Here is a 244375-nt window from a genome sequence, read left to right as displayed (position 1 = left end):
GCAACCCTTGCCCTTGACTGGGAATCGAATCCAAGACCCCTCGGAGGACAGGCTGAAGCTCTAATCACTGAGTCATGCCAGCCAGGGCAAGATTATTATTATTTATAATATAATTTTATTTATTTCAAAGAGGAAGGGAGAGGGGGAGAGAGAAACATTAATGATGAAAGAGAATCATTCATTGGCTGCCTCCCGCAAGCCCCCAATGGAGATCAAGCCACAATCCCAGCATGTGCCCTGACCAGGAACCACACAGTGACCTTCTGGTTCATAGGTCAACATTAAAACAGATCCCACAGGCCAGGCTTATTTTATCATTAATTTGACTAGATAGAGTTTAAGAGATGGGAGCACTTTTTCCCCCTTTCTCTGAGCCCCAGAGAAGGTAGAGGACCTAAGCTTGGATTCTAGGTGTTTCTTTGGCAGCATTTTGCACACCTAGAATTATTTGCTCAACTATTTGTAATTATTTAATGTCTTGTCGTGAAAACAGCAACTGTGTCTATTTGGTCCCCCCTGGTATCCTCAATGCCTAGCATATTGCCTGGCACTTAACTGACACTGAATCTGTGTTCCCTGAGCGACAGTCCACGTGACGGGCGTGTGACTCAGGTGTGGAGACTGAGGGAGCAGGGAAGAGTGGTGAATATGGTCACAGGGCATCAGTAGTACGGTAGGTCCACTCGTTATCCCTAAGCCTGTGTAAAATTGTGCACACCGGTATAAACTGGATGGAGCTGTACTGTGTGGAATCGGACCAGCAGCCTGGGACAAATTATCCTTGGAGAACAGCAGCTGCCTTAGAAGCCAGCTTTAAAGAGCACGCTGTGCCGAAACCGGTTTGGCTCAGTGGATAGAGCATCGGCCTGCGGACTGAAGGGTCCCAGGTTCGATTCCGGTCAAGGGCATGTACCTGGGTTGCGGGCACATCCCCAGTAGGAGATGTGCAGGAGGCAGCTGATCGATGTTTCTCTCTCATCGATGTTTCTAACTATCTCTCTCCCTTCCTCTCTGTAAAAAAATCAATAAAATATATTTAAAAAAAAAAAAAAAAGAGCACGCTGTGATCAACTGAGGATAGGGTAGTATTCTGGAGTGAGAAACTGACCACGGTGACATGTGACAACACAATGGTTTTCTGGGACTTGACAGCATTTTTTCAGAAATTCTGAAAATGACTTAAGAAGAGAAGGCTTACGGAATTATAATGTGGACATTCAAACAATGGATTCAGGATGAGAACCTGGGACACTTAGGTCTGTCTCATGAGCAAAAAAATAGGCAGAAGAACACAAGGTGATTTGGGGGGGGGGACATGAGTACATCTGATGTGTTGGGACTGAGGAGTCCCATTCAGGAGTTCTGGGTAATAACACAGAGAAGACAGATTAATGGGGAACCGGTCACAGAGGGCTGTGGGTACAAAGCTAAGAAATGTAAATCTTTTAAATAGATGACATAGAGCAGTCATTAAAGACTTTGGAGCAGGGTGGTAGCATCATGAAAGTGATACTCTGGAAAGATCAGTCTGGCAGTGATGAATTGGGGTAAGGAAAGTCCAAAGTCCAAAGATCAAACAGAAGATTATAGTAGTTGTCAAAGCACAGAACTGACGGATCTAAGTTCATAGCAATGGAAACCCTTTTTGGGATCATGAAGTATGTGACAATGGAATGCAGATTAGAAAAAAAATGAAATATGGGCCCCAGAAAGGCTAGCAGCTGGGTGAATTATGAAGTGCTGGGTATTTGAGGTAGTGAGGACTGGGAAGTGGGAACTGTGGTAGGAAGATGTGGTCAGAGTGGGGAAATCCCTCGTCCTGCCTTTTGTTCCTGTCCCAGGCCACGCTCGACCAACCTTGGTCCTTACAGCTTTGAAAACCTAGGTCTGAAGTTTCTAAAAACTGACTGGAGGTTTCTTAGGAAAACTATTGATCCTGAAGGCTTCTTAGTCATCCAATTAATCAGCAAGTATTCATTCATTCTTCCACAGATGTTTATTGATTAACTGCTGTGTGCTGGGCATTTCTAGGCCCTGCACGTACAGCAATGAACAAAACAGACAAAACTTTCTATATTTGGAAGTTTACATTCTAGTGCTCATAATAGTGGTAGGTGCAATGAGAGAAATACCCAATTACTGCTATGAAACTTGAAGTTTTTATTGGAGACATGACACACATTTTTAAATATTTTTCAATCTGATGGGTGTGAAATGATACTTATTTTCTTAATTACTCTGACTTTTTATATAAAATAGAGCATTGCCCTAACCGGTTTGGCTCAGTGGGTAGAGCATCAGCCTGTGGACTCAATGGTCCCAGGTTCGATTCTGGTCAAGGGCATGTACCTTGGTTGCGGGCACATCCCCGGTAGGGAGTGTGCAGGAGGCAGCTATAGATATTTCTCTCTCATCAATGTTTCTAGCTCTCTTCTCTCCCTCTCCCTCTCCCTTCCTCTCTGTAAAAAATCAATAAAATATATATATTTTTAAAAATAGAGCATTATTTTATGTATTTTTACAAACGTGTATTGATTCTGATGGGTAATTTCAGGGTTGGGAACCTCTGCTCTACTCTACTTTTTTTCTTATTTAAAAAAAAAAAAGTGGGGAGAAAGAATACATGAAATGCAAAAACCAAAGGAAAGAATAAAAGACAGGGAAGTATGCTGTCTCTTACTGTAAAAGCTGCATTAATTAGTACTAAAAGCTGCATTTAGGGCCACATTTAGCTGTGTCCAACTGGCAAACTCTAGCAGCCGGAATACCTGATATCCTCTAATGTAAGCCTTCAATCTCCTGACTTGGCACACAAGTTAAAGTCCATTCGAATAGGCTGGCTAGCCTGGGTTTCAATAAGGCTGAAACTTACCATTCCTGTTTATCTTGTCTTTTTTCTCTTGTAAAGAGAGAAAAAATGTCACTGAGCTTTAGCAAACACCAAGCATCTAAATTATTTTTCATTACTAGAAAGGTGTGTGAGAGAAATAGTAGAATGGAAAGCACCTATAGCAATATAAATAGACTTTTATTCAATCAATTTTTTTTTTACCAACTGGCACCCTTCTATGCCCTTAACATAATGTAGAATAAAATACTTTGTACATATAAAATAAGGTGAAATATAGCATTGCCGTTCTGAGGGATCCAGAGTGATCAGTCAAGGGTGATCTACAGTGAAAGGCTTCCTTGAGAAGAGAATGAAAGTACAGCTTAAAAGAAACAGCAGTCATGGATTGGCTGAGGGGAGGAAAGGTTTCCAGACAGAGGGAATGTTCCTCGCTGGTAGTGTAGAGGTAGGAAAAGGCATGTGGTATTACAAACTGTCTTGAATACAGCAGCAGATATGCCTAGAAAAGTAGATCATTCCACTGATGTCTACTGTGTCTAGTAAATGGAGACCATCTGGACATCATCTCTGACTAAGAATCCTTCATATACTTGAATGTAATTATTAAGTCTTCCCACAGTCATTTGTCTAAACAACCCCACATCTTTAGCCTTTACTCAATGTCTCGTTTCTCGGTTCTTTAATCATCTTCTTTCAGTCTGCTAAGTCCTCTCCAAGTACTGCATGTTCTCCGGTTGTCAGTGTCATAATATATGCTACCTACTGTCCAAAAAGTCATTTATACACAATTGATTACAATTTGTGAGGGTCATTATTTACGTAATTTCTGTGTACCAGGTGTATAATTTAACATTCATTAGAACTGTATCTTGTTTTAGGAAGTCAAAAGTTAAACTCTTAAAATGTACATATGAATTTGTTGTGCTGAATTAGAATAACAGCATTTTAGAACTAAAAGGCACAGGAGATCACTTAGTTCAACTCTCTTTTTTACTACACAAGAACTTGGGGTCTTCAGAGGTTTTTCTGCTCTGTCTGATACAATAGTCACTAGCCATATATGAAATAGAAAATTCTATTCCTTAGTCACACTAGCCACTTTAAGTGCTCAGTAGCTACACATGTGGCTAGTAGTTCTGGTTTTAAACAGCACAGATATAGATCATCCCTTCCCCCATCACAGAAAGTTTTATTGGGCAGCACAGGGTTAAATGACTTGCCCAAAGCCATAAAGCTCTTAGAACCAGAACTTCCAGTTCCTGGTCCAGAGATCCCACCATACCTTTTTTAAAAGGCAAAATATGATAGATGACTTACCCTATCTGCAGCATTCAAGTTTTTGTACAAAGCATTGTGCTAGGCATGGATCCTGACCCCAACAAGGTTTTAAGAAAATTACTTTAGGTGGCTTGCTGCCTATATAGAAATTCCTGCAGTTTTGAGTTGGAGAGGAAGGGTGAAAATGGCACTTGAGGGGAATGGGTGTAGAATCATAGAAGATTGATGGGAGTGGGAAAGACCGGATGGAGCCTGGGAGACCAGCCAGGAATTGAGGTGTGAGCTGAAAAGTGTCTGATGCCTCTGGGAAGGTCAGAAGGACTGGAGACATTTCAGTAAACAAACCCATCTCCCCCCAACCCCTGACCGCCCCCCCCCCCCACACACATATACACACACATTTACATACATATATGCATTAAATAGCTGGAGACCAGAAGGGAGATGTAACTAAAACAACCTGCCACAACCTATATACTAGTAGGCAGCAACCCACTTAAAGTAATTCGGTAACATTCACATTTTTAACATGACATGTGGCACACACACAAGTTTTTTTTGTTATTATTTTTAATGTTTTTATTGATTTCAGAGATAGGAAGGGAGAGGGAGAGAGAATCATCAATCGGCTGCCTCCTGCACGCCGCCTACTGGGGATTGAGCCAGAAACCCAGGCATGTGCCCTGACCAGGTTCATGGGACCATGCTCTACCACTAAGCCACACCCACTGGACACAAAAAATGTTTTTAAAACCATTACGTTAAAAACTATCTCTTAAGAATACATCAACCTCTCTGATGTGCCTCTTATTATCTAACTTATTTCCCCTTTAATGGTTTTAAAAACAATTTTTGTGCCACATGTCTTGTTGAAGATATGAAATAGTCACAGAATGTTAAAACTGCAAACATATTGGAATCACTGCTTAAGAGACCTTTTAAAATAGAATTGTTACCTTTCAGGTAAGATTCAAGACATCGCTTTTTGAGATTCATTACAACATGAATGTTATCAAATAAATAGATTTTTTTTCAATTGTCAAAACCATATACCAGATATAGATATTTAGGGAATAAATAATGAGATTAAAGGGATATTTATCCATAAAATTGTAAAGGGATTCTACCTTGATGCATGATGTTTACAAAGCAATATTTATAGAACAAAAACAGAATGTGGAATATAATATAGAGTAGTGTCCTCAAACGTTAGCTTGCATCAGAATCACCTACAGGGACTTGTTAAAGCCCAGATTGCCCTGTCTCCCTCCAGAGCTTCTGATTCAGCGGGTCTGGCTTATGGCCTGAGAAGCTACATTTCAAAGTTTCATTGACGCTGGTGTTGGTTTGGGGACTGTGGGAAGTCATCCATTGCCTTCTCTATCAGAGGGGTGTGGACAAGGATCCCGGAAGGCTGGTGACCCTTGAAGCCCGGGCGGGCTGTGCACCCCCTGTTAGTTCAGACAATGGTAGCTGAAGCAACTTCCCCAGTTATTATTATGTAAATCCTTGCTGATGGGCTAGTCTGCCTGTTACTGGGAATTGCCTGCCAAAGGGCTATGCTATGGGTGTACCCAAACCAATAAAAGGTTGGCGAGGCCTGAGCACCCGTGGAAGTCCTTCCCCTTGAGTTGGACTTACCCGCCTGGCCCCCCAACATTTCCAAATTATCTCTTGTCTCCTCTCTTTCATTTGTGTGCGGCTCCTCTTCCAGATCCCGAACCCTGAACCACGCGGGACGTGGGGGGAAACATTTACAACAGGGGACTTTACCTTGAGAACCACTGGTAGGTAACATAATATGTTCAGTACTTTTAGCAGATAACCTTTTCATTTTCTGTGTAACTTAGTAAAGTGTGGCTGATGATGAGACCTCCTGACCTTTACTTTCAAGCCTCGATGTAGAGAGCACAAGTCTGAATTGCTCACTGCACGGGTGAGGCTCTTTGGGGCCTCCATGGCATGCTGCACGCGGTTCTGCCCTAAGCCGGAAGGGCTTCATACTCTGACATTCTTCACCTCCAGCTCTCAGAACAAATAATTTCTCCCGTATGGACAACTTTAGCTAGGCTGTAGGAGAAAAATAAATCTGACTTAAAATGATATTTTTACTGCAGTATATAGGACATTTTATTTAAAAAAGAGAAGCCTATTAACCAACATGCATCTATTGTGGTATCATATGAAAAATACATAGTATTTGAAAGGGTCTTTCTGTAATAGGTCTGACAGAGCCTCCAAGATACCAAAAAAACAGGATTGAGCAATTTACCTGTGTCCCCAACCCTTTCTGGAAGGTTGTCACAACCTGGTGTGTGCTTATCAGTTTAAGCAGCTAGCTCACCCGGATAGTAATCTGAGTAGAGTTGCTCATAAATATTTTTTCTGCTATCAGGGAAAAATGTCAGAGAAGCCAAGTTAAATGAGTGAAAACTTGGCATAATTTTTTTACAAAGAAGTATTATCATAGATTGTAGCTTATCTCTCTTCTAATGCCAGTTCCCCACCCCAACTGATGTTGTGTAACTAAACAGGGATGAACATGATCTTGTGGGGTTTTTTTTAAAAATAATTACATGTAAATGTTCATTTCTTCTAAAGTGCTTTAAAATTGCTTGATCTCTAAAATTGGTAAATAGATGACACTTTGAGACTTTTTCTTTCTTACTTAGACCTATAGCTATGGCCTAGGAAAAAGAATTCCAGTCTACAAATGAGTGACATCAGGTGATATTTATCTTTCTCTGACTGACTTATTTTGGTAAGGAGGAGAGATCAACCAAAGGACTTGTATGCATGCATAGAAGCATAACCAATGAACACAGACACCAGCAGGGTGAGGGCATGAGCGGGGGAGGGTTGGGGGGCAAGAAGGGGATAAGGACACATATGTAATACCTTAATCAATAAAGAAAACAAAAACAAAATTCCAGTCTAACAACACCTTTTGTAACAAACCTCAAAGTAATGGATTCTGAATAAATAAATACCCCAGGAGTTGCAGAACCTACCCTTTAGTTGCATATGTAGTTTTGCAGGGACCCTGACTTCAAATATCTATCTGTATGCTAAATTTATTTTTCAATTCTGATAATATCTGTTAAATAATATGAACAATAATTTGTACTAGTTTTTGATTTTTTTTAAAGTGGGTATTTTCCATCTATAAATTAGAGGTGGAGCTATGACATTTGAGATTCCCTTCTCCCTATAACTAGACTGAAAAGCAGTTTTTAAAACCAACAAAGCTCCTGATCATTACCCAATGCATTTACTGTTCATAGTAGTTTCTAGCTATTTCAGAGGGATCTCCTTCAAGCCAGAGTCTAGCTCATAATGATTGATTAGTGTTTAATGTGTGACATGCATAATAATTGCTAAAGGCTGTGGTAATAAACATTTTATATCTGAGAATTCAGAACATGAATTAGAATAAAAATAATTTCAGGGCTATGTTAATTCTCAAGTACACACAAAATATCTTCTAAATACTAAAGTTGAGAACTCTGAAATAATATCTGAGTTTGAATAGTTGAGTCCTATCAGGCCAAAGAGAACTTTCTTTAGCAAACTGTTCCTTAATTTCTCATCACATAATTATATCAAGTCAATTCAAATCAGACTTTCTTAATCTACATGATACAATAATAAAAACTCATTCACACTTCTTATTTAATCCTCATTATTACCCTGTGAAATAAGCATAATTAAACCAATTACTGCCAATTCCTGGCACATAATCAGCACTTTCGAAGTACTTATACAAACGTTTCATCTTAATTTCATCCACTCAGTGCCAGACAGACAGCTCGCAGGGAGTAGGAAGATCCAGAAACAGAAGCTTTGAGGCTATTGAAGCTATGAGTGAACAAAATCATGAGTAAGAGACACAGGGACTTCTCCAGTTTTAGCAGGAAGGGAAGCCGAGTCCCAGTAGTGGATCACTCTGACAGGGGAACTTACAGAGAGTAATTGATTCTAGGGGTTTGGGAGATCACCACCAATGTGGTTAGAACTTCAGTAAATCCCAAGTAAGACCTAGAGATCCACAAAGCCCAGCTTCACATGCTAGGACTGTTTCTCCCTTTCTGTGAATATATATATATACTAGCGGCCCGGTGCACAAAATTCATGCACGGGTAGGGTTTCTCTCTAGGCCTGGCCAGCAATCAGGGCCTATCAGGGCCTTCCAGCTGCCAGCCAGGACCTACCTTTTGCGGCTGCCAGCTGCTGGCCGGGGCCTTCCTTCATTCTGCACTGCCCACTGGTGGTCAGTGCACATCATAGTGAGCGACCTGGTCTCCCAGTTGAACTCCTGAGAGGACACTTTAAATATTAGCCTTTTATCCTATACTAGAGGCCCGGTGCACATAAATTTGTGCACTGGCGGGGGGGTGCGGGGGGAGTGTCCCTCAGTCCCACTTGTGCCCTATCACAGTCTGGGACCCCTTGGGAGATACGACCTGCTGGCTTAGGCCTGCTCCCGAGTGGCAGAGGGCAGGCCCAAACCCTAGGTGCAGCCCCTGGTCGGGCTCAGAGCAGGGTTGATGGGGAGGTTGCGGCGCCACCCCCTGTCACGCACAGAGCAGGGCCGATCAGGGGGGTTGGGGCTCTGTACCCTGCCACACACAGAGCAGGGCGGATCAGAGGGTTGGGCGCTGCCCCCTGTCACGCTGCTCCAGGGGCTAGGAGGCCTCGCTGCTCCGCTGATCCCGGTGCTGGGAGGCCTCGCGGCTCTGCTTGACACAGGGGCAGTGAGGCCTCCCTGCTCCGCTGACCTCGGTACTGGGAGGCTCCGCTGACCCCGGTGCTGGGAGGCTCCGCTAACCCCGGTGCTGGGAGGCCTCGCTGCTCCGCTGACCCCGGTGCTGGGAGGCCTCGAGGCTCCGCTGATCCTGGGGCGTGAGGCCTCGCGGCTCTGCTGATCCTGGTGCTGGGAGGCATATTACCCTTTTACTATATAGGATAGAGGCCTGGTGCATGGGTGGGGGCCGGCTGGTTTGCCCTGAAGGGTGTCCTGGATCAGGGTGGGGGTCCCGCTTGGGTGCCTGGCCAGCCTGGATGAAGGGATGATGGCTGTTTGCAGCTGGTCGCACCCCCTTCCGGGTGGGGGTCCCCACTGGGGTGCCTGGCCAGTCTGGGTGAGGGACTGAGGGACGTTTTCAGGCTGGCGAGTGACTGAAGCTCCCAACCTCTCCTTTTTTTCTTTTTCTTTTTTATTCTGGGATTTATTTTTCCTTCTATGGCTGTCATTGGAGCTGAGAGCCAGCTTTAGCTCTGAGGCTCGGCTCCAGCTCTGAGACCTCGGCTGCTGAAAGCAGGTCTCTGGGTTTGTTTCACTTCTATAATTGAAACACTGTTTCAACTCCAGCTCTGAGGCCCGGCTGGCTGAAAGCAGGTTTCTGGGATTTGTTTAGCTTCTATACTTGCAACATTGTTTCTTAGACTGCAGCTCAGAGGCCGGCAGCGGCAGACGGGAACCTTGGCTTCCTCCATCAGTGAAGCAAGCAAGCCTCCTGTTCGCTTCAGCTGCCTGGCTGCCGGCCACCATCTTGGTTGGCAGTTAATTTGCATATTCTGCTGATTAGCCAGTGGGAAGGGTGTCGGGGTTATGATCACCATAACCCTGACCAATGGCGGGATGACTGGTTGCTATGATGTGCACTGACCACCAGGGGGCAGACGCTAAATGCAGGAGCTTCCCCCTGATGGTCAGTGCGCTCAGCCAGAAGCCAGGCTCACGGCTGGTGAGCACAGCGGTGGTGGTGGGAGCCTCTCCTGCTTCTGCAGTAGTGCTAAGGATGTCCGACTGCCGGCTTAGGCCCGCTCCATCAGTTGGACATTCCTCAAGAGCTCCTGGACTGCGAGAGGGTGCAGGCCAGGCTGAGGGACTTCCCCCCTCAAGTGCATGAATTTTGTGCACCAGGCCTCTAGTATATATACTAGTATATGTGTGTATATATATGTGTGTGTGTTTGTGATATATATATGTGTGTGTGTGTGTGTGTGTGTGTGTATGTATACATATACATATCTATATATATTTCAGAGAGGAAGGGAGAGAGAGAGAAACATCAATGATGTTGAGAGAATCATTGATCAGCTGCTTCCTGCACGTCCCCCACTAGGGATCAAACCCGCAACCCAGGCATGTGCTCTGACTGAAAATCAAACGGTGACCTCCTGCTTTTTAAGTTGACACTCAACCATTGAGCCATACCAGCTGGGCTCCCTTTCTGTGAATTCTTAAGGTAGAGCCTCCTTAACTGAGGTAACCTATGTCCCTTGCAGTATAAAAACCCCTAAAAAGTATATTGTCCATCAATTTTTTTCTAAACTCCTTTGGAATGAAAGACTGTCTCTTCACACTTTCAATCCGACTTTCCAGAGATCAACCTAGCTTTGTCCTCAATATTTAACATTAAGACTTCATAACTCTAAACCAGCATTTGTTGGTTGATAAAATACTCCTTAAATGACAGGGTTTCTATACCCCTGTAACCTACATGCATACATTTGTGAATAACCTTTCTGAATTGTCTGAAATTAAATATAATGTTCCTGATGGGGCATTTGAGCTCTGGAATCAGAAATGTAGATTCAAATTCAGTTCTATCACATACTAGCGGGACAACTTTAGGCAAGTTATTTAACTCTCTGTGCCTCAGTTTTCTCATCTATAAGAGGTTTTTGCTGTTGTTTTTAAAAATGTATTTTTATTTACTTGAGAGAGAGAGGGAGAGGAAGAGAAACATCAATAAGAGAGAAACATCAACATCGACTGACTGCCTCCTGCTGGGGATTGAGGGTCATATGCCCTGACCGGGAATTGAACAGGCAACCTCTTGGTGCATGGTTGATGCTCAACCACTGAGCCACACTGCAGGGCTATAAAAGGTTGTTTTTAATTTTAACTTTAAAGAATTGTTATAAGGATTAAATGGAATATTCCATTTAGAGCACTCAGCACGTCTGACCCAATGTTAACTGTTACTTTTATTCCATCAAGAACATTCTAAAACTCAAGCAATTTATTAAATGTTGTGAAGTCTTGCCCTAACCGGTTTGGCTCAGTGGATAGAGCGTCGGCCTGCAGACTGAAGGGTCCCAGGTTCGATTCCGGCCAAGGGCATGTACCTTGGTTGCAGGCACATCCCCAGTAGGAGGTGTGCAGGAGGCAGATGATCGGTGTTCCTCTCTCATTGATGTTTCTAACTCTCTATCCCTCTCCCTTCTGCTCTGTGAAAAATCAATAAAATACATTTTTTTAAAAAATGTTGTGAAGTCTTAGAAGCATATGATTGAGAAACATCTGTGTGGCCTGTGGAAACGGAATGAATTTTCAAAATTGGAATTATGGCAGCAAGTTAGTTGTTTGACGTTCAAACCCATACCTCTATTCTTGGGCTCTGGGGTACCTCCTTACCGTCCTCCCCTCCTTGTCTTCTGTGTTTGCTGAGAACCTATTGTCAGCATTGCTGGCATGGGGACAAAGAGAGGGGAGACCCAGAGTGTTACTGGGGACACAGACACACAATCACAACAAACTATGGTAAGTGCCATGATGGAGGAGGTGGGTGAATTATGTGAGCCCCGAAAAGCAGCCTCTCACCAGGTGTGTGGGGTGGGGACCATTGAGAAGGGGAAAGCAAGGAGGCTTTTTGTTAGAGTAGGTACAGAGGTTGGAGGCTGAGTACAAGGGAAACCAGGTGAAAAGGGAGTTCCAAACAGCAAGAACAGCATCTTCAGAGGGCAAAGGATGAGAGGGAAAGTGGCGTATTCAAGGAATCACAAGTGGTTCAATAAGCCCGGAAAACATAACACTTACAGGTGAGTTGCAAGAGATCAACTGAGGAGAGAAGCAAGGACTAGCATGGTTAAGGTTATATGCCATGAATTTGTCTTGAACGGTTTCACACCATGATCAGACTTGCATGTTAGAAAGATCACTCTGATATCAGAGTAGAAGTCTGGTAGAGCCACGTAAAACTAGGAGCCACATAAAACTAGAAGGAGCCACGTAAAACTAGAAGCAGGGACATGATTTCGGAAGCTCTGTAAAAATGGATGGGAAGTAAAGTAGAAATGGACATGGAGCTGGGCAGCAGACCTTCAGAGATCTGAAAGAACAACACAAATTATTAACTGGCTGTATGTAATTTATGGTAAAGGGAAGTGATTAAAAGGTCACGCTTATGGCTTGAATAAGGGAGTGGATCATGATGCTATTAACTGAGATGGTGAATCAGAAGGAGGATGTGGCTTGGGAGGGTGTGTGTGTGGTTGGAGGTGGAAGAGGGTAGAGGTAAAGAGTTCAATTTTGGATGTGTTGAGTCAGAGGGTAAATGAATACAAGGTGAGGAAGTGAAAAGCAAGCATGTGGACTGGACTGCTCTTTCCAAAAAAAAAAAAATGTACATGTGCAAGCCAAGTCTTGTATGTGTGTTTCTGTAAGTTCAGGGGAAGATCTGTGGGGCTCTTGTGCATGGTGGTCTCCGTTCTCTGAGTAGTTGGAGGTGATGTGATTTTCTGAAGGGTTAAGTGGATGATGAATAACCATGATGTGGAGAGCAGTAAAGTTTAGAATAGCCATGTCACATGAGTGAGAAGCTGATTGCAGACACGGGAAAGATGGTTAGAGACTATAAATATAGAAAGACACCAATTCACGCGCCTGAGAGATTCCCTCCAGCACCCCCCAGGAGCCTGGGTGTTAGCCAGGCTTTTCAGAGGTTGAGAGAGGGCTGGAGACTTCCTTTTCTCAAGCCCCCAGTCTACTCAAGCATGCTGGAATGTCGAGAGGGTTACAAAACCAAGGTATGTTTCAATTGTTTACACTTAGCAAATTAATGCTTTTAACACACAACGATTACAGTGCAATGTAACTGTGTGCTATTCGCCAGATAATTACAGAATTTACTTAAAACATTAATTCATAATGCATTAAAGAGTGTCCTTTGGTAACAGGACAAAGTTTAAAGTTCTACAATGAATGCCTTCTTGTACTGGTGCAGGTGTAGATCTCTGGGATGATAGTATAATCTCAGTTTGACAAAATGTCTAAATGTGGGGCCCAGGCCCCCATAAGCCTTAGATACTGGATGGAAAAGACAGATGACTGGATTAATTCAGTTTAAAAGATTCATTGAAATACATGAGGCAATGGAATTGAGGACACAGATGACTAAGAGAGGTTGAAGCAATGTTATGATTTCTAAACTGAATTGGGAAAGAAAGGAAAACAGGAGTGATAGGTTGGTGGCAAAGAGAGAGGTTAATAATAAATGAGGGGTGAGTAATGAAACCAGAGGACCAAATGGTTATTGAGAGAATAGTATAACCTAGTTTGATTTCATAGCTGAAGTATTTCTGGACAATGATGGGGTGTGGACATAGGAGTAGGTGACTGAAGTGGAGTGGAGATGAGGGTCCATTGTAGCTGAGAAGTCAAGTCATTGCGAGACTAGCGTTTTGAGATAGTCATCTCCATGGGCATTGAGAATGACCCAGGAAAATGGTGGGTCTTTGTCTGAAGAAAGCAACTCCCTATTTCAACGTGCCTTACATTGATAATTGCTCCAAAAGTGGGGCTGGAAAGGAAGAGAGGGGCAAAGGATTGAATACATGTTATCGTTATTCAACACTAACCTGTGATTGAAACTTTATAGATGAGGAATAGTGAATTACAACATCTTGGTCGATGCTTCAGCAGTGCTTACAGAACATAAAATCACTCCAAACAGCCTTTTAATCCACTTATCAAAGCAATTTTGTTCTCATTTTAATGGCAGGTGAAACAATATTGAACAAAGCAACCTCTGCTGCACCCTGAGCCCTTTAATGACAGTGTTCATAGTTGTAAATGCTCTAGCTAAGGGACAGCTTCCATTACAACCCCAGGTTTGTAATCACTTTGGTTCTTCGAGTTTGTTTTTCAGTTGAAGTTTTTAAGGCATACTTTCTGTCCAAAGGCTTTGTGTGGGTTGATTAGGGGACATGAGAGGAAGGGACTGCCGACAGGATCCTGGGGGAAGCGGGAGAAGTTGCTGCAAAAGAGAGGCCATGTCACTACATGGGAAGTAAACTGTGGACCTGGGCAATGACAGCTGACATTTATGCAGAGCTTATAGGCCAAACGCTGAGCTAAGTACGTATTTCATGTCCGTTGACTCATTTAATGCCTCAGCCGATGAAGTGGCTGTTCTTACCGGTGACCACAACGTTAAAGAAATTAAAGAACAGGTAATAGGTAACTTGTCCGATGTCTCACAGCTAGTAAATGGTGGAACTGGGAGCCGAACTCAAATCTCTGTAACTCCAGAACCTACACGCTTATGGTTAAATGCACATTTTGGTATGGGGTGGAGATAAACCTAAGGAGCATGGGGGGCTTCACAAGGGGGAACCCCTTTCTTCAGATGGAACTGGGGTCCAGAGCAGCCGAGCAGAGCCCCTGCTTTAGAATCTGGAGGACCCCCCCCCCCCCCCAAGTGATACAGAGCCTTCCTCAGAACTCTCCCGGGCATGTCCTGGCTGGAGGAAGATTATCTTTTTGCTCAGGGGACCTTTTCTTGCTTAAACCTATTTATACATCTGCTCCACTAGCACTGCAGACAGAAATCATTAAAACAAGTTAGGCTTCTTTCAGAAATGGATTTAAAATCAGAGGGATGTTGCACAATCCTGTGAATATGCTAAAAACACCGAGTTGCTTGAACGGATGAGTCCTGTGGCCTGTTTATATCTCAATAAAGTTGCTTATTTTAATAATCAGAATGCATGCATTAAAAACTTTTTTTCCCCCCATTTGCTTTTAACGATTTCAAATGGACTCCTCGCACGGCCACTCAGAGAGCCAGGTGGCTGGGGTGAGCGCCTCCCATTCCTCACTCAGCCGACATTCGCTGGGTCCACCCTGTGCCAGGCACAGGGATAAGGGGATGGGCTCCCGTCCCCTCGAGGATGAGGGCGGGTTCAGAGGAATCCTCACGACCGATGAGCACTGACTTTTTTTCCCCCCGCTGAGCTTTCATGTCTATGCTGCAAGTTTCAGTGTTAAAAAAGGTTGCTTTTTTTTTTTATTTTATTAAAAAAGGCAACATTGGTGGGGTTTTTAAAAAAGTGCATGACATCACTCACAGATCTAGTCTCAAAACTTCAAATTACCGAGACGGTTTATCCCCGGGAAGGGGGGTGTTTGCACAGTCCAAAGTGGAAAAAAACCCAAGTTGCCGTTCAAAAGAATGCACCCTTCTCCAAACCAGCGCCTGTTCGCGGGTATGCAACCGCACCCCGACCTGTCCTCGAGGCTTTCCCCCCGCACGGCCGTCCGCCGGCTGCGGGCGAGCTCCCGCGGGCCGTGGGGGGACAGGGGGGAGCGGATTGACACCTCCCCGCGCGCCCTGTCCCTCCATTCGCCTCTCGGGGCGACCTGGAAGCCCTGCGGACACTTCCCGGGGACCGGCCGGGAAGGGCCGGGCCGGGCCGGACTTCCTGCGGCCCAGGGCGGCCGCGTCCTCCGCGGGGACCAGACGTCCAAACCGGCCGGGCCTCCGCGGAGGGCGCGGGCCGGGAGCCCCGGCCGCTGGGCCGGGCCGGGCCGGGCCGGGCGGCGGTCACGTGCGGCGGCGGCGTCTGCAGGAATGCGGCGGCTCGCGGGGAAAAGCGCCCTCGGCCCCGGGATCCGGCGCGGGCGGGCGCGCGGAGGAAGGAAGAGCCGGGAGGAGGCGGAGCCGGCGAGCGGCGCGGGCGGGCGGTTCTCTCAACTTTAGTTTTGGCGTCGGAGGCGAGTTTCTGTCTCAGTCGGGCGCAGCCGCCGCGGGGAAAAGAAAGGGAGGAAGGAAGGAAGGAGCGAGAAGAGGAAGTAGGAGAGAAAAGGGGAGGGCACAGGCGGCCGGCCGTCCCGCGCCCGTCCCCGAGCGCAGGGCAGCCAGTTCCCAGGCGCCGCGGCTCCGGCCTCGCCGCCCCTCCCGAGGCGCAGCCGCCAGACCAGTGGAGCCGGGGCGCGGGGCGGGGGCGGAGGCGCCGGGGCGGGGGATGCGGGGCCGCCGCGCAGCCCCCCGGCCCTGAGAGCAGGAGAGCGTCGCTCCGCCGCCCAGCGCCGCCCGCCCGCCCGCCGCCCGCGCCGCTTCTCGAGCCCGGGCCCGTCGAGTCGGGGCGCCGGGCGGAGCCCTCGCCCGCCTGGTCGGGGCGCGCGTCGGGGAGGCAGAAACCATGGATCCCGGGCAGCAGCCGCCGCCTCCGTCGGCCCCGCAGGGCCCGGGGCAGCCGCCCGCGCAGCCCCCGCCGGGGCAGGGCCCGTCGTCCGGGCCCGGGCAGCCGGCACCCCCGGGGTCCCAGGCGGCGCCACAGGCCCCCCCGGCCGGACACCAGATCGTGCACGTCCGCGGGGACTCGGAGACCGACCTGGAGGCGCTTTTCAACGCCGTCATGAACCCCAAGACGGCCAACGTGCCCCAGACGGTGCCCATGAGGCTCCGGAAGCTGCCGGACTCCTTCTTCAAGCCGCCGGAGCCCAAGTCCCACTCCCGACAGGTAAGCGCGCCGCCCCGCTGCGCCTTCCCCGCCGGCGGGCTCGGGGGCGGCGGCCAGCCTGGGCCGGGCCGGGGCCGGGAGCCCTAGCGGGGCGGGGGCGGGGGCGGCGGGGTCTCCGGGGACGCGGAGGCGCGGGAGGCGCCCGCTGGGCCGCGCTGCCCGGCTCCCGCTCCTGCCGGAGTCCGGGGCCGAGATTTGTTTTTCCGCTCGGAGTTGGTCTCTGCGGTTGCCGCCGCGGGGGGCGTGCTTTCCCCTCCCTCCCTCCCTCCTTCCTTTCTTTCTTTCTTCCTGGGGTTCCCGGGAGGTTGGCGGGCTGGCGGGGGAGGTGGTAGGAAGGAAGGGGGGTGGGTGGGGAGAGCCGCCGGCCGCGGTGGGCTGCACAATGCGCGCGCCGCCGCCGCCGCCACCGCGCCCGCACCTTCGCTCACGCCGCCGCCGCCGTGGGGGAGGGGGCGCCCCTGGCATCCGAGTGGGTGCGCTGCCAGCGGCGGCCGCGCTTGTGAAGTGGAGCCCCGAAGCCCCCTGTCCTCGGGGCCCCCCGGTCCCCTCCAGCCTCCCGGGGAGTCAGATAATTGTTCTCTTGTTTCCCAGGGTTGATTAGGGGCGCGCGGGGCGGGGGGGGGGGGTATGGGGGGGTGGAACCAAGTCCCCTCGGTTTCTGGCTGTCCCTCCCCCTCCCGCTCCCGAGAGCGTTTCTTGTCCTCGCAGCCCCGGCCCTTTCTGATCACAGGATCCAGACTTTCCTGGAAGTTGTTTATGGAGTTGGTGCCTTCGCCCCTCGCTCGCCTCCCCTTGTTCCCTGGAACGCGGGCGGGCGGGCTCCCTCTCCTCGAACCTCGAAGGCTCACGTGCGGGTGTCCCGGGTGTAGACCGTGATTGGCCGTGATTCCCCGAAATGCGGGGGAATGAGCCGCATCTGCACGTTGCGCGGGCCCCGCGCCGCGCATTCCGGTGCCTGGGAGAACGCAGGGCAGGTTGACTCATCGGCCGAGTCCTGCCCGCCTGGTTCAGCTGTGATTAAAGTTACTGTTGGGGAAGCGATGACTAATCCGAGGCTCGCCATTGCCTTTTGGTTTCTCGCTGAGGACGTGAGCGTGACTGTGGCGCACACACAGCACGGCGGTCGATTACTGGGTCCACTGGATGCGGCGCTGAAGTGAAACTATTCGGAAAGCGCGCACACCCCCATAGGTCCCCGTGGAGTGGTTGAGTGTAGGTTTTTCCTTTGTTTCTTCATCTTAAAAAAAGAACTTGCTTCAGGCTAAACTTCAGCTTAGGAACTTTGCCCAAAAGTTGATTGGTTTTCCAAATTCTGCGATGTCGTTAGTCCACTTGGGCTGTAACTTGAGTGAGAAGAAGAAGAGTTATCGCCCCATTCCCGTTCCCATTCCTCCCCCACCTTCTTGCAAGCCTGTGGTGTGTTCTCCTGCCTCAGACCAAGGGATTTTGGAATTCAGAAAAACTCACTTAACCTGCTGGCAAAAACCTGGGTTAAGAAGGAGAAAGGAAAAACAATTTAGCCGTTTGCCTAAATACTTCCATTTGTCAGAAGTAGACTTTATGCCTTTTTCTTTTACTCCTGGAAGTGGGTTTCTGGACTCATGGGTCAATGTGTGTTGGCATTGCACTCTACAGACGACAGGGCTATGCTGCTAGTTAATATGTTTTGAAAGCATAATACACATAGGAGATTGAATTCCCCATTTTGTGGCACCTATATTGCCCCAAAATAATTGCAGCTAAAAAGTATACTCTATCAGTGGTTCTCAACCTTCTGGCCCTTTAAATACAGTTCCTCATGTTGTGACCCAATCATAAAATTGTTTTCGTTGCTATTTAATAACTGTAATGTTGCTACTGTTAAGAATCGTCATGTAAATATCTGATATGCAGGATGGTCCTAGGCGACCCCTGTGAAAGGGTCGTTCAACCGCCAAAGGGGTCGCGACCCACAGGTTGAGAACCGCTGCAGGTCTAATTGCACAAGAATTTATATCCAGCAGTTTATTGGTTTATACTACTGACTGTCTAATATAGATTTGTTTTTAATAAGTTTCTTAAGCGATATGCATCTGTAAGTTTGACTTATTTTTGCTGATGATTTCCTAATTCAAATATATTCTGATTGGATCCTCAGAAATGTACATGACTTGTTTAAGGCATAAATGCCTCTCTGATTGCTTCCAATCTCCTTTCCTTGCATATATGAATCTAGGAAATTCTAACTCTCTGGTAATCAGTCCCTAATTCTAATAATGGAATTTAAATAACTGAATTATGAATAGTGTATGGGTTGTAAATAATATCCACAAACTATTGGATGTAAATTCATTCATATGTATATGTATGTGTAAGTTCTTAAGTTATATTGTAATTGAACTGTTGACATCTTTATTATCTATGTACAAATAATATAGTTGGATTTTCATTCGTTAGGTGGCTTTTAAGAACATTTGGCTAGTTCTAAATCTTTTGCATTCATTAAAAGTTATATAACTTGTGATGGTTGTTTTACTGATGGCATTTGTCCATGATGAGGAAAAAAATGACAGTTGTCATGTGTTTAGGGCTTAGCTTAGAAAAAAAATTAACTACGTACTTAAATATTAGCTAGTGAAAAAATTGCAGTTATGTTCCTTGGCTTGCATTTATACCTGGAACATTTTAAAACTTGGGAAAGCACCCATACTTCAGTGACCTTATAGAAATTAGGTTTTAAAATTCAAAATTTATTATTTTAGGGATGTTTCATTCATTCTGTACTATTTGTCTTTAAAATATGTAGAAAGCACATCAAATGTGTAGTAGGTAGAAAATTCACTTAAATGGATTGCTCATCAATAAAATTATAAATGTTTGTAAAAGTACATATTACAATTACATAAAACCTTTAAAAATACCCATCTGCATACCTGTATTTCTCTCTGTCACATATTAAATGTTGAAATTTGCCTTTGGTACTTAGATATTCGGTTGCAATGAAAGTCTATCTAGGAAATTTAAAGGGACTACTTAAAAACAATTAAAAATTTTTCATTTGAATATTCCTATAGGCCAGTACTGATGCAGGCACTGCAGGAGCCCTGACTCCACAGCACGTTCGAGCTCATTCCTCTCCAGCTTCACTGCAGCTGGGAGCTGTGTCCCCTGGGACACTGACCCCCACAGGAGTGGTCCCCGGCCCAGCAGCTACCCCCACTGCTCAGCACCTTCGACAGTCTTCTTTTGAAATACCTGACGATGTACCTCTGCCAGCAGGCTGGGAGATGGCCAAGACATCTTCTGGTCAGAGATACTTCTTAAAGTAAGTGAAAATATGGAGGGGGATAGTTTTCGAAGGAAAATGTATTTTGGAAAACAGTTACAATGCCATTTATTTTTTATTTTACTTAATATTTCTGTCAAGTTCAGTTAATCTTCCGTAATTATTTTCTCCCAGTTTGGTGTTATCTAAATACCTTCTTTAGCTTGGGTGAATTTGGAAAGCTTGCTTGATTCTTGTTTCAGAGCCTTTTAATAATCTCATATGGCAATTAGGGTATTCTCATTTTGAGTTTGTGCCAGACCTATTGATTAATCTAGCTTAAAACTGAAAGAATACCATGAGAAAATTCAAATTGTGAGAATGATAGGGCCGACATAGTCTTACGAAATATGTATAGTACTAATACCTTTTTAAATAAACATTTTACTGGTAAAGAAGAATTACAAAATAGTAGGACTTCTTTGGGAGTATAATTTTACAGCATCTTAGATTGTGAAATAACAAACCATGTATCTGCAGTCTGATGTGATTTATCAGGATCCTCCCCCCTCCCCCAATATAAAGAGAAACAGAATTTTTAGGTTTAATATACAGCCTCTTAGTGGCAAACTTACTAGCAGGTCTTCAAAATTGAATCCCTCCTTTGGAAAAGTGAAAACAAGGCCATTGGGTTATTTATTTTTATCAGACTTTCTGTGCTTAACAAAATGGTAAAATTTCATCAAAGCTGAAAAGATCAAAATAAAATTTTATCCCCTCTCGCTTTGAAATTATAGATAAGACCTTAATATTTTTGTTTGGCTTGGCTTGTTTAAGTGTGTACAAAATGTTACTGAAATTGTTGTTTTAAAAAAGTAGTTTACTTAGTACTATTTAATCAGGTTGAGATAATAGAGTGAAAAACTGTTTTGATTGAGATCTGTCTTGGCATCTACTCCTACGGCAAGTGTAACATATATTTATTAGATTAGATAATACAATTGGTGATAGTTTTACTGTGTGCGTCTTAGTATTTTATATTAATTGACTCTCAGGGTAGGGTGTTACTTTGTAACGTAAGATACAGTTTTTGTGAGAGACAGGCTTATTTAGGGGATGAGCAGAGGAAAAAGTTTGATCTTGAAAAGTCTCTACAGTTTTTGTTCCCTTTACTGCAACTTTTTTCTTCTTTTAATTCGTTTTCTGATGTCCTGGTATCCATTTCAAAGGGTCAAGTTTCAACCAGAACAATAAGGGGCCAGAGACTGGAAAGTACACACAAGTCTGGCAAACTCATCTGCATGAGCAAGATCATTTCTTCTCAAGCAGGCGTCCAAAGTAAATGATTGAAAGAGCTGCTAGCTGTGAGGATGTGTCTTTAAGGGAAAAGGAGTGGAAACAAACCAGGTTGTTAGGCGGAAAAAGAAAGGCTGTACTTTTTTGAACCTCTCCCTGCTGGGTCACATGCTGACCTGGGGAGATTTTTAAACAGCTTAATAGCCTGCTTACCTTCTTTCTTTGGTTGATTCTGTCCCTGAAAGCATAAGGTTAAAGAGCAACATTTATGCTCTCCTTAGTCTTTTGTATTTTGTAATAATTGCTTATTGGTGACATCTGCCTATATTTTCATTTTGAGTAATCCTTTTGTTTTGAGCAGAAATAAATGTCCTATAATTTTATACCACATCACTCTGAGCATCCCATTCCAGCGGGCCCGCAGGGAGGCTACACCAGGCCAAGTAATATGAAAATTATGCCATAAGAGTAATGGTTGCAGGAGTGGAGAGAAGCTCACCTGGGAAAGAAAAAAAAAAAACTGTGAAAAAGAGAGATAAACATGATTTTTCTTCAAAATTTTTGAATTTCATTATTTGAAAGTTGCTAAGTGAGTAAATCTTAAAAGTTAAAAAAAAATTCTGGCCCTGGCTGGTTTGGCTCAATGAATAGAGTGTGGGCCTACAGACTGAAGGGTCCCAGGTTCGATTCTGGTCAAGGGCACAAGCCCAGGTTGCGATCCCCAGTGGGGGTGTGCAGAGGGAGCCAGTCAATGATTCTCTCTCTCATCATTGATGTTTCTATCTCTCTCCCTCTTCCTCACTCTCTGAAATAAATAAACATATTTAAAAAAAATTCTGTAACTATGTATGGTGACAGACGTTAACTATAGTGGTGATCATTTTGCAATATAGATATATATTTAAAAGATCAAAATACATATATAAAAACTAGAGGCCCATTGCACGGATTTGTGCACCTGTGGGGTCCCTCAGCCTGGCCTGCAGGGATCGGGCTGAAACTGGCTCTCCGACATCCCCCCAAGGGGTCCCAAGAGGGTGGTTCTTGGGTGATGCACCCTGGAATTGGGCTTCCTTCTCTCTGGTTCCAGATGTGTCATCCGAGAACTGCAGCTGCCAAGTCACCGCAGCTCAGCATCTCCTGCATTGAGCGTCTGCCCCCTGGTGGTCATTGTGCGTCATAGCTACGGGTCGAACAGTCGGATGGTCGCTTAGGCTTTTATATGTATAGATGCCGAATCATGTTGTACACCTGAATAATGTTGTATGTAATGAGGTATGTGTACCTCAATTAAAAAAAAATGGAGCAGGGAAATATTTTTGAGGGACTCATGTGGAAGTAAAATTAGGCTCATTATATGTTACGAAATATTAGGATTTTTGACTCAGTTGAATAATTTTCTCATATCATTCCTTTCAGAAATAGAAGGTTTTCCCGGAGAGAGAGATCTTGGTCAGTAAAAGCAGGCAAAATCATGGGTTAGCTGGTATCTGTCAGGAATTCTTGAGAGGGCCCCTAAAAATTGGATGTGGAAGATGGGTATTATTCTAAAGATTGTCTGCTTTATGAACAATATGAAATTCGGAGAAAAGTTATGAAAAGATTAGTTCACATGCAGTTGTTAGCTACTTCCATGAAATTATTGTCTCTTTGAGTTGTCATAAACAACTTATTTTTGTGTACTGCACAGGTAAATGATTAATATCTGTCCTATGAGTCAAAGATGATAATGAATGAAGCTTTTAGAGCCAAGTTGCTTCTGTCAAAGTTCATTTTTATCTGAGTCTTGATGTTTCAAAGTCAGGCTCTCTTTGCAATCCATACTTATATATTTTCCTTTTGTGGCTAAAGAAAATTCTTATTGCCAGCTAAATGTAGAATGAAAACTTAAATTAGTTGCATATTTTACAACTAGTGAAAAATTATATCTTAATATATTTTTAGGTTGGAACTAACTTTTCACTTACAAGTATATAATTTAGTCCTAGCCTGTTTGGCTCAGTGGATTGAGCATTGGCCTGCCAACAGAAAGGTCCCGGGTTCGATTCCAGTCAAGGCCAAGGGTCTTCGTTGCAGGCTCCTCCCCAGCCCGGGTTCTGGTCGGGGTGCATGTGTGCAAGAAGCAACCAATTGATGTTTCTCTCACATCAATATTTCTCTCCATCTTTCCCTCTCTCTTTCATTGTCTCTAAAACTCAATGGAAAAATATCCTCAGGTGAAGATTTAAAAAACACACACAAAAAACCCCAAGTATATGCTTTATCGAAATGTATACTTGTCATGAAATCTGATCATAAAAGGTCCAAACTTAGAAGGTGATGTAATTTGTTTGAAAACTTATAAATGTTGACTTTGGAAGCAACTAATTGTTGCCTTGTAACCACAGATGAATGACTTTGAAGTCAATTGGCCCATCCTCTTGTTTAAAGGCAGAGTAAGTACTGGAGAAGGATTATAGACAGGCAGCCGTTGGGATTTTTACAGCTCTTCCTAGGTTAATGAGATCTTCTGGAAAAGACTTGTGCCTTAGCTTGACAAGCGATAAAGTGAATTATGGTGATTCTGCCTACATTTATCAATGATACATATTTAAGCTCTTATACGATTGTGAAGTATGTAAAAAAAGCTTAGCCTGTATATTATGTATAATATTTATTCTACTGAATTTACTGTTTAAAACTAAGTTCTTCAAAGTTGTATGTTGAGTTTTTATTTTTTAAAAATCATTTCTCTTTATTACTCTGAAAAGTATTGCCTTCTTCAGCTGTCTTACAGTTTTCCTACAGGAAATAGTTCTTCAAGTAGTTGGTCAACAACTTCCTATTTCTTTATAAGCTGCTGAATAACTTCCTGAATTAGTATTCTGTAATATCTCTGGTTACAAGGAATGTTTTTCTCAGATTTATTTTATTGAACCTGATACCTTGTAACTATTACCATGTACAAAGAACTTCTTGTATATAATGTACCATATAGGATTTCATACTTTGATTTAAGAAATTTTGATGCAGTGATTTTAAAAGTTTGTAAATTTGCATTGTTTTAGTAATGTTCTAATTTTTAAAAGATCGTTTTGTTTCATTTCTATTATTCATCACTTTCTGAGTACTGGCCAGTGTTTTCATACTTTGAAGACTGAAGGTTTCATGTGGCTGTGATCTGATTAAAAGTTATATTGAGTATCTTGATCCAAGAGTATTTTGTTCAGAGATTTTCAACATTGCACAGCAATATAAATTAGCCAGTTTTACAACATTAAGTGAACTTGCCTTACAGATGTTATTGATTACTATAAATGCTTTGATTCTTTTTTATGTTATTTCAGAAGTTAATGCTCCACTGCTTTAATTAAAGCTACCTTAGAAATGTATCAATTAAAGATGAATTAAACTGTTGCTTGTTATAATTTGATCTATGCTTCTCCCAAACACTTGCCCCGCAGAAGACTATACACAAATGCAGTGTGTATTGTTACTTACAATAAAGATTAGATGTTTTTAAAAGGAACAGTTTCATAAAGAATAAAGTTATTTTGGGGGGGGGTTGGTTTTGTTTCTTGCTATATCTAGTTAACTTGATATGATTTCCTTTTAAAAGTGAAAAGCTTGTAATATTGCCATTAAATGTTGATTAAGCTGCAAAAAAACCCACACCAATTCAAATTATAATCACAGAATATTTCCCTATCTGAGGGGAAGGCCAGCCTCTGCCTGTTTGTCTTGCTGCTGAGGTTGAGTGGGGAGAGAAGATGAAAGTATGCCCTCAGCTCTAAGAAAAAATGCTGGCTTCTGCTCAGTGGGTGGGCATCTCAGGGAAGAATGGCCGCAGTGCCACAATGATTTAGGCAGAAAAACGCCGAGGAACTGTTGAATACAGTGGCAGAAGAAAAACAGTTGGAAGATAGTGGGTGTGACAGAGTAAATAGAACATGGAGATTAATGTATTTCCTGGGGAAAATAATGAGTATTTTGAGTGTGAACTAAAAAAGATGTTTAGTTAACAAGCTAGATGTTTAAATGCAACAAACTCTCAATGGGCTACAAGATAGTAGGCTAATTTTCTTTAAAAAATAACTTTCAAAAAAATATCCCCCCTTCAGAGTCTTATGTTAACTCCTAAGGAAAAAACCTAAGTAGTTTTTGAATAATTGAAACATTAAAAAAAAATGTTATTGCTGTCCTGAGATCAGTCCTCACTAGTAATGTGGAAAAATAAATTTTACTTTATAGTTAGAAAAAATAATGCAAATTGGCATCCTAAAATAGTAATGCTGATACGCAAATAACTCTGAATTCCATTTACCTTAAGGCTTTGGGGAAGAGGTAACCTCTAAACCTAACCTTTTAGCTGTGAAAATGCATAGTGAAGTTTAGGGTTAGGGCAAATCAAAGTTAAATCACTTTAAAAATCAGTTATTAAGACTTAGATTATTCAAACCTAATTTGCTACCTTCAGTAATAGCATAATTTAGCCATTAATTATGGCTTGAAAGTTTAATAATAGTTGAGTAGCATTGTAGAAAGAACCATGTGGTTCTATAACTATGGTTACTAAGTGATGCAGTTCTTTCAAAAAGGGCTTCTGATTCTGGAATTAATCAGAACTTCAAGCCATGAAAGGGGCATTGCTATTTTTAATGAAGAAGAATTGCTTCATGGTTCTGGTTGCTCAAGTACTGTAGCACCAAGTTTCCTGGGAACAAGTACTGCCACAGTGGAAACACTTCTTTTGGGTAGGGCTTGACCCCTTCTAAAAGCAAACAAAGAAGTTTGGTATAAATCACAGGTCTTTTCCCCCCCTTTCTTTTAGTATTTTAGACAAGAAAAAGTGATCAGTAGTTTAATTCTCATTTGGTTTTTAGCATGAGGAGAATTATAATCTTTTTTTTCTTTATTGTTCTAAGTATTACATATAGTATTACATATAGTATTACATATGCCTCCTTTTCCCCCCATTGACCTCTCCCCAGGCACCCCTATCCCCCAAATCATAATCTTGAATACATCAAATGATATTTTTCTGAATAATGTTGCAAATTAACAAAATAATGCAAATAAGGATATCTATTAAAATACTGCTGTTTATTTCCACCAAATATTTACAATGTTTTTTTGTGGCTAGCTCTGTTATCTGTCTTCACTTTAGAGTGGTTCTCTCTCTCTTCACTGGACTTATCAAATCTTCAGCTGGGTCCTGATTTGGGGGTGGGAAAGGTTCTTTTTGTTAAAAGCTCCTTCCTTCCTCTAACAATTGCTTACTTATCCTAAAGTGAGCAGTTTTTTTGTTTGTTTTTAAATAAGGTCTTTATTGACCAGTAAGTATGTTTAGAGAGATGTGCTTTTGATACATTCATGAAAACTTACTATAGACTACTTGATTTGGGGTTTTGAGTAAAGACAACTTTCTTCAGAGTGCTATTATGTGCTTTCACAAAATTAAATGTAGATTAGAAAGCTGATCGAAGTTTAACTTCTCACATACTCAGAAGTGACTGTAATATGGAGTTGGCTTTTGGGAAGGAACCTACCTACCATCTAGGAGATGAGGGTAAAATGTGGATTTTTTAATGTACAAGCATGAATGGAGATTCTTTTGTTTTTTATATTAATGAAACTGCCCTCCCTCCCTCTTTTTCCTCCCCTATGTATCAGATTTTACGGTTTTTTAAGAAGGTGTATGTTTTTTATTATAAAAATAACATGTTCATGTTGTTCACACTGGGACTTTTCTTCACACTCATCCTGGCAGGTCCTGCTTCACTCTTGTTGGTTGGTTACCCTATTTGTTGCTTTTCTCTTTCTTGATTTTTCTCATTCTCAGAGTAGGCTTAAGTAGGCTTATCCCACAGGAATTTGCTGAGAAAATAGGTACATTGGTAGGTCACGTCATTGAGATCTCTTGTGTTTACCAATATCTTTATCTGTTAACATTGGCTGGGCAGTTTGGTTGTAGAATTAAATTTAGTTATTTTTCCTTGGTTTTTTAAAATCAATGCATCGTTTTATTTTAGCCTCCAGTTTTCTTGTTGAGCCTTTAAACCCAATTTGGCTTCTTTGGGGATTTTAGTTTTTTTGTTTTTTGTTTCTTTATCTTTGGGCAGGGGGTGGTGGTCTTAAATTTCATGGTGTGCCTTGGTATGTACCTTTTTTTATTCATTGTAAAGATTACATGGTTTGGAAACTCTTCAATGTGAATGGTGGCTCTTAACATTTTTTTAAATGTATTTTTATTAATTTCAGAGAGGAAGGGAGAGGGAGCGAGAGATAAGAAACATCAATGATAATGGCAAAATCATTGATTGGCTGCCTCCTGCATGTCCCACACTGGGGATCTAGCCCGCAACCCCGTTCTGGTAGATGCTCAACCACTGAGCCATGCTGGCTGGGCCCTCCTCACATTTTGCAGTGTAGTTGCCCTAACTCTCCTTTGGTCCTGGGAAAGGTTTTTTATTTTATTAGGTCTTGTGTAATTTCTTCTAGTCTGTTTTATCTGTTCTCTTTACCTGGAATAACCAGTCAGAATAAATTTTTTTATTTTCTTATCTTTACCCCCGTTTTTTCCTACACTTATTAGCCTGTTGGTATTTTTTCTGGGAGATGTTAACTTTAATTTTTAACTTTTCAGTTGACTTCTCCCTTCCTCCCCAAAGGTGATTATCATTCATAATTCCAGGGACCCTTTTGTGAGCTCATTGTTCCTTTGTGTGTGTTCTTTGTTAGTTTGTTTTGGGTTTTTTGTTAATTCTCATCCGAGTATATTTTTCCACTGATTTTTAGAGGGAGAGACAGAGGGAAACACATTGATTGGTTGCCTCCTGCATGCCTCTCCCCCCCCCTCACCTCCCCCCCTCCCGGGCCTGGGAGGAGCCTGCAACCAAGGTATGTCCCCTTGACAACAATCGAACCTGGGACTCTTTGGTCCACAGGCTAATGCTCTATCTACTGAGCTAAACAGATTTGGGCTGTTATTTTAATGACATGCTGTTCTTATTTCATGGAAGTAGTAATAAAATGTTTCTCTGAGGATATAGCAGGTGTGTCTTTTTAAATTTTTTTCTACTTTAAGTGTCTCAAGTGAGCTTCACTACAGTGATATGTCAGGGACCAACCAGGCCCTGAAGTTGTGGGGGCCTGTCAGTGTCTTAGTTAGGTTCTCTTGTAGTGGCCAGTTTCTCCAGAAAAAAACTGCAGTCCTCTTCTTTAAAAAAATTTTTAAAATATATTTTTATTGACTTCAGAGAGGAAGGGAGAAGGAGGGGGAGAGAGAGAAATATCTAGAGAGCATCATTGATTGGCTGTCTCCTGCACATTCCTGCTGGGGATCCAGCCCGCAACCTGGGCATATGCCCTGACGGGGAAATCAAACTGTGACCTCCTGGTTCATAAGTCAATGCTCAGCCACTGAGCCACGCTGGCCGGGCTGCAGTCCTCTTTCTAGAGAGCATTGGTGGTGATGGGTGTTAAGACTAAAACTGGTGTTTTATGGCTGACGAGTGTGGGGCTCCATCCCTGCTGTTGGCTGCGCCAGGTGTCTGAATCCAGAGCCTCTGGCTCCATTTCTTGGAAACATAAAATTTCCCATCTCCTTGGGCCAGGGAGGGGAGTGTGCAATAGGTTTTTAAAAGTTGTATGTAGACTGAATTTTTGTACTAGTAAATCCAATTTGTGGTTATTAGGTTGACGTGGTATGTAAAGTTGCAGTTTCTAAGTCCCAAATAAGTAGCTAGACAGTTTCATATGATTTGACTTAAATATTACAGGATCATTTTTTAAATAATACTTAGGTAAATGCTTTTCCCAGGCAGATGGTTAATTCAAGTACATTTGTTCCATTTAATGTCAGTTTTGCTAGTTTACATCTTCATGTGTTAAGATTTTCCTAAGGGCGATCTGTATACTTTGACATCAGGGCAGTTGGCATTGGGCATTGGACAAAATTTGTTGAGAGGGTTTGGATTCTGAAATAGTGTGAGGAGGCAGAGAGACTGGACACTTAATTCCTATTCTTATATATGATAATGGAGATAATCAAATCTGTAGGTCAGCATAGCTTTTAAAATTAGGACTTTAAAGAAAAACAGCTTTATGAAGTTGGCATGTATATGTCTTCCTACACTCCTTCCTTCTGTCTAGTTTTCATCAACATTTATGATGATAAGATAAGGAAAATATGCATATCTAAATTGACTAAGTTATTATTGGTATACTGTGTAGTTTAACCCCCGAGGTATATAACTTGATTTACTTTAGTATAGATTGTTGCTTTCCTGGCAAGTCCTCTTTTAATAGATACCTCAGAAAAGTAGCCTGTGCTGTATTCAGGAGGCCATTTTCAATGTATAATATTAATACAGAGAATTTTCTTTTTTTATTTTACAGAATAATTTTACTTTTATTTTCACTTTTAAAAAAAATTAACATTTTCTCAATTACTATTTACATTCAATATTATTTTGGAGAGAATATTTTCTTTACCTATAAACTAACCCTAACCATGGAAATGTAAGTAGTTACGAATTTCATGAAAACTGGGTTTAGGTTCAAATAGATTTACCCAGAGGGGGTGGCTGAGATGTGGTAGGATAGGACCCTTTGTTGTTGATGATCTCTAGTTGAATTTCGTCAGACTTACTTTCATCAATCTCTACCTTGATTAGGTTAAAAAGCAGATATATGGAAATGTTTTCTGGAAAAGAGGAAGCAAACCTTTTTAAAACCACATAAAATCTTAAGTGACCACTGTAAAACCAGGGTTAAATGGTACTGAAAAAGAGTATACTTTGGAGTTGTAAAAGGCATTGAAATGTTGAATAATTTGGAGGAGTAGAATAAAATCCATACATTTTAGTTAACTATATAGAGTAAGGAAGTGTGTTAAAATAGTCAATTGCTAAGGTGAATGAGCTAAATAAATAAATGGAGATTTCTGAGACCCTGCCTGGAACTAAGACTTACCAGCGATAGGGTCACAGTTAAAATTTACCTAGCTCACCTGGATAACTTTTAAGATTAAAACAACAACCACCACCACCTCTGGGGAAGAGTTGGCTAAAATGTAGATGTTTCTGTTTTTCCTCTACACATGTTCAGACTGATATAGGTTATGTTTCAGAAATTGTGTAGTTTGGATGGGCTCCAGATGATGTAATAGGATCACTTTTATCCCCTCCCAGCTGGAGGGTGTGCAGACTTTCCTGTTAGGACTGGTCCAGATCTCCTCCTATGGGTGACAAAAATATAATCACTGTTTTCAGACAATGATAGAAAATTATTATCATTGTCCTCTGTTTGAAGACAAAGCATGTCCTTTGTGTACCTGTCTATTCTTAAGTTTTCAGTTAGTGCCCATCACATTACAGATAAGAATTTGCAGTTTATCTATCAGTGTCCTTACTATTTCTACTCCCTCAAACACAGGGTGATTTTTCTCAAGAAAGAACTACTTGGTTCTGGTCACTTGCATTGATGTGGATATAGTTTCTTTTTCCCTGCTTTTTTTTTAGTTATTTTTTAAAAATTCACTGTATGTGCTTGATTTCATAAAAACCTACCTTGGGGTTTTATGTAACAGATATTATTTTAAGGATTCACTTGGTCCCACACTGTGGAGTGGATTGATGGGTTGAATTGGGTCTCAAGACTCCATTCATTCAAGTCATCTTTGCCTTTTCATTGCTATCTCTCATTGGAGAACCTGTTGAGGCTAACTATTATAAGCTCAGTAAAGAGATTTTGTCCTCTTTGTTCAGTTTTATGTATGTAGCTCTTGATGTGTTTATTGGCAGATTTATTTCAGCCTATTGGTTGATAGTCTCCCGGATTAATGCCTTCAGTCCCTGAAATTAATGCAATGCAACTTGATGCTAAAAAGATACTAGAGTATTACCTTGTGTATTCTAGAGTTAATTTTATAAGTTTGAGGTTATTCTTAAACTCAAATAAGTAGAACTATTTTAAAAATATATACTTGTGTAGATATAAATGAATAACAGTTCTACCGAGGGCATTGTAAGTCTCTTCCATGGAAGGGAATATTTAGGAAAAAAATTCTGATGTAGAAGTGGTACCAGTTGAGTAGACTACTATTGGAGTTCAGGTGAAGAGATGGTACTCAAGTTATGCTTTTGGAATTAACATTTTCAATTCAGTGAATGTGAGTCGAGGAGTTGGGGAGGCAAACACTGAGCTGCAAAAAGGATTTCTGGTAACAAAGACTTTGATCTTTCTACCTGGATGACATTTGTATCTTTTTTTTTTTTTAAATATATTTTATTGATTTTTCACAGAGAGGAAGGGGAAGGGATAGAGAGTTAGAAACATCGATGAGAGAGAAACATCGATCAGCTGCCTCCTGCACGCCTCCCACTGGGGATGTGCCTGCAACCAAGCTACATGCCCTTGATCAGAATCGAACCCAGGACCCTTCAGTCCGCAGGCTGACGCTCTATCCACTGAGCCAAACCGAGGGCGACATTTGTATCTTAAGAGGCTCCTCCCTTCATTAAAATGAGCTGTTAGCTGTAGTTAAATCTGCCCTCTCAAATTGGGCATTAAAAAACCAGTTCTTTAAATGGTTTATGTTGCTTATTGATTAGAGCAGCGGTTCTCAACCTGTGGGTCACGACCCCTTTGGCGGTCGAACAACCCTTTCACAGGGGTCACCTAAGACCATCCTGCATATCAGATATTCACATTATGATTCATAACAGTAGCAACATTACAGTTATGAAGTAGCAACGAAAATAATTTTATGGTTGGATCACAACACGAGGAACTGTATTTAAAGGGCCAGAAGGTTGAGAACCACTGGATTAGAGTGTTGGCCTGCATACCGAAGGGTCTTGGGTTCAATTTGATTCCCGGACAAGGGCATGTATCTCTGTTGAGGGTTCGCGCCCCCGCCCCCAAGTTGGGGTAAGTGTGGGAGGCAGCCAACCAGTGTGTCACATCTATACTCTCTCTCCCCCTTCTCCCTCCCTTCCACACTCTTTGAAAACAATGGAAAAGATATCCTTGGATGAGGATTATGAACAAAAACAGTTCTGATATCAAAACACTTGAAAAAACCATTAAATGACTTGGTTTTACTCACTTTGAAAAAAATGTTTCATAAGTGAGGACCATCTATTATATGAACATTGTCAAATACAGTTCTATTCTGTATGCATTTTAAAAGTTTATTTTGATATTACAGCCTATTAAAGGTTTTTTTGTTTGCTACTTTTTGACAATATTTGTCAGAAAATGCTAGTTGAATTCTTAATTTTTCTGGTACTGTTTAAATTTAGCTTAATGTTCATTTGTTTATCAAGTACACTTTATTAGAGTTATGCAAAGTGAATATAAACTACATGAATTGTTTTTGTTTTGCATATCACTGCACAATTGAATTAATAGTAAAATAAGTGTAAAAGCTACAATTTTTTAATTTTTAAACTTGCTTGTGAAAGCTACTGATGGCAAACATTTTATTCCAGAGCTTTAAGAATTTTTAGAATTAAACTTTTGAATTTATTTTAGGCAAGCATAATCAGATGGCTTAGTCCATTATTTTACATTACCAAAACCAGATAAGTATTTGAGAGCTTGTTTGTTGATCAATTATATTAAAATAAATTGTAAAGCAAATCTGGTACTCTGCTTATCACCATTAGAAGTTACTGTGGAAACTAAATTTTGTCTTTTAAAACACTCTAGGATTTTAAATTTATTAATAAAACTTCCTGGGACACAGAGCGGTCAGAATTCTTTACTTAAACTCAGTTTAATTTGGTTTAGGAGTTTCAGGAATGCTAGTAATTAAGAAATGAATATAGTCGACAGAAACATATTAGGCTGTTAAGATTTCAACTCTGTTTTATAGTAAGTCACATGGAGGTCATTTACTGCTACTGGTTGTCTTAGTAAGTGGGCTGCCATAACAAACCACAGGCTGGGTGACTTAAACAACCACCCAGGATTTCTCACAGTTAGGGAGGCTACGAAGTCCAAGATCAAGGTGCCAGCAAAGTAGGTTTTATTCTGAGGCTTATCTTGGCTTGCAGGCGACTGTCTCTTGCTGTGTTCTCCTCTTGTGTGCACAGAGGTTTCCTTACGTATTGCTGGGAACCTGTTAAGAGGATAAAGGCAAAAGCTGCACAGTTACCTTATGTCACATGTTACTGCATTCTGTCAGTGAGAGTCAGCACAGATTGGGGGGTGGGTGTTTGGGAAGTAACTCTGCCTCTTGATGGAAGGAGTTGCAAAATATTGTGGCCATGTTTTTAAGTCTACCACACTTAATTGGGAAGTTTTTAAAATAATGTTCAAAATAGGTGAATGATTGGGAACTAAAAAATTCAGGGTAGAACATAATGTCACTGGAAAATAGTTTGTACTCTTAAGAAGTAAAATCTCATTTTTTGTGAATAATGTGATATAAGTTGATAGGAGTTTGCCTCTTGAGATGACGTCAAATCATTCAAGTTATTTTTAAACCATTCAATAGGTTAGATAAAATATGGACTTTGAGATTACAATTTACATTTATGGTTCAAGACCATGAATTGAATTGACATCTAGTTGCAACTATCCTCTAGAACTTGACTCTAGTATTTTACCAAAAAATTGCCTCATTTTACATCATCTTTAGATCAACTTAGGCATGAACTCACATGGGACATATAGCAGAAATGGAACCTGGTATTTCCTGGTACCTATTTGTGTTTGATTTAATTACATTGCTTTCTTTCCCTGCCTGAATTCAATTAAATTGAGGAAAATCTGTATTGTTATTGCTCATAGATTTGACTTTATTAACTGGCTATTCATTGAATTTTTATTAATTTACAGACTAGTAAGTTATCTTAATAATATACATCTATAATAATAAAAGTGTAATATGCTAATTAGACCGGACATCCTTCCAGACATTCTTGCAGATGACCTCCAGACAAAGCTGGGGCTGCAAGAGAAGCCTGGGTCCTGGTTGCCAGAGGGAAGCCAGTGCTGGCAGCCTGGAGAAGGAAGGCCTATTCTTGCACGAATTTTGTGCATTGGGCCTCTAGTGTAAGTAATGCAGTTGGTGAGAACTCACAGTGATTTTAGGACATTTGTTCTTCCTGCTTCCCAAAAGTGTTTTCCGTGACCACACCACATGTGTTTAGGTTTCCAGGTTGCTTATGAATGAATGAACACTTGAGGATCACGGCCACTGGGAGTTACTGAGACATTCTCAAACATTTAATTTCAAAACTAAGCATCTACCTCTTTTAATAAAGGCCTATAAAGCAAGGTGGTTTTTTTTCTCCTCTTCATGAAATTGAATGATTATAAGAAACTGATTTAGTGTTTTGTAATTTGCTACCTAAAAGTTGAATTTAAGCAGTGAATTAGATTTTAGCACTGTGATTGATACTTCTACAATCTGTAATATGGTTAGCAGAGCATCCCTAGTTGTTCTCTTGACTTTTTATTTTTGTTTTTTAAAATGGTCCATAGCGACTCCTCCATTTTTGGTAGTAGAGTTGTATTGAGTCTATGAAGAGGCTTCACAAGAAAAAAGAGCAGCTATTTATGGAGCATTTCCTCAGGCCTGCAATTTGAAGCCATTACAGCAAAGTTGCTGAGCAAGTGATTACATGCCAGCAGTCAGAGGCCCCCACCCTGCTTGTGTGGATAAGAGCTCAGGACTACCGCTGTGCAAAGTTTGTCCTCTTAAATTACTGTCAATTACTTACTTTTTAAATGCATTCTAAACTCACTTTCTTAACAGTTACATTATTTAAAGGTTATAGGATATAAGCTAGTTTTTTGGTGTTTTTTTAAAATATTTTACTGATTTTTTACAGAGAGGAAGGGAGAGGGATAGACAGAAACATCGATGAGAGAGAAACATCAATCAGCTGCCTCCTGCACACCCCCCAATGGGGATGTGGCCGCAACCAAGGTACATGCCCTTGACCGGAATTGAACCCGGGACCCTTCAGTCCGCAGGCTGACCTCCCCATCCACTGAGTCAAACCAGTTAGGGCTAAGCTTGTTTTTGAGGTTTCAGGAAATCAGCATCCAAGAATACGATTTTCCCCATCCCCCACTCCCTTTTAGTTAATTAAAATCTGGTCATCTTATCAAATGCAGATCTTGTCCAGCAGTTTTGCTTAAGCTTACAAAAACAGATGTTAGGAGTTGTCTATCAAAGGGATTTCAGCTGAATGTATACATCTTGTAGACCTGGAGTCTATGTTAGAGAGGTGTTTGATTTTCAGATTTTAGGTAACTTAGTTGCCTACCTATGAAAACACCATTTAAAAAAAAAGTTATAGAAAATAAGTGTTCTCTTTTGTGTTTTATAACAGCATATGGTGACGTGAAAACGGCAGTCTGCTCAGGAATAAAATTACTAGTAGCAGTTTTATCTTAAATAGGACACTTCTAATCTGAATTTTACAACCTTTCCACTCTTTGGTATCAAACTTTCAAAACTTATTAGTTTTTCTAGGTTATAGTCTGGTGTCTTTAAAAAATTAGGCATTGTTCTACAGAATTTTCTTTATCCTATTAAAAAAATCTAGATATGTCCGGAGTGGCTCAGTGGTTGAGAGTCAACCTATGAACGAGGTGGTCACGGTCTGGTCACTGGATTGCAGGCTAGATCCCCAGGAGAGGTCGTGCAGGAGGCAGCTGATCAATGATTCTTTCTCATCATTGATGTTTCTATTTCTATCCCTTTTCTCTCTGAAATCAATAAAAAAAATTTTAAAATCAGGATTCATTTTCAGGAAATTTTTTAATGACAGAGAAAAAATGGCTTTTAGCTATAGCTGTCATTTTAATTTCAAAAAAGCATCAATTGATAAAATCATTAATTAGGTTATAAAAATTGAAATATGCTTTTTTAAAAAATTTAAATTCTTTTTTTTTTTTTAATATATTTTATTGATTTTTTACAGAGAGGAAGGGAGAGAGATAGAGAGTTAGAAACATTGATGAGAGAGAAACATCGATCAGCTGCCTCCTGCACATCCCCCACTGGGGAAGTGCGCGCAACCCAGGTACATGCCCTTGACCGGAATCGAACCTGGGACCTTTCAGTCTGCAGGCAGACGCTCTATCCACCGAGCCAAACCGGTTTCGGCTAAAAATTTAAATTCTTTATTGTTTAAAGTATTACATATGTATCCTTTTCCCCCCATTGACCACTCCCCGCCCACCCCCACCCCCCAGGACATGTCCTCCCCTGCCCCCTGTGTCCATTGGTTATGCTCATATGCATGCATACAAGTCCTTTGGTTGATCTATTATTTTCCCCCTTCCCTCATAGGTTGGACAGTCTGTTCGATGCTTCTATGACTCTGGTTCTTTGTTCATCAGTTTATGTTGTTCATTATATTCCACAAATGAGTGAGATCATGTGATATTTATCTTTCTCCAACTTGCTTATTTCCACTGAGCCAAACCGGTCAGGGCTTCAACTTGCTTATTTCACTTAGCATAATGCTCTCTAGTTCCATCCATGCTGTTGCAAATGGCAAGAGTTCCTTCTTTTTTACAGCAGCATAGTATTCCACTGTGTAGGTGTACCACAGTTTTCTAATCCACTCATCTGCTGATGGGCACTTGGGCTGTTTCCAAATCTTGGCTATTGTAAACTGTGCTGCTATGAACATAGGGGTGCATATATCCTTTCTGATTGGTGTTTCTGTTTTCTTGGGATATATTCCTAGAAGTGGGATTACTGGATCAAATGGAAATTCCATTTTTAATTTTTTGAGGAAACGCCGTACTGTCTTCCACAGTGGCTGCACCAGTCTGCAGTCCCACCAGCAGTGCACGGAGGTTCCTGTTTCTCTGCATCCTTTCTAGCACTTGTTTGTTGATTTCCTGATAGCCATTCTGACTGGTGTGAGGTGGTATCTCGTTGTTTTGATTTGCATCTCTCGGATGATTAGTGACTCTGAGCATGTTTTCAAATGTCTCCTGGTCTTCTGTATGTCCCCTTTCAAAAAGTGTCTATTTAGGTCCTATGCCCATTTTTGATTGGATTGTTTATCTTCCTTTTGTTAAGTTGTACAAGTTCCCTATAAATTTTGGATATTAGGCCCTTATTGGAGATAACATTGGCAAATACGTTCTCCCATGCAGTGGGCTTTCTTGTTGTTTTGTTGATGGTTTCTTTTGCTGTGCAGAAGCTTTTTATTTTGATGTAGTCCCATTTGTTTATTTTTTCCATTGCCCTAGGACAGTGATGGCGAACCTATGACATGTGTGTCAGAGGTGACACGTGAACTCATTTTTTTGGTTGATTTTTCTTTGTTAAATGGCATTTAAATATATAAAATAAATATCAAAAATATAAGTATTTGTTTTACTATGGTTGCAAATATCAAAAAATTTATATGTGACATGGCACCAGAGTTAAGTTAGGGTTTTTCAAAATGCTGACACGCTGAGCTCAAAAGGTTCGCCATCACTGCCCTAGGAGTTGTGTGGGTAAAGATATTGCTATGACGAATGTTCTGCTATTTTGCTGCCTATGGCTTCTTCTAAGATTTTTATGGTTTCTTGTCTTACGTTTAGGTCCTTTATCCAGTTTGAGTTTATTTTTGTCTATGGTGTAAGTTGGTGGTCTAGTTTCATTTTTTTGGTACGTATCGGACCAATTTTCCCAATGCCATTTATTGAAGAAACTGTCTTGAGTCCGTTGTATGCTCTTGCCTCCTTTGTCAATTATTAACTGAGCATAATGGCTTGGGTCAATTTCTGGGTTTTTTGTTCTGTTCCATTAGTCTATATGCCTGTTCTTGTGCCAGTACCAGGCAGTTTTGAGAACCGTGGCTTGGTAATATCAATACAGCTTGATACCTGGTATTGTGATCCCTCCAACTCTGTTCTTCTTTCTCAAGATTGCTGAGCTATTCGGGGTCTTTTTTTGTTCCAGATGAACTTTTGGAGAGTTTGTTCTAGGTTTGAACTATGCTGTTGGTATTTTAATGGGGATTGCATTGAATCTATAGATTGCCTTGGGTAGTATGGACATTTTAATGATGTTGATTCTACCGATGCACGGACACGGTATATTCCATGTGTTTGTCTTCCTTTGTCTCTTTTTTCAGTGTCCTGTAATTTTCTGAGTAAAGGTCCTTTACTTCCTTGGTTAAATTTATTCCTAGGTATCTTACTTTTTTTGTTGCAATGGTAAATGGGATTGTTTTTTAGTTTCTCTTTCTGTGAGTTCATTATTGGTGTATAAAAAAGCCATAGATTTCTGGGTGTTAATTTTGTACCCTGCTACATTGCCGAATTCATTTACGTATTAATACTAGTAGTTTTTTGATTTGAGTCTTTAGGGTTTTCTATGTACAATATCATGTCATCTGTGAATAATGACAGTTTTACTCCTTCCTTTCCAATTTGGATGCTTTCCATTTTTTCTTCTTGTCTGATCCCTATGGCTAGCACTTCCAGTACTATGTCGAACAGGAAGGAGTGTTTAAAGTAGGCATTCCTGTCTTGTTCCTGTTCTTAGCGGAAATGGTTTTAGTTTTTGCCCATTGAGTATGATGTTGGCTATAGGTTTGTCATATATGGCTTTTATTATGTTGAGGTATGATCCCTCAATTCCCACTTTGCTGAGAGTTTTTATCAGGAAAGGGTGTTGGATTTTGTCAAATGCCTTTTCTGCATCAATTGATATGATTATGTGATTTTTGTCTCTCAATTTGTTTATGTGATGTATCACGTTTATTGATTTGCGAATATTGTACCATCCTTGCATCCCTGGAATAAATCTTACTTGGTCATGGTGTATGATCTTTCTAATGTAATGCTAGATTTGCTAGATCTGATTTGCTAGAATTTTGTTGAGGATTTTAGCATCTATGTTCATCACAGATAGTGGCCTGTAGTTCTCTTTCTTTGTGGTGTCTTTATTTGGTTTTGGAATTAGGGTAATGCTGGCTTTATAGAAAGAGCTAGGAAGTGTGCCTTCCTCTTGGATTTTTTGGAATAGTCTGCAGAGGATAGGTTTTGGTTCTTCTTCGAATGTTTGGTAAAACTCCCTGTGAAGCCATCTGGTCCCAGGCTTTTGTTTGCTGGAAGTTTTTTGATGACTGCTTCAATTTCCTCCTCAGTTAGCCTGTTGAGATTTTTTGATTCTTCTTGGTTGAATTTTGGAAGGTCGCATTTTTCTAGGAATATGTCCATTTCCTCCAGGTTGTTTAGTTTGTTGAAATAGAGTTGTTCATAGTATTTTTTTTACAATCCTTTGTATTTCTGTGGGGTCTGTTGTTATTTCGCCTCTTTCATTTCTGATTTTGTTTATTTGGGTCCTCTCTCTTTGCTTCTTGGTGAGCCTGGCTAGAGGTTCATCAATCTTGTTTATCCTTTCAAAGAACCAGGTCTTGGTTTCATTGATCTTTTGACTTGTTTTTTTGGTCTCTACATAATTTATTTCTGCTCTGATCTCTATTATCTCCTTCTGCTCACTCTGCTCATATTATCTCTTTTTGCTCTCTTCCTAATTCTTTAAGTTCTAGAGTTAGATAATTTATTACCATTTTTTCTTGTTTTTTGAGGTAGGCCTGTAGAGCTATGAACTTCGCTCTCAGGACTGCTTTCACTGTGTCCCATAGGTTTTGGATGGTTGTGTTTTCACTGTCATTTGTTTCCAGGATGTTTTTAATTTCTTCTTTGATCTCTTTGGTAACCCAATCATTGTTTAATAGCATGCTATTGAGTCTCCAAGTGTTTGAAATTTTTTTGTTGGTTTTATTGTAGTTGATTTCTAGTATTACACTATTGTGGTCTGAGAAGATGCTTGATATGATTTCAATCATTTTGAATTTGGAGAGACTTTGTGCCCCAATATGTGGTCTATCTTTGAAAATGTCCCATGTGCACTTGAGAAAAATGTATATTCTGTAGGGAAAATATGCTTTTAATTCAAATTCTCTGAAAGCATTTTAATAATATAGAAATGGAAATGGTTTTTTAGTCATGGACATTATAAGAGACTAGAGGCCCGGTGCACAAAAATTTGTGCACTCGGGGTTGGGAGAGGAGGTCCCTCAGCCTGGCCTGTGCCCTCTCACAGTCTGGGACCCATCAGGAGATAAGGACCTGCTGGTTTAGGCCTGTTCCCGGGTGGCAGAGGGCAGGCCTAATCCTAGGTGTAACCCCTGGTCGGGCTCAGAGCAGGGCCCATTGGGGAGTTGGGGCCCCGCCTCCTGTCATGCACAGAGCAGGGCGGATTGGGAGGTTGCCATGCCACCCTCAGTCATGCTCAGGGTAGGGCCGATTGGGGGGTTGGGGCACCACCCCCTGTCACACTCAAGGCAGGGTCCATAGGGAGGTTGCAGCGCCACTCCTGTCATGCACAGAGCAGGGCCGATCAGAGGGTTGGGGCTCCGCACCCTGTCACACTGATCCCGGTGCTGGGAAGCCTCGCTGCTCCGCTGATCCCAGGGCCAGGACGCCTCTCGGCTCCCCTGATCCCTGGCCCGGAGGCCTCTCGGCTCCGCTGATCACTGGGACGGGAGGCCTCTCTGCTCCGCTGATCGCGGGGCCTCCGACTCCGCTGATCACGGGGCCGGGAGGCCTCTGGACTCGGCTGATCACCGGGGCTGGGAGGCCTCTCGGCTGATCACCGGGGCTGGGAGGCCTCTCGGCTGATCACCGGGCCAGGAGGCCTCTGGACTCCGCTGATCACCGGGGCTGGGAGGCCTATGGACTCCGCTGATCACCGGGCCGGGAGGCCTCTGGACTCCGCTGATCACCGGGGCTGGGAGGCCTCTCGGCTGATCACTGGGGCTGGGAGGCCTCTCGGCTGACCACCGGGCCGGGAGGCCTCTGGACTCCGCTGATCACCGGGGCTGGGAGGCCTATGGACTCAGCTGATCACCGGGCCGGGAGGCCTCTGGACTCCACTGATCACCGGGGCTGGGAGGCGTCTCGGCTGATCACCGGGCTGGGAGGCCTCTGGACTCCGCTGATCACCGGGGCTGGGAGGCCTCTCGGATGATCACCGGGCGGGAGGCCTCTGGACTCCGCTGATCACCGGGGCCGGGAGGCCTCTGGACTCCACTGATCACCGGGGCTGGGAGGCCTATGGACTCAGCTGATCACCGGGCCGGGAGGCCTCTGGACTCCGCTGATCACCAGGGCTGGGAGGCGTCTCGGCTGATCACCGGGCTGGGAGGCCTCTGGACTCCGCTGATCACCGGGGCTGGGAGGCCTCTCGGATGATCACCGGGCGGGAGGCCTCTCGGCTCCGCTGATCACCGGGGCCGGGGGGCCTCTCGGCTCTGCTGATCCCAGGCCCTGAGGCCTCTCTGCCCTGCTGCTTCAGGGCTGTTTGGCTTTGCTCTGCTTGGAGCCTGAGTATGCAAATTAACCGCCATCTTTTAGCTTCTATAATTGAAACATTGTGTCTTTTGGAGTTGTTGCTTCAGGAGCTCAGAGCCCCGCAGCTGTGGGGATCCTTGACTTTCTCCATCGCTGGGGCAACCAAGCCTCCTATTCTCAGCTGCCTGGCTGCCAGCCGCCATCTTGGCTGACAGTTAATTTGCATATCTCGCTGATTAGCCAATGAAAAAGGTATCGGTTGTAAGCCAATTACCATTTTTCTCTTTTATTAGTATAGGATTAGTATTCCCTAACTTACTGTCTGTATAACTTTCCCCTCCCCTGCCCCTTCCCTCCAACAACCCCTGATAATTAACAACACAGACTAAAAGGAAAAAGAATAGTGTCCTTCTAGGATGCCCATGAAATTACTACATCTTTACAAATTGGCAACCTAATCCCTGAATAATCCTTTTGAGTTTCACAGGTTTGGTGCAAGAGTGAGTTTAACTCTGTCAATTATAATTGAGAGAAATTTCCTCGTTCTGTGACTTAAATTGAGATTTAGGACATTTCTATAGTATTTAGCTAAATGATAGCCTCTGGAAACTGCTTTTTGGATTTTTTTACACTGCTCCCTCGCCCTCCAGCAACTGTAGGAATAACATAAATTCCTTCAAGATTCAGCTCAGATTTTAACTCTCTAGAACCAGCATGTCAAACTCGCGGCTGGCGGGCCTCGTGTTTGACATGCTTGGGTCTTTCCAGATTTTTCCCAGTCCCATGTCTGTTTTAGAGTTAACCCCCTCTTCACATGACCTTGCTCTGTTGGGAATATTTTTCACTTACAGACTTACACTGTGTACTCTGTACCTAGCATAGTGCCAACACATATTATCTGCTCACCAGAAATTGTTGGGAATTGCTTTTACATGGTGTACAGTCATTTCAGAAGCATTGAGTTGTTTTCATGCTTTGGTGCCTTCAGAAAGCTTCAGCACCATGCTTAGAACTATGCATGAGAGCACTCATCCCTGTCTTCAGGAGGCAAGGTGTGTGAAATAGTTAGAAATGCCATGGGGGAAGATCTTGTTGACTGTTAAATGACAGACTTGTTGGCTGTTAGTAATCCTGAAAAAGAAGCGATTGCTTGCTGTGTTGGAGTGTGGGAAGTTTGTGGAGGAGTTTGGTCTTTGGTTGTATTTGAAGGATGGATAGGATTAGATAGAATAGGATTTTATTCTAACCTGAATACTGAAACCTTTTCTTGACTTTTCTTTTTTATGAATGGTTTTGTCATTTGACAATATGTGATTTTAGTAAAATCCTATGTCTGGGGAAAAATATTTTCCTCTTATTTGAATTTCTTCTTGCCTGGTTGCTTGTCACCCCTACTGGATATTGCAAGGCCCATTGAGTTCACCATTAGGCCTTAAGCACTTAATATATAATAAATGCTTAAATAGCTGGCTAGCTGATTTTCTTACTTAATTCCAGGAGCCTTGGTGACCTCATCTGTAAAGTCAGTGGCTTGAAATATATGATTTCTAAGAACTCTTCTAGCTCTAAAATGCTGTGAAAATCAATGAAAAAATGCATGCGAATTACCAGGTCTACATATAAATGTCAAAAAAATATTTTCTGATGTGACATTGTATTTACAATACTTTCAATTTAGCATAAAGCATACTAAGTTTAATATATAAATACTACCATTAAGCAAAAGCACTTAGTAATGTTGGCAATAGGAGTATTTTAGAAGAAGAATTTTTTTTTTTTCTGACTGTGACTTAACTGGAAGAAAATGAAAAGTAAAAAAGTTTGCTAACAGAGACATTAAGGGATCTAGGTAGAAATTCAGGTGGAATTGATAAGGGCTGAAAGAGTTAGAAAAGAAAGGGCTGATCTTCCTAGATACAGAATGAGTCGTATCATTTTGGCAAGAATGCAAACTGATTTTAAGAAATATTGATTGTGTTTGAGGAAATACTAACATATCACAAATTGTTTATTATCTACTAGGTGCCCGGTGCACAAAATTTGTGCACTGGGTGTGTGTGTGGGGGGGAGTGTCCCTCAGCCCAGCCTGCCCCCTCTCACATACTGGGAGCCCTCAGGCGTTGACCCCCATCACCCTCCAATCGCAGGATCGGCCCCTTGCCCAGGCCTGACGCCTCTGGCTGAGGCGTCCGGCCCGGGCAGCAGGGACCCGCAGCTGCAGCGGCCCCGCGATCGTGGGCTCCGCTTTAGGCCCAGGCAAGGGGCCCCTAGCTCCTGGGACTGCCAGCTTCAACCGTGTCCAGCTCCCATCGCTGGCTCCACCCCTACTTCCTGCTATCACTGGCCAGGGCGGAAAAGGCACCTGATTCTCTGATCATGGCTGGGGGGCTTGTATTTCCGATGGCTGGGTTTCCGATCACTGTCAGTGGCAGGGGGCTTCTTCCTGCTTTCCCTTTCGCCTCCCTGCATTGTGCCTACATATGCAAATTAACCGCCATCTTGTTGGCAGTTAACTGCCAATCTTAGTTGGCAGTTAATTTGCATATAGCCCTGATTAGCCAATGAAAAGGGTATCGTCGTACGCCAATTACCATTTTTCTCTTTTATTAGTGTAGAAGATTGAACTGTAAAGAAGATATGGGGGGGGGGGATTCAAGATTTAAAGTGCCAGCTCTTTCTCATTTATATTTTCTTTGTTAGCACACAAACTTAGAGGCAGTCATCATTCCTAAGAGCCAAAAAAGGCTTTTTCTAGCCTTCTGAGAGAACTATTTGTTGTTGTCAGAGCCACAGCATAGCAGTTCCAGACACTTTTAAAAAATATATATACTTTTATTGATTTCAGAGAGAGGAAGGGAGAGGGAGAGAGAGAGGTAGAAATATCAATGATGAGAATCATTGGTCAGCTGCCTCCTGCAAGCCCCTCACTGGGGATGGAGCCTGCAACCCAGGCATGTGCCCTTGACCGGAATTGAACCCAGGACCCTTAAGTCCACAGGCTGACGCTCTATCCACTTGAGCCAAACTGGCTAGGGCCCAGACACTTATATCTTTTGGAATCTCTTCTTCACAATCAGTTTTAATTTTGGACTGTTTTGATTGTCAGATACAACTTGGAATTTTTTAAACCCATTGTAGCCAATAATGCAACTTGCAGATGATTATTTAGTTGCTTTATTATTCCATGTATGAAAGAATGTTAATATTTTGTGAATAGGGGAGTGATTTATATTTAAGTTCAGAGAAAAACATTTAAAATACCTTTGAACCTGTAAAAATTGTTTTATGTACTACATTTAGCAAAACTGCTTAGAGTCACCATGTCTTGAATACTTGCTGTGTGAATACTTACAGTGTGTTCTCTTTTACTCTTGTCCACAGTCTTAAATATGTAAATATTACATGTTTTATAGACTGGGAGTCTGCTTTGAAGAGGTGAAGTAACTTATACCCACCCATGCCTGTTTAACTCCATAGCACTAGCTATTTCTATTAAATCTGTGGCTGCCTCTTTACCGTCAATAAAGTTTTTTGTAGACTGAGTTAAATCTTTGCTGTATTTCTCAGTCTCATTCAATATTGCATACTCATTTGGTGATTATTAAATACTTGTTGAATTAAACTACGATGCTTTAATTTCTTTGCCATGTTCCTTATAAGAAATGACACCAGTAAGGATGAATTATCCACTTGTTCAAAAGCTTCTCGGGTGATTCTGATAACCCACTTATCAAATAGTTTTAGAATGACTTGAAAAGATTTCAGTTTCAACATATCATATACTACTCTAAATCATTAAACACATCCATCAAAGCTGTGAAATGGGTGGATTCTCATTTTGTAGGTGTGAAAATTTAGCCAGCACTTCTTCCCCTTCCCCCACACTGCTAATTTAAGTTCCTTTTATTATTTTATATATATTTGTGATAGTTTGTGAGAATATCACCTAAACTTGGTAAAAGACCATATAAATGTCGTCCTTTACTACCTGACCTTGTTTATTACTAAGAGTAGGTCACATGGCATAGGCACCAAGGGAAAACAGAGGCTTCATAGACATCTTGCTTTATCTGTAAACCAGTATTTTAGTTGAATAAATTATGTTAGCACTTATGCATTGGATTAGAATTTGATAAAGGATTTCATGTAGGCTCACATTGCTCTGCTTTTATATAACTGTGAAAACAGTAGCAAATTGACATCAACACTCGTTACAATTTCCTTAATGGAACTGTCCTAATTGGAATTTCTACTTCTGCAAATGTTAAGCAGTAAGAATGATTTCTTTTATAGTACCTGATGAAGAAAAAGTGACCTTCTTAAACATATAAAGAAGACTAAGCAAATGTGCAGATTGGCAGGTGTGTGGTAGAGGGTATTCCAGCATTGGCAAGCCATTGTGAGAAGAGGGTGACCACCTGGGTATATTCTGACTCTGGACCTGTGATCAGGGTTTTTAACTAAAGTTGTTTGAACACTGAAAATAATGCCACACATGCCATTTAAATGAAAACTGAAAATTCATGGCATTATGAAAAGGCTATTTATGCTCACACACAGATAATTTTTCCCAATTATGTACAAAATTAGTTCAAGTTATATAATTTTTATTATGATATTAAGGCTGAATTATGTCCAGAGGAGTAAAATATTTAATTGTGTAATTTTAAATAGGGGAAAAAAGTTTTATTTAAGGAAATTTAGCTTATGTTTTAGGACCCTCTGTAAATTATGACACCTGTTGTATGAATTTTTTAATGAGGCTTATTAATTTTACTAGGATGCTTATTTTTAAAGTACAGAATAAGCTTCTGCTTTTAAGAATTCAGCCTAGTGCTTCAAATGAGAACTCATGTATTGCAACATTATTTATCTATTTTTGTAAAGGGCTGTTAATCACTTGGTGCCACCCTGTCTGAGTTGTGTGCTTGTGGATTGTCTACATGAAATCACTTGATATGGCCTCTCATTTCTGCAAAAATGTTTTTTATATTTTTAGCCCACCACCCTAGTATGAAGCTAAATTATTTAATAGAAATATTTAGAGACCAGGAGTTTACTTTTAATAAAATCTTTATTGCAGATGTTGCCCTAGCCTTTTTTGGAACAGGGTGGTGGTTAAGAGCAGATGTCAATGTAGTTATTAAATATAATTCATTTATCCTACCTTTGGCCAAAGTACATGCGCATACACTGGTGTGGATGAGCACACTCTCCCTCCCCCTCTCCCCCCCCACCTAACCTCCCCCCTTCCCCGCCCCCCCCAACCGCCGCTATTTCTAAGCACACAGTCTTTTGTTTAAAAGAAGGATTCGTATGTCCAGTTTATTTCCACATTTCTAGATTTGAAGTTTTACTGGATACTTGTTTTTTTTGTTTTGTTTTTTTATGGGACTATCATTTAATGCCTCTTGAATTGTTATGTAGGAGTGTTAGCAAGGGTTGTAAACTGGAGTTCTTATGTGAAATGTGAGACTGTGACCTCTTGATTTAAAGGCCAGGAGTGTTACCAGTGGAACCAAACCCTGCTGTTTCCTAAGAATAGAAGTACTCTGCTTAATGATTGGAGTTTGACTCAGTGCTTATGGTGTTCTCCAATAATTGGTTAAATCCCGGATACACATGTTGGTTTTGTATGTCCTTTGAGTGTTCAAGCAAGTATTTCTTTGTAGGAAGAGAAGAGGCAAGATGTGAATAATTTCTTCAGAGAGTTTGGGAAGGAATTCTAATGTACCAGAAATTCCACTGATACCCAAGACCTGCCTCTACTCTCACTCCATAGAAGTTATCTTTAAGCATGAAAAGAAGTATACATTTTTAAAAAATATATTTTTATTGTTTTCAGAGAGGAAGAGAGAGAGAAACATCAATGATGAGAATCATTGATTGGCTGCCTCCTGCACGCCCCCCACTGGGGATTGAGCCCACAACCCTGGGCATGTGCCCTTGACCAGAATCAAACTTGGGACCCTTTGGTCCGCAGACCGATACTCCATCCACTGAGCCAAACCAGCTAGGGCAGGAGTATACATTTTTATATTAACTATAAGCAATTTGAAAAGAAACATGTAATACATCTATTTCATATTTCAATAAAAGTCTTTCATCCTTGAAAACTTAAGCCCTAGAAACCATCAATATTGAACTGAGGGGGAAAAACTGAAGGTTAAGAAAAATTATTAGGAAGCATGAAGAAATAGGTTCATCTGTGAGGCATGGAATATTTATAAAATGTTGGCCATATGTTTCAACCTATTTGTTCAAAATTAAAACATAACAGGCCTCATAGGTCTTCGTTTTTTAAAAAGGATTTTTAAAATTGATTTTTAGAGAGAGAGGAAGGGAGAGAGAAACATCAGTGTGAAAGCAGAATATCGATAGGCTTCCTCCTGCATAACCCCTACCAGGGATTCGACCTGCAACCTGGGCATGTGCCCCGACCAGGAATTGAACCAGCAACCTTTCCGTCCGCAGGATGATGCCCAACCAACTGAGCCACACTAGCCAGGTCATAGGTCTTCATTTTGTGTACAGTATTACTGATACTTAATGAATTCAGAATTCTTGTTCTCAGATTTAAGCTGCTTTATATTTATTTCTACTTCTCCTACTCTTTTGCTTGTTCTTTATTCTTTTCAAAATTTGCAGTGTCATTAAGCCTCAATATTTTAGAGTCTTTTCAGAACAAAAGTGGGTTTGAAGCCGTGGTCCACCAGAGAGATACAGAAGAGAAGTCCTATCACCTGACCCAGATAGTTGCTGGGTAGGTCACTTAATCCAAGTGCAATTCTGTTTAGTTAGTTGAGTCACTTCTGTCAGGGAATTAGTTTGGTTAAATTAAGTCACATATATGTAATGTACAAGTCAGTGGAACCATTAGCCTAGAGATTAAGATCAATAGCCAGGACTCAAACCTCCTTTCTGGCTTCTATCTACCACCTCTTCCCCTCACCCTCTTCCTGCCCAGTATTTGGGCTACTTATCCAAGAAGGTCTTCCCAACCTCCCCATTTTTATTTTACCGTTTAAGGCTCAGCTCCAGCTCAGATATTGGTACAAATTGTTCTGTAGCTTTCATTCACAGTATTTGAACTTCCCATCTCAACTTTTGTGATGTTCACTCATTTTTATTCCTATAACATTTCTTTAATATGTGCATTTTTCATATTTTAACCTGTGAAAATAGGGTACTTCTTATAACTCATAGGGCCTTAGATTTGATTAAATTAGGTACCTCTCTGTTCTGATACTTATTAGACAGAATTGAGGTTCCGTGTTTGCCTCTTTTCTGGAACTTGTACTCCTTATTGGGGCCATATCTTTAATTCCTCTGCCAGCACAACAACCAATAGTTTTTGCTCAGATGTTGTTGAATGAAATTGAAATACTTTACTTGGCTTTTACTATATTCAGTTAAATTTCAAGGGCATTATTTGTTCTAAAATATATCAACAACAATAATAATAATGACTAGCATTTGGTAAATGTTATGTGCTGATACTGGCTTGAGTCCTTTATATGGAGTAACTCATCTAATCCTCACAACTCTGTTATTGATGAGGAAACTAAGGCACAGTTCATCCAAGATGATATAGCTAATAGATGGCAGAGCCAAGATTCTAGCTCTGTCAGTCTGGCATTAAAGTCCATGACCCTAACTACTGTTCTCTACTAAAATGTAATTGAATCTTTAACTAGGCACTATGCTATGTGCTTAGTTGTATTTCTCATATGCCCCTCATCACAACCCCATGAGGATTTATCTATATATGTAAAAGCCTAAGCAACCAAACGACTGAATGACCAAACGATTGGTCAACAGGTCGCTATGACGTGCACTGACCACCAGGGGCAGACGTCAGTGCAGGAGCTGCCCCCCTGGTGGTCAGTGCGCTCCCACAGTGGGAGCGCTGCTCAGCTGACTGTTGGGCACCAGAGACCGGGCTCACGGCTGGTGAGCGCAGTTGTGGTGGCGTGAGGCTCTCCCATCTCCGCAGCAGTGCTACTGAGGAGCGGCGGCAGCGGCAGGTGCAGGCGGGCCGGGATGAGCAGGAGCAGCACAGGACCTGGCCCGGGCTCAGGCTTCTCCCTGGCTGGCTGCCTGCCGCTTCATGTGTTACTACATCCCTCAGGGGTCCTGGATTACGAGAGGGTGCAGGCCACCGGTGCACGAATCCGTACACTGGGCCTCTGTGGTAAATAAAAAACATAAAGCACATATGTACATACATCGAAATGATGGAAGTTTTTTGTTTTTTTTTAAATGGAGATAGTGACGTAACCACGAAACAATGTACGTGGAGTCTGATGTAACCCAAGGACTGCCTGTATATAAAAACCTACGCAACCATTAATGACCGGCCCACTGGCCGGTAGCTATGACGCGCACTGACCACCAGGGGGCAAATGCTCAATGCAGGAGCTACCCCCTGGTGGTCAGTGTGCTCCCACAGCCAACCTCCTGTGGTCCCTCCCCCCTGGCCGAGGGACACCACCTGTACACAAATTCGTGCACCGGGCCTCTTGTTTAGAATAATTAACAGAGTACAGTTTGTATTGGAAACGAGAATTTTGAATGATTTTCGTCTGTTTTAAAGTCTAGCCCAGGGGTGGGCAAACTTTTTGACTCGAGAGCCACAATGGGTTCTTAAACTGGACCGGAGGGCCGGAACAAAACCATGGATGGAGTGTTTGTGTGAACTAATATAAATTCAAAGTAAACATCATTACATAAAAGGGTATGGTCTTTTTTTTTTTTTTTTTAGTTTTATTCATTTCAAACGGGCCAAATCCGGCCCGTGGGCCGTAGTTTGCCCACGGCTCTAGCCCATTTCTTAACATGAAAATAACAACATGCTTAACGCAGGGAATCTTTGTTTCTTAGTTGCAGCTTTGCTCTGTAAAACTGCAAGTAAATATCTGATTTGTCTGTAAATACCTGGCTTCAGGACTTTGGGGAGCCTAAGAAGACCATTGATTTGAAAGTGGAGATGAGTGTACATTTATGACAGCCTGTATTTCTGTAAAAAGAGAGTAGGTTTGGATTCAGTTTGTTGTTCTCAATAGAGAATTGAAAAAATAAGACGTACAATTAGTTCAGCAGTAGTTCATTCAGTTTAGTAAATCATGTTTGCTCATTATGTGCCACACACTGATGGTTTCTGGATGGCATTAATGTGCCAAGTTTAAGGACCCCATAAGAATTAATGATACCTATTCAGTGTTGGTGTCAAATTTGGGGTGTCTATGCAGCACTAGAACCATTATAGAGTATTTATTTGATACTCATTTTAAAGTACTATATTTTTTTTAATATATTTTTTATTGATTAAGATATTACATGTGTGTCCTTGTCCCCACCTTACCCCCCTCCTTCCCCCCACCCCCGCTCATGCCATCACCTCCCCGTTGTCCGTGTCCATTGGTTAGGCCTATATGCTTGCATATAAGTCCTTTGGTTGATCTTTCCCCCTTACCCCTCCCCTCCCCTACCTTCCCTCCAAGGCCTGACAATCCAATCAATGCCTCTCCGTCTCTGGATCAGTCCTTGTTCATCAGTTTATGTTGTTCATTATATTCCACAAATGAGTGAGATCCTGTGGTATTTATCCGCTCTCCAGTTCCATCCATGCTGTGGCAAATGGTAAGAGTTCCTTTTTCTTCTTCCTCTTCTTAAAGAATACCTTTCAGCATTTCATATAATGCTGGTTTGGTGGTGATGAACTCCTTTAGCTTTTTCTTATCCGTGAAGCTCTTTATCTGACCTTCTATTCTGAATGATAGCTTTGCTGGATAAAGTAATCTTGGTTGCAGGTTCTTGCTATTCATCACTTTGAATATTTCTTGCCACTCTCTTCTGGCCTGCAAAGTTTCTGTTGAGAAATCAGCTGACAGTCGAATGGGTACTCCCTTGTAGGTAACTGACTGTCTTTCTCTTGCTGCTTTTAAGATTCTCTCTTTATCTTTTGCTCTTGGCATTTTAATTGTGATGTGTCTTGGTGTGGTCCTCTTTGGATTCCTTTTGTTTGGGGTTCTCTGCGCTTCCTGGACTTGTAAGTCCATTTCTTTCACCAGGTAGGGGAAGTTTTCTGTCATTATTTCTTCAAAAAGGTTTTCAATATCTTGCCCTCTCTCTCCTTCTGGTACCCCTATAATTCTGATGTTGGTACGCTTGAAGTTGTCCCAGAGGTTCCTTACACTATCTTCATATTTTTTGAATCTCTTTTCTTTTTTCTTTTTCGGTTGGGTATTTTTTGTTTCTTTGTATTTCAAATCTTTGACTTGATTCTTGGGATCCTCTTGTCTGCTGTTGGATCTCTGTAAATTATTCTTTATTTCAGTCAGTGTATGCTTAATTTCTAGTTGGTCCTTTTTCATGTCCTCCATGGTCTCACTATACTTATTGAGGGATTCATTAAATTTATCGGCGGTTTCCATAAAATTCTTGAAAAACCTTATAAACATGGCCTTGAACTCTATATCCTGTCATTTGCTTTCCTCCATTTCTGCCATTTGTGACCTGTTTCTTTGTCTCCGCATTTTGGCTGCTTCCCTGTGTTGATAGAGTGGCCCTGCGCGCCAGTTGTCCTGTAGGGCCCAGTGGCTCAGCTTCCCCAGTTACCTGAGGTGGACACTCTTGGTGCACTCTTGGTGCCTTGGTTGTTGTAGGATCACTGGGAGGAATTGACCTCCAGGCCAATTGGCTGTGAGAATCAGCTGTGTCTGAAGTGGGAGAACTTCTGTGCTGAAGACACCCTTCTGGGGCAAGACTTGCTTCAGTGGGGCTTTGGTGCTCACTGAGTCTGCTCCCTGAGTGTGTCCCTTATGGATCTGAGGAGTTGCAATCTGGATGGTCCCCCTCTGACCACTGGGTACAGTGGCTCCTGGATCTAAGGAGGTGCTAATTCAGCCTCTGCCTGAGGCCACACAGCAGGAGCCACGAAGAGGCTCAGCTGTGAAGCAATGCAAGCCGCTGCGGGGCCTTGGGCCTTCTCTTGGAAGTTCCGGGTCTGCCTGGCTCGGCTGCAGTTAGGTACATTCACATGCAAAAGCCTCTGCCGCAGCCTGGGTGGGGCGGGGTCTCAGGGAGTCAAAGGGCGAAGCAAGCAGCTATGGCTGATTCTCCGCGCCCGGAGTCGCGCGTCTCAGTGTCCCGGTAAAGGCTGCAAGCACCTCTGAGGGAAAGCCGCTCTCAAGTTCGCCCGCTGCCCGACAGTCCAGCCTCTCCCCGTATGAGTCCTGGATCCCCAGAGACTTCCTGGAACCGGAGTTCAGAGCATTCGGGAGCTTGTGATTCAAAAAGACAGCCGCGTCCTCAGGTGCCACCCCCTTTCTGCGCGCGCTCAAGCCGCCGTACCTCTGCACTTCACCTCCGCAGCTCCTCTGGCTCTCAGTGTGCTTTTCTTTCCTTCTAGTTGTAGAATTTACACTCAGCCAGCCTTCCTGTTGTTCTGGATGATGTCCGCTCTGTCCTTTGCGGTATTTTTCAATTGTTGTGGGAGGCGGCAATTTCCCGGTGTTTATCTATGCCGCCATCTTAGTTTCTCCTCTTAAAGTACTATCTTATACTCTTCTCTGGATAGCACATGAACATCTTAAATTCTTTACTCATCTTCTGCAGTTCCTGATCATATCAATCTATTTTTTAAAACAAATACAAATTATATTTTTTTATTGCACAAGTAATGGAGATTTAATGTGGGTGGGGTATTAGAAAATACAGAAATGTCAAAAGAACAAATAAATTACCCATAATCTCACTGCACATTGTTACTATTTGGCTATATATTTTGAGCATAGTATTCCATTGTATAGCTGTACCACAGTCTTCTAATCCACTCATCTGCCGATGGGCACTTACACTGTTTCCGAATCTTAGCTATTGTAAATTGTGCTGCTATGAACATAGGAGTGCATATATCCTTTCTGATTGGTGTTTCTGATTTCTTGGGATATATTCCTAGAAGTGGAATCACTGGGTCAAATGGGAGCTCCATTTTTAATTTTTTTAGGAAGCTCCATACTATTTTCCACTAGATGTGAAATTATTAACCAGACTTGTTATTGCTGGGTATGTAAGGGTATGTAAATGATTTAATATTACTTTTACGATCATGGAAAGTGGAAAGAATTTGTTTGGGAAAGTTAAAATGATTACTTTTATTTGCAGTACTTGAGGCCCGGTGCATGAATTTGTGCACCAGTGGGGTCCCTTAGCCTGGCCTGCAGGATCGGGCCAAAACCAGCTCTCCGACATTCCCTGAGGGGTCCCGGATTGCTAGAGGGCACAGGCCAGGCCGAGGGACCCCACTGGTGTATGATTAGGGCCGGGGAGGGACAAGCGAGGGCTCCAGGGCATGTCTGGCCCATCTTGCTCAGTCCCAATTGCCCGGACCCCAGCAGCAAGTTAACCTACCAGTCGAAGCATTTCTGTCCCCTGGTGGTCAGTGCACATCATAGTGAGCGGTTGAGTGGCCTTAGCATATCATTAGAATATTACGCTTTGATTGGTTGAATGGCCGACCAGTCGACCAGACACTTAACATATTAGGCTTTTATTATAAAGGATTTAAAATACTAAATTTATTTCCGCCCTTGTTCTACTGAGACATGGGACTCAGATTAGGGGTTGGGTCTCCCTTACTTTGTACCCCATCACCATGCATGATGACTTCACGCATAGTTGGTGCTCAGGAACATTCATTGACTAATTGCATAAATGAAAGAATATACATTATTGGGGGGGGTGTATTTCACTATCAAGATGGTCCTGAGGAGGACGTGTGCATACAACTTCTCGAGGCTAAATAAACAGGGCAAGTTGTTATACATGAAGTGAGAAGATAGCCATGGGACCAGCTCGTCAGTGCCAGAGAGATCTCTTGAATCTTTCCATTAAAGCTTACAGACCTGAGAATACACACTCATTTTCTTTACATTTCATTTTTTTAACCCTCTACTGTTATTTTCTAAGAGATTGCAAGCAGTGTGCCTCCTTCTTTCTACTGCAATTAGGAGTGTAATTTTAGTGTCCCTTGTCTTTTGTCTAACAAGAAGTCCCAGGATTTTTTTTATCTTCGGCTAGCAGAACTATCGCCAGCCAGTATTTTGAGAATTTTTTAAATGATGACTTAATGGCAGAGTGTTGAAATATAAAATCTAATGACAAATAGCTTTAGTTTTCAAGTTAAGCCCGAGTTAAATAATTTAATTGGTTATCTAATAGTTTATTCAACTCTTTCTTCCTTTAGATGGCATCCTCAAGAGAGTAGGGGTTCTGTCTTATATTTATTTTGTAGTGCCCATAATGTCTGTATAATTTTTCACGGCCTGCAGTAATTAAAAAATACCATGTATACTGGACTCATAGATGTGTTAATCCCTAAAATATTTTTATTTCATAACATTAAGCATGTTAACAAAACTTAAAAGTTGAAAAATTCTTACACATGCAGATTTTTTGGGGGGGGGGGGAGTTCAACATTTCCTTATGAAAACAGTGGTTGTGTAGTTGTAATCACAATGTAAATTTTTATTTTCTTTATCTTGATGAAATTATCAAACATTTTTAATCTACATAGACTCTTTAATGTTTACCACCGTTAATGGCTTAGGATTCCATTTAGGGGCTGTTTACTTGATTTTTATGATTATGTGAGATTGTTATAGAACAATAAACCCAATCTTTCACCCTGCACAGCTTTGACTTGTGCCTAAATCTATTTTCATAGTCAGTTAAAAGTATGCCTCTTTGGGGATGTTTAATGAGCCTGAAACTTTTACCTAAATAGAATATATCTCATTGTTCCGCCTTTTTAGTTTTGTAGCTAGAGAATTTGTCCTGCCTTATTTGCTTGTCATACTTGTTTGTAGCTGCCAAGGCCTATATCTGCCAGTGGTATCAAGTGGATTTGTTAAGTCATCTTGATTTTCTTTTCATATTTCCGGGTCTGTAGGTTACTTTCAGTTCAAGGTGGTTACAGTTCTTGGAAGACAGGATTGAAGATGTGGTTCAATAACACATTTAGAAGGTTTTTCGTCTGGTCATAGGCTGTGAAGGAAAAGGAACATCAAATAGTCTGCATGATTAACTTTTTACCTTAAATTTTTAAAAATTGTGATACATAAGGTTCATACATACCATGAAATTTACCATTTAACCGCCTTTAAGTGTACATTTAATGGCAGTAAGTACATTCTCAGTATTACACAACCATCACCAATATCCACTTCCAGAATTTGTCATCTCAAATAGAAATTCTTTATTACATGAAACAGTAACTCTTCATTCTTTCCTTTCCCCCAGCTGCTGGGGGAAACCTTTATTCTGCTTTCTGTCTCTATGAATTTGCCTTTTTAGGTACTTAATAAAATTAGAATCTTCTATATACAAGTGTATAAAAGGCTAAGCAACTGTCTGTCCGACCAGCCGGTAGATATGATGCCCTCTGACCACCAGGGGCAGACAGAGCAGGAGCTGCTGAGCTGCAGTGACTTGGCAGCCTCAGTTCTCAGGTGACACACCCGGGAACCAGAGAGGAGGGAGCCTGATTCCCAGGTGCATCACCTGAGGACTGCCCTCTCACAATCCGGGACTCCTCCAGGGATGTCAGAGAGCTGGTTTTGGTCCGATCCCCACATGCCAGGCCAAGAGACCCCACCTGCCGGAAGGACCCTGCTCACTTCACAGACGCCCTTCGCCCTTCGAGCTGAGGCGGCCCAGCCAGGGGGAGTGGGTAGGGATCCGGGAGATTGGCTCCAGGGCATGTCCATCTGGCCTGTCTCGCCCAGTCCCACCCATGACCACCCTCTTATTAATTTCCTTTCCATGCACCGGGGCACTAGTATTATAATATTCTTTTATATATCAGACTTTCATTCCTGTTATGGCTTAATAATATTCCATTGAATTTTTATATCACATTTTATTTACCTATTTATGTTGATGGACACTTGGGTTTTTTCCACCTTTTCGCTATTGTGGATAATACTGCTATGAATGTTGATATTTGTGTATCTGTTTGAGTCCCTGGGTCCGGTTCCTTTGGGTATATATCTAGAAGTGAAATTGCTGGATCATATGGTAATTTTATGCTTAAGTTTTTGAGGACCTGCCAAACATTTCTTTTGTTGTCATCATACAAAGGGAAGAGAAACACGGAAAATTCATACCATTCTATACTTTGGTCTGAAAATGAAACAGAACTTCTCATAGCCGTTTGGCAAGATTGAGTCACTAGATCCCTCCTCACTGGACGGCATAGGAAGTGTGGGGGGAAGCATTTGGGGATTTTTGTTTTGGTGATTAGTGTTTCTGCCACACAGAGATAACAGGGACTTCTAAATTTGGAATTAAAGTTGTAGCATGTCATTTTTATAAGTAAGTATTAAGATCATTGCCGAAACCGGTTTGGCTCAGTGGATAGAGTGTCAGCCTGCGGACTGAGAGGTCCCGGGTTCGATTCCGGTCAAGGGCATGTACCTGGGTTGTGGGCACATCCCGGGTGGGGGATGTGCAAGAGGCAGCCGATCGATGTTTCTGACTCTCTCTATCTCTCTCCCTTCCTCTCTGTGAAAAATCAATAAAATATATTTTAAAAAAAAGATCATTATTGTTTTCTAATCTCCTGAAGTAATGGAAATTGAAGCATGTCAGTTCTTACTATTATAGATGTTGTGTATACTCTTTAGACACGTAGCCACCCTTATTCTGCTGATTTATGTATTCCTGGATCTATTCTTATATTTTTAATTCTTCCATATATATGCTTACTATTTGTTATATATATTTATGTATAATTATATATTACAAAACACTAATGTATATTTGTTTTACATATACATATTATGCCTAATATCTATTAAATGATAATATGTTAGTAATACAATTAAGAAAGATAGCTTAGCCAAAGTAACATTATTGCACATATAAGGAATCTTAAAAGCTAGAGGTGCATAGATGAGTAGAACATGATCTTTATTCTTAGGATTACAGCAGTACTTTTTAACCAGGATTAGTTTGTCCTCTTTCTCTTCCTGGGGCATTTGCTAATGTTTGGAGACATTTGATTGATAGAACCACATGAAATCATTTTCAGCCAGAGGGGTTTGTTTAATTGAAATCTACTTCAGCTCTAATTGGACAAAAATCACACCTGTGATTTAGTTAGTCCATGCTTCCCCCATGTTGTGGAATGCTTTTCCAGTCTCTTCAGCTAGCTAATTTTATAGTTTCTTCAGCACTAGGGTCAGAGGTTATCTCTTCTGTGTGTCCTCTCTATTCGTAGGTTGGACCAAGAAAGAACTTTTCCATAAACATTGTGAGCCTCCGTATCTTTTTTTGTTTTGTTTTGTTAATTCTCGCCCAAAGATACTTTTTTCCATTGATTTTTAGAGAGAATGGAAGGGGGAGAGACAGAGAGAGGGAACATCAATGTGAGAGAGTCACATCGATTGGTTGCCTCCCACACGTGCCCAACCAGGGCCAGGGATCAAGCATGCAACTGAGGTACGTTCCCTTGACCGGACTCGAACCCGAGACCCTTGAGTCCACGGGCTAATGCTCTATGACTGAGCAAAACTGGCTAGGCCCCATGTCATTTTTTAATTAAAATTTTATCTTTGTGGACATTTTCTATTAAAAGGGAACTTCTCCAGGTCAGGGATTATGTCTTACTTATTTTGATGTCAGCAGCACTTGGTACTTAGTAGATGTACAGTAAGTGTTTTAAATGAACTGTAGCTCAGATAATATTGTTTGCCTTGGGGTTAGTTTTGGGCAGGGGGGTTGGTATGGGAGAGAGTTGGAGTTGTGGAAAGAGAAGCTGATTGACAGGAGATCTGAATTCTAATTCTGCCTCTACCAGCCACTTAAATGTGATTGAGTGACCATCATGAGTCTCAATTCTGTCATCTACAGAATGAGGGAGAATTGAATTTACAGGATCAAGAGTAGCATTCACCCTGTATAAGCAGTGTTTCACAACACACTTAACTGGAGTCTTATGAACACAGCTGTGTGTTCAGGACTAAAAAGAAGAGACCTTAGTGTAACTTCTACATATTTTCCCTGTAATTTAAGGCAGGGGATTACATATAATAATAGTAAATAAACACCAAACACTCAGAGTCCAAATGAAGAGGTTCCTTCATTTATCTGTGAAGTAACTTGGAGGGTACATCTTTATTGATGTCCTGAATAAGGGAAGTATTCTCATTTAATCTGGTTCACAATCAGTGTTCAGTAAACATCCAGCACCTGGCTAAAGAAGAGCTGCAAGATGGTGATGAAATGGCTTTGTTGTGAGTTGTTTTTCAACCTCTGAGTCATTAGCATCAAAAGCAGTTGTAGATACTGTTTCTACCAGTGACCTCGATGTTAGCAGTTGTTTGACAGGTAGGCACTGCCTGGGTACCTTTCATTCTGGCCTCTCTAGACCAAGCTCCTTGATTTAAGAGATCAGTTTGGGTGTTGTCTAAGGAAGTCATGCTACTCTGTGAGTCAGAAAATGTTATAGTCCCATTGCACTTACTTAAATGACTGTCCATTCTCATCTATAAAATGACACAATTGGTCAGATGGTCCACAATTTTATTTCTAGTGCACACATGGTACTATATTGTGTAAATTTGCCCTTTGATTTTAGCAAATCTCTTTTTGTGTTAACCACCAGTTATTGATTGAAAAGATTCAGGTAATGCCTGGAACATAACTGAATGATCTGAATATAATTTTAGGGCATTCTTCAATAAGTAGAAGTAAGTTGGCCGAAACCGGTTTGGCTCAGTGGATAGAGCGTCGGCCTGTGGACTGAAGGGTCCCAGGTTCGATTCCGGTCAAGGGCATGTACCTGGGTTGCGGGCACATCCCCAGTAGGAGATGTGCAGGAGGCAGCTGATCGATGTTTCTCTCATCATCGATGTTTCTAACTCTCTATCTCTCTCCCTTCCTCTCTGTAAAAAATCAATAAAATATATTTAAAAAAAAAAAAAAAAAGAAGTAAGTTGTGCTGTATTTGGATGATTAAAGGTAGAGTTTAACAGCCCATCTGGGAATATAATGCATCTTCTATATATTTTAAATACAGATTTTATATCCTTGTGATGAGAACTCTTAGAATTTACTCTCAACAGCTTTCATATGTATCATACAGCAGTGTTAACTATAGTCATCATGCTGTACATTACATTCCTAGTACTCATGTATCTTATAACTGGAAGTTTGTACCTTTTGACCGCATTAATACAATTGCTTTCTCCCGCTACCCCTGCCCCTGATTACCACAAATCTGATCTTTTTCTACTGATCTTTTACTAGGAGTTGGCTTTTTTTTCTTATTTTCTTTTTAAGATTCCTCATATAAGTGAGATCACACAGTATTTGTCTTTTTTGCTGTGGCATATTTCATTTAGCATTATGCCCTCAAGGTTCATCCAGTGTTGTCTCAATGGCAGGGTTTCCTCGTTTTTTTGTTTGTTTGTTTTAATGGGTAAATAATATTTTATTGACTATCCCCTGCTTTCTGACTGTTCACATTTCACATCTTCAGGTCTCACACTAGTACAGTAGTATATTCTTCACTTTGGGCCATTTCAGCTTACAGAAGATTTTGTAGAAACACTGCACTTTGGATAGTTGGAGAAACCTATGCCACAACTTCTTTTTCCATTTATACATAGATGGACACTGGTTGTTTCCATATCTTGGCTATTGTAAATAATGTTGCCACGAACATGGGGGTGAGATGCATATATTTTTCTAATTATTGTTTTTGTTTTCTTTGGATGAATACCCAAAAGTGGAATTGCTGGATCATATGGTCTTCTATTTTTAATTTCTTGAGGAACCTCCATACTGTTTTCCTCAGTGACTGCACTAATTTACAATCCCACCAGTGTCCAAACAAACAAGGGTTCCCTTTTTTTTTCCATATCCTGGGCAGTATTTATTCCTTGTCTTTTTTATGCTAGCCATTCTACCAAGTGTGAGGTGATTTTCATTTGCATTTCCTTGATAATTAGTGATGTTGAGCAACTTTTCATGTACCTGTTAGCCATTTGTATATATTCTTGGGACAAATACCTGTTAGGTCCTTCGCCCATTTTTTAAAATTGGATTATTTGATTTTTTGCTATTGAGTTGTATGAGTTTCCTGTATATTTTGGACATTAACTTATTAAATATATAGTTTGCAAATATTTTTTCTATTCTATAAGTTGTCTTTTCATTTGTTTCTTTTGCTGTGCAGATTTGGGTCTTTTATGTGGCCTTATGTTGATGGTTTTCTAGTACTTTATTATGATTTGGAGATTGCTTGAATTGAGAGGCAGGGGTTGTCTGTTTGTTTTTTTAACTATTCTTTCTCACCTTCCCCAACCACAGAATCCATCATATATTGCTTATGTGGACTTCTTTGATTATAGAAGAAAAAGTCAGTTTTCCTTTAGTTTGCCATTTTCCTAATCTGTAACATGAGTATGTTGGATCAAGTAATTCTGAGATCTTGAGCTCTTCTAATACTGGGTCTTCTACCTGCTGCCAGTTGGCCGAGCACATAAAAACTCTTAACACAGGTGTTTCCACTTCAATTTATGCATCTGAAATGATTCATATGATAGAATCAGAGTTTGGCCTACTACTAACTCAGATTCTTAGATTTATTCTCTGCCTTAATATTGGTTATGGTGGTATAGTACTCCTGCCCCCCTCCCCACAATGCCTCACACTTCCATAGAGCTTCATAAATCCACAAGATTCCATGAATGTCCTCTGTTCCTTAAAACGTTATGAATGTATACTATGTTTGGAGAGTACTGAGCCTTAGTGAACTTACAGTCTGTTGTGGGTTTAAAGACATGGTATAGTGGTAACTCTGCAGACATTTTCATGAAAACAGGAGGGGACAGTTGGATCTTTAGGGGCTGAGTGGAGGTGGGGGGAGAGCTCAGGAACTCTTCCTAGGAAAAGACATTTGAGCTGGCTGGCCTCAAAGGCTTTTGACAGGAGAGAGGGGAAAAGGAATTGAAGCCAGGATACTATGAGACCAAGGGCATGGAGACATGAAATACTGATTGATGGCCAAAATTTTCCTTCGGGTGTGAAGTGATTTTCATGTTTTGAGAACTTCAGAATCTTCCTTCCACATCTCCACTTGAACTTCACCTTTACAGACTGAGGCATTCCAGTTAAGCCTAGTCTGGTCTATCCCTGAAGCCATTTTACTAATTTGTCTTTGTCCAGCAGCTCCATTATGTCAGGTCTTGAGCAATAGTGACAAAAACTTTCCACCATTTCACAGATACGAGTGATTCATAATAGGCAGACATTATTGCCATTCAGCCGCTGCTCCTTCCCACCAGCGTTGTAGTGGACATAACATTTTATGAAAATTCTTATGTGGAATTGCTTTTTTAAGATACAAAGAAATAATCTTTATTTTATAGTTTAGGTATTTCAGCTTTCTCATCTTAAAATCCAATACTATGTTAAAGAATCTGTTATTTTCTATATGTACATTATATGTGAATTAGAAGATTAACAAAATTAGTTCCATAGATAATAAAATTAAGTTTCTCCTGTGGGGAACCTTTTTCAGTTATTAATAATTTTTATCAAAATAGAATTTCATAGAAACTTTCAGGGAAACTCCCAATCTAGTGAACAGCCTGCCTTTTCATTAGCGTTTTAGATTCCTAGAGCTTGGATTTGTTCTCAGTGAGCTGGTGGATATTGGCATTTTAATCAGAGTAGAGGAATGTCCTCTTCATACTTAAGAATTCCTTTAAAATAAAACAAACAAACCCTCAGAACTAGAAACTTATGAAACCACTCCTTGGGGGGAATATCTCCTGTAAAATTGAGGATCTAACCTTTTATTAATTTCCTTTTAATGACCATGACTATGACCATTTGTCACATTTTCTATCCATATCCATAAAAAACTCATTCAAAAAGGTGTTAATATATGTCATAGTATAATTGAATTTCATAGTTATTTAACTTGAAAGATTCAAAGAAGAAAACTGTATTTTCACTGACAGGTTCACATTTCAGTTATAACTTATAAGAAGCACTTTAAATCCTAGTTTTCATCCTGAACAACTGTTCTGATTCTAGTGAACTGGAGGATCTGCAAAATGACTTTTTTTTAAAAAAAAAATTGAGGTAAAATTGGCATGTAAGTTTCAGGTGTACATACATCTCTCTTACTGAATGTTAAGTTCAGAGAAGACGGAGGGAGGGAGACATTTAATCTGTATGCTAGAAATTAATTTTGATAGACTACTGAGAGTGTTCTATGTAAGCCCGCCTTACCTAATAAGGTAAGCCTGTTTTGGATGAGTACCTAGTATTCATTTTTCTTTAAAAAAAATTACCAGCATGGCATGACCATTCAAAAATACGTTTAATGGATGAAAGAAAGGTAGATGACTACTTGGCTATGATGAAAGAACCCTACACCCGTTTTGCCACATTATTCTGAAAATGCAGTATAGAATATATAGAAGTTAACTTATAGATTTTGAGGTCTTAACCTCAAGTTATTTTTCTAATTTCAATATGAATATTTTTAGATGATTGAAGACATTCTACAGTGTTATCAAACTATTGTTTAAAGTGATAATTAAAGAGAAAGTATATAAGATTCTTTAATTTAAATATCAATTTAATCAAAATGGCAGGGATAGAGGATGCTGACAGTTTATGTTAAAAGTTCCATATGTGTTTTGTTCTAGTGGGGCCATTTGCCTACTTTGCTTAAAAGTGTTTGTTATGGATTTTCTTGATGCCTTCCTGGCGATTTACCATTTGGGAACTGTTTCCCAGGTGTTAGACTTGTCCTATATTAATATTTTGGGTTACTGAAGCCTTGTTGCATTGATCACAGTTGAAAACTTGAATGTAGCCATAAATATGCAATGAATATGGTTCCAGGTTTTGAACTAAATGTGATTTCCTCACAGTAGACACATGAGCCAACACACTCAACAGTTCCTTATTTGGAAGCTGCTGGTGTCTGATGAGACACAGAAAGTTGATTATAGCTTTGTGTGGCTGCCTAAACCTGTCTCCCGTCTTTGTGCTTGGATGAGGGCCTCAGGCCTAAATCATGTCATGGCATATGAGGTCAGAGTTGGTACTGAACACATTTGTTCCTTATCTTCACCCCCCACCCCCCACTCCCCACCACTCACAGATTTTATTTCCTAGGGAATAACCATTTCCAAGGGGAGATTTTTAGTATGAGCATGTCACTCTTATTTGGCAACATGGTGTAATTGTCTTTAAATTGATTTCATACTTGTAGGCAAATGTGAATTTTATTCAACCTAAGAGTGGTGTAGGGTCAAATTGCAGTGGGGTGTACCATTTGTAGAGTATAGTCAGTTGTCATGTTTGCTTTTATATGTTTCTGCCCATACTTGGTTCATAATTTTGACCCATGTTTTAATAGCTTTGAGTGATAGCCCAATTATTTAAATTTCAATTTAAGATTTTGATTTCTAGTAATATTAAAACTGTTTTCATAGAGGCAACATTTGTGAGTGTTCTCATCCTTATCAAGAAATTATAGTATGTGAAACTTTTGAGGGTTCTAAAAATAGTCCAGCGTAGACATATACAAACATAAAAAGCATATGGTTGTGGCTTAGGAACTGCAGCTCATAGAAGGATTAGATTGAACAATGTATCATTGTTCCTAGAGTCAATTAGGCGTGTAGGTTCAGCTAGCCCCAGGGTACAGCCTCTAGCATGTGACTCTATAAATAACACTTGCACAACAAACATGGGCTTGATAAGTAAGCAATAAATCTGGGCTGACTGCCCACTCTTCTAAATTTTAGAACAAGCCCTGCCATCATAATATTTTGAGGGCCTGACAGCAGTAACAGAAGTTTTTAAATTAAAATGTTCCACACATCTATTTTGTATTATTCCTGGTTTTCCAGTTTTAAGCTTAAAACTGGAAAACCAGGAATAATACAAAATAGATGTGTGAAGACAACTTTTTAAAATAAAGCAATCCTTTAGTTAGCTTTAGTGATCTTACATATACTTAAGTAAACATTTTCTAACTTTCTTCGGGCATGGTGGTGATTTGGTTGCCAAGATGTCTTTAGCTTAAAAGCAGTCATCTTTGTTCACCTTTATTGGAGGAAATTAGGAATTTCTAACGAGTTCCTTAATAGTTATATTAGAAAAGATGAGTTCACAGTGATACATTTTATCATAGTTTAAGCAGGTCACTCTTGCCAAAATATTTGTTTTGTTTTTGTTTTTTTCTTACCGCAGCACAATGAAGAAAGTCTAAAATGTGTGTTAGATTAAACACTTGTCAGATGTATTTTTTTTGAAGTTTGTTTATATAGTTATTAGATTATATTGTTAAATTCTTTTTAAAAAGAGAATCTTTATTGTTGAAAGTATTACATATGTCCCTCTTTTCCCCCCATTTACCCCTTCTAGCCCGCCCCCGCCCCCTACCCCAGGCCTTCACCACCCTATTATCTGTGTCCATGGGTTATGCATATGTGCATACATGTTCTTTGGTTGCTCTCTTCCCACCCACCTGCCCTACCCAGCCTTTCCTCTGAAATCCCACAGTCTGTTCCATGTCTCTGGATCTATTTTGTTCATCAGTTTATTTTGTTCATTAGATTCCACATATGAGTGAGATCATGTGATACTTGTCTTTCCCTGACTGGCTAATTTCGCTTAGCATAATACTCTCCAGGTCCACCCATGCTGTTGCCAATGGTAAGAGTTCTTTTTTTATAGCTGCATAGTATTCCATTGCATAAATGTACAACAGCTTTTTTATCCACTCATCTGCTGATGGGCACTTGGGCTGTTTCCAAATCTTAGCTATTGTAAATTGTGCTGCTGTGAACATAGGGGCGTATATATTCTTTCTAACTGGTGTTTCTTATTTCTTAGGCTATATTCCTACAAGTGGGAACACTGGGTCAAATGGGAGTTCCATTTTTATTTTTTGAGGAAACTCCATATTTTCCACAGTGGCTACATTCCCACCAGCAATGTACAAGGGTTCCCCTTTCTCCACATCCTTGCCAACAGCTAATTTGTGCATTCTGACATCAACAAAATCTTGGCAGAGTTGGAAAGCACTAGTTGTTAGGTAGCTGTGCACAGGTACAAACAATTTAAGACCACACTGCTGGGTTTTTGTGAGACGTAGACTTTACAGTTTAGAAGAAGAACATTTTCAAAAGGGGTATAAACTATATATATATAATATGGTTAGGCTTAAGTTTATAACAACTTGTGATAATCCAGTAGAATAAGCTTTTGATTTATCAAATGGTTATTGAGCATTTACTTATAAAGCACTGTGTTCATGTATTAAATATAGAAAGGATAAGAAGGGAGAGCGTGAGATCTTTAACCTCATGTTCTGATGGAAGACATTAGATCTGTACTATAAAAAACCTTCTCTATTCGTAGTTTATGGTTACTTATTGCAGTGGTTTTTAACCTTGTCAGTCCCATCGGCCCCTTTTAGTAAAAAACGTTTTGGAAAGTGTTCATTGCAAAATGAAACCCATATATAATGTAACTACATACATAATTTTAACGATCATTATATCAGTCGGTGTAATGTGGAGGAGAAATAATTTGTGGTAAAATAATATGTACATTAATATATAAATGCTTGGGCGTGACTATATGATAAGCTATAATAGTCACTTGCCTGCATCTATACCTATAATTGCCATGAACATGACAGTTTTTTTTTTAACATAACAGTTTTTTTGTTTTTTGTGTTTTTTTTTAAACATAACAGTTTTAAATAAAGACCAAGTGTGTTGAGTTGGTAACTAAAATTGATGTGATTATCAAAAAAGAAAATATGATTAACAGATTTCCAAACAAAGCTAAGTATAATTGATTGCCTTCCAGAAAACAATTTTAAATAATTACAATTGTGCAAAACATGTGTGTAAATGTGGCTTTTTTTCTACATGGATACCTGGCAAGACATTCCAGAGTTGTGGAAGATCATGTACTGCATTGCCAGAAATCTAACATTCAGTACTGTCTCCTTATTAAATGTTTGTAGGACTGTAATCACCATAAATGCATCCTCCCCCCCCCACCTCACCCCCCCACCACCCCCGGTTCTAAATTGATAACCATTGATCTTAAATCAGCGATTTCAACCAGTGTGCCGCTAGTATTTTTAAAACATTCCCTACCTGACTATTTAGTCAGGGGCACTGAGCTCTTAAATTGTCAAATAAACAAATGACAGCAGCCAATGTAACAATAGCCTTCGGTGTGAATTTATCAAAATTATCCCCTTTTTTTTTTCCAGATTGGCAAAAAATACATTTTGTGGTGTGCCACAGAATTTTACTAATTTATGTGTGCCATGAGATGAAAAAGGTTGAAAATTACTGCTCTGAATAAAAATGTGTTAGTACAATATCAAATCAATTTTTGAAAGACTGCAGTGCTCTTTGTTTTGTTTTTTTAATTAAAAGTAAGCATAAAGGAGTAAACTGTCACCAGTGATGTAACAAGGAGTGAGAAGGCTGTGTCATTGCGATGTAAGCGGTACTTACTGTGGTACATCGGTAGCTGGTGGATTTCAGTGTACCCTTCTGCAGTAATGATGCAGATTAAACTTTGAATTTTTACTGCGGGTTGGTTTTGCTTTCTTGAAGTCTGAGATGTAAACAAAATATTTACCCTCTAGGCATTAGTCATCCTTAAAACTCAGTGTTGGTGGTCAAGTCTCACAGTAGTAGGCACGGCTTCTCAAACCTGAATGTGCACACACATCTCTGTGGAGCTTGTTAAGCTGCAGATTCTCTGTCAGTGGGTTCGGTTGGAAACCCGAGGTTTTTGCATTTCTAACCAACTCCCTCCCAGGAGTTAATGTGCTGGAGGCCCACACTCTTGAGGAACAAGATAGAAGGGAATTGGTAGTTATTTATTCCTTGAGGTTTCTAAACTTTATCACAGTATCAATGAGAATGTTAATCATTAAAATTATTTTACTAAATGACATTAACTTAGTTTTCTAATGCTTTCACTAATGAGCAGCTTAAAGTTAATCTTAAATGTTGAGGATAGATACAAGAAAGTCATCAATATTTTTCTATCGTTATAAAACCCATTTCCCATTATGTTAATTAGTTTTCCTTAAATAAGGGTAATGAATTCAGTATTTAGTAATACAACATAGCCAAGAATTTGAAGAGCATTGTTAGAATTTGTTGGGATGGACCTTGGCTGGTACATAAGAAATACTGCTCTTTCTTTGCCTTGGTTTAAATTGACAGAGTTGATTGTCTTAATTTAAAAAATATTGTATGAAGAGATTTTAAATAATGAATATTTTAAGAATTTGGTTATAGGAATAAGATTATTCTTTTATTCCTAAATTTTTTTGCTGTGCTTTCCCTAAAAGCCAGTATCTCTATACTTCCATGATTCCTCTTCTAGTTTATTCTTACCCTCAGCTGATAGTTCTGTGAAAGTTGATCTAATGGTTCAGAAGGAACATTTTTTTATCATTTCAGTTTCCACCTGTAGTATCTACCTACTGTATCTCTTTATCACCTATAAGGTGAAAGCTGAACTCAAATCTCATTCTTACACATTTTCTTGACTTGGCCCAGCCATTCACCAGGTAGTGTTTCCTATTTTATTTCATTTCATTTTTTATTTGTCTGTGTGTTTCCTATTTTAAATATTGGACTTGGCACAGGAAAGACGTCAGGAAAAATATTTGAGGGCATTTTGTGTGTATCAGGAACCATAGTACTAGTTGTTTTTATAAATGTTACTGAATTTAATCCTCACAAATCTGGGAAGGAAGTAAATAAATGAGTCAAATTTTACTAAAGATAAAGCAGACTGATAAAATGACCTGCCTGTACAACCCAGATTATCATGGGCAGAACTGGGATTTGAATCCATGTCTTCCTTATTTTTCTTACTATTCCACAGAGGAGGCTTCTAAAAAGCAGAGGTCTGGGTTTTAAAAGATTAGGTAGAAATTAGGTGTTTCGTGGGACAGTTAGGGAAAAGATTACCTGAGGAAGAACAGGAGTGTCAAGAAATGTAGCAGATGTTTTAAAAGAATCAGAGGTTCATCTAAGCTTATATAGTTGTTGATTTTATAGTGTTGATAAAATTGATTTGCAAAAGTATTTTGTAATATTCTTTATCTTTTATTAAATGTTCAATACCCATGCCTTTTTACTCTATTCCCTCTTAGTATTTTTAAAAAACATATTTTTATTGATTTCAGAGACAAAGGGAGAAGGAGAGGGACAGAAACATCAGTTATGAGAGAGAATCATCGATTGGCTGCCTCCTGCACGCCCCCTACTAAGGATTGAGCTTGAAACCCCAGCATGTGTCCTGCCCGGGAATTGAACCATGACCTCTTTGTTCATAGGTCAGCGCTCAACCACTGAGCCATGCTGGCCGTGCCCTTTTTAGTATTTATGAAATATATTTGTTATCCAATATATATTACAAAGAATTTATATGTTTTAGTACCATGCTTTTCAGATATGTCTTATACAGAAATTGTTTTTAGAATTCTTGGATATGAGATGCAGTTCTTTTTTGAACTGGATGTATATATGTCCTTGTGCAAATTCCTCAATTTTCTGTGTGCATAAGAGGGATACCAATAATGCCAGCCTCGATAATCATCTTAATGTTATATCCCTTGTTAAGAGAGTAGAAATTATATCAGAAATCACTCAATTTTCACTAGCCAGTGAAATTATTTGCTTCTGTCCTATCTTTTCTCACTTCCTTTTACAATGGAAGCAATGTCTACATTATGTTTCTTCCCACCGGTGGATGTATGACTGTATCTCTTCAGTGATCCCTTAGCACATGTTCAGCTATTCTGTTTCTATTTACATTTAAACATGTGTGTCTCTTCCTCTTGAAAAAGCAAAAACTCATATTCATCCAGTTGCATTTTTGCTTCCTTCCCCGTACACTTAAGTTGTCTGCTTCCTCACCTCGTATTTACTATACCCTCGTTATGCCACTGACACTATCTTGCCAGAGTCACCAATAATCTCCTTATTGCTAATTCTAGTGGATCTATAATCCTTACCTATAATTTCATTTTATTATTATTTTTTTTAAAGGTGAGTAGAGCTTCAGTGACTTAAGGAGAAAGTTTGTTCTTAGGGCAAAAAAATTCATTAATTCATTGACAAATACGTCAAGCACTCCTATAATTGTTGAAGATTCAGTAGCTAATAATATGAATAAAAGTCCCTATATTCTTGGAACTTCAGATAGGATGGGTTTTAGATAACATGACCAGGGAAGGCCTTCTAAGAACATGACTTTTGAGTAAAGACCAGAAGGAGGTAAAGGAAGGTTCCATGCAGATATCTGGGGAAGAGCAAGCCTGGCAAACTGTTTATTTGGTCTTAGCAAAAATGCTTTTTTGTGGCATGAAATGTTTTTATAAAGATTCTTGTTCTTGTGGTAAAATGGAAAGCTGGGTATTTTGGGGTATGCTGTTGCAAATTGACTTACATTAGGATAAAATAGTATTTTTCATAATTTAATTTCATAGATTAAGTAAAGACAAAGATACTAAAGTTAATTTTATTTCACATTTTCTTAGAATCTAAATAGTCACATGCTTTTGTAGATGGACAGTTTAGATAATGGCATCTTTATTCCATAGAGAGTTGTGATTTTTCAAAATAAGTGGAACATTGGCTGAGGTAACACAGTACTACAGCTCTAGGAAACTCTTAAGTGAGGTTCAACAGCTTTTTCAGGAGGAGGAATTTTCCCATTTGTACTTACATCATTTCAGCAAAATGACTGATCTTTTGAGAGCAGTAAAACTATACATTCACCGTATACTATGCATTATATTAAAAACCCTAATTTATTTAAAGGAGAAAGAAGCCTTAAGAATATCTTTATGGGTTGGCTCCAATATTGGGGAAGATGCGTGTGATTCAGAAGGGGTCTTCCTAACTCAGATGGAACTCTATCTAGTTATAAATAGATTTATATGATTTCTACAACTGGTTAGTTTTTTGAGAAACCCAGCTCAAAAATCTTCAGCAGATCATAAACTTGCTTGTAGTACACCTCCTCTTCTTCTTTATCCCTCACAGATATTAGGGATTTTTAAAAGTACTGGAGACAAGGAATAGGCAGTGGCATAAGGTTCATTGACATTTAAGAGCCCCTAAGGAATAGGCAGTGAGAAATATTTTTTCTAAATTTTGTAGATTTTAAATTTCTTTCCTTGAGCATGACTATATTAATTACCATATGTGTGTTGCTTATCATCTATAAGCATGAGAAGGAAGCACTGTAGATCTAGAGAACATTTTATGGTTTAATTTGTTTGGTATCTCATATAGAGAATTGCAAAGGAAGAGGAATAAGCTCTTACTGGGCTTGATAAGGGCTCGATCTTTTGGAATGAGGGGGTTACATAGCAAGACTTGAGTAAGGTTTTGCCTGTATTGTCTAGACCTAAACAAATGCTAGGTCTACTGCTAAAAAGCATGTATGACCAGTGGACAAAAAGAAGTGCCAAATTGACACTTATTCCTGAGTGTACACATCTCCCAAATTGTTACCTCCCTGCTTTCATCCCCTTCCTGCTTGCTTAGGACCTAAAGGAATTTTCCTATCTCCAGTAGATAATACTTTTGGTCCATTCTAGCCAGAGTCTATGATCCTTTTTTATTGTGCTTTGATAATGTTATTGATGAAGATAGCATCCTAATTCCATGTTAGGAAAGTAAATGACAGGGTGTCATTTCCTAACCATTTACATGGGAATTTATCATGGGATTATTCAAGAAGAGAGAACCCAGATTTGATATTTAAACAGCCATACAAAAAATAATTTGGGAGTGTTACTTTTTTAAAATGTCTTATTTCTAGCCATTCCCCCTGACCAGTTTCAAAAATACTATGAGTTCCTGGTTGTTTAGTAATAGGAAAATCTAGCAAAGCAGAGTTCTGTAATTTTGCCATCTAGAAATAAAGTTACATTTTGATGACTATCCTTCCCATATGTTTTCACTGCATACATATATTTAAACAGTAAGCCTCATACTGGCAGGCGAGAATTCTACCTCTGAACCACCAATGCCCTAGTAAGCCTCATACTGTACATACTGTTTTACAGCCTACTTTAAAAAGCTGTATGAATAGTTTCCATGTTATTAAATATTCTTCTAAAATATTTTCAATAGCTGCATTATAATCCATTATATTAAACAATATTTATTTAACCAATCCCTATCATTAGATGTTAGCTGGCTTTCAAGTTTTTACTTTTATAAATTACACAGAAGAGAACCTGGCATAACTCTTTGAGTACTTCTCTGGCTTTTTTTTTTCTTCAGGATAACAGTAGTTTCATGTATATTGTATTTTTAGTTGTTTCACTGAAACATTTGCTAGAAGAAGGAGACTATTATTTATTGAATGCTCATTTACCAGATACTGTGCCAAATGCCTTGTAGTATTATATTTCATGGAATCTTTAGCTGGTTTCATCCCAGTGTTATAGGTGAAGAAATCTATATGCATATGCCTAAGATATTTTGCAGTAAGTTAAATGCACGTAGAAAATGTTGATATGTTTTGTTTAAGCAAAAAACAGTCAACAGGAAACAATAAAAACTTACGTATATGACATTTTAATTTAATTTTGGCTTTGGTATATATATATATGTATATATATATTACAATAAGACAATATTTTTGTGTTTTACCTAAAAGGTTTTAGGTCTAAAAATTAATTGGCATTCTTAGTTTAGGAGAAAAAATGTGGATGAATCCCTTGAAAATTTTGGGTTTTAGTCATATGACCACTGTTACAGATTACTTTGTAAATCACAGTTTATGTTTAAATTAGAAGTGGGTAATAATTGTCTACTAAGTGAAAATGGTTTCCCTTCACTTAAAGTTTCAGGTATAGATTTTTCAAATCCTGCACTTGTAAGATCTAAGAAGTGAAAGTTGGGTGATATAAGGATAAAAAAATAGAAGGATAGAGAAAGGTTGCAGAGGAAAGGGTAGGAGCAATGAGATGTCATGACTATATGCTTTTGCAGAGCTAGTTTAGACATCTTTGCCTATTAGCCCATATAATGTACCCTATTTTGATAAGTGGCATTGTTCTTCTTAGGACCTGGTATTTGTTATCTAATGCACTGGTTTTTGTTTGTTTTTATCTCAGTCACATCGATCAGACAACAACATGGCAGGATCCCAGGAAGGCTATGCTCACCCAGATCAATGTTACAGCCCCCACCAGTCCACCAGTGCAGCAGAATATGATGAACTCGGCCTCAGGTGAGTCAGACGCTGTAATTAGACCACACTGAATAATGCTGGTGCATTGGTAAAACTTTCTGTGGAAAATAGTAATTATTCTTCTAAGAAAACTGGATCGTGGGTGATGGTTATTTTCCATCCAGTTTCACAGGGGAGACTTACTTATTTCAAAGTAACATACTGTGTATATGCCAAAGCATTGTTTAGTCATTAATACGTAAAGTGGCTGATGTCTAAAAGACAACAGATTTTACAGTTTTAATTCTGAAGTGAGTATCTCAAATTCCTAGTTTGGTTAACTTTGACATGCTTGTGTCTGTGGTCTTAAAGTTGAAGGTTTCCCCCTTCCTTTTGTGGTTTGGATTGTAAACCAAGTTTTGGTGTTCCTAACCCCCTACCTTTTAAAGCAGATATTTGTTCTATCTTGAGATTAACTGGAAGATAGTAACTTATAAACCCCAAGGCATTTTTCTTAGGTCTAGTATGTGTTATTGAGCATGTTTCCATCTTTTTCATAGGAGATAAATCTGAGTATAAATTTATTTTTTTTTGCCTCTTATTTGGCAAGTTACTTAAATCTGCTGTTTTTCTCATCTACATAATGAGGAATGACATTGCCCCTTCTAATAGAGAGGAAGGTATTAAACGAAATGATACAGTATATATAAAACTATTATTACAATACATTAATAGGTAGTAAGTAAAGGCTTATTTCCTTTTTCCCTAGTAAGTTAGATACTGTTAGCTTTTTTTCTCCTTTGTTATATGGGCTCAAGTTCATAGCTACTCCATTATGCATCTTTGTGTGTATTAGAAAAAGATGGCCCTTCCTCTGGGCAGATGCAACCCCATGCCTAGCATCAGGGACTGAGGCATTTGGGCTGGATTTCTGACCACTCCTCTGCCTCCCACACTTTGTCCCCTTTGCTTAGTGCCCTGGTTTAAGGCACAGATGGCAACAGTAATTGGCAGTTCTCACCGATGTATCTTCATAGCTCATACATCTTCCCTATCCAACAAACTGACCAACTTAATATTATAGCTACACTATAGATTTTCTTAGCAGCAGCAGCCTTTGGAAAGGGATTGATGGAAGTGGGGAGGGTGGTGCAGTTGGTTGACAGGAGGATTCCTTGACCTTAGAGTGTGCAGAATTTGAAATGTCTTTGCCCCTGAAGATGATGCCAGTGTGTTGGAATGTTTCCACTGTTCCGTCACACTCTTCTCTTCCTTTTGGTGGGTTAAACACATTTCTAATGAGTTAAAAAACAGCCCAGCCGGCCTGGCTCAGTGGTTGAGTGTCCACCTCAGTGAACCAGGAGGTCATGGTTTGATTCCTGTCGGGGCACATGTCCAGGTTGTGGGCTCGATCTCCAGTGTGGGGCATGCAGGAGGCAGCTGATCAATGATTCTCTCTCGTCATTGATGTTTCTCTTCCTCTTCATTCCTCTCTGAAATCAATAAAAATATATATATTTTTAAAAAGAGTTAAAAGCTGAAAATGTACATGTAGACAAGGTTCATGAATGAGATTTTCTTGTTATAAATTTTGTTTACATAAACTCTTGAAATAAGATTCATTCCTTAAATCTTCCATTTTAATTTATTTTAATAAGAATTCATTTACTTATTCTCAGAATCTGTGTGACATTTAAATTTTAAAAATTTAAAAGCAAAAATTATGCAAGTATTTATTAACTAATATTTTTTCTTGGAAGCTTTTCTTTTTAATTATCAGATTTCCAAATACAAGTTGTATTTATAGCTCAAAGAAGATGATTGAGATTATTCATTTTTGTCATGCTCCATCTAAAAGTATACCTAAGAAATTAGTAACAAATAACTCCTACTCTCCTATTGGAAGAGTAGGCATTTTGCATCTAGAATGCTTAATTATTATTCTTTTTGGAACATTGGGTGTTTTTTTCCTATTAAATTTTCTAATGGTAATGGTCAATGGAAATGGAAATCTTTATTCAAATTTATGTTCAAAATCGAATGTATATATCAAATTGGTTTTAGAATATTTGCATATTTTATTTCCACTCTAAATTTTAATTGTAAAATATGAAATGTGTTTATTATATACTGCATATAAATTAGTAGGCATGCTTAACAGGTGTATTTTTTAAATTAATGTATTTACAGATGGCATAAAATGTTATACTAGTTTCATATGTACAACAGAGTGATTAGACATTTATATACCAGACTAGAGGCCCGATGCACCAATTCGTGCACAGGTGGGGGGGGGGGGGGCCCTTGGCCTGACTGGCAATCGGGGCCAATTGGGGCCAGCTGGCGGTGGGAGGGACTGTGGAGGTTGGCTATTGGAGAGCACTGACCACCAGGAGGCAGCCCCTGTGTTGAGCGTCTGTCCCCTGGTAGTCAGTGCACATCATAGCGACCTGTTGTTTGGTCGACCAGTCATAACAGTCGCTTGGGCTTTTAAATTGTATATAATAAAAGGGTAACAGGCAAATTGACCAAATGGTGGAACGACTGATTGCTCTGACATGCATTGACCACCGGGGGCAGACGCTCAATACAGGAGCTACCCCCTGGTGGTCAGTGTGCTCCCACAGGGAGAGCGCCGCTGAGCCAGAAGCCCGGCTCATAGCTAGTGAGCACAGCGGCGGTAGTGGGAGCTTCTCTCCCGGCAGAGCTAAGGAGCAGTGAGCCGAGCAGTAAGGAGCGAGGGGCCCTGGACTGCCAGAGGGTTCAGGCCAGGGTGAGCGCGCGCGCGCGCCCCCTCCCCCCCCCCAGTGCATGAATTTCATGCACTGGGCCCTCTAGTTAAATAATAAGTGTATTTATATGCCTGGCATTCTGCTAAGTTTATTTTGTACTATCTTATTTAATTCTCATAATAGCCATTTAAGTTAAGTGTTGTTATTAGGCTCACTTTACATATGAGAAAGCTTGAGTAACTTTCCCCGAATAACACAGCTTTTAAATGGTAGAAGCCAGGATTCAGACTCTGGTAGTGGGGTTCCAGAGCCCATGCTCTTAGTCTACATGTGACTAGGGTTAGGGTAAGTGACAGAGTAAAGCCTCAGAAAACAGATGGGATAAGATCTGTTAATGCAGTGGAGTCACTGTTTTAAAATATCAGTAAACATACTGGAGAACTCTTTCTATAGAAGGTGATGGGTGTGGGGATGATGTTTGCTTAAAGAGATTTTGTATATGATAAAATGAACACTGTACCTTAAAGAAGAAAGAGTATTTCACAAGGACACTAGAGATCATTTTCTTTAATGGGAAGGTCAGACAGTATGATCAGTTAAGAAAGGAAGAGCCCTGACCCGTGTAACTCGATTGAACATTGTCCCGTGCACCAAAAGGTTACCAGTCGATTCCATCCAGGTATTGCACATTCGGGTTGGGTGCTTACTGGAGGCAATCCATCGATTTTTCTCTCTCCCTCTCCCTTCCTCTCTTTCTGAAATCAATAAAACCATTAAAGATTTAGTGAAACCAAAAAGTTTTTTAAAAGTAAAACTGAAGCCGAAACCGGTTTGGCTCAGTGGATAGAGCGTCGGCCTGCGGACTGAAGGGTCCCAGGTTCGATTCCGGTCAAGGGCATGTACCTGGGTTGCGGGCACATCCCCAGTGGGGGATGTGCAGGAGGCAGCTGATTGATGTTTCTCTCTCATCGATGTTTCTAGCTCTCTATCTCTCTCCCTTCCTCTCTGTAAAAAATCAATAAAATATATTTTAAAAAAAAAAAGTAAAACTGAAACAGTGTAAAAAAGAAAACGAGTCAGCAAAAGTTTTAAAATAAGAGTAAGCTGTTAAATATATATGAAAATTCAAGTGTGGATTCTAAGTTTGTTCACAAATACAAATGGCTTAACTACCAAATCAAGTTGAGGCTATTGATAGATCGATATAGTAAATACCTCATTTTACTCTGAATTACACGCTTGAGATTGTTGTCTTTCATTTCAGTGGACATTTAACTTTAAAAATAAATAATGGATTTCTACATGGTGTTGAAATTCTTTGGATTGAATGTCATAGTAATAAAATACTGTCATTTTTCTGTAGACTCTCCAGACCTACTTTTTAATATTTGGCTCGACTGAATGATCTTTCAAGTTTCACTCCAATTCTAAGATTTTAAGAAATTCTATTTCTTTTATTCAGTCTAATAATTCTGTTCAGCCAAAATGATCAGTATACTTTGGTTTTAGAAGTCATTTTCCAAGACATGAGGTTGAAAGGATGGATTTTATTGCTGGACTGGAGACCTGTAGTTTGTGAATGCCCAAATTCTACTAGTAAGTACAAATAAAGGTACACTGGAAAGGGTTCTAAAGGCAAGACTTAACTAGATCCTTTAAAGAAGATTAATTTATATTCTCTGTCCATTTAATTGGCAAATAAATGACTGAAAAGAATTTGAGAGAAAAATAGAAGGAATTTTGAATAATTCAGTAAGAATGGTTCTATTTTACTTTCCATTAAAATATGTAATGATATGTGTATAAACCCTATTTTATTAAATTCAATTTGAGATGATTGCACTTTAGAAGTTCTATTAAATGTGTTATGCTTACCCTAGCTTGTTTGACTGAGTAGATAGAGCATCAACCTGCAGACAAAAGGGTCCTGGGTTCAATTCTGGTCAAGGGCACATGCCCGAGTTGTGGGCTCCATCCCTGATTGAGGGCATGCAGGAGGCAGCCGATCAATGATTCTCTCTCTCATCATTGATGATTCTATCTCTCCTTCTCTCTTCCTCTCTGAAATCAATAAAAATATATTTATTTATTTATTTTTTAAACATATATTTTATTAATTTTTTACAGAGAGGAAGGGAGAGATAGAGAGTTAGAAACATCGATGAGAGAGAAACATCGATCTGCTGCCTCCTGCACATCTCCTACTGGGGATGTGCCCGCAACCAAGTTACATGCCCTTGACCGGAATCGAACCTGGGATCCTTGAGTCCGCAGGCCCACACTCTATCCACTGAGCCAAACCGGTTTCGGCAATAAAAATATATTTCAAAATTTTTTTTAAGTGTTATGCTTATAGAGTATTGATTTAACAGCCTTTTGATGTATGCTTGGAGCTGTATAAAATAGATCTACATACTGACAGGTAAATATTAGTGATTTTTGTTAGACATTAGAAAATAAGGACTTGGGGATAGAAAAGTGGTATTTCTCCTTTAACCAGATTTATTTATATGAAGACATTAAATTTTGTAGTAGTAGCTTATTAACAATGACCCACAAGATTGCTGAATCTTAAAGCAACAATAAAGTCAGGAAAGTATACTCTGTGATAAATCAAAAATAACTTGACACCAAAGAGTGTTTAGGAAAATTAAAAATCACAAGCTCTGATGTAATTTAAGCAAAATCAATTAACCCAGTTATGTATGCTTTTTAAAAATGTAACTTTGGCCCTAACCGGTTTGGCTCAGTGGATAGAGCATCGGCCTGCGGACTGAAGGGTCCCGGGTTCGATTCCAGTCAAGGGCATGTGCCTGGGTTGCAGGCACATCCCCAGTGGGAGATGTGCGGGAGGCAGCTGATCGGTGTTTCTCTCTCATCGATGTTTCTAACTCTCTGTCCCTCTCCCTTCCTCTCTGTGAAAAATCAATAAAATATATTATTAAAAAAAACCAATAAAATATTTTTTTTTAAATGTAACTTTGATAATAGACTAAAGTCAAATGTCATCATTACTGTACATTTGAAAAGATTTATTATTTTTATGTTTTAAAGTCATTTTTTAAATCAATGCCCAAATCCTACCAATGTAGCACTTTCAGATTTCCCGATAAACCTGCCTGGGATTCCTAGGAAATACCTCAAGATGGGTGTATAAAATGCTTTCTTAATGGAGACAGATGATACATGTTAGAGGAATGTGCTAAACACTTTTCATTGCAGCAGGTGAAATGCTGAGAGGCAGCCAGAGTAGTGCAGAACTGCCTTCATGTTTCCTGCTCTATTACTCCTGCTTTGTGTAAATCTCAGGGACCAGATGGGAAAGAGAATTTTTTACCAGGGAAAATGACAGAGAATAGACGTGAAATGTAAAAATGACAACATATAGGGTTTTTCACTTTAAAAAGCACAGTAAAGGATAAGGATATGTGAGGAGTTGGAAAGTTGACAGCAGGTTTTAGGAGTTGATAATTTCTACTTCATGTGTTGTAGTTCACAAACTTTGAAGTTCTACTTTTCATTTTGGAGTAAACTGAAATTGAATCTAGAATAGGGAGTAAGATCAAGGGCTCTGAGAGTCTGGTGGACATGGATTTGAATCCAACCTCTGTCACTTACTGCCTATAAGATTTTTGGACAAACTGTACCTCAGTTTCTTCACCTGGAAAATGGGGATAACAATAATATAGCACTGAACTTACAGGGCTATTGTGAGGATTACATGATACTATTTAAGGTACTTGGCACATAGTTAGAACTTATTAACAACATACAGTGCTTGGTATAATATATTGCATATACAATAGATAAGTAACTATCATCTGATCGGATAGTTTTCAGTTTAATCAGTTCGTATGAACTGGTAGCCACTGTTTCTTTATTTAAAACTAGAGGCCCAGTGCACAGAATTTGTGCGGGGGGCGGGGGGGGTTCTCTCAGCCCAGCCTTCACCCTCTCCAATCTGGGATCCCTCTCACAATTTGGTACCGCTGGCTCCTAACTGCTTGCCTGCCTGCCTGATTGCCCCTAACCCCTTCTACCTGCCAGCCTGATGGCCCCCTGACTGCTTCCCTGCCGGCCCAGCCCAATCGCCCTCAACTGCCCTCCCTGCTAGATTGATCGCCTACAACTGCCCTCCCCTGCCGCAACTCGCCTCCTCTATGTGAGGCGGCAGAGACACCGGGACCAGCCTCCTCCACGCTGCGCTTGTAGCTGCAGGACCCCCAGGCCTTAGCGCGCAGAGCGGGGCCACAGGGCCCCGCCTTCACTGTGCATGTGGCCATCTTGTGATGACGTCGCTTGCAAGGACCATGTAGGCTTTCATTAGTATAGATAATTTTAAAATCTGTTAGCACACTGTCTTTAGGGCTACATTTACATGAATTTACATGAGTCAAGATGTTTTTGATTCTTCTAAAAGTTTTTGAATATTATAAAATAGAAATTGTCAATCTGAAGTCAGTATATAGAATGAGGCTCTACTGAAGTATATCAACAGTACTTAACAGGAATAAAATTATAACAAAGCCCAATATCAGAGCAATGAATGCAGTAAGAGGCTGTATTATTATTATTTTTTTTAATCCTCATCCAAGAACACGGAGAAGAGAGAGAGGCAGACATCAGTTGCCTTCTATATGTTCCCAGACCATTATCAAACCCACAATCCAGGTATGTGCCCTGACTGGAAATCAAACAGGCAATTTTTTGGTGAATGGGATGACACCTAACCAACTGAGCCACTCCAACCAGGTATTAAAAGGCTCGTATTTATTAGTTACTCTCAAGCTCCTATCCTATCTTTTTTCAACCAAAATTGGTTTCCTTTTTCTCATTTGGAAATTTAGATAAATTATGAAAAGGTAGCCACAGGAAAGAGGATAATAGTAAAAAGCAAAAGCATGTAATCAAGAATTAATATAACTAATTCTTTTTTTTTTTAATTTTTTTTAAAAACTTGATTTCAGAAAGAAAGGAAGAGAGGCAGAGAGAGATAGAAACATCAGTGATGAGATAATCATTGATCAGCTTGCCTCCTGCATGGCCCACACTGCGGATCGAGCCTGAAACTCGGGCATATGCCCTGATCAGGATTGAACCTTGACCTCTTGGTTCATAGGTTGATGTTCAACCTCTGAGCCACACTAGCTGGGCATAACTAATTCTTAAGAAATTCAGTTGTTTTATATAGTTTATTTTGATTGGTTGAAGATTAAGTTCCTGAAAAATGATTGCTAATACGGAAACAAGAACCATTTTTGTGGTTTAAAAATAGGACCAGCACCTTTCATTTTAATAAAAGTTATAAATAAAATGTAAGGACTATGAAAATAAAAATGTTTATTTGTGAAATAGAAAAAAATAATTCAGTGAGAATGCCCAATGAAGTTGCAAATGACGTTAGCTTTCAATGATATCTTCTTTAGTACTGTAGTTCTGAAGTATTTCTTAAACCAAGTGGCACCTTCTAATATTGATGGATTCTTGACTTTGCTGCTTAATGAAGCATGCCACTCATGTCAGAGCAGCGAAAGGCTGTTTTATTCTTATTATGAGAGCATTTCACATCCTCTCCACTGGGGATCACTTAAAAAAATGTTTTTATTTTTTTCAGAGAGAGGAAAGGAGAGGGAGGGACAGAACCATCAATGATGCGAGAGAATCATCAGTCGGCTGCCTGTGACCTCCTGGTTCATGGGTCAGTGCTCAACTACTGAGCCACACCGGCCAGGCTGGGGATCACTTGATGTTAAGTGATTTGGTCATGATTTTTAACTTAAAATATTTTCTAAATAATATTAAAACTCAGCCCTGGCTGGTTGTTCAGTGGCTAGAGCATTGGCCCGAGGACTGAAGGGTCGTGGGTTCCATTCCTGGTCAAGGGCACATACCTCAGTTGCAGGCTTGTGTGCAGGAAGCAGCCAATCGATGAATGTCTCTCACGTTGATGTTTCTTTCTCTCTCTCTCTCTCTCTCTCTCTCTCTCTCTCTCTACCCCCCCCCCTTCCTCTTACCCTTCCACTCTCTAAAAAATCAATGGAAAAATATCCTCTGGTGAGGATTAAAAAAAACTTAGATTACCTGGGCAAAGCAGCAACATTTGGCAAATGGAACAATAGTTGTTGGCTGATAAATTGCTATTCTTTATGCTGAGTCTGTTCAGCTGGGCTTCTAAAGTAAACACCCCTCCTCCTCTTAATATATCAGCAAAACAATTGGCTTGTATAATCTATTACATTTTTTAAAGAATTCATTTGTTCATTCCTTTAATGAAGAAACCCAAATTAATTGAAAGATGGATGTATAAAGTTACTTGGTTTTTCAGTAGCTTCATAGCAGTATTTTTTATGCTGTTCCATTTTTGAAAAGATCATTTCAATTTGAGAATTATAATATCCAAAATAATTATTTAAATGTCAAATGTGTTAGGGAGTATGATGTTCATATACTTAGTTATTTGCTTGCTTATTTCAGAATACTAGTTATTTGCTTGATTATAACCTGCCTTCTTAGCTTACTTTAGAAATTATATTCTAAAGTAAGGAAAGATGTATAAAATGACCTTAAAGAATAAATAAATATTTTAAAAAATTTATTAGAAGTATTTGAAGTGATCGTTTGGTAAATTCATTTGAATTCTGAAAGTTACTAAGGTTTTAGTGTAAATATCTGAACCTAATGAAGAAAAGGTTATAAACTTACTTCTTTTATTTTAACCAACTAACTTAGAAGAGTAAAAGGACATTATTTAAAGAGTATAAAGAAAAAATGTTTAATATATTAGTATCATTGCCACCAGCTCTCTTAGATAGTGATGCTTAAAAATAGAAATGTCCCTGTTCAACTTTTTTTCTGTGATTATTTGTAGAATTTTGCAAACTTTGCTTTGGAGTAGAGAGGATGAGAAAGAGATTACAAATTACTTACATTTATGGACCACATAAATGCCTATTTTATTTCTTCTCTTGATAAGTGTTGGAATATTTTTGTCTTCCCCACTGATTTCTAAATCCTTCTAGTTTCTCTATTGCTACAGTAACTATGACTCATAGGAAGAATATTTGTGTGAAAGATTAAGATGCTAATTCTTTAAAAATGATATCCATAGACTACCATATATAGGCAGCATCAGTGAAATGAAAAAAATCCTGCAACAATAGACAAGAGTTTTCCAAAATATTTTCTTTTGATCTCAATAAGGTAAGAAGGTAGTAAAACTTCTTATAGGTTAAAATTTTAACAAAAGGTCATTGCTGTATTTGCACATTCTAAAGCCTAAATGAGCTTAACAGAAAGCTAATCTTTTATAAATGTATTTACTGAAATTCTAAGCTATTAAGTTAAAATCTAGAAGTATCAAGTTGCACTGAAGAAAGTCTGAAGAGTTGTGTATTAGAAAGTTCTCAGAGCTTATACTTGGCCTTTTTCTCTAGGAAGTTCATTCAGCTGTAACAGACAAACAGGAAAATGATTTTTCACAAAGTCTCAGTTTCACCTTGAGACAGTTGAATCGTTTCCTTTCTAAAGCATTGATTCCACAAAAATGCCCTCCTTTGTACTCCGCATTGTATGCCACGGGCATTGAAGAGTCAAGTTAAAAGAGTTTTTCCATATAATTATAACACTAAATGTTATGACAGACATATATACCAAGTGCTGAGGAAATAGATGAGGAACATGTGAATCAGTAGTCAGGAGAGTAGAGAAGACAGCTTTAAAAAGCCAAAGGTTCACTTATTTCTTCAACAAATATTGAATGCTCAATATATGCTAGGCACTATTCTAAATCCTAAGAATACAGAATATAATCAAATACATGTGTCTGATAGTTAAAATGGAAAGAGGAAAATAAACCTAACTTGTTAAAGGGAGATATTTTAGATAGGTTCTCCAGAGAAGGCCTCTGTAATTGATGTCTTTCAAGCAGAGATCTGAATGAACTATCATGCAGATATCTGGGAGAAAGGGGAGGAATGTGTCATACATAACACAACAGGCCATTCAAAGGTGCTGAGGCACGTTTGGGGAATAGCAAAGAATCCACTGCAGCTAGAACAGAGTTGGTGAAAGGTAGCACGGAAACCACATGATACGGGGACTTGTAAGTTTTGAACACAGAAGTGATATAATCTGAGTAAGTTGTTTGTTTGTTTTTAAGTGGGGGGATTAGCCCAGTCTGGTGCGGTTTGGCGGTTGAGCATCAACCCAGGAACCAAGAGGTCACCAGTTGATTCCCAGTCAGAGCACATGCCTGGATTGCAGGCTCCATCCCCAGTAGGGGGCGTGCAGAAGGCAGCCAACTGATGATTCTCTCTCATCACTGATGTTTCTATCCCTCCCTCCCTCCCTTTCAAGCCTGCAACCCGGGCATGTGCCTGACCGGGAATAGAACCATGACCTCCTGGTTCATAGGTTGATGCTCAACCACTGAGCCATGCCAGCTGGGCTAATTTCTTCATTATTTCAGCTCAACAAACTTTGATTGTACTTGGTGGCAGTGCTGAGCTCCAGAGATTCCAAGACAAAACAAGTCAAAGTGCTTATTGCAAGCCTTAGAGCCTGATTTGGGGGTGGGGGTGTGTGTTTCGGTAAATGATTAGGGTACAGTGAAGCATCTACTATGAAGGGGACATGAGCACAGTGGTTGGGGGCACAGTATGCTAGTGAGCAGAGTGCAGGTAAGTAGCAGTGCCAGAATACCCACCTAAAGCCCTCATATGTATGGGCCAGAGTAGTCTTCATCTACTACATTGTTCATTGTTGTCTGCCGGGCGTTTGGGCTCATCAGCATGTTCTAGTAGTTTGGCAGAAGAATCTTCTAGCTACCTATAAGACATGGGAGAACACCTGAACTCAGGGTGGTGGGGAGGGGATGAGCCGGCCATCACTCTGAAGCAGGTTTTATAAACTGCTTTTCTTTAATAAATGCATTTATACACACTTGTCCCATGCTTGGTGACAATAATATTTAATTGTTGTACATTACAGCATTTAGAAGTCGGGGTTAAATATATTTTAGTTCCTGTATCATATTTTGAAAAGCCTAATTCTGCAGATCAAAGTATTACAATCTGACCTGGTGATAGTTTCTAATGTTGCCATTTTGTCCTGAGCAACCTTGCAAAATTGAATATTTCCATTCTTGAAATAAAAGAACTCTTTTTCTCTGCCCGGCCGGCGTGGCTCAGTGGTTGAGCGTCGACCTAGGAACCAGGAGGTCACGGTTCGATTCCCGGTCAAGGGCACATGCCCGGGTTGCGGGCTCCATCCCTGGTGTGGGGCGTGCAGGAGGCAGCCGATCCATGATTCTCTCTCATCATGGATGTTTCTTTCTCTCTTTTCCTTCCTCTCTGAGATCAATAAAAATATTATTTAAAAAAAAAAAAGAACTCTTTTTCTCTATTCTAGAGCAGAATGGTAAATTCTTCCCATAATACTACCTGGTCTATATTTAACTCAGTGTGGAAAAACAAAGACAACCTGCAGTTAAGCATCCAAAAAATCAAAAGTGCAATTTCAGTTGATAGGTAGAGAGGAGTTTTACTGGTAGGATAGGGTTGAGAAAAGCTTCACAGAAATACCATGAGTATAGAATCGAATTTCAGTGGGTAGAAACAGTGGAGGCCAGGAGGAAACAGTCTGGGGCTGCGGTGCATTGGGGATGTCTATGGAGGTAAAAGTCCATGACACTGCTAAGTACAGGCAGACCTTGGGTATACTATGTGTTTGGTTCCATACCACTGCAGTGAGGTGTGTTTCAATAAAGCAAGTTCTAATCTTTTCTGGTGTAGGGCCGTGGTCGGCAAACTGCAGCTCGCGAGCTACATGCGGCTTTTTGGCCCCTTGAGTGTGGCTCTTCCTAAGCCTTAGAAGTACCCTAACCTACCTATATAGTTTAAGTTTAAAAAATTTGGCTCTCAAAAGAAATTTCAATCGTTGTACTGTTGATATTTGGCTCTGTTGACTAATGAGTTTGCCGACCACTAGGGGCCTTGCCTTTTGTAAAACAAAAAAACAAAACAAAACAACAACACATCTGTGAAGACCAATAATGTGAAGCGCAGTAAAGTGCCTGCACTGGACAGACAGGAGTGAACAGCCATGCAGCTGGGAGGACTAAACATGGAATGAATTACTAAATTACTTTAGGCAAAGCCCTCTTGAGGAAGTGGCATTCACATTGGGGAGGGATGAGTAGAAGTTAGCAAAGTAGGAAGGGTAGAGAGAGGCAAGGAGAAGTTTGAAGGACCAAAAGAAGACTGAGTCCTTAGGAGGGGTTTGAATAATAGTAATGAATGCTTTCAGGACCTACACAGGTCTATGTAATGCCTGACTATAGAGGACCTTGAATGACCCAATAAAGATTTGAAAATTTTTCCTGTGGGCTCTGGAGAGCCCTAGTTAGAGAGCTACTTCCTCAGAGGAGGTGAGGCAAGATGATCTTGGCGCACTTACAACATTTAATTAGCAGTTGATTAAGACCAATTTGGGGGCTACTATTAAAAATTAGTCATGAAAATGTGCAAGTCCACATTAAAGTCCACATATGAAGTTTTATTTGAGCAATTGCTATTTTGAAGTATGATCCACTAAAATATTGGACATACTTTGTGATGTCTAGTTGGGTGGAGAAGAAAGACCATTGTTGACCCTGTGAGAAGCATTAAAGATGTAGGAATCACCTACACGAATATGACTGAAGCTATGGGATTTCATCAAAGTTCTAGGAAGAGAAAACTTTTTAAAACACTACTTTTGATTAATGTTTGTCATATTTGCAGTGTGGTACTTAAGAACATGGTTTCTGGAGAACTAGAACTGTCTGGGGTTGAATTCCAGCTCTGCCACTTAACTACCCTGGGCTAAGTAATCTTGGGCAGCTTTTCTGTGCTTGGTTTCCTCATCTGTAAAATGAGGATAATAATAGTTCCTGTGCCAAGGGGCTGTTAAAAAAGTTAATATTTGTTTACAAAGACCTTCGAACAATGCCTTGCGTATAATAAGAACAGTTTGTGATTCAACATAAATGCAAAAGACCAGAATGTCAAAAAACTGAAACTGATCAGGATTAGATACCTTTACCAGATCATTGCATCTATTTTTCCAGCTCCTTGCATTCTAAGGAAACCACTTCATAATCCTATACTTTGAACCACTCATCACGGTGTGTTTAGTAAACTTTCAGCGTCCTGAGGTGACTTCTTTATTCCTGAATTGTGGGACAGGTGAGAGGGAGAGATTGATCATCTAACTTGTGGTGTAATCAAGACTTTCTTGTTTGATTAGATATTGCAGATGGTTGTTAGTCATTACTAATGCAAGAGTGTCCTTAGGCAAGAGCAGGAAGTTGAGTCACCTTCACTGTTATGACCTGGAGTATTTTATTTGTTTTTAAAATATTGCAGGAATCAGTGTGGGGCGGGGGACATCTGTAATACTTTAAACAATAAAGATAAATAAAAAGTACAGGAAGTTAGTATTTGCTTTAGTAGATAAGTTATACAACCAGTAGTAGTAAATCCTATATAAAAATTTATTTTCTCAAGAATAAGTAATTCTGATTTACGAATTACTTTAGATATAGCCTACCACTCTCTTGCTTATCCTAATTCAAATGTCTTACCCTGTTACATCTCATTGAAATGATGACCTCTTTCTTACTACCTTCTGTGTTTTTAAAATATATATGTTTTAAAATATATATTTTTTTAAAGATTTCAGAGAGGAAAGGAGAGGGAAAGAGAGATAGAAACATTAATGATGAGAGAGAATCATCAATTGGCTGCCTCCTGCACACCTCCTACTGGGGATCAGGCCTGAAACCTGGGCATGTGCCCTGACAGGGAATCCAACCGTACCCTCCTGGCTCATAGGTTGATGCTCAACCACTGAACCATGCCGGCCGGGCTCTTACTGCCTTCTTGATTCAGAGCCTATTTTATATTTCTTCCTCTTTCCCAAAAAAGATGTTGATACGTGGTGGCCAGGCACGATATTCCAGCCTGGAAAAACTCCCATGTCTAAAGGCCTACCTTTAGTGTGTGTGGATGTGATATGGGATGAAAATGTTTATTGCCTGCTTTGACTTGTCCATTAGTTTGGACAAATTGGTATTGCCCTTTAGTATTGGCAATTCCCTTTAGGTATTACTTGTTCTTTTCTGGTCAAGTTTGATTGATAAAAACAAAATGGACCACTGTACCTCATTTCTTGTATCTGTCCACTCCATACTGGCCTCAGTGTTTCACCTGACTGGAATGCTCATGCCCCAGATCATCACATCCTTGGACTTGGATTGTGTTGGCTCTCAGCTTAAAGGTATCATTCTCAGTGAATATAGTAGGGGCTCAATAAATACTTCCTGAATAAAAAGAATTTGCTATATCTAGTACCTTCTGTTTAAGTGGTACCAAATAATAGAGAATCTGAATTTACATGAAAAGAATAAAACAGAATATTTTGTTTCATAAACATAAATAAAGGATTTTAATTGAATTTCATTTTGATTGCATTAATTTCAGCCAACATTTATTATAACCCACCCTTTCTGAGTAGTAGGCACTCTACTAGACAATAAAATAGGAAAATGCATAATATATACTCCTGTGTTCAGATATTTCACAGTCTAGCCTGGAAGAAAACACTGTAAGTTAGATAAATTTAAGAACACTTCTGTTACCAGGTAAAGAATATTAAGTTGGTATTTTAGGTCAGTGTTCTCAGAGTGAGCTCCTTAGACCAGCATCAGCATCAGCATCATCTTAGAATACTCAGGCCCAACCCCTTCCCTACTGATTGAATTAGAAATTCAGTTGGGGTATCTGTTTTAACAAGCCTTCCACATGTTTCTGATACATACTTAAGTTAGAGAGCCACTGTTTTAGACCATGTTTTGTAAATAAAAAGTTTCTACTTACATTTGCTTCATTTTATATACTCCATATTGGAGAAATTATGACGCACTAACATCAGGATATAGATTGAACTCAAAGGCATCAATCCCTGTGATGTCTCCTCTTATAAATTTAATTTTGTGGGAAGCCCAGATTTCCCCTTTGAACTTACCTCACTGCATTCTACCTCTAGCCCAATTCAGAAAATATATCATTCTTGCTTTTCCTGCTTTTCATGGTTATTCAACAGTTAGCTTAGTTTAACATGTTTATTTAGTCATTAAATTTCTAAGGACTATTAAAATTTTTAAAAAAAAGTTCCCCTAAATAAAGCCCAGATCTGTATTATTTTATTTAATTCACATTTAAGGTTGAAGATTTCTTTTTAGTTTCCTTTTTCTAATATTAAGGATTCACGTGTGGTTCAAAGCTGTTAAATAGTAATCTTTCCTTATTTACTCTTTTGCCTTTGGTCCATACTTTTCCTTTTACATAGAGAAAATATCCAGTTTTGGACCTTTCTTTCCACATAACATTATACAGGGGTGGGCAAAACTTGGTTTATAGTCGTGGGTATACAAAACACAATTTATTCTTGTAATTTATCAATTATTGTATTATTTATTTGTATTACAACGAAACGTACTTTTGCCCACTTTGTATTTTTGCCAGAGTGGTAAATGAAAAGCATAAATTAATATATAAAGCATTCCTTTCTGTTCAGCATAGACATTTTGCTTTAAATGTGAGTGATTATAAAATTAATTGTATGGTAATCTATTTTATATGCATATAATTTAATTCTTTAATTAGAAATGTAGGAAAATGGGCAGCAATTACTATACTGTTTATTTGTACTGGGCTTGTCTCTCCTTTATATCTTCATTTCTAAAATTAATGCATTTAGAGGTTTGTTTTTTATTGTTTAGTTCTATAAAAATAGTATTGGTAATAAATTTCCTGAATTTAATTTTAAAAATTCTCACCCAATAATATGTTTATTGATTTTTGGAGAGAGGAAAGGGAAGAGAAGGGAAAGAGGAGAGAAATATTTATGTGGTAGAGAAACATCAAGTCCACTATTTTTAGTAAAATACTCAATACTTAATGGTTTGTATGTGATAAGTACTTGATATATGACATATAAATGTTTAATGATTTAAACTTGTATATAAAGGGATAAAGTCACTATTCCACTTTGAATTTAATGCATAAGTTTTTGGAAATGTATTTATATCTTTGGGAAGCAGTGTATTCTTTGGTTTAAAATCAGAAGCTCTGGATCAACTCTTTCCTCTCCCTGGGGCAAGTGACCTTTCTGAGTCCCTGTGCTCCATCTGTGTGACAGGGATAAGAACAGTGCCTAGGTCAGAGAGCCATTCTGTAGACTTAGATGTGATAATGTCACCATTGTGGATGGTAGTGATGGAGCCAGGAGTGACAGAGGTGCTGCTGCCCTCGGTACCCCCAGAAGTTGTGCCTCGCACTGCTATAACAGCAAAACAATTTAGAAACAACTCTGGTATCCAATACTGCGGAAAGGGATGGGATAAATGAATTCTAATATCTCCATACAGTTAAGATCTATAAAGCCATTAAAAAGAATGAGAGACCTATGTGTTCTATGAAGAAAAGATGCCCATACTATCTTAAGTGAATAAAGTGGTGTGGTACAGGTAGAGCATGACATCAATGGGTGTGCATATGTTGTAGAATGAGCACAAGAAAAATCCAGAACCTATTGCAAAATTGAAGCTGTTTAGTTTCCCCTCTGGGGAGTAAATTATAAGACATTTTTGCTTTTTTTATTTTGCATTTCTGCAATTTTTAACATTTTTGAAATTTACATGTTGTAAAAATGAATTCATTTATGAACACAGAGTTTAAGGAGTAAAAGGCACTGGGTTAATAACATTCACATATTCTGTTTATAAACATCAATTGAAAAGAGTGTATGTACTACATAATTTTCAGCTCATTTATAGAAAGTTCAAAGTATTACAAGGCAGGACATTTATCCATTAAATATTTATTGAGCAATTACTCAGATACTAGCCTACAAGTTAAAATATGAGTGACTTGGTTGTTGCCAGGAGGACAGACATATAAACAAGTAATGACAGTGTTATCTGTTAAATGTTAATACAGAGTAGAAGAGGAAAGTAATAATTTTCTGTGAAGTAATCAGGGAGGGCTAAATTGAAAAGGTGACACTTGAGCTCTTTCTCTTTCAAGATGAGTACATTCATAAGGGGCAGGGCAGTCTGTGATAACCACAACAGTACAAGCAAGGAGGTGGCATAGTTTTGGGAAAAGTTGGAGTGGTGGTGGGAATTGGGTGTGTGAAGACTTATTAAGAAAAATGAGTCCAGCTGGCATTTTCCTTTTAATGGGAGAGAGCAAGGGACACAAACGTTTTTAAAGGCATTGAGTGACGTATAAAAGTTGATTAGATAATATTGTAAGAATAAAACTGTGGTGGTGTTAGATAGAAGACACTGGGATGGGGCAGGAGCTGAGCACTCAGGTGCCAAGGAAGGAAGCTGTATAGGGTAAGGCAGTGGTTCTCAACCTTCCTAATGCCACGACCCTTTAATACAGTTCCTCATGTTGTGGTGACCCCCCAACCGTAAAATTATTTTCATTGCTACTTCATAACTAATTTTGCTACTGTTATGAATCGTAATGTAAATATCTGATATGCAGGATGTATTTTCATTGTTACAAATTGAACATAATTAAAGCATAGTGATTAATCACAAAAACAATATGTAATTATATATTCAGTATGTGTTTTCCAATGGTCTTAGGCGACCCCTGTGGAAGGGTCGTTCGACCCCCAATGGGGTCGCGACCCACAGGTTGAGAACCGCTGGGGTAAGGTAAAAGCTGTTATCTATTGATGGCTGAGTTCTTAGAGATTGACTAGAACATGTCAGAGAGAACGTAAGTGGCATCTACAGGCTGAAGTGGGTGAGCAGATAGGGGTGATGCTATTTTTTAAAAAGGTAGAGAATCACCACGTATTCAGTCAGGTTTGGAGGCTATAATGATGTCTACTGGAATTGAGTTGAGGCTTCCAAAGGCATCCAGTGACTTATTCATCACCATATTTTAGGAACTTAGAATTTTAGTTCTTTTCAAAAGGATTTTGCATTTGAGCCATCTTCATAATTAAAAGTGGTAACAAACCACTAGTAGTCAGTTTTGGAGGTTCTCCCTTCCTGTGGGGAAATAGAGCCCAGAGTGGCCATGAAAGCTACTGAGAAAAGTGGTTTGATTTGAACGTGTAAGAGAAGTTTGCTTCCATTCACCTTTCGGTAAACATGGATGTCTTTCAGCAAATTCCAACTCTGGGCATGGTTAGCATTATGTATAGAACTCTACATCCAGGCCTGGGGGCAGGTCTTGTCGTCCCCTAGTGCAGCAGTTCTCAACCTGTGGGTCGCGACCCCTTTGGCGGTCGAACGACCCTTTCACAGGGGTCGCCTAAGACCATCCTGCATATCAGATATTTACATTACGATTCATAACAGTAGCAACATTACAGTTTGAAGTAGCAATGAAAATAATTTTATGGTTGGGGGGTCACAACATGAGGAACTGTTTTAAAGGTCCAGAAGGTTGAGAACCACTGCTAGTGGCTTCTCTAGGATTTCACGCATCTTTGTGTTTCCTAACCAGATTTTGCCCCTTGTCAAAGCAAATCTTTTGATAACAGTCTAATAACAAATGGGTCTGTTCCTGATACATATGAAACTGGTCCAGAATTAGGGCTTTGGGTCCCATGGGCTTGTGTGAATGGTCTGTTTTACCGAAGTTACTTATTCAGCATCACTCATAAGTCTGTCTTGGACTATCAATGTAGAAAGGAGGAGCTTGTGTTTTTACACAAGAACCCTGGTCTTAGATGTGGGACATGAATAAAAAGAAATATATATATATGGCTAAGTGACCGACCGTACGACCAACCAACCGACTGGCAGGTACAAATGACCCGCACTGGCAATTTAAAAATAAAGGTTGACTCGTGCATGCACAATACATATAAAGCTCTTGCTGACGCCAATCACATGTGTGTGTTTCCATCTGTCATTGTCAATCATGAATTTGGTTGTTTTTGTTGACATTCTGAAACGGAAAGAAAGCAGCGTCATCGACAGAATATGTCTGAAGACCAACTATTGGCACAACGTACCTCTGAAGCTGAAAGAAACCTACATCGTCAACAGAATATGTCCGAAGAACAACTATTGGCACAGTGTACCTCTGAAACTGAAAGAAGCTGGCGTCATCAACAGGATATATCTGAAGACCAACTATTGGCACAACGTACCTCTGAAGCTTAAAGAATGACATCGTCGATAGAATATGTCTGAAGAACAACTGTTGGTACAGTATACCTCTGAAGCTGAAAGAAGCCAGCGTTGTCGACGGAATGTATCTGAAGACCAACTATTGGCACAATGTAATATCGTTCTGGTTCTCTAAAGCTCACAGTGAACGGTCTACCTAATACTTTATTCCCGCCCTTTTGGCGTTTTCTCCACAAAGAATTATTAAACACATAATGTTGTGGAATCTCCCAATAATAAAATTATGCGCGTTGGAATCTTCTCTATTCAATAAGAACCAAGCCATCAAAGTTGAAGAGCCTGTGACGTTAAAGTTAAACTTGTAAATATTTCACAAGGGAAATTAGTCAAGCACTTTGAAAGTGTTTTTACTCTTAATGTGGTATACAGGGAGATATTAGAATAAGTTTAATCAATTTATCAGTCATTGTTTTTATCAATGTTGTTTTTATATCATGTTTTTGTTTTTACATAATCTTTGTTATATCATGTTGTTTATTTATTAATCAATTTATATATTATTTTCATATACTTTTTACTAATTTTCTTTCATCTCTGACACTTCTATTATAGAGAACGGGTGAAGAGTGATCTTAAAATATTTCTTCTAGTTAATTTTCTCCAATGTGCACGAATCCGTGCACCGGGCCTCTAGTGTAGTTATAAAGAACAACGGCTCAGGAATTAGGCTGCTGGGTTTGAGTATCACTTTAACACTAACTAGCTTTGTGAGGTTGTACCAGACTGAACCACTCTGTGCCTCAGTTTCCTCATTAAAGTGTAGTTAATACTGCTGTGTATGTCATTGGTTGTCGTAAGGATTAAATGAGTTAATGTATTTATATACTTAGAATAGCGACTGGCACACAGTAACACTCAATTCACGTGGGTCCATTGATAGAAAAATTTTAGGCATTTACTCAGACTCTATTTCCAATTTACACGCCTCTCCAGACTCCTGGTGGGGAAGGAAAGTGGAAGGGGGAGAAAAGGAATTGAGGAGGAAATATGTTTGAATTTAGTAGTTTAATAGCCTTTTTCTTAGCTATTACGTACCAAAAGCAATTGTCTAGCTTCCATACCCTCACAAAGATAGAATAATCTTAGATTGGCTATGTTCTTTAGTCTTAACTCCCAGACGTTTTTCCTCACTCCACAGCTGCTTCTGAGAAATTTGCCTTCCAACAGTTTTAACACTGAACCTACCCTGTTTCAAAACTGACAAACTTAAACTCCCAGCCACAACTCCCACCTCGTAGCAACTTTTGAGCTGCTTAAAAATAAGCTTTTTTTTAAACTATAGTTTTCTCTATTATAGTTTCCTTGGTGTGAGCCCATCACATAAATAATGGAAATAAATGAAGCTTGGGAGGCTTAGCTAAAGTGTGCTTTATATTAAACAGACGGCATGATATTTCAGATGTTCTGAAAACACTCATATCTATTCCTTGTTAAAGAACCTTGGAGTCCCTAGGAAGGTAGTGTCACAAAACTGGGTCTGGCAGGTGGTACCTGAGCTGTAACACTCTGTGTCTTGTATTAACAGTAATAATTATTATTTGGGTCGTGACTTCCAAAGGAATTTTTTTGAAAATCTGATTTTTTTTCCATCTGTGTCTTTGGGGAATGTAGATTTTATTATTTGGTAGTTTCTTTTTAGTGGAGAAGAACCTGCTATGTAGGTTGTTTTAATGAATTGTTTTATTCAAGGTGTATTTTCTTTTTTAATTAGTACTCCTCCCACTTTTTTTTAGGTGCACCAAATAAAAACCGTGATTTTTTTTCTGTATTTATAGGTACTCTTCCTGATGGATGGGAACAAGCCATGACTCAGGATGGAGAAATTTACTATATAAACCATAAGAACAAGACCACCTCTTGGCTAGACCCAAGGCTTGACCCTCGTTTTGGTAAAGGTTCATCTCAAAACCTTTCTAGTTATTTTTGATTATAATTTTTTGTATGTGAATTTGGGAAGGTACTTTTAAATAAAATTGCACTGTTTTGTAGTATTAAAAAAATGACTGCTCACCCAAGTTTTCTAGTACTATTTTATATCTTTCACTTTAAACTTGAGAAAGTCAGATCTAAGTTAGCTTTTTAGGGGATTGAGGGAATGTTGTGGTGGCTGACTAACTAGAATCACTGTTCCTTTCACATTTTTGGGAGTCACAGTGATTTGTTTAAAATTATCTTTCTAGAGTAATAATCAGGCTGTCTTACTGCATCTAAAACGTGGGTACCAGCTTCTGTCAGTGACCTGGTGTCTGCTTAGGCTCACTTTCAGAGAGTAGTGAGCACCATTGTGTGGCCTGGTGTTGTCATCTCTTCTGTCATAAGCGGGGGTTGAGGTACCCGGTTGCCCTAGAAATAAGACCAATGACAGCATTTTTCCCTTCGCTTCTGACCTTTTTTTTTTTTTTTTAAGTAATGGTCCTTTGTTTTACATTTAGGAAACAAAAAGCAAAGTCATACTCCTCTCCAAATCACACGACCGAATCACTAATTTGCACAAAGGAAAACTCTTACAAATGTGCACATTTTGATAATAGTACAAGCGCTTTAATGCCTTTTTATCCAATTTTTTTTTCACTGTTTTTTCAGTTTCTTCAGTTAGGTTTCTGAGATTTTTCCAAAGCCATGGAAAAATGACTCTAAAAAGCAGCAGATCATTGTGGTTTCGAAGTTTTTGTCTTGGACTGAATGCAGCTAAATGAGAACAATGTGCAGATCACTGAGTAGGTCAGACTGAGGGGACACGGAACCTTTGAAGCTTTACAGGGGTTGACCTAACAACAACTGTGGGGCCCTTATGGGAAAGAGGAATTAACTCTGTGAATGCCATCAAAACACAGGGGGTGCGGGGGGCGAGTGAACAGCCTGGAGCTGGTTGGGTAAAATTAACTTCCCTGTCAGGAATGTTATGAACTGTTCTCCTATGTCTTTATGTATGCCTTTAAGCAACCCCAACATTGGGGTTTGCCCTAAACTGGTCAGCTTTGTGGATTGCACCCCCTATTCAAGTAAAGTCAAAGATGGGATCAGGGCAGAGGCTGTCATTTTGACAGATATTCGGCTTGCCTTAAATGCTACCCTCATGAACTTCAAGACCTATTTGGGTGTTAAAAAAGTTACATGGCATGTTAATAATTTGCAACTTCAGGTTCTGTTTAATACTTGAATAAGTCCTCGTGGTTGAAACAGGAAACCAAGTAAGGTAGAGAATTTAATAAATGTTGCCATTTGTATGGACTGGAACGATAACAGCCATGTTTCCTTAAATCATCTTTAATGAATTCAACTTGTCCACATTTTGGAAACTTTTAAAAATGGTACTGTGGGGTGTTTTTTTTTTTACTCTCCACCCCACCCCCAACATAGGGTTATGAAAGATGATGATTAACTCTTAGCTAACTACAGAATCAGAAATTGGAACAAAGTTGTTGTTTTTTAAAGTATTTTCAGTTAAACAGTGAAATAAAACAACTTTGCTGTGAGCTTAAAGTAGATCCATTAATTACACACACAGAGTGGTCTTTTGTTTTAATCAGAGAAAGTATAAAAAAAATGCTTCCTCCCTACCTCCAACACATACATACACACAATCATACCGTTAGATATGCCAAAAAGAGCTTCATAAAATTATCTTAGTGCCTTTAGTTTCCCTTTTTGGGCCCACTGTGTATGTGTATTCCAGACAGGCTTGACAACATGCCAAAAGCTTTTTATTTTGTAGTCCAACTTTTAATCTGTTCCAGACCTTTTCAGTCAGGGAGCTCAAGTGTAACTGGAAGGGGGCAGGAAAGAAAAAAAGTGTGGGTTTTTCTGCTCTAGAGTGACAGGGAATAGAGACAAGCTGTTAGCTGCTGAATTTGAACGAGTTTTCCTTGAAATCTGAGGTTCTATAGTGGAGTGTGTTTTATCTCTGCCAAAAAAATATAAACTATCCCCTTTCTGACCTTCTGAGCCCTGCAGACACAAACAAATGGCATGATATTGTTTTATGGTTTTGGAGTTTGCTTTCCTACATACCCCAAATCTGTATTAAAATATTTGCCAATTCTTAGCTTAAATTAAGTTGACCTGTGTCTTTTAACCTTTTATTTAGAATGAATGATACACCTCTGTATATATAAGCTTAACTTTATCACTCAGCTCCTTCAAATACTGGTCTTTTGTATATTTCTATTCTTTATCAGATGCTTTAGATTATGTTGGAACAGTTGATCAGTTCTTCATATTTCACATGAAGTTAATAATCCATATATCTCAGGAAATTAAATAGTAACTTGTGGATTGGTTCTTTTTATTTATTTTTAATTTTTTTTTGTTTAAAATTTATTAGAATTTTAAAAGTGATATTCTCTAGGAGAGGGTCACACCAAGAGGAGAGCCAGTAGACAACAGGGAGAAATTTCTTTATCACAGGTAAACTTTACCCCTCTATTGAAGTTGTCCTTGCTCTCATTTCACTCTCAGCAAGTCAGAAATTTTATAAAAAAGCAGTATATGAAGCCAGTGACTTACTAGGAAATACATCTCCCCAAATAAGGTCCATTTGTCTATTTAGAGTGATCATTCTCTGCATTATCTTGCCAGGAGGGCTACGCCTTGTGCATGGGTAGAAACCCGAGGCGTTCAGCTGCAAGGTAATTTAAGAGAAGCCAAGTAAAAGGAGTTTTGAGCACATCAGTAAAGTTGATATGGGAAGCCGTGGGGTCTTCCAGGACTGGTTCTGATTTTGGAACTCACCTTTCCTCACCATTAGTCTCCTTTGCTGCAGCTTTAACTGAACAGTGGCTATCAAGTGGAAAAGGAATTGGACTAGAAGTTGGTAAACCAGATTTTGATTTATTCTCTATCTCTTCTTAGCTATGTATCTATGCTACCCCTGATTATTTAAAGGAGACTGGATTGGTTCTTTTTAATCTGATTTTCTTATTTAACATTTAAAACCAATATTATCTTTAACATTTACATTATTTTAGAGAATTTATTAATAATTTGTAACAAGTCATGAAGTGGCAATAAGGACTCACTGATACTGGCTTTGGGTGAAAAAAGGAGGGCTCTTGTTTGCTTGTTTTTACGGAATTATATTAAGAATGTTTTTAAACTTGTATTAAAGAGAACTGATGCTTAAGCATTATGAAGGCCATTACATTATTTCATATAAACACTCTTTTCCTAGAGATTTTATACTTGTAAACATGGAGTCTCAGATATAAACATTTTCTTGTATGTTGTAGAATCACTGTTTTTTATGATACAGTCATATGAATATTTTTCAGTAAAAGCCCTAATGAAAACACAAAAATATTAGAATTTCTGTTCTTCAGAATAAAAGATCTACTCCAAAACACTGATAGTCAATGAACTGATCTTTAATGTAATGTTGTTGTTCCGATTGTTTCTATAAAAAGTCATTAAATAGTGTTAGCAATCTGTGTTTCTGGAAATAAGTACTGATAATACCACTGGGATAAAGACATTTTTGGTGTAAATAAAATATTGGAATCAGAGTTTAGACTAAAAGCATATCTTTTGCATTTTAAAGGAAGTAATGAACAATCTCGTATGGCAAAAAACAAAATATCCTTTAATTCCTAATAACAATTCTGTGCCTAGAAATTCTGTTCATGGAACTGTCAAAGGTGATTAAAATCCAGATGTTGATTTTGGTCCTTTGTTTCAATTTCACAAAACTTTATATGTTCTGTGTGAGTGTCTGTGTGTGTGTGTGTGTGTGTGTGTGTGTGTGTGTGAGAGAGAGAGAGAGAGAGAGAGAGAGAGAGAGAGAAAGAGAGAGAATTTCCTAAAATATTAAGAAATGAAATTAAAAGAATATATAGTAAATATATATGTGTATAAGTAAATATATGTCTATATATAATTTAAGTTCTAAAGCCAAAAGTTGTTCAGCATATCTTATCAAAGTTAAATATTTTCCATAAATAGAGGCTTATTACAATTTTTAACTGTTTAGACATTCATTAACCTTTCTTTTCAAGACGAAATATTTCTGATAGTTATTATGAGTAATATCTTACTTTTGATGAAAGTGCTCCTAATGACCAGTTAAATACCTAAGCCTGTTCTGTTAGAGGTGTGAAAAAGAAAAACACTAAAGGCTGTAGGAATTAACTCTATTAATGGAGTCTTGTGTAGATAGAATGTCAACATCTAATCATTTGAATTTTATTAAAGTAAATTTCTTAATATCCATGCATTAAAAACAAGGGTGTTTTGTGTTTGTTGTTTTCCTTACCCTCTTATAATCTTTCCTAGTTATTGTCAATACAGTATTTGGTTGTGGGCTATATTATTAACGACTTACAATGCAGGAGGATCGGGGGGGAGGTGTTTCACTGTGATTCAGGTAAGAACTATTGCTAACTAAACATTTTTAACAGAAGAGCCTCACAAAATTTGGCCCTGAAGAGAAATTTATAATTCCCCTAATAAGTATTTCTCAAAAGAGGAGGGGTGTATCCTGGGCACTGCAGGACAGTCAGCATCCCTGGCCCACTAAATGCTGTAGTGCCAGCCAGTCATTGTGACTCCCCATAATGTTTTTTTGGTTTTGTTTTTTTAATGCTGGGAGAAGTAGGGAATATTGCCCCAAATCTGAGCTCCTCTAAGATCTAGGGAAATTATGACCAATCCAAGGTTATATAGTTAAGTGACAGAACTAAAATCTGAACTTCATCTTTTGTACCTAGACATTTTAAGAAATTAAATTTAGTTAATCTTTCAGAAATACACCCAACTCACCAGCACTAATATATGGAAATTTCAGATGGAAAAAGATGACTGTGGTTAATGTATTTACTTATATACTATATTATAACTCATCTTGAGGATATAACTCAAAATAATGAGTTTCTAATGACAAAAGAGAATTATACGGTGTGTGATTAGAGCAGACTGTGATGCCTCACCTCTATCATAGTTTTAAGAGATGTCTCCCAACCTCAGCTTTGACCTCTCCCTTGACTGGGAGCTTATCACAATATAAGGCAGTTCATTCTACTTCAGGAAAGTCCTGTTGATCAGAAAATATGTGCTTCTTTATTACCCAGAAATTCACTTCCCTTCAAACTTGTGGATAGAATTCTAATCCCAGAAGCATTCTTTTCTAAGTGTGATTTCTCCTTTTTTTTTCATGTGTTGAAAGTTCTGAGTACTGCCCTAACCGGTTTGGCTCAGTGGATAGAGCGGCAGCCTGCGGACTGAAGGGTCCCGGTTCAATTCCAGTCAAGGGCATATACCTTGGTTGCGGGCACATCCCCAGTTGGGGGTGTGCAGGAGGCAGCTGATCGATGTCTAACTCTCTAACCCACTCCCTTCCTCTCTGTAAAAAATCAATAAAATATATTTTAAAAAATAAAAACTTCTGAGTACTGTACCAGTTCACAGTTCACTCTTCTCTGAATGCCTTTCATATAGTGTTCTAAGTGTACATTATCTAATGAGAAAAATAGTTATGGCATTTCTCTGACCTGGCATTTTATTTTGTGCTCCATCCAAAAATCCAGTTTTTTATATTTACAGTTAGAAGTTAGCTAGCATTCTATTTTCTACATGGTAGTTATATACAGTGTGGAGCAAAAGTGGGTTTACAGTTGTGAGTACCTGCAAGAGTTTATTATTTATTATGTTATTGTTCATATGAACAACTGTAAACCTACTTTTGCTCACCTCATTATGTACTGTACTCAAAAGAGTTAAACTATGATGTAGAAAAATTTACCTACTCAGTTGGGAGTTAAGACACTCAAGTTCTACTAACCAGCTTATTCAGAAAGATACCTGACTTTTCTTGATTTAATTGGACTCTCTGTAAAATGTGACTGGCTGGATGCTTTTAAGAATGTTTTCAGTCCTTAATTTAATACAATATCCTAAATTATGAATTCTTCAGTGACTGCTTTGGGTCCTGGCTTGAGGTAACTTCTCAATAACCTACAGATTTGAGTTCATTGAGGTTTCAGAGATACTTTTGAACTATTTATTGTACCATTTAAATTTAGCTTTTGGTTCTCTGGTCGCAGCTGGGAATTACTTTTGAAGAGGAGACAGGGAAATCTTGCAACCTTTAATCTAAAGATAAGCCTTATCACATGGTGAGTATGCGCAGGCAAACATCTGAGGGGGGAAGGGCAGAGCTGGCTGGAATAGTTTATCTGTGCTCTCAAACTCTCGGAAGCACATAGGAGTTTAGACATGCTTACAGTAGCAGGGTTCAGCTTGACTGCCTTAAAGATGGTGCATTTTGGTACGCTTTATATAGTTGCGTAATAGCCTGGTGTAAGCTGATTTGAAGTAGGCTATGGGTTTACTCGAAGCCAGATTTAAAACATACTTTTAGAGATTATTTCTAATTGTTGCTCTCTACATTTTTTTTTACTTGAAAAACAGGCACTTACCAAAATGAATATTTTAGTTTAACACTTGAGGTTTATTCTTTTTATTTTATTAAATTCAGGAGGATGGTGCAAAAATAGTTTATCAATCATGGTAAACAATCTCTCCACTACTCGCCAAGGGTGAGTAGACATGTTAATGGAGTTAAATTAATATCTAGTTTCTACTTGACAATGGTTCAATGATGCAAGTAATTGTATAGCAAAGAAATATTTTTGTATTTGTTTATAAAATTTATTTATATAGAATTTTTTAAACTTTAAAGGGTAAGATCACCAAAGTCACTGAATAATCATTTACATTAATGGTTTATTTGTTACTAAAACCTTAACATAGTTTCTTTTTAAAAACAAGTTGCAAAATATATTTAATAGCAAGTATCTTATAAGATGTGCTGAAGAACCATTTGGTGATGCCACTTTGGTGGCAACCCAGAGGTGTGGATGCAAGAAGCAGAGAAAGCCATGCATAGACTTCCCGAGAGAGAAGTCAAATCGATTTCTGCTGACAGTAGACCGGTTCATATTTTTTGTCTTGTTTTATTCTCATTTTGTTCTGCTACCCTGGTTGCTGAGGTCATTTTAGAACTCATTCTGGATTTGCTTCAACTTGGAGGTTCTCCTGTGCATTACTAATAGTATCCTACTAAGGATAGAAACTATTTCAGTATTTATTTACTCACTCAATAACATGTGAGTGCCGTTAGTGTACCAGGCACTAAACTAGCCATCAGGGAGGGAGTTGGATGCTACCAAACAAATCATTAAAAAATGTATTAAATACAATGAAGGATAGTAAACAAGGTGTCTTGTAAGGGAATAATGTGGGCTGGAGGGAAACTGCTGGAGCATGTGTGGTGAGGGAAGGCTATTTCGAAGAGGGACATGAAAGGATGAGAGATAGCCAGTCATGCTCTAGACCAGTGATGGCGAACCTATGACACGTGTGTCAGAGGTGACAACACGAACTCATTTTTTTTGGTTGATTTTTCTTTGTTAAATGGCATTTAAATATATAAAATAAATATCAAAAATATGTCTTTGTTTTACTATGGTTGCAAATATCAAAAAATTTCTATATGTGACACGGCACCAGAGTTAAGTTAGGGTTTTTCAAAATGCTGACACGCTGAGCTCAAAAGGTTCACCATCACTGCAGGGGTAGGCAAACTTTTTGACTCGAGGGCCACAATGGGTTCTTAAACTGGACCGGAGGGCCGGAACAAAAGCATGGATGGAGTGTTTGTGTGAACTAATATAAATTCAAAGTAAGCATCATTACATAAAAGGGTACGGTCTTTTTTTTTTATTATTAGTTTTATTCATTTCAAACGGGCCGGATTCGGCCCGCAGGCCGTAGTTTGCCCACGGCTGGTCTAGAGTCTACGGCCCACAGGCCGGATTCGGCCCATTTGAAATGAATAAAACTAAAAAAAACAAGACTGTACCCTTTTATGTAATGATGTTTACTTTGAATTTATATTAGTTCACACAAACACTCCATCCATGCTTTTGTTCCAGCCCTCCGGTCCAGTTTAATAACCCATTGTGGCCCTCGAGTCAAAAAGTTTGCCCACCCCTGGTCTAGACTGTATAAAAGGACCATTTTTGTGCTTATCCGTAAAAACGAAGATATGCATCTCTTCTAAATTATAACTTCCTGTGGAAGCATTAACAGTAATAGGTTACATGTAGTCATAAATAAAGCTGTTATTAATGGAACTGTTTACTCACTAACATGAATTCATGATGGCAGGTTTATTTTAAAATATAAGAAATACCTCTTCTTAAACCAACAGTCTCATTATCTGAACTTTCTCTCCAAACTAGTCTTTAAACTTGATTTTCATAGTACAGGGGGAAAACATGGCTGTACTCAGGACAGAGAGCTTGAAAGCTAGTTAGAACACTTTCTCCCTTCTCCTCCTCACCTCATTTAGCAACCCCTGAGTCCTGCCCCAAAATGCTTAATGAGGTGATGAGGAGAAAATGTTCTCTTGAATTTTTTTTTAAGCTCTATCCGTAATTGTATTGTTTGAAAAAATACCATTATAATGAAATTTCATGCCAGTCTTTTGATAGAGAATTGAAGAAAGAAGAAATTGACTGGAATAATGATGTTATTTATATTTTTTAAATAATTTAAAGATTTTGGATACAGTAAGTCATGGATAGGCTAATTGATATAAACAGGAGCTAAGTTTCTGCCGCATCTCACCAACATTGTAACAAAATGACATTGGTTATTCAAGGACCTGCTGTACTTTTAACACAGTTTTAGGGCCCTGGAGGGTGGTGCTTGGGAAGGTAGAGAAGTGCAAAATGTGACAAAACTTAAAGTCATAGAGGAGGTTAGGATTAGGTTACCACATAATGCAAAAAACAAAACAAGATACTGTACCACTTTATTCCCAGTGGGATGGCTAAAATCAAAGAGACAATAACAAGTGTTGACTAGACTGTGAAGAAACTAGAACCCTCATACATTGCTGGTGGGATAGAAAAAGGATGCAGCCACTTTGGAAAATGGTTTGGCAGTTCCTCAAAAAGTTAAACATAGCAATACCAAATGACCCAGCAAATTCCATCCCTAGATATATATGCCAAAGAATTGAAACCATATGTCTACACAAAAACCTGTACGTGAATATTCATAGGAGCATTATTCATAACAGCTAAAACGTAAAAACACAAATGACCGTCAGTCTATGAATGGACTAACAAAATGTGGTATAACCATAGAATGAGATGTTATTTGGCAATAAAAAGAAATGAAATGCTGATACCACAACATGGATGAATCTTGAAAACATTATGCTATGTGAAACAAGCCAGTCACAGAAGGCCATATATTGTTTAATTCCACGTATAACATGTCCAAATAGGCAAATCCATAGAAACAAAGTAATTAGTGGTTGCCAGGGACTGGGGAAGAGGCCATTGGAGTTGCACTGCTGAGGGTATGGTGTTTCTTTTTCGGGTGATAAGAATGTTCAGAAATTAGACAATTGTGAAGATTATAGGAGTCTGTGGATACATAAAAACGATTAAAAGTGAATTTTATAGTATGTGAAATATCTCAGTCTCAGTAAACTCATTATTTAAAAAACCACTCCTGGGCATGGTATTGTCATTTAAATACATAGCTCTGTTAAGTGTCGGCAAGCATCTTTCGCACATTGATCTTCTGCTCCTTTTGTAAGAGACAGATTTTCATTGTGAATCATAGTAAGAATTTTCACTGGAAAACTATCATTTTATATCTAAATATGTATATAAGTTACCAGATAGTAGATGATTCATTCCCTTAGATCATGTAGTAAACACTTAGCTAGTAGTAGGTGCTTTTTAAAAAATATGTATTTTATTGATTTTTTAATTTTTTTTTTACAGTGAGAAGGGAGAGGGATAGAAACATTGATGAGAGAGAAGCATCGATCAGCTGCCTCCTGCACACCTCCTACTGGGGATGTGCCCGCAACCAAGGTACATGCCCTTGACCAGAATGGAACCTGGGACCCTTCAGTCCGCAGGCCGCCACTCTATCTACTGAGCCAAACCAGTTAGGGCTTTTTTTTTCTATTTTAAGGCTGATAGATGGTCTATTAGTTTGTGTTTTTAGAAAAGCATTCATTTCTTTTAACAAGTCTACTATTTTATAGTCTTAAGTACCCTTGTAGGTATGGGAAAATCTAAAATTTGTTTCTAAATGTTATGAACAAATTAATATAGCCATGTTAATATGTTAAAATGCAATGTCTACATTGCATTGATAACATAGACCAGCGACCAGTGTGCCACAAGAATTTTTAAAACATGCCATACCTGACTATTTAGTCAGAAGCACTGACCTCTTTTCCCTTAGATTGTCAAGTAAAAGAATTATAACAGCCAACACAACAATAGCCATCCGATATGAATGAATAAAAATGCTACCTATTTTTTTGTCAGATTGACAAAAAAAAAAAAACACCACATATTTTTGTGTGCAGTAGATTTTTAGTAATTTTTGCCATAAGATGAACAAGGCTGAAAATCACTGTATTAGACAAAGTAAGGAAATGCTTTCTTTTGTTGTGGGAGATTTGTTATAAGATAATGTTTTAAAAGTTCAAAAATTATTTCTAATTTTAAATTTATACTTAATGAGATTACCAGGATTTAATTTCTTATCCCAAACTTTATGGTGGGTTACCAGATCTGTAGTTCTTTGCAATAGTCCACAGTTGAGGTTACAGATTATATAAATATAAAAACTGTCTGAAGTTTCAGAACTCAGATGTTTAGAATGAAGTTTCAGAAGAGATCCATGGTGATGACCTCCTTTGTTGTTGAGAAAGGTGGTCTCTTATTTTTCAGTAATTGCTGAGTGGATGGTTTGCTACCATAAAGCTGTCAGGATTGATTTGTTAAGTAAAACTTGAAACGGTTGCTATTTCATAGTCCAGGCAGCAGAGAATCTGTATTTTAAAGCATATGGAAATTTAAAAAATTCTGTCATACTTGAGGGATTTATACTTGAGGGATTTTTTTTTTCCTCTTTACCTTTTAGAAATTTTATTAAAACTGGAAACATTGGGATCTCAGCACTTGATCATGGAGGGGAAGAAGTTGGTAATGCTGTTCTTTTCTGGCCGCCCTTCCCCCTTCCCCCAGGAAACAAAGCCTGTTTTGTTTCATGCCTGCTTGTGAGGTCTGCTGCACCCCATGTGGGTGCACAGCTCTGCGCTTTGTTGAAATGCTTGAGATACTCAGAAGGTAAAGAACAGGATGCTTCTGGAGAGGGATAAATCTGCTTCAGTAGATAAACAAGGCTGTTTGAATTGGTCATTTAAGTGAGCTCTTTATATGGAAACCTTGTGGCACTGCTTGTATCCATAGGTAACAGCATGTAGGTAAACACAGCTTAAAGCGCTCACCATTATTAGCCAGAGAGGCTGTTTCTGTTGCATATTTTGTGGAAATTTCTGTTTAATTCTGCAGAGTTGTTCCTCCTCCATCTTGTAATGTCCTGTTTTTCCTTTTATGTGGTTTTGAATAGTCAGATAAGCTTAGATTTGCACCAGGTTTTACCAACCGCTTCAGTATGTGATCACTGTCATTAATGATTACTGTGGGTGTCTAATCCTTGGAAACTAGTGGGAAGCAGAGGATATTTACCTCGTCGTTTTCATGCAGTTTTGTTATTGTCCAGTTAGATTTCACAAGGAATATATATTACTTTTATTAACGTATTAAATGCTGTATTACTTAATAAAAACCTAGTGTGGAAAGCTGAAAATGTTTCTTAAGACATGAAATGTTTGAGAATGTATAGATCTGGAACCTGTTTTGAAATCATGTTTTACAATTCCAATAATCCTCAACTTACTAATGAGCTATTTCCTAGCAGTTATTTTTTTAAATTTTTACTTATTTAATTGCTTACAAGTGAAAACATTTTCCCCCAATATATTTTTTTGCTCTAGGCCTCAAACTATGAGACATTCAATGTATCTGGTAGATTCTCAGATCAGCCCCTGATTCATATTTAATTCATATTATCACACTTGACATAGCACAATGTATAAAACATCTCTCTGGGGAAATATGTTGAATGTCCTGGAATGCCAGGAACATGTTTCATCAAAAGAGAAGGATTCCTAAGGGGGTTGAGCTAAGGCTCAATCTCCACCACCCATTTTTTTCCAGTTAGATCTTCTAGGAGATATGTTACACATATTTTTGTGAATCATGGAATACTTTGAAACTATGAGTTGCATGGTAAAGTGGGAAGAGGGGAAAGGGAGCTATGGGAATTCAAGCCAGGATGATTATCTGTAGGCATACTAATCTTAAAGTTTAAGAAGAACTGTTCTACAAAAGGGAGGAGACTAACATTTATGAAGTATCTACTATATTCAGGATTATAATAGACTAGAGGCCCGGTGCACAAAATTCGTGCACTTGGGGCGGGGGGGGGGGGGTCCCTTCAGCCTGGCCTGTGCCTTCTCGCAGTCCAGGAGCCCTCGTGGGATGTCCAACTGGCGGCTTAGGCCCGCTCCCCGGCAGTCGAGGGGAGTGGGCCTAAGCTGGCAGTCAGACATTCCTAGCGCTCCCGAGGAGGTGGGGAGGCTTCCGCCACTGCCGCTGTACTCGCCAGCCGTGAGCCCGGCTTCTGGATGAGCAGCGCTCCCCCTGTGGGAGCACACTGACCACCAGGGGGCAGTTCCTGCATTGAGTGCCCCTGGTGGTCAGTGTGCATCGTAGCGACCAGTCATTCTGCTGTTAAGTCGATTTGCATATTAGTCTTTTGTTATATAGGATGCCTTACATATATTACTTAATCCCCACCATGACTCCAAAAGGGAAATGTTAATATCCCCAGCTACCCAAGGGTTGGCAAAAATAGGTTTATGGAAAATTATTCAACAGGAAAAATTATTCAGTAATTAAATAATACAAGAATAAACTCTGCTTTGCATATTCACAACTGTAAGCCTACTTTTGCCCACCCCTGCAGTTGAGGAAACCAAAAATTAGATGAATTGCTAAATTGGTGTACTCAATTCTAGTTGTGGTTTGTTGCCTCTACAGGCTGTGTTTTTTATATCATACTATGATGCCTGTCAGTTGTGCATCTAATGTTGGTGTCAGGTAGATAGATACAAGCAATTGTATTAAATGAGATTATTGATTGGTGCCTGACAAATGTTAGCTCTCAATTTTGGGGGGCCTTTTTCCCATGTATTCCCCTATAAAACACTAAACTATAAACCATAGTTATGAAAGTTTTAGCAATTTGTTCTTTGTAAAGACATTTCATAAATAAGTCTGGCCTTTTTTCCACATAAAAGATTAATTAAGGCTTTGATAGTATGGAGCAGAATGTCTGTCATATTTTGACATCTTTCTCTGCTCTGCCAGACAAAATATTTGAAAGAGATAACCAAAAAGACATAACTGGGTCACAATCTCTGTAGGTCAGAAAATGAAACTACACAGAGCAACAGTAAGCAAGGGCGGGGCTAGGGGCCTGCCAGGTTTAGGGGCCAGTCGGGTCCTGAGGATATCAGGAACTCGGAGGTAAGAACAAAGGAGGAGGGACAGAAACCCTGTGTAGAACCGACTGGCCCTAGCCTAGTACAAAAGCAAGGACCACATGTCAGGTCACGAATTTCAAGAATCAGTATACAGACCATGTTATTTTAACAGCATGCACTTAAATTAGATCCCAATAGTAAGTTAGCTTAAAAAAAAAAATGGCTTGCCCTATCAGCTATTAAAACATAAAAGTTGTAATTAAAAGTGTTGTACCTAACATAAGAGTAACACACTTAAAGAGTAAGATAGGAAATCCAAAAACAAAATAACTAAGGAGATTTAACTGTTAAAGATGATTGGTGGAAGGATCCACTTTCCATGAGTGGTGTCAGAACTATTGGATAGTCATGAAGAAAGATAAAATTAGGCCCCTTCATATGGTCTAATTCCAAAATGGATTGAATTGCCAAAGAATTACATTGATAAAGTGGAACCATATAGTTTTTAATTTAAAGATTGATGAATTCCTCATTCACCTGGGAGTGGAGAGACTATAGCTCAAATTTCAAAATATATTGATGAATTTGACAACTTAAAAAATAAACTTATGGAAAAAATAAGCAAACTAAAAAGATATAATAAGCTGAGGGAAATTAGTTTTTGCTTACATATGACAAAGGTGTTTTTGTTTTTTTTATCCCTAGTATATAAAGGTTGTCTAAAAAAGGAAAAGATAATTCATATAAAAATTCAAGTGGCCCTTTAAAATGTGGAAAATGACCAAGCTTCTATAATAAGACAAAGCAAAATACTGTGAAACCATTTCTCATCTTCCAGAATGGTAAAAATCCAAGACTGTGATGGATAAGAAGATACTCTTCATATATTACTTACTGAGCTACAACAAAGTACAACCCCTATGAGTACGGGAACTGGGGGATGACTTGGCAATGTTACTTATGTTTTTAACCAGTGGCTCAGCAATCTCTCCAATCTAGGACTCTACCCCAAAGATACAGTAGTAGAAATACAAAATTATGTATGTCTGAGCTTCTTCTGTATGGTACTCTTTAGTAATAGTGAAGACCTAATATAGAATTGGTTGAGTGGAATACTAATCAACTATTTAAAAAAGAAAATGGGAGAAACCTCTATATATTGTTTTGGAGTGAACTCACGTATACATTATTCTATTCTTTAAGCAAACACACAGCAACTTCTTAGGTATATGTTAGTATCCTATGAATACTTGACTCCACTTCGCCCTTTTCTATTTAATAAGCAAAATGGTAACAGTTATCTCTTGGGGATAGGAGGATGGTGGGTGGGAAGTAGAATAAGTCTCTAAAATTCAAAAGCAAACTCACAAGTGAACCATATATAGAGTTGTTGGCTGAGTCACGCAGAGAGGAATTATTTCAAGTGACTTTTAACCACAGTGATCTTACTATTTACACCAAAAGAAATATCTGAAGGACAAAAAAATGACTCAAAAAAATTGGAAACTTTATGAATCAGTAGGTTGAATTTTAACTAAGGCATCTGAGGGAGGTTGCTCTATAACTTTTCTTCTAGTATTCTTGGGTCTTATGTCTTGCTGGACTCGGAAGAGTTGGTCAGTCTAAAGGGAAACGGGATTTCTGTATTATTGTATCTTAAATAGTTAAATTTCTGCCTCAGTGAATACTCAACTTAGGAACGTTTTAATGGTTTTTTTAGCACAAACTTTGTGCCAGACCCTGTGCTAGGCACTAAGGATATATATGTGGTTATCTCCCCACTCCTGTGGCACTCCAGTCTAAGAGAGTGTATACAAATTTGTAAATAAAAAATTACAGTCCTGTGAGAAATGTCAAATGGAAAAGTCCTGAGGTAAGACAGTTCTTATTGTTCATAACGGACTCTGGGAAAGACTGAGGAGGAAGACTTAGTGTTTACCAAGTGGCTTCTGTGGAACTGAAATAAAGAATAATTTACAGGAATTCAGTAATAGAGTAGAGGATTCCAAGACTCAAATAAATGATCGGTTATATGAGGAAGCAAAAAACACCCAATCAGAAGAACAAAAAGAAAAAAAGAATCCAAAAATATGAAGATAGTGTAAGGCGCCTCTGGGACAACTTCAAGTGTACCAACATTCGAATTATGGGGATAATTTGAAGAAATGACAGAAAACTTCCCCTACTTGGTGAAAGAAATAGACTTACAGGTGCAGGAGGCATAGAGAGTCCCAAACAAGAGAAACCCAAAAAGACCCATACCAAGACATATCATAATTAAAATGCCAAGGGTTAAAGACAAAGAATTTTAAAAGCAGCAAGAGAAAAGCTGTTAGTCATCTGCAAGGAGCACCCATATGACCAGCTGATTTCTCAACAGAAACTTTGCAGGCCAGAAGGGAGTGGCAAGAAATATTCAAAGTGATGAAAAGCAAGGACCTATAACCAAGATTACCCAGCAAAGCTCTCATTTAGAATCAAAGATAAGATAAAGAGCTTCACAGACAAGAAAAAGCTAAAGGAGTTCATCACCAAATCAGTATTATATGAAATGTTGAAGGGTATTCTTTAAGAAGAGGAAGAAGAAGAAGAAAATGATTTTTATATATATTCCTAGCTGGTTTTGCTCAGTGGATAGAACGTCAGCCTGCGGACTGAAGGGTCCCAGGTTCGATTCCCAGTAGGGGGCATGCAGGAGGCAGCCGATCAATGATTCTCTCTCATCATTAATGTTTCTCTCTCTCTCTACCCCCTTCTCTGAAATCAATAAAATATATTTTTTAAAAAATATGAACAATAAAATGACAATAAATACATATCTCTCAATCAGCAATTGAACCTAACAATTAAAAAGTATAATGAACAAAATAAACTGATGAATAAAATAGAATCAGAGGCATGGAAATATGGAACAGACTGACAAGTCTCAAAGGGAAAGGGGCCAGGAAGAGATTAACCAAAGGTCTTAGGCATATATGCATTACCAATGGACACAGATAATAGGGCAGTGAATGCCTAGGGTGAGGGGGGAACCAGGTGGAGGTAGACTATGGGGGAAGAAAGAGGGACATCTGTAATACTCTCAACTATCAAGATTTTTTTTAAAAAAAGTTTAATTTGAATGTCTGAAAAGGTGATACATCATTCTTAACATTTTCCCATAATAAAATTTCCATCTGCTTACTGAGATTACCACAATTCACAGTGTGATTGTATCAGTGACTGAAATTCACTAGCATAAGAATCCAGTCCATTTCTTACTGTTAGATGGTGTAATGTAGGTTCAACTAAAAAAATAGTGACTGCCTGGGCTGTATTGGGGGTATCATGGTGTTGAATTAGACAGATCTCCGCCACCCAGATGTTTGTAGGCATATTTTATTTTTAGCATGCATCAGATCATTTTAATATACTTTATTATACTAGAGGCCCAGTGCATGAAATTCATGCACGGGTAGGATCCCTAGGCCTGGCTGGTGATCAGGGCCAATCTGTGGGACGACTGGCGGGGTGATCAGGGCCCCTGCTCACACCCGCTTTGACTGGCCTGGTGTCGCCCACTTGCTGCCCACTCCCCGCCACTGCTGCCGGTCAGGGGCTGGAGCAGCTCCTACATTGAGCGTCTGCCCCCTGGTGGTCAGTGAGTGTCATAGCAACCCGTCGTTCCACCGTTCGGTCTATTTACATATTAGGGTTTTATATAGTCTACTAGAGGCCGGGTGCACAGGATTCGTGCACTGGTGGTGGGGGTGGCCTGCAGGGATCGGCCCTCTGTGGGACCGCCACTCATCCCAGTCAGCCAAGCTCCCACTGTGGGAGCACATTGACCACCAGGGGTCAGCTTCTGCGTTGAGCGTCTGCCCCCCTGGTGGTCAGTGCACATCATAGTGACTGGTCGAGCGGTTATTCCGGTTGTTCCACCATTTGGTTGCTGGGCTTTTATATAGGATAATAATAAAAGCATAATATGCTAATTTGACCAGGCAGCCAACAACCTTCCAGACATTCTTCCAGACGACCTCCTAGATGAAGCTGGGGCTGTGAGGGCCGAGGCAAACCGCTGTGGCTGCGAGGGCTGAATCCCTTGTACGAATTGCGTGCATCAGGCCTCTGGTAGATACATATTTTAAGATATATTACAGATTGATAATATTTTTTAATCCTCACTTGAGGATATGTTTATTGATTTTTTTTTATATCCAAAATGTGTTTATTGGGATGGTTTCCCACTCATCTTGATTTGAGGTGCTTTTAGTGCTACTTCCTTCTGAAGGAGCATCCTTCTGTAAGGCTTGCTTTTCCTCCGGTTGGCTGACAGAGAACAGTGGAGCAACCAATGCACAAAACTACCGTTTGTGCATTAAAGACAGCGGTGATTTTACAGCTTCCTGGGCACTTCACATCCGTGAAGTAGGAATTGGGGCTCTGCACCAGGCGCTTCTTCTTGTGCTTCCTCTTCTCCTCTTCTGGGGAGGGGTGCAGGAGATCCTTGGCGAGAGGCATGTTGTCGTGGAGAGGTTGTCACCACCAGAAAAGCTGTTTATTGATTTTTGACAGGAAGGGAGAGAGAGAGAAATATCAGTTGCCTTCTGTATGTGCCCTCACTAGTTGTTGAACCTGCAACCTTTGTGGTGTATGGGACAACACTCCACGTCGGGCAAGGATAATTTTGATGGGCTTTACTGCTCAGAATGTTTTGTCTCACTTGCTTTGGGCAATGTTTATGGTTTTTTGGTTTTTGATTTTTTTTTTAACTGATTTGAGAGAGGAAACCATTGATTTGTTGTTCCCCTTTTTATGCATTCGTTAGTTTCTTGTATGTGCCCTGACCAAGGATCGAACTCACAACCTTGGCATATATGGAAGATGCTCTAACCAACTGAGCTACCTGGCCAGGGTGGGAGATGTATTTTTTAATTAAATATGTATTTCTATTTTGTAATAAGCAATGCATGCATACTATTCAAACTTCAAAAAGTTACAGAAAATGTCTCTCTTCTACTCAGTCCTTTAGTCACACAGTTTCCCAGCTCCAGAGCCAACGTGTATTGGTTGTTTCTTGGCTGCTGTTCAATTCATATTCTCTGGATAGGCATGTAGTGTACATTTCCCCCCTTTTTTTGTACTCTCTGCTCTGCACTTTGCTTTTAACTCCATGTGTCCTAGACTGTTCCTTGTCATTCATTGCCCATTGGAGCTGCCCCTTGTGTCTTTTCTCTGTGGCTGCCTTGCAGCTTGTAACAACATGACTAACAGTAGTAATAAATCAACATAACCATTTCACTACTGATGGGTTTTTAGGTTATTTCCAGATTTACTACAGAAAAAGACTAATATCCCCAGTTGCTTTGAATAACTAAATACCTCTTTCCTTTGCTAGTTTTTTAGGAAGCATCTTTTGTTTCATTTCAGCCATGAACCAGAGAATTAGTCAAAGTGCTCCAGTGAAACAGCCACCACCGCTGGCTCCCCAGAGCCCTCAAGGAGGAGTCCTGGGTGGCGGCAACTCCAACCAGCAGCAACAGATGCGGCTGCAGCAACTGCAGATGGAGAAAGAGAGACTGCGACTGAAGCAGCAAGAACTGCTTCGGCAGGTGAGGCCACAGGTTAGAAACCAGCCTTCCACTTTTGGGGATCTGTTTTCAAAATGAAGTTGGATGTATTTCATTTATAAGTTAGAGGAATGTTTCTCTAAAACTAGAGTGACACAGAAACACTCTATCCAGCTCTGTCCTTGTCTTAGTTTAGTTTCTTGACTGGGCTTTGATCACATGGACTGTAACATGTAAAACTGTATCACAAAGAGAGGTTTGGGCCATGGTCACTGCAGCCACGCAAAAATTGAAGGAAGCAAGGGTGCTTCTTCACATGTACATGGAATTGTAGATTACTGTGCTTCTGCAGATTACTGTTCTGAACACTCACTAACGGGGAAACTCTGGGACATCACTTAGGGAAAAACATCTTTTACTTTAAATGAATTATTTTACCTCGGGAAATACTCCAGTATATTTTTCATATGACAACTATCTTTCAGTATTGCTCAATCTAAGACTTTAAAACATAACACACTTTTATCCTAAGTTTGGAACGTGCCAAAAGTCCGTAAAAATTACCTGCTTTGGGGTTTTTTTGTTGTTGTTGTTTAATGTTGGGAAGGAAAGGACATTAGAGATCTTAAAATCCTTTATGACCTTTCCATCAGTTTTCTTGCAGAAAGTACTGTTGGTCTTTATGTTCCATAAGAATGGATAATCCCTCATCTAAAAATCAATTTTTACTTTATCTTGATTGAGAGGGATAAAGTCTAGATAATGGGGGTGTGATCTTATCAAAGCAGTTTATTTTTTAAGTTTTATATAAATTTTGGGGGTAATAAAAGTAAGTGTATAAACGGTAAAAGCTGTCCGTTTCTTGTTTGTGTGGGTGTGTGTGTTTTTTCAGAGACACTCTTATCTGTTTATAAACATTAAATACATGTGTCCATACTCCCCCTCCCCCACCTACATCATAGCATGCTAAGTACAGATATTAAAAAACAATACTGTACATGTCTTACCAGGAAGTGGGCGTTTAAACAAGGTACTTTTCTTTGTAATGAGGGCTATATTTAAAAAGTGTCCCTGGAGTGTTAATGGAAATGAATGAACTAAATCAAACTCTGATTTGCGATTTGAGGACCTGGAAGCTGAGGAATTAAAATAAGCCATGAAATCCCAGACAGACACCTTTAAACTGTTTGCGCTGTCAGTAATCTCTCAGTGTAATGATAGTGTGTCGCTGGCAACAAGGTGGGCCCGAGAGGGTAGGAGGGTCTGTGTCAGCAGGCGGTGTCAGGAAGTGGTCTTGCAAGAAATATTCCTTCATCTGCCATTAAGAAGGTGGGGACAGGAAGCATATTAACCCGTTTACTGTGTCTCTAATGACTAACAAATTACTCTAAAGGAAAGATTTCTCGTTTAAATAACATTTATCATCAGAACAAGGGGGAGCCATCATGTAGCTCTTAGGAGAGAAATAAAATAATTTAAGAGTACCCTTTACACAGCCTGTTTTCCATGCTTGCTTTTTATTTTGTTGTTACTGAGTACTAGATGGTCTAAGTAAATACAAGTCTTAGTTTCACATATGAGTGGAAGACTCTGAAAACCAAAGGAATCTTGTTAAGAAAGTGATTTAATTACTTATGTCAAAGTTTTACTGTTTATAATTTTCATATATAAAAGTCTAGAAATGGGCTATTTGTCATTTTGTTGTATGCTATAGACCAGGCTGGCTTGTTTTTGGTGGTATTTTGGTGGGCAAAATGCTGCTCCTTGTAAAACGCTTCCTTCCAAGGAATTTTTCTATTTTCACTTTTACTCTGGGTGATGGGGTCCTGGCAGAATAGCTTCATTTCCTTGGAAGGTAATTTCTTGCTCTTTCTTCTTTACTTCCAACTGCGTTGTCTTTTCTTGCATTGAAATGACAGAACTGCTCTATTCTTATACTAATAAGTCTATATTTTTAGGGTGTTTTTGTTTTTTAGCAATTGGCATAAATAACGTATGTCTTAAGTCTTTTGGCTTTCTGTGAACTTCTTCCATCGACAGTTTCTCTTATCACTAAAACATCAAATTATATTTTTCCTGCTTCACCTAATACTCAGAAGCGAAGAACCTACCTGACCAATAGCAAACCTGATTTGGGTCCTGACACCTAGTCTTGCTGTCCTGTCCTCAGTGCTGTGCGATGCTTGAGAGGTTTCGGTTGTTGTGTGGTGACTCCGTTGGCTCCTGTCTTCCTCAGTCTGCTGCTTCGGGCTAGCTTGGGAATTCTGTGCTATGGTGATATGTCTGGATACAATTTGTAAGTCGGCCTACATAGCCAAACCATGTGGCTTGAAGTAATTTTTATCCATCTTATTTTTTACTCATAGGCAATGCGGAATATCAATCCCAGCACAGCAAATTCTCCAAAATGTCAGGTAGGCTCTTATCTGATGTTTTAGCATTAAAAATGAAAAAAATATTAGGAAAGAGAGAAACTTGTGCTCCAAGGGCCTGTTCTCACTAAAGATTAGCCCACAGTATAACTTTGAGCTATCTTTCTACCAAGATACTTCAGTTAATGTTGCTCTTCCCAGAAAGTCTACTATCTGTTCCCTTCCTGCTCCTCCCGTATTGCTGCTAGTATTCATTTTTATTCCATAGAGGTCTTTTTTATTCCACATTTGAAATGTATTATGTCTCCAGTGTACATTCTATCAGTCTTGAAGTCTGCCTAATTTTTATATTGTGTAGCTTTAAAAAGTATTAAATTGATAATTTGAACAGTAACAGGAATATTGACTTGGGGAGGCTACTATAGGAAATTTTATTAATAGTCGTAATGCTACTGTTAGAAAAGGAAAAGTTCTTTCTAGTGAACATTCCAAAGGAACAATATCAAAATCACTGGAAGAGAAGGATCTGCCCAGGGAGTGTGTTGAGTTTCTTTGTTGGCTTTTAGCAGCAGTTTTCCTTGATGAACCCCAGGGAGCACTGGTTGTGAAGGTATCTTATTTAGCGGGAAAGATAGTGGCCATACTTTCTTCTGGCACAGCTACTTATCTGACTCATGGACAGAAAGTCATTCCTGAAACCAAAGGGGTTCTCTTGTGTTCAGGGTTCCTAGAATTTGAAGGAGTTGGGAGGTAGGGGGTCATCGCACTTTTCTCAGGTGGGCAGAAGCAACCATGAAACCTCTCATATGATATGTAGCTCTTTTGCATTAGGCTAAGTAAGTGCATTGTGTTAGAATCAGCTGTGGAAGTGGGAGTTGGCAGAATGTCGCTCATTTTGGATACTGTTAACTTGTCCTTGGGGCACTTTGCTGATAAAGTCAGATATCGTCTTCATAGAGACCAGTTACTTTGTGAGGGGAGAAACTCTGTTCTTTATCTCATTGGTGCCTCCTTTAATCAATAGATCAAGTTAGAAAATAACTCACAGACATTCTCTTTGCTAAAGCAGAGAGCACATGCCTGCTTTCCATGAGGGCCTCTGATACCACACTTGTCTGGAAAAAGCACGTAGCATTGGGTCTTTATGGTGAAGACATTTTTCCCTTGCTTTTTCTCTAAAGTGTTTCTGAAACAAGACTTATATTTGTGCTAAATGAAGTGGAAATTAACATAGGATCAGAAATTAACTCAAATTTGAGCCAGAAGTCCTCCATGCCAAAAGTGTTTTGGGAAATTGTTTGTTTGTTTTTTCCAATCTGAGATTTTAAACCTCAGATCTAATCAACAAAATACTTCTAAGTTTTTATATCAAACTATAGTATAAGTAAATCATAACTCTTACTAAAATTCTCACCAGGAGTTCTTAGTTACTTTTTTTACTACTAAAACTTGAGAAAAGGTGAGTCTTGTAAGTAATAAGAATTATATTTCAATTTATATGGTATTAAAAATGCAGAGTTGATTTCTTAGATTTGTCTAAGGGCAAGCAACCTAAAAAAGATACAGTTTTAAAAAAATCAACTTTGGGATATGGAAAGGTACCAAATTTCATAATGTTTACAAATCGCTCATTTCAAAGGCTGCCTTGAAGTACTTTCTAATAACATTAAAAAAACATGTCTTTATTATAGGATTCTCTGGTCAGGTAAACTTATGTCAGTATAGTTAAGGTAAACACAGAATTCTGAAAAATTGAGACAACTTAACTTTAAAGGCAGTAGTATATCTTCTTAGTTAAAGATGGACATTATCACCTTAATTTATTTGGAGAATTTTAGAGAAACTTGACCTCAGAGAGCTTAAAATTGTTAGTTGCATTTTGATTATTCACTATTTTGTGTTTCAAAAGCAATTTTTATTCTCAGGAAAAAAAAAACGTTAAAGCTACAAACATTGTCTTTGCTCTGTAAGATTGAGCATGTAATGCTTAATTTTCTAGACATGTCTTTTTCTAATACATGAATTGCTCCTTTGTAAAGGAATGCATCCCAGCTTCTGTTTCAAGGTCTTTTAAAACAAACATTTTAAGGGAAGATAGTCTGCCCTGAGTATGAATGTTTTTAACTTTTCTTGTGCTTAAGAATGTGGTTCCTAATACCTGTGAGATTAATGTAAACTCTGCAACCTGGCTAATGGTCTGTGGTCAGTAGCCTGGTTAAGCCAATTGCTCTTCCTTCTGCTAAGTGTACCCTCCTGTACTGTTACCATGATTCTTCCGGGAGCTTTTCTTCCTCTTACCAATTAAGATGATCCATGTAGCCTTACAAGACATAGGTCAAGACTGATCCCCAAGTGGCTTCATCTGAATTCTTGAAACTGCCCAGGAAATAGATATAAGACTGTTGTAATTAGATACCCTTTTTTTATGAGTAAATAATTGCTTTAATCTTCATAGAAATTATAGTTATGAATGTTTTTGCAACTAATGAATGTTGTGTTAGCCATTTCTTACAAGTAGTAATAAATATACATCAGGGTCAGTCATGGGTTTAATGAGTGATAAAACCCGCAGTGTTACTGTTGAAGATATTGTATATACTACACCATTAGCCCACAATGGTAAAGAAGTTCAGATGTCCATAGTTTTAGTTAAATGGAGTAAAATAATACTACTGTTCATCCCTGTGAAAAAATAGCCATCAACCTTTTGTCCCCCTAATAGCAAAGAATTTGGCATACACACACACACACCCCACCCCCCCACCTCACCCCCACCCCCCGCCACCACCACCACCACTGTCTTTCTTGTCAACAGATGCCGGAAAAGCTGTTTCAGAATCCACTGAACACTTCTCCTAAGATTATCTCTCTTCTTTTCGAAGTCATAATACTGAATATAAACCATAGATTCATTTATGTGTTTTCCTGTGAATATTTTACATTTTATTTTTAATGTGCATGTTGACATCTTTGTATAAAAGGGGTCGGGGGAGATTTAGCCTCACACCCTGCAAACTCTAATAGGTTACCTTCTCCCCCCCCCTCCCCCCCATTAAGGCCCATCATTTGAAGAATGCTATAATGACTTCTATTACTTTACTAAGTAATACAAATTACAAAAGACCCAACTCCAGAGCTCTGTCAGAAAGAACGTGAACCTCAAGATAATGCTGGGCACACCAAACTGCAAATCTATTTTGGATATTACTTTTCAGAAGTTAGGATTATCATATAGTTATTATAATTACTAGGGGCCCAGTGCACGAAATTCGTGCACTGGGTGTGTGTGTGGGGGCGGTGTCCCTCAGCCCAGCTTGCCCCCTCTCACATACTGGGAGCCCTCAGGCCTTGACCCCCATCACCCTCCAATCGCAGGATCGGCCCCTTGCCCAGGCCTGACGCCTCTGGCCGAGGCGTCCGGCCCGGGCAGCGGGGACCCGCAGCTGCAGCGGCCCCATGATCGTGGGCTTCGCTTTAGGCCCAGGCAAGGGACCCCTAGCTCCTGGGATTGCCAGCTTCGACCGTGTCCAGCTCCCATCGCTGGCTCCACCCCTACTTCCTGCTATCACTGGCCAGGGCGGAAAAGGCACCTGATTCTCCAATCATGGCTGGGGGGCAGGGCAAAGGCGGCCCTGGGGCCGCCTTTGCCCTGCCCCCCAGCTCTTAGCTCCCCCCTGGGTTTCCGATCACTGTCAGTGGCAGGGGGCTTCTTCCTGCTTTCCCTTTTGTCTCCCTGCATTGTGCCTACATATGCAAATTAACTGCCAATCTTAGTTGGCAGTTAACTGCCAATCTTAGTTGGCAGTTAATTTGCATATAGCCCTGATTAGCCAATGAAAAGGGTAGCTCGTACGCCAATTACCATTTTTCTCTTTTATTAGTGTTGATTCCCAAATCGATATATTCACACTTTTTAGCCAGAAATGTTTCTGAAGTTAAAGATATTTTGGTAAAGGCACAACATTAAAAAGCAGCCTGGCTGGCGTGGCTCAGTGGTCGAGCATCGACCTATGAACCAGGTTCGGTTCTGGTCAGGGCTTATGCCGGGGTTGTGGGCTCGTTCTCCTGTGTGGGGTGTGCAGGAGGCAGCCAATCAGTGAGTCTCATCACTGATGTTTCTATCTCTCTCTTTCCCTATCCCTTCCTCTCTGAAATCAATAAAAAAAAATATATTTTTTAAAAATGTAATGTTTTTAAAGAAACATTCTGAACATTGGCTAAATGTTTTAATAACTTCAAACATAATGAAATACCTTTGACTGTTGAAAGTTGTGTTGGAAAACGGGGCATGGCGGGGCCTATCTTGCATAGTTGGAAGAAATGGCTTTTTCCCCCTCTATTTTTGGAATTGTCAACATAAACTGCTATCACTAAGCCAAGCTATTTATAAAATGTATATTTTTAGAGTTATTCTCCATTTCTAAATTTAGATTTCTAGTTTACTGAAGTAATCTTCCTTTGATTATGGGGTGGAGAGGACCTTCATTTATGTGCCTTGTACTATTCAAAAATGGATATACTGTTACATAGCTTAGAATTTGCTAAAGACAAATTTGATTTAAGAAAGTAAGGTTGACATTGTATTTTTCAAATTTTCTGGCAATGGAATCATAACTTTTTCACCTAGCATTATTTTGAGATTCAATCATGTTGTATTTATAGTTCATTCCTTTTTATTGCTAACTAGCATTCCGTTATAGGGATATACTGCAATTATTTTATCCATTCACCTATTGACAGACATTTGGGTTCTGAATTATGTGACTTTGTGTAGATATATGCTTTCACTTATCTTAGATACCCAAAGAACTTAATAACTTAGACATGTTCTAAATGTTCCTAGACTACTGACTATTTCTACTGCTTTTCTTATTTTCTAAATGATATGAACCAAAACATCCATTTTATACAGGGTCAAAATACTATAACTAACAGTTATACTATCTTAAAGTGTCTTTTGACCATATGGGAAATAAGTGAAACAAGGGCAGTATGAAAAAGGTCAGTGCTTATGGCTAGGTCCTGAGTCCATACAAGTCTACTATGTAAAGCAGGCAAACGTGCTTTCCTTTATCAACCATCCTGGAAAGTGCCCTCCAGACCCAGCTGGAACCATTGGTTTTACTTACTAGTAGAGCAGATAGCTCTGACTAAATGCGTCCCAGATTAGCGAAAATTTACAAGCTCAATGGGAAAAGCCACCACATTTTTGTATTATTACAGAATAAAATGAGCTAAAAATACTTGCTTCGCTTAGAAAAAGTCAAATACTACTCCAGAAAAGCTATTTGACCTTTGAAATACAGAAGCATGATTAGATTTTGGCCAAATTTCCTATCAACTTGCTTACTTCTCCATTTTTGAGTCTGTCAAACTATTTTTTCTAACTACCTTGGGGAAAAGAGAAGCTTAGCAAACATATTTTTAGCTCAGTATTCTAATTTTAGGCATTTGTTCAGGATAAAAATCCTCGTTAGAGTGGACGTAACTTTCAGCATGACATGTTTCAGCTGAAATCAGTTTTTGTAGACAATCCAGTTATGTCCCAGAGGCTTATTTTTAAACAGCCAGGCCAGATTTACCCATTACAAAATAACGTTCTTATTCATCCAAAATCTGCTTTGATATAATGTACTTTATTGCAATAAAATAGGCTTATTTTACACACACACACACAGGCTTACTTTTTAAAGCAGTATAATGGAAAAAGTTTATATGAAATACACTTTTGATCAAAAAATTCAGATTATGTAAGTTCGTTTCATACTTATCCACATTAAAATAATTATTTTTCTCTGGAGTCACTAGCAAAATGTCTCTACAGCTCTGAAACTAATTTTCAGTATTTTACTTCTAAAATTCTTAATTTTATATGTGTGTTCACATTCATCTTTACAACCCTTGGTTACAAATAAAGCTCAATCCCAAGAAAATCTGCAATTTTTCCTACTGGGAAAAGATCAGCTTACAGAAGAATTCTCAGTCAGCTCTGACTACATGCTCACTCTCCTACAAAATCTGAGTAGGTAAAGCATATACTAAAACACTTCTCCAAATTTCCATTTCACTTCTAAGATCTGCCTTTTAAAACTATCTTCGTATGTTGGGGGTGGGGGGGCGTGTGTGTGTGTTTATGTGGGAAGTAGAAGTTAACTGTTTTGAATTCCAAAGTTATAGACTAAGAAGGAGGGAAAAGGTTGGCTTGTTTTCCTATCTAAATACAGAAGTTTCCCTTTCCCATTTTTGACAATTTCTTTAAAATAGCAACAGAAATTCATTATCTTTATTGAATCCTGTGTAATAAATTACACTCCCAGCAGGTGAAAATATTAACAGAAGAATTAATGACTTGGGGAGGTGACTACCAAATAAACTTTCATTATATAAAGCCATTTTGCTATTAGCAAATACTGAGCTATATAAGAATGTATCCATTTTGGGGTAACATATGTGTAAGTTATTACACATCAATTTATACCTCAAGCTGTTCAAAAAATTACTAAGGGCATCTAATCAACACTTTTTGCTGTAAACTAGAAGTGTCAAAAGTGAGTTGAATATTTGTACCTTGAAATATAGTTTTCATAATCTGTATATATTAATTTTTTATAAATGGCCTTATAACATTGTATTTGTTTGCATGTTTGCATGCCAAATTGTTCCCTGTTTGATTGATGATGCTACCACCACCAGTAAATAAAGTGGTGTTTTTTTCCTTGAGCCTTTCAAGTTCAGTACAGATGAATCCCTAGGTTAGTTACTCTTAGTCATGCATGGCTCAAGTATAGATTTGATGAAAAGTATGTTCCATAGCCCTTCAGGGAGTTGGATATCTTGTTAGGCAACTTGGAATGCTTTCCCTTCTTATTTACATCTCTAAATTACCTTTCTTGGTAAATTTGGGTAAGTTGGTTCTGCAGTGTCTGCTGACAACAGAAATTTGGTTGTTAAAGGCAGCAAAAAGTAAAGCTTTGGCAGCTTTGAACAAGCGAAATGGCCTACATAATTTTATTAACCAATGTCACCTCAATAAGTTCAAGAAATAAGTCGTTTTTTAAAAAATTTAATCACAAATTTGAAAAGATAATCTGCACCTTCATGTTCATTGCAGCATTATTCATAATAGCCAGGATATGGAAACAACCTAAGTGTCCATGAATAAAGATGTGGTATATGTATGTGTACAATAGAATACTATTCATTCATAAAAAAAGAATAGAATCTTTCCATTTATGACATCATGGATGGGTCTTGACATTATGCTAAGTGAAATAAGTCAGAGAAAGACAAATATTGTTAAATTCCACCTATAAGTAGAATCTAAAAAACAAAATGAACAACTAAGTTTACAGATTAAGAAAATAGATTGGTGCTTGCCAGAGTGGTGGGGTGGAGGGTGGGTTAAGTGTGTGAAAGGAGTCAAAATGTACAAAATTCCAGTATGTTTTTTATTTATTTATTTTTTAATCCTCACCCAAGGATATTTTTCCATTGATTTTTTTAGAGAGAGTGAAAGGGAGGGGGAGAGACAGAGAGAGAGAAGCATTGATGTGAGAGAGACATCAATTGATTGCCTCCTGCTTGCCCAACCAGGGCCAGGGATCGAGCCAGCAACTGAGGTATATGCACTTGACTGGAATTGATTCCTGGACCCTTCAGTCTGTGGGCCAATGCTCTATCCACTGAGCCAAACATACTAGAGCCAAAATCCCACTTTTAAAATAAGTTGAGGGGGTATAATGTACAGCATGGTGATTATCTTATCTAATAAAGAGGGAATATGCAAATTGACCATCGTGTCGTAATGGTCAAAATGGCTGCGCCCACAGCGGAGGCTGAGCCCTAAGGAGCAATCAGCAGGGACCTGAGGCTTCACACACCCCCCATCCGCCGCCGCCTGGTGGGGCTTGACAGGGGACCTCAGGCTGTGCCCCCCCCATCCTGGCGCCAGGCTGGGGTACCTCAGGCCGTGCCCGGCGCCAAGCTGGGGAACCTCAGGCTGTGCTCCCTGTCCAGCAGGGCTTGACAGGGGACCTCAGGGCACACTTCCTGCCCAGTAGGGCTTGACAGGGGACCTGAGGCCGTGTCCCCCACCCCAGCGCCAGGCCGGGGGACCTGAGGCTGCGCCCCCCCACCTGTGGGGCTTGACGGAGGACCCCCACCTGTGGTGCCCCCTGCCCCAGCCTGGGCTGGGGGACCTCAGGCCACGCATCCCACCCCAGCGCCAGGCCGGGGGACCTGAGGCTGTGCCCCCCACCCGGCGGGGCTTGACGGGGGCCCTGAGGCTGCGCCCCCCGCCTGGCGGGGCTTGACAAGGGTGGGGCCGGCTGGGTCTGGATCTCGCCCAATGGGGTTGGGGCCGGCTGGGTCTGGGTCTTGCGCAATTTTGAGGCGCCACGGGTGTGCGAGGACTTGACTCTGGGTCCTGCAGCGCACCCCAGACTCTGACAGGAGGAAGATTTTCATATACATTTTACTAATTTTCTTTCCTCTCTGACACTATTATAGAAAAAAGGGCAAATAGCAATATTAAAATATTTCCTCTAATTAATCCCCCCCTTTTAATGTGCAGGAATTTCGTGCACCAGGCCACTAGTAATAATACTGTATTACAAGTTTGAAAGTTGCTAAGAGTAAATGTTATAAATCTTCATTGTGTCCAACTGGCGTGGCTCAGTGGTTGAGCGTCGGCCTTTGAACCTGAAGGTTTTGGTTCAGTTTCCCATTCAGGGCACATGCATGGGTTATAGATTCAATCCTCAGTGTGGGGCATGAAGGAGGCAGCCAGTCAATGATTCTCTCATTGATGTTTCTATCTGTCTCCTTCTCTGAAATCAATAAAACTATATTTAAAAGTCTTCATCACAAGAAAAAACATATTGGTAACTATGCATGGGGATGGCTGGTAAGTAGGCTGATTGTGTGGTTATTTCACAGTGTGAGCAGATACTGTGTCATCATGTTGCACACCTGAAACTAATGTTATATGTCAATTACACCTCAATTTTTTAAAAATGAAAATAAAAAAGAACTGAAAGGGAGCCAGTACACTAGAATAGTGGTAGAAAGAAGGAACTGGAGTCCTGAGGGCGTAGGTCTGTAGCTCTGGTAGAGTGGGAACCACATCATGCAGGAACTGGGCAGAAAGAAAAATCATGGTCCCAGTGAGTGGGATGAGTGCATGTAAGATTTCCCCAGAGGTGTGAGGGGTAGGATTTCTAAAGCCAGTTCCAGGGCATGACCGAGGGAATGAAGTTGAATGAATAATGGTGAAGGGGTCCGTATCATTGCAATTTAGGTACCCAGAAATGTCCATGATCGGGGTCTAGGTTTTGTGCACAATGTTGACAAGTCGGGGTGATGAATGCAGTTGCAGTGAAGTGAACCAGTCATGACTAAAAATTTTAGAGGTAGGCTTCATTTAAATAGCAAGGTCTTAGCTGTGCAAGTGGATGATTGAGGTAGGTGGAGATGATGATCACTGAAATCCCGAAGGGTCAAGGAGCCGTCATGTTGAGTGAATGAGTCATCTACCTAATGATGGAATAACAAGATAGAGTGTTATGTCTCGATTCTACCAGATCATTGAAATGGTAATGAGGGTGGTTGGTATTTTAACATATTTGACACAGCTACAATGTAATATGAAAATGCCTTCTATTGATGAAAAGTCGATATACTAAATACTACTGTCTGTTGCCTATGTTTGTAATTAAAGGAAATGCTAAGTTTCAGTTAGAAGTTAGTGAAAATGTGTAATTTTCTTTCCTCCATCCAAGATCATAGGCCTTTTTTATTCTGTCATGATTCTGTGGTTAAGAAAACCCATTTTGAGGGATGCTGTGTCACAAAAGGCATAAACCTGAATTTAAAAGGTGGTTTTTGCGTGAGGAAGAATTCATAGTTTAGAAGTGATGGTGCAGAGCTCAGAATATCTCCGCCACCTCAGGACCCAGTGACGATGGAGGCGTGCAGGGCTGGAAATGGTGGGCAGGTGCCTCTGTGTGCAGGCTCGGCTCTGAGCTCAAGAAGGCTGCCGGGGGGAGCAGGTCCTTTGTGATAAAAAGCCATACTTCAAGCCAAAACAAAAAAGTTGAAGGGAGAGAAAGCTAATTCTCTAGCAGAGAGAATGTTTATAAGAGTTTGGGAGGCACAGTGGAGACTCTTAAGGAAGGGAGCAGTGAACCGACAAACAGTGAGAAAAAGGACAGAGCGGCCGTAAATAGCCCCGAGGTCCTGGCGGAGGCGGATGGTGGAGGCCTGTTGAGGCAGGCCTGGAGCCAGCAGGGTGGTGGCGATCCATAGCTTGGGCTCAGGTTTCCAGGTTGTTTGGTGCCCCTGTTTAAGATAGAAAAACCCGAAGTCACAGTGAGACACCTAGCCCCAGCTGGTTTGGCTCAGTGGATACCGGGTTTGATTCCGGTCCAGGGTTGCAGGCTTGATCCCTGGCCAGTGTAGAAGGCAACCAATCAGTATGTCTCTCTCACATCATGTTTCTCTCTCTGACTCTCCCCCTCCCTCCACTCTCTCTAAAAACCAATGGAAAAATATCCTCAGGTGAGGATTAACAAAAAAATAAAAAAGAGAGACACCTGATACAAAGTGTAAAACAGTACAGGAGGCGTGGAGAGGGTGTCTTACAATAAATTACCAAATGTTCTTCTGACTTTATTTTTATTAATGATGCCAAACACAAAACCATAAGGAAGGTTGATGAGTAAAAATACATGTTAAGAAGAATTATCTTTTAAAAGACCAGATTTGCCATCCTACCCCAAGGAAGGATTTTGGAGTGTCTGCCAAAGTAAGGGAAATAACAGTGAAATTTGGTAATAAAGTACATATGTCTTGGGGTTAATAAGACTAGAAAAACTTTCAATTTATATGATTTAATTTTTAATCACCTGAAATGGATACAAGAACTTGGTCTTTCTGACTGGGAAACTTACTCACTTTAAAATAGATGTTAATACTTTAATACATGGTTGCCCGAATGTGCATTGTATATATTTCTTTAACCTACCAATAAATTTGTTCATCTGTAGACTGGTTCTGTTTGTGTTTGTTTTTTCTAGGAATTAGCTCTCCGGAGCCAGTTACCAACACTGGAGCCGGATGGTGGGACTCAGAATCCAGTGTCTTCTCCTGGGATGTCTCAGGAATTGAGAACAATGACGACCAATAGCTCAGATCCCTTTCTGAACAGGTTGGTGAAAGTTGTTACTGGCCAATATCTGAAAAAGATCATAGATTTGAGATTATTCTTCTTAGTACTTGTAATAAGCTGTTTGAACATCTGTGTGGGCCAAAAATCATAGTTGTAAAGGAATCTTTCCATAAATGGCAGGTACAATAAAACGAGGATTAAAAGCCGGCTCCTGGGAGAGGAAGTGAGCTGTTCAGACTTGTAGAGGGGATACTTAATTCACAGTCACGTGTTGCTCCTGCCTATACTGTTGACTAACAATTACTTAAAATTACAGAATCAGGGAGAAACATGTGAATGCCTTTCTATGAAAGCAAATGAACTGCATCTTAAACCTGCTTAGGGCTGTAGGCTGCACTGTAAGGTAGATTGGGAAGAATTTTCCACATGAATGCTCACACTGAGTGCTTCACACAGCAGCACTGCAAGGCCTTGTGCTCATAAAGGAGATAAAATGTAAATTGTGCCTTTAAAAAAAATGCATTAAGCCCTAACCGGTTTGGCTCAGTGGATAGAGCGTTGGCCTGCTGACTGAAAGGTCCCAGGTTCGATTCCGGTCAAGTGCATGTACCTTGGTTGCGGGCACATCCCCAGTAGGGAGTGTGCAGGAGGCAGCTGATCGATGTTTCTCTCTCATCGATGTTTCTAACTCTCTATCTCTCTCCCTTCCTCTCTGTAAAAAATCAATAAAAAAATATATTTTTTAAATGCATTAGTATTTAAGACGGCATTTGAAATGCAGTCGAAGGAGTGGGTTACCACCAGCCTGTGATCAGGAAGACTGCAATGTTATGTATAGTGCTGAGTCGAAAACTGCAAGCTGCAGCAGGTCGTATTCGTTGCCTGGAAAACCATTTAAAGTTAAGATTGGACTACAGTTCATTCTTCTAAGTTATATTTTAGAGTTTCAGTTTTTAAAATTAAGGAACAAATGCTTTCTGGTCTTTGTGCTTTTTATTTTTATTTTTTTTTTAACCAATTTTAAACAACACAGTTTTAAGAGACTTACAGGTCCCTTAGTTTAAGAAAACTATTATGCTACTCATTCAGTTCTCACCAACTGAGTTGAAAACATCATGATCTTAAGAAAAACAAACTTTGCTCTTTTGACACAGTCTATTTTATTTTATTTTGGGGAAGGTTATTAAGTAAATTTAATTTCAGGGAAGGTGGGGTGGAATACAAAGCATGGGTAGAAAGACTATGCTAAATATAGAACAGGCCTACATGAAATATACAGGAATTTAATGTGCTAGTTACGTAACAAAACATTCACCTCATTCAGCAGTATTTTAACCTCACGTTGACACATACAGTTTAAAGTTCTGCAAAAAATTGAGTGTATTTATACAAGACTATAATTCTGAACTTTAAATAAAGTTAATTAAGGTCATAGCCACAGAGTTTTTCTCCCCCACAAGGGAAATTTCAGATCAATATAATTCCGGTACCCATCTATTGATGGCCAGTATTGATCCAGGGATAAAATTAGGCTATTTAGAAAAATGGACAGAATGTATATCTTTCTTAGTCACTGGTGAAGATTCTTTCTTAAAACCTCTGGAAGCTAGGCTGCGATTGGAGATTGTAATTTCTGGTACAGATCTCAGAGTGACAGATCGTCAGTGATATTAGTCCAAAGGCAAAATGCTATGTCCACTCTTTATAGTGCCTCTACCCCCATTTCTAAAACATGCATCTGACTCTACCATTTCTCTTTTCAAAAACGTATGGTGGTTTCCCCATTGCCTGTTACTCAGTTCATACAGATTTCTTAAGCTCTAAACATTTCCCTAACTTGCCATGGAGTTGACTCTTAGGGGTGGTGCAACATCCCCTTATCTCCCTTTTCCCCTGAGAGCCTTCAGGGCCATCTCTGGTGTCCTGTCCACGAAACCTGCCCACTGTACTTTTTCAGCTCCCTCTTCTTTGTTCTAAAAGACACTATGCTCACATAGCCCTTTGTGTGATGCATTCCTGTCTTTATTTGTTCATCCCGCCCCCTGAAGTGTGAGCCTTAGAAAGTACCCGGTATTGGAGTTATTGCTTTTAACCTCCTCTGCATCTGAGCCTGGTCTAATGCCTGTCATAGTAGCAGATGCTCATGTATGTTTATGGAATGGCGATGGGGTTCTGCAGGGAGCAGGCACCTCCTTGTCAGGGAAGTGGCTCTGTAACTCTGTCCTCAGAAATGTCATGTGCTTTCCTGTGGCTTGTAGAGAGCTGCACAACTGTGTCAGTCCAGCTGTTCTGTAGCAGAGTCTGGAGAGTCTGGTGTGTGCCCATGCTTAGCAGCGGGAACAGTAACAACTAGGACCAGGCCTTTTCCTGGATCAGGGCGGGCTAAATAAAAGCAAACCACATCCTAAGGCAGCGGTTCTCAACCTGTGGGTCGCGACCCCTTTGGGGGTCAAACGACCCTTTCACAGGGGTCTCCTAAGACCATCGGAAAACACATATATAATTACATATTGTTTTTGTGACTAATCACTATGCTTTAATTATGTTCAATTTGTAACAATGAAAATATATCCTGCATATCAGATATTTACATTACGATTCATAACAGTAGCAAAATTACAGTTATGAAGTAGCAACAAAAATAATTTTATGGCTGGGGGTCACCACAACATGAGGAACTGTATTACAGGGTCGCGGCATTAGGAAGGTTGAGAACCACTGTCCTAAGGCCTACTGTGCAACTGCATTGTATACAAATGGTCTCGGAGGCAAAATTGTGTTTTCTTGGATCTGTGTGAGGCTTTTGAATCTTGCTGAAATCTGGCAGAAGTGTTAGAGCAAACCAGTGGTCGCAATATACAGAGTGGGGGGAAGAAATTTGGGGAGAACCGAGCTTTCAACCTTGAGCAACTATTAAAGCTCCTTTATAAAGCTTAGTTTTTGTTTTTGTTTGTTGGTTTGTTTGTTTTTGTTAATCCTCACCTGAGGATATTTTTCCATTGATTTTTAGAAAGAGTGGAAGAGAGAGGGAAAGACAGAGAGAAATATCGATGTGAGAGAAACACATCAATTGGTTGTCTCCTGCATGAGCCCTGACCAGGGCCCAGGCTGGGGAGGAGCCTGCAACTGAGGTACATGCCCTTGACCAGAATCGAACCTGGGACCCTTTGGTCCACGGGCCAATGCTCTATCCACTGAGCCAAATCAGCTAGGACTGTTTTTGTTTTTTAACATTTGTGTAAACTAAATAGCTGCTTACATGTCCAAGCTGTGAGGTACGTTAAAGTTTACATCATGGTCACACACCCTTGAACAACAATTGCCTTTATTTCACACTTTGCTATAAAATTTCCTAGAATTGGTAGAACCCCACATTTTACAGTCAGTGCCAGCTGCTGTCCGCAGTGCCACTAGCTTCTGAGGCATTTGGGTTTTCCTGCCTAAACAGAAGCAAGAAGATCAGGCTATGTGAGTTCTTATCGAATCGGCAGTGACTTATCTGTTCTGGCCTAGTCCAAAAAGGAGTTCTGGTTTTTTATTTTTGCATTGATTTTTCCCCCCCTTGGCTTAAATTCTCTGGCTTAAACATGTCTCACCACCTACCTAGAGTCTGAGTTGCCACCTACACCTGTGCTACCACCACTTGGGGAATGGAGACCTTGAAATAAGTCTGTGGACCCCCAAATTCAAAATGGGATTACAGAGAGAAGACCTAGACAGAAAATTTCTATCAGCTGGGAATTGAATAGATCTTTTTTATTCCCTATAACCATCAGGCCCAGACATTTAAGAGAAATCTTGGCCCCTTAGAGCTGCAGCTTTGATTAGGGTGACCTTTTCTATTTCCCTGCACAGACCAAGGGCTGTATATGGGCCCTGAAGGAGGGAGCTGGTTTCAGATGTTGCAGGGCAGGAATTTTCACTAATCCTCTTTGAGAATCCTGTTAGTGCTCAGCAGGTGTTTATTTTTACTTTGAAGTCATTTTTATTTTTGTATTGGTCTTTAACTCTCTTTGTAGTGGCACCTATCACTCTCGAGATGAGAGTACAGACAGTGGACTGAGCATGAGCAGCTACAGTGTCCCTCGAACCCCAGATGACTTCTTGAACAGTGTTGATGAAATGGATACAGGTTGGTATTCCTTATCCCTCTGAGGAATTGACTGTCAGGCAAGTACCATCGTTTTATCACCAGGACTAATAAGCTGAGAGCAACGATTATTCAAAAGAAAGCCATTAACATTCTATCAACTTCAATTCAAATTGTGCCTTTTTTGTAATTTAAGTCTTTTCTCAGTTTTTAAATGAGATGGAATCTTAGCTCTATTTGAACAAAACTGAGGACATGACTTACTTTATTTTATTTAGTTTTTAATCCTTATCCGAGGATATTTTTCCATTGATTTTGGAGAGAGGAAAAGACAGAGAGAAACATCTATGTGAAAGAAACACATTGATTGGTTGCCTCCTGCACAAGCCCTGACCAGGGTTCAGGCTGTGAGGAACCTGCAACTGAGGTAGGTGCCCTTGACCCGAATGGAAACCGGGACGGACTGTTGGCCCGCAGGCCGACGCTCTGTCCACTGAGCCAAACCTGCTAGGACAAAGACATGACTGATTTTAGCATTTAAAATAGTGAATTAGTTGGCAGGGGAATTGAGGACCTTATTAGAATTCTCTATTAATAGAGATTTGTAGTTGTAATTTTGGAGAGAGATTTCTATATGTGATTCAGTGTCTGCCTCCCTCTTTTCTCTGAGGGCTTTTGGTCCAACTTAGGTGTGACGGGGCTCGGGAAACCAAGTGGGGAAGGCTTGGTGATGGGCTTCACCTACTTTATTGTTAGAATAGTGACAGGAGTCTTGCAGGTGCTGAGAAATACCTGCCTCACAGAGTCATTGAGGAAGCCTTTCTCCTGTGGCTCAGCTGATTGCCCTGGACTTGGCAACTGGCAGCGGGCAGGACCCTGCAGCCGTTCTCCAGCCAGCGGGTTCTGAGCTGACAGTGTTTGGCAAGTCTTTTGTAAAAGCCTGTGCTCATCCAGCTCACAGCTGTAATGCTTCCTAGAAATCCCCTGTCCCCCTTTGTTTCGGCTTACCTAAATCTCCAGTCATCCTTCGGAGTCACTTCAGACCCGTCTCATTCAAACACGTTTCCTTACTCCTCTTCCCCATTTGTCTTTTCTCCAAATCACTAACTAGTGTGGGTCCTTGACTTGCGAGTTTAATTCGTTCAGAGACCGAGCTCGTTAAGGAGCTCGTTAACTCAGATGACTCTATCAACTCAATGCAAAAAATCGGCAGAGACACAGCTGGTATCTCAAAAAACTCGTTAGTCGGGACACTCGTAAGTCAAGGCCCCACTGTATAGCACTTAATGGTTCATATTAATTTTTCTGAAAATTGGAGCTCTAAGGAATGTTAACTTTGTCATGTGCCCCCCAAAAGGGTTTTGTGGCCAGGCAAATTTGGGAAACCCAGAAGCAAAGCAAGGAGGATTTACTTACTCATGGACTTCTTGGCAGACTTGTTTTGCTATATTATGAAATGTGAATCTCCAAGAATGGAATAGAGTTTTCATCCAGTCCTTTTATTTTAGTGTTTCCCAAAGTGTATTTAGGGAAAGATGGGACTATACCATTCATTTTCCTATTTCGTCTCATGCTGGTGTGCCTATCTGGAAGAGAATCAGGAGGTGACGCTCTTGTGTGGTGTGCTTGCTCCCTCTCCCTTGCTGTATATAATTTTTCAGGGAATTTTTACTTTTATTATAGCCCTCCCCCTCCTTTAGTGCCCAGCACATAGTGATAAGAGAGCAGTCAAATTGTTGGTTAAATATGCTGACAAATGTTGAAGCAGAAGTAATCTTGGCATTGTTATTTATGAGTTGTTTGGTCTAAAATGAGCTGTGCATCATTTCAGGTCAGTCAGGAGTTGCTTTTCTTGATGCATTTCTGTGTGCTTTCACATGATACAGCTCCGTTCTTATCTTTTCCACAAGAACCTTATTCTGTCTCTTTCTCTGCTCCAACTAGGTGATACTATCAACCAAAGCACACTGCCCTCCCAGCAGAATCGTTTTCCAGACTACCTTGAAGCCATTCCTGGGACAAATGTGGACCTTGGAACACTGGAGGGAGATGGAATGAACATAGAAGGAGAGGAATTGATGCCAAGTCTGCAGGAAGCTCTGAGTTCTGACATCCTTAATGACATGGAGTCCGTTTTGGCTGCCACCAAGCTAGATAAAGAAAGCTTCCTTACATGGTTATAGAGCCCTCAGGTAGACTGAATTCTAAATCTGTGAAGGATCTAAGGAGATAAGACACACATACCAGAAATTTCCAAATAAGCCAGTTGCGATCTCCTGGCTAATACAGAAAAAGATGAACAAACGTCCAGCAGGATTCTTTCATCCACTGTTTTGCTCTTCCTTGTCCATTGCTGCTGTTACTTTATTGCTGACCTCTTTCATAGTTGGCCCTAAAGAATCAAAAAAAACCCACAAAACTTTTTGTTTCTTTTGCTATTATAACTACTGTTTGTTTGGGGGCTGGGGGAAGTGAGCCTCTTTTGATGATGGATGCCATTCCTTTTGCCCAGTTAGATGTTCACCAATTATTTTAACTAAATAGACCTGGAAGTCAGATGCTTCATGTCACCACATTTAGTTTGTTTAAGCAATTATTTCTTCAGCTGCTTTTGGCCAGTGGAAAAACATGACTTACTGGTCTGATAAACCAAATATGTTGTGTCTGATATTAAGTACTTAATGATGATTTGTCGAGATAGCTGAAACCAAGGCTGAAGACTGTTTTACTTTCAGTGGGTTTTGTTTTGTTTTGTTTTTTCCTCCTAGTGCTATATCATTAGTCACATAGTGACTTTGATTTTATTTTAGGAGCTTATAAGGCATGAGACAATTTCCATAAAAATATATTAATTATTGCCACATACTCTAGTATAGGTTTTGATGGGTTTTTATTGTGGGTTTGTTTTGTTTTGGTTGATTGGGTTTTTGTTTTTTTGTTTTTTTTTCTGGAACCGAGGCAAATGACCATAGTAGTGAATCTGTTTATAGTTGTAGCTGAGATGGTTATTATAGTTTCTTTGGTAAAATCTACATTTCCTGATTTTTTACATTTTTATTTAAATCTTGATTATCTGCTCTCTCCATATATATGTGTGTGTGTGTATATATATATATATATATACATATATATATATACACACACACACACACACACCCTGACACACTTATAATTTCATATGATAGTGTGATAGCAGAATGTATTTTTTTTTTTTTTTAGGTTTCCCTCTCCAATTTATTTTAAAATGGTAGTTTTGAATATATGCATTTAGAATACATGACTAATGGTTTATATTTCACAGGTAGTTTAAATCTGGTTGGGGCAGTCTACAGATGTTTGAGGAAGTTTCATGTTCTAGAAAGGCTGTTGTTGTGGATAATGCCTTAAGGATAATGCCCTCTGGGCACACAATGAGTATTATCTGATGAATTTGAAAGAAGCAAACAGGAAATGGCTATATTTCCCCCTTGTTACTCCCTTGGACTAATTTTAAGTCTTGATGGGCAATCACTGAGTAGGTTCATAATGTACATGACAGAAGTAAGTTTTATGTGGTCATGCACCTGCCTGTAGTTTTGGAAGTTTTACCTTCACCTTAGTTTTGGAAGTAAATTCTAGTTATTTTAGTTGTCATTTGTTAATGATCATTAACTACATTATTGCCTACAAGACTATTCATATAAGACTTGCTCTTACTTCTATATACTGAGAATTGACCCTGGACAGTATAATGCTGTACGGTCATGTGTTAGCTGGTAAAGTGGTCAGATTAATAAATGTATATTGGTAGTTGACTTTAGCAAAGAAATAGTGATAATCATGAGTATACTTTTATTTTTACAGGAAGAGATATTACTAGAGTATGTGTCTACAGGAGTAATAATGGTTTCCAAAGAGTATTTTTTAAAGGAAAAAAATGAGCATGAATCCATTCTTCAGTATAAGCTATGAAGGAATAGTTGGGTGTGAATTACAGTGGCACCAGCTAGCACCTCTGTGATTAAGGGTCTTTCAGTGTTCCTAGAGTAAGCCCTTATTTTCAAGGGTTTATAACAGGCATAAAATCTCTTTTCCTTGCTAAACCTGTTCTGAAAAGCCTCAGCTTGGGAAGATAGATTTTTTTTTCTAATTAACAAAATCTAAGTATTTTGACCCTTCAATTTAAAGAAGTACAAAAGTTGGAAGTAAAGTTTCATATTAAGTATTTTTAGTGCTCAAAAACAATGCAATCTCTGTGTTGTATATAAGGATTAATAGGTCAATCACTCATAATAAATGACTCTAAGGCTTTTTATTAAGAAAACACCAGAGAGATTAAATCTTGAAATAAGTCTGGGGGAAAGTGGCCACTGTGCAGATACATTGATTTTTTTTTTTTAGAGCAATAATGAAATTCTACTTAGAATGCATAATTAAGTATATGGATGATATAGCATGTTGGGTTTTTAATGTGTAGAAAATAAAGCTATTTGGAAGGAGTGCCTACAGTTTGCCAGTAAGCGGCAAGTCAAGATTGTATCTTATATATCAGCAGAGTAGCTCTAGGTAAGGGAGGGGCGGGGAGGGGGTTGTGAAGACTTAGTGGGACTTTGATAGAGAACTTTATAACCTTTTTCTTCAGTAAGGACTTTATCTTGCATCTTGCTGTCATTGAAGGCAGCTGTTCCTAAAATTTCAATCACTTAAGTACACCCACAAAATGAGACTATGGAGTTCTTCATTTCCCCTCGACTTTCATTTGCCTGGTGATACCTCAATGTCATGGCAGCACTGTGGTCCGAGACAGGCACAGCGCTCTGACCTTGTCAGACCCTCTGTACTGACCTGAGTCCTTTCTCTTTCACAGCCTCAGGGCGGTCTTTCTTGTTTTATGTCCTTGTTCCTAACGTAAAAGTGTTTAACTGCTTCTTGGTTGTTATGGGTAGCATTGGGATAAGATTTTTAACTGGGTATTCTTGAAATGCTTTTACAATAAACCAGTTTTTATAATCTTTAAATTTTATCAGCTTTTTACATTTGTGTTCTTTTCAATTAGGGCTAAGATCTACTTATGGTTGATGGAGCACATTGATTTAGAGTTTCAGATTTTCCAAAGCACTATTTTCTATAATAACTATTTTCTAAATATAGTGCCTTTTTGTGGGGGGGAAGGGGAGAACCAAGGAAATGACTTTTATAAACAAATAATGTTGCTGTTTTAAGTATTCATATTAAATAGATTCATTCTGTATGGAACCTTGGCAAAAACACTGAAAATAACAATAATTAATTGTGTAATTCATAATTCATACCAATCAGTGTTGAAACTTAAACCGTGCAAAGTGGGAGCCAATATTCAGTGATTAACAACTTAATAGCTTTCGCACATCTGAGAAGTGAGTGCTCAGATGAATTTTATCTTCCTCCAGCATGTTTTTATAAGAATTGTGGGTGTGTCTATCTTAACAATTGTTTCTGTATCTTGAAAAAGTATCTTCCACATTTTAAATGTTTTATATTAGAGAATTCTTTAATGCACACTTGTCAAATATATATATATAGTACCAATGTTACCTTTTTGTTTTAGATGTAAGAGCATGCTTATCATATGTTAGGTACTTACATAAATTGTTACATTATTTTTTCTTATGTAATACCTTTTTGTTTGTTTATGTGGTTCAAATATATTCTTTAAACTCTTCTTTTGTTGTTTTTAACAATTAATATATTTAAACTTTTTGACTTCTTAATGGACTTCCAATATAACAAGTACTGGTGATAAAAAAAAAAATAAAAGGTGATTCCAGTAGTAACTAGTACAGAGGTGAACGTAAGATTAGCTTGTCATTTGAATTTGTGAAGTACATATTGAATTCTCTGAGCTTTCTGCTCTGCACTGGTCATGTAGACCATCCCCATCAATGGTAGTGTGTAAGCAGAATTGCCTCCTTCATTCTTAAGTAGCTTTACTACATGTAACAGCACAGAAGAAACAGAAGAACTTGACACAATCTTTCAAAATAGCCTTTGGTTTTATTTCTCCAAAATATTGGCTCATGGTATCCAAAATACAATAGTGAAAATTATTAGTTACTGTCCTATACTAATAAAAGACAAACATGCAAATTGATTGTACTTTTGCTATGCCTCAAGCCATGCCCACCAGCCCATCAGAGTGACTATATGCAAATTAACCCAACTAAGATGGCGGCCGGCAGCCACAGAGCTGGAGCAAGCAGGAGGCTTGCTTGCTCCAGTGATGGAAGAAGCCAAGGTTCCCCGCCTGCCGTGGCCTGGCTCTGAGCTCCACTGAAAGCAACAGTTTCAATTATAGAAGGTAAACAAACTCCAGATACCTGCTTTCAGCCAACCGCAGCCACGGAGCTGGAGCAAGCAGGAGTGGGTTGCCCCTGGAGATGGAGGAAGCCAAGCTTTCTGCAGGCCTCTGCTAAAGGCAACAAAGTTTCAATTATAGAAGGTAAATAAATCCCAGAATAAAAAAGAAAAAAGGGAGAGGCTGGGAGCTTACGTCGCCAGGGTGCTTGGCCAGCCTGAAAACGGCCCTCAGCCCTTCACTCAGACTGGCCAGGCACCCCAGTGGGGACCCCCCACCCTAAAGGGGGTGTGGCCAGCCTGAAAACAGCCATCAGCCCCTCACCCAGGCTGGCCAAACCTCCATGGGGTGAGGCATCCTCCGAGGGGTCCCACACTGCAAGAGGGCATAGGCCAGGCTGAGGGACCCCCCCCAAGTGCACAAATTTTTGTGCATCAGGCCTCTAGTTTTATAAATAAAAACTCACAAATTTAAGTGGTAGGTTCTGGACTTTAAGAAGTAGATTTGATTCTTTGAAAATTAATTCTTTTTTTAATGGTTTTAAAAAATATTTATTGATATTTTAGAGAGAAAGGGAGAGAGAAGAAACATCAATGTGAGAGTGAAACATCAATTGGCTGCCTCCTGTATCCCTCCTATCGAGAATCAAACCTGCAATCTGGGCATGTGCCCTGACCAGGAACTGAACCAGTAACCTTTCGGTGCATGGAACAACACCCAACCAACTGGGCAACACCTGCCAGGGCAAAAACTATTTATTACTGTATATAATATCTTCAATTATTTATTTTTTTTGTCTTGTTAATCCTCACCCATGGATATTTTTCCATTGATTTTTTAGGGAGTGGAAAAGAGGGAAAGACAGAAACATCAATGTGAGAGAAATGCATCAATTGGTTGCCTCCTGCACAAGCCCTGACCAAGGTCTGGGCCGGGAAGGAGCCTGCAACCAAGGTATGTGCCCTTGACCAGAATCGAACCCAGGACCATTCAGTCTGCAGGCTGACACTTTATCCACTGAGCCAAATCGGTTAGGGCTTTATCTTCAACTAGAGGCCCAGTGCATGAAGAGACCCACTGTGAAGTCTCACAGTCGGGCACCACTTGGGGGTTGTCTGACTGCCGGCTTAGGCCTGCTTCCCGGGGAGCAGGCCTAAGCCCACAGTCAGACATCCCTCTCGCAGTCCAGGACCCCTCGCTCCTTACCACCCACCTGCAGCAGAGGCAGGAGAGGCTCCTGCCACCGCCGCTGCACTCGCCAGCCGTAAGCCCGACTTCTGGCTGAGCAGTGCTCCCCCTGTGGGAGCGCACTGACCACCAAGGGGGCAGCTCCTGCATTGAGTGCCTGCCCCCTGGTGGTCATTGCGCATCATAGCAACCAGTCCTTCCGTTCAGTTGATTTGCATATTAGGGTTTTATTATATAGGACTAGAGGCCCAGTGCACAAAAATTTGTGCACTCGGGGGGGAGAGAGGGTCCCTCAGCCCAGCCTGTGCCCTCTCGCAGTCTGGGACCCCTCGGGAGATAACGACCTGCTGGCTTAGACCTGCTGCCGGGTGGCAGAGGGCAGGCCCAATCCCTACGTGCAGCCCCTGGTCGGGCTCAGAGCAGGGCCGATTGGGGAGTTGGGGCGCCACCCCCTGTCACAGAGCAGGGCTGATCAAGGGGTTGGGGCGCCGCACCCTGTCACACACACAGCCGCATTGCGATCAGGGGGTTTGGGCGCTGCCCCCTGTCACGCTGATCCCGGTGCTAGGAGGCCTCGCGGCTCCGCTGATCCCGGTGCTGGGAGGCATATTACCCTTTTACTATATAGGATAGAGGCCTGGTGCATGGGTGGGGTCCGGCTGGTTTGCCCTGAAGGGTGTCCTGGATCAGGGTGGGTGTCCCCACTGGAGTGCCTGGCCAGCCTGGGTGAGGGGCTGAGGGCTGTTTTCAGGCTGGCGGGTGACTGAAGCTCCCAACTGCTCCTTTTTTTCTTTTCTTTTTTATTTTGGGCCAGCTTTAGCTCTGGCTCCAGCTCTGAGGCCTCTGCTGCTGAAAGCAGGTATCTGGTTTGTTTGGGTTCTATAATCGAAACACTATCAAGTCCAGCTCTGAGATCCCGGCGGGCTGAAAGCAGGTTTCTGGGGTTTTGTTTAGCTTCTATATTTGTAACAATGTTTCAAACTGCAAGCTCAGAGGCCGGCAAGGCAGGTGGGGAACATTGGAGTCCTCCGTCACTGAACCAAGCAAGCCTCATGTTAGCTTCGAGCTGCCTGGCTGCCGGCCGCCATCTTGGCTGGCAGTTAATTTGCATATTGTCCTGATTAGCCAATGGGAAGGGTAGCGGATGTACACTAATTACCATGTTTCTCTTTTATTAGATAGGATTATTGACATCAGTTTTAGTGAGGCTAATCTAAAAACTTCATATTTTGTTATACACTAATATGGAGCTTGAAATTTATTGTTTTCCTTCCTTGTACAAAATGTATGATTGTACATCTTAGTTCAAAACTATATCTATGCCTGCAGGCTATACCTATATTGGATGGCTTGAAGCCCAGTTACCTTCATTCTGGATCCTGTGAAGCAGAATTGTACAACCTTTAGGTAACTGATTTAGTCTAATTCAGCAGAATACTCAGAAGCTTACAGGGGTGGTCATTGTGTGTATTTGAGAAGAAGCTTCTAGAGAGAACAAGAAGGGGCATTCTAAATATTTAGAAGTATAGTAATCTTACTTAGAGCCTGGTGTTGAGTAATCTACATAATGTTATTCTTAGAAGACGGACTCAAAACTAAAATAGCTCAGTAAATGAATCGCCCAGCTGGCATAAGCAGACAAATGTTTGCATGTTGTGTGTTTTTCTGAGAGAGGGAAAGAATAACAACTAGTAATAAAAGGAAACCTAGGTGGTAACTGCAGGACTAGTCAGTAGACCAGTGAGTTACGTTTAATTCCCCCTGGTTTCCATCTTGACGCTGAGAGTGCAGAAGAGCAGCCCCAAGGACCCCATCATTTTCTTCTGTAATGGCAACCAGACCACCCCTGATCCTGGCAACCATAGATTATATTAGGTTCATGTTCAGTTATATTGAAAATCTGGCTTTACTTGGTAGTTCTGAGTAGGTTCATGTGCTGCTGGATTCAGGCATGTCTCTGGCAGGACATGTGCCAAGTTGTCTTGCTTTCAACTATTGGCATTTACTCGCTTTATTCTAATCATGAGAAACTTGATAAAGTATTCTGATTAAAATTTTATTGCTGAATTAGAAATCAGATGAGAATCCTGTGACATCTAGTAACTGTTGTTTTCCCAAATCACCTATAGGATATTTTTTGCCATACTGCCTGGATACAAGAGCTCTGATATAAGTAAAATTGATAATTTCCCAGCCATAAACATAGCCTTAAACTGGCAGACTCAATGCTATCACATATGAGAAGAGTTGCAGAATCAAGATACTAGCAAAACAAGATGATATTGAAAAGGTTCTCTGAATTTTTTAATCTGCCATATTTTAACAAAACACTTATAAACGCAGTGACCTAGTTAAACCCTGTAGGAGTTAAAAAACAAACAAAACGGGTATCTATATGCTATTCAAAGCAGTATTTGGAGATAACTGAGCAAAGAATCTCTCCGTCTACCTCTGTAAAATTCCTAAACAGCTAATCTGGTAATTGTAATGCTTGTTTTTAATGTAAAACTATTAAAAACTAGAGTTACTGCAACTTTGTAAAATTGATACGGTTGGTAAAAGTAAATGAGTGGACAGGGCTAGATTCTTAGTAAAAGGAACTTCTCTAAGAAACCACAAAAAAAACAAATAGGATCGAAACCAGGAGGATGTCCTTAGTATATTTAAGGCTGCTAACTTATTTGTTAGGGTTATGACACACCTTTACCCATATTCCTTCATGTATTATCCCAAGTTTATTTTATGATGAGACTATAGTTCCCATGATCTTCACAGAATCTATATAAAATAGTCTATTAGTTAAACATCATCTTTTGGTATAATTTTCTTGGTGGGGTGTTATAGAAACCACATCTCAGTATTTCATTTGTTCAGTTACAAATAAATTATTGTGTTATACTGGATTTACACAAGGTTAAAATGATACTCTGTGTAGACAGTTGTGATAAATTCATGTTCTCAAAGCTGTGGGCTAAGTGGCAGAACCTGAGGAAGAAAAAGCACTGTTGCATTTCAGTTCAGCACCATTTCTATGAGCTGCTGAAGCCAGCTACTCTAAGCCAACATAGTGACGACTGGACTAAGAAATTTGCCTGAAGATCATTTCTCTTTACGAGAACCTTATAGCAACTTGTATTTAGGCACCTCTTTCTACTGATTAAAAGCTAGGCATATCTGCAGCCAGCGTTCAACAGAAGCATCTCGCAGTAGGTCGGCAGGATCTAAATGATGAGCAGAATATCACAACTGTAGGACTCTGATTTCTGGGGTGACCATAAATCAAGACCTTAGATTTTGTGAGAGAGACAAAAAAATCATACACATGAACAGCCTAAGTGCCCATCAGTAGATGAATGGATTAGAAAACTGTGGTACATCTATCTACACGATGGAATACTATGCTGCTGTAAAAAGGAAGGAACTCTTACCATTTGCAACGGCATGGATGGAACTGGAGAGCATTATGCTAAGTGAAATAAGCCAGTCAATGAAGGAAAAATACCACATGATCTCACTCATTCATGGATAATAGAGACCATTATAAACTTTTGAACAATAATAGATACAGAGGCAGAGCTGCCTCAAACAGATTGTCAAATTGCAGCGGGAAGGCCGGGGAGGGTTGGGGGGCAGGAGGGAGGGGCGTAAGAGATCAACCTAAGGACTTGTATGCATGCATATAAGCATAACCAATGGACATAGGACACTGAGGGATAGGGGAGGCTAGGGGACTGTCAAGGGCGGGGGGGAAAAATGGACACATATGTAATACCCTTTGTAATACTTTAAGCAATAAAAAAAAAAATCATACACATGAGCAGCTTGAAATCACACTGTGCAAGCCCACTTGTACAATATCTTAGGAAGAAAACCATTTGTTGAAGTGTTTTCTCTGGGCACCAGGAAGTCTCTTGATCCCTATAAAATAATCTCAATGGGAGTGGCCAAAGGAGAATGTAGGCTTGAGATTTAGTTGTCTTTTACAATTCAAACCATGAACAACAATGTAGTTCTTCTGCATTCTAGGCCAGAGGAATTTCTGCAGAAGTCTGCAATGGGTTTTCAGTAGGACAGCATGAGCCTGTAAACTGTCCAATCAAAAAACAGCTGGTGCCGAACCGGTTTGGCTCAGTGGATAGAGCGTCGGCCTGCGGACTCAAGGGTCCCGGGTTCGATTCCGGTCAAGGGCATGTATCCTGGTTGCGGGCACATCCCCAGTGGGGGGTGTGCAGGAGGCAGCTGATCGATCTCTCTCATCAATGTTTCTAACTCTCTATCCCTCTCCCTTCCTCTCTGTAAAAAATCAATAAAATATACTTTAAAAAAAAACAGCTGGTGACTCACCAGGCATGTGTGTGTGCACCAGTTCAGAACTCCCCGTTGAGGGCACATTGTTGATCCGGAGTGGAGTGGTAAGCCCTGGCCAAATTTGGAATATTGTTTAAGAAATTTAACACTGATTTGAACTAAAAAATAACTGTAGATCAAATTCCTGTTGCTCTTTTAAAGTCATTAAGACAAAATTCTCAACAGTTTCATAGTTGTAGCCTGCTAACTGCAGCAAATTATTCCAGTCAGGTTGATGTTCCACCTGATGTGCCGTCATTTATTGTGTAACTTGAAGACTAAGACTTCTTCCATTGAGGGTAAAGGAAAAACACTGTAATTTACACAATCTCTGAAACTGGTTATTAGGACCAAAACAAAATGTAAGAGTAACTGGTGGACTGTTAAACATACTTTAACAGTAAAACTTTGTTAACATGTCCATGATTTTTCTCAGTATTATCTTATTTAGAAATGTATGTTATTGAATAATTCAAAATTGCCCTTCAAACTTGAGATTTACTGGTATTTGCCTTGCTCTCATTAGTATTGCACACTAAGTAACTTACCTCTCCCCATCTATGACCTAGCTAATAAAAGACAAAAATAAAAGACCATACCTTCGTTATGCTTCCCATTGGCTAATCAGCACCATATGCAAATTAGCCGCCATCTTTGATTTGCATACCGCAGGCAGGGCTGGCCAGCGCCAGACGCCATCCGGCCCCGTGTGCGCCCCTGGGCAGCCAGGCTTAGGCATAGGCAGCACGATGGCATCACCTAAGTCCCGCCCCAGCTGGGACCCCCGTGTGCCGCCTAAGCCCTGTGTGCCCAAGCCCCGCCCCCAGCCAGGAATCCCGTGTGCCGCCTAAGCCCCGCCCCCAGCCAGGACCCCCGAGTGCCGCCTAAGCCCTGCCCCCAGCCAGGACCTCCGAGTGCCGCCTAAGCCAGCTGCCAGCTGGGACCCCATGGCTATCCCAGAGCAGGCAAGTGCGAGGGCAGGAGGCCCCCAGGTGGACCTGCTCCTGGGATTGCCATGGCGATCCCAGAGCAAGAAAGTTCCCCACAGGCAGTACCCAGCAGGGCCTGCCCCCGGTCTCTGCAGTGATCCGGTGATCCATGAGCAGGAAAGCGCAGCCTGCAGGCAGCACCCCACCCTGGCCACAGCTCAAGGGAGAGAAAAACACGCAGTGGAGGCCAGGAGCTTGAGAGATGAACACAGAGGGGCGCCTGCTCCAAGCCTCCATGGTGCGGCTGGAGGCAGGCCCCCAGCAGACACACACACACACACAGCACCTGCTCTGAGCCTCCAGTGCAGCTGGGGGCAGGCCCCCAGCGGACACATACACACACACACACACACGCACACGCACATGCACACAGACACACACACAGGACGCCTGCTCCAAGCCTCTGCTGCCAGACTGTGGCCTTCAGTAGGACATATACTGAGGGCTCCCGGACTGTGAGAGGGCAGGCTGGGCTGAGGGAACCCCACCCCCGACTCCTACCCCCAGTGCACGAATTTCGTGCACCGGGCCTCTAGTATATATATAAAAGCCTAAACGACCAATCGACTAGTCACTATGATGCACACTGACCACCAGGGGGCAGATGCTCAATGCAGGAGCTGCCCCTGGTGGTCAGTGTGCTCCCGCAACCAACCTCCCAAGGCCCCTACCCCTCCACCCCCACCGCCAGACAACCTCCTGTGGCCCCTCCCCCCGTCCTGCTGGCCCTGATTGGCCCCGATTGGACTGGGCTAGATGGCCCTGATTGCTGGCCAGGCTGAGGGACCCCACCCATTCACAAATTCGTGCACTGGGCCTCTAGTTTTTATATAAGTATGCTATTTGTTTCAATAACGAATATTTTAATATTCGATAATATTAAAACACTTCCACTTACTATCTTACTTGATCATACCAAACTCTATAAGATGTAGGTACTATTACTATTCCTAACTATGTGCCTCAAATCTAGGTCCAAATCCCACACTGTAGTTGTGAAGTAATCAGTAGAATTTTAGGGTGTAGCCTATACCTGGGAAACATGTACAACAAGGCTAGCCATATCCTTTGGGGTATTTACGTATTGGTTCTTAGCTTCGCTCCTCCTTGCCCCACGGCAGGTGGGACTTTTGCTCTTCACGCAGAGGTAATCCTAGAAAGACTGCCACAACAATGACAGTGCTCTGATAGGTTATTAAATCTGTCCATTTATTAAAGAGATAAGACAGTTAAGTGTTGAAGAGTAGTCCATACAATGTACCATGAGAGCATTGTCTACAGAAGGTTTTCTCCTCAGATGGTTAGGAAAGCCATCTGGGCACTGAATGGTTATGACAACCAACAGCACTGGTGTTAGAGGAGGGAAAAGCACAAAACAGGAAAACAGTATATGGGAATGGGGCGTATTTCAATTCGGCTGGGCTGTACACATGAATGGATTAACCCCCTGGTTGGCAAACTGCGGCTCGTGAGCCACATGCGGCTCTTTGGCCCCTTAAGTGTGGCTCTTCCTAAGCCTTAGGAGTACTCTAATTAAGTTAATAACAGTGTACCTACCTATATAGTTTAAGTTTTAAAAAATTGGCTCTCAAAAGAAATTTCAATCGTTGTACTGTTGATATTTGGCTCTGTTGACTACTGAGTTTGCCGACCACTGGATTAACCCATTCAACAAATACTCAGTGTCTTAATGTGCCAGTTACTATTCCCAGGCCCTGGGAATACAGTAATGAGCAAAATAGACACAGATGCCTGCCCTGTGGAACTTAGTACACTCGCTGATAATAGTTAACATGTACTGAGCACTCACTATATGCCACGTACTTTCCATAGATTAACTCATTTAATCCTGGCGAAAACCCAGTGAGGTAGGTACTATCATAGTTTTGCAGATAAGAAAACTGGCATAGACATAGCTGTTTTGGCTCAGTGGATAGATTGTCGGCCTGTCGACTGAAGGGCCCCAAGTTCAATTCTAGTCAAGGGTACATGCCTGGGTTTCGGGCTCTACCCCCAGTAGGGGATGTTCTGGAGGCAGCCAATCAATGATTATCTCTCATTGATGTTTCTATCTCTCCCTCTCCCTCTCTGAAATCAATAAAAATATTTTTTTTAAAAAAAAAAGAGAAAGAAAACTGGCATAGAGGTTACACATCTCTGAATGATGGATACGGACAGTCTGGCTCCAGAACCAGACCTCTTACTACCAATGTGCTGCCTTTGGCTTGAATTCCCGATTGAGAAATTTGAATACCTAATGAGCAACAGACCTTTGAAGTTCTTTTATTTATTTTTTTTTTCCGGATTTTTTTCCCCCATTGATTTTTAAAGAGAGTGGAAAGGAGGGCAGGGGAGAGAGAGAGAAACATTGATGTGAGAGAGACACGTCAACTGCTTGCCTCCCACAGGCACCCTGAGGGGTGGGAGGGGGAAACAGGATAGGAATCAAACCTGCAATCCAGGTATGTGCCCTTGACCAAGAATCAAACCCAAGACCCTTCAATGCACAGGCTGATGCTCTAACCACTGGGCAATGCCAGACAGGGCCTTTGAAGGTCTTTTAAAGAAGAGGACAATATTATCAAAAATTATTTAAAGAATATGCTATCAAATCAAAGTTTATGGAAATTGATCGAACTTACCTAAAGAGATACAAAAGTGGGCTGGGCACACAGGTGGAGAGAAAAATATAGAGATAACTACATACACATTTCAAGACATTAACAGTGAACTCAGAGTACCTTTGATTTGCTCCCCAAATACTATGGGTCAGTTTTTCTCTTTACCTGGCAAACGGAAGACAGGAAAGGGAGGTGATTACTTCAAAGGCAACCAAATCAGTTTCCCCAATATTATAATCAAGCTTGTCTGCTCAGGCAGTGAATTACTGTAGAATAGAAATAATTCTATTTATCATACAGAGATAGAACTGGTATCTGAGCAGATTCCCAACTTGTGAAATATATGTCAAGCAAGGAAAAACTATGGAAAATCTAAATCTCATGAGTCCATCAAGAACAGCTATTCAAAGGTCAAAGTCTGAGTCTATTTATGGGCATAGGAGGGGGTGATCGATGAACTGGAGTCATAGCCTAGCTCATGTCACCAAGGGTAGTACCTCCATGTGTGCGAAAGCAAAAACCCAGTCTACACTCCTCTGCACTGCCCACGAGAAGATGTGATATCAGCACTTGAGTGATGTGCCAGCCTCAGCTGGTGTGCAGTAATCACAAGCCAGAATGAGCCAAAGTGACACTTGGAAAGTGTTTCCTCAGTGTCACCCTGCTTCTGTGTGGCTCACTGGAGACCAGGGGCAGCAGAAAGACCGTGGAGTCAGTGTGTCATGAGAAGGCAGGTTGTTTTAGAAGACAATGGGCCCTGCTGGTGTGGCTCGGTGGTTGAGTATTGACCTATGAACCAGTAAGTCACAGTCTGATTCCGGTCAGGGCACATGCCCGAGTTGCGGGCTCGATCCCCAGCAGGGGGCATGCAGGAGGCAGCTGATCAATGATTCTCATCATTAATGTTTCTATCCCTTTCTCCTTCTCCCTTCCTCTTTGAAATCAATATTAAATAATAAAATAAAGAAGACCTCAATGGCTGCCTATGGCAGAATCACAAAGGAAGGACCTCAGTGGAGCAGTGTTGACAAGTTCCTAGTACCATTCACAGTTCTGGAGAAATTGTCTCAGTCTATCCATTTAGGACAGTGGTTCTCAACTTTGGCTGCACATTAGAATCACCTGGGAATCTTTTTAAAATCCTGATTTCTGGGCCGATTCCCAGGTGATTCTAATGTGCAGCCAAGGTTGAGAACCACTGATTTATGAGAAGACTGAATCATGTCATAAGATCAGTTGCCCTAGCTGGTTTGGCTCAGTGGATAGAGCATCGGCCTGCAGACTGAAGGGTCCAGGGTTCGATTCTGGTCAAGGGCACATGGCTGCAGGCTCAATCCCCAGTTGGGGGCGTGCAGGAGGCAGCCGATCAATGATTCTCATCATTGGTGTTTCTATCTCTCCCTCACCCTCTTTCTAAAAAATAATAATAAAAATATTCTTTAAAAGAAGAAGATCAATGAATTTGTAGAGGGAGGGTAAAACAAATACCAGCGAGTAAGCTAACCCACATAGAAGAAACTATTACTTAGTCAATGTACAGAACGCTTATTAGGTATAAGGTATTCTGCTGGGTGTGGAATTAGAGCAATGAACAGGACCACCTTCCTGCCCTCATGGAGCTTACTACTCAGGGGAGAGGCCAGCCTGAAGTGTTTTAGTTCCCTAACTATGATTGTGATCATTGTTAACTCAACATGTTTGAGAGCCATGAGAATGTGTAAAGAGACCTAACCTGGTCAGAGGAGTAAGGGGAGGCTTCTCTGAGGAGGATACATATCAATCAAGGCCTGGAGGACGGAAAGAAGGCTGTTGGGAGCTGAGGCAGGGAGCTCGTCATGCCAGGCAGATGGGACAGCATGTCCCCACAGTGTTAAGATGGAAAGAAGCTTCTATCAACCCTGGAGAAACTACAACCAAAAACAAATCACAGGCTGATGTGATCGGAGCATAGTGAGAGGAGCATGAGGTAGGCAGAGCTGGCTCAGCCGGCTCTTCAGCCATGCTGACGGCTTGCAATTCAATCCTAACAGCTATGAAAGTCACTGAAGGTGCAATGAACATAGGGGTGCACATATCTTTTTGAATTAGTGTTTCAGGTTTCTTCAGATATATTCCCAGAAGTGGAATTGCTGGGTTAAGGCAGTTCCATTTTTAATTTTTTGAGGAAACTTTATACTGCTTTCCACAATAACTGCACCAATCTGCATGAGGGTTCCCTTTTCTCCACATCCTCACCAACACCTGTTGTGTGTTGATTTATTGATGACAGCCATTCTGACAGGTGTGAGGTGATATCTCATTGTGGTTTTCACTTGCATTTCTCTCATGATTAGTACTGTTGAGAATCTTTTCATGTTTGTTGGCCCTCTGTCTGTCCTCTTTGGAGAAGTGTCTACTCAGGTCCTCTGCCCATTTTAATTGGATTTTTTTGGTGTTAAGTTGTATGAGCTCTATATAAATTTTGGATATTAATCCCTTATCAGATATGTCATTGACAAATACGTTCTCCCATTCAATAGGTTTTCTTTTCCCTTTGTTAATGGTTTTCTTTGCTGTGCAAAACCTTCTTAATTTTTTTTTTATATATATATTTTTTTATTGATTTTTTACAGAGAGGAAGGAAGAGGCATAGAGAGTTAGAAACATCGATCAGCCGCCTCTTGCACACCCCCTACTGGGGATGTGCCCGCAACCAAGGTACATGCCCCTGACCGGAATCGAACCTGGGACCCTTGAGTCCGCAGGCCAACGCTCTATCCACTGAGCCAAACCGGTTAGGGCAAAACCTTCTTAATTTGATATAGTCCCATTTGTTTATTTTTCTTTTGTTTCCCTTGCCTGATTACAGCATTATTTACAATAGCTAAGACATGGTTGCAAGCCTAGTGCCCATCAATAGATGAGTGGATCAAAAGTTGTGGTACAACCCTAACCGGTTTGGCTCAGTGGATAGAGTGTCAGCCTGTAGACTGAAGGGTCCCAGGTTCGATTCCAGTCAAGGACATGTACCTTGGTTGCGGGCACATCCCTAGTGGGGGGTGTGCAGGAGGCAGCTGATCGATGTTTCTAACTCTCTATCTCTCTCCCTCTCTGTTAAAAAATCAATAAAATATATTAATTTTAAAAAGTTGTGGTACATATATACAATGGAATATTATTTGGCCATAAAAAAAAAAGAATGAAATCTTACCAGTTGCAACAACTTTCATGAATGGATCTAGAGCAGTGGTGCTCAACCTGTGGGTCGCGACCCTTTTGGTGGTCTAACGACCCTTTCACAGGGGTCGCCTAAGACCATCCTGCATGTCAGATATTTACATTACGATTCATAATAGTAGCAACATTACAGTTATGAAGTAGCGACGAAAATAATTTTATGGTTGGGTCACAACATGAGGAACTGTATTTAAAGGGCCAGAAGGTTGAGAACCACTGCTCTCGCTGCTGTGTAACACTGAACTATCGGGGGCGGGGGTGGGGGTAGTGAGTATGGTGCAGGGGACCAGTTGGAAACTACATGGTAGTCCCCGGGAGAAGCGCTGGCGGCTAGCACCAGGGTTGTGGCTGTGTAGGGAGCAGATCAAAACAACAGGCTGGGTAACTGAACAGGTGTCAGAGAAGAGAGCGATGTAAAACAATAGAGGAGGAGGAGGTTTGGGAGGGAAATATCACTGACAACAATGAGTTGGCTAAGTGCATATCAAAGTGAAAGGTTGCTGCCTGGCCCATAGACGGGCTACTGCTCTGTCAATCCTGTGCTGTCAGGAAGGGCAACAGATTTTGATGGTCAAGTTAATGGGCGACTCTTAAGTATGTCGATCTCTTTCAACTCTAACACGACACCCAGGAAACTCCACAAGGACAAGACCAGTCTGTGACCCTTTTAAAATTAAGAACAAACCAAAATTAACATACAACCCTCAATGCACAACCTGGATTTGAAAGATTTGTCACCTCATTATTTCTAAATGCAGGTCAAAGCTCATTAGAACCTATCTACATATGGTTAAAATAAAAATCCCTAGTCTTACCCAAAACTCATTTAAAATAATGTAAGAGCCTGGCCGGCGTGGCTCCGTGGTTGAGCGTGGACCTATGAACCAGGAGGCTATGGTTTGATTCTCGGGCAGGTACATGGGTTCCATCTCCAGTGTGGGGCGAGCAGGAAGCAGCCAATCAATGATCATCTCTCATCCTTGATGTTTCTCTCTCTCTCTCTCCCTCTCTCTTCCTCTCTGAAAGCAATAAAAATATTTTAAATAAAAATAAAATAAGTACATCAGAATGTTGGCATCTCATCCCCAACAGGAAGTGACCTCATTTCTCCTATTGGTTTTGTGCATTTTTAAATGGACCGGTCTGCCACGTGTGTATGATTAGCACTTCACACCTTGTTTACAATGTGGGGGAGGGAGGCTGTCATTGGCATCTGTCCCGCTGTTTCTGACGAGCTGTCAGGCTGAGAACTCTCCCTTCATTGGGACAATTGGGCCAAAGGCCAGGCTGACTGAGTGAAATGTCAGATGGTCCTTTTTTTTTTTTAAAGATCCGCCCTAAAGCCTGAGCTGGTCTCCTAGAGCTCTCTTAATTCTGCAGAACCAGCATCCAAGAAAGAGAATGCTTGTTTACGGTGCTACCCTCTCCCCTTGGCCACCTTGTTCCTTTGGACTAAGGTGCAAATGGCAACTGGTTTCCAAGACCACTTATTCAACACACACAGCAGCTGAGCTCTTCAGGCTGATGTAACAACCTCCCCTGCAGCAGCCAGGCAAGGGGAGGCCTCCTGGGGCCCTGGTGGGCAAGCGCCTTGAGGGGCAGCTGGGCAGGGCAGCCAGAAGTGAGGCCCACACCGTCATGACTAGGGAGCCTGATCTATCAGGGTCATGGAGGCAGGCAGGAGGATATAAGACAGGGATCATCCAGATTTCAAAGTCAGAGAATGGAAGGACTCTCAAGGGAAGAATGAGACCCAGAAGGTGGAAGAAGACTTGCTCAAAGAGCCAGGAACAGGAACTTAGACCCTTGACTCTGGGCGGATTTATCCTGTAACTACCTTAGTTAAAAATCACAGAGTCAAAATCACTCTCAAAAACGTAAATTGCCAGTACACTTCACCCTAGAACCGTGGTCAGCAAACCGCAGCTCGCGAGCCACATGCGACTCTTTGGCCCCTTGAGTGTGGCTCTTCCACAAAATACCACGTGCGGGCGCACACGTACAGTGCGATTGAAACTTCGTGGCCCGTGCGCAGAAGTCGGTATTTTTGTGGAAAAGCCGCACTCAAGGGGCCAAAGAGCCGCATGTGGCTCGCGAGCCGCGGTTTGCTGAGCCGCAGTTTGCCAACCACTGCCCTAGAACAACATGAGTTGGAAGTGCACTGGTCCCACTTATACACAGATATTTTTCAATAAACATAGGTAGTGCTGTAAATGTATTTTCTCTTTTATGATTTTTCTTAATAACACTTTTTCTCTAGCTTACTTTATAAAAACACAGTATATAATACATATAACACCAGATATGTGTCAATTGTTTATGTTATCGATAAAGCTTTTGGTCAACAGTAGGCTGTTAGTAGTTAAGTTTTGGGGGACTCAAAGGTTTATGCGGAGCCCTGACTGGTTTGGCTCAGTGGATAGAGTGTCAGCCTGTAGACTGAAGGGTCCCCGGTTCGATTCTGGTCAAGGGCACATGCTTGGGTTGCAGGCTCGATCCCTCGTGGGGGGCATGCAGGAGGCAGCCAATCAATGAGTCTCTCTCATCATTGATGTTTCTATCTCTCTCTCCCTCGCCTTTCCTCTCTGAAATCAATAAAAATATATATTTTTTTAAAAAAGTTTAAATGGAGCCCAGCTTCCTCTCGCCAGGCGTCCTCGTGGGAGTGACATCGTCTTTAAACCCTGCGTGGCAATCCCTGACGCACCGCCGCGATGCCCAGGGAAGACAGGGCGACCTGGAAGTCCAACTACTTCCTTAAGATCATCCAACTTCCGGATGGTTATCCAAAATGCTTCATCGTGGGAGCAGACAATGTGGGCTCCAAGCAGATGCAGCAGATCCGCAGGTCCCTCCGCGGGAAGGCAGTGGTGCTGATGGGCAAGAACACCATGAGGCGCAAGGCCATCCGAGGACACCTGGAGAACAACCTGGCTCTGGAGAAACTGCTGCCTCACATCCAGGGGAATGTGGGCTTTGTGTTCACCAAGGAGGACCTCACTGAGATCCGGGACATGCTGCTGGCCAATAAGGTGCCAGCTGCTGCCCGTGCTGGTGCCATTGCCCCGTGTGAAGTCACTGTGCCAGCCCAGAACACTGGTCTCGGGCCAGAGAAGACCTCCTTCTTCCAGGCTCTGGGCATCACCGCTAAAATCTCCAGGGGCACCATTGAAATCCTGAGTGATGTACAGCTGATTAAGACTGGAGACAGAGTGGGAGCCAGCGCAGCCACCTGCTGAACATGCTGAACATCCCCCCTTCTCCTCTGGGCTGACCATCCAGCAGGTGTTTGACAGTGGCAGCATCTACAGCCCGGAAGTGCTTGACATCACAGAGGAAACTCTGCATTCCCGCTTCCTGGAGGGTGTCCGCAATGTTGCCAGCGTATGCCTTCACATTGGTTACCCAACTGTTGCATCAGTACCCCATTCTATCATCAATGGGTATAAGCGAGTTCTGGCTTTGTCTGTGGAGACTGATTACACCTTCCCACTTGCTGAAAAGGTCAAGGCCTTCTTGGCTGATCCATCTGCTTTTGTGGCTGCTGCCCCAGCCAAGGTTGAAGCAAAGGAAGAGTCGGAGGAGTCGGACGAGGATATGGGATTTGGTCTCTTTGATTAATTACCAAAAAGCAACCAGCTCAGCCAATTCTATTTGAGAAACAAGGAAATAAAACTTACTTATCTTAAAAAATAATAAATAAATAAATGGAGCCCAGCTGGCATGGGTTAGTGGTTGAGTGTCAACCTATGGTTCGATTCTTGGTTAGGGCATATGCCTAGGTTGCGGGCTCAATCCCCAGTAGGGGGCATGTAGGAGGCAGCCGGTCAATGATTCTCATCATTGATGTTTCTCTCTCTCTCCCTCTCCCTTCCTCTCTGAAGTCAATAAAAATATATATATTTTTAAAAGTTTATGTGGCCCTAACCGGTTTGGCTCAGTGGATAGAGCATCGGCCTGCGGACTCAAGGGTCCCAGTTTCGATTCCGGTCAAGGGCATGTACCTTGGTTGTGGGCACATCCCCAGTGGGGAGTGTGCAAGAGGCAGCTGATCGATGTTTCTCTCTCATCGATGTTTCTAACTCTCTATCCCTCTCCCTTCCTCTCTGTAAAAAATCAATAAAATATATATATTTTTAAAAGTTTATGTGGATTTTCTATTACGCAGTGGGCACCCCTAGTCCCAGTGTTGTTCAAGGGTTAACTGTACTGTATATAGCACAGCAAGGTGCTCACACTGTGGAAGGCACTCAGAACTAAGCCCAACGGAAGGAAAAGCGGACCCAGATCACCTGTTCAGGGTTATTCCGGGGCCTATGCTTACTAAGGAGAAGGGTGCATGGAACTCACCCAAGCTTGTAACACAGTATTTCTCTCTTCCTGCCTCTTCTCTGTCTTCAGCATATATAGTTTATCTAAGTTAAGATGGATGGTAAGATGCCTACTGGTCCGGAACCGTACTGGCCAGTAGTAGTTCGTTTTGTAATCCTCACCTGAGGATATGTTTCCATTGATTTTCAGAGAGAGAGAGAGAGAAACATTGATGTGAGAGAGAAACATTGGTTGGTTGACCCCATATACACCCTGACCAGGGATGGAATCTGCAACCTGGGTATGTGCCCTGACCAGGAATCAAATCTGCAACCTTTTCAGTGTACGGGACGACATTCCATCCAACTGATCCACTGGCCAGGACTGGCCAGCAGTTTTGACTAATACTACTACTACTAATAATAATGAAATGACAGACTATTAAGAACTAAATGTATGCCAGGCACTATTCTAAGAGGCTTATTAACTCGTTTAGTGCCAGGGATGAGTAAGCGAGCACGTGCCCTGCTTTCTAAGAGCTCCTTGTTTAGGGAAGTGGTTCCAAATCATGGCTGACTAGTAGAACCTCTTGGGGAGCTGTTAAAACACCCTGATGTGTGGGCTCCATCCCAGAGGTTTTGCTCTAATTGGGTAGGGGCGGAGCCTGGGCATGGGAGGGGGGGTTTCCAAGCTTTCTAGATAACGTATGTGCAGCCAGGATTGAGAACCACGGAGCCAGGGTAAAGGAGGCAGACAGGTAGACTGGCCGTGGCCGGTGAGTGTGCCCGGTTTGTTAAGGGGGACCACAGGTGGGACACCTGACCCAGAGATGAAGGGTCGGGAAGAGATTCCCACTATACTTGAAATGTGAGAAAGGGTCACTCCAGGCCTATCACTATCGGGGTGTGTTCCAGGGGAGTTTCTCTTCCCATCACGGTTCTTTGACTCACACTACCCAGGTGGCCCTGTCCCAGATAGAACCTTCTAGTTATAAAGAGTCTGAGCCAGTTATAGCCAAACCAGCACCCCTGAGGGTCAAGCTTCCCCCCATGAAGCCGGGCACTGGTTTTCACACCCAACAGGAGGGGAACCTCTGCCTAGCTCAAGGGTCAGCAGTGGAGGGTCTGTCCCAGGAGGAACTGATCAGGACTGGGAATCGGAAGGGAGCTGGCTTGCTTGAAGAACCGCCCCTTTTTGGCATAAACCTCTGTAATGCAGCGTAATCTTTTGAATTTGCTTAAAATAATATGCTGACATGTGGATATATCTTTTTATGGTTGTGTCTGTCTGTCATTTTAACCTTTACTTAGAAGATATCTCCACCTGCTTCAGGCCTCTAGACCAGGGGTGGGCAAACTTTTTGACTCGAGGGCCACAATGGGTTCTTAAACTGGACCGGAGGGCCGGAACAAAAGCATGGATGGAGTGTTTGTGTGAACTAATATAAATTCAAAGTAAACATCATTACATAAAAGGGTACGGTCTTTTTTTTCAATAGTTTTATTCATTTCAAATGGGCCGGATCCAGCCCGCGGGCCATAGTTTGCCCACGGCTGCTCTAGACCCTTAGAAGCATCCCGTGGCCTCAGGCCCCTGTGTTTTTGTGAGATTTACCTACCCCTCCGGGATGCAGGGTCTTACTAAGGCATCTAGGTCATCTGCCACTTCCTGCTCATCAGGTCCTATCACCATGCATCTATAAATCACTATAAGAGTGATTCAGGCCCTAATCGGTTTGGCTCAGTGGATAGAGCATCAGCCTGCAGACTGAAAGGTCCCAGGTTCGATTCTGGTTAAGGGCATGTACCTTGGTTGCAGGCACATCCCCAGCAGGAGGTGTGCAGGAGGCAGCTGATCGATGTTTCTCTCTCATCGATGTTTCTAACTCTCTATCCCTCTCCCTTCCTCTCTGTAAAAAATCAATAATTTTTTTTTTTTTTAAAGAGTGATTCAGGCCTCTGTTCACCAAACCCAGAGATTTTGTTGTTTTGTTTTGTTTGTTATTATTATATAGATCAGGCAGGACCTGCGTGGGCTGCCCTGTAATTAGACCGGCGGGAACTCATAATTATCAGCCACTGCCTGGTCTTGTCGGTTGGACTATTCTGCAAAGGACCCTGACCCTGCTGCCTATTTTTGTCATGACACCCACTTTGCATCTGTTAATTAATGGCTTCCACCTAACCTCTGCCACCCCCAGATCATAGATTTTTCTCCCCACAGAAGGCAGCGTGCTCATTTCAATGAGGGTATTTCCTGACAACGGCTCCAGCAATATTCAAAGATGCCGGTGCTCCCCTTCCCAGTGTTTCTACTTGGTGATCGGAGTGTCTTCTAGCTGTTCAAGGAGCACAGCTAGGAGATGAGTGTGCAGTTCACCACTAAAAATTTACTCCAGCATTCCTGTCTCCCTAAGTCTTTGAATTATTTCCTTCACATTATACCCAGGAATTTCTAGCATCTCAACTTCAATTAGCATGGCTAAGCTAGGGCAGACCACAAAGGCGGGGCCGTGTTTGTACACTGGCGAGAATGACAACTCAGACTTGGCTAAGAGTCCTCTCACTTGGCTGTACAATTGCTTCAGAATATATACAGATGATTAAAAACACAGGTGGGTGTGAGTAGACAAACACCTCAGCGCCTGCATTGTTAATCACAGAAGTGTACTCTGCTTCTGGTGGCCTCAATGCCCTCACTGAGTAATGAATTCAACAGGCCAGTAGCGCTTAGAGCAGTGATGGCGAACCTATGACATGCGTGTCAGAGGTGACGCGCGAACTCATTTTTTTGGTTAATTTGTCTTTCTTAAATGGCATTTAAATATATAAAATAAATATCAAAAATATGTCTTTGTTTTACTATGGTTGCAAATATCAAGAAATTTCTATATGTGACACAGCACCGGAATTAAGTTAGGGTTTTTCAAAATACTGACACGCTGAGCTCAAAAGGTTCGCCATCACTGGCTTAGAGAGACATGGCTGGCTGGCTTTCGTATCACTATAGGGCGCAGCGGTTCCCAACCTGTGGGCCGCGAACAATGAAAATACATCCTGCATATCAGATATTTACATTACGATTCATAACAGTAGCAAAATGACAGTTATGAAGTAGCAACGAAAATAATTTTATGGTTGGGGGTCACCACGACATGAGGAACTGTATTAAAGGGTCGCGGCATTAGGAAGGTTGAGAACCACTGCAAGAAGGCTAGCGCATGTCATTAGTCAGGGCTCCATCTATTTCCATAAAGTAAATTTCTTCATCACCTGCAGATAATCTGGCTCCTGTTGTCTTCTGCATCATCAGGCCTACGTGAAGCCTTGTTGTAGCTGGTCTGGGCCACAGTTTGCCAGAGTGGGCCTTCCATACAAAAGTGGGCCTTAAAATAGAAGTGGAGCACACAGTTAGAATCCTCCCCGCTGTTTGAAGCAGCCCAGTGATTTCAGAATCGCTGGTAATTTGGCCCACACTGATCATTTCAGTTTAATTTAAATATTCTTGTTTCCTACTTGACCTAGCACCATCAGAAGACCACTTAGGCAGTCCATCTTATTTTTTTCCCTCCTAAAATAAATTCGCAAAATATCTCCCCTCAATTTGACTTTGTAATTGGCCGCCCAGGGCATGGACTCTGACTCTAGTTATGCTTTGGCAAAAATGGAGGGGAGAGGGCAAGCGAAGAACTGGCTTACTCTTAAAAGCAGGCTCACTGTGGTGGGGTCTTCAAGGATGGCAAGAAGGATTCATTCATGAGAAGAGAAGCGTGGCAACTTCCTCCAGCAAGAGGGGCTCCGAATTTGTTGGAGAGTCCAGGCACGAGCTATTTCCATTCTTCGTGCAATTAGTGGGCACCATTCTTTCACAGACAGAATTCATTTTTTTTAGAACTGGGGAACCTGCGAATTCATCTCACAATCATTTAGCCATCAATCAAATCCAACTTGGACTCTGGTTTTTTCCCTACAGAAATCAGAGTGCTCATTTCAATTAGGGAATTTCCCTAGTAACTGCGAGAGACAAGGTTTCCTTTAAGTGCTATCATAGAAAGTCATTTGTTTTTAGCTGGTCCTTAGCCAACAATTTCGTACTCGGAGCTGGGCATTCTCTTTTTCTTTTCAGCTGTGCAGCGGTAACTACCCTCCTGGAGCTCTTCAGTCCCTCCTGGCTTTCATAGGGTTCTGTGTCAGTCACCCCTCGCTTCTCCAGGCCTTGCCTTTAGTGAGCACTTCAGATGTTTTTCTGGTTCACAGTTTTGCCACTGTGTGGCATGGGCTCCCAGAGTTCTGTCCTTTAAGACCAGATGGATTTTTACAGCTGTCACCAGAGTCCAAATGATGACTCCCAGGTTCTGATGATTCCCTGAGAGGCTGTTGTGTGAAGTCGCTCCTGTCATTGATTCCTACATGAATCAAGGTTCCTGTGATACACAACAGGAGCAAACTCAAGCTATTTTAGGCAGAAAACAGATTCATTTGTATATGTTGAGTAATCATAGACGCTGCGGGAGCCAGAGAATCCGATTTAGAGGTCGCAGCTGAGCCGGGAACCATGCCCACACTCATGCTACAGAGGGAGTCTGTTGGGCACACCACTGCCACTTGCACCACTAACATCAGTCTTGGACGAGGATCCTAAACGTGTGTCCCTGCTACCTCTGGGAAGCGGCTTCCGGAGCCAGCGCTGTGGCCCCCGGTGCCAGAATACAGTCAGTACGGAGTCTGCTTTTTGTATCACTAGCCTCCAATTATAAGTGCTGGAGAGGGGCATCTAGTGCAGAGGACTCTATGCAAAGCTGCCAGGGGAAGCAAGCATCCAGCATTTTCAGCTTCTGTCACGGAGGAGGGGTTCCTACAAATACAGGAAGTGGTGTTTGGATGCTAGGAAGCTACAGGAATGAGAAATGCTAGTTCAGCTTATCAATTGACATTCACAAACAAAAGAAATTTCTCTTTCAAACTCCTCAATGTTAAAAAGGGGCATTCAAGGTCTCCATTTTACTTACTGGTCTAGAATGTATTTTTGCTCCTCTTTCCTCAAGTGCACTGAGAAGGACAGTAAAGCAAAGGAGAATTTTTAAAATCAAATGATTATATCTTGTTTTCTCTTTCTCCTTTACTAATATACTGAATCTCTTCCATTTTCAAATATCAGCTTTTACGCAGATGAATTCCATTTTTAAATTTCTTTTATGTTAAAATGTTTGCAAAATATCCAGTCATAAAAGAATATAATAGGAGCAGGATCTCTAGAGAAAGTTTTATTCCTGATATTTGTTGGTACAATAGCCTAAGCCTTCCTGAGTTTGTTTTGCTTGCTTTAAGTAGAATTGATGATGGTCCCTTCTCGATGCAGGAAATTGGGTTCAGTGAGTGGCAGCCGCAGCCACACAATGAGTCCTTAAGTGGCCGTCCATGGCTAACACTGAGCCCCTGACATCACACTAATCCTGGCAATAGGAGAGAGAGCCAGATCAAAGCCCACGGGGAGAGGGAAAGAAAATAATCCCAAACTGCTTCTTTGATGTCACATTAGGCAGTTAATATACATCACATCTGTTTATCGTCAACCTTCTGCCCGGTGCTGGCCTGGCTTAATTGCACACCTTTGAGACCCAGCATTAAGTTACTGTGGGCTCGGATGGGAAACGTGATTTGTGTCGTAGTTAATGATGAGGTTTAGGGCCAAGTCCATAGTCATGCGTTCCCATACTCTGCCCTGGCCTGACTGCATGTTCCTCATAAATCACGCCTTCACCGCGTGAGGGGACCATAAATCTGCCCCAAGGTGGGCCTCCTCACCCTGTCCTGCTCTCCTCCCAGGCTCTGCCTTTGATTCCCTGGAGTACAATGAGAAGGCTGTTAGGTAAGTGCTTTTCATTTCTCTCTGAGTGGGCTGGTCGTTTCCTTCCTGTTACTGTGTGTGTGGGGGGGGGGGGGGGGGGGGGGGAGTGTGAACAGTTGTTAGGTTTTTAACTTTATCTTTGAAATATATCTGTCATCCAGACTCTCATCTCTTCATATTTCAAGTATTTTTAGAGCATGGTCCTGTTTTTTGATTATAGAAAGATTTTGTCAAGCTTTGTGCAAAAAGAGGCGGAGTTGAAATAATTGAAAAAAAATTTAAAGAAGACCCAGGGTTTTAAAAGTTAAATAAGCTGATTAGCATGGCCCCTGTGCAAGGATGACATGCAAATTCGTGAAGCGTTCCATATTAAAAAAAAAAAAAAGTTAAATAAGCCCTGGCTGGGTGGCTCAGTTAGTTAGAACATTGTCGTCCTGATACGCCAAGGTGTCAGGTTCTATCCCCGGTCAGGATACATACAAGAAGCAACCAGTGAATGCATAAATAAGTGAAACAACAGAATTCTCTCTCTCTCTCTCTCTCTCTCTCTCTCTTTCTCTCTCCCCCCTTCCTTTCCCTAAAATAAATTTTTTAAAGGTGTTGGAAAAATAAACACATTTTTTAAAAAATTTAAATAAGCCCTAGCTAGTTTGGCTCAGTGGATAAAGCGTCAGCCTGCAGACTGAAGGGTCCTCGGTTCAGTTCTGGTAAAGGGCACATGCCTGGGTCTCTCTAATCATTGATGTATCTCTCTCTCTCTCTCTCTCTCTCTCTCTCTCTCCCCTTCTCTCTTCCTCTCTGAAATCAATAAAAATATATTTTTAAAAATAATAAATTTAAATAAAATGGCATCATGAACTATTTTTACCTCTAGCCAACCTGGAATCTGCAGCAACGGTACATCAGATTTTGGCCCAACATACCTGATGCCGTCATCTTTTGTCTTCGTAGGAAAGGAGGAGAAGCAGCTGGGCTTTCAGAGGAAGAACGTGAAGGAGGCCCCGCAGGTGCTGTGGAGCAGTTATGTGAACAGGTCTGAGTCGGGGGTAAAGACGCCCAATGGGAGGAATGGTGTGGCTGGGTGGGACCTGGCATTCTCAGGTAACCAGCAGGGTCTGAGACTGAGCCTCACGCCTAACACTGAGGTATTTACAGCCAGCTTTCTAAAGGAAAAAAAAGAGAGCTCATAGCAGTTTGGCCTCTTCCTTTAGTCCTCAAGTACAGCTAAGAAAGGAGGCGCCCTTTAAAAGCTGGTATAACAAGCTCCTTATAAGGAAGCATGTGTAGGAGACAGAAAAAGAAAGGAAGGGAGGTAAGGAGAGAGAGAGAGAGAGAGAGAGAGAGAGAGAGAGAGAGAGAGAGAGAGAGAAATTAAAATGATAAAAACCTCCCAGCTAACATGGCTCAGTTGGTTGAACATAGATCGCCCAGTTTGATTCCCAGTCAAGGCACATGCCTGGGTTTCTGGCTTGATCCCCTGTAGGGGGTGTGCTGGAGGCAGCTGATCCATGTTTCTCTCTTATAGATGTTCTCTCTCTCTCTCTCTCTCTCTCTCTCTCTCTCTCTCTGTCTCTCTCTCTCTCATCAATAGAAACCAGGAGTCCTCAAACTTTTTAAACAGGGGGCCAGTTCACTGTCCCTCAGACCGTTGGAGGGCCGGACTATAGTTTAAAAAAAAACTATGAACAAATTTCTATGCACACTGCACATATCTTATTTTGAAGTAAAAAAACAAAACGGGAACAAATACAATATTTGTATTTGCATGTGGCCCGCGGGCTGTAGTTTGAGGACCCCTGATAGAAACCATTTTTTTTTAATGATAAAGACCAAAACACAGCCAAGGTCAAGGTTAGCTAGCGTTCCTCAAGGTCATTTAATGAGCTATGACGGAGATCAACATACTAGGTTAGAGCATCTCAAAGTTCTCCAAACAATCTTAAGGAAAAGAAAAGTGATCATACACCCTCCGGCAATTGGAGAGCTGATGCTGGCACTGCAAATAACATTTTAAAAACATTTCCTGTTTCATCCTAAAAAGTTGTACGAATGTGGCATTCTACGCATAAGGTGTGTTTCTTCATAGAAAATGTTTTAGGCTAATGACCATTCAGCAAGCTGTGTCCCACTTAGTCTATGGTTTTGCAAAGCCCACAGCGCATTGCCATGGGAGCCTTTGAGGGGGCTGCTCCGTCCGTTTGAGACACAGATGAACAGCCATTAGTTCAGTTCCAAATATTGTATCTGAAAATATTGTGACTTTCAGCTAAGTGTATTCAACCATTTAGCCAAATATTTTAATAACCTGCAGAAACCCAGGGAATATAATTTTAAACCTTGGCCTGCTCTGTTCTCAGTGGAACAAACGGAGCTTTGCATGACTCCTTCCTGGCAAGAGACACTTAGTTCAATCAGAGGCGTTGCTCACTCTAAAAATTTCATCCAAATCTGGAGTTAGTGTTAAATGACACCATGTGTTTCCTCTGGTTAAGGAAGGTCCATAAATTGTGTTCCTTTTTGTTTCAGAAAACTGAGACAGTTTAGTCTGCTCATGTTGAAAAATGCTAATTGTGAATTGAAGAAATGTGGAGGGCAGTGGGAGCCCCAGGGCGTGCCTGCTCATCTTGCCTTCAGAATTCTGGGGTATTTGACATGCTACAATAAGAAACCAAGTCTGCTTTCTTATGGCCTAAAATATGTCAAAAGACATTCTGAGAAATGACAGACTGCATCGTTAAATAAACATAAGACCTCCCAAGAAAAATGCAACACTTATTTGAATAATTTAAATTAAAATTTAAAAATCATCCATAATTGAATGAATCTGAGAAGAGATTAACCATGAATTGCTTCCTTTGGAAAATGAAAAGTAATACTCAAGCCTCTATGATCATGAAAACCACACTACCAAACACTAATATCCCCATAGTGCCCAATATTAACATCTCTAAGCTACCCAAGAAGGGAAAGTTGATAAAGATACAAGTCTCTTAATTGACTATAACCTAACAATTCCAGAATACCCAGAGTAATACGGGGCGTCCCAAAATAACTTACACACACTTTAACAGTAGATTCTATTACATACTGAAAGTGAAATATATTTTAATAAACACTGCCTTTATAATTATTCAAAGTGTGTATACATTTTTGGGGGGACACCGTGTATACGGTATATCTACAGGTGTGTGGCTTAGATGGGGGCGGAAAGGATGGTGGATGTAAAATTACAGTAATTTGTAGCTATTTGCCTGAAAATCTAGCTGAGGAGCTTCCATGTACAAAAGATAAGTCACAAACGTGTTACGTGCTTGTTTCCCAGGCCTCCTCCTTTATCTGGGTTGACCCTGCCTTCTAATCTGCTTCCCGCAGTCCTGCCCAGCCAGGGGGAAGTTTGGGAAGCTTTCCTTCCTGACTAGAGGGACTTACTCATCCCACAGCCACGCCTCTGAGGGCAGGGCCTGCGTGACAGCGAGCAGAGTGTCTCTGAGCTGGATCAATACACAGATACATTGAAAATGTCAGTTCTTTGTCCCAGATAGGAATGTACAGGATAAGTGCTGCAGAGGAGCTCAGTTGATGACAGCACAGACCCCGTCAGGGCACATGCAAGAATCAACCAATGAGCCCTGGCGGGTGCCGTTCAGTTGGTTGAGTGATGATGTCCCATGAACCCAGAGGTCGCTGGTTGGATTCCGGGTCAGGGCACATGCCTGGGTTGTGGGGATCTATCTCCAGTAGGGGGCGTGCGGGAGGCAGCAAATGGATGTTTTTCTCTCCCTCTCCTTTCCCTCAAAAAAAAAAAAAAAAAATCAATAAAAACATTTTAAAAGAACCAACCAATGAATGCACAAATAAGTGGAACAACAAATCAATCTCTCTGTCACTCTCAGTCTCGCTCTCTCATAAATAAAATAAAACGAAATGTACAGGGTATTTGGGGCGCAGAGGACAGAAACCCAATGGTAGCTGCCCAAGAAGGCAAGCTCAGGGCAGGTACAGAGCCAGGGCCTTGGCGTCCACGCCCTGGTGTGTCCAGGCCAGGTCAGCTCCCGGAGGGGGAGGCGCAAAGAGGGGCGCAGCACGGAGAGCCGCTTCCAGCTCCGGGAGGGGAGCGTCTCCGAGGGAGCCCCGGATTCCTGAGGCCGGGCCAGCCCTGGTGGAAAAGATGTATTTCGGGCTGCGATTCAAGTAAACTCTGAGGAGCTTCAAAAGCTCGGACTTGGCAATTGGATGCAAAAGGCGCTTCCAAGCTCTTCCGATCCGACGGCAACTTCTAAGGCACAGTCAGTGCCTGCCGCCCGGCGGAGCCGGAGCCCAGGCGGAAAAACAACTCGCCGAGAGGCTGGGGCTTGCAACACCCTCAGCCTTAAGCCGGAGGCCAGCTTGCGGCGCCCCGCTCGGCGGCCTGGCTCCTGCCGCCGGCTGCGTCCCTGTGCTCGGTGTTTGAGCGGAAACCGTAGGACTCGGGCTCGTGGGCGAGTCCTTGCGGGTGAGCACCTCGCCCACAGGCCCACCTGCCACGCCCATTCGGCCACCAGAACCGAAGGGTCACTGTTACCCACCGCTAGCCCCCCGGACCAAGCCCTGCGGGTCCGGCCCGCCCCGCGGCCTCTGGTCCTCCTACAGGGGCGGGGCCAGTGCCTCCCGCCGGGTGGGCGGGGCCTGCACCCCATCTCCTGCCCGCTGCTGGGGAGGGGTCCAGCGTGGGGGTCCCTGGGCTCCAGCGCCACCCCTCTTCGGGAGAGAGCACTGTGCCAGCCGCGGGGGTGCGCTCCCACCAGGTGTGTGCCCTGCTGCGGCGACTGGACTGCGGAGACTTAGTTTCCCCACCCGCGGAATGAGGGGATGACCCTTAGGTTTTAGAGACGTGGGAGGGTTAAAGAAAGACGAATCTAAGTTACCTGCGTGCCTAGCACTGGTAGCTGCTCATCGGCGTTGGTGTCTTTCCAAATTCCGAATTTCCAATGTAATTCAGCTCATAGCTACCGGAGATATAAACTGAAATAACCCTCAGGAGACTTACTGCCTGGTGGAGAAGAGGAACAAGTGAAAACGGGCCGTGGGGGGAGCTGCCCTGGCAGAACTGCTGGGTCTCCTCTGGACGCCCCGGGAGAGAGCCCATTGCAGAGTCAGGGGAGCCTTCCCACAGGAAAAAACCTGGGCGGGTGATGGCCAGGCAGAGGGGGCTGTGGAGGGAGAAGGGGTAGCAGAGACCAGAGGTGGGGAGAGAGCAGGCCCGAAAGCTGGCCGTAGCTCAGACCGCCTGGAAAAGGGAAGCTGGAGGGTCAGATCACGAAAGAAATCCCAAGTTATAAAATGTTAGTGCCTAGATTTTTATCTTGAAGCAAAGAGGAAACATTCAAGTGTTGGGGCCAGCGAGAAGGGCACCAGGGCGAGACGAGGGGGGTCAGACAGGACCGGGGTTCAGCAGCCTCAATACTTGGGTTCTGGCTAGGAAAGAATTCAGAGCCAAGACTCTAAATAGAAGAGAACATTTACTTGGAAAAGCACAGAGGTAGAAAAAGTAATTTGTAGAAATGGACTTAGGAAACAAGTTATAGAGGCAAAGGAAGGGCCCTCGGAGCTTAGAAGTGGGGACGGTAATGGTTATGCGCCTGGGGGGGGGGGGGGGGGAGGCAGGCGGAGGTGGAGAGGGCCTGCTCAGGGAGGGAGAGCCCGCTGGGTCCTCGGTCCTAAGGGTGAAGGGTGGAGGTTTTAGGGGAGGTTCCAGGGGAAGATCTCAATAGAACAGTGGTTCTCAACCTTCTGGCCCTTTAAATACAGTTCCTCATGTTGTGACCCAACCATGAAATTATTTTCGTTGCTACTTCATAACTGTCATGTTGCTACTGTTATGAATCATCATGTAAATCTCTGACATGCAGGATGGTCTTAGGCGACCCCTGTGGAAGGGTTGTTTGACTGCCAAAGGGGTCGCGACCCACAGGTTGAGAACCGCTTCAATAGAATATTCAACAGCTTTCCAGGTGTCTTCACCGATTGGCTGGTGCCAGGGTAGAGGGTCATTATTCAGCGAGCTGTGGTCCCCGGAGTAGTGTTGCTTGTCTGGTTTTGTTGCTTTTTTGGGCCTGGAGCTGAAAAACAACTGAGGCCTAGATGTTATCTCTTTAGAGGAAAGGCCAGGGGCTTCAGCGCGTGACCAGCATGTGCTAGGGAGGAAAGGTCACCCTGTGGGCAGGTCCCACCCTACAGCTGTCCTTTGCTAGGCACCTGGGACTTTCCACCTGGTGACCTTCTGCACCTGCCCCGTGGTCCTTGCTCTGCTCACGTCTGTCTAACTGCCCATCAGCGTAGTAAGAGAGTTACATGGTCTGAGGTGAATTTTAGAAAGATTCCTTTGAGTAAAGATCAGAAGGTACAATTTAACCTACAAGTTCCTTATCATTAGCAGCTTCATTTGAAGGTTGAATCTTCTTGAGTCTAAAAAAGACTCAGATTTTTCAGGTCAGGCCAAGTAAGCCCAAGTTCTCAGAAAAGAGCAGAAAGATTTGTTAGTTCTTTCTCAAGTGAGGTTGAGTTGGGTTTTAATATCCCCTCTTTGAATGAGGCTTGGTTCCATGGCCAATTTGATTGCTCGGTTGGGAAAAAAAAATTAAAACTTTTGTACCTACGTTACTCAACAGCCTCTTTAGAAACGTTTCCACTCACCTCCACGTGCCTGCCTCGCTGCTGGGATCAAGAAGCCAGAGGCATGCTGGAAAAGTGTTATCAGACTTGCATAAGACCAGCCCCTCCCTGAAGATGTTCTGGAGGCAAAGCCAAATGAGGAGGAGCTGGGCAGGGCTGCGGCTTCAGGCTCAGGCTTGCAGGCTGGCTTGGGGATTAGAAGTCCTAAACGGGTTGGTGGAGTTGTTCCTCTCCCTTTGTTTCCTGTTAGGTGATACGTGAGTTGGTTATGTTTGTATTTCGATGATTCCCTGGTGCACATTGCTTTTGAAAACAGCAGTTTGCAGGATTAGCTAATAACCATGCTGTAGTCCTTGTTCAAACCCAGTGAACAGTGATTTAATCTCAGATTGCTCAAGGCAGGCTTCAGGTTCTCTCTCCACCTAGCTCCAGCTGTGCACAGGGAGGGTAGGGTGACTGAGATCCTCCAGGTGTGGGGGTAAGAGAATGTCTTGTCAACAACATCCCCCCCGCCCGCCTGCCCCCCCCCCCCCCCCGCCAGTTGATTATATGGTATACCATGCAGATCTGCATTTTAGCTTTGAGCTGCTCCTAATTTGTTACATGATCTGGAATTACTTCTCCCATTCTCTGAGGCTTAGTTATAAAGTGAGAAAATTTGACTAACTGCTGGACGTTTCCTTCTGGCTCTCGGAGGGTCTGGTCATCAGAGGGATAATATCGCATCACTGCATTTAAAGGCAAAGCATGAAACTGTAACAAACTCCTCAAGCACTCCTCTGGGTCTGCACCGTTGCCTGTGTTTGCACATTGATTTTTAAGTGTAATTGCAAATCTTGTCTAATATACAGGATTATATAAAGTTGAGGAAAAGTCATGTTGGAAAAACAAACAACAACAACAAAACAAAGCAGAGACCTAGAATTAATTAATTTTTTTTTTTTGCTGCCCAGCCGGTGCCAACCAATGAACCAACCAGGAGGTCATGGTTCAATACCCACATAGGACAGAAGCCCCGGTTACAGGTTTGATCTCCAGTAGGGGGCGTGCAGGAGGCAGCTGGTCAAGGATTTTTTCTCATCTTAGATGTTTCTATGTCTCCTCCCTTTCTCTGAAATAAAATTTAAAAAATATTAAAAAAATTTTATTTCGCTTTATTAAGGTACTAGAGGCCCGGTGCACGTAGCTATCACCCCACATTGTTACCTTTAATTTTTTTTTTTTTAAATTTTAGAGTTCATCTTATATAGATTTTTGGGAAGTGTGAACTTCAGGGACTGCCAGACTTTCAGAAATGGAAATGTATGTAAGGATAGGCTGACGTTTAGCTGTGGAAGTGTGGTTCCTGGAGTGAGACTATAGCTAACTGGCTGACTTTAGAAGGGTGAGGCTAGCACCAACTCTGGTTTTCAGAAGTATGGTAACTGACATTGTCATTGATGGGAATAAGTTTAAAAATGGCCTGGCAGTTACTTGGGCTATGACCAAAGAACAAAGGGGCCTTTTAGGGAGAAACCTACCTAGCATAGTGTCTTAATTGGTTAGTATTTGTTGACTGACTAAATGAATAAAAATTTTTTTTTCCTCCCTCATCTTAAGTCCAGAAGAAACAATATACTTTAAAAGTCCATAAAAGCAAGATCTTATCCCTGGCGGGTATGCACCAGCAGGTCACTGTTCAATTCCCAGTCTGGGCACCTGCCTGGGTTGCAGGCTTGATCCCAGGTAGTGGGTACGAAGAGGCAGCCAATCGATGACTCTCTTTCATCAATGTTTTTTTCTCTCTCCCTCTCCCTTCTTCTCTCTCTTAATGTTAAAAAAAAAAAAAAAAAAAAAACACAAAACACCGATATCTTTTTTTAAAATTAAATCTTTATTGTTCAGATTATTACAGTTGTTCCTCCCCCCCCCCCCCCCCATAGCTCCTCTCCACCCGGTTCCCACCCCACCCTCTGCCCTTACTCTCCCCCCGTGCCCCCACCCCGCCCCACTGTCCTCATCCATAGAACACCAATATCTTTGATACGGAATTTTTGGACTGGAACACGCAGTGTTCCCCTGGACTGGAACCTGGATTCTTTGTCCACTGGAGTCGAAGAATGAATCCACGGACAGAAGATGGTATAGCAAAGGTGGAGATTTATTAAAGAACAAGTACAGACTCCCGTGTGGGGAGAAGAGTCCCACGGAATGCACTCCCACATGGGGAGGGGGAAAGGGTCCCCCAGAATGGATTCCCACTTGGGGAGGGGGAAGAGTCCCACTGAGTTCCTTTCCCCTATGGCTTATAAAGGCTGCAGATCTTACTATAGTAACTCCTGGGCTCAAAGATCCAACGAACCTCATGTGGGAAGTGTGAGGTTCTGCCCCCCTCCTTCCTTACTGTTTTCCTATTCCCTTTGGGCTTTCCTCTTCTCCTTCTGGATGAAGGGCTTCCTTCCCTTTATTTTGTAAATACAGACCTGTTGCTGTTCCCAGCTCCCTCATTCTATGGAAATGTACCTGTTGCAGCTTTTCAGCTTCCCTATTCTATGGAAATATACCTTCTGCTGCGCTGCAGCCCTGTGCTTCTTGCATGATCCTCTTAATTTCCAAAATTTCTAAAAATTCCTAAACCTGTTCTATTTTACCCGTAAAATTCCTGTTTCATCTTAAAAAGACAAAAACAGAATGTTCAAAGCCACCTAAATACCCAATGATAAGAAAATAGCCCTAGCTGGTTTGGCTCAGTGGATAGAGCATCAGCCTGTGGACTGAAGGGTTCCAGGTTCGATTCTGGTCAAGGGCACATAACTGGGTTGCGGGCTTGATCCCCAGTAGGGGGCGTGCAGGAGGCAGCCAATCAATGATTCTTTCTCATCATTGATGTTTCATTATTTTTAAATATATATATATTTATATTAAGAATTCTTTTTTAAAATATATTTTTATTGATTTCAGAGAGGAAGGGGGGAGAGAGAAACATTAATTATGAGAGAGAATCATTGATTGATTGATTAGCTGCCTCCTGCACACCCCACGATGGAGACTGAGCCCACAACCCAGGCATATGCCCTTGACCAGAATCGAACCGGGGACCCTTTAGTTGGCAGGCTTATGCTCTATCCACTGAGCCAAACCAGGTAGGGCTCAAATATATTTTTATTGATTTTTTACAGAGAGGAAGGGAAAGGGAGAGAAAGAGCTAGAAACATCAAGCACATGACCAGGAATTGAACAGTGACCTCCTGATTCATAGGTTGATGCTCAACCACTGAGCTGGGCTCTGCTTTGATTTTAGAAAGACTGCATAGCTCTCCCTTGTCTAGCAAGCCATAAGTTCAGCTTTTTGTTTTGCTGGCTTCTTCCTTTCAGCACAGTATCAAGGGTAAAAATTAAAATATTCATTTTCTTCTAAGACATTATGACCTAGTTGGAGATATCTCACACACAAAAAAACTATTATAACTGGTCATACTATAGAGAAATAGTAACAAAGAGACACATCCTACCAGGAATTCATGAGAAAGCTTTATAGAATGGGCCTCGAAGGAGGTGTAATTAGTGTTGTGCATACACACTTAGGAATAAAAATATCACAGTAATGATCACAGACTAGATTTTCCTGATTTTGTACTATGATCAAAATGCTGTAACAAAATGCTGTAGAGCAGGCGGCTTTACAACAGTTATTTTCTCACAGATCTGGATGCTGGAAGTCTGAGGCCGGGGTGCCAGCATGGTTGGCTCCTGGTGAGAGTTCTCGTCCTTGCTCCGGATAGCAGAGTTTTGGCTCCGTCCTCACATGGTGGGGAGAGAGAAAGAGCAAGCTCTCTGGTGTTTCCTCTTATAAGGATACTAATCTTATCCGATGAGGGCCCCATTCTTGGGAATCACTAGATCCACATCTGATCATGTTACATCCTTGCTTGAAGTTCTTCGGTGGTTCCTTATTCCACAGAGGCTAAAACCTAAACATCTAAAACTCTCAGCTGATATTCTTACTTCCTATTTCACTGAACAGATAGGAGCAATCAGAAGAGAATTTTCATTCTCCCATTTCAACTACACACCTGGCTGCATTTGTGCCATAGGCTCCGCCTTTCCTTGTGCATTTATGCGTGAACTGCCCACACTCCTGTCCAAGGCCAGCATTCCCACTGGTACACTAGGCCCCTCAAGGACATCACTCTATCAATCTTTCCCTTTCTTTTCTACACCATCAACTTCACCCTCTTTATGGGATCATTCTCATCACAAACACACATATTTCTGGCACACACACACAAAAAATTCTCTGTCGACCCTGGTCTCCTCTGGTGTTAGCCCATTTCTTCTTAAAGAAAATCTACTTAGTTGTCTGTGTTCATTGTCACTAATTCTGCTCTTTCCATTCTTTTCTTGAATACATTCTAATCATGCCTTTGTCCTTAAAACTGCTTTTGTCAAGGTTACCAATGACCTCCACATTGCTCAATGTAGTAGACAGTTCTCAGCCCTCATCGTAGTTGATTGATAAGCCGAGTGTGACACAGTTAAACAGATTCAACTCCTTGAAAGACTTTCCCTACTTCATTTCCAAACACGGCAAGGTTTCTGATTTCCTCCTGCCTCCTTGGTTTCTCTTTCCCAAATTCCTTGCTTTATTACAAAGATTCAGTCTTTGGTCCTCTTGTCTCATGAACACTCAATCTCTTGTTGATAATCAATTCCACCTACCAGTGTATGTTTTCATCTCCTAACTTCCTATATCTGGTCCCTAATTATCTCTTGGATACAGACATGTATAGCTAGCTGCTCACCAAATCCCCATCCTCTCTCCTCTACATCTCAGTGAATAACAATGCCATCCTTCCAGAATCTCAAACCAAAAACGTTGGAGTCCATTTCTTCCTTGCACATCAAGCCCTCACATTGCTCAAGTCTTTGCTCAAATGTCATCTCACTGAATCCTTTTCAGACTCCCGGTAGTGTTTTAAATTGCCACCTCCCTGACCTGAGTTATTCTCCATGCCACCCATCTCTGATGGATGCCATTTTCCTATGGATGAGATACTGTTTTTGACTTTGCATCTTGATTGGGAGTGGAGGGAGGGCAGTTTTGGGGGCTTGCACTAGGTCTTCCCCACTGTGGTAGTTTTACTCCAGTGGCCAAGGACTTGGGTTTCGCCAAGTATGTCTAGTAGAGCGATACTTAGGGAATAGAGACACACTGTGAGTTGAACTCCATTTCTTACTTCATCCCCATATGCCTCACTTTCCAAGGGATCCATGCTATCGTTTCAGGTATCTGAGTACCAATTTCAAATCAGACCCAATGTCCAGTGGTTCTTGAAATAGCTGGTTACACCCTTCCCCTCGTGTGCAGCCACTTGAGTCCATGGCCACTGGTTTGTTGGGCTGGGAGAATCTTTACCACCTATATGTACCATGGTATTTCTGGGCCCTTCTTCTTGGGGACCTGCCCTCTCTTTCACTCAGTGGGTTCCAAGTTGGAAAACTGGTTCAGGTTCAGAAACTTGGCAAAGAATTGTAACTTTTTATTGAGCTGTCTTCAGCCTCCCATTTACCTATCCTTGATTTCTTGTTGGCTACCCATCTTTTGCCACTAGGGAGGCTGTGTTCTTTTAACTCTTGTGGGTCTGGCTTCCCTGGCTGCCCCTTTGATCTTGCACTTATGACAATAACTGCATCCCCCTGACCTTCAATAGCTAAGCCCTTTCACCTGGCCTCGATTTGTGGGGGTGGCCCTAACATTTCCATGGCTGTTAGTGACCCCTATTCTACGATGACATCTCCCACCATCAGCCCTGGCTTAGAGAGAAGAGCCACCTTTGACCTTCTCAGTGATGCTGGAGCCCCCATCGCCAGCGCATTCCTCCTTGCTTTGGTAAGTGATATACCTTTGGCTCTTCCATGGAACATAATGCTCTGATGGGTTTTTCAGCCTTACACGGCATATTCTCACCAGCATGCCCATTTCTCTGAGCCTCTTAATCTCTTCTTCCACTTTGTGGCATGTCCACCTCTCTTAATGTGGCCTTCACTTTTTCCATGTATCCAGGAGCCATCCCGTTAGCATATCAGCAACACCTTCTGAGGTCTTTTCCAAGGGGTTAAATTCTATATTTTGACCCAGGTTGATAAACTCCCGAACTCAGTCTCAAGCAGTCTCCTGGCTCCTGCAAGGACATGCTGCCTAGGACTTGCAGCTTCTGTGTGACAGTTCCTTTCCTTCCTTGTCAGCATGATTCCACCTGTGTTACACTGTGACTCAATCTAGTTATTATCCTTCCAGCCAGATGTTAAGTAGGTATAGCCTTCAGGGGAGAGACCTCTGCACTATCCTCAAGAAAGTAAGGAGTACTCGTTCCTAAGAGGATGGGTGGGCTTCTTCTGCAGGCTCTGGTTTGAGGAATTTAGGGATTTAAGACTTTGGAGCTCATCAACTCAGGTGAATCCCATCCCATCTGAGGATCTATCCTTTCCCAACCAGGGCCTCTATCTTGGTATAGCAGACCAGCTTCTTTTCTAGCTCAGTTCCGCTTATGATTAAGTCCTGGGCCTGGGCCTTGGCTTTCTCTGGTGTCCCACCACAGGCAACTGAGAACATACTTATATGCCACAAAGAAGGCCCTCTAGTCTTTACACTAAGCTTTCATCGCTCTTGGCCTTTGTTTTCTTTTTTTCAAAATGTCACTTTGCTTAACAAAGAGATGCCCATAAGTTACTGCGCACCCGCCCTCCCCCGCCCCCCCCCCCCCCCCCCCCCCCCGCCAAATTTCTCAAACACCTGATGCATCACACCTAGTGCATATCATCTACAGAAATACCATTTCATTTCACTACTGGTGCCTGTGCTGGGGCCATCTGTGCTCCATCAACCACCAGTGATAGAATCCTCATTTCCACCCGAGTGGTGAGTGGTGGGCGATCCAGCTCCAAAACCCCAGCCCAGGTTGTCGGTACTTCTGGTGTCAACTGGGTTGCATTCTCCAGGATGCAGAGTCTACAGTAGGTTTGTTGAGCAGTCAGTCAGTTAGGCATTAACAAAAGAGAAGGGAACGAATGGAAGCAGACGCATCTGATTAAGCCTGATTAACTTTTCAGTCGTTCCAGGGAGTAACCGGCATCGTTCCGCCAAATGGAGCAAGACATCCTGCCGAGTTGACTGGGCTGGAAAGATAGCTTTCAGCCATGGGGGTTGGGAGGGGGGCAGGGTAACTGGCATCATTCTGCTGGATTAATGAGGGAGGGAGAAGGTGAGGGGAATTCCTTTTCCTAAGGGCATGCGCAGTAGGAGCCAAATGACCAAACGAACTATGAGGCCTGCACAATAGGAGCCAAAATGGTGACCATACAAGGGGAGGGAGACTAGCCTGGGAAAGTCTGGAGGAAAGACCATCCTATCTAATAAAAGAGAAACATGGTAATTGGCGTACGACTGCTACCCTTCCCATTGGCTAATCGGGGCGATATGCAAATTAACTGCCAGCCAAGATGGCGGCCGGCAGCCAGGCAGCTTGAAACCAACATGAGGCTTGCTTGCTTCAGTGACGGAGGACTCCAACGTTCCCTGCCTGCCACTGCAGGCCTCTGAGCTGCAAGCAACTATGTAACAAACATAGAAGCTAAACAAAACCCCAGAAACCTGCCGGGCTTCAGCCAGCAGGATCACAACATTGTAAGCAAAGGCCAGAAACCTACTTTCAGCAGCGGAGGCCTAAGAGCTGGAGGAGCCAAGCCTCAAAGCTAAAGCTGGCCCAGAATAAAAAGAAAAAAAAAGAAAAAAAAGGAGCGGTTAGGAGCTTCAGTCACCCCCAGCCTGAAAACAGCCCTCAGCTCCTCACCCAGACTGGCCAGGCACCCCAGTGGGGACCCCCACCCTGAAGGGTGTGTGAGCAGCTGCAAACAGCCATCATCCCCTCACCCAGGCTGGCCAGGCACTCCAGTGGGGACCCCCACCCTGATCCAGGACACCCTTCAGGGCAAACCAGCCAGACCCCACCCATGCACCAGGCCTCTACCCTATATAGTAAAAGGGTAATATGCCTCCCAGCACCAGGATCAGCGGAGCCGCGAGGCCTCCTGGCACCGGGATCAGCGTGACAGGGGGCAGTGCCCAAACCCCCTGATCGGCCCTGCTCTGTGTGTGACAGGGTGCGGTGCCCCAAACCCCCCCCCCCCCACCCACCCCACGGGCCCTGCTCTGTGTGTGACGGGGTAGAGCCATAACCTCCCCATCGGCCCTGCCCTGAGTGTGAGAGTGGCGGCACCCCAACCCCCTGATCAGCCCTGCTCTGTGGGTGATAGAGGGCAGTGCCCCAACCCCCTGATGGGCCCTACTCTGTGCGTGACAGGGGCTGCACCCCAACCCCCTGATTGGCCCTGCTCTGTGCATGACAGGGGTAAATGCCCCAACCATCTGATTGGCCCTGCTCTGTGCATGACAGGGGGTGGCGCCGCAACCTCCCCATCGACCCTGCCTTGAGTGTGACAGGGGGCGGTGCTCCAACCCCCCAATCGGCCCTACCCTGAGTGTGACTGAGGGTGGAATCACAACCTCCCGATTGCCCTGCTCTGTGTATGACAGGGGGCGGCGCCCCAACTCCCCAATCGGCCCTGCTCTGAGCCCGACCAGGGGCTACACCTAGGGATTGGGCCTGCCCTCTGCCACCCGGGAGCAGGCCTAAGCCAGCAGGTCGTTATCTCCCGAGGGGTCCCAGACTGCAAGAGGGCACAGGCCGGGCTGAGGGACCCCCCTCCCCCCGAGTGCACAAATTTTTGTGCACCAGGCCTCTAGTATAGGATAAGGGCATGGAACCCGGAAGATCCAGGAAAGGAACTGGATGCGGGAGGTACCAGCTTAGCCTCGGGAAGAGCCAGGAAAGAGGTTGGTAGTCTGAAAGGAAGCCTACTCTTTCCTGAATCCAAGGAAATATGTGGAAGCTAGACAAAGAGCCCAGCCGGCGCCCTCCTTGGAGCACACCCATGCCCTCCCTTCTTTCAGGCATGTACTTTGTGCTGTCTTTTCTCCTAAATTCCAAGGGTCCCCAAGAGACTTGCAACCAGGGGAGCAGTGAGCAGTGGCAGAGGTCTCTCCTTTTTCCTCTGTAACTTCCTTTCCTGAGCCCACGCAGCCACTGCCCGATAGCCTGCCGTTCTCGCTGCCTCTCCGAGAATGTACTGTCATTTGTCACTTTCCCTCCAATAAATCTCGCCACTATCATTAAACTCCTTTCCTGTGACACCGCTGAAGAACCGGTTTCCTCTGATAACAGGTTGACTGGTTGAGTGCTTTGGGGGTCAATTCCCGTGGAAGGGAAGTGAAGGACAGGAAGCAGTGTGGGGAAGAGGGAGAGTTGCACAGCAATGCAGTTTGAAAGGAGGCCTTGGTCAAACCTCTGGGCAGTCCTGAAGTTGGAATGACTTCTGAATTGTCCCACGTTGGGGTGAGGAGACTGGGCCCCACTTTGATCAGCCATGCAATGTGGGGTCCTCTGGGAATGAGGCGTGGCCTTCTGTGTTCAGGCAGCCCTGATGGGGACCTGGCTGCTGAGGGCTTTGAGCACTCCCAGCAGCTGGGGAATCAGCCCTGCGTTCCTGAATACAGAACGAGGTGGCACCGTGCAGCCTCCACATATGGTGTTCATGTTTGCATTCCCAAGGTTTTGTCCAGTGGCTGGCGCACAATAAACACTCAGAATATATTTTCTAAATTCATCAACATTGCCCTGGGAGCTGAGTTCCGCTGTTCTTTGGTATTTGTCTCTCTTTGAATGTGGCCTCTCTGCGTTCATGCCCCAAATGGCCCTGAAGTCCGAAGCCTGCCAGCTCTGTCTCTTCAGGGTGATGGAGCCTCACTCCAGCGGTCAGTTAGCAACCACAGACCACTATCCCCACCCAGCCCCGTTATAAGGTGACTCCTCCCTCCGGGACTTTGTGCCTTTGCTGCCTCCTCCATTAGGGACTGTCGCGGGGACATAGGCCATCCATGCTCAAACTTGCCCCGTGCCACGACCGAGAACCCAGGACCAATGGGCCTGCCTTGACTTCCTGGGGCTCAGGATCTGCTCCGGACACATGAGCACAGCTTTCTCTCCAGGTCTAGCCTTTTGGTTGAAACTTCCTTTGAACTGCTCTGTTTTCAACTTCAGTTTCTGGATGCTGTTTTTCTGGGTTTTCTGGATCTAAACTCTGTAGCTCATGAGCAAAACCAAGCAGCCTCACACCCTGTCTGGCTCCTGCTTGCCTTGAAAGGTAAGCTTTGACAATAAAGGGCTGAAAAGATCCAGGGGAGGCTCAGGAGTCTAGAAACCATCTCTTGGACCCAATCATCATTATTTCCTTCCAGAGCACAGGCCATTTCATCTCCAGCATTCCTGGAGGATGGATAAATGCCTAGGAATCTGCTCCTTTTGCCGTCTGGAAAGCCTTCTACGTATAAATTACCATACAATTAGGCCAAGATCTATCTCACAGAGGAACTGTAAACAGTGTAATTACAATCCCTTCTTCTGATACTGTTTTGTGCAGTGATGACAAATACTCTTTAAAAAAATGTTAACCTAAAGACAATGGAAGGCATTTTCTTCAAGTTGTAACCTCTGTTTTTACCTGTTTATACCTGACTTTCATTTCCCATATCATCATCCATTTGTTTGCACAGTACAAATGCTGTGATTTCCTGTCATCAGATACTTTTCATTATTTACTAGAAATGGTTAGCTTCTGGACTTATTGGCAGGCATCGAAAGCATTATGAGCGCTGATCTGTTTCTACCAACTAGCAAATTGGTAAGTAATCACTTAATAGAAGTAGAATGGTACACATTTCATTTGATGAGCAAAGTGGTAATTTCTCCAGCTACATGGCATTGCTTGTTTATTTATCTTTATTGTGAAGTTAACTAAGACTGGTATTCAAGTTGCTTCAAGCCCTGGCTTCCTACCCACATCTCTCAGAATAGCCAGTCCCAAACTACATATGGGTCATGATCCAAAAATGTGTTTGAAAATCAGTGTAGGACTCAGATTACTTCCCCATGGAAACAATGTAATGAGTAAAAGCTGAGTCAGTGGGCTGCCCCCCCCCCCCCCGCCCAAAATCTATTGAACACACAATGTAGCTGAAACTGAGCTAGTAATAATCCCAATCTACATGCCCCCTCTTCTGCCTGCTCTCCTAATCCCATCTGCTCTTCACACAGTAGTGGCTAGTGATCTTTCTCAAGTATAAATCTCATCATACAACCCAGCACTTAAAACCCTACCTTTGACCCCGGACCCCATATCAAATCAAGTCTCAACTCTATTCCCCTACATATTTCCCTAACCTTCATGTTGTTCTCCACCCCCATTGCTAAAATCTTATTTCCCGTTGTGACCTATTCTTACCTCGACTCTGAGGATGGTCTCCTAATGGGTCCCCCTACATCTCGTCACATTACCTTTCTGATTGTCCACTATGCTGCTGCCACACTCTGGAGCATGTCATGTGGGACCTTTCAGTCATGTCACAACCACTTTAAAAGCCTCATCGGCTTCCATATCCAGCCACATGCTTCTATACAAGCTATTTTCTTTACCTGGAATTCCTGAGAAATTCCTGGTCAAAGACAAGTGTCACCTCCCCTGGGAAGTCTTCCCCCAACAATCAGAAAGAGAAAGTCATTCATTCCTCAGTACTCCCCTTGCACTTTCATTATTGCCTGCCCATGCATGATGGGTCATCGATAGGAGTGTAAAGATGATGAATGTCCACCCCTTGCTCCCAAGAAGCTCACCCTAGTCAGAAACAGAAATTGATAATTACAAGTCATTCTCCTTATATAAATGTGTTTAAGGTGCTGTAGATTCAAGGATAAAAGGCAACTAACTTTTATTTTACTGGGGGTCTGGAAGTAATTAAAGAGGAGATGATATTTGAGTTGAAATTTGAAGGATTTCTAAAACTTCATGAAGTATTCCAAGGGGGAAAGGGCATTACGAGTAGAGAGATTAGTGTTTGTAAAGGCATAAAAGGGTAAAAAGGGTTAGCAGGTTTGAAGAATTGCAAATACTAGTAGTTTCATATGGTTCCAGGGCAAGGTATGTGTGAAGGCTCAAAAAAAAAAAATAAATAAAAATGAATACCCTTCCTCTCACCTTCTAAATTCTTCTAGTTAGGCCAAATAATCAAATTAACAGAGACATATTAACAGGAGAAAAGAAAATGTTTAATACATGAGCATGGTGAATTCACATAAGCATGAAAATTCCAAAGACAGTGAGGCAATGTTGGGTATATGTGACATTTTTGGACAAAGGAGAATGGGGGGAGGAGGGGTGGGGTATTAGATTTCAGAAGTGAGAACGGGCCATTTTCAGGTAGTTGGGGGAAAGGGGAGCACTGGCAGGAAAATCCTAGCTCAGAAACAATGGGACACGGGCGGGGGGATATCTACTAACAGGCTCCCCTACATTTACCATATATAATTCAAATCAGGTGAAGGCAGCGTCCTAGAACAGGGGTGGGCAACCCCTGGCACATGTGCCAAACATGGCATGCCAGTAACTTTTGCTGGCACGCGAAACCCTCTCTTCTAATCTTCCATTTACAATTCTCTTCTTAATATCGACTTTTTAATTTTTCAGATAAATTCAGTGTAGGTGCATCTTAGATAAATAAATAATTTTACATAACATGTATACATTAGAAAATAAATGTATTTTTTATCATCATATACTGTGTTTTTGTCACTCGAATGAATTTTATTATTTCCTCAAGGTTCTTCACCTACGTACACCTTAAGAGATATCAAATAGGCATAACATGTTCTCAAAAAATTAGGGTTGGCATGCAGAAGAATTTTTATATATATATATATATTTTATTGATTTTTTACAGAGAGGAAGGGAGAGAGATAGAGAGTTAGAAACATCGATGAGAGAGAAACATCGATGAGAGAGAAACATCGATCAGCTGCCTCCTGCACATTCCCCACTGGGGATGTGCCCGCAACCCAGGTACATGCCCTTGACTGGAATCGAACCCGGGACCCCTCAGTCTGCAGGCCGACGCTCTATCCACTGAGCCAAACCGGTTTCGGCGCAGAAGAATTTTGAGTCAGAGATTTTGCTGGTTTTGGCACGCACTCACTAAAAGGTTGCCCACCCCTGTCCTAGAATCTCCTTTCTGCACCAGGTTTCTGTGTCTGAATCTCTTGGGTAGAAGAGGGGTGAAGATACTGGGGTCAAAGAGTCTTTCTGAGTCTTGTTTCTTTTTTCTTTTTCTTTTTAAGTTTTTTTTTTTTTAATTGATTTTCATAGTGAGGAAAGGGTGAGGGAGAGAGAGAGAAACTTCGATGTAAGAGCATAACATCCATCTGCTATCTCCTGCACACCCCTCCTGGGGATTGAGCCTGAAACCCGGGTGTGTGTCCTGACAAGAAATCAAACCAGCAACGTTTTTGGTGCCTGGGACGATGCCCAACCAACTGAGCCACACTGGCCTGGGCCGAGTTTTGTTTCTTAATAAATAGTTTAAATTAATATCCTAAAATGGTAGCGTCAGGGTGGCAAAACTTTGGTTCCTTTCACATGCAAGACAGAGCATTGGAAACCAAACGAAGTTAGATCATAAAAGGCCTGAGCAGCCCAAATGGAACGTTTCTATTTTATTCTATACAAATGTCTATGACAAAGTTAAAGATATTAGGTTATTCATCTTGTATCACCTCTAGCTTCTAGCTCCAATGAGGCACATAGTAGGCCTCATATTTATATTTCTTTAATCATATTTAAAATAGTTTTTGTTATCTCTTAGTGATACAATCTGGGAAAATATAGGCAAAACTAAGAGTTAAATCTAATAAAAATTTCAAACAAATTTCTTATTTCCATACATTTGCTTCCATTATTTTATTTTTATTTTTTTAAAATATATTTTATTGATTTTTTACAGAGAGGAGGGGAGAGGGATAGAGAGTTAGAAACATCGATGAGAGAGAAACATCGATCAGCTGCCTCCTGCACATTCCCCACTGGGGATGTCCCCGCAACCCAGGTACATGCCCTTGACTGGAATCGAACCTGGGACCCTTCAGTCTGCCGGCCGACGCTCTATCCACTGAGCCAAACCAGTTAGGGCTGCTTCCATTATTTTAATACTAAAATTAAGATACACAAGAAAGTGGGCTATTACTTTCCCCCCTTTAATTGTATATGTTTCTGTATAGTTTAAACATTTAGAAAATCAGGTTCATATGCTTTTCTAATTTAAAAAGAGTTTACATTTTGTGAATTTAAAAAAGCAAATAGAGGTCTAAATATTGAAGGTTGAAAAATGAATCCCTCATTAACTTGCATTCCCTTTGAGATTTATTGCACAGTAAATTAGTTAATTGCAAACCTTCCAGCAATGTTTTACTCCATTATAGATTACTCTGGAAAAACAAATTTGAGTTTTCCCTCTTGAACAATGAGTGGTTTATTTTAAAGTAGGTGAAAGGTAATGTGAAGGGGAAAAAAAACACACACACCCCAGCTTCACAGATGTATGGTTTAAAGTTTGCCAAGTACTTAGTGAAGGGTTACACCAACTTCAAACGGCTGGAAAGTATAATGTAATGTGAGAACACGAAGGTCTTGTTTCTTTTTCAGCTCTGACTCTCCCTCAGTTCCCTGCAAACCTCCAGCAGAAAGAGCACAGTTTCGGAATCACATCCCCTCGTGGGGAGCAGATGAACACAGGGAGCGGGGGAAATGCGCTGCAATGCACGTTCTCCATTATATTTGCAGTCGGGTAACTCTGTCCTGGATAAGAACTTTATATTCCCTGGCTGGGCCTGGGAGTCTGTCTGTGCTCTAAATGATTATGTTTCTCTTTTCGAGCAATGATCCAAAGCCAGTGAGAGTACACAGAGCTGCCATTTCATGGTAGGTTGAATACGCACTTGTTTATTGTACGTACCTTATAAAAGTGAGGCAAAGTCAATATTGGTGATAGAGAAGTTGATATTCCATTTGCCTGGAGTCTTTCCCTTTATGGGATGGGCTTTAATCTCAGCAGGGAGAGGTGCTCGGGGTGGGAGCCTCTGCTGTAAGCATTCTTGTAAGACGCTTTTTTTCTAAGACAGGTCTCAGTGTGTTGGGGTGAAGGGGAGCAGAATATGCCACCCCAAAATGTGCTTCTTAGGCATAAGGATTATTTTGAGAAACAACAGACACAGGAGAAGCTCTGAAACCAGTGGGAGTTACCTTTTAGGAAGGAGCGTTTACATGTATGAAGGAAATCATTTGTAAGGGTGTCTCTCTCTCCCTCTGCACCAGGCAGAGGGTGACCGAGTCAGAAGAGGGTCTTATCAGTGCAGAAGGCCCCAACTTAGATCTTAGAACAAACTTTATCTTCCCCTGGTAACCTCCCATAACTGGCTCCCTCTCCCACACCTTTTTCTGCCTTTAAAAAAAAAAGATATTTTAATTGAATTTTAGAGAGATAGGAAGGGAGAAGGAGAGAGAGAGAAACATAGACACATCAATGTGAGAGTGCTAAATATCGATTGACTGCTCCCACCCCGGCTCCCCACCAGGGATCAAACCCCCAACCTGGTCATGTGCCCTGACTGGGAATTGAACTGCCAACCCTTTGGTGCATGGGACGATGTCCAACCACTGAGCACACTGGCCAGGGTCCTTTTTATTCCTTGTGTCTTCAGCCAGCGATGGTATGTAAGCCAGTGGCTTAGCCCATCTCAGGGAGTTACATAGTTTTCCCTGGGTCTCTCCCATATATACATGAAGTTTGTATATGTATCGTATAAGCTTCTGTTTGTTTTTCTCTTTTATTAAAAAAATTATAATGTTCAAGGTAAGTTTTATGACAATTTTGCCTAAGGCCAGGCTGCATGCAAATGTTCCCCTTTTAACAGAAGGGATTCATTCAACAAGCATTTGCTTTCTAGAGAGAAATGATCATAAGATCTTTAGAAATTATTCAGAGGCAAAAATAAAAACCAATACTGGAAAAATATATGCAATTTCCCCCCAGTGGTTTTGTTATCAATATATAATTAGAATATAAGTGCAGAGTTAAACTCCATTTTTCTATCAAGAAGTAATTATGGCCCTAACTGGTTTGGCTCAGTGGATAGAGCGCCGGCCTGTGGACTGAAGGGTCCCAGGTTTGATTCCGGTCAAGGGCATGTACCTTGGTTGCGGGCACATCCCCAGTGGGGAGTGTGCAGGAGGCAGCTGATCGATGTTTCTCTCTCATCGATGTTTCTAACTCTCTATCCCTCTCCCTTCCTCTCTGTAAAAAATCAATAAAACATATTTTTTAAAAAAGAAGTAATTATGAAGGAGCTATGTCTAATAATGTGGTTTTTCTTCTGAATAACCTTCTGCCTCACATTTGGAAATATGCTTTGCAACCACCTTATTTTATTTTATTTTTGGTCAAGGCACCAGTACTGTGCCTTTAAGCAGTGTATCATTAGCATTTTTTTTTTTTTTAAAAAGTGCCAATGAAGAAAAGAATAGGATAATAGTACATCTCTCTAAAGCAGGGCTGGCAAAGTACACACTGCCTGCAGGTCAGATCCAGCCCACTTCCTGTTTTCGCATGGCCAGTGAGTTAAGAGTGCCTGTTATATTTACAAATGGTTCAAAAACAAAAACAAAAGAAGGATAACATTTTACGACAAGTAAAAATTGCACTACACTTACATTTCAGTATCCAGAAACAAAGTTTTATTAGGACACATTTACATAATGCCTATGGCCGCCTGCAGGACAGAATGGCAGAATCATATAGAGGCAACAGACCACTGGGCCCCCAAGGCCTGCAGTATTTACTCTTTGGTCCTTCCAGAAGTTCGCCAGCCCCTCGCATCCAGGGTTAGTTCTCAAAGTGTGTCCTGTGACCTCACCAGGTGCTCTGCATAAAGAGAGGCTGCCCCGGCCAAACATGGCGAGTGTGCAAGCCATCATCGGCTACATCGCGTGTTAAAGGATCCGAGAAGGGCCGCAGTAAGTAAATCCTGTGTATCTTTTTTTTTTTTTTTTAGCCAGTTTCTTAAGCTTATTTGATCTCAGAACACTCTTCTCTGCGTTCCTTTCTCTTTCCCATCACACCCATAAGCCTCCAGTGGACTGAGACATTCTTGCCTAGGAGTTTTGAGTTGGGACCTCCTGCCAGGTGGGAGGGGTTTTCAGGCAGGTTTTAGCCAGTCCTTTGATTGGACATGCTGCCGCTGGACTCAGTACGTTTCTAAGGAATGTTCCGGATCCTTTTGTCTGATTATCGCATTTCCCGCATTGGGAGATGGAGGCTGATCGTGGTTCTGGAGCTTGCGATTTCTCCTGCCTGGAAAACTTCCCCTTGTGATCCCTATGTCTCGAAGGGACCACAGTTTGGCCACCCCGGGGCTGCCCTTTTGGGATGTTGATTTCAAGCTGTCTATTAAGAAATAAGACTCCGAAATAACGTTTAACACCTTCCCCCCTACCCCCATTTCCTGCCCAGCAAATACAGACAGAGAAACCTGCTTCAGGAGGGAGATTTTGGGATGCTGCCTTTGCCTAATTTGAATTAAGTGTGGTTAATAAGAGGGCTCCAGGCAGGGGCCTGTTAGCTACATGCCCCCTGAGCTTACCCAGGAAGGATTTCCCTGCTCCATGTGAACTGCTCTTCCTCAACTACCTGTAAGTCACCCATTCTCACCTCTGAAATCTGAAACAACCCCCTTTTCTTCTTGGTCCAAAAATGTCTTATATGCCCAAAGTTACCTTCCAGTCTTTGGGATTTTCATGGAATTATCATGCCTATGAGGATTCCTCATGTGCATGTGTTCAGTTTTGATTTTCTCCTGTTAACCTGGGCATTTGGTTATAGCCCGGCCTAGAACTCAGAAGGTGGGAGGAAAGTATTAATATTTTTTTGCCCCCGTTGACTGAGTCTTCGCCTCCTCCAGAGGTTGGCTCAGAAGCCACCTTCCGGGCTGGGCTTCCCTGACCACCTACCAAAACTAAAGCCCCTTCCTGGCACTCCCCAGCCGACTTTCCTGTGTGGTTTTTTTGAATAGCACGTATCACTACCCAATACACCCTCCACTGACATATGCTCTTAACAATTATATCCCACCCTCCATTAGAACATCAACTCCCTTGTTTTGTTGTATCTCAGGGCCTAGAGGAGCACATGACTCATCCACATTGTCAGATCCGTGACTCAGTGCGTATTGTTCTATGTATCAGCGGCAGAACCAGGGCTTGTTCCCAGACCTCCTGGGCCCTCCAGTGGGAAAGCAAGTGAGGTCATGGAATGAATGGAAGATTTAGCACCGTGTATGTTTAATTCAAATCCTAGTGCTGGCACCGAGTGGCAGTGGTAATTCGGCCTAGGTGTCACCTAGACACAGGTGTTATAAACAAAGCAAGATGACTGTTATTATTCTCTTGTGATGAAGAGGCCCAGGGTTTTTTGGGCAACTCTACAGCCATCAGGGGCCTGAGCTTTTCCCATCAGTTTGCTCCACCCTCCGTAGAGTGTGGTGTCCATCCCCATGTGATTTGGCGGCTGCGGGAGCTACAGTTGTGACATCCAGGATGCTGGCAGCCGGGAAATTCCATTTCCTCGAAAGAGTCTTCCCAGTGACTCCTGCTTTTCTTCCATTGACCATCCATGGGCTGGGGAATGGAGTCTTTAGGATGGACATGTGGCAGGCAGTTAGACAGACATGAGCAAACCAAGGAGGGGCCAGTACAGGCCACCAGCAAAGGACAGTTGTAGGGTGGGCCTCATCTCCAGGTGACCTTTTCCTTCCTAGCATATCGCCGGTCATGCGGTTTGGATCCCGTGTTCTTTCCTCCCTAGAGATAACATCTAGGCTCAGCTGTCTTTCAGCGCCAGGCCCAGAAAAGCAGCAAAACCAGACAAGCGACACCGAGGCTGAGCTCAGGACCAGCGCATTGATGAACGACCCCCTGCCCTGGCGCTGACCAGTCAATCAGTGGAGACCTCAGCCCTGAAAGGACACTCCTGGAAAGCTGCTGAGTAGTCTATTGAGAACCTCCCTGGGACCTGTCCTACCTCTCCACCCTTAAACCCTTAGGACGAGGACCCAGTGCGCTCTCCCTCTCGCGAGCTGGCCCACGCCTGGTGCCATTCTCACCACCCCACTGCAGACATATTACCAACCCCAATACCACTTGGCCCTGTTGGTAGAGAAAAAGGAGAGGATGGATCCAGATAGGGAACCAGTGGTCCCTGACACAGTAGCTGTGTAACTCTGGGCAGATGACTTAATATCTACCTTGTAGAGTACATTCTTTTCCTAGGGCTGACATCACAGAGTACCATAAACTGGATGGCTCAAAGGAACATCGGTGTATCCTCTGGCAGTGCAGGAGGCCAGAAGTCTGACATCAAAGTGACAGCAGGGTTGAGTAATTCACGTAGGAAAAATTTCACAACATGAGTCCAGGTGACTATGAGGAAACATTTATTAAAGCTGAGGACAGTAAAACAAGGACAGGCTGAGCATAGAAGCAACAAGAGCCTAGGCTGGGCTGCTTTGGCTCACTGGGGAGTCAGAGAAAGGGGGCCCTGGGGACAGCTTCAGGGGATTAGCCTGGGACGAGCTGCCACTGCCCATTGTTCCCCTGGTTGCAAGTCTTGTGGGGACCCTTAGAATTTAGGAGCTGTGTGCCTGTGGGGGAAGAAGAGAGGGAAGACAATGGCACTGCTTCCCAGAGGGAGATAGGGTGCTGGGTGCTGGGTCCTTCGTCTTGAAGCTTTTCTCTCTCTCTTGCCCCCAGTAATCTTAGGGGAGGTCTCAGGGAGGGTTCTGGCAGTGTAGTTATTAGTTTTCTAGGTGGGCTTTTTTCTAGGTGGTCTCTACTGATTGGTCAGTGCCAGGGCAGGGGGTCCTTAGTCATTGCAGCTGGTCCTGGTGTCGTCCACCTGGTGTTGCTGCTTTTCTGGGCCTGAAGCTGAAATACAACCGAGGCCTACATGTTATCTTTAGGAAGGTGGCCTTCTGTATCTGCTGTATATTGCTCGTCCAGTTTGTCCATCTGTCTGCCGGTTTCCCTACTCCACTTGTCCTGGCTTCCTGGCCTGTCTCACGGGGAAGGTCACATTCTGAGTTCCAGGTGGACATGACACTTTTGGAGGATACTGTTCAATGCACCACGTAGAGTCATTGTGATCATTAAAGGGTATGGACATATAGTGCTGGCATTGGCTATCAAATGAGGAAAATAGATGTTTTTACTGAGAAGTGGGTGTGAAACTACACACATCACAAAACTCTTCTTGGAACTTATAGTAGGAAAGGGGGATACCTTTTGTGCTTTTTCTGTTTGTTATTGTTTTGCTTTGTTTATATTGGTTTTCATGCACATGTCACAGGCATTTAGTTCGATAAGGATTCAACCTGGGGAAAATTAGCTGTTGGACTGGAGAAATAACATTCATCTGGACTGTGTGAAGAAATTTAGGAAACTTAGAGGAAGTGCATGTGGGCCAGGTGCCTTTGGAGTCGGACCTGCCTGTTCTGGACCTGCCAGCAGAGGCCAGTCCGACCGGATTGCCTCGCGTCCAGAGCTGATTGATCTAAGGGTGAACCCTGACCAAACATCCAAATAGAGCCAAACTATTGTAAGAATGAAAACGTTTAAAGTCCCGTGTTCATTAATAATAAAATGCTTAATTTGCAATTTTTTTAATATTTTCCCCATGATGTTCAATAACATAAGGAAACTACTCAAATACATTAAGGAATTAGTAGCTGGCCTTAGAACCTTTAAGAATCGAGGAAAAGGAAAGTACTTGAGATAGTATATAGTAGTTAACAAGTACAAAGGGACTTTCAAGTTGGCTCATGCAGAAGTTCCTTTACTCACCATGTAATGTACCTATATTTTCTTTATTAAAAGAAAATTTCACCTTAAAAAAAAGTGAGCTAGTAGCTCCGTGTATTATCTTTATATTTGGCTTCCAAGTTTGAGACCTCTGAACGAAATCAGTGGCTGAGGGTTTGGCACCACTGTGCGGCCGAAGGCTCGTCTGGCCCCCATGAGAATGTGAAGCTCACCAGGGCTTAGAATTACAGTCCCTCTCGTTCACTGCAGTTAAATAGTACTTGTCACATAGTAGACACCTTACACGTATTGGATGGATGGATGGATGGATGGATGGATGGATGCAGCGGTTCTCAACCTGTGGGTCGCGACCATCGGAAAACACATATAGCATATCAGATATTTACGTTACGATTCATAACAGGAGAAAAATTACAGTTATGAAGTAGCAACGAAAATAATTTTATGGTTGGGGGTCACCACAACGTGAAGAACTGTATTAAAGGGTCGCGGCATTAGGAAGGTTGAGAACCACTGGATGGATGGATGAATGGATGGATGGATGGATGGATGGATGGATGGATGGGTGGATGATGGATGGGAAGTTCAATGACTTGCCACTAGGTGGCAATGTTTACCTGGATCCGTGCTGCAAATTTTTACAGCATCCAATGGTCGCGGCAGGATCACATCAACCACACAGCCAGAACCTCCCTGATCCAGCCCCCTCAGGGCTGCCCCTCCGTTCCCACCAACCTCCCCCCTGCTACAGGTTAGAGAATCACAGGATTTTCTCTTGGTAAGGAATCATAGATAGCGTTGTTCCAGCTCTCCAATTTTCCATCCCAATAGGGGCTGCCAAGCCCCGAAGCTCCACAGTGGTAGTCGAGCCCTCCGCAATTAATTCACGTCAGATGTCTCAAACTTGGGAGCCAAAATAAAGATAACACACCGGGCTCCGGGCTCATTGAGAGGAAAACGCCAGCAGAGTCCTCTGTAGCGGAGACGTCGCACCTCCACCTCCGCAGTCACCCCATTTCCCGCTCTGCTCCAGCTCTACAGTCGCATTTGCTGTGTTCCCCCAGAGCAGTTTTCTGCAGATCAGCTAGCTCTGGCATTTTGGTCCTTAAGCCTGATCTGTTTCTCCATTTGGCCTCAGGCCCAGCTGACCTGGCTTTCCCCCCACGGGCTCCATGGATCTCAGAGGTTTTTATTTTTTCGAACCCTAGCGTTTAACAGCACCCAGAGCAGCTCTGCTGTACACGGTTCTGTGAGTCACATTCCCATGCTTTTTATCCAGTATTCAAAACGCATCTTTTAACATAGAAGCAGAGCAAGTCCAATCTAGCCATCATTCATTCATTCGTTAAACATTTACTACATAATATTACATTAAACCAGACTCTATATTTGTCTATAACAGCCGTGGGCAAACTACGGCCTGCGGGCCGGATCCAGCCCGTTTGAAATGAATAAAACTAAAAAAAAAAAAAAAGACCGTACACTTTTATGTAATGATGTTTACTTTGAATTTATATTAGTTCACACAAACACTCCATCCATGCTTTTGTTCCGGCCCTCCGGTCCAGTTTAAGAACCCATTGTGGCCGTCGAGTCGAGTCAAAAAGTTTGCCCACCCCTGGTCTATAAACATAACAAATAGGGCATTTCCACTCTCAAAAAGTGCGGTCAGCTAAAGTATAATAAAATGCACGAAATGCATATTGTTGTATAGTAAACATAAACGGCATAAACGGGTCTCTGGCCAAACAGAAATGGAAAATCATGCTGGAATGCAGACCACTGCAGCAGGAGCCTTTATCTACAAAACAGGAGTGCCAATGCCCCTCCCAGGCTGGTGTGAAATAGGGAGATTCAGTACAGTTCCCGGCCTGCAGTGAGTTCAGTAAATACTAGTTCCTTCCCTTCTCTGTCATGGAGGCATAAACAAGGTTTTGTAGCAACACAGAGGAAGGGGCGATAAATATAAGAGTTTCCTGGAAACCCTGCAAAGGAAGTGACACTGGAGTCGGGGCTGGAGGATGAATGGGAATTGGGAGGCACAGAAAGAGGAGAAAGTTCCCCGCAGAGGGCAAAGCAAATAGGCAGAGAGGTCCGTCTCCCAGCCTCTCCTGTCATCTGGGAAGCAATGCTGGGGCCGAGGGAGGAGGGCAGGAGGCTTATTTGAAAGTGATGTCTGTGGAACATAAAAGAGTCTGGGACCGGTAGTGGGCAGGAGTCTCAGACCACTGCCGCTCTGCCTCCGGCCACCAGCAGGGGGCACTGGAACCAGGCTGCCTCTGGGCGGAGTCCTGCATTTGGCAGAAATAGCCATACTCTCCAAGGAAGAGCATGACCTCCGCTAAAATGCCACGGAGCCCGAAGGCAGTAACCTCACTCTTGGCAGCTGAACAGCAAGATTTTTCCTGGAGCGAGGTCTGAGAGGCACGCCTGCATGACTGTCACCAGAGGCGTGCTGCTCTACTTCCTCCTAGGGTTTGCAGAGTGCCACGGTGCCCAGACACTGTGCCAGACACCCACCTGGTTATTCTCAGCAGCCCTAGGAGGTGGGCAGTTCCCACTGCACAGGTGAGTACAGTGTGTTTCAGTCCATGGTCTTGCCAAGCGCCTGCTTAAAGCAAGGCCGGTGGCGGCTGTTGTCTGAATCAGCAGAAGGTGCCTCAGGGCCGGACCCAGGGTGAGACGTGGATACAGAAGCGCAAGCTGAGAATAAACTGGAGCTGGCAGATTCTAGTCAAAACAACAGGGACCATGGTCACTTGATAACCTTGGAAAGGAAAGGTCAATAGCATCCAGTGTAATTGGAATCATGAAATTCTTCTATTTGAAACTTCCCGTGGCTTCTCACTGGCTCGGAATGAAATGCAGGCACCTTCCTTACCACGGCCTCCCTGGCCCAGCCTGAGGCTCTAGCCCAGTCCTTCTCAACTGGGCGCGATGCTGTCCCCCAGGGACACTTGGCAATGTCCGGAGTTTGTCACAACTGGGGAGAGGAGAGAGCGTGACCGGTATCTAGTGGGTAGAGGCCAGTGATGCTACTAAACATCCTATAATGCACAGGGCAGCCCGACAAGCAGCTTCCCAGCCCTGGCTGGTGTGGCTCAGTTGGTTGGAATGTCCTTCTGTCAGGGCACATACTTAGGTTGTGGGTTCGAACCCTGCTTAGGGTGCATATAGGAGGCAACCAACTGATGGATGTCTCTCTCTCTCTCTCTCTCTCTCTCTCTCTCTTCTCTCTCTCTCTCTCTCTCTCTCTCTCTCTCTCTCTCCCTCTCCTCACCTCTCTAAAATCAATAAACGGCCCTAACAGGTTTGGCTCAGTGGATAGATTGTTGGCCTGCGGACTGAAAGATCCCAGGTTTGATTCTGGTCAAGGGCATGTACCTTGGTTGCAGGCACATCCCCAGTAGGAGGTGTGCAGGAGGCAGCTGATCAATGTTTCTCTCTCATCGACGTTTCTAACTCTCTATCCCTCTCCCTTCCTTGCTGTAAAAAATCAATAAAGTATATTTAAAAAATAAAGAATAAAATAAAACCAATAAACACATCCCCGGGTGAGGTTTTTTTTAAAAAAAAAAAAAAAAAAAGAAATTATCCAGCCAAAATGTCAGCAACCTCTACTGCTCCTATGGTCACGGCCCTCCCACCACACCTCCTCAGACACGCCCAGGCCTTTCACACTCCAGGGCTCAGCAATGTTGTTCCCTCTTCCTAGAACAGTGGTTCTCAACCTTGGCTGCACATTAGAATCACCTGGGAATCTTTTTAAAATCCTGATTTCTGGGCCTCATCCTCCGAAAATTCTGTTTCTTTGTTATGGGGTGGGGCCACAACATTAGTAACAAAGAAACAGAATTTCCGGAGGATGAGGCCCAGAAATCAGGATTTTAAAAAGATTCCAGGGGATTCGAATGTGCAGCCAAGGTTGAGAACCGCTGTCCTAGAAGCTTGTCTTCCGGCTACGCCTACCTTAGTCCTCCCTCAGGTCTCAGCTCAGCCGCCAATGGGTCAGAGAGCACACTGGCAAGGGCCCAGGCGTGTCCCTCCCGAACCCTCCTGCCGTCGTCCCTGTGCACAGCGCTCAGCACAGCGTGCACATCCAGGCTCATTTCAAGCATTTGTTTCTGTCTTTCTTCTCACGCTATCGACGGCACACACCATATCCCGTCCAGCTATTACCGTGCCGAGTGTTCTGCACGCGCTCCGCATGTGCTTGTTGAGTGAGTGAGTGCCGTGATCCAAGAGGCCTTGGTGTTGGGGGAAGCCAAATCCCAGGTGCATGTATGGGGTTAATTTAATGGCAGTTTAGTTACAGCGTGGTGTTTGTCATTTATTTTATTACGGGTTGTCCCGGATTTTTAGTCATCAAGTTCCTTTCGGAGATTGTCGTGTAATATTTCTAATGTAGAATATCTCACTATAAAAATGAGTTATAGCCGAAACCGGTTTGGCTCAGTGGATAGAGCGTCGGCCTGTGGACTGAGGGGTCCCAGGTTCGATTCCAGTCGAGGGCATGTACCTGGGTTGCGGGCACATCCCCAGTGGAAGATGTGCAGGAGGCAGCTGATCGATGTTTCTCTCCCATCGATGTTTCTAACTCTCTGTCCCTCTCCCTTCCTCTCTGTGAAAAATCAATAAAATATATATATAAAAAATGAGTTATAAGTGAAATAGAAATAAAATGTGAACATCCATCTTTCCATGGCCTTCCTTGCCCCCTCCCACCCTGTGCTCACTGAGCCCTGGCTGCACTCCGCACAGCCTCTCCTGCCTCCGGAGCCCAGGGCTCACCCGGGGGGCCTCCACCTGCTCCCCCCCTGCGGGGCCCCCTTCCCTAGACCTCCCGACACGGCCTGCTCACGGCTGCACCCCAGTCCCGGAAGTCCCCTTAGTAAATACCGTTGAATGGATAGGTGAATATGGGAGTCCTGGGATCAGAGAAAGATACTCAATACCTGTGGGGAGCAGCAACTGTCCTTCCTATAAAAGCCACCTTCCCGAAGGAAGGGACAGATGGCACCACTCCCTCCATATATGTCGTCACCGTGTACTCTGTCTGCTATGAAGAGTGTGTTTTGGGCCAACCTCAGCTGGACTTCTCACTGTCCTGTGGTGCCTCTCACGGCCTCCGCCTGTGTCAGGAGCGTGAGAGGGGGTGCCTGAGCCGGTGGGAGGGATGGCCTGGGACAGAAGCTGTCTCATACTCTGTCCCACTCCTGGCATGGGCTTTCTATCGTTCAGGACAGTAAAACCCTCTAAACATTTTTAATGTCCTAAACGACTGAAATAAATGTTGGGAGACTTCCCATACAAGGGAAATGCCAGATTAATTACGTCCAGAGTTCTGACTTGTGGAGAAGAACGTCTTCATGACGGTGTGTAACCGTCTCACCATCGTGCAGGACAGAATGCTGCGGGAAGGAACAGGAGGTTAATTCCTCTTCGGTTCTGTCCAGTCCCCATAGGGCCGCACGGTCTTTCTTTTGTTACTAAGTATGCAATGCCATGTCTTCTATTCTTGCTGCCAGATGGACGTGAATGAGCACAATACCCATCCTATTAGCATTTCTGTCTAAACATAAATCAGTGTAATGATGAGCTAGAAGCTATATAAAAAGTAATTGATCAGGAGGACAATTACAGTTTAAGTAGCTGTTTAAACATCTAAGATATTGTGAAAAGTTACCATTAAAAAAAACCCCCACAATCTAAAATTTCCTGAAATATCTTGACCTTTAAAAAAAAAACACTACAATTCATGATTTCATGTTTATGATGAAATTATGCTCTGAATTGACTTTAAAATATTTTCGTTTCTTCTTTGAAGTTTCATAGTCTTTGTGGCTATATTAACAAAAGGAAAGAAAATGAAATACCACAAAGCTATAAATTATGTTTGTTTGTTTATTTATTTATTTATTTATTTATTTTCCACTTACTAGTAAAAAAACAGGCAACAAGCCTGAACCACCATGGCCAGGTTTTGCTGTCCTACCGCTAGGTGGTGCTAACAACACTGCTAAACGAAAGTTCACTGTTCAAGTGCGAGCAACTATGTGAAGGTGCGAAGTGAGCCCACAAGGAAATACAGTTACGTGTTTATTTTGAAAATTCAACCCATAGTAGTTGGATTTGAAAAGACTACATGAAAAAGTAGGTTTTTACTGTAGTGAAAAAACACCTAATCACACATTTTGTTTTTAATGTTCAATCTAGAAAAGTAATAAAGAAGGAATGTATACAAACAAATTATGCCTTCATCTCTAAAATATATTAAAGTAACCTGAGATGTATTCTTGGACTCAGTGACAATTCTTGAAATTTGTACCAAGATGAAATATCAGACAAGTGAACAGAAAATGAGTGAATAAGATGTTTATCTCAACATTGTTTAAATTACTATAGAATGGATCTAGTATGGCATCTCCTCATAGTGGAACAATGTGTACTAAGAAAAACAGTGGTGTAGATCTGTGTTTATTGTCAAGGGACGCTATCACATAATGTTATTAAATTAAAAATGCAGGTTACAAAATGGTGAGCTAATATTTCTTTCTTTTTTTTTTTTAAATCTTTATTGTTCAGGTTATTACATTTGTTCCTCTTTTTTTCCCCCCCATAACTCCCCTCCTCCCAGTTCCCGCCCCACCCTCCGCCCTCACTCCCCACCCACTGTCCTCATCCATAGGTGCACGATTTTTGTCCAGTCTCTTCCCACATCTCCCACACCCCTTTCCCCCCCCAAGAAGAGTCAGTCCATTCCCTTTCTATGTCCCTGATTCTATTATAATCAACAGTTCATTCTGTTCATCAGATTATTTATTCACTTGATTCTTAGATTCACTTGTTGATAGATGCATATTTGTTGTTCATAATTTGTATCTTTACCTTTTTCTTCCTCTTCCTCTTCTTAAAGGATACCTTTCAGCATTTCATATAATCCTGGTTTGGTGGTGATGAACTCCTTTAGCTTTTCCTTATCTGTGAAGCTCTTTATCTGACCTTCAATTCTGAATGATAGCTTTGCTGGATAAAGTAATCTTGGTTGTAGGTTCTTGGTATTCATCACTTTGAATATTTCTTGCCACTCCCGTCTGGCCTGCAAAGTTTCTGTTGAGAAATCAGCTGACAGTCGTATGGGTATTCCCTTGTAGGTAACTGAGTTTCTTTCTCTTGCTGTTTTTAAGATTCTCTCTTTATCTTTTGCTCTTGGCATTTTAATTATGATGTGTCTTGGTGTGGTCCTCTTTGGATTCCTTTTGTTTGGGGTTCTCCGCGCTTCTTGGACCTGTAAGTCCATTTCTTTCACCAGGTGGGGGAAGTTTTCTGTCATTATTTCTTCAAATAGGTTTTCAATATCTTGCTCTCTCTCATCTTCTGGCACCCTTATAATTCTGATGTTGGTACGCTTGAAGCTGTCCCAGAGGCTCCTTACACTATCCTCGCATTTTTGGATTCTTTTTTCATTTTGCTTTTCCGGTTGGATGTTTTTTGCTTCCAGGCATTTCAAATCATTGACTTGATTCTTGCGCTCCTCTGGTCTGCTGTCGGGCGTCTGTATAATGTTCGTTATTTCAGTCTGTGTGTGCTTAATTTCTAGTTGGTTCCCCAATATAAGATCGAGGGTCTTATTAGTTTTCGTGTAGATCTCATTAAGTTTATCCGCAGCTTCTAAACAGTTCTTGAGAGACCTTAAAAGTGTGGTTCTGAACTCTATATCTTCCATTGACAATTTTGTCCTGTTTCTTTGTCTCCGCATTTTGTTATGCTACCTTGGTGCACCCCCTAGTGGTCTTTGTTCGAAGTCTTATAGTTAAATCTTGATTGTTGTAGCTAATTCCAGGGAGGGTTTGACCTCCAGGCCAAGTGGCTATGAGAATCAGCTGTGTCAGCAGTGAGAGAACTTCTGTCCTCTAGGGAGGTGCTAATCTAGCCTTTGCCTGAGGCTATCCGGCAAATGCGTCTGTGCAGGGCTTGGGCGGGGCGGGTCGCACAGGATCAACAGGGTGGGCCGGAGAGAGCAGTTATGGCGGCTCTCAGTCCTGTCCCCAGGGGCTCTGCCTCTCTGAGTCCCAGCACCCGCTGCAAAGCTCGGAGAGAAAGCTGCACTCGCTCTGACCAAAGCCAGACAGTCCCGCTTCTCCCGTTTGAGTCTGGGTTCCTAAAGACTCGCCCGGATCTGGTGCTCAGAGTCTGCGACTCCCTCCCGATTGAAAACAACAACTGCGCCCTCTGCCGCCAGCCCGCTCCGCGCACTCCGCACCTCAGAATTTGACTTCAGCACTGCGCCTCCTCTGAGTGTCCGTGTGCGTTTCTCTTTCCTCCTAGCTGTAGGACTTCCACTCAGCCAGCATTCCTGTGGTTCTGGTTGATGTCCCTTCCGTTTTTTGGTTTCACTTTTGAAGTAGTTGTTCAAAGCAGCAAACTCCGGCGTTAACCTATGCCGCCATCTTGGTTCTCGGTGAGCTAATATTTCATTTAAAGAATTAAGTGATAGGAAAAGTGGGACAACATTCACTAGATGGCGTGATTCTTTATTTTCTGGTTGTGTGATCTTGAGAAACAATTGTAACTTCTCTGTACCTCTCGGATTCATCAATGGCACCTGGAGGCAACAATGCTTTATAGTAATACTAGAGGCCCTCGGCCTGGCCTGCCAGGGTCTGGCCAAAACTGGCTCTTCGACATCCCCTGAGGGGTCCCAGGTTGTGAGAGGGCGCAGGCCAGGCTGAGGGACCCCACTGGTGCATGATGGGGCGGAGGGACTGCAGGAGGGCACCAGGGCGTGTCTGGCCCATCTCACCCAGTCCCAATCGACTGGACCCCACCAGCAAGCTAACCTACCAGTCAGAGCGTCTGCCCCCTGGTGGTCAGTGAACGTCATAGTGACTGGTCAAACGGTCAAACAAACAGTTGGACACTTAGCATATTGGGCTTTTATTATATAGGATATGTAAAGCACTTAGAACTGTGTCAAGCACTGGGTACTCAGAAAATATTAGTTTTTGCCCTGGCCGGGTGGGTCAGTTGGCTGGAGTGTCATCCTGTACACCAAAAGGTTAGGCACATACCTAGGTTTCTTCGGGTTCAATTCCTGGTCGGGGTCCGTATGGGAGGCAACGGATGGATGTTTCTCTCTTGAATGGATGTTTCTCTCTTTTTCTCTCCTCTCTCTTTCTCTCCTTCTCCAATCAATAAAAACATATCCTCAGATGAATATTTAAAATACATATATAAGCTTTCATAGTAACTAGCTAATTGTGTTTTCTGATTTTAGGAACTTTATGTGTTAATGTTATAATCAGAAAAGATAATAAACAACTTTTTTTAAAAAACGGTGGTTCACATGGGGGAGGAGAGAATTGATTTTATTGCCATCTATAAGAATAGTGAGTCATTTCCTGTTTACCGAGAAAATTAAAGGATTAGATATTTTTAATGTCTAATTTTCTAAATAAGAATTCTCTTACCCTATATAATTCCAGCATTAGTCTCCATAGTGTTAATACAGGCTAATGGGTAAAAATTAAACATTATTAAGGTCTGGCATACAGTAAGAGCTCAGACGTTGTAGGTGTGACATATTGACACTATCCCACAGCTCTTCCTCGGTAAGAGACCACTTTTGTTTGGAACAAAGACACTTCGCTAGGGAAATGTTTGGGTAAATAGTGGATGCCACAGCCTGGGTGTCCACTGGATCAGTGCTTTACAGAGGAAAGGAATTGTGCTCTTCACTGTTAAAGGGAAAATGAGAAAGGGGAAGGTTGAGGGGAGGAGAAGGGAGGCAGTGAGAGGGAAGGGAGATAGAGGGAAATGAATGGAGGGAGGGGAGAAGAGGGAAGTGGCGGGAGAAAGAGCCTGGACAGAGGGCTGGAGGAAGGGAGTCTGCACAGGACTCCATAGATATGTCCAAGCCATGTGGGCAGTAGGTGGTGTAATGGGCCCCAGCAATTCTGTAAAGTCTCTGTACTTTGGTTGGTGGAAAATGATGAAAAGCTGGATTTCACATGTATGTTGGTACTGGTGAGCAGAGATGGCAGGGCAGGTGTAGATGCAGGGTTCTTGAGGCACGGGGGATCATGAGAATACATAAATTTCTAGAAATGCATAGACATCTTGGACACCCACGGCCAGGGAACTTGGGCTCAAGAGCATCTGGATCTTACGGGACAAGGGAGGGAGGCTCCAGGTAGCAGCATCCAGGTTTATAAAGATGTGTGTGGTGTGTGCATGTATGTGAGAAAGAGAGAGGAAGGGAGAGGGCGAGGGAGAGAGAAGAGAGAGATGAAGACAGGAAGACAGTGGGAGAGGAAAGGGGTAGAGAGAAGTATCACAGGTCTGGGAAGAGAACTGAGGAATGGTGACAGAAATCAGTTGTGCTTATGAAAAACTCAACTACATATATATCTTTAATTCTGTAATAGTCATATTTCATGCAAATGACTCTCTTCTGGTTTCCTCCTTGCTTCCAATTAGTAGTTGAACGGATTGCCCAATATCCTTAACAAGCAAATATCTCCAGTCATAGGAAACTCAATGCCTTTGTGGGAAGTCCTTTCTATTTTTGAAAACTTTTGTGTTTAGAAAGTTCTTCATATTGAACTAAAAATGTCATTTATTCGTTCACCTAACAAATATTTATTAAGTGTCTACTATGTGCTAGGCACTGTTCTGTGTATTGGAGATATAAGGCCCTTGCTTTCATCAGACTTGGTAGTGGGTGCAAAGACTAAGGGAATAAAAGATATATACTGTATCCGGCGGTATGATGGCATATGCCCAGTGAGTCTACCATACTGGCAAGTACTAAAATGGAAAACAAACCTCAGGGGAGTGTATGGACTGGAGACACAAATGAGTGAGCTGTCAGCTCATCACTGTCTTTAGATGGTGAGTGTCAGTGGTGCTGAGAAGAGCCCTGAGGCGCCTAAGGTTAGCATTTTGGGCGATGTGAAGAGACTGGTAAAGCAGAAAGTTGCAGGTGCCTGTAACTCTCATTTCTGTTCGCTGGAGTAGAAACTTCCTTAGGAAGGAAACGGTTTCATATTTGAAGATCAGTACTCTGCATGGTACAGCAGCAGCAGATTTCCTCCCACAGCTGGGGTGCGGTAAGGGGGTGCCACAGAGGAGCTGGGGACTATGCCCAGGCAGGAGGGTGGGGGGCAGCGGCAGCAGCAACCAGCAGGGGCAGAGGCCACAAGGAAGGCAGCAATGCCAGTTGCCGAGGAAACCTTCACTGGCCACTGGAAGAAGGGAAACCACCCAGGGAGAGGCATTTGCATGGGTCCAGAGTTCCAGTAATTAGAGTGACTAGAGGCTGTTGTTACCATGATCCACTGTCCTGGAACTATATGTACTCTTCACACCCCTCCCCTCCCCACCTGACCCTGGCACGGCCAGGCTAACCCGCTTACACTGCAAAACACATCCCTGCAATTCTGTTCTTGAGCTATCATGCCTTGTTGAGGTCAATTTAAAACAGAAATCTCACCCATTTAGACCTCTAAGACTATTAGCTATTTGGCAGCTGTCAATCCCAGATTTCTGCCACTTGCAAAAATGACGAGCAGTGTCTTCATCCAGTCTATGCTTTTTATTAGTATTTTTTCCATTGAAGTTGACATTTCATAATCCAATCTATTATTTTTTTAATTGTTTTTTTTAAAAAATATACTTTTATTGATTTCAGAGAGGAAGGGAGAGGAAGAGCTAGAAACATCAATGATGAGAGCGAATCACTGATAGGCTGCCTCCTGCACACCCCCTACTGGGGATCGAGCCCGCAACCCCGCCATGTGCCCTTGACTGGAATCAAACCCAGGACCCTTCAGTCCACAGGCCGACGTTCTATCCACTGAGCCAAACCAGTTGGGGCAATCCAATCTATTCTTAATTATATTCACTAAAATATTGTAAATGACAAATTTGAGGTCAGACCCAGAGGCATCATTGCTTTAGACACATCATCAGAATCTGCAGGGAGAAAAGAACCTGCCTGACAAATACCAAATCAATGCCATTTATGCCGTCATCCAGCCAGTCTCTATCCACTTTGCCACAAGGATGTCGTGAGAGTCCTTACCAAGGGCTTTGAGGAAACTCAAACACCTGCCACGTTGGCTACTTTTCTATCCGCGTCTCAAAAGCTTATCAAACAGGAAGTGGGTGTGTCAGGCCCAGATTTTCCCTCATGATTGCAAACTACGTCACAATGATCACTTCTTTGTTTTCTAAAAGCTTACAAACTCCCCTTCGACTAATTTGTACCAGAATCTTGGTTAAGACGGTTATTAAGTGTATTTACCCTAAAACTGTCTACAGAAATCCCTTTCTTTTCTTGTTTGAAAACCATTCCCAGTTCTTCCGTTATTTGAGTGATTTTAAAAAATAATTGTCAATGGTTAAATAATATTTTCTGTATATTGTTGTTGTTTTTTAAAGTCATTTGTCCAAAATGAGAAATAAGAATTATTTAGAGTGGCTACTTGCTTTTCACAGCCTCCTCATTCATCTTGACCTCTGTTCCCTTCTTACTAATGTTTGCCCATCCTATTCCACCCCTTGCAGGGGATTCGGGCTGGACTGGGAGAGCACTAGCCAAGTAACTGGCCAGAGGATGGGACTGAAAAGCTGACACATAGGCTGACTTATTAAGTGGGCAGCAGCGAGGGACAGCAAGAGGAGTCTAAGCGAATGTCTATCAGAAAGAATAAAGAGTCGAATGCACAGCAAACAGAAGGTCAAAGTTGGGCTTGAAAAGCAAGTCAGGACCAAGCAAGCAGGGTATAAGGCTATTGTGTTAAATTCGGTGGCCGCTAACCACCCGGGCTCCTGGGCAGTTGGAAGGTGGGTAGCACCTCTGGGAAGCTGGACTTGAATTTCAGTTTAATTTTAACTAACGTATATTGACATTTTAAAAGTGAGCCCATGGGAAATACTTTTCTGTGAAATGCAACCCCATTTTAAAAACATAGAGATATAATTTTTTACTTATTTTATTGTTAACACTTAAGTTCAAAAAATTTTAGACTTATAGAGGAGTTATCAGCACAGTACAAAGAGTTTCTGTCTACTCTTCACCCAGCTTTCTCTACATGACTGTGGTACAACCATTAAAAACAAGTAATTCACGTTTGTAAAATAAATTAACTAAACTACAGACTTTATCTAGATTCCAGCAGTTTTTCCACTCATGTCCCCTTTTGTTGTTTCAGCATCTACTCCAGGACACCACACTGGATTCAGTTGTTGGATTTCCTTTGTCTCCTCTAGTCTGTGATAGTTTCTCTGTCATTTCTTGTCTTTTTCCACCTTGATACTTAAAAAAATTTATTATTTTTTTAATTAATTTCAAAGAGGAGGGGGAGGGAAAGAGAAATAGAAATGTCAATGATGAGAGAGAAGCATTGATTGCCTGCCTCCTGCACGCCCCCCACTGGGGATCGAGTCACCAACCCAAGCATGTGCCCTGACCAAGAATTGAACTGTGACCTCCTGGTTCCTAGGTCGAGGCTCAATCACTGAGCCACACAGGCCAGGCCACCTTGACACTTTTGAGAAGTACTGATTAGATATTTATAGAATGCCTCCCAATTTGGTTTTGTCTAATGTTGTTTTTTTTTCCTTTTTAATTTTATTTTTCTGACAGGTGTGAAGTGATATCTCATTGTGGTTTTAGTTTGCATTTACCTGATGATTAGCGGTGTTGAGCCTCTTTCCATATGTCTATTGGCCATTTGTATATCCTCATTGGAGAAATGTCTATTTATGTCCTCTGCCCATTTTTTAATTGGATTTTTTTTAGTGTTAAGTTGTATGAGTTCCTTATATATTTTGTATATTAATTCTTTATGAGATATGTCATTGGTAAAAGGCAAATATCTTCTACTGAGTAGGTACAACCCTATTTTTTTTAATAAGAATACCTTTTACTTTTGTTGTTGTTGTTAATCCTCACTGGAGGATATTTTTCCCATTGATTTTAGAGACAGTGGAAGGGAGGGGAAATAGAAAGAGAGGGGAGAGAGAAAAACATTGATGTGAGAGAGCCACATCAATTGGTTGCCTTCCGTATGTGCCTCAACCAGGGCAGAGAGCCCAGGTATGTGCCCTTGATCAGAATTGAACCCACAAGGTCAACACTCTAACCACTGAGCCACGCCGGCCAGGGCAAGTACATTTCACTTTTACTGTTGAATAATATACGATGCTATTGGATATGGTAGTGTGCACTGTGGGCATGTATCTTTTCTAGTATTACACATGAACACATCACCAATCTAGTTGATGTCAACAAAATTATTTAAAGTATTTTCCTAAGCACTTGGATGCTTGTGTAGTTAGCAGCACAGTGATACCTACGTAAAGTGTAATTGGTAATTAAATGGAAATACTTATTATTTTAATTATAACATAATTATATAATTGTTTTAATTTAAATATGAAGTATGGATAAAATTTTCAGTTTAAAACTAGGACATACTTAACGTAGAATCAAATGGATATACAGAAACCAGTCCTGTAACCAGAACACTGAAAAAAAAAGATTGAAGGTTTGTCTCAAATTTCAAAATGAATGACAATTGCAAGAGCAAAACAAAAGAGATGTTTGCTTGACGTTAAGATAATAAAGTAGGCAATATTAGAGACATTTCACCAAATCCTTACTGATTTTGATGATGTCTCTCCGCAGTCAAAAAAGAGTTAAAGGAAAACTAAGTCACCTGAAATTAGAAATAAATATCCAACAAAAGTATTAAAAATTGTTTAATAGGTTCTGAGCTTATAATTTTTGCTAGCTACTAAATGGTTTAGGTTATTGCACAAAAAATCAAATGATTTTTAGATGGTGACATGTAAATAAAAATTATTGCGGTTATGAAAATGTTATAAAATTATTAAGAAAAGAATAATATTTTATAAAAAAGTAAAATATCTTTACTGAAATTACAAAGCGATTAACCATAAAATACAAGCCCTTTTTAAGAATATCAAAGATCAATGGGTTCAAAATTTGAAAGATTGCAAGTCATTTTCTTTAGCTTGGGATGAGTCATGCACAATTAATACTTTGAGTATGTTTTGTCTCAAAGAAATTCCAAATTTATGAAGAAGTGTTGTAACTCATAGACTAAAACATCAAACTTGTGGCATAGAAATATTTGAAACCTTATGACTGTCAAATAATAATTCTAGCTAACAAATAGAAAAAATTGTTTCTAATATGATGATGGAGGTGTTTCAGCTGTTAGGTCAAAAATCTGTGTTTAATAGGACTTTTAAAACAAGAGACTGATGTTTTCCTTATTGCTTTATTTCACCAAATGACACATATTGAAAATATGTGCGCTCAGTTGTCTGAGTCAGACGCATGGAAAGTGATGGATACAGTTATTAAAATTGTTCAATAGATACATGTCGATGGGCTGAATCAGCATGTTTATGGAACAATTGAAAGAAGTAGAAGACGCTGAATTTAATGACCTGGTGTAGTTTACCAACGCTCACTGGTTGAGCTGTAAAGGAATTTTACAAAGGTTTACTTTGTTGTTAACTCCAATTCAAGATTTTTTTAAAACAAGCGTGTTTGTAGAATTTTCAATAGTGGAAGGCAAAACCTGTTGGCATGACTTGTGTTTTCTGTCGTATCACACTGCACATGAGCAAGCAAAACCCGAAGTTCCAAGGGACAGAGCTTATCATAACCTAGCTCAACGGGAGAATCACTAGTAATATTGATATTAAAATGTTGCATAAGACAACTCAGTAATAATTTTACACATTTTTCTAACATTAATATGCAGAGTATCTTAATTATAATCAACAGAGCTATGTAAATTGGGTGAAAAACAACTAGAAAAAAAATGAAGAAATAAGAAACACTTGTTTTTAATAATAATTTGGAGTTGCTTTGCTTCCCCCCAGCTTTATTGAGATACTAGAGGCCTGGTGCACGAATTCGTGAATGGGTGGGGTCCCTTGGCCTGGCCGGTGATTGGGGCCGATCAGGGTTGACTGGCTGGGGGGAGGGACGGCAGGAGGTTGGCCGGCTGTGGGAGGTTGGCTGAAGGAGCTCCTGCATTGAGTGTCTGCCCCCTGGGTGGTCAGTGTGTGTCAAAGCTACCAGCTGGTTGTCTGGTCGTAACGGCCACTTAGGCTTTTATATATAGAGACTAGAGGTCCGGTGCACAAAAATTTGTGAACTTGAGGGGGCGGGGGGGTACCTCAGCCCGGCCTGTGCCCTCTCGCAGTCTGGGACCCCTCGGGAGATAACGACCTGCTGGCTTAGGCCTGCTCCCGGGTGGCAGAGGGCAGGCCCAATACCTAGGTGTAGCCCCTGGTCGGGCTCAGAGCAGGGCTGATTGGGGAGTTGGGGCACTTTCCCCTGTCATGCACAGAGCAGGGTGGATCAGAAGGTTGCAATGCCACCCTCAGTCATGCTCAGGGTAGGGTCGATTGAGGGGTTGGGGCACCGCCCCCTGACACACTCAAGGCAGGGTCGATGGAGAGGTTGCAGTGCCACCCCCTGTCACGCACAGAGCAGGACCAATCAGGGGGTTGGGGCGCTGCCCCCTGTCACGCACAGAGCAGGGCCCATCAGAGGGGTTGGGGCTCTGTACCCTGTCACGCACAGAGCAGGGCCAATCAGGGGGTTGGGGAGCTCCCCCCTGTCACTCACAGAGCAGGGCCGATAGGGGAGTTGGGGCACCGCCCCCTGTCACACACAGAGCAGGGCGGATCAGGGGGTTGGGGTGCTGCCCTCTATCACCCACAGAGCAGGGCCGATCAGGGGGTTGGGGTGCCGCCACTGTCACACTCAGGGCAGGGCCGATGGGGAGGTTATGGCTCTACCCCATCACACACAGAGCAGGGCCCATGGGGTGGGGGTTGGGGCGCCGCCTGGATCGGGGGTGGGGGGCCCACTGGGGTGCCTGGCCAGCCTGGGTGAGGGGATGATGGCTGTTTGCAGCTGGTCACACACCCTTCAGTGTGGGGGTCCCCACTGTGGTGCCTGGCCAGTCTGGGTGAGGGGCTGAGGGCTGTTTTCAGGCTGGGGGGTGACTGAAGTTCCCAACTGCTCCTTTTTTTCTTTTTTATTCTGGGCCAGCTTTAGCTTTGAGGCTTGGCTCCAGCTCTTAGGCCTCCGCTGCTGAAAGCAGGTTTCTGGCCTTTGTTTACCTTCTGTATTTGAAACAATGTTGCGATCCTTCTGGCTGAAGCCCAACAGACTGAAGCAGGTTTCTGGGTTTTGTTTAGCTTCTATATCTGTAACATAGTTGCTTAGAGTTGCAGCTCAGAGGCCTGCAGTGGCAGGCGGGGAACGTTGGAGTCCTCCGTCACTGAAGCAAGCAAGCCTCATGTTCGCTTCCAGCTGCCTGGCTGCCGGCTGCCATCTTGGCTGGCAGTTAATTTGCATATCGCCCTGATTAGCCAATGGGAAGGGTAGCGGTCGTACACTAATTACCATGTTTCTCTTTTATTAAATAGGATTAGAGGCCCAGTGTACAAAATTCATGCACTCAGGGTGGGGGGGTTCCCTCAGCCCGGCCTGTGCCCTCTCGCAGTCCGGGAGTCCTTGGGGGATGTCCGACTGGCAGCTTTAGTGCTACGGCGGGGATGGAAGAGGCTCCCACCACTGCTGCTGTGCTCACCAGCCATGAGCCCGGCTGAGCAGCACTCCCCCTGTGGGAGTGCACTGACCACCAGGGGGTAGCTCCTGTGTTGAGCGGGATCAGGCCGAAACCAGCTTTCCAACATCCCCTTAGGGGTCCCAGATTGCGAGAAGGTGCAGGCCAGGCCAAGGGACTCCACTGGTGCACGATCGGGGCTGGGGAGGGATGCGGGAGGTTGACCAGCTGGGGAGGGACTGTGGGAGGGCTCCAGGGAATGTCCAGCCTGTCTCACTCAGTCCTGATCGGTCAGACCCCAGCAGCAAGCTAACCTACCGGTTGGAGCATCTGCCCCCTGGTGGTCAGTGCATGTCATAGCGAGCAGTTGAGCGGCCTTAGCATATTATTAGCATATTATGCTTTGATTGGTTGAATGATGACCAGACACTTAGCATATTAGGCTTTTATTATATAGGATAACTGATATATAACATGTAAATTTAAAGGGTGTGATGTGATGATTGTGCAGTCGTTTACCACAATAAGGTTAGTCAACACACCCATCGCTTCACATAACTACTTTTTTTTTTTTTGCTGGGACAAGGAGTGTTGAGAACATTTATGATCTACTCTTTTAGCAACTTTCCAGTACACAATACAATATTGTTACATATACTCACCACACTGTATATTAGATTCTTAGAACTTAATCATCTTATCACTAGAAGTTTGTACTCTCAGAACAACATATCATTGCTTTTCAATTTATACAATACCCCTTTGAATTTGAAATTAATACCGAATTGTCTTGTTAGTGAATTTATTAGATTTTGATGGACATAGTTTTGAAATTGATATACTTTATTTAAGAATGCCAAACTTGATGAGCCCATATTGCATCACAAATAAATAAATAATTAAATAAATAAAAAGCTGTTCTTGGGAGAAAAAAAGAAAGAATGCCAAACAGAGTTTGTTTTACTGCATGATGTTTGCATAAGAAAAAATATTATTGAAAACTGTAAAACAACATACAATCATCAATAATCTAATTATTACTGTATACTTAAGGTAGGTAAGCATATAATCTCAAATTTAAAAACTATTTCCAAAAAAGTATCATGAGCTTTTAAATATGGCTTATATTCATAGTTTTAAAAAATTTACATTTTTATTGATTTCAGAGAGGGAGGGAGAGAGAGAGAGAGAGAGAGAGAGAGAGAGAGGGAGGGAGAGAGAGAGACATCAATAATGAGAAAGAATCATCGATTGGCTGCCTCCTGCACGCCTCCTACTGGGGACTGAGCCTGCAACCCGGGCATGTACCCTTGACTGGAATCGAACCTGTGACCCTTCAGTCCACAGGCCATGCTCTACTGAGCCAGACCAGCTAGGGCTATATTTGTGGTTTTATGTTATTAAAAAGTGCTTCCAATATACTGCTGGAAAGTTGCTCTTTATAATGGTGCTGGTGGTTATAACATTATAAAGTAAAAAACTAGTTATTTTTATGGAATTAGAATGCTAACATTGTGCTATTCAAACTTTAATTAGTTTTGAATTCTCACTCAGATTAAGTTGATCTAATGTAATCTAAAAGATCTGTTTTATAACCAATGAAAGTCGGTTGAATTGTAGTTGTGCATGTTGAATAGCCGAATATCTGAGTGGAGAGGCGGGAATGGTGAGGCCCAGAACCCACTATGGTGGGTGTCAGTGTTCTGGGCCATGCAGCGGAAGCCTTCTCGGGAACATTGCCTTTTGAGCACAGTGCGCAGGAAAACCGAAGGGTGGACATTTCATTTTTCAGAGATACACACACTGCCCTTTCCTGTTGTCTGACAATATAAACCAAACATCTCTTGTGACCGCTCCTCACCGATGGCTTCAGGTCTGTAGCTCTTATTCCCACATTAAAAGTGGTTTCGTCTGTTATTAGTGAGTCACGCTCTTCTGATTCTAGCGGCCTTTCGTAATCTGCACACATCTACCAGAAATACAACGCCACCGAGAGCAGGAAGGCAGTTTTTCTATATTCCCCGAGCTTGGTGTGTTCACCCAGCCCAAGCTGTAAAGGTCATGCTAGAACTGGGAGTTCCTCTGAAGTGGACGCACTGTTGGGACATGCCCAAGTCTGTCATGTGTTAGTATGTGTAGCAATGGTAAACATGTTTGGGTTTAAGCAACTTGGGTATGTAAGTCTACTCTTTCAACTTTGAATTTTTAGAAATCTAAGTCAGTTCAAGTGTTTTGATGTAAATTTAGCATCTGCATTGGCATGTGCTGTAAGTGTAAGATACGCACGACTATTAAAAATGTAGTACAAAAACAGCAAAATATGTCTATATTGATTACATCTTGAAATGTTAATATTCTGGGTATATTGAGTTAAATAAAATATACGACACTTTCACTGCTTTTTACTGTTTAAATAATATGGTTACTAGAAATTTTCAAGTTACATGTATGGCTCACATTATATTTCCATCGTACAGCACGAGTCTAAGGATCTTGACAGAGTCTAGAACTCACCTTTTCATACCTACATGGGTATGACCAGAGCCGGAGCAGACAAATTTAAAGCTTCCCAGTTCTACTGGATTGTCAGCTCAAAAGTGGGGTGCAGTATTGTGCTGGTACATGTTTAACACTTGCTCTGGGGTAAAAAGCTCTATTTTGTAGTATTAATCCAATTTCTGTGCTGTAAATATTCCTACCGTGGACCATTTCAACTCACCCACTTGACATTACTGGGAGCTGGGAGAAATACTGGTAAGGCCCTCACCAGCAGGCAGCAGCCGGCTTCGGTTCCACTAGTTTGGACTATTCTTCTTCATTGTTTCTGCAGGATCTTGCGCACGATCAGCAAGGAGTACGTCCATTTTGAGTGTTTGTTCAGTGAATGAATGTTTCTGACACCTACACATCTGTAGTTTCAGTTTTTTCCTAATCCTCTAACCTAGTGGTCGGCAAACTCATTAGTCAACAGAGCCAAATATCAACAGTACAATAATAGAAATTTCTTTTGAGAGCCAAATTTTTTAAACTTAAACTATATAGGTAGGTACATTCAACTTTAAATTCAACTTTAAATTCACGGTTTTTGTCTTCCGTTTTTTTTTTTTTTGCTTCTTCTTTGTAGCCATCTCAAACAGGGCACCTAAAAAAATGTTTCATTTTATAATAATAAAGCCACCAACACAGAAGAATTACAATTCTTAAATTGATGACAAAAATACCTGTAGGATTTGCAGCTGGTATCCTAAGAATTTTCTGCTGGTATCCTAAGATTTGAGGCTATCCTAAGAATTTTCATTGTGGATGCATTTAACAGCATGAGGTGAAACTCTCATAACTAGTATGTCTTACTGCTTTTTTGGCTTACTACTTGGAATGTTTTGATTTTTATTATGTCATTGTAGTAAATACCTACTTAGCCACATTCAAATTTCCCCGCCCCCCCACACACACACATCAGCACAGGAACGATTGCGCAAAGCTGAAGCATTCCTAACCTTAGCAGATGAGGGCAATTTTCAAAACTCCCTCACAAAACCGGGCACCTCAAGGAATCGCAGTTTCTGAGTCAATATGCTGCACTTTTAATTTGTAGAAATGAATGCTTAAATTTTAAGAGAAAATGTTTCTCGATATCTCCAAAAAACAAATATGTTGACTTTTCCCTTTCCAAATTCCTGTTCTTTTATACTTGGTTTCTCAAGTATAAAAATAGGGTAGCATAAAGTCCAGGTAGATCTATTCAATTGTTGTATAAAATTCTACAGACCATTTTGGAAAAGTCCAGTGCATGAGCCAGAATTTTTTTTTCTTTAACAATTCCTTTTGCCACAAGTTAGATTAAATTATTATTTTTCTAAATTGACCTGTAGACTAAAATAAAAGGAAATTATATAAAATGAAATAGTAAGAATTTGGTTTGTTTATTTCCTGATCTTTATTAATTTAGAAGGTAAATTAATATTACCGTCAAAACACATAAAAATCTTTTTTTCCAATATATTTGCCAGACATCCAGAGGAATATCTCTTATTTATTATAAGGTTGTTTATTTTTCACAGTACCTGATACAAGAACACAATTGAGTAAAATATATAAAAATGTTCTCCGTAAACTCATTTTATCAGCACCAAATCTGACATTTATTCTCATTTTAATAATATACTTCTAGAGAAATCAGAGTTCTTATTGGTAGTTGTAAATGACTTTTCAAATGAGTCTAAGAGATAATCTGTTCTTGAATATTCACTGCCGGTCGCTTGTGGCATAATGAAGCAGTTGCCTGAGGCTTAGTAATTTCTGAGAAAGTCTCAGCCTCTTTATATCGGATTTTCCCGTCCCTTTATTATCTCTTCTGGATCTTGAATTAGGCAAATATAAGACCTGTCCTCCATGTCCACCAACATTTTCATTTTTTAATTTCTTCATCTCTGTCTGCTGCAACCCAGTAGTTTCTATAGGTTGTCTATCAAATTCACCAATTATATCTTCATTAGTAGTTTAATTATTTCATTAAGGTTTCAATTTCACTGATTATTTTTCAGTTTTTAAATGTTCCATTTTGTTTTCTTAAAAATCTGTGTGCTCATTTTTTTTAAAAAATCCTCACCTGAGGATAATTTTTCCATTGATTTTTTAGAGAGAGTGGAAGTGATGGAGGGAGAGAGGGAGAGAGATAGAGAGAGAGAGAGAGATCTATGTGAGAGACACATCGATTGGTTGCCTCCCCCATGCACCTGGACCAGGACCGGGGAATGAATCTGCAACCCAGGTCTGAGTTCTTGACCAGAATTGAACCCGAAACCCTTTGGTCCACGGGCCAATGCTCTACCACTGAGCCACACCAGCCAGGGCTGCGTGCTCATTTTTTAACCTCTTGCTCCTTACCCATGTTTCCAATTCCCTCTTTTATTTCTGTGTAAACATGTTAGATGTACTTCTTGTATGTTTGGTGATTCTAATATGTCCTGTGAGTTTTATGTGTAAGCTCATATTTATTGAAGCTCTATCAATAGGTTTGGGAGACCCAGTTTGAGGCTACATTCTTCCAGAGAGAATTTGAATTTGCTTTATCAGGGAACTTATTATTTTTTGTAGCTGTACTAGAGGCCTGATGCACAAAATTCGTGCAAGAGTAGGCCTTCCTTCCCCCAGCTGCTGGCACCGGCTTCCTTCTGGTACCCGGGACCCGGGCTTCCCTCACAGCCCCGGCTTTGTCCAGAAGGTCGTCAGGAAGGATGTCCGGTCTAATTAGCATATTACCCTTTTGTTATTATAGATAACATTTCATGGTCTAAACATGTACTATATTCAATTACTTCGCTATTGATAGAGACATTGGGAGGGGGCAGAAAGGGATTGTGTATTTCCTATTATTGTATGAATTATACTCTGAGTGTGTTTTTTCAGCTGTGCCGATGGGTTGCTGGGAAGCAATTCAGCTTGTTGTTCGGGATTGATGGTGTAAGCAAGAACTAACTTGGCCTGAGAAGCACCACTGCTAAAACAACTGTAATAATCAGCCATTCTGCAATTCATTTTAAAGAACGGCCGTATCTTCACAGAAGATGGTACCAGCCTCTCACATTAAGAACCAAACTTACTGGCTCTATGTCTCAGACACTTTCCAAGTACCTCACAGGTATCAACTCATTTACTTCTCACCACACTCTTCAGAGGCCTGCACCATGACTACCCCCATGTTGCAGCTGAAGCGCAGACCGATGCCCAATGGGTCACTTGCTCCAGGCGCCGACGCTAGCGCAGGGATCCAGAGACGCGTGATCTATGGAGAGTGTACGGCTGGCTCCACCGCAAAGCCTGCAGCCAGGGTGGGCAGCAATGCACAGCAGGGGGAACGAGCTGCACAAGGAAGAGTCCAGTCTTCGCCTGATCCCCGGGACGAAGGGCTGGGCATTGCAATGGCAACAGCTGTGGAAGTGGCCTCGGCCTCACGTCCACCAAGGGTCATTCTCCGGAGTGGGGCCCGGGTGTAATCTGTTAGCAGCTCTGAACCGTCTGAGATGTGAGTGTACAGGGCGGCCAGGGGGATCTGGGCCAGTACCATCAGTGTCTGCTGCAGTCACAGAGGGAGGAAGGGGGAGAAGGGTTCAAAGCCAGATCACCTGGTCCCAGAGTCGCCCTGCTGCCACAGCAGGCCTGCCTCGAACTCTCTCACTGCTGCCCTCAAACACCGCAAGCACCGGCTACCAGGAAACCCCTGAATCGCCAAACCAAGCACCGCACCCAGTTTTGTAGAGAGAGTAGATCTTTCTATCTGGAGAAAATGTTGGAACCATTTAATCCAGAGGTTGCAATATCAATTCCACAAGAACTCTCTCTCTCTTTTTCTTTTTTTTAAAATATATTTTATTGATTTTTTACAGAGAGGAAGGGAGAGAGATAGAGAGTTAGAAACATCAATGAGAGAGAAACATCGATCAGCTGCCTCCTGCACATCTCCCACTGGGGATGTGCCCACAACCCAGGCACATGCCCTTGACCGGAATCGAACCCGGGACCCTTCAGTCCGCAGGCCGACGCTCTATCCACTGAGCCAAACCGGTTTTGGCCACAAGAACTCTCTTGTTTCCAGTGCTCCCAGTGCAGAGAGGCCTATTCAATGCAATTTTGCACGTGCCCAGGGCCAGACCTAGGGTGCACAGCCCGGGAGTGAGCGCCTCCTTAAATTCTGTGCCCTACGTGCCCCTGGGAGAGGGGCCCTGATCCTACACCCTCCCTTCAGACACCAGGGAGTCTGCTTGGTGAGAAGTATTCCTGGTATTTCTCTCTCTCTTTCTATACCTTATCAGTGGGGAACTGGTAGAAGGAGGGACGTCGGCATCTGGAATTAATGACTTCAGCTTTTAAAGCTTCTGGTCTTAGGCATGTACTCAAACCTACACAGGCACGGAGTGAGCAATGGAGGGCTGGAAAGCTTTGAGAGTGGAAAAACGGGTCATCACTGGAGTCCTCTTGTATGTAAACCACTCTGTGGATCTCTCTCTCTCTCTCTCTCTCTCTCTCTCTCTCTCTCTCTCTCAAGTTCTTTTAGTTATTTTCCCCCCTTTTATTGAAATTATTGGGGTGACACTGGTTAACAAAATTATACAGGTTTCAGGTGCACGATTCTACAACACATCCTCTGTACACTGTACTGTGTGTTCCTTGCCCCAAGTCTCAGTCCATCACCATTTATCCCTCTATACCAGTGGTTCTCAACCTTGGTTGCACATTCGAATCCCCTGGGAATCTTTTTAAAATCCTGATTTCTGGGCCTCATCCTCAGGAAATTCTGTTTCTTTGTTATGGGGTGGGGCCACAACATTACTAACAAAGAAACAGAATTTCCGGAGGATGAGGCCCAGAAATCAGGATTTTAAAAAGATTCCCAGGTGATTCTAATGTGCAGCCAAGGTTGAGAACCACTGCTCTATACCAGTGGTTCTCAACCTTCCTAATACTGCGACCCTTTAATACAGTTCCTCATGTTGTGGTGAACCCCAACCATAAAATTATTTTCATGGCTACTTCATAACTGTCATTTTGCTACTGTTATGAATCGTAATGTAAATATCTGATATGCAGGATGTATTTTCATTGTTACAAATTGAACATAATTAAAGCATAGTGATTAATCACAAAAACAGTATGTAATTATATATTCAATACTAGGGGCCCGGTGCACGAAATTCGTGCACTGGGTGTGTGTGTGTGTGTGTGGGGGGGGAGTGTTCCTCAGCCCAGCCTGCCCCCTCTCACATACTGGGAGCCCTCAGGCGTTGACCCCCATCACCCTCCAATCGCAGGATCGGCCCCTTGCCCAGGCCTGACGCCTCTGACAGAGGTGTCAGGCCTGGGCAGGGGACCCTCATTTCCCCCCATCACTGGTTCTGCCCCCAGCCCAGGCCTGATGCCTCTGGCCCAGGCATCAGGCCTGGGCAGGGGACCCCCAGACCCCTCCGATTGCTGGCTCTGCCCCTTGCCCAGGCCTGATGCCTCGGCCAGAGGGGTAGACACCCATCACCCTCTGATCACCTGATCGGCCCCTTGCCCAGGCCTGACGCCTCTGCCAGAGGTCTCAGGCTTGGACAGGGGACCCCCATCTCCCCCTGATCACTGGCTCTGGCCCCCGCCCAGGCCTGAGGCCTCTGGCCCAGGAATCATGCCTGGGCAGGGGACCCCCATCTCCCTCTGATCGCTTGCTCCACCCCCCGCCCAAGCCTGACGCCTCTGACCCAGGCTTCAGGCCTGGGCAAGGGGACCATCATATCCCCCCAATCCCCAGCTCAGCCCCTCGCCCAGGCCTGATGCCTCGGCCAGAGGAGTTGACCCTCATCACCCTCAATCACCAATCACAGGATCGGCCCCTTGACCAGGCCTGAGGCCTCCGGCAGAGGTGTCAGGCCTGGGCAGGGGACCCCCAGCTCCCCGCGGTTGCAGGCTCCGCCCCTGCCCAGGCCTAACGCCTCTGGCTGAGGCGTCCGGCTCGGGCAGCGGGGACCCGCAGCTGCAGCGGCCCCGCGATCGTGGGCTCCGCTTTAGGCCCAGGCAAGGGACCCCTAGCTCCCGGGACTGCCAGCTTTGACCGTGTCCAGCTCCCATCGCTGGCTCCACCCCTACTTCCTGCTATCACTGGCCAGGGCGGCAAAGGCGCCTGATTCTCCGATCATGGCTGGGGTGCACGGCAAAGGCAGCCCCGTAGCTGCCTTTGCCCTGCCCCCCAGCTCTTAGCTCCCCCCTGGGTTTCCGATCACTGTCAGTGGCAGGGGGCTTCTTCCTGCTTTCCCTTTCACCTCCCTGCATTGTGCCTACATATGCAAATTAACCGCCATCTTGTTTGCAGTTAATTTGCATATAGCCCTGATTAGCCAATGAAAAGGGTATCGTCGTATGCCAATTACCATTTTTCTCTTTTATTAGTGTAGATGTGTTTTCCAATGGTCTTAGGCGACCCCGTGAAAGGGTCGTTCGACCCCCAATGGGGTCGCGACCCACAGGTTGAGAACTGCTGCTCTATACCCTCCTCCACCTCTGTTTACCCACTTCCCCCAGCAATCACCCCACTATTGTCCATAAGTTGTTTTTCTTTTTGCTTAATCCCTCCCCGAACCCAGTTCCTACACACACACACACACACACACACACACACACCTCCTTAGGCTATCAGCCTGCTCTCTATGAGTCTGTCACTATTTCTTAGTTCATTTTATTCATTAGATTCCACATAGGAGTGGAATCATATGGTACTTGTCTTTCTCTGACTGGCTTATTTCACTTAGCAAAATGCTCTCCAGGTCTATTCATGCCTTCGTGAAAGGTTAAGATTTCCTTTTTTTTTAAAGTTTTTGTTGATTTTAGAGAGATGGAGAGAGAGAGAGAGAGAGAGAGAGAGAGAGAGAGAGAGAGAGAGAGAGAGAAATATCGATGTGTGAGAGAAACATCGATCAGCTGCCTCCCATATACACCCCAACTAGGGATCAAGCCTGCAAACTGGGCATGTGCCCTGACCAGAAATCAAACTGGTGACCCCTCAGTGCATTAGACAATGTCAAGTAGTATTTCATTGTGTAAATGCACCACAGCTATTTTATCCACCTATCTACTGATGGACACTCGGACTGCTTCCAAATCATTACTATTGTAAATAACACTGCAGTGAACACAGGGGTGCATATATTCTTTAGAATTAGTGTTTCTGGTTTCTTCTGATATATTCCCAGGAGTGAAATAGTTGGGTTATTGGGCAGTTCCATTTTTAATTTTTTGAGGTTACTCCATTCCCACCCACAGTGCATGAGAGTTCCAGTTTCTCTACATCCTCAACAACACTTGTTTGTTGATTTATTGATGATAATAATCCTGACAGGTACGAGGGGAAACCTCATTGTGGTTTAACTTTGCATCTCTCTGATGATTAATGTTGTTGAGCATCTTTTCATGTGCCTATTGGCCATCTGTATGTCCTCCTTGGAGAAGTGTCTGTTCAGGTCCTTTGCTCATTTTTAATTGGATTGTTTGTTTGTTTTTGGTGTTGAGTTTTATAAATTCTTTATACATTTTGTATATTAACCCCTTATCAGATTTATCAGTGAATATGTTCTCCCATTCAGTGGGTTGTCTTTTCATTTTGTCAATGGTTTCTTTTGCTGTGCAAAAACTTTTTAGTTTGATGTAGTCCCATTTGTTTATTTTTTCTTTTGTTTCCCTTGCCTAAGGTGATATGTCAAAAAAATATTGCTATGAGAAATGTCCGAGATTTTACTGCCTATGTTTTATTCTAGGATTTTTATGGTTTCAAGTCTAACATTTAAGTCTTTAATGCATTTTTAGTTTATTCTTGTGTATGGTGTAAGGAGGTGGTCTAGTTTCATTCTTTTACATGTATTTGTCCAATAGTCTCAATACCATTTATTGAATAGATTATCTTTATCCCACTGTATGTTTTTGCCTCCTTTGACAAATACTAATTGATCTTAAAGGTGCGGGTTTATTTCTGGGCTCTTCATTATGTTCCATTGGCTATATGTCTGTTTTTTATTTTTATTTATTTTATTTTTTAAAAATATATTTTATTGATTTTTTACAGAGAGGAAGGGAGAGGGATAGAGAGTTAGAAACATCGATGAGAGAGAAACATCGATCAGCTGCCTCCTGCACACCCCCTACTGGGGATGTGCCCACAACCAAGATATATGCCCTTGACCGGAATCGAACCTGGGACCCTTCAGTCACCAGGCCAACGTTCTATCCAGTGAGCCAAACTGGCCAGGGCTGTTTTTTATTTTTAATAATATCATGCTGTTTTGATTACTATGGCTTTGTAGTATAGTTTGATATCAGGTAGCATGTGATTTCTCCATCATTTTTGTTCTTCTGTCTTAAGATCACTGTTGCTATGCATGGTATTTTGTGCTTTCCGTATACATTTTTGGAATATTTGTTTTAGTTCTATGAAATACACCATTGGTATATACTTTTATTTTATTTTTTTAAATATGTATTTTTTATTGATTTCAGAGAGGAATGGAGAGGGATAGATAGCAACATTAATGATGAGAGAGAATCACTGATCAGCTACCTCCTGCATGCCCTCACTGGGGATTGGGCCTGCAATCTGAGCATATGCCCTGACCGGGACTCGAACCGTGACCTCCTGATTCATAGGTCAACACTCAACCACTGAGTCATGCTAGCCAGGCCACCATTGGTATTTTGATAGGAATTGCATTGAATCTATAAATTGCTTTGGATAGTATGGACAATTTAATTATGTTAATTCTTTCCATCCATGAGTACAATATATGCTTCCATTTATTTGTATCTTCTTCAATTTCTTTTTTCAGTGTCTTATCATTTTGTGAGTATAGGTTTTTTACATCCTTGGTTAAATTTATTCGTAGGTATTTTATTTTATTTACAGTATTGGCATAAGGATAGACAAATAGATTCCGAAAACAGTATTGAGTCCAAAAAGGAACTTCCAGAAATAAGTTCAATTGATTTTTTAAAAATATGTTCTTATTGATTTTTAGAGAGAGAGGAAGGGAGAAGGAGAGAGAAACATTGATGTGAGAGATAAATAGCAATCAGGCCCTAGCTGCCAGTGGATAGAGCGTCAGCCTGCAAACTGAAGGGTCCCGAGTTTTGATTCCAGTCAAGGGCACATGCCTAGGTTGTGGGCTCGATTCCCAGTAGGGGGTTTGCAGGAGCCAGCCAATCAATGATTCTATCTCATCATTGATGTTTCTATCTCTCTCCCCTTTCCCTTCCTCTCTAAAATCAATAAAAAAATATATTAAAAAATATAAATAGCAATCAGTTGATCATTTGTCTTCTATATGTACCCTGCCTGGGGATTGAACCCAAAACCTGGGCATGTGCCCTGACCATGAATTAAATTGGCAGCTCTTCATTGCATGAGATTATGCTCAACCAACTGAGCCAATTGATTTTTGACAAAAACACTAAAGCAATTCAATGGGGAATTGAGACTTTTCAATGTATTATGGTGGAATATAATATTTAGAGGGGAAAAAATGAACCTTGATCCTCAATTCACACCCTATGCAAAATTAATTTGAAATAAACCATAGTCTTAAGTGTAAAAGCTAATACCACAAAGCTTCTAAAAGAAAATATAGAAGAAAAGATTTATGATACTGGAGTAGGTAATGATTTCTTAAATAGCATATAAGATGCAGTATACATTGCCGCAGTCTTTTGCAGCAAAGGTTCAGGAATCTGGAGAAGGGGCTGACACATAAATGGATACACTAGAGTCCAGTGGTCAGCAATCTCATTAGTCAACAGAGCCAAATACCAACAGTACAACGATTGAAATTTCTTTTGAGAGCCAAATTTTTTAAACTTAAACTATATAGGTAGGTACATTGTTATTAACTTAATTAGGGTACTCCTAAGGCTTAGGAAGAGCCACACTCAAGGGGCCAAAGAACCACATGTGGCTCGCGAGCCACAGTTTGCGGACCACTGCACTAGACAATTAATTTAGAAGGCATTGGGAGAGCCAGATGGATACCTACTCTCTAGTGGAGTGGTTCTCCAAATGTCCAGACACATGGCTTTTTATTTACACACTAGAGGCCCGGTGCACAAAAATTTGTGCACTCGGGGGTGGGGGATCTCTCAGCCCGGCCTGTGCCCTCTCGCAGTCTGGGACCTCTCGGGGGATGACCACCTGCTGGCTTAGGCCTGCTCCTTGGGGGATTGGGCCTAAGCTAGCAATCAGACATCCCTCTGGCAGCCTTCGGAGGATGTCCACTTGCTAGCGGGGAGCAGGCCTAAGCTGCAGTTGGACATCCTTAGCGCTGCTAAGGAGGCAGGAGAGGCTCCCACCACCACCGCTGTACTGGCAGCCATCAGCCTAGCTTGTGGCTGAGCAGAGCTCCCCCATGTGGGAGCGCACTGACCACTAGAGGGCAGCTCCTGCATTGAGCGTCTGCCCCATGTTGGTCAGTGTGTGTCATAGTGACCAGTCATTCCCAGTCTTTCTGCTGTTAGGGTCAGTTTGCATATTACCCTTTTACTATATAGGATAGAGGCCCGGTGCATGGGTGGGGGCTGGCTGGTTTGCCCTGAAGGGTGTTCCGGATCAGGGTGGGGGTCCCGCTTGGGTGCCTGGCCAGCCTGGGTGAGGGGCTGATGGCTGTTTGCAGCTGGTCACACCCCCTTCAGGGTGGGGGTCCCCACTGGGGTGACTGGCCAGCCTGGATGAGGGGCTGATGGCTGTTTTCAGACTGGCCACACCCCCTTTAGGGTAGGGGTCCCCACTGGGGTGCCTGGCCAATCTGGGTGAGGGGCTGAGGGCCGTTTTCAGGCTGGCTGGCGACTGAAGCTCCCAGCCTCTCCTTTTTTTCTTTTTTTTTTATTCTGAGATTTATTTACCTCCTATAATTGAAACTCTGTTGCTGTCACTGGCGCTCCCAGCTCTGAGGCCACGGCCGGCTGAAAGCAGGCATCTGTCGTTTGTTTAGCTTCTATAATTGAAACATTGTTGCTTTAGGGCTCAGAGCCGGGCCGCGGCAGGCGGGGAACCTTGGCTTCCTCCCTCACTGGAGCAAGCAAGCCTCATGTTCGCTTCAGCTGCGTGGCTGCCGGCCACCATCTTTGTTGGCAGTTAATTTGCATATCTCCCTGATTAGCCAATGGGAAGCGTATCGGAGGTATAGTTAATTACCCTTTTTGTCTTTTATTAGATAGGACTTTGCCCTTTAGCAAAGCAAACACACATATCAAAGGTAAGGTTTGGTAAACAATAAAGGATTATCAGTTTAGGGGAATTGCCTTCAGCTGTTCAGCCAGCAGCAGGTAATAATATGCAGATTTTCAGCCCTGCTGAATATCAAAGTCCATCAGCCTTTTGAGGACTTTTCGAATTTATTATGACCTGCTGGTCTTAGCCTTGAGCAATACATAAAAGAAAAAATTGTTAAATTACTAGTAGAATTCAGAATTAAGATATTCTACTCATTAAAAGAAACTTAATAAAGGCAAAGTCAAGTCACCAAGTTGGAGAAAATATTCACAATGCACATATCAAGGGACTCATATCCAGAATATATAAAGCACTCAAATCAATAATAAAGTAGTCAATCAATTCAGTTTAAAAATGGACAGATGATTTGAATGGGCACTTCACAAAAGATGAAATATAAATAACTAAAGAGCATACAAAATATGTGAAATATTATTAAACACGAGGGAAATAAAAATTAAAAACATGAGATATCACTACATACTCAAAAGAAGAGCTCACATTTGTTCTTTTAGTTATTTATTTTTGTTAATCCTTACCTGAGGATAGTTTTCCATTGATTTTTAGAGAGAGTGGGAGAGAGAGAGACAGACAGAAACATCAATGTGAGAGAGACACATCGATTGGTTGCCTTCACACATGCTCCAACTAGGGTTGGAGCCTGCAACTGAGGTACATGCCCTTGACCGGAATCAAACTCGGGACCCTTCAGTCTGCAGGCCGACACTCTTTCTACTGAGCCAAACCAGCTGGGGCAGAGGTCACATTTAAAAAGATGACAATTCTAGGTCTTAGGAAGAATGTTCAGAAACTAAAATTCTTATATATTGCTGGTGGGAATATAAAATGGGGCAAACATTTCGTAAAAGTTTTTGGCAGTTTCTAATAAAAATAAATATATAACTATTCAATGGCAATTATATGTCCAAGTATTTACACAATAGAAATGGATCTATAGATTCACAAAAAGACTTGAACTGAAATGTTTATAGCTTCTCTTTTCACAAGGGATCAAACCAAGTAATCCATCAGCAGGAGAATGGGTAAATAAATTATGCCATATTCATCCAGTGGAATACTACATGTCAGTACAAAGAACCAACTAGTGCTGCACGCTACAATGTGGATGAAACTAAAAATATGTTGGCGAAGGAAGTCTCTATGAGCACACAGTATGATTCTAGTCAGATGAACTTCAAGAACCGAAAACACATCTATGATGATAGAAATCAGAATAGTGGTTGAGGTAGAGGGAGATGGTGATCTGATAGGTATTGACTGGAAAGAGGCATAAAGGAGTTTTCTCAGGTGATGGAAAATTTTCTTGATCTTGGTCCGGTTGATGATCACCCAAGTACATACAGTTGTTAAAATTCATGAACTGTACACTGAAGAGGTGTACTCTCTTGACTATCTAAATTATATGTTATCTAAATTATATGTTATTAAGGTACTGTCAGGATAAAAACGAAAAGCAAGCCACCATTTATAAGGCAAACTTCATTGAGAACAGGTCTGTCTATATTTAACATTTTTTATTTGTAGATTTTCTCATTTGCACTTGTTCAAGGCTGATCTAGCTGTGCTTTATTGGCCAGATATAAAGTTGTCAACACACTAGGGAATTCCCAGCAATTACTATCATACTTACCTTGGAATCAGAACAGCATGCTCCCTTTGTTAGGCTTCACTTTTACTTTCATTTCTAGATTCCTGAGTAGTAGAGTCCTTATGTATTTCTTTATTTTTATTTTTGTATTTTATTTTATTGTTCATCCTCACCCAGGATATTTTTTCCATTAATTTTTAGAGAGGGCGGAAGGGAGGAGTAGGGGCAGAGAGAAACACCAATTTACATCAAATGGTTGCCTCTCAAACACACCCCGAGCCAGGTACATGCCCTTTACCAGAATCAAACCCAGGGCCCTTCAGTTCTCAGGCTAATGCTCTAATTACTGAGAAAAACCGGCAATGGCTATTTTATTTTATTTTATCTTTATTGTTGAAAATAATACAGATTTACCTTTTTCCCCCCCGTTGACACCTTCTAGCCCACCCCCTTGCTCTTCCCCAGGCCTTCACCCCACTATTGTCTATGTCCATGGGTTATGCATATATGCATATAAATTCTTTGGTTAATCTCTTCCCACCCACCCACCCTCGCATCCCTCTGAGATTTATCAGTCTGTTCCATGTTCCTATGTCTCTGGCTTATGTATTTCTTTAATTAAAAATGTTAAAAACTTACAGTGCAATAGCATTAGGCTGAAATTAAAGTTGTTACCACATTATTAATATGTGAAATTCCTTCCAGAGAGAGAATTTTTTAGCATGGTCACCCTCAGGGAAAAAATACTTTAAACTTGATTATTTAATAATAGAATATTGAGAACGTACCACTGGTAAGAGTTATCCAAACTCCAAACCAGGAATGGAGTGAAAATCCCTCTCACACATGTATACCTTGCTTACACATTGACAGCAGAAGAAAACTGGATAACTAGAGAAAGTAATGGCTCTATGTGTCTACCTTGCCACTTTTCTCAAACATTTCCTTCCTTATTTCTATTTCTAAAAGACTATTTGGAGAGGAAATACGTTTAGGTAAATTGGATGCTGGAAAGAAGAGGGGAAATGTAAGTAAGGGTTAGAGGGGAAATGTAAGTAGGGTATGGAATACTATTAAAAATTTGGATGCAGTTTTTGAATAAAGTAGGCCCAACTGGATAGATTGACTCCATTTTTGTGAGTCAACAATGATTTATTGAACACCTACTATTTGCAGGTGCCCTGCTAGCACTAGCATAATGCTGTGAACAAAATACACTCATACACAACTTAGAATTGTTACAGGTAAACAATTACTTTTTTAAAAATCAGCAATTAAAGTTGTGCAAAATGTTGCAAAGGAGACATATTGATCCACTCCAGGACCTGACAGGTCTGATCACAACAATCATTATTAATTGGAAGAACTTAGGAATTCTAATCACTTCAGGATTTCCTGGTCTTGAAATTGGGATAAGTATTTTTTTGAGTGAACTTACCAATTCTTTACAAAGATTTAGCAATGCATCAGTGGGTTTAATTCTCTCTCTCTTTTTAAAAAAAATATATTTTATTGACTTTTTACAGAGAGGAAGGGAGAGGAATAGAGAGTCAGAAACATCAATGAGAGAGAAACATCAACCAGCTGCCTCCTGCACACCCCCTACTGGGGATGTGCCTACAACCAAGGTACATGCCCTTGACCACAATCGAACCTGGGACCTTTCAGTCTGCAGGCCGAGGCTCTAGCCACTGAGCCAAACCGATTAGGGCTGGGTTTAATTCTCTTAAACTCAAATAGGTTTAAGAGAATTAACAATTTGGTGTTATATTTGCATATGTAGTTTTTCTACATGTGGTTTTTCCTAAAATTGATCTGCCTGAAAACAAGATTATGGTTGCGGGGTCTCTTCTGTCTTCTCACCAACCTTTTCACAATGGTTCTCTCTTAAAAAAGCACTGGCTCACCTCTCACCCATCTTGGGTTTTAAAATGGTGTATTGACTTTGGCTGTGAAATATTCATTGTTAGTATTGAGAAAATGAATGACTCTAATACCTGAGTACAGAGCTGTCAGATAAAATATAGGCACACCCAGCTAAATTTGAATTTCAGATAATCAGTATATTCAATGAGTAATGTATTACATGATTTGTTGTTTATATCAATTTTAAATTTAACTAGGTGTCCTGTATTTTAATTTGCTAACTATGGCAACCCAATCTCAAGAGCAAAAGTCTGTATTTTCTAAGTCATGGATTTAAACAAATTGAGCTGTCTACTGATAATGAGTTAAATTTTTGGATTAAAGGTTGGTAAGTGACTTTTGGGCTATAAGACAAATGTTCAAAAAATTGTGAGAAGATTGATATGATAACGTTTCTCCTAGACCTATCTACTTATATATGCGAAAAAGATTTTTCCACACTTATATTCTTTAGAAGTGAGAAAAGGGAACAGAATCTATGGTGAACCCTATCATAATCTAGTAATAGGTAATATTCATGAACACACACACGTGAATAAATTGTTAAAATATAACCTGCAACCCCATTAAGATTGCATTTATAATAGAATTTTACATCTTATCTTTATTAATTATCAACATTTATAATATATTTATATTGTTTTGACCAATTGTGTAATAAGTACCAAAAGTAATATACACAATGATGCAATCAAGGAGAAATTTTTCTTTAACACTTAGAGGTTTAGATCATAGGGAAAAAATATCAAATTTAATTTAAACACATATTGTTTCAGAAGTATGTGCCAGAGTGATCATAAAGATGTCCATTATGGATATATATTAATATACTGTAGGAGAAGTAGAAGGTTCAAGGTCAAAAGGCAATAATATAAATTTGCGATTATTTTTTACAGTATTTGCTTTTATTTATATATTTTTAATTATTGTTTAAAATTTTCAATTATTAAAGATGAACTGAGATGTTAATTATCGAAGGGGTGGCGGTAGGTATCAAATGCCTATGGTATTTGTAGTCCATTGAATACGTGTAAGAAAGATCTGGATCAATTTTATTCTAAAATACCTATGTCTACATTTTGTAGTTGCTTAGCAATTATGACAACTTTTATGTTTTTTTGTTTGTTTGTTTGTTTTTTTAAAATATATTTTATTGATTTTTTACAGAGAGGAAGGGAGAGAGATAGAGAGTCGGAAACATCGATGAGAGAGAAACATCGATCAGCTGCCTCCTGCACATCTCCCACTGGGGATGTGCCCACAACCAAGGTACATGCCCTTGACCGGAATCGAACCTGGGACCCCTGAGTCCGCAGGCCGATGCTCTATCCACTGAGCCAAACCGGTTTCGGCAACTTTTATGTTTTAATATCAACTTAAAAATGTTCCAGGGAAATAGAGTTTTTCAAAATACTTCTGGTGGGTACATGATCAAAAGCGTACAAGGACCACACAATGTTTCCATCATCTCAAAGGTGGCTCAAAGGTGGATTGAAATCCCTACATCTTCATAGACCAACTTAATCTTTCTGATAAAATTCCAACTGGAACTAACGAGCTGACCCTAGCTGCGGTGAATGAGATGGGCGTCCCTCTTAATGACTTCACGAATTGCATTGTGGTTCTGCTTCTGTTTCCTGATCACCTTTGGTCTCCTGGAAGACAGGAACATCAGGTGCGCTCTCCCAGGGCATGAGCTCTTCCTGGCACACAGTGTCCTAGAAAAAGTTGCGTCAACCTCCTGCTTGGACAAGGGAGCTGGAGAAAAACATGGCTGCGCAGTGGGACTCGGACTTCAAGGTTCCCGGAGAACATCACCTTCACTAGAGACGCCCCTGGTGCGCCCAAAGGTGGCCTTTTTTTATAGACAACTCTACCCCAGGTATAAAACCAACCAACCAACCAAAAAAAGTTTCAACGCAGGAAACTAATAAGGTGATCTCAGTCTTTAAAAGAGTAAAAATAAACTGAAAAGGAGAATCGTGCGACCTTTTTGCATGCCACTGCATTTCCACCTATGCCTTACTTTCTCAATCAGAACAAAAAGTTAAAAAATGATCATAAAGGTTTCACAATTTTTTTTTCTTTTTTTTAAATAGACATGCGAGATGGACCTTTTCCAGTCAGGCTGACCAATGATCACCTCCTCTCCACGGGTGATCAATATTTCCTCTGACCCACGAACCACGAAGCAAAGGCTCTTTCAGTAAATGCCCCGCGAATACGCTAAGGTTAAGAAATAGGCGTGCTTTTAGGTCATGGAAATCCCCGTGCCGGGGGAAGTCTGTGGTTACCGCCCTGGAGTTCCCCTAAGTCCTGCAGGAAAGCACCCGCCGCTGGGGGGCGTGGAGAGCGCGCCGCGCGGCCAGCGGTGGGCGTGGAGGGCGGGGAGCATTAAAAGCCCGCGTGGGACCCGGCCCGCACGGAACCTCCGGCCGACAGGTGTCCCCGAGAAGATCCCAGGTTTCGCCGCGCACCTCGGCCTGGGCAGCAGGTGGGTGACAAGGGCTGCAGCGAGGCTGTGCTGCGCATGTGCATGAACGCTCTTCCCATCCCCCCTCCCCCCGCCCCTCCCGCCGCCACCCCCTCCGCGCTCCCCCGGGTTGGGGACGCGGGGTTGCTCCGCTTAGAGGCGCGCGGGGCCGCGGAGGTGGCCGAGGGCCAGCGGGGTGGCGCGGGCCTCAAACACCGCAGCCGGGCCCGGAGGTCCCCTCCAGGTGGGCGGGCCAGGAACGAGCCAAGGAGTGAGTCCCCGCGGGCCGGGCGCCTTTCCCTTCGCTGTCCACCCCCGGGAGGCGCTGGGCGCGGGCCGCAGGGTTCCTGGGCGCGGGGGGTGCCGGCGCCCGCGCTCACTTTCCGTCCGCCTCCCGCCGGGTGCTCGGTTCTGTTGTACTCGTGGGGCGAGCCAGCGGACTGGGGAAGCGTTGCCATTTGGTGTACTTTGCTCGCCAAGAGGTACCCCCAGGTCTCTGCGTATCTACGCCAAACAAGCCTCAGAGCAGAGCCCGAAGCAGAGCTTTGCATCGTAAGGGCAGAGTAAAAAATTAATGAATAAATGGAGGAACGTGCCCAGGTGGTGGCAGGAAGCCGATATTGGATAGCTCTCCTGGTGATCAGTACGGAGATTCTGTAGTGCTCTTAATTTTAGTGGCATTTGCCTTATGCTAGCAATAGTATTAACTTAGTTTGCTGTTATTTATTGCTAACCTTAGGTGTTGCTGATACCCAGTACTATATGCTAGCACCTCCTCTGAAGACTTTACAGGTGTCCCCACCATCTTAAGCAGCAATTACCATCATTAGCTCTGTTGACACGGAGGAAACTCAGGCTCAGGGAGATTTACTTGCCCAAGGTTACACGCCCTGGTGGGGTGAAACTGAATGGTATTGGAAACGCAAGATGTTTGACTCCAAAGCCTGGTATTGAACCATCACTGTGCAGACTTTTGTGGTCATTAATATAACATTGATATCCTTCATACTATGCAAATGAGGGTATTGTGGTTAGGGGGGGACTCGGTCAAGTTTGCTAACATTCATTTCTTCAACAAAAAGTCTTAGTGTCTGCATTATATGCCAGGCTGGGTGGATATTGTGGTTGGGAGAGCTGGTACAAAGTTGAAACATAGTTCTGATTTGAAGGAGCTCATAGTTTCGGGAGAGGCAGCAAAAAAAAAAAAAAAAAAAAAAAAAAAAGGCTAATATAGCCTCCACTGTCGGAGATATGGACACACTAAGTGCCCAAGAGGGGGGAGACCGCCAGCAGCCCGGGCTCAGAGAGGTTGCTCACGGGAAATGACAAGAGTAAAAAGAGAAGAGGTTGGGGACTTGAGCCAAACCGAGAAGGAAAGAGGAAATCCAATAGAGTGGTATCAGAATTCAAGGGAACAGAGTATTTTAAGAGGAAGTGGGCTCCAGGGTAAAACACAGTTTCCACTGGTTTTGGCCAAGAAGCTGGTTTTATAAATATGGAGGTTAGTTTTAAGTGGTGCTGGCTAAAGCTAATTATAGTGGGAGACCTTAACCAGAGACACTTGTTCAATTCACTTGGCTGTGGAAAGGTGAGTTAACAGGATAGTTGCTAGAGTGGAAAGTGGGGGTTGAAAGAGGATTTTTTGGTTTGTTTTTATTTGAAAGCTGGGACAGACTGAAGCATGCTTGTTATATTGAAGGGAAAGAGCCAGTAGAGAGTGAGAGTTGAACAAATGAGGGGGATGAGGTTAGCAAGATTTCTGAGGCGGAGGGGGGGGGTGGGGGCATGTCAAGGGGCAAGCCTTGTTATCTGAGGTAGCAAGTAGGTGGTGACAATAGAAGGCAGAGCTTCCTACTGAAAGCAAGATGGAGAGCAGTGGAGGAGAAATGTGAGAACATTGAAGGTTTAGGAGAGTTGTGCAGGGCAGTGGGATAGGAGCTGACCAGGGGTAAGTAGAATTGCTAGGAATGGTGACAGGCCAGCCACGGTGGTGCCTGAAGTCATGCTGGGTCCCAGTCTGCAAGGCTGCAGATCTTCCCCAGTAGCATTTTGGAAGTCTAGGTGTTAGAAATGGTTAAGACAGTTTGAACTGATCCAGGGTTGGCATCTTGGCATGTTTGTGTGTATATACTGTAATTTTCCATAAACATATGCCTTCTGTCCACGCCAAAGCATCTTTAGGTAAGCTCTGGGTGAGGCAGGGGGAGGGGACTTTTTTTTCTGCCCAGGGCCATTTGGATAACATCATTCACAGGCCATACAAAATCATCAGTTTAAAAATTAGCCACTATATCTGATCAAACATTTAATTAACTCACCCCCGATGCCTTGGCAGGGCCAGACCCAACGATTTCAAGGGCCTCAGCCAGCCCGTGGGCCAGATGTTCCCCACCCCTCGTGTAAGGGATTTGCGGTCTCAAACACATAGGGGCCAGGCAGGTGGTATAAATGAACAAAACTGTGGGTATCTCTTTTAAACAAAAACACATATGTAAACATGAAGGAATGTTCTTCCTTTCCACAAGAAATATGTATTCTCATTTTTCTCTAAACATGTGTTCCTCTTTGTCGCCCTTTCATTGTGTTACTTTTGATAGATACAGTTGCACTTTCCTCATAATTCTACTATAAGAAATCAGTAGAGCCAGCTCAGTGACAAACAGCATCTGACAGTCAGTCTCCATACCAAGGAGTGAACGTACCCAAACTGGAGAGCACGTGCCCTCCCCTCAAGGTGCAGTCCTGCTCAGAGCTGGCTGGCTGTTGCCATGCAGGAATGTAGACCCCATGTGGCCAGATCTTCTCATTTTTCTAACATTCTAAACTAGGGAATGTTATGGGAAGTCTCTGACTTTTAGAAAATGTTGGTAATTAACTAAAACATTTAAAAATACTGTGGTCCCACCCAGGCCAGTGTGGCTCAGTTGGTTGAGCATTGTCCCGTAAAGGTTGCTGGTCCGATTCCTGGTCAGGGCACGTGCCCAGGTTGCTGGTTTGATCCTCAGTTGAGGTGAGGGTGGGAGGCAACTGATCGATGTTTCACTGTCACATTGATGTTTCTCTCTCTCTAATCATTAAAAAGATATAAAAAATTAAAAAATAAAAATACTGTGGTCCAAAAATATTGTGGTACTTATTTAGAAAACTGGTGACATTCAAATAAGGCATACAGATTAACTAACAACATTGTATCAATGCTAATTTCCTGGTTCCTATAATTGTACTATGGTTATGTAAGATGTTACCTTTGGGGAAGTTGAGTACACAGTATGTGGGAACTGTTATTTTTGTAAGGTTTCTCTAAATATAAGTTAATTTTAAAATAAAAAAGTTTAAAAATTAGTAAAATATTATAGTTAATTCTGTATAAGCCAAACATAATACCTCTACTGGCTCCCCGTTTGAGCTCTCTGGTTTTTGTCTGGGATTTCTTGGCCTCTGCCATGTGTAGTACAGCAACTTGTACACAGTGGACAATCAGTAAATACTAGTGCTCTATTTTGGGGAAAATATTTTTTAGAAATATAATTGTATTACTTCTATGAATTATTTGACTTTTAAAACTCTCTCTCTTTCTCTCTCTCTCTTTTTAAACAGGTTTTACAAAGGAAGCAAACTGTTTTACTTCTTTTAGATTTTTTCCATTTTTTTTCTGTAACTCAAAACAGCTCATCATGGAGACCTAAAATCCTTAAAGGGACTTAGTCTAATCTCTGGGAGGTAGTTTTGTGCATGAATAAACAAATTAAGCAGTTAATTAGAGTTTGTGGCATCCAAAGAATGTTATCATTTTAAAAACATGATCTAGTTATGTGAGGTATAACTATAAAGTAATATTGAGTTTTTTTAATTTGACTCTGGAGAAGTGATTTTACTTGGGACACATTGTTGAAGTACTCTTCAAAACTGGCTGAGCAATCTGGCTGCTGTGTAGAATAGAAAAAAAGTACCTATGTTTGTTAAAGATTTAGAAATGAATGACAGTTATCTAGAACAAAGAGTTAATATTCAACCCTCTGTTACATTAGAGAAATATGCAAGCAAGACCTTTGAAATGTTTAAAGACTTCTACAATGACAAAGAAATGTCAAGAACAAAACTTTTTGATAAGTACAAGAAATTTAGACAAAGGAGGAAAGATGAACTTGATGATTGGTGAATAAATTATCTAACCATTGATAAGACTATTGGTATTTTAGTTTGTTCAAATGGGCTGTTATCTCTGAGATTGATAAGAATAAGAATGATGGCTAGATGGTTACATTTTGATAAAGGAACAACCTTATTCAGAAGTAAAATTTACACAGAGACAATAATAAGCCCCAAAAAGGTGTTATAACAATGTGTAAAATTTTTGACCAGTGAAAAACTAAAATTAGATACAATAACTCACCTTTGAGATATGTTTTTTTTGTGTGTGTGTTGCCACCTGGAAATAAAGCATTAAAGTCTGCAGTGGAAAATCCCAGTATAAAAACAAAAACAAAAACAAAAGAAAGAAAAGAAAGATCCCAACAGGAAACCATGCTTACAAATCACTGCTAGAAAAACCATGATGATTTGTTTATTGGTCATTGCTGATATTATTGATGCAGAACCTATTCACTCGTAGCTAGTCATAATTGAGATATTCTGAGTTTTTTGGTCTCTGCTGTTCAAAAGGAGTGGATGTGACAAAGTAAATTTATTATTATTTTGTCTTGATAAATTCCAGTTCAAGGTATGCTATCTGTGGAATATTTTCTGACCACGCCATATTTGTATTTGGCTATCCATCTTAGCCTATAGACTTGGCACTTTTGGTTGTCTTAAAACTAAATCCACTATCAGAGTAGAAGATTTGATGTTGGCTCTCAACAGCAAGAAGCTGAATTTAGGAGACCCATTGAGCAAATAAAATAGAATGTCTAATTTGCCAAGTAAGATCTAATGGTATCACTATTGCAAAGCAACCAGGTTCCTGACTATTTATGAGAGATGATTATTCTTTAATAAATTTTAAAACCATGCCTTAAGATGTATCAGTTAATTCTGTTACGACTTAAGCTCTATCTGGAAGAAAAGTTTGGATTACTTTGTTCTCCTTATTAAAATGATTGTAGGAAGAAAAATTACTTAATCTGAGCAAGATTTGGGATATACTGTCTGTCATTGAATCTAAGATGTCATCAGTTATAAGGTATACCATAATTTTATGTACCTCTAAGAAATAAAAATGCTGCTAATTAAAATATGATATGGCATTAATTTTAAGATACCTCTCTATAACAGATATTAAAACATGCATCTTAGAATCAGTGAGCTATGGTATGCATTCTTTTTCTCTTATGCTTTCTACCGCCCCCCCCACCAAATTTCACAATCTAAATAAAGCAAAACAAACATAGTTAGAATATTTATTTTCTGTAGAGCACTTAGCAAGCATAACTTTCCACCACGGGAGCAAGCTAGCTGTGTGAGTCAGACGTTTTACCGTTAGGCTGGCTGGACGTCACTGAAGCGTTCTTCTAGTGCACTGACCTGCCTGTTGAAGTGCCCCACACGAAATGGCATCTTGCTGACCCAAAGCTCTCTACACCGATGAAGGCTTTGCATTTTCATCACGAGGTACTGTAGGGCGTCATGCTTACACTGTATGCTCATACAAAGGTGCTGTTATGCATAATTGTTCCTTAAGATGTGTCAATGCAGGATTTTGATCTCGCTGTGCTGAAACCCTGAAGACAGAGGAGAAAAAAAGAACAAAATATTTCCGTTCTAGGTGTTCAACCTAGAACTAAAACTAGAAAAATCAAAGCCATGCACAAAACTACCTCCCTAGAGAAAGGCTAGTCCCTTTTCCTCCCCATCCATTTCTTTATGAACCTCGTAGAAAACAGCGAATTCTTATCAAAGCTGATGAAAAGCGCCAACATGTCTGAAATGAAATACGACTTTTCCTGTGAACTATACCGAATGTCTACGTACTCGACTTTCCCCGCTGGTGTTCTTGTGTCCGAAAGGAGTCTTGCTCGCGCTGGTTTTTATTACACGGGTGTGAATGACAAGGTCAAATGCTTCTGCTGTGGCCTGATGCTGGATAACTGGAAACAAGGAGACAAACCGATTGAAAAGCATAAAAAGTTGTACCCTAGCTGTGGCTTTCTTCAGAAACTAAATTCAGGTAACATTTCGGGAGCCACCTCTCCGCTTAATTTGCCTTCTTCGGGAACAAATTCCACCCATTCAGTATTTCCAAGTTCGGAAAACAGTGGTTATTTCAGTGGCTCTTATTCCAGCTTCCCCTCAAGTCCTGTGAACTCCGAACCAAATCACGATGTGTCTGCCTTGAGAAGTCCCAACCACTGTATAATGAATACGGAACACGCCAGGTTACTTACTTTCCAGACGTGGCCATTGACCTTCCTGTCGCCAACCGATCTGGCAAAAGCAGGTTTTTACTACATAGGACCTGGAGACAGAGTGGCTTGCTTTGCCTGTGGTGGAAAACTGAGCAACTGGGAACCAAAGGATGATGCTATGTCGGAACACCTGAGACATTTCCCCCACTGCCCGTTTTTAGAAAGTCGGCCTCAAGACACTTCAAGATACAGTGTTTCTAATCTGAGCATGCAGACGCAGGCCGCCCGTTTCAGAACATTCTGTAACTGGCCCTCGAGTGTTGGAGTTCATCCTAAGCAGCTTGCAAGTGCAGGTTTTTATTATATGGGTAAGAAACTTAATCTAAAAAAATTCAAAATGTTTTATGCATTTCAGTGGGCAAATTATAAGTTTTGGTCCAACGTCAATTTTAGGTCACAATGATGATGTCAAATGCTTTTGCTGTGATGGTGGACTGAGGTGTTGGGAATCTGGAGATGACCCATGGGTACAACATGCCAAATGGTTTCCAAGGTAATTGTTTTGAAATTCTCTTTGTAAATGTGTGTGATTATTATGAGATGGGTTCTATGTGTTTACCTTGTAGTCAGCCATTAGTTGACTCTTTGTTTCAAACATACATTTGTGAATAAACTTAGGATGCATTGCTTAGAAAAATAATTACTTAAAATATTTTGATGGACATTTAAGACAAAGAAGAAATAAATTTAGGATTTTCTGTATAATTAGTATATATTTTAATATATGCTTATTATAAAACCAAAATCACATGTTATAAACAAGTACAGAGACAAAAAATTTAAAATGCCCAGAACTCACAACCTGAAGATGGCTACAGCTACCATTTCAGTGAACATCCTCCAAAATCTCTTTACGCATATGTACATATAGGGTGTCCCCCCAAAATGTATACACTTTGAATAATTATAAAAGCAGTGTTTATTAAAACACATTTCATTTTCAAAATTGAGCTATCAACTGTTGAAGTGTTTTGGGACACTCTGTATATAGATAAATGTATATAATTTCTCTACATGAATTATATATTATATATATTGTTTTGAGGCTTTTTTTCAATCAATTTTATATCTTGGACATATTTTCATTCATTCAACATCAATAATATTAATCAACCATCTATTGCCAGGCATTGTTCTGGGCACTTAAAATACTCAGTGGGCCGTAACCGGTTTGGCTCAGTGGATAGAGCGTCGGCCTGTGGACTGAAAGGTCCCAGGTTCGATTCCGGTCAAGGGCATGTACCTGGGTTGCGGGCACATCCCCAGTGGGAGATGTGCAGGAGGCAGCTGATCGATGTTTCTCTCTCATCGATGTTTCTAACTCTCTATCTCTCTCCCTTCCTCTCTGTAAAAAATCAATAAATATATTTTTAAAAAAATACTCAGTGGAACAAAACCAAGACTTATGGTTTCATACTGATTTTACATGCTACATAACTCCTTAATAAAGAAGTTATGTAGCATGTTGGAAGGTAATAAGTACTATGGATAAAAAGAAACAGAGCAGAATACCCATCACATCTAGCTTTTTGATCACTACCTAGCTTTTTATTGTCATGTCTTATACTTTTGATGATTCCATACTTGTTTACACTCTCCTTTTTTTTTTATTAAAATCAGGTGGCTATAATTATATTTTTCATGGTCAAAACTTTTAGTATATTTAATGGTGATTACTAAACTTGATATCCTAACTTCTTTTCATTACATATGCTTTTTTAAAATATAAAACTGTATCTTCATTTGCAGCAACATTGTGCTCCCCAAATAGTTCAGATTTCAAAAATTATGAAGGGATAAAGAATACTTTACATAGATGTCTTAAAAAGTGCTGCTTTTTGTGAATATGTAAAAAGAACGGTAAATTTGCTTTGGTAGTGTCATGAATTAATTTTGTACTTAAATTTGACAATGGATGTGTATTATCTAGGAAATGTCAAACTTGTGAATATCTGACTTAATAGAAAATGTTTAGCTTCCTCATTCTTTCTTCTTGTCCCCCTTTGTATAGTTTCATCTTTTAAGCATATAAAGCTAATTTATGAACAGTATTACCAGTTACAGCCTTCTTGCTTACATCATCTCGCTTTTGACTGCAGTGTCTCTTAACACTTCTCATACGCTGCATGGTTAGTCAAATGGTTATATGCATATCTGTGTTAATTTAAAATGTGTAGCAGTCTACAAACGGCCAGATTCAAATAACTCCCCAAACTTAATTGTGTTTACATTTCAGGTGTGAGTACTTGATACGAGTTAAAGGACAAGAGTTCATCAGTCGCGTTCAAGCCAGTTATCCTCATCTACTTGAACAGGTAGGGGCTTTATTAGTTTTTTAATCGTTGGTTAACAACAGGTAAAATATTTTATAATAATTAGAGAGTAGTATTTTACTACAAAGGCAAGACTTGCTTTAAAAATACATTTTCTGCCCTGGCCGGTGTGCTCAGTGGTTAGAGTGCCCGCCCGCCCACCTAAGGGTCTCCAGTTGGATTCTCAGGGAAGGGCATGTACCTAAGTTGCAAGTTCGATCCCTGCCTCCATCGATCGACATCGATATTTCTCTCTCTCTCTCCTTTTCTTCTCCTCTCTCTTCTTCTTTCTTCCCCTCTCTCCATCCTGTCCACTCTCTGAAAATAAATGGAAAAGATGTCCTTGGGTAAGAATTACCAAAAAAAAAAAAAAATTTTCTTTTTTACAACACCCAGCATGATCTTAGAGTACTATTTTTAGGATAAAAACAGATTCAGAATTAGAAACCTCCTGAAAAATAATATCTAAGTTATATTTCTCTCTAAGCATTTTTCTAAGGAAGTTGCAATAAAATTTGAGGGGGAAAAATGGGTGGAGGGGATGGTAGAATTATAATGGTTTACTATATTAATTTTTCTTAAAAAGATTTGAGAAAGAGAATTGTATTCCTCTTTGTAATCTTCCTGGAAAAGCAAATAAGAATTTATATAGCCCAGCCGGCGTAGCTCAGTGGTTGAGCATCGACCTATGAACCAAGACGTCCCGGTTCGAGTCCTGGTTCGATTCTCGGTCAGGGCACATGCCCAGGTTGCAGGCTCGATCCCCAGTGTGAGGCATGCGGGAAGCAGCCAGTCAGTGATTCTCTCTCATCATTGATATTTCTATCTCTCTCTCCCACTCCCTCTCCCTTCCTCTCTGAAATCAATAAAAATATATTTAAAAAAAAGAATTTATATGGTAGTGTTGAGGACCAAACACTTTCTAAGCATAGCAAATGGAACTGATATAGGGTCCAACTTATCCCAAAGGGTGATCCAGGAAATGTCTGATATTTGGGATGAAAGGCAAACAATGATTGTCGTAGATCACTGAAAAGATCTAGCCCTTCTCCTGCCTTAATAAAAATAGAATTTATATGTTAATATATACACACACATACCCAAAGAAATGCTATTAGTTTATGGCTTAGGAAATTACTGCTGAAAATAGTGCTTTTGATATAAAAATTATTTTGCCAATAAGCAAGTCAGTAAGTTGAATAAAATAGGCCTCTTGATTTATTTTTGTTGCAATGGACAGGATAAGATTTATATTTTAATTATATACCTTTTCCCCCCTGTAGCTGTTATCTACTTCAGAGAATCCAGAAGATGAAAATGCAGAGTTACCAAGTATGTACAATGATAATAATTGCCACGTTTAAATAGAACCACTTGGTACTGTTATGATAGAAATTTGATAATAGTTATAATATACGTATATTTGTGGTATGATTTATAATTTACAGTACATTTTCAAATACATTAAGCTGGTATTTCTCAAACTTTAGGGCATATCATAATTGCCTAAGGAACTTTAAAAAATATTACAGACTTCTAGTCTCCATTTCAAACCTACTGAATTAAATCATAGTTATCTAAGGGCAGGACTTGAGCATCTGTTGTTTTAACAAACTACATACATCCAGCCTAACCCTTGTTCTCAGACCAGGGTGGGAACAGATGCACTGTAACATTAGCTTGCTCACATATTCTTTCCATGAAATGGAGAGGGTAGAAAATATTATTTATTGTCAAATAGGGACTCCGAGGCTCAGAGAGGTTACGTGATCTGTCCATCACCTTAAACCTAAAAGGTGATAGAGCCTATATTGGAACAGGCGCTTCTAGTCTACTATCTAGTGTTCAATTAAAGTCAATGAATATTTATTGTGTATCTGCTCTTCTGAGGTTAGGCTAGAGAACAGGATAAACATCACTCCTGTTCTCATGAGCTAATAGGCAAAGGGAGACAGACAAATACATAGATAGGAGAGAGGGATGTGGTGGGAAAGGTTAAGTGTGCTCTGAGAGTGCCTGAGGAAAGATCAGAAAAGGCTTCAGTTGAGAGGAAGTATTGGTCTTATCATAGAATCACAGGGAGTTAACCAAGTGACAAAGGGAGGAAAGAATATTCCAGGCAGAAAGACTTCAGTGACAAAAGAGAACAGGCACATTTGAAGAACTGAACAAAACTCCGTATGGCCAGAAGTAGGGCTTGCAAACAGATAAATGAATGAATCAGGTCAGCAGTAATAGTCAGCACTGCAGGCAGAATTTGTGACTTCTGGACTAGAGTACAGACTACAAATGAGGAAATGGTGAGAAATCCATCCGTTTGCAGCTCCTGGGCAAGAGTGTACTGTGCAAATGAACTAGGGGCCAGAGGGGAGGATGAAGAAGTAGACAGGGTCCAGAGATGGTGTGTGACCTTACACGCCACAATCCTAAGGACAGTAGAATTGTTGGTGGAATTCAAGGAGTGTGACACAATCAGATTTCTGTTTTTAAAATGTCACCCTGGCTGCAATGTTGAGAATGAACTAGATGGGAGCAATACTGAAAGAGGCCATTGCAGTAATAAAGGTGAGTGATGACAATGGCCTCTTTTGGGAATATGGGAAACATATTTGATTTAGAAAGCTCATTTGTTCATTCAACATGGGAAAAAAGGACCTCAGTTCTGCTGGGGGTGATCCCCAACATTCCATCGCCTTCTCATACTCATAGTTATGCCGGATAATGCATATTTTGTATCTGAATACAATATTCCATATTCTTATTCTAGTGACTGAACGTACTTATCATTATTTTAAATTTAACGAAGTTAATACAAAATAGTACCTTTATGTTTCTTGGGCTTTGTTTTTGAAATTGTAATAACTTTTAATTTAAAAAATACAGATTATCCCGATATGTGTTAAATTCTTTATTCCATATAGTTATTCATTATGGACCCGGAGAAAACCATTCGGAAGATGCAGTCATGATGAATACACCTGTGGTTACAGCTGCCTTGGACATGGGCTTCAGTAGGAGGCTGGTAAAACAGACAGTTCAGAGTAAAATTCTAACAACTGGGGAGAATTACAAAATCGTCAGTGATCTTGTATTAGATTTACTTTATGCTGAAGATGAAATAAGGGAAGAGGAGAAAGAAAGAGCAACTGAGGAAGAAGAATCAGGTACACATATTTGTTAGTACAGTCTCTATTTCCATAAGAATTTGATGTCGCTGCATGTAAGTTATTGAAAATATACTCACAGTCAATTCAATCAGATTTTTCTTATAATTAGTATTCTGAAAAATTTCTTTACATTAAAATATATTTTAATTGCTTAGTAAATTAAAATGAATATACTTAATGAGATCATTTTTTTCCTGCTTTTTCTTAATTTATATTTTTACTAAAGGCCTTGTGCACGAAATTTGTGCACGGTGTGTGTGTGTGTGTGTGGGGGGGGGGAGTCCCTCAGCCTGGCCTGCAATGATGCCAGCATCCCTCACCCCGGCCTCTGGCCCAAGGCCCCACCCCTCCCTCTGTGTGGCCGGGGCCCCTCCCCTCCCTTCTCTCTGCGCAGCTGGGCGGGGATGCTGGGCTCGCATTGCCGGGGCGACGCTGCCACTATGGGCACCGCCATCTTTGTTGCAGAGTGATGGTTAATTTACATATCTTTTTTTATTAGGTAGGATTCTGGGTAGTTGATTGTGCATGTAATTCTTGGCATGCTTTTAACCCCAGGCCAGTTGCTTGCTTTAAATTGGGATGGGTTCAGTAACAATTATTAATTTTAATATCGGCATAACAGTATGTTTTAGCCTATGACTATAAATTAATGTTCAAATTATGATGAAGTCTCCTACCTGCCTGTACAAGAGCTGAGTTTCCCTTCCTAGTGTCCGTCTAGTATTTAGGGGAGTCCTAAGATAGGTACTGTTTCACATTCTCCCGAGAGAACTTACCCATGTCCTTCCACACTAGCTTTGTCTGCTACTCTATTGCCTTTACTATATAGCCTTTTACCAAAACTCTTCCTCAGAGCATGTCCGGTCTCAACTGGCTGCTCTCATTGCTCCCATCACTGTGGCCTAGACAAAGAGATGACCTCTCCTTTGACACTCTTCCCCAAGCACGGACCAGTTCTGAGAGTCCTTTCAACATAGCTAAAAACAGACTGCAACTTTTAACAAGCTCTTCCTGGAGATTTAGGGCTAACAGAAGAGCCCTATGGCACAAATGGCTCATCCTCACAAATCTCTCTTCCTAGCTTTTGGTTTATCTCTGCATAGCTCTGGCCAGTTTATACTAATGACCAGGAAAGCATGTTTTCCTTAATCAAGGCTCAGGTCCCCAAATATCCACTAAGCCCAGAAGGAGAAAAGAGGTTGCCCCTTATTCTTATTCCCAAGGCCACCTGGGATCTAGTTCTTCCCAGGATGATTGACAGTGAGACTGTTTCCTCCATTCCTGAGTAAACCTGCTCTTGCCCACTAAGGTGGCTTTGCCTTCTGGCCAACCCAGGCAAACATATCAGACTATAGTAATGCAGCATTATCTATTTACCAAAGTGTGAGTTATAGTCTTACACACCAATTCAGCAGCAAAATAGTCCAAGTTCATCTTTGCCCACCCTACACAAGTTCTCTTTTTCATTATGAAGTGAAGATCAGGCTGCAAGTCCTTCCTGTAGTCTTCTCAGTTTGGCTATTGGTCATCAGTGAACACTTGCTCAAAGAAGAGAACATTCATCTCCACAGTTGTTTATAGACTCCATGAGTCTAAAGCCATCCAGCTATAAATTACTCGTGTTTCCTCTGAAGAAAATCAACAAAGTCTCCAGCTATAACCCCAATTCAACAATCTATATATATAAAAGGCTAGTAATATGCAAAGTGTCCCTGCGGGAGTTTGACTGGGAGTTCTATCACTTGCTATGATGCGCGCTGACCACCAGAGGGCAGTGTGGAACGAAGGAAGGCCCCCGCTGGCAGCCAGAAGGCCCTGATCGGCCCTGATCACTGGCCAGGCCTAGGGACCCTACCTGTGCACGAATTTCATGCATCGGGCCTCTACTATACAATAATATGCGTTGTCAAAAAGATCCCTTCTCAGGCTCAACATTATAACCACACTACCCACATAGTGTCTGCATTCAAGAAATGTTCTTTGAGTTAGTGAATGAAAATACCTCCATTTAGGTTACTGATTATTTTAAAATTTTCTGAGAACAGCGGGTAATTTCTTGACAGGTGTGTAAATAAAGAGGAAATTAAGGATATTTTTCCAGAATAAGAGAATAAAATGCCTCTAAAGCAGTGGTCCTCAACTTTCTGGCCCTTTAAATACAGTTCCTCATGTTGTGACCCAACTATAAAATTATTTTCGTTGCTACTTCATAACTGTAATGTTGCTACTGTTATGAATCGTAATGCAAATATCTGATATGCAGGATGGTCTTAGGCGACCCCTGTGAAAGGGTCGTTCAACCGCCAAAGGGGTCGCGACCCACAGGTTGAGAACTGCTGCTCTAAAGTATTTTCACCTTAGAAGCCAGAATATAGTCTATGACTTTGAAATGAGACTTTTTCATACAGCCACTAGCAATCCAATTTAAGACATCTTAAGAACTTCAGAAAATTACATTAGGTTAAATAACATGAAATTAGAAACATTAATCTTAGATTGAAAAACTAATATACTTCAACATCAAGTTGTAAATTATATCTTAATTTTTAATATATCACTATTTCTCTAACATAGATAATTTAACAGAATACATTAAGTTCTAATTCTTCTCCCCCTCTATTACTTTTGTTCCCATTGCTCTTTAAATTACTAAGGCTTGGTTGTTCATTTGTTCAATCTATATTTTTGGAGCATTGATCTTGTGCCAGATACTGTTCTAGGTTTATTCTCAGAGCTTTTATGTATTCTCAGAGCTTCAATTATCTTGAAAATGTATATCTCTAACCTTGACTTTTTTACTAAACCCTATATTTTATTATTTATTACATTGTTCTATTTTTGTGTCCTTTTACTTGACACAATGCTTCTAAAATCTGGAACTCTCTCCCAAATACTTCTTTAGACAACCTAACTTCTGTTATTAATTACTTCATAGAAATGGTTTTATGGATCATGGTAAAAGTATATGATAATTATTAAATTTAGAATAAAAGATAATAAAATTTCAGAGCTTCAAAATAGGAAACATTTCACCAGTAGATAAAAAAAATCTAGATCCCAGAGAATACAGTGATCCTAAATGACAGGAATGTGTCATTGACAAGTAGCATTTAGTTTTCAAAATGCTCTAAACGTTGTTCCCCTTTTACTGCAAAATATTTAGGTAATGGCAATATCATGTCTAATTTAGGAAAATAACTAAAAATTTCATCCTAAAATGGAAATTTAAAGGAATTTTATGCATAAATGTAATTTAAGAAAAATACTCTATCATTTTAACTATCTTATTTTTTCCCCCAGTTTGACTAGGTTAAATAGAAATTTCAATTTTATTAGGTTCTAAATTGTATTTTATAGCAGTATTGCCAAATGGTTGAGAGCACAGATTATGATGCCAGACTGCCTTGGTTTGACTTTTGCTAGTTGTGTGTCCTCAAGTAATTTACTTGCCACATTGTGCCTCTGTTTTCTCATCTGTTAAATTAAAATACTAGTATCTACCTCAAAGGGCTGTTGTGAAGATGAAATGCGTAAATACACTCTCAGTGCTTACCACAGTGCTCAGTAAGTGTTAGTCCGTAACATTGTTATTAGGCACAGGGGGTTGGGCACCCCCAAACCTAGCAATCACCTTTAATGCCGGATTATGAATTATGGTCATTTTTTTCATTCAGTTATATGTGCAGGTGTGGAAGGAAGTTTGTGAACAGAGATTGAACATGTTTGTGTTCTTTTTCACAAAGATGACCTGTCATATCTCCGGAAGAATAGGATGGCACTTTCTCAACATTTGACTTGTGTGGTTCCAATCCTGGATAGTCTGCTAATGGCCGGAGTGATTCATGAACAAGAACATGATATTATTAGACTGAAGACGCAGACAACTCTGCAAGCAAGAGAACTGATTGATACTATTATAGTAAAAGGAAATTTTGCAGCCACCATATTCAGAAACTCTCTACAAGAAAATGACCCCACGTTATACAAGCGTCTATTTGGTGAGTGCTAGAAAATTACTTTTGAGAACTTTCTAGATCAATGGAAAATATGCTTATTAATAATAGCGATTATTGAAAAAATCCAATCAAATATATAAACTATTAATTGCAGAAAAGACTAAAGACTTTTGTTGCCTTGACATGATGACAATTATTTCTAGCATTTGGCTGGAGTCTAAACTGTTACTTTAAAAATATATATTCTGTGACTAAATACTGACCTTACTTGCCCTAGTAATGCTTTTTTCTTTTCCTCCTTAGTGCAACAGGACATAAAGTATGTTCCCACAGAAAATGTTTCAGGTAAAATAGTATTAATGATTTAAGCCAGTAGAAAATATTATTTTTATTTTCTTGGCTTTTCATTGGGAGAGAAGCACCAAATTGCCTTTTATTAAAACTTTATTTCTCTTCTTAGACTTACCAATAGAAGAACAATTGAGGAGACTGCAAGAAGAAAGAACATGCAAAGTGTGCATGGACAAAGAAGTTTCCATAGTGTTTATCCCGTGTGGTCATCTAGTAGTATGCAAAGATTGTGCCCCTTCCCTAAGGAAATGTCCTATTTGTAGAGGTACAATCAAGGGTACAGTTCGTACATTTCTTTCATGAAGATGATCCAAAATTTTGGCATTATGGGTTAAATGTATTGTAATTTTAACTTTTATATTGCTTTAGTTTCCTTACTTTTTAAATTTATTTACAACTCAGAAAATTTTGTTTTACACAAGTATAAATATATTTATGTAAACATACAGCTAAACCATATAAACATATTTCAGATAGCAAGAAAATGATATGCTTTTCTTGTGAACAAAAAATAGGGATAGCACTACAAGTACAATACTAAATCAAAATTTCAGCACTATTGAAATTGTAAGTAAAATTTAAGATTTGTTAATTAACCTTTCAGAATTTTAAATATTTTGGAGTTGTATTAAGGAACCACGAACATGGATCCTCTGTCTTTTTTGATAAGTGTCCTATACATGGAAGGTTTTGATATTTGTTGAGTGACTTTGTATAGACATGGTGTTTTTGTAAAGAACTATGTGAGAAATGTTTTAATAAAGCAATCAGAATTACTCTTACTCTTAATATTTTTATTTCTATGATATTGGATAATTTAGGCATTCCTAGGCTCCTTCCCGACCAACTTAAAACCTCTTCAATATTGAATTACTAGAGGCTCAGTGCACAAGATTTGTGCACTTGGTGAGGGGTCCCTTAGCCCAGCCTGCACTCTCTCGCAGTCCAGGAGCCCTCGGGGGCCCTCTGGGGATGTCCGACTGATGGCTTAGTGGCGCTCCTCCTGTGGGAGCACACTGGCCACTGGGGGCAGCTCTTGCATTGAGCGTCTGCCCCCTGGTGGTTAGTGCACGTCATAGCAACCGGTCATTCCGCCATTTGATTTGCATATTAGCCTTTTATTTTTATTTTTTATTTTTTTTAAATATTTTATTGATTTTTTACAGAGAGGAAGGGAGAGAGATAGAGAGTTAGAAACATCGATGAGAGAGAAACATCGATCAGCTGCCTCCTGCACATCTCCCACTGGGGACGTGCCCACAACCCAGGTACATGCCCTCGACCGGAATCGAACCTGGGACCCTCCAGTCCGCAGGCCGACGCTCTATCCACTGAGCCAAACCAGTTTCGGCTAGCCTTTTATTATATAGGCTAGTTTAGGTCCCTTTAAGATGTTCCCCACCCCTTGCTGCTGGGGTCCAGCCAATCAATACTGAATGAGATGAGCCAGACACGCCCTGGAGCCCTCCTGCTATCCCTCCCAGGCTGGCTAACCTCCCGCATCCCTCCCTAGTACCAATTGTGCACCGGTGGGGTCCCTCAGTCTGGCCCGCACTGGTTTCGGCCCCATCCCGCAGGACAGGCCAAAGGACCCCACTGGTGCACGAATTCAGCCGAGGGCACGAGGGCGTGATGACCATTTGCATATTAGCTCTTTATTACATAGGATAGGCCAGGGGACCTGAAGCTGCACCTGGAGTCGTGGCTGGGGGACCTGAGGCTAAGCCCCCACCCTATGGGGCTTGACGGGGGTGGGGCCAGCTGGGTCTGGATCTCGCGCGATTTCGAGGTGTGCGCGGGTGGGCGGGGACTTGACTTTGGGTCCCGTGGCGCACTACAGACTCTGACAGGAGGGAGATTTTCATATACATTTTACTAATTTTCTTTCATCTCTGACACTTCTATTTATAGAGAAATAGCAATATTAAAATATTTCCTCTAATTAATTCCCTTTTAATGTGCACGAATTTCATGCACCGGACCCCACCCATGCATGAATTTGTGCACCGGGCCTCTAGTATATGTTATAATTCATAACTTTGCAGCAGGCTTAATGTCATACTTAGGTCATGCTCATTATAACTTCCACCCACTCTTTTTATTCATTTCCTTATGTTACTTGACACTATTAGCTAAGTTCCTTTGTGGCCACAAGCAATGTCATTCAACCACATTCACCGGCTTCTGACATCTTGTTCATCATAGCAGACAGTGTGGATGTTACTAAACTCCAGGCAAAACTATATACCTGCTCCTTATCAGATTTTGACATGGCCCTGTACCGTATTTAACCTCATTTTCTGTCACTTTCCCCTTGCTCACTATTTCCCAGCTATCTTGGCTTCTTTAGTTTCTAAGCATGACAAGCTCTTTGGCTTCAGGGTTTTTGACTGGAATGTTCTTTCAGTCACTCTTTCCCTAGCAAAATCCTACTCATTCTTCAGGTCTCACTTAGCCTGGATGTTCCTTCCTCAGAGAAGCTTTCTCTGACTTCTCCCACTTAAATCACATCCCTTAGACTCTCTTTCAAATGGCCTTTTTGTTACTCATAACACATCCGAGTTTGTGGCTGTACGCTTGCTTAATGTCATATTCTATCAAATATTCCATGAGAAAGAGAACCATGTTTTGTTCACCAGTATATGTCTAGCATGTGACACAGAGCCTGGCATAGAATAGGCCCTTATTTATTTATTTTTTTATAGTAAAGGTGGAAATTTATTCAAGAACAAGTATAGACTCCCACAAGGGGAAGGGGAAAGATCTCACAGCACAGACTCCTATGTGGGGAGGGGGCAAGAGTCCCCAAATAGGCCCTTATTGAATAAATGAATGAATGACTTTCTGTGAGTGGGGCTGGTAGAGATTTCTTCTTCCTTAATTACCACTGTTAGTAAATTATTAAGGCATAATCATTGATAGAGAATCAAGGGCCAAATTTAGATATCAAAAGGAATTTTTAAGTTTAACCCAGTTAAAAAAAAGATTTATGTAGATGGTGGGACTTGGAACTGTT

General features: G+C 41.5%; 4 protein-coding genes and 1 pseudogene across 18 annotated transcripts; 4 read left to right on the top strand and 1 right to left on the bottom strand.

Annotated features, from left to right (window-relative positions):
* Positions 1-15790: 15790 nt before the first annotated feature.
* Positions 15791-137107, top strand: YAP1 (Yes1 associated transcriptional regulator). 14 transcript variants are annotated; one of them, XM_059708057.1, is made up of 10 exons: positions 15791-16663; positions 19717-19967; positions 72763-72878; positions 94595-94714; positions 97582-97632; positions 113659-113852; positions 116165-116212; positions 127246-127376; positions 131357-131469; positions 133372-137107. In XM_059708057.1, the coding sequence occupies exons 1-10, from the start codon at positions 16343-16345 to the stop codon at positions 133608-133610; spliced, it is 1584 nt and encodes a 527-aa protein (XP_059564040.1). In that variant the 5' UTR covers positions 15791-16342; the 3' UTR covers positions 133611-137107. The 14 variants fall into 14 exon arrangements, with proteins under 14 accessions (XP_059564040.1, XP_059564041.1, XP_059564043.1 ...); XM_059708058.1 differs by having other exon boundaries at positions 15792-16663; positions 94595-94708; XM_059708059.1 differs by having other exon boundaries at positions 15794-16663; positions 113659-113840.
* On the bottom strand, positions 112425-112775 carry LOC132240631 (small ribosomal subunit protein eS27-like). The gene has a single exon (XM_059708071.1). The coding sequence runs from the start codon at positions 112747-112749 to the stop codon at positions 112504-112506; it is 246 nt and encodes an 81-aa protein (XP_059564054.1). The 5' UTR covers positions 112750-112775; the 3' UTR covers positions 112425-112503.
* A 15633-nt stretch (positions 137108-152740) lies between the features above and the next one.
* LOC132240626 (large ribosomal subunit protein uL10-like) lies at positions 152741-153809 on the top strand. Its single transcript, XM_059708050.1, is given in 3 exon segments — positions 152741-153332; positions 153335-153352; positions 153355-153809. Coding segments are annotated over 3 exon segments (903 nt in total). The 5' UTR covers positions 152741-152815; the 3' UTR covers positions 153723-153809.
* A 6689-nt stretch (positions 153810-160498) lies between these two features.
* Positions 160499-160633, top strand: LOC132242387 (U6 spliceosomal RNA; annotated as a pseudogene).
* A 64406-nt stretch (positions 160634-225039) lies between these two features.
* On the top strand, positions 225040-242141 carry BIRC3 (baculoviral IAP repeat containing 3). Of its 2 annotated transcripts, none has more exons than XM_059708047.1 (9): positions 225040-225193; positions 228770-231881; positions 231967-232066; positions 233810-233888; positions 235169-235217; positions 236807-237049; positions 240796-241050; positions 241312-241353; positions 241469-242141. In XM_059708047.1, the coding sequence occupies exons 2-9, from the start codon at positions 231032-231034 to the stop codon at positions 241660-241662; spliced, it is 1812 nt and encodes a 603-aa protein (XP_059564030.1). In that variant the 5' UTR covers positions 225040-225193; positions 228770-231031; the 3' UTR covers positions 241663-242141. The 2 variants fall into 2 exon arrangements, with proteins under 2 accessions (XP_059564030.1, XP_059564032.1); XM_059708049.1 differs by having other exon boundaries at positions 225082-225231.
* Positions 242142-244375: the final 2234 nt, after the last annotated feature.

Source organism: Myotis daubentonii, chromosome 9 (assembly GCF_963259705.1).
Source record: "Myotis daubentonii chromosome 9, mMyoDau2.1, whole genome shotgun sequence".
Taxonomy (NCBI): domain Eukaryota; kingdom Metazoa; phylum Chordata; class Mammalia; order Chiroptera; family Vespertilionidae; genus Myotis; species Myotis daubentonii.
Note: the sequence above shows the minus strand (reverse complement) of the source record. Positions and strands in the feature narration are given on the sequence as shown.

Bases quoted from the DNA above. Each gene is read 5' to 3' on its own strand.
- YAP1 (XM_059708057.1), top strand. From the start codon at position 16,343: ATGGATCCCGGGCAGCAGCCGCCGCCTCCGTCGGCCCCGCAGGGCCCG. The intron at 113,853-116,164 runs GTTAGAAACCAG...TTTTACTCATAG, and splicing joins TTCGGCAGGTGAGGCCACAG to GCAATGCGGAATATCAATCC. The intron at 116,213-127,245 runs GTAGGCTCTTAT...TGTTTTTTCTAG, and splicing joins CAAATTCTCCAAAATGTCAG to GAATTAGCTCTCCGGAGCCA.
- LOC132240631 (XM_059708071.1), bottom strand. From the start codon at position 112,749: ATGCCTCTCGCCAAGGATCTCCTGCACCCCTCCCCAGAAGAGGAGAAG.
- BIRC3 (XM_059708047.1), top strand. From the start codon at position 231,032: ATGAACCTCGTAGAAAACAGCGAATTCTTATCAAAGCTGATGAAAAGC. The intron at 233,889-235,168 runs GTAGGGGCTTTA...TCCCCCCTGTAG, and splicing joins ATCCTCATCTACTTGAACAG to CTGTTATCTACTTCAGAGAA. The intron at 237,050-240,795 runs GTACACATATTT...TTTTTCACAAAG, and splicing joins AACTGAGGAAGAAGAATCAG to ATGACCTGTCATATCTCCGG.